At 46.0% G+C, this 239,767-nt stretch overlaps 1 protein-coding gene and 1 pseudogene across 7 annotated transcripts; one reads left to right on the top strand and one right to left on the bottom strand.

The window, feature by feature from the left end:
* The first annotated feature begins 49,179 nt into the window (after positions 1-49,179).
* On the top strand, positions 49,180-233,811 carry SPECC1 (sperm antigen with calponin homology and coiled-coil domains 1). Of its 7 annotated transcripts, XM_059668460.1 has the most exons (16): positions 49,180-49,349; positions 58,847-58,982; positions 127,158-128,737; positions 147,320-147,527; positions 156,380-156,453; positions 156,835-157,013; positions 172,646-172,788; positions 173,990-174,090; positions 181,715-181,796; positions 184,991-185,147; positions 191,176-191,278; positions 219,067-219,183; positions 223,556-223,615; positions 230,292-231,020; positions 231,087-231,217; positions 231,350-233,811. In XM_059668460.1, exons 1-14 carry the CDS (start codon positions 49,203-49,205, stop codon positions 230,379-230,381), a joined length of 3,177 nt encoding a protein of 1,058 aa, XP_059524443.1. In that variant the 5' UTR covers positions 49,180-49,202; the 3' UTR covers positions 230,382-231,020; positions 231,087-231,217; positions 231,350-233,811. The 7 variants fall into 7 exon arrangements, with proteins under 7 accessions (XP_059524443.1, XP_059524442.1, XP_059524445.1 ...); XM_059668459.1 differs by having other exon boundaries at positions 231,087-233,811; XM_059668461.1 differs by lacking the exons at positions 49,180-49,349; positions 58,847-58,982 and adding an exon at positions 84,574-84,778 and having other exon boundaries at positions 231,087-233,811.
* Positions 57,573-58,522, bottom strand: LOC132218465 (proteasome subunit alpha type-1-like; annotated as a pseudogene).
* Positions 233,812-239,767: the final 5,956 nt, after the last annotated feature.

Below are 239,767 nucleotides of genomic sequence, written 5' to 3' on the forward strand. Positions count from 1 at the left end.
CCAGTCCCAGCAGATCTGTTAGGGATCGGAGGTGGGGGTTTTCATTAGAGAGGAAGATCCAGCCGCCCTTCTGTGACTGGGGCAATTGACTCCCCAACGCCCCTCCAATTGGCAGTGCGGACATGGGCCGGGACGGGGCCTCGGGTTTGGGCAGTGTCTTGCCCAATGTCCATGTGCTTGCATTTGAAGCAGGCACCCGGTGGGGTTGATGTAGCCTTCCTTTCTGAGTTGGCTTGGAGCCTTGGGATGTGGAGCCCTTAGGGCCTTCGCCAGCATAAGGTAATTTTCCTGGTCTCTTTTTTTAATGTCCTCCTTTTCCTGTTCTTCTCTATTATGGAAGACCTTGAAGGCCCCGTTAAGGAGTTCCCTCTGGGGAGTCTCGGGCCTATCCTCAAGCTTCTTTAGTTTTTTTCTTATGTCTGGGGCTGACTGGGATATAAAATGTGAGTGCAGTAAAGCTGTCCCCGCCGGGGAGGTAGGAGCAATACGGGTACATTTTTGAAGCGCCTGTGAAAGACGTTCAAGGAATTCCCCAGGGTTTTCCTGTGGGCGCTGGGTAATCACCTTCATTCTATCATAATTTACCGCCTTATTAGCCAGCCCGTGAAGAGCCTGGGTAATATAGTCAAGCATATGGTTCCGTGCCTCTCTATTCTGATGCCCAGGTTGGTAGTTCCAGCCGGGATCTTCCCGGGGAACTGCAAGGGTGCCAATAGGATTGGAATTGTTACGAGTGTGGGCCTCATCTGCTATTTGCTGAGCTGTGTCCCAGATCAGTCTTTGTCTGATGGTGTTAGAGAGGAAGTGAGAATAATAAAAATGTCGTGCCAGGTGAGATCATAAGATTGAGTGATGTATTTGAATTCCTTGATGTAGTTATCTGGGTCAGAAGAGAAAGGGCCAAGGCGTTTTTCGATTTGAGAAAATCATGCATCTCTCCATCTTGCATTTTAGTCCTGGTCAAGAGTGACCTTTATGGCTGTGAGGAAGTATATTCATATTACCCTCAACCTGACTTTTATGCTTCGTTGAACCACTTTGCTATATCAATTCTGTGAACTGATATAATGTTAGAAAATAGAAAAAGATGAAAGCTATGAATTTTAATAAATATAAACACCAGTGCACAAATATTACAAAAATTATTGTGAAAATAGTGACAGACTAAGCAGACAAAGTGCATCCTTCTGACTGAAGGTTAGCTGCAGAGCAATGACCAGTGCAAGTATAAATTCCAAATTTAATGGTTATATTAAGAGTGTAACAGGATTTCAGTGAAAATAATTTTACGTTTCATATTTGTGAAATATATGTGAACAAAATTGTTTTGCTTGTTTATTTTGAATTTGGATTTCCAGAGTCCCTTTTGATATACTTTCGTGCCATTTTTCTTTCATTTATTCAACAAATGTTTACTAGGTGCTCTATGCTGGCGCCCTGCAAGGGGGAGAGGTATGCAGTGAGTAGCACAGGGTTTTGCTCTGAAGTAGCCAATGTTTTTACATGTGTGGTTTTCTTCTGGGTCATATCAGTTGGTACTTTACTGCTTGTTTGCCTAGTTCTCCTTTTTCTTACCTATCATGTTTCAGATCAGTAAACTATTTTAAGTCTATGTCATCATTTCAGATTACTTTGTTCTCCAATTTTAAGCATATAATAACAATTATGGTATTAGTCCTTGTTAATATGGACATACTGGTAGACATTCAATTTTTTAAATTTTAGGTACAATACAAAATCACATTCTTATAAAAATTCAAATATAGAGATTAAAATGTGAAAACTCCTGCTTTATAATCTCTACTCCACCTGCCTTTTAAGAGCCATAAACACAAGTTTATGAAAGTGCCTGTTTCCTATATTTTTTCTAGCAATAGTCCAGCCTGGCCGATGTGGCTCACTGGTTGAGAGTCAACCCATGAACCAAGAGGTCACAGTTCGATTCCTGGTCAAGGCACATGCCTGGGATGCAGGCTTGATCCCCAGTAGGGGGCCTGCAGGAGGCAGCCAATCGATGATTCTCTCTCATCATTGATGTTTCTCTCTCTCTCTCCCTCTCCCTTCCTCTCTCTGAAATCAATTAAAATGTATAAAAAAATATTAGTCCTTGTGATGGGTTTAGATTTCTATAAAATATTGCTTTAGTTCATGTTTGTTGGATATTAAGTAGAATAAGCATCTTTTCATATGCTTAGTAGTATTTTCCTTTTGTGAATTGCCTTTTCTTACCCTGTGCTTTTTTTCTGTGGACTGTTTGTTTCTTAAGTTAATTTTGGTAATCTATATTTTCCTAGAAAATTATCTGTTTTGCCTAGTTTACAAATCCACATATGTAATTACGTCCTCTTTTTTGTTCCTGGTTTGGTTACCTTCTTTTTTTTCTTCCTGATTAGGTTGGCCAGGGGTTCTATCTTTTTAGTCCTTTTAAAACACTGGCTTTTAGTTTTATTAATATTTAAGACCATTCTAAAAATATTTTACATTTCTTTAATTGCTGCTTTTATATTTATTTACTTCTTCCTTCTGCTTTCTGTGGATTGAGGAAAGTCCCTCCCTGCACACAGAGGAAGGTGGGAGCAGAGGTTCAAAAGGTGGTTGTTGGAGGTTGGGAAAATAATTTTTGACATCATTCTCTCCTCACCCACCAGCACAAATACAGACAGTTCATAACCAGTGAAGAAACAAGAGTTAGGAATCAGACATGGAAATTGGATATCAGCTTTGTTTTTTTAAAATATATTTTTATTGATTTCAGAGAGGAAGGGAGAGGTAGAAATATCAATGATAAGAGAGAATCATTGATTGGCTGCCTCCTGCACGCCCCCTACTGGGGATTGAGCCCACAACCTGGGCATGTGCTCTGACTGGGAATTGAACTATGACCTCCTCGTTCATAGGTCGATGCTTAACCACTGAGCCACGCTGTCTGGGCAATACCAGCTTTGTTAATAGTGAAAATGCTTGACCTGTGGTCACAGTCAGGTAAATGACTTCCCTTTCTGAGTTACATCTGACTGAGAAATTCTTAGAATAAGTGCTCTTTTGGGCGGAATCCAAGATGGTGGAGAAGTTGGTGGAAGTTACTCATCTCCTTCCAGAACAAAACTGGAATTACAACTAAATTATATATAGAATAATCAGCATGAATTACCATCTGAAGACTAGCTGAGCAGAAAGAAGTCTTATATCCAAGGATTCACAGAAGAAGCCACATCAAAGCTGGTAGAAAGGGCGGAGACACATAGAGAACTGGCCCTGCAGCCACCTGCCACGGCCAAGAACTGGGAGGGCTGTCTCAGCTGAGAGGTTCCCCGAGGAGCAAGATCTCAGCCTCGTATGGGCTCCCCAGCCCTGAGTACCAGCGATGGGAAGAGGAGGTTACGTAACATGTGGCTGTGAAAATCAGTGGGATTGTCACTCACCAGAGAGATTGGAGTCTCAGAGAAACCCAGGAGCCTCTTGAACCAACACGCAAAATCTTGTTTGTTGGCACTACACGGGGCTCCTGGGGAGGGACAGAGGCTCAGAGTGGACTGGAGTCATACAGGAAAATATTGGGTTGTGTGGTTTTGAGGAGAGAGCTGGAGGGACAACTGTCATTGTCTGTGTGCTGAGTCCCTCTCCCAACTGCCCACAGACACCATCTTTCCTGGTTTGAACACGTCACTCCATGTCAAGTCAGCCTAGAAGGATGCACCATCCCCACCCTCACAACTCCCTGTGCCCTGTCTGGCCAAGCTCACACCCTGCAGAGGTGTCTGCTAGCTGTGATCAGCCTAGGCCAGCTGTGCAAACTTTTTGGGGAGGGGCTTAAAAAGGTCCATTCTCCTCCCCTCACCCATATGCCCCACATGGTGGCACCATACCATCATTCCTTTGCAGAGCCATTCCTCCACACAACCAACTCATAATTTCTTTTAGCCTGATGAGCTCTACTGGCCTCACTCTAATGGACCCTGCTCTGCTTCAAAGGTTTGCAGGCCCCATGCGGGTGACGGCTGACCGGGTGTACCCTGAGACTTTGGCTGAGTGGCCTCAGACTCAGCACTGGCATCAAGTTTGAATCATTATCAACCTGGTGAACATGACTGGTTACCCATTTGGAATCTACCACACGCTACTCGCCTACCACCAGAGACTCATGGAGTAACTGAGTCTAACAGGCAGCCAGCAGACAGGTGGATCTTGGGGTATCTTGGGCTGTTTGCTGACCTGCCCCAGGCTTGGTATTGGTGGAAGCAGGACTTGGTAGCAGCTTGGCTCCTACCACATGTACCCAGGCCCATCACAGATAGCTCCTGACATTGACCTGCAACAGATCCCTCCCAAGAAACCCCAGAACCAATATACCAGGTGGCAAACCACATCAGAGCATAACCCAATTTGCTTCACAAGGAGCACATGCAAAGGGAGATCTTCAAATCTATGGGACTCAGCAAAAGCAGTCCTAAGAGGAAAATTAATAGCATTATAGCTCTAACTCAAGAAACAAGAAAAATCTCAACTAAGCAATCTAACCTAAAGGAACTAGAAAAAGAAAAACAAGCAAAGCCCAAATTGAGTAGAAGGAAGGAAATAATAAAGATCAGAGGAAATAAATGAAATAGAGTAAAAAAATTACAAAATACCAATGAATCCAAGAGCTGGTGTTTTAAAAAGATAAACAAGATTGATAACCAGACTCATCCAGAAAAAAGAGAGAAGATTCAAATAAATGAAATAAGAAAAAAAACCCTGACACCGCAGAAATATAAAGGATTATATGAAAATATTATGAACAACTACCTATATGCCAACAAATTAAATATTGTGGAATAAATGAATTCATAGAAATATATAATCTTTCAAGACTGAGTAAAAAAGCAACAAACTATGAACAGATTGATTACAACCAGTGAAATTGAATCAGTAATTAAAAAAAAACTCAAAAAACATATGTCCTGGACCAAGTGACTTCGCAGGTGATTTTACCAAACTTTCATAGAACTAACACCTATCCTCAAACTATTCCAAAAAATTGAAGAGGAGGGAAGACTTCCAAGCTCATTTTATGAGGTCAGCATTATTCTAATTCCAAAACCAGACAAAGCCACTACACAGAAAGAAAATTATAGGCCAACATCCCCATGAACACATGCAAAAATTCTCGACAAAATATTAGCGCACCATCACGAACCCGGCAATACATTAAAAAGATCATACACCATGATCAAGTGGGAATTATTTCTGGATTGCAAGGTCACAGCAATATATGCAAATCAATTAATATGATACACCACATGCACAGAATAAAGGATAAAAATGTTAGGATCCTACCAGTAGATGTAGAAAAAGCACCTGACGAAATCCAGCACCTATTGATGATAAAAACTCTCACCAAAGTGGGAATAGAGGAATCATACCTCAACATAATAAAGGCCATATGTAACAAACCCAGAGCTAACATCATATTCCAAAAGGAAAACCTGGAAAGGTTTCTCTTAAGAGAGGAATAAGATGGTATGTCCACTTTCACTACTTTTATTTAACACAGTATTGGAAGCCGTAGCCATAGCAATCAGACAACAAGAGGAATAAAAGACATCCAAATTGGAAAGGAAGAAGTAAAGCTGTCATTATTTACAGGTGACATGGTACTGTATATGGAGAACCCTAAAGATTCCACCAAAAAAACTATTAGAACTGATAAATTAATTCAAAATAGCAGGATACAAAGTTAATATTAAAAAATCAGTTGCATTTTTATACACCAATAATGAATTGTCAGAAAGAAGTTAAGAAAACAATTCCATGTACAATTGCATAAATAAAAAACACCTACAAATAAATTTAGCCAAGAAAGTAGAGGGCCTTTTTGTAATAGACCTGTACTTGGAAAATTATAAGACACCAAGAAAGAAACTAAAGAAGGTAGAAATAAATGGAAGCATATACTGTGCTTATAGATCAGAAGATTTTAAAGTTATTAAAATGTCCATACGCTCCAAAGCAACCTATAGATTCAATGCAATTCCTTCAAAATACCAATGGCATTTTTCACAGAACTAGTAAAAATAATCGAAAAATTTATATGGAACCACAAAAGATCCTGAATAGTAACAGCAATCTTGAGAAAGAACAAATTTGGTGGTTTAGTGCTACCTGATATCAAATTATACTACAAGTTTATAGTAATCAAAACAGCATGGTACTGGCAGAAAAACAGTCACACAGATCAGTGGAACGGAATAGAGAGCCCAGAAATAAACCCACAACTATATGGGCAGTTAATATATGACAGAGGAGGCAAACATACAGTGGGGTAAAGACAGTGTATCCAATAAATGGTGTTGGTAAGATTGGACAGGCACATAAAGAGATGAAACTAGACCACATTCTTATGCCATATACAATTATAAATAAAAATGGATTAAGGACTTAAATGGAAGGTCTGAAACCATAAAACTCCTAGGAGAAAACATAGACAGTAAAATCTTGGATATTTCTCTTTAGCCAGATTTTATATATAAACTAGAGGCCCAGTGCACAAAAATTTGTGCACTCGGGGGGTGGGGTCCCTCAGCCCGGCCTGTGCCCTCTCGTAGTCTGGGATCCCTCAGGGGATGACCACCTGCTGGGTTAGGCCTGCTCCCCGGGAGATTGGGCCTAAGCTGGCAATCAGACATCCCTCTGGCAGCCCAGCAGCCCTCGGGAGATGTCCACTTGCTAGCAGGGAGCAGACCTAAGCTGCAATCGGACATCCTTAGCGCTGCTGAAGAGGCAGAAAAGGCTCCCACCACCACTGCTGTACTGGCAGCCATCAGCCTGGCTTGTGGCTGAGCAGAGCTCCTCCATGTGGGAGCGCACTGACCACCAGAGGGCACCTCCTGCATTGAGCGTCTGCCCCCTGGTGGTCAGTGTGTGTCATAGTGACCAGTCATTCCCAGTCCTTCTGTTGTTACGGTCAGTTTGCATATTACCTTTTTACTATATAGGATAGAGGCCTGGTGCACGGGTGGGGGCCGGCTGGTTTGCCCTGAAGGGTGTCTCGGATCAGGATGCGGGTCCCGCTGGGGTGCCTGGCCAGCCTGGATGAGGGGCTGATGGCTGTTTTCAGGCTGGCCACACCCTCTTTAGGGTGGGGGTCCCCACTGGGGTGCCTGGCCAGTCTGGGTGAGGGACTGAGGGCCGTTTTCAGGCTGACCGGCGACTGAAGCTCCTAGCCCAGGGGTGGGCAAACTTTTTGACTCGAGGGCCACAATGGGTTCTTAAACTGGACCGGAGGGCCGGAACAAAAGCATGGATGGAGTGTTTGTGTGAACTAATATAAATTCAAAGTAAACATCATTGCATAAAAGGGTACGGTCTTTTTTTTTTTTAGTTTTATTCATTTTAAACGGGCCGGATCCAGCCCGCGGGCCGTAGTTTGCCCATGGCTGTCCTAGCCTCTCCTTTTTCTCTTTTTTTTATTCTGGGATTTATTTACCTTCTATAATTGAAACTGTTGCTGTCATTGGAGCTGAGAGCCGGGCTCCTGCTCGCTGCAGCTCTGAGGCCATGGCCTGCTGAAAGCAGGTATCTGGGGTTTGTTTAGCTTCTATAATTGAAACTTTGTTGCTTTCGGAGCTCAGAGCTGGGCCGCCGCAGGTGGGGAACCTTGGCTTCCTCCATCACTGGAGCAAGTAAGCCTCCTGCTTGCTTCAGCTGCGTGGCTGCCGGCCACCATCTTGGTTGGGTTAATTTGCATATCTTGCTGATTAGCCAATGGGAGGCATAGCAAAGGTACGGTCAATTACCATGTTTGTCTATTATTAGATAGTATTTCCTTGGGCAAGGGAAACAAAAGAAAAAATAAACAAATGGGTCTATATCAAAGTAAAAAGTTTTTGCACAAGAAAGCAAAACATCAACAATACAAAAAGACAACCCACTGAATGGGATAGCATATTTGCCAATGATGCATATGATAAGGGATTAATATCCCAAATTTATAAAAACTCATAGAACTCAACACCAAAGAAACCAACAGTCCAGTTAAAAATAGGCAGAGGACCTGAATTGATAGTTCTCCAAAGAGGACATACCGATGCACAATAGACATATGAAAGGATGCCCAGCTGGTGTGGCTTAGTGGTTGAGCATTGACCCATGAACCAAAGAGGTCACCAGTTCATATCCCGGTCAGAGCAGATGCCTGGTTGTAGGCTCCATCACAAGTCGGGGTGTGTAGGAGGCAGCCAATCAATGATGTTTCTCATCGATGTTTCTATCTCTCTATTCCTCTCCCTTCCTCTCTCTCTCTAAAAATCAATTAAAAAGAGAAAAGATGCTCAATGTAACTAATTATCAGAGAAATGCAAATTAAAACCACAGTGAGATATCACCTCAACTGTCAGAATGGCTGTCATCAATAAATCAGCAAATAACAGCTGTTCAAGAGGATGTGGAGAAAAGGGAATCCTTATGCACTGTTGGTAGGAATGCAGATTGGTGCAGCCACTATGGAAAATTTTATGGAGGTTCCTGAAAAAATTAAAAATGGAACTGCTTTCGCCAGCGCTTTCACTCTGGAAATATATCTGAAGAAACCCAAAGCACTCATTCAAAAGACTGCCTGCATCCCTGTGTTCATTTCAGTGTTGTTTACAATCGTCAAGATATGGAGGCAAACCAAGTGCCCATCAGTAGAAGACTGGTTAAGTAAGAATTTGTATGTATATACAATGGAATATGACTCAGCTATAAAAAGAATGAAATCCTACCATTTGCGACAGCATGGGTAGACCTAGAAGGCATTATGCTGTGAAATAAGTCAGTCACAAAAATACAAATACCATCAGATTTAATTTATTTGTGAAATCTAAAGAACAAAACAAAGGAACAAATAAAATTATAACAGTCCCAGAGATACAGAGAACAGACTGATGGTTGCCAGATGGGAGGGGGCTTGGGGACCTGGGTGAAAAAGGTGAAGGGATTAAGAAGTACAGATTGGTATTATTGCTGGTTTGGCTCAGTGGCTAGAGCCGTGATGGCGAACCTATGACACGTGTGTCAGAGGTGACACACAAACTCATTTTTTTTGTTGATTTTTCTTTGTTAAATTGCATTTAAATATATAAAATAAATATCAAAAATATAACTCTTTGTTTTACTATGGTTGCAAATATCAAAAAATATCTGTATGTGACATGGCACCAGAGTTAAGTTAGAGTTTTTCAAAATGCTGACACGCCGAGCTCAAAAGGTTCGCCATCACTGGGCTAGAGTGTCGGCCTGCGGACTGAAGGGTCCCAGGTTCGATTCCGGTCAAGGTCACATGCCTGGGTTGTGGGCTCAATCCCCAGTGGGGAACATGCAGGAGGCAGCTAATCAATGATTCTCTCTCATCATTGATATTTCTATCTCTCTCCCTCTCCCTTCCTCTCTGAAGTCAATGAAAATATATTAAAACAACAAAAACACAAATTGGTATTACAGAGTAGTCACAGGGATGTAAAAGTACAGCAAAAAGAATATAGGCAGAGGAGAACCAAGATGGCGGCATAGGTTAATGCCAGAGTTTGCTGCTTTGAACAACTACTTCAAAAGTGAAACCAAAAAACGGAAGGGACATCACCCAGAACCACAGGAATGCTGGCTGAGTGGAAGTCCTACAACTAGGAGGAAAGAGAAACGCACACGGACACTCAGAGGAGGCGCGGTGCTGAGGTCAAGTTCTGAGGTGCGGAGTGCGCGGAGCGGGCTGGCAGCGGAGGGCGCGGTTGTTGTTTTCAATCGGGAGTCGCAGACTCTGAGCTCCAGATCCGGGCGAGTCTTTCGGGACCCAGACTCAAACGGGAGAAGCGGGACTGTCTGGCTTTGGTCAGAGCGAGTGCAGCTTTCTCTCCCAGCTTTGCAGCGGGTGCTGGGACTCAGAGAGGCAGAGCCCCTGGGGACAGGACTGAGAGCCGCCATAACTGCTCTCTCCGGCCCACCCTGTTGATCCTGTGCGACCCGCCCCGCCCAAGCCCTCCACAGAGGCATTTGCCGGATAGCCTCAGGCAAAGGCTAGATTAGCACCTCCCTAGAGGACAGAAGTTCTCTCACTGCTGACACAGCTGATTCTCATAGCCACTTGGCCTGGAGGTCAAACCCTCCCTGGAATTAGCTACAACAATCAAGATTTAACTATAAGACTGCGAACAAAGACCACTAGGGGGTGCACCAAGAAAGCATAACAAAATGCGGAGACAAAGAAACAGGACAAAATTGTCAAAGGAAGATATAGAGTTCAGAACCACACTTTTAAGGTCTCTCAAGAACTGTTTAGAAGCTGCCAATAAACTTAATGAGATCTACACGAAAACTAATAAGACCCTCGATCTTATATTGGGGAACCAACTAGAAATTAAGCATACACGGACTGAAATAACGAATATTATACAGACGCCCGACAGCAGTCCAGAGGAGCGCAAGAATCAAGTCAATGATTTGAAATGCGAGGAAGCAAAAAACATCCAACCGGAAAAGCAAAATGAAAAAAGAATCCAAAAATGCGAGGATAGTGTAAGGAGCCTCTGGGACAGCTTCAAGCGTACCAACATCAGAATTATAGGGGTGCCAGAAGATGAGAGAGACCAAGATATTGAAAACCTATTTGAAGAAATAATGACAGAAAACTTCCCCCACCTGGTGAAAGAAATGGACTTACAGGTCCAAGAAGCGCGGAGAACCCCAAACAAAAGGAATCCAAAGAGGACCACACCAAGACACATCATCATTAAAATGCCAAGAGCAAAAGATAAAGAGAGAATCTTAAAAACAGCAAGAGAAAGAAACTCAGTTACCTACAAGGGAATACCCATACGACTGTCAGCTGATTTCTCAACAGAAACTTTGCAGGCCAGAAGGGAGTGGCAAGAAATATTCAAAGTGATGAATACCAAGAACCTACAACCAAGATTACTTTATCCAGCAAAGCTATCATTCAGAATTGAAGGTCAGATAAAGAGCTTCACAGATAAGGAAAAGCTAAAGGAGTTCATCACCACCAAACCAGGATTATATGAAATGCTGAAAGGTATCCTTTAAGAAGAGGAAGAGGAAGAAAAAGGTAAATATACAAATTATGAACAACAAATACGGATCTATCAACAAGTGAATCTAAGAATCAAGTGAATAAATAATCTGATGAACAGAATGAACTGTTGATTATAATAGAATCAGGGACATAGAAAGGGAATGGACTGACTATTCTTGGGGGGAAAGGGGTATGGGAGATGTGGGAAGAGACTGGACAAAAATCATGCACCTATGGATGAGGACAGTGGGTGGGGAGTGAGGGCGGAGGGTGGGGCGGGAACTGGGAGGAGGGGAGTTATGGGGGGGGGGAAAGAGGAACAAATGTAATAATCTGAACAATAAAGATTTAATTAAAATAAATAAATAAATAAAATAAAATACTTTAAAAAAAAAAAAAAGAATATAGGCAGCCGTAACCAGTTTGGCTCAGTGGATAGAGCATTGGCCTGCGGACTGAAAGGTCCCAGGTTCGATTCCGGTCAAGGGCATGTACCTGGGTTGCGGGCACACCCCCAGTGGGGGGGTGTGCAGGAGGCAGCTGATCGATGTTTCTATCTCATCTATGTTTCTAGCTCTCTATCCCTCTCCCTTCCTCTCTGTAAAAAATCAATAAAATATATTTAAAAAAAGAATATAGGCAATAATATTGTAATACTTATGTGTGGTGCAAGGTGGGTACTGAAATATCGGGGGACTCACTTTGTAAAATATGTGATTGTCTAACCATGATGTTGTAAACCTAAAACTAATACAAAATAATGTTGAATGTATACTATAATTTAAATTTTTCTAAATAATTTTAAAAAGAATATAAATGCTTTTTGGAGGGTTCAACAAGAAGCCAGTTAGAGTTGAGTAAGTCATTGGTCAAAGACCCTGAAGGCCACAAGGCCTCACCGGAGTGCAGTCTCTATAGTTCCATTTGGAGACCCAGGTCAGGAAGAAGGAACATGTGTGACTTGGCAGACCCTGGGGTGCGGCTGACTGAGCAAGGCCAGAGCACGTGTATTCAGGGGATGGGTGGGGCATAGGGGAAGGGGTAGTCTTGGGTTCAAAATGGGCAGGGAGGCCTGTGAGTGAAGCAGGGATGGGAAGGAACGGACTCTGGGGAGGAACCACGCTGGGAGGGAGCCTGGTGGCAGGACAGCTGGAGGAGGAGCAGTGAAGTCAGAGAGGGCCCTTTAGATGCAGAATCCTGGCAGCAGGACAGTTGAGTAGCTGGGCACACCCCAGATGTGATGGAACTTGTCGGGGACCGAGGCTGCCATTCTTCAGATTCTTTGGGTCTCTTGTTTTTCCCTAAAATTAGTTTTAACATCTGCTTTAATACCAATAGTCACGACTTTCTATTTATGGCTAATTAAACAAATTCAACCATATGCAGAGCCTCACTCAGTGTCCTCACACAGCCTGGGAAGGAGGTGCATTGTGGGTGGCAGGTGTGTGGCCCTAGAAGCAGAAGGTGGTCCGTGTTGGAGTGGGAGGACAGTGGGGAGGTTTGTCCCCAGAGCCAGGCTTGTCTCATGGCTACATGACCTCTTAAGATTCTTTTAGGCATATGAATTTATCTGGCACTACGGCAGTGCTTTTGTAAAAAAGATTTTTTAAAAATTTGATTTCAGAGAGAGAGGGAGAAAGAGAAACATTGATCAGTTGCCTCTTGTACACACCCCAACCAGGCATTAAACCTGAAACCTGGACGTGTGCCCTAACTGGGAATTGAACCCAGGACCCAACTACCACCCAGGGCTAAGATAGTGCTTTTTAAAAAGCAAATATATTACCACCAAACCAGCAATGCAAGAAATACTAAAGGGTCTGCTGTAAAAAGAAAAAATAGGAAACGAAGAAGGAACACAGGGGTAAAGAATAAAAATGGCAACAAACAAATACCTATCAATAATAACTTTAAATGTAAATGGATTAAATGCCCCAACCAAAAGACATAGGGTAGCTGAGTGGATAAGAAAACATGACCCATATATCTGCTGTCTACAGGAAACCCACCTCAGAAAAAAGGACTCACTCAAGACTGATGGTGAAGGGATGGAAAAAGGTTTTTCAGGCGAACGGAAATGAAAAAAAAGCTGGGGTAGCAATACTTATATCTGACAAATTAGATCTCAAAGTGAAGGACATTAAAAAAAAAAAAAGGATAAAATAAAAAAATAAAAAAAATAAAAAAAAAGGAAATATATCAGTGAATTGTAACTTGTAAGCTGACAGACTTCTTGTTTCTCGCCACATGTTTACAAAAGAGCCTTGCCTTTATGTTTTCCTAGGGAGGGTGCGCCCGACCGTGCCTCAGAACTCCTTCTGCACTAACCACAGCTTCCGGGGCAGTGGTCTCCGTCTGTAACTACTCCCTCTGGGTATGTCTTACAGGGAGAGTTTATGATTTAGAGCTAAACTGGAAAGTCGTCCAAAGAAATGGTTTGGTTAACACAGAACTCAAGTTCCTCTCAGTAAGAATGAGTGTGTATAGTTAGGCTTTATAGGCATTTACAAAGAGCAATAAATTTCTATACTAGATGCTTATGTCAAATTTAGTATTTTATTTAGTACTAGTGGCCCAGTGCACAGATTTGTGCACATTAAAAGGAAATTAATTAGAAGAAATATTTTAATATTGCTATTCGCCCTTTCTCTATAATAGAAGTGTCAACCAAATTCACAATTGACAATGACAGATGGAAACACACACGTGCGATTCGTGCCAGCAAGAGCTTTATATGTATCGTGCATGCACGAGTCAACTCAGCCTTTTATATATATAGCATAAACTTGCTTAATTAGACCTGCTTTCTGATATATCTAAACTTTTTCCAGCCCAGTGAAGCACCCCAACTTCTCTTTCAGGCAATTGTCAGCAACACAGCAGTAAATATCAACACAAAGCAGATTATTATTGTAGATCACACAGGGAGAACAAAGGGCAAAATATTTCAGTGTTTGACTATTCTGTGCAGTGAGAAAACCTGAAGTCATTTTCAAGGTCCACCATTTCTTTCTTCTCTTCAGTCGGGTCAAATTTCTAAGCTTTCTAAATCTCTGTTTTCTGGCTAATGAAAAGAAAATAGGATTCCACCAAACCTCCTATCTACCTACTCCAGGACTTCTGTGGGGATCAAATGAGATGAGGCACAAGAAAACACTTCACGGGCACTTGGTGAAAGTGTAAAATGTTTGCATGTGGCTATAAAGCAAGTTGTGTTCCTGGGCTGAAGAAACTGCAAGGAGGCTAGTCCCTAGGTAGAGGAAGCCGGGTGTTGCTATGTGACGTCATTACCTGGTGCCCACAGTGACTGTTTCTGGGCTGGGCTGGGCTGTGGGCTGCATTTTGCGCCATGGGGTCTCTGCAGCGTTGGCTGTGATTTGGTGAGCTATCACTCTGGGGTAGTGGCGGGGCCTGTGTCCCACGTGGGAGAAGCCAAGTGTTGCTTTGTAGGCGCCAGGTCTGCAGTGCCATTTCTTTGTAAATGGCCAGTGCGCGTCATGGCAGCTCCTGTGTTGAGTGTCTGCCCCCTGGTGGTCAGTGCTCATCATAGCGACTGGTCAGATGGACAGAGGGACACTTAGCATATTAGCTTTATATATATAGAGAGATATTAGCATATCCATTTTGACCTGCTAACTCCTCAGATAATTTCTATTTATACTCATTTTCTGGTAATAAATACAGGATCTGTGTCTGACTCTATGAAACTTAGCCACACAGGCAGTTTCCACCCTTTATTGACCCTGGGGGTGTGCCCTTTTACCCTGCCTCATAGCAGGCTCGCTTGGGCACCTCTCTGCTGTACTGTAGGGTCCTGAGGACTCTTACTCTGACAGGCTTTGCAAAAATTAGTCAAACATCTGTTTGAAACCCATTTAGAGTCATTTTCATCTTTTGGCTTTGTCCTAGTTATTTTTAGGTTTGATAAATTTATTTTCCAAGAGCAAAAGAGAACATACTTAGGCTTTGATGTTTGGCTAAGGTTTAGAAAATTCTGTTTTTTGAGAGCTGGCGGGTTCTCCCTGCGGCACTTGTGAGCTTAGGCTGCACAGAGGGTTCCTTCAGCGTTGGTCTGGACTCAGGACCCAGCTCCTGGAGTCAGACCCCCCTTACACTGCCCAGCCCCATGAAAATGAACACCTACACGGGCCCCTGTAGCCCATCACTGCGATCTGTTCTTAGAGAACCCACAAGTAGAGATTTCATAGTCTCTGCAAAGGAAGTCTCTTCCAGGGTCTAATTATTTCTGCAATTAAAAAAGGCTTTCTTGAGTTGAACTTACTTTCTGTAGTGTAAGCCAACAAGTCACAAAAAGAGTCTGATGATCTGAGGATACATAACTGTTATGTTTAAACAGTATATTTCAAATTAGAAAATGGTTTCATGTTCATTATAACTAATGTAAAAAATCTTAAAAGCATAAAGAAAATTAAATTTCCCATCATCCCACCACCCAGAGATAACTATTCTTTTATTTGATAATTTATATTTTATTTTTTGAAATTTTTATTTTATTGTAACAGGAGATATGTCCTCTTAATGCAGTGGTTCTCAACCTTCCTAATGCCGCGACCCTTTAATACAGTTCCTCATGTTGTGGTGACCCCCAACCATAAAATTATTTTCTTTGCTACTTCATAACTAATTTTGCTACTGTTATGAATTGTAATGTAAAAATCTGATATGCAGGATGTATTTTCATTGTTACAAATTGAACATAATTAAAGCATAGTGATTAATCACAAAAACAATATGTAATTATATATGTGTTTTCCGATGGTCTTAGGTGACCCCTGTGAAAGGGTCATTTGACCCCCAAAGGGGTCACGACCCACAGGTTGGCGACCCACAGGTTGAGAACCACTGTCTTAATGGGTGTTTAGTGTGCAGTACATTATTGTTGATGATAGCTACAGTATTGAACAGCAGATCTAGAGGTTAATCATCTCGCTGGACTGGAACTTGATGCCCATTGATTAGTAGCACTTCATTTCCCCTCCATCATTCCACTCTTTGAATCTATGAGTTTGACTATTTTAGATACCTCATAAGTGAAAACATGCAGTGTTTGTCTTTCTGTGACTGCCATCACTTAGCATCATGCTCTCAGGGTTTATCCATGTTGTCACATGTTGTCAAATTTCCTTCTTTTTATAAAGACTGAGTAGTAGTATGCAATTGTATGGATGTACACATTATCTTTATCTGTTTATCAGTTGATGGACATCTGTGGTGTGGGTTTCTCCCCCTCCCTCCCACTTTTTAGCTATTGTGAATAGTGCTGCAATAAACATAGCAGTGCTGATATCTCTTAGAGATCCTGATTTCAGTTCTTTTGGACAAATACCCATAAGTGGGATTGCTGGATCAGATAATAATTTTATTCTTAACTTTTTGAGGAACCTCTATACTGTTTTCCATACTGTACCATTTTTCATTCTCACCAATAATATGCAAGGGTTCCAATTTCTGCACATCCTCACCAACACTTGCCTTTTCTTTTTAATCCTTACCCAAGGATATTTTTTCCATTATTATTATTTTTTTTTTAGAGAGAGTAGGGGGAAGGAAGAATGGGAGAGGGGGAGGGAGAGAGAAAGAGACACACACACATCAATTGTTGCCTCCTGCACACTCCCTGACCAGGGCCAGGGATCGAGCCTGCAACTGAGGTACATGCCCTTGACCAAATCGAAACCACAACCCTTCAGTCATTGGGCTGACGCTCTAACCACCGAAATAAACTGGCTAGGGCACATAGTCTATCTTTTTTTTTCTAGGTACATGAAATCTTTTACTTTTAATTTTTTTAAAATTAATCTTTATTGTTGAGATTATTACAGATGTCCCTCTTTTTTCCTCCCATAGCTCCCCTCCACCTGGTTCCCACCCCACACCAGGCCCTCACCACCCTATTGTCTGTGTCCATAGGTAATGCATACATGCATATAAGATGTTTGTCTAATTTCTTCCCGCACTCCCCCGCCACACACACACTCCCTTCCCTCTGAGAATGATCAGTCTGTTCCATTTCCATGCCCCTGATTCTATTCCATTCACCAGTTTATTCTGTTCATCAGATTTTTTATTCATTTGATTTTTAGATTCACTTATTGATAGATATGCATTTGTTGTTACTTTGTTGTTCATATTTTTTATCTTTACCTTTTTCTTTTTCTTCCTCTTCTTAAAGAATACCTTTCAGCATTTCATATAATACTGGTTTGGTGGTGATGAACTCCTTTAGCTTTTTCTTATCTGTGAAGCTCTTTATCTGACCTTCAGTTCTGAATGATAGCTTGCTGGGTAGAATATTCTTGGTTGTAGGTTCTTGGTATTCATCACTTTGAATATTCCTTGCCACTCCCTTCTGGCCTGCATAGTTTCTGTTGAGAAATCAGCTGACAGTTGTATGGGAATTCCCTTATAGGTAACTAATTATTTTTCTCTTGCTGCTTTTAAGATTCTCTCTTTGTCTTTTGCCCTTGGCATTTTAATTATGATGTGTCTTGGTGTGGTCCTCTTTGGATTCCTCCTGTTCTCTATACTTCCTGGACTTGTAAGTCTATTTCTTTCAGCAGGTAGGGGAAGTTTTCTGTCATTATTTTCTTCAAATAGGTTTTTAGTATCTTGCTCTCTCTCTTCTTCTGGCACCCCCATAATTTGGATGTTGGTATGCTTGAAGTTGTCCCAGAGGCTCCTTACACTATATTCATATTTTTTCATTCTTTTTCTTTTTTGCTCTTCTGATTGGGTGTTTTTTGTTTCCTTGTATTTCATTGATTTGATTCTGGGGATCCTCTAATCTACTATTGAATCCCTGTATATTATTCTTTATTTCAGTCAGTGTATGCTTAATTTCTGACCGGTTCTTTTCCATTTTTTTGGCATTCTCACTAATATCCTTGAAAGTCTCACTAAGTTCCTTGGAGGTTTCCAGAAGATTCTTGAGTAACCTTATAACTGGTTTTGAACTCTATATTCAGTAGTTTGCTTTCTTCCATTTGTGACATGTTTCTTTGTCTCCACATTTTGGCTGTTTCCCTGTGTTAGTTTCTATGTTTTGGGTAGCTGCTAAGTCTCCTTGAGTTGATAGAGGTGTCCTATAGTGCTCAATGGCTCAGCCCCCCCAATCAACTGAGATGGATGCTTTTGGTACACCCCTTTGTGGGCAGTGTGCACAGTTTTGTTGTAGTTGAGCCTTGAATGCTTTTGGTGTCACTGGGAGGAATTGGCTGTGGGGACCAGCTGCAACTACAGTGGGAGAGCTGCTGTGCAGGAGACACCCTTATGGAGCAGGACTTGCTTCAGTGGGACTTCGGTGCTCACTGAGTCTGCCCCATGAGTGTGTCACTTATGCATGTGAAATGTTATAATCTGGTATGGTCTCACACTGACCACTGGTACACTGGCTCTTGGGTCTCCAGGGAGTTGCAAAGTCAGCCACTGCCTGGGGCCATCCAGCAGGAGCTACAGAGAGATCTGCAGATTCTTCCTCTTCATATCGGGTTTGGAAGTGCCCAGACAAGGCCCAGCTGTGAAGCAAGGCTGGTGCTGGTGCCAGTTTTTGGGCCTTTTATTGACAGATTTGGGGCTCCCTGACTCAGCTGCAGCTTCCTTAACAGAGTTTTAGCCTGAGAAAGGCCAGACCATTCACATGCAAAAGCCACTGCGCACAGCTTGGGTGGGGTTGTAAATTAGGTGGGGTGAGGTCTCAGGGAATCAGCAGGGCAGAGCAAACAGAAATGTCTGCCAGTCAGCCCTGCATCAGGGAGGTCCCAGCACGGGAAGAATGACCACTGTGAGCACCTCCATCTGGAAGAAAGCCACCCCTGCATTTCTGCCCCAATGCCAGACAGTCCAGTTTCTCCCCATATGTGTCTGGCTCCCCCACAGCCTTGCCCGGCACTGGAGGTTAGAGAAAGTGGGAGTTTGTAAATTCAATTCGTGGTGCCAGCCTTTTAAGAGGAGCAGCTGGGTCTCCAGCAGCCTGTGTGTCATTCAGCCCCAATCCGCACTTGTTTTTACAGTCCGTAGTTCTTACCGCCTGTAGGGACTTCTTTCCCCAGCTCTGGGACCCAGGTTGGGGGGTCTGGTGTGGGGCTGGGACTCCTTGCTCCTCTGGGCGGCCTCCGCAGAGGTGATCTCCGTCCTGATTAAAAAAGTGGCTCACCTGGGTGCCAGATCAACCCATTGTGCGCCTCCGCACCTCCTACCAGTCTCAGTGTGATTTCTTCTTTACCTTTCTAGTTGTAGGACTTCTACTCAGCCAGCTTTCCCGCAGTTCTGGATGATAGTTATTCTGTATTTTAGTTGTAATTTTGATGTGGTTGTGGGAGGCAGCAAATACAGCGTTTACCTATGCCACCATCTTGGTTCTCCATAGTCTATCTCAGTGATGGCGAACCTTTTGAGCTCGGCGTGTCAGCATTTTGAAAAACCCTAACTTAACTCTGGTGCCGTGTCACATATAGAAATTTTTTTATATTTGCAACCATAGTAAAACAAAGATTTATATTTTTGATATTTATTTTATATATTTAAATGCCATTTAACAAAGAAAAATCAACCCCCAAAATGAGTTCACGTGTCACTTCTGACACGCGTGTCATAGGTTCACCATCACTGGTCTATCTTTTAATCAGTTATTATTTTACTAATGAGTTATAGGAGTTCATCATATATTTTGGAGATTAACCCCTTTATCAGATAAATGGTTTACAAATATTTTCTCCCATTATGTGTGTTGCCTTTTCACTTTGTTGGTTTTTTGTGTGCAGAAACCTTTTTTAGTTTGATATACTCCTGCTTGTTTTTGTTTGTTAGCTGTGGTTTTGGTGTCATATCCCTGAAATCATTACCAAGACCAGTGTCATGATTTCTGCCTATGTTTTTGCTCTAGGAGTTTTACAATTTCAGGTCTTATGTTAAGACTTTAATCCATTTTGAGTTGATTTTGTGTATGGTATAAGATAAAGGTCTAATTTCATTCTTTGGCATGTGGATATCCAGTTTTCCCAATCCCATTAGTTGAAGAAACTATCCTTACCCCATTACAGATTCAATGCAAATCCTATCAAAATCCAAATGGCATGTTTTACAGAAGTAGAAAAAAATTCTAAAATTCATATGGTACCACAAAAAAATCACTCATAGCTAAATCAATCTTGAGAAAAAAAGAACAAAGCTAGAGGCACTGTACTTCTTGATTTAAGCATATGTTATAAAGCTACAGTAATTAAGATAGTATGGTACAGTCATACAATCAGATGTATAAACCAATAAAGACCCTAGAAATAAATCCACACATATAGTATAGCCAACTGATCTTCAACAAGGATGCCAAGAATAATCACTTTTAATATATTGATTTTCTCTAAGTCTTTTCTCTTTGCCTAAGGTAAATATAGCCTTCTACTGTATACACTATTTACAGTCTATTTTCTACTAAATATGTTGCCATCACTATTCCATATCATCAGATATTTTACAATATCACTTTGAAATTGATATGTAATTCACATATCATAAAATTCACATTTTTAAAGCATACAATTCAGTTGTTTTTCTTGTATATTCACAAAGTTGTTCCATAGTCACCACTGTCAAATTGCAGAACATTTTTGTCACCCTAAAAAGAAATCCTAAAGCTATTAGCAGCCACTTCCTATTGGTGTCCCTCCCTTTATCCCATGGAAACCACTAATCTACTTCTATATTTATGGATTTGCCTATTCTGGAAATTTAATATGAATGTAACCATACAATATGTGGCTTTTTATGTCTGGCTTCTTCACTCAATATGTTTTCAAGGTTCATCTATGTGGTAGCATGTGTCAGTAACTCTTTTTACTTCATTTCTTTTAGTGTTGAATACAATTCCATTGTATGGATATACACGTTATGTTTATCTGTTTATCAGTTGATGGACATTTGTTCTCCCTCCCCCCACCCCCCCGCCCCACACACACTTTTTGGCTATTGTGAATGGTGCTGCTATGAACATTCATGTGCAGGTTTTTGTTTGAACTCCCATTTTCAGTTCTTTGGGGTATATACCAAGAAGTGGAATTGCTGGTTCATAATAGTAACTCTGTGTTTAACTGTTTGAGCAATTGCCAAGCTGTTTTTCACAGTAGCCACACCACTTTACATTCTCATAATTTATGAGGGTTCCAGTTTCATCACATCCTTGTCAGCACTTGTTATCTTTGTCTTTTGTCTATAGCCACTCTTGTAGGTGTGAAGTGATATCTCCTTGTTGCTTTGATTTGCATATTCTCAATGTTTAATGATGTGTGTATTGGCCATTTATATATTTTATATTCTCTTTGAAGAAATGTCTCTTTGGATCCTTTGCCCATTTTTTTAGTTGGATTGTTAGTCCTTTTATTATCGAGTTTAAGAGTTCTTTACATATCTGGATAATAGATCCTTGTCAGAGATATGATTTACAAATATTTTCTTCCATTTTGTGGGCTATCTTTTTACTTTCTTGACAGCGTCCTTTGATGCACAAAAGTGTTTAATTTTTATAAAGTACAGTGGGGGGGGCAGTTGGGGGCAACCAGGCTGGCGGGGGCAGTTGGGTGTGACCAGGCCGGTAGGGGAGGGCAGTTAGGGGCAACCAGACCAGCAGGGGAGGGCAGTTGGGTGTGGCCAGGCCTGCAGGGGAGGGCAGTTAGGGGCGACCAGACCTACAGGGGAGGGCAGCTAGGGGCAACCAGGCCTGCAGGGGAGGGCAGTTGGGGGTGACCAGGCCGGCAGGGGAAGGTAGTTGGGGCGAGATCAGGATAGTAGGGGAGGGCAGTTGGGGATGATCAGGCTGTTAGGGGAGGACAGTTGGGGGCAATTGGGCCGCATGGGAGCAGTTAGGTGTCAATCAGGCCAGCAGGGGAGCAGTTAGGGGCAATCAGGCAGGCAGGTGAGCAGTTAGGAGCCAGCAGTCCCTGTGGGATCGGGCCTAAACCGGCAGTCAGACATCCCCCAAGGGGTCCCAGATTGGAGAGGGTGCAGGTTGGGCTGAGGGACACCCCACCCCTCCTCCCTCCTGCACGAATTTCATGCACCCGGCCTTTAATACATATATATATATATGGCTAATATGCAAAGTGTCCCCTCAGGAGTTTGACCACTTGCTATGATGTGCGCTGACCACCAGGGGGCAGCATGGAATGAATGAAGGCCCTGATCAGTCCTGATCACTGGCCAGGCCTAGGGACCCTACCATGCATGAACTTTGTGCACCGGGCCTCTAGTTTTTGTATATCCTTCTACTAATGAATTTACAGTGCAATTGTAGAAGATAAGATGATGTATATGGCTTAATAATCCAAGGTACTAGTGAGCGACTAGCATGTTACTTTTTTGTCTTGCATTTGTTTTGTTTTGTTTTTTTGCTTTTGAGAACTGCTCTCCTCATATCTAGCGGGGTGCCAATCACCCAGGTACCACTCTCTGGGCAGTAGGCTGGACAGTGCGTCACTTTGGGGTTGTTGTGGAGTGTCACCCTTCTTTCAAGACCTTCAGTCCTGAAGACCTCTAATCCTAGAATGCTCATAGGAAAGGCTTTTCCATCCCAAGAAAACCCATGCTTGAATGAAGCGAACTTAGGGAAGCAGAGCTGAGAGGTTATGAAAAAGACTCCCAGTGGTATTTGAACCTCTAGATCTAGCTGGCTTAAAGACAGCTTGAATTCACTCCTAGACATTCCAGTTAGGCCAATGAGTTTGCTCTTTTGCTTAAGCAAGGTTTGGGGAGCTCCGTCACCTGCAGAGCCCACCTTTACACCTCGTGTCCGTGCCATGGTGCCATTCCCTAGAGGAATAACCAAGTAAGTTAGGTCTCTGTGACCCCAACTCCCCAGAGGATGGGTGTTCCTCAGGGAGAGCAGGTCCCATGCATTATACCTCTTTCGTGCTTCAAGGCCATCAAAGAGGAGAGCCACCAAAGGCGGCAGCGTTTGCCGTGGGGCCTGGGGCCACTGTTGTGATAACACCCCTGGCAGGCGAAGGCCAGCACTCCGCGTGCCAGGACAGCTCCTGGCTGTGGCCTGTGACTAGAAAGGCAGGGTGCATGGGCTGCAGGTCACTGGGCTCCGCACACTCCTGTCTGCTGAGAGCTCTGCCATGAAGAGCTGCTTGGTTGCTTTTCACACTGTTATCCAGTAAGATTGCAACTTATGGCAGTGACCAGTGTAGCCGAGCCCGAGGTGAGTTTGGAGGTAGCACAGGTCGCGGTTTACCTGCACACAATTCCTTCCTTTTGTCCCTGCTGCAGCTCTCCTTGCCACTGGGCTTGTAGGACACCCCAGTGGCGTGGACCTGGACCCCAGGTTTTATAAGAGTGCTCATATAATTTTGGAGCTCTCTGAATTCAAAATTAGGTATAAAAATAATTACTTAGATCAAAAGGGAAATCGCAACAAATTACTGGAGCCGTGGAGACCAAGATGCCTGACCCTTGAGATCTCTTGAGCCAGCTTATCAGAACCATCTGCTTCGAAATGCTTCCTGATTGTTACCCAAGTTCCCCATGCCACCTAGAACATTGTACCACCCACAGCCACGGCAAGCGAGGGGCGCTCAGGCTCCAGGCCAGACTTGCCTCTGAAGTTCACACTGGCTTTTCCCCTTCTTTCTGTGTGATTCTCAGAGAGCTATCAGCAAGAAACTAACTCAGTGTGCAACTTAAATCCTTACGTTTTAGAGGGGTACACATTAGGCATTCAGGAATCATAGGCTAGAAATGATTTTGTGCTCTGTGTGTGTGTGGGTGTGGGTGTGTGTGTGGAGGGGTGGTGGGTGGTAGAGGGAGGAGGCCGTCAGCGGCCCTGGGGAGCAGAGCCCGCTGCTTCCTGAGGAAGCTTTGCTCAGATGCTGGCTGCCTGGGCCCCTCAGTGTGGTTTTCCTCCCGGCACCAAGCCCCAGAATAGTGTAGCGGACGCTGGCTGAGGTCAGCACTCCCGGGAGCACAGAAGCCAAAGGTTTTGCAGTAAGTACATGTTGGTTATTATTTAAGACGGGGATGGGAAATCTTAGAACAGCTCTGTCTGGGGAAAGACATTCTTCTGTTTTAGGTACAATGTTGAACGTACACAGTGAATCTTGATATGACTAAGGCATTATTAAGACATTTATTTGTGGTTTGCAGACCCGATAAGCTAATACTACATGCATACTTTTGGGGGCTAAACATGTATTGGAAACTCATCTTCTACATCTTGAAAAAGTCGTCTTGTCTCACTGCCTGTTTTGTTCATCTTGCAAAGAAAGCAAGGACAGTACCTGTCGGCCCCTGGTGAGATGCCCACGGCCCTTTGAGAGGCGTCCTCTGTGGCACTGAGCATGGGCGCGGGGGGTCTGTGCACAGCCAAGGCGATGGGCGGCCCCTGCGCATCCTCTCCATCACGCTGCAGCCTGAAGCCCTGCAGAGAGCTGCCTGCCTGGCTGGCTCTTAAGTCCCAGAGGTTCTGGAGCCTTCTCCCCTGAAGATTAGCACTTGGGAGTGTGCCCTGCCATCCTGCAGAGGGCTGATAGGGTCCCGTGCTCCATATCTGGGCCAGGCACCCTCTTATGAGGCGGAGCCGGCAGAATCTCAAGGATGTGGCTGAGATCCAGGCTTTTCTCGCAGCGACGGCGTCTTATATGGGCTCTGGGTGGCCCGTGCAGTATTTCATCCCACCCCCTCTCCCCAGCGAGGGGTTCAAACTGCTTTCCTTACAGTGTCTTCACCACTCTGTTTTCTAGAAATCAAGTTTTGGATTTTTATTTCCTTTTCACACTGAGCTAGTTTCTTGCTAGAATGAAATATTTAGCTCTGCCGTATAGGAAACTTCCTGAAGATCGTGGTTCCCCTCCTAGAACCAGAGGCGGAGGCGGGCGCTCTGCTAGAGCCTGTCTCTGCTGTGGCTCACAGTGCGCGTTCCGTGGCTCCTCGCGCAGTCCCGTTTCACTTCCCCCATCCCCGCCTTTGCCAAGCGAGCTTACGGGTAAGTGTGGTCTGTTCTCAGCAGGAAGAACCCACAGGAGTAGAGGAAGTCAAAAGTAACAATACTGAACTTGCAGTTGAAACAAAAACACTTCATGTGAAATATTTTTCCCTTATTTCAAAAACACCTTGGATTTTTTTAATGGAAAAGTCGCATTCTTGAGTGCTTACTGGGTGGTGGGACAGCATCTGATTCGCACAGTGGCCCCATGAGGTGGTTACAGTTTGGTCAGGTGAGCAGACTGCGGCCTGGGAGGTGGTATAACAGCCAAGGTCGCCTGATGGGTGGGGGAGTGGTGCAGCTGGGATTGGAACTTGGGTCTTTTAAAATCCAGAGTAAGTTTAGAAATGAGAAAAAACAGTGACTCAATCCCATGCCCTAAAACAGCTTAAAATTTCTATATTTCTTTCTACCTGACCAGCTAGATATTATAAGTTTTTCTGTGCTACTGGTTTCACAATTATTTTTAAGAGTGTGTAATGGTCTAGTAAGTGATTGTTCTGTAAGTTACTTAACTATTCCCTCTTCTTGAAAATTGGGTTGCTTTTCTTTTTTTGTTTGCTTGGTTTTGCTATTATGAATAATACTTTAGTAACTATCTTATTCATATAATTTTTTCATGTGTTTGGACTATATGTGTAGAATAGATTCTCAGATATGGGGTTATTGGGTACAGGGGGCATGAATATTTGAATGGTCCTTGGTATATGCTGCTAAATTGCCTTCTATCAACACTCTGTGTGAGAATACCAGCTTAATTTTACCCATTCCACCAATGACAGTATCATTAAAAAATAAATAAATAAAACAGGCAAAACAGAAGCCCTTTTTAAAATTTTGCATTTCTTTTAATATAGTTACACTGAACATTTTTTCACACATTTGTTTACAAGTTGTGCATTCTCCTTTGCTCATTTGTCTGTAAGGATCTTAACGCCTTTTTATTTCTTGCTAATTTATACTTTGTACACTCACAGGAGTGAGGTAGGCCCAGGCACATGGTAGCCAGGAGGCAGGGCCCCCCTGAGACAGCCCGGAGGCACCTGGGGCTGCAGTGATGGGCCTGAAGGAGGAGCCTAAGGAATGGCCCCTGGGAGGAGCAGAGGAGCTGGGGATGGACTGAGGCCGTAGATACAGGAGGTGAAGGATGAGATCTGGGCTGTGAATAGAAGTCTTTGCTGAGCCTGGGGTTTGAGAACCTCTCTGGCTCCCACTGTTTACCAGGACCTGACTGGTCTCATGGATGAGTCTGAGCATCAGAGAGGGAGGGCCTCCAGGGTCCTGGCGTCACCTGTGCTGCAGGCAGGGGCTCTAGCGCTGAGAAATGCTCCAGCAGTTTTTGTGAATGGGCATGAGCTCTGGCAATGTGGGCATCTCCTTGGCCATCACCAGGGAGGGCTGGGCCCACCTGACAGGCTCAGGGCAGGGAGGGTTGGTCTGCAAGGCCTTCCTTGGGCTCTGCCCGGCCTGGTGTCAGGAGGCGGCCGTGCCTCCATCCCTGCAGCCCCAGGGCCTTTGCATCCCTCACACCAGCTTTCCCGCCTCCTGCCACAGTACCTCTTCCCCTTGCCTTGCTGTTCTCTCCACTGGTCAGTGTTCTCTTCCTTTCCACCTGGCTGAGGCCTGCAATCCCGGGAACCGTCTCTTCTTCACGGAACCTGCTCAGGCTTTCCTCCATGACTTGATCACACTTCCCTTAGGGCAGCTCTAATGGCACCACGTGACCCTCCTCAGGCATTTTCCCCCTTGGAATCTCGTATTTTCAGGACTGTGTTCTGCATCAACCCCAGGCGAGCAGGGGTCTTGTTTACTCATCCCTGTATGAGAGAACATACACGGCAGGGGCTCCGCGGTGAACACACGCATGAAGTCTCCTCAGCCGTTTCCTTGTATGAACAGCGAATCCCTGCCATTCCTTTGGGCTGACTGTCCTATTCCCAGGGCAGCGAGGGGCAGGGAGTGAAGGGGCAGGAGAGGCTGGAGCTGTGGGACGTGCGAGCAGGTGTACATGTGAACCACGACAGGGGCCTGTATTGATTGGCTAGGGGGCCACTGGAAGATGTGAGCAGGAATGACAGGATCTGGGCTGTTTTGAAAGGAGCACTGTGCGTCGGGTGAGCCAGAGGTGGCAACAGATCCTGGTGGACGAGCAGTGTCACCTGGACATAGAGCCAAAGAAACGCGGCCCTTCTGGTGGCCAGGAACCCATTATCTGTTGCTCTGGTCAACGCTCTCACTTTTCACAGAAGAGCCACAGTGCATGGTGCTGAGTTCCTCACATTAAAGTACACACAGAACTTTAAAATGAACAAAGTCACGCTGCTCCGTGGCTGTGTGCACAGGGTAGCCGTGCTGTGCCCATGACCGCCAGCCCTTCCCCAGGGGACCTGCCCACGCCTGGTCCTGCAGCCTCTGCTTCCTCGGTCACAGAAAATACTGGGTTGCTACCAGTCACACGAGGATGAGGTACTTTGAGTAACTCCCACCTGGCTTTCGGGCCCACCGCCTGCTGCCAGCCCTTATTCCAGTGCTGCTTGTACTGCTTGCCTCGGCGCTCACCCACGCTGCCACACCAACCACTCCACGCAGCCCCTGTAGTCAACTGCCTCAGCCCACTGCCCTCTGGGATGCCCCTTCTGCCAGTGCCCACCTGTCACTCCTCCCTCCTTCTGAGCTGTATGGGTTTGCTGGGGCTGCCATAACAGAGAACCACAGACCAAGTGGCTTAGATGATGGAAACTTATTTTCTCAGTCTGGAGGCTGGAAGTCCAAGACCCCGGGGTCGGCGGGGCTGGTTCCTTCTGCGGCCCCTCTCCTTGGCGTGTCTTCTCCCTGTGTCCCCATGTGGTCTCTTTCTCTGTCTGTGTCTGTGACCCAGTCTCCTGTTCCCATGACAGCAGTCATTGGATTAGGTCCACACCGATGCCCTCATCTTATCTTCCCTTCTTAAGGGCCCTATCTTCAAATACAGCCACATTCTGAGGAGCTGGGGTTCGGGCTTCAACATATGGACTGGGAAGGCACAGTTCAGCCCCTAACGAGACGCCAGCTCCAATACCCCGTTATCCTCAACCATCGCCCGTTCACATGCAGCAGAGCCCTTCAGTGGACCAACTCTGTCCTTTGATATTTATCCTTTCATTTGTCTGAAATACCCAGAGACACTCACTGAGCACCTTCTGTGTGTCAGGAATCCACTCAATGCCCAACCTGCAGAGGCAAAAAATATGGTGCCCAACCCGGATGCTCAGGTGAGAGACAGACAGACCAGTTATAGCAACTGCAACACAGCATCACGGGCCAGCGCCCAGAGGAGGGCACCAATCCAGAACCGGATCGGAGTGAGCAGAAAGCTCCTGGGTCAGGATGGCGGCCAGCAGTCAGTGAGTCAGTGCCATGAGGGTGGGAAGACCAGGGCTGCCACAGGGGTGGCGTGTGGAGGCCTGGGGTGCAGGGGCCATGGTGCTGTTAGGGAGAGGTGTGGGGGCGGGGCTACCACAGGTGAGAGAGAATGGCAGGCGGGGCTGCTGGTGGGTGCGAGGCCATGAGGAGCCTGGCGCCTGGGGTTTGGTCTGCATTTGTGGAGCAGGGGCGGGCACGCGTGGGCATGCGTTGTAGAAAGCTCACGAGCAGGGTGGCGGCCGGCGGCTGTGGGCCTGACTAGGTAGGGAAGCCAGTGGCGATTCTGATCCCACTGTGATGCGAAGCCCTGGGAATACAGAGCAGAGGAAGGTGCGGGAGCGGTTTTGGAATCAGAGCGACAGGACTTGGTGACTGGCTAGACGCAGAGGGTGAGGGACAGGGCAGGCTCATCAGCTCCCCCGCGTCTGAGTCTCAGCGAATGCCCCATTTTGAATGTGTGATTCCGTGGCTTTTGCTAAATATATGCACCATGCAGCCACCACTACAGTCAAGGTGTTGAACATTTGCATCACCCCAAAGTTCCCTCTGTGCCCCTTTCCCATCCGCCACCACCCTGGCCCCTGGTCCCATGCAAGCACTGATCACCTTCTGTCACTCTGTTATTTTTGCCTCTCCTAGAATTTCATATCATATCAATGGAGCCATACACTATGTAGTAGTTTGCCAGGTGTGGAGATATTACAATTTGATGATCTATTTACACGTGTCTGTGTGTGTGTGTGCGTGAGCATGTACCGCCCACCCGCCTCTGATCATTTAGGAAAGTAAGTCCCAAGTTTGGCTGTTCAGAGCCACCCTGGGAGCTTATTAAAAATTTGGAAGCAGGACTCACCCTTCATGGACTGATCAGGCTTCTGGGGAGTGAGCCCAGGCTGTGTATTTTGAACCAGCCCTGCAGGTAATTTTGCTCAGCCGGCTTGGGGAACCACTTCTCAGTGACGACACAGAGCAGCAGCCGTTTGCTTGTCCTGTTTGCTTATCACTAGGAGACCATCTAGTCCAAACTCCTGGCTGATATGATTCTTTCTGAGGCTGACCACACACCTTTACCTGCCACCAACCACCCTGGCCACGTACTTCATTCCTTCACAAACAGACAATTCCCGAGCACTTGCCACATGCCGGGCACCGATGCAGAAATGCAGAGCGAGTCCGATGTGTTGCTTATAGTTAATTGGAGGGACATGATATGGACACACACAGTCATACAAGAAAAGGCAATAAGTGTCAGAGACACAGATAAGATGCTCGGAATTTAGAGACACACCAGTTGCCAGCTTTTGGTGGGAGGTAGTCGTCAGGGAAGGAGTAACATTTGATCTGGGACCGGAAGGGTGGGTGAGATCTGTGCACACGGGGAGTGAGTATGGGAAAGGCAGAGCAGGCAGCGGGGACCTGGGAAGGCAAGTGACAGGCAGGAGGGGGAAGTCCTTTTGCTGCGGGGGCCATGGATGCCCAGCTTGACCGGCGCACCGAGAGGACAAAGGGGAAGAGGAGACGGGGTGGAAAGGTGGGCTGAGGGGGGGAAACTGCAGCCGCCTCCACAGGCAGGGCTTACTGATAGTTCCAACCCTCTAGTCACCTGGTCTCTCCCGGACCCGGACCCGTCCCATCCAGAGGCTCTCTGGGGGCCCTACCCTAAGTCACCTCATTAGCATAAACTCAGGTGTGCTCCAGGGGCCTCCTCATGAACCACCAGAGACACTCCTGCCGCTCAGGCCATCCGAGGGTTTTGTGAGTTCCGCATAAATTCAGGAATCAGGTCCTCTCTCAGTCTTGTGTTTTGCAGCTGCTTCCCGTCTAGTCTGTGGCTTGTCTTTTCATTTTCTTGACAATGTCTTTTGAAAAGCAGTAGTTTTCAATTTTGATGAAGTCCAGTTTATCCGTTTTAAAAGTATATTGTGGACCGTGCTTTCGGTGTTGTAGCTAAGAAACTTAAGCTTGCAAAGTCCTGTCTTCTTTTAGCAGTTGCCCAGTTTTATTTAGATTCACGTTTCGGTTACGACCCATGTTTAAGTGACATTTGTTATGGACGGACACTGGGCCCAGCGTGGGGGGCCGCAGCGGTAGGAGACACGTGCTTTGCTCAGGCTCAGCTGGGCTGGGGAGCTGGGGTGGAGAAAAGTCAGGGGCATGTTCGGTGGGTGTGAGGGGCTGTGGAGACCTGTCACGTGGAGAAGCCGGACTGTTCCTGGACAAGGGGCCTGCAGCTGAGATTCACGGGAAAGTAGGAGTTAGGGCGAAAGTAAGAATCGAGTGGGAAGCCCTTTGTTCTGGGCGTGGAGTGGCCCTGGAGAGACCAGGAGACTAGAGGCAGAGCAGCTGCCAGGCGCTTGCTGAGCTGTGGGTTGGCGTGCAAGGTGCCGGCAGGAGCAGGCAAAGCCTGCGCTGCGCTTTACCCTGAGCCAGAGAAGGCGCGTGGCTCTGCGACGCGGCCATGCTGTTCTCTGAGGACGGGGCCTGCGCTGGAAGGCTGTCAGGCAGGTCTGCATGGGGGGGGGGGGGGGGGGCGGAGGCCATCCCAGGGCAGCCCCGGTGCTGTCCCTTCTGCTCTCCGCCCACCCCCGCCTCCCCGCCCCTCCCCGTGGAGGCAGGGCAGAGCTGGTGCTGTGCTGCTGGCCCTGTGGGTTTGCTCCAGGACCAGCAACCACGTGCAATGCCAAGGTCATCCCAGGAGCAGCCTGAGCATTATTCCCCAGATTGTGGCATGTGTGACACGCGGGCGCGCGCGCGGGCGTGCGTGCGTGTGTGTGTGTGTGTGTGTGTGTGTGTGTGGCCGTTGTACATATTTAAAGCACAGCACTAGAAGGGGTTATGCTGGGAAAGACAGCGCACATTCCAGGCACTGCATGAATTAGCCCTGCGAAGCGCAGCAGCTGCTTTCATTAGCTAGTTGGCAGTAGATAGCTAAAGCCTGTGGGTTAGAAAAGGACATTTCAGGAATGCAAAAATAAAGGAATCAGCTGTATTGAGCGATTTAACTTCATCCGGGTCAGTAAGGAAGCCCAGAGCACTGGCCGACTCTGACTGCCCACTGCACACGGGCGGGCCCTGCCCTAACTCAGGGCGCCTGCACCGCGGTCCTGGGGCACCGGGGGATGACACAGGCGTGAGTTTAGGTCTCTGAAGCCTCTGTGCCTGTAGAAGCTTCCGGAAAGTTCTGTCTTCCCTCACTTCTTTCTGTTGATCCCAGGAGCCAACACAGACTGCTAGCAGGCTCCACGCTATGTGACTCTGTCTGCTGCTCCCCCCACCCCCCAGGCACTTTCCAGGGTGGCTGTGCTCTGCACCCCAGCCCTCACCGCCCACACCTGCAGCGCCTCTGCACTGATCCGGGCGCAGAGGGAGCCTGGTCCCGCACACTGCTGCTTCCCCGCCGCCCTGGGCCCCGCCAGGGTCTCTGAGAGGGACAGGCCTGAGAGCCAGGTCCCCGACAGCCCCAAGGACACACCGGGTGCAGTGGGAGACTTAGAATTTCGTGAGGAAAGAACTCTTTCAGCTGCTTCCCTCGTCCCTGCAATGAGAGCTCTCCCAGGAGGCTTCACTTCCACAGACGGACAGACAGACAGACAGACTGCAGGGCCCTCCCAGCTGCTCCCAAGCGCCTGTGCCGCAGCCCTCGGTGTGCTGGGCTCCAGCTGAGGCCCTGCTGCTCCGAGCTGCGAGCTCACGTGACCAGCCGCCCTTTCAGATGACCTGGGTGCCCCGTGAGTCTGTCCGAAGCCGTGGCCTCAGAAGGTCGCCAGCTTTGGGCCAGAACAAGGAAAGAGCCGCAGCCCAGTCTTGATTTTCCCATAAAGAAGTTCTGTATTTCGTCAAGCTCGGCATTTACTCTAATTACTAAATGGGCTGTTCCCCGCGCCCCCTGCCACACCCCCCCCTGCCCCCCCCCCCCCCCCCCCGCCACACACACCCCGTCAGAAACCAGCCAGGCAGCCTGGGCATCATCAGGTGCCCCTCTCCCCCCTCACCCAGCACCCTGAGGGCCCTGTCTCTGACGTGAGATGCAGACGAGTGGTGAGAACGGGTAGGGTGGGCACATGGCTTCCAGGGGAGAGAGATGAAGCTCGTGATTACTTTACTGGAGGGGAACGAGACATCTGAGGAGGCCCCGTCCCATGGTCCACCCGTAGCAGGGGCTGGAGAGCTCGATGCTGGGGCTGGGGGGCTGTGCGGGGTGGAGAGTTCCCCCAGCGCTCTGGCCTCTGAACTGGAGTGGGGATGTGGGTGGGATTCTCCCCCCCAATTCGGGAGTTGCGAGGCCACTTGCTCCACCAGGGGCCTTGTGAGATGACCCCCCTGGCGGTATCGTGGCGCCGGCATCATAGCGCACGTATCAGTGCAGCTTGTGCTGCCTCTGTCCTGCTTATATTTCCTTCGGCCAGAAGCCACTGTGGCTGAAGTATTGGGGACGGTGGGTGGGGTAAGGGACCTGCACCCGCACCTGGGGACAGGAGCTCTTGTCACAGGCGTCCCTCTTTTGCACCCATGCTCAGCAGTGCCGGGGAGCCGTCTGTCCCCTCCCTCCTGGTTTCAGCAGTGCCAAGGCACGGAGGCCTTGGGCGGGCCTGGGGTTTGCTGGGCGGGTGGGGCGGCATGCCCTGACTTTCTTGCATTGTTCCTAAAGGAAATGGGTCAGAGTGAGTCAGAATGGCCGGCCGCCGAGCCACTGACACCACAGGGCTTTGCCCTGGTCCCACCGACGCAGGGCTCCAGGCGGGAACAAAGAAGCAGAAAAGGTTGGATGAAAGATGAGGTATTGAGATTAGGTATTTTAAGTTAGGGCCCTTAAACCTATGGTTACCATTGGCTACCACTTCTCAAAGCATCTAACATAAGTTTAATTATTAGTATGTTTCAATTCAGATGTCTGAAATCTTAAACTATAGAAATATAAAGTATTATTTACCACTTCTGTAAAGCTAGGATTTATATTAAATATTTTAAAAGCCATCCTTCAGGAATAAGTTCCAGAAACAGATGATTTTAGGTATTTGGTGTTGAAGAATTTTAGGAAATTCTCAAGCATTTTATAAGTAAATGAGATTAATTCTTTAATGCTGCTGTTCACATATCAACCTGCATATTGTCGAAGGTAATAATGCCGGAAGGCTCTGTACTACATCAGTGGGTTCTCCGCCCGAAGCAGTTGGGGGCTTTTTTGCAATGTTGAGTGACATTTGCAGCCTCACGGGAAGGGCTGTCGTTGCTTTATCGCGGCATCTGCACTCGCCCACGGCCCAGCACCTACTTAGGACCCATTTGCAGGGCCCATGCTGGGAGTGACACGATCTGATTTGTGTTTTAAAATAGTAGTAATTGTTAAAATTTTTAAAACTGTGGTAAAAAAATCCAACATGAAATTTACCGTATTCACCATTTTTATGGCTGTATTATGAAAAGATGCCCCTGGCTGCTGCGTGGGCGTTAACTTCAGTGAGCCAGGCAAGGGGGGGGGGGGCAGAGGCCGACTCAGGGTGAGCTGGGGCGGGGGGGGGGAGGGGGGGGCGAGTGGGGAGGGGAGGGAGGCTGGAGTGGCTCTGTCAGGAGCAGGCGGGATGTGGACATGTCACCAGAGAGCTACTGAATGTTCTGGAGGTTTAGAGGCGAGGGTATCAGAAAGCCCTGTGAGAAAGCCTTGACTGGCCTGAGCCTCAAAGGAGGGGACAGAACCCTACTGGGGAAGGCCCAGGACAGGGCTGGGGGCCCGATGAGGCCGAGTGAGCAGGGCAGGTGGTGGTGAGCGTGGCGTGGCCAGGCCGAGGTCCCCTGGGCAGTCCTGCCTCTGGGACAGGGAGGAGCGGTGGGCCCGGGCGAGGGTGCTGCCTGCAGCGGGCGGGTGATGCTGCTTCACCTTCGCGGGGCAGACTGGGACACAGAGAAAATCATGTCTGGAAACCGCTGAACGTCTTGCCTGGCCTGTAGCTTAAAATAAGTTAAAATGAGGGGTTTTGCGCAGGGAGTGACCAATCCCAGCTGAACTTGGACGTCTGTCAGGAACTGGGGAAGGCGTGAGCTCCAGGAGGCACTTCCCCAGGCGAAGGCCACAGAGCGCCCGGGTCTTTGCTGGAGAAGGCGGCTGGGCTCCCGCAGGACCCTGCTGAGTCTGGGCTCCCAGGCTGGCAGCACTGAGCTGAGAGGCAGGAGCCTCAGGGGTGGCCGGCGATGCTCTGAGGTCTGAGCTGGGAGAGCTGGGAGGCTGTGCTGAGAATGCAGTGGGAAGTCAGGGCGAAGGGGTCATTGAGGGTCTGTGCTGGGCACACGGCCAAATGCCCGGGGGCTGCCCTAGGAGGCTCACAGGCCAGCTTCCCAGTGGGCATGTCAGCAGACAAGTCTAGCGCCCTTCCCCTAGCCTGGGGGACGTTTCTAGATGGGGATACTCTTTTTTTTTTTTTTTTCATTTTGGCTCTTTATTTTTATTTGTATCCTTGTACTTTAGTGCTACTATTCTTTCTCTCTTTTTAAAAAATGGTATCTTTATTGTTGAGAGTAGTGCAGATGTCCCCTAACTCTTGCTCCCCTGGGAGGGGTGTGGAGGGTGAGCCAGGCCATTGGCAGGCAGGGCAGCTGCTAAGCTTCCTCGCTCCTCTTTCTCCGCGGTCCGCAGGGGCTGCCATGTGAGCGTCTCTCAACAGAAGCCACAGCTTCTCTCTGGGTCCTGCTGTCTCTGGTTTCACCTGCGTCCTCCCTGACAGCCTAGGGGTGAGAGTGGTGACAGCACCTTCCATAGCTGGTCCGCCCAGCCCTGCGCACACCCTTGTAAACGCTTCCTTTCCGAGCTGGCTCACGGCTGATGCCCCAGACAGAGGCCGGGCGTGCGCCGGGCCCAGAACCGGACGGAACATGTGGCTGGAGATGCCGCTGCCTAAATAGATAGAAAAGTCTCCAGTTTCCTCCTGCACTAAAGTGTTTGTTTTGTTTTTCTCATCACATTTTTTAAAATTATGGCAAAATGCACATAGTATAAATGTTGCCATCTTACGCATTTTAAGTGTACGCTTCAGTGTCATTAGGTTCCTTCACATTGTGCAGCTGTCACCACCATCCGTCTCCACAGGACTCTCTTCTTCTGACAGAACTGAAATTCCGTGCCCATGGACAGCGACTCCCAGGTGTCCTCCCGCAGCCCCTGGCCGCCAGCATCCTGTTTTCGGTCTCCGTGGCCTTGACCACGTTGGCACCTCACAGAAGTGGTCACACAGTTCTTGTCCTTCTGGGGCGGGGTCATCTTCACTCGGCCTGTGTTCTCGAGCCCAGCCATGCGGTGACGGGTCAGATGTCCCTCCTCTCTGGGCTGAGGAATATGCCGCGGACGACACAGCACGTTTGGTTTGTTCGTCACCCATCGACATGCCCTGGTGGCTTCCCCTCCGTGGCTGTCGTGAATGACGGGCCTGGGTGGGAGGTGCCTCTTCGAGACCTGCTTTCGATGACCTGGGAGTGCACCCAGCAGTGGGATTAATGCTGGGTGATATGGGAATGTGATTTTTGATATTTTAAAGGACTTTTTCATGCTGATGATTACATCCTTTGATGCACACAGCCTTTAATTTTGATGTGGTCCAGTTTATTTATTTTTTGTTGTTGCCGTGTTTTTGGCGTCATAGCTAAGAGTTTGTTGCCATAGCCAACGCCACGCAGCTTTCCCCTGTGTTTCCTTCTAAGCCTTACACAGCTTTAGCTCCTACACCTAGGTCTTCGGTCCATTTTGAGTTAATTTTTGTCTGTGGTGTAAGGTAAGGTCCAACTTTATTCTTTTGCATGTGAATATCCAGTTTGCTTAGCGCCATTTGTTGAAAAGACTGCGTGGTCTTGGCTCTCCACTAAAGCTTCATTCTTAGTTGCTCTTCCGTTGATCTTTTAAAACTGTTTCTGTGGAAAAGGTTCTTCAAGCGTGTTCTTTCCACCTTCTTTCCTGCCGCCTCGGCCCATTCACTGCCAGCCCTCTGCTGTGAAGCCACATGCAGGCGAGGCCTGAGTGCTGGGAGTGGCCGTCCCTCGGGAGGCCTGCGGGGAGGGGGGGGGGGGAGGCCCGCGGGGGGGGGGAGGCCCGCGGGGGGGGGGAGGCCCGAGGGGGGGGGGGGGAGGCCCGCGGGGTGGGGGGGGGGAAGGCCTGTTTGCACTGAGCTGTGGAGGCAGCATGGCCCGGGCAGTGCTTCTCAGCGTTTGGTCCCAGTACAGCCCCAGGTTAGCGCCCCTCCCCAGGGCCTGCACCTCATGCTGGGTGCCCGCCTCCCGTTTCCTGCTGCAGATGGCACCCGCGTTGTCATGGGTCTCTCTTTGTGCTGTGGCCTGGTTTCGGCAAGTTATTCCAGTTTTAAACTTTGCTTACGGGTTTGAGATGGTGTGGCGAGTGACGACAAATGTTCTTTTCCACTTAGGTTTTGTTTTATTACTTCTTGGTTCTTATTTTCTTTGAACGACTCCTGCTGAGGGATACATGAATCGGGGTTTGCCATTTTCCCTCTGCTGCTGTGTGGAAACCTGTCCTTGCCTACTTACCAAGGAGTGCAGGCTAATGGGATGACCTTCATCTCAAGACCACAGGAAATCATAGCTTTGGAATGTTTCCTGTGGCCCCAGCTGGAGGCTGGCTTCCCTGGGCTGCTGTCGCGCAGATTTTCACTGTGGGGTGGAAGGGACCAGACCAGTGCATCTACGAGCCAGGAGCCCAGGACTCCCACTGGGACCGAGCCCCTCCCCTCGGCTGCTGGCTTCTGGGCCGGTTGCTCCTTCCTGGCAGGCTGCCCTTTGGGTCGCAAGATATCTGGCAGCCCCTCTGGCTCCACCTGGAGTTGTGGCAACCAAGACACCTCCACACATCGCCAAACGCCCCGCCTCGGGCAGAATCACGCACCTTCCCACGAGGTTAGAACCACGCCTGCGGAGGCCCCAGCACACTGGCTAAAAGGCGCGGCTAGATGCTTTCCGCGCGCTGCTCCCTTCCCCTGCTTCCGGCCCGGTCCCCTGGGGTTGAGCTGTGTGAACATTCCTATGTTGTTCCTTCTCCTCCTTGAATGCTTTAGCTCTCCACTTCCTGGCGCTTATTGTATGCACAGTCCACAGTCAGACCTCAGGGCCTCCCCCACTCCCTGGGACGCATTATTCTGTGATGCTCCCCAGGGTTTCCCAATGGCCTTTCTGGTTTCTTGCCTTAAAATGGTAGTAAATCCGAGGCCCCCAAAGCAACCATCCAAACGGGTTCTGAAGGCAGCGGCAGGAGGCTCACCGGGCTCTGACCCTCCAGCGCCAGCACCTCCTGTATTGCAGGCTGATCCCTCCCCTCCGGCCCCCTCTCCTTCCTTTCCTGCTCTGTGCCATACGTTTAGGAGTTACAGTTTAAATGTAAGTCTTACACTCTGCTGGAGAGGAAAGAAAATATTTGAAAAATTGAAAGAAAACACCCACGGAAAGACCCCGTCCGTGCCCTGTGGGATGGTTTCCTAGATTTCATTCTAATTCCTTCATCGCAGTGACCTTTTCAGGTGGTTTAGGAGGATTTTCAGAAACCAGAGAATTAATCTTTGAAACCTTTTTTTTTTTTTTTATTGTCGTGGACTTGCTCAGAGCCCATCTACTTGCTTTCTGTTACTCATTCACACCCATTAGAACAGTACCGTTCACTGGCATCCCCACTGTGTGTATCTTCCAGCAGCTCTGATGTTCAGGCTGGGCCGACTCTAATGCCTGTGAGGCGTCTGTTCTCAGCGTTTATTGTCCTCTCTCACATTTCCCAGCGAAACCAGGCTGCTCTGTGTGCGAGAAGAATACTTTCCGTCAGCCTGGTGCATCTGTCTGGCTTCTGCCACTGACATGGATTTAATCGCTCCATCACCAGGTGGTGTTGCTTCATGGAGTGGAGCGCCCTCCGCCGGACATGGTGAGCGGTGTCTGTTGGGAGGCGGCTGCCGGCGGCCTCGGTCCCCTGTGCTCTTTCGCAGTTGTGCTGGGTGAGGAGGTTGAGACTACAGGCTGCAGACTGGCCCGAGGTCACACAGAGGCATGGAGCTGGATGTGGACCAGGAGCACTGGGTCCAGAGCCGTCGTGCTTTCCCACGGGAGCCGGCTATTCAGGGAGGCTGCATCCATCCCTGGGGTTTAAGGACAGTTGAAACTCGGTGTCAGCCTGGCTTTATCGGCAACGCTGTGCTTTGAGCTTAACCTCCCTGAGCCTAATGAAGTTTCCCCTTTCGGTAAGTTGGGGTGACAGTGACCTCACAGGATTCTCACAGGAGAGGGGGGCCTCCACTTTCGGAGAATACGAGGAGGGCGCTGGTCCGGCCTGGGGCGGGCGGTGATGTTTAGTTATGGCCTAAGACCCAGAGAGTAGGAGCAGGCGCAGAGCTAGCACTCAGCCTGCAGGAGGACTCTCAGTGCTCTCGCCCACTCTCGCCGGCCCTGGAGAGCTGCTTGATCCTGCTAATCCGCTCCCACGCCGCCTCCATCCAGCACTGTGCCTGCCTCTGGGGTTCTCTTCCTGGTTCAAGTGAGTGGGGAATCAGTTCTTTACTGTGGAGTTTGAATTCTGAAAGAAGGTGGAATGTGAAGGGAAGAATCTGGCTGGTGGATGGGTACAACACAGAAGGGTCAGTCTGGGGAAAATGATGGGAAAGAAGAGGGACAGGACTAAGAAAAGATAGCATGGTAAACAGGACGGGGTCCAGAGGGGAAAGTGCTCTGGGTACATTCATTTGGGAATAATTTGATTGGCTTTGAGAGGTTCTAGGAGAATAAAAAAAGTGTCATGATACCAATGAAGTACCCCTAGAATTTTGCTTCAGAGCACACATCTCATCAGTCTCTGAAAAATGGCTGAGTGCTTGGACAGTTCTCAGGAGCATGTCCAGGAGGCTGCCCGACTTGTTGCCAGAGTAAGAGAGGCGTTTAGGCGTGAACTGAGATGGCTTTCTTTTTTTTTTTTTAATCCTCACCCAAGGAGTGAGTTTTTTGTTTTTGTTTTTTTTTTTTAGAGAGAGTGAAACAGAGGGGGAGGGCGAGAGAGAGAAACATGGATGCAAGAGGACACATCGATTGGTTGCCTCCTGCGCGTGCGCCCCAACCGGGGGCAGGAATGAACCTGAGACCCTGGTACATGCCCTTGACCAGGAATTGGACCTGCGACCCTCGGGTGTACAGGCCAACACTCTAGCCCTCAAGCAGCACCAGCCAGTGGCTTTTCCTTTTGAACCAAGGTCTTAGAATCCTGGAAAATTGGGGCAAAGATGGCAAGAAAAGTTTCCATCCTCTCCTGCTGCTTTCCACCTTCATATTCTTTTTTTTTTTTTTAAATATATTTTATTGATTTTTTACAGAGAGGAAGGGAGAGAGATAGAGAGTTAGAAACATCGATGAGAGAGAAACATCGATCAGCTGCCTCCTGCACATCTCCTACTAGGGATGTGCCCGCAACCCAGGTACATGCCCTTGACCGGAATCGAACCTGGGACCTTTCAGTCCGCAGGCCGACGCTCTATCCACTGAGCCAAACCGGTTTCAACCCACCTTCATATTCTTATCTTTCTTTTGGGGAATAAGTGAGAGGCATTTCAGTTCCGGGGTAAGCTGGGCAGATTTTGGAAAATGTAGAGGCATTACAGACAGAATCACCTTATGCTTTCATAAAGTAAGCCCTGTCATACTTACTTCTATGTAGTTGTAATCTACATTAAAAGGGCACCTGATTAAACAGATATTTTATGAAGTCATCTCCTTGAATCAGACTGGCATGCCAATAGTTGGTTCTGTGGTAACTGGTAAGCTTCCTCAGTAATTCTCTTCAAGAATCACTCAGGATATGTTAGTTTATTTTATATTGGGAGTCCAAATAAACTTACTTAGCTTAGCACTTTTTTCACTGTTGCTGTGGAAAACAGCATTAAAAATTGTGGGTCAAGAACGCGAAAATACTCCTTACCCCAGGAAGGTGTGCGAGCACCAAGCGGTGGCAGGCAGACTAGGGGTACCCTGGGACATTTGCTGAGTGGCCCCGGGCCCAGCACTGGCACCGAGTTTGAACTGTGTCAGTGTGTGAAGCAGAAAAACAACTCAGTCACAGGCAACAATATGGTGATTATCAGAGGGAAATGGGGGTGGGGGAAGGTAAAAGAGAGTAAAGAGGGGATAAATGGCGATGGAAGGAGACTGGGGGTGGTGAACACACAATACAATATACAAATGGTGTATTACAGAATTGTACACCTGAGACCTACATAATTTTATCAACCAATGCCACCCCAATAAATCTAATTTTAAAAAGAATGCTGCTATTAAAAAATCGTGACTGCAGAATGAAAAGTAATAGAATTGAAGAATGGCAAGAGAGGTCGGAGAGACCACCCATGTTACTGGTCAAACCTTGTCCTTTTGGGGAGGGAGATAACGGAGTCTGACGCAGCTGTGATGTGCTCCCGGTGCTCATGGCGACATGCTGGTGGTCAGTGACAGCCGGAGAGAAACCAGATCGCCCAGCTGCTGGCCCAGGACTCACTTTGCTCTGTCTCGCTGGCCCATTCAGAGCTTGTTTATCTGTTCAGCTGGAGGCAGCAAGCGAAGCCCTATGAAACAGCTTGTGAATACTTAAAGGGGTTCGCCATCAAGTGTAAATGAGAACAGTACAGGGAAGACCTCGGAAGGAACTGTCAGAGAGGAAAATACTCATTGTGCTATTTGAGCCAAAATTTGAAGAATGAGAGGAGCGATGGTATCCCAAGTGTGTGGACCAGCAAAGGTACACACCCCTGTGGGAGAATGAGAACATTGTTGGAGAGCAGGAATGGGGTAAGGAAGCAGAGTCTACTGGGCTCAGGGAACGTGTGTGGAGGGTAACTCGACTGCTGCTTGGTGAGGAAGGAACTGGGAGATATGGAAAGAGCAGGAAAAGGGAAGGTTAGCAGAGTCTTATTAGACACTAGAGGCCCAGTGCATGACATTCGTGCCCTGGCGGGGGCACTGTTCTATGCCGGCAGAGGACATCCCCCAAGAGATCCTTAGCGCTGCCGTGGAGGCAGGAGAAGCTCCCGCCACCACCACTGTGCTTGCCAGCCGTGAGCCCATCTTCTGGCTGAGCAGTGCTCCCCCTGTGGGAGCACACTGACCACCAGGGGGCAGCTCCTGTGTTGAGTGTCTGACCCCTGGTGGTCAGTGCATGTCATAATGACTGGTTGTTTCGCCATTTGGTCAATTTGCATATTAGCCTTTTATTATATAGGACTAGAGGCCCAGTGCACAAAAATTTGTGCACTTGGGGGGAAAGGGGGGTCCCTCAGCCCGGCCTGTGCCCTCTCGCAGTCTGGGACCTCCTCGGGGGATGACCACCTGCTGGGTTAGGCTGCTCCCCGGGGGATTGGGCCTAAGCTGGCAATCAGACATCCCTCTGGCAGCCCGGCAGCCCTTGGGGGATGTCCACTTGCCAGCGGGGAGCAAACCTAAGCTGCAGTCAGACATCCTTAGCGCTGCTGAGGAGGCAGAAGAGGCTCCCACCACCACCACTGTACTGGCAGCCATCAGCCTGGCTTGTGGCTGAGCAGAGCTCCTCCATGTGGGAGCTCACTGACCACCAGAGGGCAGCTCCTGCATTGAGCATCTACCTCCTGGTGGTCAGTGTGTGTCATAGTGACCAGTCATTCCCAGTCTTTCTGCGGTTAGAGTCAGTTTGCATATTACCCTTTTACTATATAGGATAGAGGCCTGGTGCACGGGTGGGGGCCGGCTGGTTTGCCCTGAAGGGTGTCCTGCATCAGGGTGGGGGTCCCGCTTGGGTGCCTGGCCAGCCTGGGTGAGGGGCTGATGGCTGTTTGCAGCTGGTCACACCCCCTTCAGGGTGGGGGTCCCCACCAGGGTGCCTGGCCAGTCTGGATGAGGGGCTGAGGGCTGTTTTCAGGCTGGCCAAGCCGGTGACAGAAGCTCCCAGCCTCTCCTTTTTTTATTTTATTTTTTTATTCTGGGATTTATTTACCTTCTATAATTGCAACTTTGTTGCCACTCCAGCTCCGAGGCCAGGGCCTCTGAAAGCAGGTATCTGGGGTTTGTTTAGTTTCTATAATTTAAACTTTGTTGTTTTCAGAGCTTAGAGCAGGGCTGTGGCAGGCAGGGAACCTTGGCTTCCTCCATCACTGGAGCAAGCAAGCCTCCTGCTCGCTTCAGCTGCGTGGCTGCTGGCCGCCATCTTGGTTGGGTTAATTTGCATATCCTGCTGATTAGCCAATGGGAAGCGTAGCAGAGGTATGGTCAATTACCATGTTTTTCTATTATTAGATTAGATAGTTGATAGAAAATGAAGGGTCCACTGGATTCTAGTTAGTAAATATAAGCTTCATAAGAGCAAAGATTTTCTTTGTCTGTTGTACTCTCTATTGTATCCTCTCTGCATAGAACAGTGTAGGCATGAGGTAAACACTCAGTAAAATTTGTTGAATGAACAGACAAGTGAATGAACCACTAAAATATGGGTCCCAACAGGATTGGAGTTCTTGACTGAAGGGATAATGTAATAGAAACAGTGTCCAATGAAGAATATTTTTGTAGATGTGGAATGAATGGTCTCAATATGTAAAGGATCAGAGATAAACCCTCCAATATGGAATGACATGATGGAGACTCAAATAAGAATTGTAATCACAGGAAGAGAAAAGACAAGGGTAGAAGGAAAATAAATGGAGGGGAGAGAATATAATATGGACATAGATCTGGAAGCACAAAGATACCTTTTATTTTTTTTAATTATTATTATTTTTTAAATCTTTATTGTTCAGATTATTACAGTTGTTCCTCTTTTTTCCCCCCATAGCTCCCCTCCACCCGGTTCCCACCCCACCCTCTGCCCTTACCATCCCCCACTGTCCTCATACGTTGGTGTATGATTTTTGTCCAGTCTCTTCCCGCATCCCCCCCACACACCCTTTTCCCCCCGAGAATTGTCAGTCCACTCCCTTTTTATGCCCCTGATTCTATTATATTCACCAGTTTATTCTGTTCATCAGATTATTTATTCACTTGAATTTTAGATTCACTTGTTGATAGATATGTATTTGTTGTTCATAATTTGTATCTTTACCTTTTTCTTCTTCTTCCTCTTCTTAAAGGATACCTTTCAGCATTTCATATAATACTGGTTTGGTGGTGATGAACTCTTTTAGCTTTTTCTTATCTGTGAAGCTCTTTATCTGACCTTCAATTCTGAATGATAGCTTTGCTGGGTAAAGTAATCTTGGTTGTAGGTTCTTGACATTCATCACTTTGAATATTTATTGCCACTCCCTTCTGGCCTACATAGTTTCTGTTGAGAAATCAGCTGACAGTCATATGGGTACCCCCTTTTAGGTAATTGACTGTCTTTCTCTTGCTGCTTTTAAGATTCTCTCTTTGTCTTTTGCTCTTGGCATTTTAATGATGATGTGTCTTGGTGTGGTCCTCTTTGGATTCCTTTTGTTTGGGGTTCTCTGCGCTTCCTGGAGTTGTAAGTCTATTTCTTTCACCAGGTAGGGGAAGTTTTCTGTCATTATTTCTTCAAATAGGTTTTCAATATCTTGCTCTCTCTCTTCTTCTGGCACCCCTATAATTTGGATGTTGGTATGCTTGAAGCTGTCCCAGAGGCTCCTTACACTATCTTCATATTTTTGGACTCTTTTTTCATTTTGCTTTTCTGGTTGGATGTTTTTTGCTTCTTCGTATTTCAAATCTTTGACTTGATTCTTGTGATCCTCTAGTCTGCTGTTGGAACTCTGCATAATATCCTTTATTTCAGTCAGTGTATGCTTAATTTCTAGTTGGTCCTTTTTCATATCCTCGAGAGTCTCACTAGATTTACTGAGGGTCTCACTAAATTTATCGGCGGTTTCTAGAAAATTCTTGAGTAACCTTATAACCGTGGTTTTGAACTCTATATCCAGTAGTTTGCTTTCCTCCATTTCTGTCATTTGCGACCTGTTTCTTTGTCTCCACATTTTGGCTGCTTCCCTGTGTTGATAGAGTGGCTTTCTGTGCTAGGTGTCCTATAGGGCCCAGTGGCTCAGCCTCCCTAATTACCTGAGGTGGACATTCTTGGTGCACCCCTTTGTGGGCTGTGTGCACAGTCTTGTTGTAGTTAAGCCTTGATTGTAGTTGGTATCACTGGGAGGAATTGACCTCCATGCCAGTTGGCTGTGAGAATCAGCTGTGTCTACAGTGGGAGAACTTCTGTGCTGGAGATACCCTTATGGGGCAGACTTGCTTCAGTGGGGCTTTGGTGCTCACTGAGTATGCCCCCTGAGTGTGTCCCTTATGGATCTGAGGAGTTGTAATCTGGATGGTCCCACTCTGACCACTGGGTACACTGGCACTTGGATCTCTAAGGAGGTGCTAATTTAGCCTCTGCCTGAGGCTACCCAGCAGGAGCTACAGAGAGATCTACAGATTCCTGTGAAGCAGTGCAAGCTGCTGTGGGGCCTTGGGCCTTCTTTTGGATGTTCTGGGTCTCTCTGACCCAGCTGCAATTTGTTAGGTAATTTTAGATTGCAAAGGGCCAGGGCATTCATATGCAAAAGCCTCTGCACACAGCTTGGGTGGGTCAGAGTCTCAGGGAATCAACAGGGCGGAGCAAACAACTATGGCTGATTCTCAGTCCTGCCCTAAGAGGCCCCAGGTCTCAGTGTCCCGCAGTAATTGCTGCAAGCACCTCTGAGAGAAAGCCGCCCTCGAGTTCTGCCTGCTGCCAGACAGTCCAGTTTCTCCCTGTATGAGTCTGGGTCCCCAGAGACTCGCCCGTTGGGAGCTTGTGTCTCCCTCCCAATTTAAAAAGACACCCGCGTCCTCGGTTGCCAGCCCTTTCCGCGTGCGCCTCCATACCTCTGCACTTTACTTCCGCACCTCTTCTGAGTCTCAGTGTGCTTTTCTCTTTCCTTCTAGTTGTAGAATTTCCACTCAGCCAGCCTTCCTGTGGTTCTGGATGATGTCCGTTTTGTCTTTTAGTTGTATTTTTGAAGTGGTTGTGTGAGGCAGCAATTTCAGGTGTTTACCTATGCCACCATCTTGGTTTCCTCAATAAAGACTTTTTTAAAGTCAATTACTGTGTTTCCAGGAAGCCAGTGCTACTGCAAGATCAAAGATACCTTTTATGAGACAATGGAACTCAAAGAAAAACTTCAAAAGCATTTGGATTCAAACTCAGTTACTTTTTCATTAAAAAAAGAACTTATATATTTATATGCATAGCACATAGACATGAACAGTAGGGTGGTGAGAACCTAGGGGTGGTGGAAATGGGCTGGGTAGAGTGGGGTAAAGGGGGAAATGAGAGACATCTGTAATACTGTCAACAATAAAAGAAAAGAAAAATAATAATAAAAAGAAAAAAGACAAAAACATTGTCTAACATTATGCAACATATGCTTGTCTTATACTCTTTTCACTTCTATTTCAAAAATAGTTTCTAAAATTAGCAATATTTTAGTTTAAAATATGGACACCTGTGAAATCAAGCACTAATGTTTTTACATCTTGAAATATAAAACTAGCTCTAGAATCTACATATATAAAAGTCTAAGCAACCGAACGACTGGTCGACTGGTCGCTATGGCGTGCACTGACCACCAGGAGGCAGACACTCAATGCAGGAGCTGGCCCCTGGTGGTCAGTGCGCTCCCACAGCGGGAGCGCCGTTCAGTTGACCAATGTGTGCCAGACGCAGGGCTCATGGCTGGCGAGCACCACTGAGGTAGCGCGAGCCTCTCCCAATCAGGACTGACTGGGTGTGAGCCTGCAGCAGGTGCAGCGGGGCTGGGATGAGCAGGAGCGGCAGGCAGCATTTGACTGCCGGTTTCAGCCTGACATCCCCCGAGGGGTCCCGATTGCGAGAGGGCACAGGCCAGGCTGAGGGACCCCCAACCGGTGCATGAATCCATGCACCGGGCCTCTAGTGTCTTCTAAAACAACAAACCAACTGTAAATCTCTAGGGTACTATGTTACAGCTTGTTATAACTAGCCCAGGGAATCCTTGGGACTGTTATTTTTTGGAACTACTTTTTAATTGTGATGACTTTTTACTAGAAAATAATGCCAATGGAGAAGTTGGCTAGATTAGCAGTGCAAGCTTCTGAGTGTCATGAATGGTTCTGTATCTTACTCTTTTATCTGTTCTATTTCATAACCATCCCAAAGTACTACCTCTACTGTGCTCCTCTCAAATGAACCCTGCCGTTCTGTATGGATTGACTGACGCCCTTATTTCAACCAAGTGACAGGAAATATACTGAATTGCTTTGATGTGAAAACAAAACACAACCCTGGGTGGCCCTGGCTTAGAGACTCTGTCAGGGGAGACGGTCCCCGCTGGCCAGGATAAGTAGATAAGAGCAGGAGGAGGACATAGCCTGAGCCAGGCTGGGAGGCCATCTGCCGTTTTCCTCTTAGATGCTAACAGAGGGTCCTGGATGCGGTGATGGGGAAGAGGTCCGGGGCTGCTTAACTCCACCCACCATCCCTCAGGGGCAGTGACTTAGACCCCCCAGGTCCTGTGAGTGTGGCCCTGGAATTATCTGTCACCTATTGGTGCACTTTATGTTACTTTATTTTATTTTACTAGAGGCCTAGTGCATGGATTCGTGCACCAGTGGGGTCCCTCAGCCATTGATTTTTAGAGAGAGTGAAAGGGAGGGAGGGAGGGAAGGAGGGAGGGAGAGAGGGTGAGAGAGAAAGAAACATCAATGTGAGAGAGACACATAGATTGGTTGCCTCCCGAGGACATCCTGACCTGGGTTGGGATTGAACCTCCAACCCAGGTGCATGCCCTTGACCAGGAATTGAAACCCTGACCCTGTGGTGCACAGCTGACCCTCTAACCCCATGGTTGGCAAACTGTGGCTTGCGAACCACATGCGGCTCTTTGGCTCCTTGAGTGTGGCTCTTCCTAAGCCTTAGGAGTACTCTAATTAAGTTAATAACAATGTACCTACCTATATAGTTTAAGTTTAAAAACTTTGGCTCTCAAAAGAAATTTTAATTGTTGTACTGTTGATATTTGGCTCTGTTGACGAATGCGTTTACCGACCACTGCTCTAACCACTGAGAAACACCGGCCATGGCACCTATTGATGTATTTTTTAAAAATATATTTGTATTGATTTCAGAAAGGAAGGGAGAGGGAGAGAAACATCAATGATGAGAGAGAATCATTGATCATCTGCCTCCTGCACACGTAATTTTCAAATACCGTATTGGGGTTCGAGCCAGCAACCCGGGCATGTGCCCTGATCAGGAATCGAACCTTGACCTCCTGGTTCCTAGGTTGATGCTCAACCACTGAGCCACGCCGGCTGGGCTCTTGGTGTATTTTAAAATGCATTTTCAGTTTGTTTCTTTGAAAAGATGGCGCTTTATCTGATTTTGGTGTTTTGTCTCCCACTCCTGGTTGGGAGTCCGTGGGGACAGGCAGAGTTAGGGCCGGAGCTGGATGAGACCATTGGATTCCGTCTCATGTGCCCCTGGTGGAAGGAACAGGCTCAGGGAGGGTAAGAGGTGTGGCCACACCTCCCTCCGAATGACCACACACACTGCTTCCTTGTCTTTGTATGTGGGCTTTCCCCAGAGGTATAACTGCATGTTGCTACTTAGACCAATTTTGCTTTCATAAAATATTTTAGAGCAGTAACTCTGTCCTATAATGTCAGGTCTGACCAGTTAAAATATGCTCTATTAATTTTTAAATGATACCTATTTCTGTCCAAAAGAAGAAAAAAGCTGTGCTTCTGTGAAATCTAATTTTCAAATACCGTATTTTTCTGTGTATAAGACGCTACTTTTTTCTAAAATCATTAGACTGAAAATCGAGGGGTGTCTTGTACGCGGAAGTCAGCCGAAGAGGGAGCTGCGCAGGTGCGTAGCTGCCCGTGTTTTGTCAAACAGGCTGCCTCCAGTCGTGAGCCTTATTGTTACTGACATCAGCTGATGCCGTAATTGGAGGTGGAGGTGGAGAGTGTGCAGATGCAACAGGGACCGGAGCATTCTGAGCCCATAAAGATGTCAAAAAATAAAAAGATAAATACCTGTAAGCGATTGTCTTACTCTGCAAAATTCAAACTGAATGTCGTCAGCTATGCAAAAGAGCATGGAAATAGAGCTGCAGAGAGACAGTTTGGACCTCCTCCCACTGAGTGTGTGACCAGACAGTGGAGAAAACAGGAAGAACAACTCCTTAAGATGCCAACAAAGAAGACGGCCTTAAGAGGAAAACCAGCAAAATGTATAAAATATTGATTTCTTAATTTTGGGTAGGAAAAGTGGGGGGGCGTTTTATACACGGGAAAATACGGTAATTCATTTATTCCTATTTAAAAATGAGGTAGGTTGTACCATTGTCACCCCTAAAGCTTCAAGGCTTGTGGACACAGTGTGTCTTGACTCAAGCTGACCTGTTTTACATGGGAAAATGGATGCACATAGATAGTTTATGGGTATGTATAGGAATATTGTAGTAGGTGTCCCTGCCTGAGGAAAAGCCATCATATGCTGAGAAGTAATGTCAGAGCATCAATAACATTGGACATCTTTATAGTTTGGTAACAGCTGTTGTGAAGTTGCAAAAATTAGCCTAGTGCAAGGGCATCTTCTTAGGAGTAGAACTGTCTGCAGCCCGGTCATAGGCGCTGGCTCTCCATGATGACGGGGTGGGGGTGGTATAGGGGTAAAGCTCTGTGATGTCACTCAGCGGGTTCAAGTCATGGACACATGCTGTTCTCTTCTGCTCTTCTACAGAGAGACAGACCCACGCGACAAACATGAGGAGCGCAGCCAAGCCCTGGAGTCCAGTCACCAAAGTGGGGAGCCATGGGAGTGACCGCGCGCGGCCCCTTCCCACAGCCTCCTCTGGCATGAAGAGTTCTAAGTCTTCAACCTCGCTGGCGTGTGAGTCCCAGCTCAGCAAGGTATAGCCCGATACTCACAGGGTGAGGGCTGGGTGTCCAGTGTCTGCTTGGGGGATGGGAGGGGCAGGGAGAGGGGGTAAAGCTAGTGGCCTCCAGGGAGGGCCCGGGAGAACCTAGAGGAGCAGAGCAAAGGCTTTGTAGCAGGGGCACTTGGGATGGAGACGGAGATCTGCCAGATGTTTCCCTGGATTACCTGGACTGTCCAGGCAGAGCTCTGCCCCAGCACCCACCAGATGGGGTCAGGATCACTAATGATCTGGTAATCCAGTGGCCAGTCTCCACCCTTGTCTTACTTGACAATCAGCAGAGTCAACACTGTTGATTAGGCCCCGCGTCTGGGGATGTCTTCTTCTCTCAGTTGCCTCCTTCCTCGGGGGCAGGAGTCTCCCTGCCGACTCCCTCTGCCCTGGTTTCAAATACAGGGTGGGCCCAGGGCACAGTCCTTGGGCCTCAGCTCTCTTCTAGTTACTGTGTCACCCAACACCTCCTTTCTACCCTGCGATGAAGTCAGAGGTAGGATAACCTACCCACACACACATTTTTGAAAAATTAATGTAATATCCTAGCTGTAAGAGGAAGCTAGTTTATAATTAAATGACCCGTAGTGCCATCTGCATATGCCTCAGCTTGACTGTGCAGAAGGACCTGGGACGCTCCCTGGGCGCTGACATGCGATGCAGCCTGGGGCGGGCTGTGGTGTCTGCGTGTCCCCTGTGTTCTTGTGTCCATTTCTGTGTCTCCAACCAGGACCCCTCCAACTGCCTTTGTCACCTTGCCTGTTGGCTGCCTGAAAGGCACTCCGAATGTAACATGTCCCAAACCGAATCTTGATGCCTTCCCCTCCAGGTCCCAGGCCTCCCCTAGCCTGCTCCCGAACCTCCCCATTGGAGTAATAGCAACCCCGTCCTTTCGGCTGCCCAGGCCAGAGCCCAGGGCATCATTTTTGAACACTTCTCACGTCCCATAGTTCATCAGCAAAATGCCATCACTTCTACCTTAAAAATAGATGCCAACTCCATCCACTCCCATTACCTCCGCTGGGACCACCTGGTCATGCCGCTGCCTTCCCTGCACACTTCCCATTGTCCTCTCTGCTTCGTCTTTGCGCCCATCACTCATCCTCAACAGAAGCCAGTGGTCCTTTTAGCACGTGGATCACGCCACTTCTCTGCTTGGAACCCTCGAGGGCTCTCTCCATTCATTCAGAGTGGTCAGTACTGCCCTGGAGACCTGCCCCATTCCCGCTCGAAGCCATGGCCCTCCCCCTGCCCTGGCTCCCTGCTGTGGCCTCGGGCTCTCTGGGCTCAGTGGCGGTTCCTCTGATGAGCCGGGCTCACTCCTGCTGCAGTGGGTTTGCTGCTCTCTACCCATTTCCTCCCTCTGAGCATCCTCCCCATCTTCCTCCTTTAAGTCTGTGCTCAAAGGTCTCCCTATCAGACATCATCCCACCACACTGTACAGCGCCATCCTCACCACCGCAGCTCCTACTGCCTCACACCCCTGCTCCACGTGTCCCACACCCCTGCTCTGCATGGCCGTTTCCATGGCTGCATGTAGCTGTCCATCAGACCGCCGCCAGGCGTGGCAGGATGGGGGATGTCAGGCAGGAGGAGGGGCTCAGACCAGGCCAAGGGGTCCTGACTCTGCCCTTCTGTCTGTGAACCTCCAGGAGGCTGGGAGCGGTCCTGTGAGGGTTCCACACTAAAGTCCTTCATGACTGTGATCCTGGATTCAGCCATGATTTCCGTGACTTTGTCTTTATGATCTTTGACCTGTAGCATACTTGGGAGACATCTTTGATTTAAATTTCAAATAAAAGCATACACTTCACCAATGACAGACCAGTGGAGCTTCTGGAAGCTCAGGAGTGTTCCCTGAGGACAAAGAAATGTTGGCCACTTCTGCCGTCGATGGGTGAGCATTTGGAAACTTGTTCCACAGGGAAATGCCAGGGAAAAGCAGATCCTCCTGTTAGACACTTGCTGCTCCCATTTTGCGCCTCAGGGTCTGTGGAAGAGAGCGCCAGGGCCAGGGAGGGAGCAGCGGAAGGGGGCGCCTCCCCTGCCCATCGCCGGGAAAGAGGACATAGACAGAACAGCTCGGAGATTGGCCCCCGTGTTGACTATGAAGACCTGCACACATGCAGGGCGGCGGCGTGGTGCACCGAACACCTCATTCTAGCGGCTCCGTAGTGAGCAGGCACAAAAGGGTGGATAGATACGTCTTTGGTCAAAACCAGGAAAATGGAAACAAACCCACCAAAGTGGAATGAAACCTCCTACTTCAAATGCTGGCCCTCTGAAGGGCAGTGAGAGAAGCAGGGGCACAGCCCAGGGATGGGGGAGGCCTCGCCCGTGCTAGTCAAGCCCGGTGCCGGAGGGGAAGCGCCGGGGTGGCTGAGGCGAGCAGGCCACCTCAGTCTGGCCGCCTAGCTTTCTTGGCTGCAAATGACAGCACATTGACTTGATGAACAGACCCTAAGGCTCCCATGTCACTGTGGGCAGGACAGAGGGACAGACTGGACCTCAGAGAGGCTGGGATAGGGGACTGGAACACCCAAGACTCGCTGTTACTCCCTTCCATTTGCCTCTGCTTCTGTGTCATCTGCTGGTGTCTGGTCTTCAGAGCGTGGCGTGAGCAGGGATGCCACCATGCCCAAGCCTCTCACATTCCTTGGAAGGCCTGTCTGCTTATTTACTTACTTCTGATTTGCTTTAAAGAAAACTAAGCAAAAAAAAAAATAGGGAAAGTGCATGGGAGCATGTACTGAGCCTGCCCAGGCCCCTGTGGCCAGGGGTCAGGGCCCCCGTGCCCAGAGAGCAGAGTCGTATAGTTTAGGCATGCTCTTTACACGTCCCGGGCACCCGTCAGTCTTGTGCAGTCTTTCTTGGGGCGTGCTCTAACCCCGCACTGCCCAGGGCAGTACCCACAAGCCACAGGCTGCAGTTGAGCCCCTGGAACGTGGCTAGTCAAAACCCAGATGTGCTCCAAGTGCGGTCACACCAGATTTGGAAGAGTTAGTACGAAAACAAGTCAGATGCCTTACCAACATACTTTACATTGTTGATACTGTTTTGAATGTATTGGGTTAAGAAAATCTATTCTTTTTTTTTTTAATTAAATCTTTATTGTTCAGATTATTACATTTGTTCCTCTTTTTTCCCCCCCCATAACTCCCCTCCTCCCAGTTCCCTCCCCACCCACTGTCCTCATCCATAGGTGCACGATTTTTGTCCAGTCTCTTCCCGAATCTCCCACACCCCTTTCCCCCCAAGAATAGTCAGTCCATTCCCTTTCTATGTCCCTGATTCTATTATAATCACCAGTTCATTCTGTTCATCAGATTATTTATTCACTTGATTCTTAGATTCACTTGTTGATAGATGCGTATTTGTTGTTCATAATTTGTATCTTTACCTTTTTCTTCCTCTTCCTCTTCTTAAAGGATACCTTTCTGCATTTCATATAATACTGGTTTGGTGGTGATGAACTCCTTTAGCTTTTCCTTATCTGTGAAGCTCTTTATCTGACCTTCAGTTCTGAATGATAGCTTTGCTGGATAAAGTAATCTTGGTTGTAGGTTCTTGGTATTCATCACTTTGAATATTTCTTGCCATTCCCTTCTGGCCTGCAAAGTTTCTGTTGAGAAATCAGCTGACAGTCGTATGGGTATTCCCTTGTAGGTAACTGGGTTTCTTTCTCTTGCTGCTTTTAAGATTCTCTCTTTGTCTTTTGCCCTTGGCATTTTAATTATGATGTGTCTTGGTGTGGTCCTCTTTGGATTCCTTTTGTTTGGGGTTCTCCGCGCTTCTTGGACCTGTAAGTCCATTTCTTTCACCAGGTGGGGGAAGTTTTCTGTCATTATTTCTTCAAATAGGTTTTCAATATCTTGGTCTCTCTCATCTTCTGGCACCCCTATAATTCTGATGTTGGTACGCTTGAAGCTGTCCCAGAGGCTCCTTACACTATCCTCGCATTTTTGGATTCTTTTTTCATTTTGCTTTTCCCGTTGGGTGTTTTTTGCTTCCTTGCATTTCAAATCATTGACTTGATTCTTGCGCTCCTCTGGTCTGCTGTCGGGAGTCTGTATAATATTCGTTATTTCAGTCCGTGTATGCTTAATTTCTAGTTGGTTCCCCAATATAAGATCGAGGGTCTCATTAGTTTTCTTGTAGATCTCATTAAGTTTATCGGCGGCTTCTAAACAGTTCTTGAGAGACCTTAAAAGTGTGGTTCTGAACTCTATTTCTTCCATTGACAATTTTGTCCTGTTTCTTTGTCTCCGCATTTTGTTATGCTTCCTTGGTGCACCCCCTAGTGGTCTTTGTTCGCAGTCTTATAGTTAAGCCTTGATTGTTGTAGCTAATTCCAGGGAGGGTTTGACCTCCAGGCCAAGTGGCTATGAGAATCAGCTGTGTCAGCAGAGAGAAAACTTCTGTCCTCTAGGGAGGTGCTAATCTAGCCTTTGCCTGAGGGTATCCGGCAAATGCCTCTGTGCAGGGCTTGGGCGGGGCGGGTCACACAGGATCAACAGGGTGGGCCGGAGAGAGCAGTTATGGCGGCTCTCAGTCCTGTCCCCAGGGGCTCTGCTTCTCTGAGTCCCAGCACCCGCTGCAAAGCTTGGAGAGAAAGCTGCACTTGCTCTGACCGAAGCCAGACAGTCCCGCTTCTCCCGCTTGAGTCTGGGTCCCTAAAGACTCGCCTGTATCTGGAGCTCAGAGTCTGGGACTCCCTCCCGATTGAAAACAACAACCACGCCCTCCGCCGCCAGCCCGCTCCGCGCACTCCGCACCTCAGAATTTGACTTCAGCACTGTGCCTCCTCTGAGTGTCCGTATGCGTTTCTCTTTCCTCCTAGTTGTAGGACTTCCACTCAGCCAGCGTTCCTGTGGTTCTGGGTGATGTCCTTTCTGTCTTTTAGTTTCACTTTTGAAGTAGTTGTTCAAAGCAGCAAACTCCGGTGTTAACCTATGCCGCCATCTTGGTTCCTCAGAAAATCTATTCCTAACATTAATTTTGTCCAGCAGTCACAGTGCTTTTATAATGTGGCTTCCAGACTCTATAAAACTATGCCTGTGGCTCGTACTGTATTTCCGTTGACGCTGCTGCTCTAAACATTGGTTCTCAAAGTGCTTCCCAGACCGCAGCGTCGGCATCACCGGGAAAGGTAGAAATGCAAGTTCCCAGGCTCCGCCGAGGTCTAGGAGTCAGAAAGGAGGTGGTGGTGGCCGATTTGGGTCGGGTCCAGGCAGCAGTGTGCCTTCATGAGCCCCCCACATTCTGAGGCGTGCCCAGTCTGAGAAGTGCTTCAGCCATCACGCGGCATCTGCCTTTACAGACTGGACAGTCCTGTGTGACGATTTTAGAGTTCCGGTTTCCCCCACGACCTCTGTGGGATTGAGAAGAATTTGCAGTTCCTTTCATCTGTGAGCTGTTTGCATGTTTTTCCTTTTGTAAGCTCTCCTGGTGGTGCTTGGCAGCTTCACCATCAGCCAGTTGGTGAAAGTACTTACGAAACGTGCCAAAGCGCATCCCTGCCCGACCGGCTGTCACAAACCAGAAATCTCACGTGGCTGCTGTCAGGGACCAGGAAACAAAGCCAACAGTGCAGCCAGGAGCCGGGCAAGATCAAGAGTCAGTAGCTGAGACCAGTAGCTTCCCAGACTTGAGGCTGCGTCCAAGAGATAGTGCCAAAGGACACCATTTTGCTTGGGAGGATGTGGAGAATTGCTTTCGCCTTTATGTTCCGCTTCCTGGAAAAGCTTCTGAGCAACAGGGTGAGGAGAGCGCCGTGGCCAGCAGCCCGCCTGAGTTACCGTGGTCAGATGTGCTGACAGCACAGACTGGACCGCAGGTCCCGCTGCCTGGGCCCTGTCCTCCCGCCTCCTGCGGAGGAGGGAGAAGGGTGAGGCCACCTGCCCTCCCGCCCACGTGGGCGCGGGGCTGCAGGGTTTGCAGAGGCAGCTTCCCTCCTGGCCCCTCTGCCCTCTCGTTTGTTGGATTCGCAGACCGACCCTTGGCTCCCTGGGCCTTTTGCGAGGAGGAAAGATGATAAAAGTACGAATCTGATTCTTCCACTTCTCTGTGTGACGTTTACTGACCTTAGTGACGTCAGAGAATCAGGTAGAGGAAAGCAGAACCAAGTGCATAGCATTTGCCTTAAAATTCCCTTAACTACAATGGTTTCTCTTTTTTTGTTTGGTGTGTTGTCTGGGGAGTTTTCAAAGCCTAAATCAGAATAGAGTTTGCTTTGGGGACCTAGGGAGGTACCTGGGCATGCTTCTAGGCAGAGTGAGTAACAGCTGCTTTTTCTACTGAGAAGAAGTTGCTGACGTCATGCACTGTTGTCAGATAAGAATTACACTGGTGACCTGAGGGCTGCTTTGAGAGGCTGCAGAGCTTGGGTGCAGCAGCCCCGGTTGCTCTGAAATGGGAAACAGAAAAGCGATTCTGGGGTTCCTGGAAGGCCACCCAGCGGCTTCTGCGTCAACCCCAAGGCCATTTGGGGCCCATTGTTAAACTAGGGTCACAAAGTGGGCCAGAAAATGTGTTTATATTCACATCTAATAAACTGCGAACATAAACACAATTTTTTGCACAATTTTTTTAAATTGTGAAAATCTTTAAGTGCATGCAAACCATCCTTTCAGTGTTAGCGATTTGCTTTTTATATATTTATTTTAATATATTTTTATTGATTTCAGAGAGGAAGGGAGAGGGAGAGATAGAAACATCCATGATGAGAGAGAATCATTGATCAGCTGCCTCCTGCAGGACCCCTGGAGGTCAAGCCTATAACTCAGCATGTGCCCTGACCAGGAATCGAACGGTGACCTCCTGGTTCATAGGTCGATGCTCAACCCCTGAGCCACGCCGGCCGGGCTGAACATTCTTTTGATGAACCTGTGTACTCACTTCTCTTGGGCATAGACTGAAGAGCAGGATTGCTGCCTCCTAGGGTGCAAATACTCGGCGTTAGTAGACTTTGCCAGTTTTCCCAAATGGTTGTCAGCTTGTCCCGCCACCTCACTGACACCTGGTATTAGCATTTTTTCTCTTTTAAGCTACTCTGAGGGTGTGTAGCTCCCTGAAATGTAAACAATGCAAAGTGGAAAATGTTGTTGTTTTTTTAATCGTGAATATCTTTAAACCCTAATTCTCTGTAAATGACCCTGGAGCCAGTGGATGGAGCAGGGCCTTTCCACCAGTGCAGTGGGCAGGGCTACCCACTCTCCATCTCTCCACACTGCTTTCTCCAGATGTCAGATATATTCGTAATGGCTCTGGGCATCTTTCTGTCTCTGGGGTTTTAGAACAGCGATTTCCATCCTTTTCCATCTCCTGGCACATACACTAATTACTGAAATTCGGTGGCACACCAAAAAAGACATTTTTTTGCTGATCTGACAAAAAAACAGATATAATTTTGATTCATTCACACTGGACGGCTGTTGTTGTGCTGGCTGTTGTCACTTTTTTACTTGACGATGTAAGGGAAAAGAGGTCAGTGCCCATGACTAAATGGTCAGATAGTGCATGTTTTAAAAATTCTTGCTGCAAACGGGGTGAAAATCACTGTTCTAGAACGATCCCTCTTCAGTAATGTTCTTTAAAGACTTACAGTGGTTGGGAGAAGTCCTGTGGTCTTCCTAACTACCTTGGTGTCATTTCCTGGACCAGCAGTGATAGGTCATTTAAGGCTCCCCCTCTTTTTTTTCACCAGCAGATGAAACAATTTTATTTTATAGTTGTCTTTAAAACCACAAAATGTTTTGATATGTTCTTCATATAAAAGTATCAGTACAGCTAACTCTGCTTTCTAGAATATGACTATATAGAGCCTCTCCAAGAAAAACGCACCCCATTATATGGTTTCAGTGAAGTTGCTTGGAAAAAATTCACGTCTGGACTGATTCCTAAAACATACCATTCCACACTGCGTGTTTCGGTTCAAAGGACAGATTATTGTCACAGCGCTCGGTCCCGCGCTCTCGCCCGTGTGATGCTGCGCACACAGGTGGGGGTCTCAGCTGCTGCTCCGCTGGCGCATCCGCCTGTCTGCAGGTTCGTCAGCGGGTGGTGAGGCTGTGCCTCGCCCTGTGGCCTTCCTTCCAGGCCTCCGGGCGTGAAGCCACATCATCATCGTCATCAGTCAACTCCAGGTCTCCACAGCTGCAGGGGAAGCACTCAGTGTACTAGGCCCCGTCCTGCAGGAAGTGTCCCCTTAAAGCAGGCAGACCACGCTAACCAGTTCGCTCAGACTGCACTCCATACACTCAGACATGGTCTCTCCGAGGAAGTGCGAGCTGTTGGGAACGGCCCCAGTGGACGTAGCTCTGCAGTCAGAATAGTTAGCGGATGGACAGGTTTGGAACGCTGAGGGCCCATGTCATAACCAGCAGTAAGCAGCCCGACACCGTTTGGTCTTCAGCGACACCTGTGTGTTGGTGTCTGGTCTTGCTTCCCATTCTGTGGTTTCAGTGAAGTTGCTGATACAAGAGGAGACACAGGAAGACATCTGTCAAATACAAACCTGGGGTCCAAACCCCCCTGGCGCATGAAACCACACACCGTCTCCACCGGCCGTAGGTCCCGCAACTGAGATACAATATGGTTGTCGACATGGAGACTGACTCCTGATGGCCAGAGGCTCCCGCTGGGCTCTCCTCGGTGCAGCCCACACTGCCCGGGTTTTTAATTTCAGAGCAGCTGTGGCTGAACGTCGTCCGACAGCTTCCACTGCAGATTCAATGTGATGACTCCTACCCTGAGGACGCCAGTGACATCATTGTCACACGGGCTGCGAACGCTGGAGACAGGCCAAGCCAGAGGTGCTGCATGGGGCCCCCATTTAAACCAATTTCTTTCGACAAATGTTTGGTTTCCGTTTTCATGACCAGAAGAGAGCAGAAAAGGAGCGAGGGGTTCTGCTTTTCTTGCTGTCATTCAGGAGCTGTTCTTCTGGCCTCCAAAACGTCCTTTCTTCCCTTGGAACCTGTTGTCTGCGGGAGACCCTGGGCGGAGTTCTTGGTGTTGAGCACGGTCGATTCCAGGTCTTGTACATCTCTTCCCTCTGCTTCCTCCAGACATGTATTTTTAAGTTAATTTTGTCCTTGAATTATTTTGTGCATCGCCACGTCCTGACTTTTGTGCATCTCACGGTTCTTTTTTCATCAGCTCCCATTCTTTAAAAAATATTTTCCAGGACAACAGGGTATTTAGGAATTCACTATTTGAAGTATGACGCAATGGTATTACTCACCCCTAATCTTATAATATTCTGTGACACGGTAGGGAAGGTTATGCGCCAGCCTGTAAAAGACACACACAGGGGTGTCGAGCTTTGCATTTGCCCACTTTGCACTGCCGTGCTCCGCAAAGGGCCCTCACTGCGCCGTCACCTCTGGGCCGTGGGATTGCTCACAGGCTTCTTGGTGTGTAGCACTCCTTACTGAAAACGGGTCTTTGATCCTCTTTTCCCCTCTACCTCTCTCTTAGCTCAAGAGGGCCAGCAGCGAGGACATGCTCAACAAGCCGGGAAGTACCACCGCTTCCGCGGTAGTTCGACTGAAAAAGACTTCGACAGCCGGAACCATCTCCGAGCTCACTGAGAGCCGCCTGAGGAGCCACCCAGGTAGGAGGGACGCAGGTCAGGAACGCATGTCTGAGGGGCCCAGTCAGGTGGGACCCAGGTCAGAGGGACCCAGCAGGCCACTCATCCTGGCCCAGGACAGCACGTCAGTGACTGATGCATCCTCCCCGCATCAGATATGTGTGGAGCACTTACTCTGGGCCAGGAACTGCTTTCGGCAACAACATCCAGCCCATGGAGTTTACATCAGGGGGGGGACAGACAGGAACAGAAAGGTAATGGGGATGCCGTGGTTCCCGCTGGCCTTCCAGGTGTGCACCTGCCATCGTGCGTGTGAAGTCCAGGCAAGGTGGCATAGGTCCTGGTGTTGTCTTAGGGTGACGGGCATTGAGGAGTGAATGAACCAGCTCTGTAGGTCCCTCGCAGATGTGGTGTTCAACATCCCATGGAGAACGGGATGCTCTGCACTGAGTTGCTTAGAGGGCGGGGGCCATGGAAATGTGAACTTTCTCAGTATTACTGTCTTTTTAAGAAACAGAAAAGTATATATATATCAGACAGGAAGGGAAAGGGTTAGAGTAGTGGTTCTCAACCTGTGGGTCACGACCCCTTTGGCGGTCGAACGACCCTTTCACAGGGGTCACCTAAGACCATCCTGCATATGAGATATTTACATTACGATTCATAACAGTAGCAACATTACAGTTATGAAGTAGCAACGAAAATAATTTTATGGTTGGGTCACAACATGAGGAACTGTATTTAAAGGGTTGAGAACCACTGAGTTAGAGAGATAGACACATCATTGATGAGAGGGAATTATTGATTGGCTGCCTCCTGCACGTTCCAACCTGGGGACCGAGCCTGCAACCCAGGCATGTGCCCTGACCGGGAATCGAACTATGACCTTTTGATTCACAGGTCAACGCTCAACTACGGAGCCACGCCGGTCGGGCTAGAAAAGGTTTTTTAACCATTATATTTGAGTCCAGAACATGGGAAACTTAACACATGAAAGAATAGAGATGTGATATCAGAGGCAATGAGGAAGGTTACTCTGGTCTCTTACTCTGAAGTTACAAGTTGAACAGCTATCATTCAATAAAGGATTCCCTGCTCATACACAAAGACACCTGAGAGACCCTCACATTGAAACTCTGAAGGCAGGCGAGTCAGAGGGAGCCGGTGGGGTGGGAAAGGAGAAGAGCAGAAAAGGGTGCCACAGACGCAGCCCCTCGCTCCCCGCAGGTCTCGGGAGAGCGGAGGAATCAGGTTGCCTTCTGCAGTCAGGAGGACCAGAGAGATGCAGTGAGGTGAGCATGCCTAACGCAGTGGTTGGTATAGGCTGCACCTGAACCCAGTAACCTGGGCAGAGATGGTGTGGAGGTGCCGCCGTGGTTGTATGGTGTCTGCCACTGCAAGCAGAAAAACAAAGCCACGGAGCCAGGCTGGCGCCCCTCACCCTCCCAGACTAGCCGCAGGCCCCAGAAGGAGCTGTAGCCGCGAGTGTTGAGCTACAGAGCATGTTATCTGCCGCCCTGAGAACTGGAGAGACAGAAACAGTTCCCTCTGAGCAGCAGGTGTACTCTGCAACTAATCGCAATGACAGGGGCGAAGACACGAAGGTGAGGCAGCTGAGGTCTAGCAGTCACCATTACTGGGAGGAGAACAAATCTACAAACACACCAATAGGCCTCTCCAGCTCTCCCACCCCCACCCATCTCTGCAGAGAACAGGACTGGGATTTCACAGGCCTGGAACCTGATCCCGGACCACGTTGCCCCATGGGTGCGGAACCCTGAAACTAAGGTGACCGGGCCACAGAGGAGAAGCTCGCCTCCCCAGGGAACAGAAGACATTTCCCACCATCTAGCAGAGATCCGACAAACCAAAGCAACGCAAGAGAAATTTAAAAATTTGTGCTTCAGTGTCACCTACTGGAGAACAAAAGAAAGACTTCTTATCAAGTTACTAAATAGAGAAGCTACTTGTTAAAAAAAAAACCTCAAAAAACAAAAAAGCAGAAGTTCTGGTCAAGATGGTGGCGTAGGTAAATGTGGTACTTGAATCCTCTCACAACCACATCAAAATTACAACTACAGAACAACCATCATTCAGAACAGCCTGCATTTGGCTGAATGGACGTCCTACAACTAGGGATTTAGAGAAGAAGCTACATTGAGACTAGTAGGAGGGATGGAGATGCAGAACAGGCTGGTTCCACACCCACATGTGGTCTATAAAAATTGGGAAGGATATTTCAGCTGCAGAGGTTCCTCCTGAGGAACCAGGGGTCCTAGTCCCACAGCAGGCCAGGGTTCCAGTGCCAGGAAGAGAAGTCCCCATAACTTCTGGCTGTAAAAGCCTGCAGGGATTGTGGCTGAGGGAAACAGGGCTTCTGGAGTTCTAGGCAGTTCCTCTTACAGGACCTGCACACGGACTTACTTGGACTCACACTCTTTGAGCTCCAGTGCTGGGACAGCAGCTAGAAAGCTACCAGGGACGTACAGGGAGGAACTGAACTGTCTTACGTCAGGGCAAGAGCTCAGGCTGGCAGCTTTCTGTCAGACAAAAGTGCTGTCAGAGGCCATTGTTCCTTTTCAGAGACACTCCTCATCCTGGGATTCCATGAGACCCAACCCCACCTTGCTTCCAGGCCCATCCAAACTGTTTTGAGTGGCTTTTCCGTACAAATGGCCTGTCTTGGCTCATGCTTCAGACTTTTCTAAAATCAAACAAGCAGCAGCATCTGGCCTCAGTATCCCCTGTACTCTGGCTAAGTGGCCCCAGACCTGGTACTAGCAGCAGCCAGTGTTAGTTCACAACTTGGCCTCACCTGGGCACCTCCAAGCCCAACACAAGTAGTAGCCATCAGCAGATCACTTTGTAGCTCATGCGAGGTGGCCCTGAACAGAGCATAGGTGCAGCTGAACTTGGCCTATACCACTTGGGAGGCCCCAGAGCCAGCACACCTGGTGGATAGCTTCAGACCACCACCCAACCACATCCACAAGTGACGCACTCAAGGGACAGACTCAGTAGGCACCAGCACCCCGTTGAAGTAAGTCCTGCTCTGAGGGTAGTCCCCTGCACATTTAATCCTCCACAGTGGTCAGTGGTTACAGCCAGTCCTTGCAGCCAGTCGGACTGGGGGTAAATCCCTCCCATTGAAGGTCTAATAGCAACCAAGGCTCAACTATAATAGGAGGGAATACACAGCCCACACGGGGCGGGGCGGGGGGGGAGGGGTCGCATCCAGAGTACTCAGCTTAGGTGATTGGGAGAGCCTATGCCACTGGGCCCTACAGAGCACCTACTACATATGACCACTCTTCCAAGCTCAGGATACATAGCAGCTCTACCTAATACATAGAAACAAACACAGGTAGGCTGCCAAGTGAGGAGACAAAGAAACATATCCCAAATGAAAGAATAGGACCAAACTCTAGAAAAAGAACTAAGCATAATGGAGACAAGCAGTCTACTAGATACAGAGTTCAAAACACTGGTTTTAAGGATGCTCAGTGAACTTAGTGAGAACTTCAACAGCATTCAAAAGAACATGGAGACCATAAAAAAGAACCTGTCAGAAATGAAATATGCACTAACTAAAATGAAGAATAATTTACAGTGAATCAACAGTAGAATAGATGAAGCAGATAATCACATCAGTGATTTGGAATATAAGGAAGCAAAAAATACCCAATCAGAATGTGTGAACTCCCATAAGACTGTCAGCTGATTTCTCAACAGAAACATTTCAGGCCAGAAGGGATTGGCAAGAAATATTGAAAGTAATCAAAAGCAAAGAACAGAAGAAATCTCCAGAAAAAGATCTAAATGAAATGGAAGCAAGCAAACTACTAGATATGGAGTTCTAAACAGTGGTTATAAGGATGTTCAAGGTTCTTAATGAGAGCTTCAAGGGACTTGGTGAGAATTTCAAGGATCTTAGTGAGCATTTCAAGAACCTTAGTGACACATCAAAGACATGAAAAAGGACCAGTCAGAAATTAAGCATACACTAACTGAAAAAAGAATAATTTACAGGGATTCAACAGTAAAGAATTCTGAGAATCAATGATTTGGAATATGAGGAAGCAAAAAACACCCAAGCAGAAGAGAAAAAAAAGAATAAAAAAAAATATGAAGATAGTATAAGAAGCCTCTGGGACAACTTCAAGTGTACCAACATTCACATTATGGGGATGCCAGAAGAAGAATAGAGAGAGCAAGATATTGAAAACCTATTTGAAGAAACAATGACAGAAATTTTCCTCTACTGGTGAAAGATATAGACTTTTAAGTCCAGGAAGTAGAGAGTCCCAAACAAGAGGAATCCAAAGAGTCTCACACCAAGACACATCATAATTAAAATGGCAAAGGTTAAAGACAAAGAGAGAATCTTAAAGACAGCAAGAGAAAAGCAGTGAAGAAGAAGAAGAGGAAGAAGAAGAAGAAGAAGAAGAAACAACTATCTGAACAATAAAATGGCAATAAATACATATCTATCAACAACTGAATATAAAAATAAACAAGGAATCAATGAACAAAATAAACTGATGAATAAAATAGAATCAGAGGCATAGAAACATGAAACAGACTGATGAATCTCAAAAGGGAAGGGGTGCAGGAAGAGATTAATCAGAACTTACATGCATTACCTATGGACACAGACAATAGGGTGGTGAAGGCCTGGGTTGGGACAGGGACCGAGTGGAGGGGAGCAGTGGGGGAATAAAGGGGAACATCTGTAATATTCTCAACAATAAAGATTTTTTTAAAAATAAAAAATAGGCCTGAAACTAAAAAGCATTTAATTTAAAAAAATAATAAGAAATAAAAGAAAGTGATGAAAAGTAAGGGCCTACAACCAAGATTACTCTATCCAGAAAAGCTATCATTTAAAATTGAAGGTCAGATAAAGAGCTTCCCAGACAAGAAAAATCTAAAGAAGTTCATCACCACCAAACTAAACTAGTATTATATGAAATGTTAAAAGGTCTTCTTTAAGAGGAAAAAATACATATGAACAATAAAAACATATCTCAACAATTGAATCTAAAAAAATAAACAGACAAGCAGAACAGAAACAGACTCATGGATACAGAAAACATTTTTATGGTCTCCAGATGTGAGAGGTGTTGAGGATATGGATGAAAAAGGTGAAGGATTAACAAGTACAAATTGGTTGTTACAGAATAGTCATAAAGATGCCAAGTATAGCATAGGGAATATAGTCAATAATATTCTAAGAACTATGTATAGTGTCAGATGGGTGCGAGATTTATTGGAATGATCACTTAGTAAGTTATATAATGTCTGATCACTGTAGTGTACATCTGAAATGAATATAATAGTGTATGTCAACTGTAATTGAAAAAAAAGATTTAAATAATATATATATTTTAAAAATCAGGTTTTGTTCCCATAGATGCCTAGGCAGAAAAGGAATCCATCAAATACTGTGAGTAACCAAGATAATGAGGCAGCTCAGAAAGAAAATGCAAAATCTCCCAGGAAATAAACTTAAAGAAATGGAAATATGTTATATAAATGACAGAGAATTCAATATTGCGGTTCTGAAAAAAATCTACAAGATACAAAAAAATACAGGTAGACTGTTTAATGAAGTCAAATCAAATCAACAAACAAAAGGATCACTTTACACAAGAGAATGAAACTTTTAAAAAGAACCAAATGGAAATTCTATAGAAGAAGAGATAAAGAATGAACTAGCAAGCTTAGGAAATAGAGCTGACCAGATGGAGCAAAGTAGTGATATTGAAGATGGGAATATACAAATGACACGGGTAGAAGAGAGACTTTAGGGTAAAAGTAAAAAGAAAGAAAGAACTCAGTGAGAACTATCTGACTTCATCAGAAAGTGTAGTGTAAGAATAGTGGGTATACCAGAAGGCAGAGAGGAGAAGGTAACAGAGGGCTTAGTCAGATAGGTAGTTGATTGAGGGCATCCCAAACCTGTGGGCAGAGCTGGATCCTTGAGTCCAAGAAGCAAGCAGAACACCCAATTATCCAAAAAGGCCATCTCTAAGGCACATTATATGAAAACTGCCAAAAATTACTGGAGATGGAAGAAATCTCAAGGCAGCCAGGGAAAAGATGAAGAAAATTCCATTTAGAGTATCATCAGTTTTTTTCAGCTGAAACCTTACAAGCTAAGAATCAAATATTCAAACCATTGAAAGAGAGAAATTACCAACTAAAAATATCTAGCAAAGTTATCCTTTAAATCTGAAGGAGAGATAAAGACTTTTTCAGACATACAAAAGCTGAGGGAATTTACCACCACAATATCTCTGTTACAAGAAATACTGAAGGGAGTGTTATACCTGAAACAAAAGACAAAAAGATACAAAACTATAAGTAAGATGACTGACAGACAGAAGCTGGATATTGCAACCCTCATTCAGAATAGATTATGAAACACTAAAATATAACATAAAGAAGGTAAGTCATTTTTAAAAGAGAGGAAAATAGCTACTGAAATTTGGAAATGAACTCAGCATAAATAGGGATACTTTGTGACAACAAAAACATAAGAAAGAAGCAAAGATCTATATTTGTAAAGATAAGATGCATTCAGAAGAAAAAGGGCTACTGTATACATAAAACTTTCTTTTGCATAAACCTAATAGTAACCATACACACACACATACAAAAAACAGAACTGAGACACATACATTAAAAAAAGAGGAAACGGGAAAAATCATAAAATACCACCAAACCAAAACAACAGATAGAAACACAAGGGAAAAGAACAATGGAAAGCCAGAGCTATCAGAAAACAAAAGATAAAATGGCTATAGGAAATTTCATATATCAGTAGTCACTCTAAATGTAAATGGACTGAACTTAGCAATTAAAGGCACAGAGTAGCAGATTGGGTCACAAAACAAAACCCAACCATGTGGTGCCTTCAGGAGACACATCTCAGCTACAAGGACAAATAGGAACTCAAAGTGAAACGGTGGGAAATGGTTCTCTAAGCAAACGGCATCCAGAGAAGAGCAGGTGTAGCCATATATAAATATATGACAAAATAGATTTCAAGATTTTAAAAAAAGGTAACAAGAGACAAATATGGACAGTTTATGATGATAAAAGGGACAGTACATCAAAAAGATATAGCACGTCTCAATATATATGCACCCAATCAAGGAGCACCAAAATATATAAAGTAACTGCTACTAGAACTAAAGGGAAAAACTGACAAAAACACAATTATAGTTGGGGACCTAAATACCCCCATTGACAGCGATGGATTGAGCATCCAAACAGAAAATCAATAAGGAAATATCAGCCTTAAGTGACACATTAGACCAAATGGACATAACATTTACAGATCCTTTCACCCCGAGCACCAGGTTATACATTCTCCAGTGCAATGGGGCATTCTCAAGATAGACCATATGTTGGGACACAAAACTGGTTCCAGTAAATTTAAGAAGATTGAAATCATACCAAGCACATCCTCCAACCACTATGCTTTGAAATTGGAAAGCAACTGCAAAAACAAGGTGGGGGGGGGGGGGGAGCACAAATATGTGGAGATTAAACAACATGCTACTGGGTTAAAGAGGAAATAAAAGGAGAGGTCAGAAGATACATAGAGACAAACGAGAATGACAACACTACGTCTCAAAACTTTCATCATGCAGCAAAGTGGTAATAAGAGGGCAGTCCATATCATTACAGGCCTACCTCAAGAAGCAAGAAAAATCCCAAATAAACGACCTAACATTACACCTTAAAGAGCTCAAAGAACAAATGCAGCCCAAAGTCAGCAGAAGAAGGAAACAAAAATTATATCAGAATTAAGTGAAATAGAGATAAAAAGGACAGTATAAAAATTAATGCAACAAAGAGCTGGTTCTTTGAAAAGATTAATAAAATTGATAAATCTATGGGGAAAGGAGAAGCCTCAAACAAAATCAGAAACGAAAGATGAAAAGTTATAATAGACACCACAGAAATACAAAGGATCATACTAGAATACTATGAAAGACCATATTCCTTCAAATTCAATAACTGAGTAGAAGTGGACAAGTTCTTAGAAATATATAACCTTCCTAGACAAGATTCATGAAGAACTGGAAAATTTAAGTAGACTTATCAAAAGTGAGGAAATTGAAACAACTATCAAAAACCTCCCCAAAAGGAGAAGTCTAGGAGAAGATGACTTCTTTAGTGAATTCTACCAAACATTCAAAGATCTCAAACTCTTCAAAAAAATGAAGAAGAGGCAATACTTCCTAACACATTTTATGAGGCCAACATTACACGATACCAAAACCTGGCAAGGATAACACACAAAAAGAAAACAAAAGACTAATAGCTCTGATGAACACAGATGCAAACATCCTCAACAAAATACTAGCAATTCGAATACAACAGTACATTAAAAAAAACTACACCACAATCAAAGGGGGTTCATTCTAGGGGCACAAGGATGGTTCAACATTCACAAATCAATCAATGTGATTCACTGCATTAACCAAAGAAAAGATAAAACTTGTATGATCTTATCAATAGTTGCAGAAAAAGCATTTGACAAGATACAACATTCATTTGTGATTAAAACACTCTAAAATGGATATAGAAGGAAAGTACCAAAACATAAGAAAGGCCATCTATAACAGACCCTCTGCTAATAGCATACTCAATGGTGAAAAATAGAAGCTTTTCCTCTAAAATCAGGAACAAGACAAAGATGCCCACACTCACCACTGTTGTAACATACTACTAGCAGCCCTAGCCAGAGCAGTCAGACAAGAGAAAGAAATAAAAGGCATCCAAATTGGGAATAAAGAGGTAAAATTGTCACTTTTTGCAGATGACATGATTTTTATCTAGAAAACCCTAGAGCAGTGGTTCTCAACCTTCTGGCCCTTTAAATACAGTTCCTCGTGTTGTGACCCAACCATAAAATTATTTTCGTTGCTACTTCATAACTGTAATGTTGCTACTGTTATGAATCGTAATGTAAATATCTGATATGCAGGATGGTCTTAGGCGGCCCCTGTGAAAGGGTCGTTCGACTGCCAAAGGGGTCGTGACCCACAGGTTGAGAACCGCTGCCCTAGAGACTCCATAAAAAAACTATTAGAAACAATAAATACATTCAGTAAAGTTACAGAATACAAAATCAATGTACAAAGTCCATTTCCTTCCTATTTTAGTAAACACTGCCTTCAGAATTATTCATGTGTGTACAGACAGTCCTCGGGTTACGTCAGACTTGACGTATGTCATTTTGTGGTTACATCGCCATCTCCCATTTATTTATAAAAAAACAAAAGTTCCATCATTTCGACATATGTACATATGTGCTTTATGTTTTTTATTCTTTATTTACCACAAGTAAAATTGTTATCTTTCTTTTATTTATTTACTAGAGGCCTGGTGCACAAAAATTTGTGCACTTAGGGGGAAGGGGGGTCCCTCAGCCCGGCCTGTGCCCTCTTGCAGTCTGGGACCCCTCGGGAGATAATGACCTGCTGGCTTAGGCCTGCTCCTGGGTGGCAGAGGGCAGGCCCAATCCCTAGGTGCAGCCCCTGGTCGGGCTCAGAGCAGGGCCAATTGGGGAGTTGGGGCGCCGCCCCCTGTCATGCACAGAGCAGGGCGATCGGGAGGTTGTCATGCCACCCTCAGTCACACTCAGGGTAGGGCCGATTGGGGGGTTGGGGCACCGTCCCCTGTCACACTCAAGGCAGGGTCGATGGGGAGGTTGTGGCGCCACCCCCTGTCACGCACAGAGCAGGGCCAATCAGGGGGTTGGGGCACTGCCCCCTGTCACTCACAGAGCAGGACCCATCAGGGGGGTTGGGGCTCTGTACCCTGTCACGCACAGAGCAGGGCCAATCAGGAGGTTGGGGCGCCGCCACACTCACACTCAGGGCAGGGCCGATGGGGAGGTTATGGCTCTACCCCGTCACACACAGAGCAGGGCCGATCAGGGGGTTGGGACACCGCACCCTGTCACACACAGAGCCGCAGGGCGATCAGGGGGTTTGGGCGCTGCCACCTGTCATGCTGATCCCAGTGCCGGGAGGCCTCGTGGCTCCGCTGATCCTGGTGCTGGGAGGCATATTACTCTTTTACTATATAGGATAGAGGTCTGGTACACGGGTGGGTGCCGGCTGGTTTGCCCTGAAGGGTGTCCTGGATCAGGGTGGGGGTCCCCACTGGGGTGCCTGGCCAGCCTGTGTGAGGGGATGATGGCTGTTTGCAGCTGGTCACACATCCTTCAGGGTCGGGGTCCCCACTGGGGTGCCTGGCCAGTCTGGGTGAGGGGCTGAGGGCTATTTTCAGGCTGGGGGTGACTGAAGCTCCCAACCGCTCCTTTTTTTCTTTTTTCTTTTTTTATTCTGGGCCAGCTTTAGCTTTGAGTCTTGGCTCCAGCTCTTAGGCCTCTGCTGCTGAAAGTAGGTTTCTGGCCTTTGCTTACAATGTTGCGATCCTGCTGGCTGAAGCCCGGCGGACTAAAGCAGGTTTCTGGGGTTTTGTTTAGCTTCTATATTTGTTACATAGTTGCTTAGAGTTGCAGCTCAGAGGCCTGCAGCGGCAGGCGGGGAACGTTGGAGTCCTCCGTCACTGAAGCAAGCAAGCCTCATGTTAGTTTCAAGCTGCCTGGCTGCCAGCCGCCATCTTGGCTGGCAGTTAATTTGCATATCTCGCTGATTAGCCAATGGGAAGGGTAGCAGTCGTACGCCAATTACCATGTTTCTCTTTTATTAGATAGGATTTATTATTTATTTATTTATTTATTTAATTGATTTTTTTACAGAGAGGAAGGGAGAATGATAGTCAGAAACATTAATGAGAGAGAAACATCAATCAGCTGCCTCCTGCACCCCACCACTGGGGATGTGCCTGCAACCAAGGTACATGCCCTTGACCGGAATTGAACCTGGGACCCTTCAGTCTGCAGGTTGACGCTCTATCCACTGAGCCAAACCGGTTAGGGCTGTTATCTTTCTTTTAAATTTTTTTTACTGTTTCACTTCATTACTATGTGTATGTGCTCCATGTGAGTGACGTAGGTGCTTATGTAGGTGGGTTCCGACTTCTGGTGAAAATCGCATTACGTCGCGTCATAGGAATGGATCTCTGACATAACCCGAGGACCTTCTGTATATACATTTTTCGGACACCCTGTATATACAATGGCAGCGCCCATCAGCTTTCATTGCCCTGTAGCAGGTGCCACCTCTCCTGCGATTGTACAGCAGTGTTAGGGGGTCATTGGGTCACATTTTGTCTTTGTTTTACATGCACGAAAAGCAGAGAAATGAAGGAAATGTGTGTTAGAAAGGGCACCCCCTTTGCATGCTCACTGGACTTATATTCATTCTCTAGAGATTCAGCTGTAAAGGAAAATAACAAAAGAAACGAAAATGAGGAGAATGCTAGCAATATGTCATTCGTTTCCTGTTAAAAGGAAGATATAAATGATGTATAGACTCCTTGGGGACAGAATTTTCTTTATGGCTTAAGACTTTCCCTCAGTCGTATTGTTGAAGTTTTGACTTTGTGACAAGTTTTCTGTAATGGGTGTTATTATCTGTGCTTTCAACTGTATTAATTTTGAAAAGGATCTTGTCATGAAATTATAAAACAGTATTGTGATTTTTAACCTCACCATAGTTAAACCTACCATCAACTTGTATTGCACCCTTTCTTGGGAATTGATCTGTCCTTAGGGGGAACCATCAAACCTAGTACCAGAGGAATAATGGTAATGGACCTGGAGAGCAGTATACTAAGCGAAATAAGCCAGTCGGAGAAAGATAAATATCACAAGATCTCACTCACTTGTGGAATATAACGAACAACATATATTGATGAACAAAGTAGATCCAGAGACAGAGAAACACTGAACAGACCGTCAAACTTCAGAGGGAAGGTGGGGGTAGGGGTGGGGGTGGGGCGTGTTAGAGATCAACCAAACGACTTGTATGCATATTAGCATAACCAGGTGATGAGGGCTGAACACCAATCCCTTTTGGAGAAGCACTTGGCCAATAATTACCAGTCTTTTGGTAATAATTTTGTGGTTGCTCACACTTGCATATAGTGCGAATTCACCATCTAACCCAGGGATATGGGAACTGCTTGATCGAGGCTGCGTGAACTTTCTGGAAGCCTTTTCTAGCCTCTGTCTAGGTTCTGGTATCCAGCTTTGTGCTGTGCCCTGAGCTCTGCCAGTCGGCATCAGCCATGGGTCAGGGCTGCAGCCATGGGCTCCATGGGAGCAGCTGCTGCCCGTTTCCTGTCACCCCTCTGCTGGCCTGTTACCTCCCTGTATTCTGAAAGCAGCTTGAAGAGCATGGCATTTTAATCCGATCAGGAAACTTGGCTTCATAAAGCTCAAATGAGTTTGGCTTTCTGTCTCCCATGTCCACCCAATGTTTCGCCACTCCACATCCACTACTCTGATTTTTAAAAAATCAATATTATGAACAGATCTGCATTACAGCCCAGATATAATTCTTCCCTTTCTCTCCAGGGTATCCTTTGGGTAGATCTCATCTTACCCAATAGGCATGGGTTTTAGAGGACAGGGTGGTCGCTGTGCATAGGCCGCGGTCCTCCCTGCTACCTCATTAACTGCACATCTCAGGGCCACATGAAATGTTGAGCCCCCACAGAGCGATGGAGGAATTCAGCCACTAGATGGCAGCCTCCTCAAAGATAGTGCTGTGCTCTTCCGCTTTGAGTCCTGGTTCCGAAGAAAGGTTTCAGTACCAGACTAGAAACCATCCTCCATTTAGTCATTCGTTAATTCAACAAATATTCTTGAGTGGCTACTATGTGCCCAGCACTGTTCTAGGCAAGAGGGGGGCCCACCAGTGAACAGGACGGCGCTGTCTGTTTGTGGCGCTTCATGAGCACCACGTGAAGGGGTGAGGAAGTCAGCCAGGTAGACAATGAGGGTGACCCACGGGGAACAGGAGGAGGCCGGTGTGGCTGCAGCCAAGTGAATGCGGAGGAAGAGGACAGTGGAGAGGAGGCCAGAGAGGCTGGGTGGGAGTGGGGGGGGGGGGGGGGGGGGAGGAGAGAAGAGGACAGAGGAGTAGAGCGGCCTGACTGCGTTTGGAAAGGGGAGACCAGGTCAGAGGCTATGCTGGACACTAGGAAGGAGGCGTCTGGATGGGGTGCAGCTGGAGAGCTGGGGTCACTGGTCGGGTTCTGGGTTTATTTTGAGGTGTAGAGTCAACAGTACTAAACTCTCCTGATGGATTTATTTATGCATTTATTTACTTATTGTTAAAGTATTAAATATGTCTCCTTTTTCCCCCATCGACCCCTCCCTGGCCACTCCCACCCCCCCCAGGACAAGCCCCCACCGCCCCATGTCTGTGTCCATGGGTTATGCTAATATGCATGCATACAAGTCCTCTGGTTGATCTCTAACCCTCCCCCACCTCCCTTCCCTCTGAGGTTTGATGGTCTGGTTGGTGTTTCTCTGTCTCTGGATCTATTTTTGTTCATCAGTTTATGTTGTTCATTATATTCCACAAGTGAGTGAGATCATGTGATATTTATCTTTCTCCGACTGGCTTATTTCGCTTAGCATGAGGTCCATCCATGCTGTTGCAAATGGTAAAAGTTCTTTCTTTTTTATAACAGCATAGTATTCCATTGTGTAGATGTACCACAGTTTTCTAATCCACTCATCTGCTGTGGCACTTAGGCTGTTTCCAGATCTTAGCTATTGTAAATGGTGCTGCTATGAACATAGAAGAGCATATATCCTTTCTGATTGGTGTTTCTGGTTTCTTGGGATATATTCCTAGAAGTAGGATCACTGGGTCAAATGGGAGTTCCATTTTTAACTTTTTGAGGAAACTCCATACTGTTTTCCACAGTGGCTGCACCAGTCTGTGTTCCCACCAGCAGTGCGCGAGGGTTCCTTTCTCTCCACATCCTTGCCAGCCTGATGGATTTATTTTTTAATTGTGGTAAAATAACAGCCCGTAAAATGTATCATATTAAGCATTTCTAAGTGTGCAGCCCAGGGATATTAGCATGCTTACATTGTTGTGCAATCGTCATTAACATCCATCTCCAGAATCCTTTTCATCTGGCAAGACTGAAACTTTAATCATTAAACAGTAACTCTTCCTTCCTCCCTTCCTCGGCCCCTGCTAACCATCGTTTCACTTTCTGTCTCTATGAACTGACCTATTCTGGGTATTTCATATAATTGGAATTATGCAGTATTGTCCTTTAATGTCCGGCTTATTTCACTTAGTATAATGTATTCAAGGTTCATCCAGGTGTTAGAATTTCCTTCGTTTCAAAAGGCTGAGTAATATTCCATTGTATGGCTATACCACTTTTGTTTATCCATTTACCCATCAACGGACATTTGTATTGTCGACACCTCCTGGCTACCGTGCATAGCGCTGCTATCAGCATGGTGTGCAGATAGCTGTCTGAGTCCTTGCTCTCGGTCCTTTTGGTATATCCAGATCCTCATGGATGGGTTGCAGGTAGATGCAGGGTCCGCTTCCTGCTCTCACTGGCTGTGGGGTTTGGTGAGACGAGACCTGGTGAGTACCCAGGTGATGAGGGTTGAACACTAATCCCTTTTGGAGAAGTACTTGGCCAGAGGAGGTTCCTGTAGCCCCACAGGTGAAAACAAAAGTGCTCATGATTCAATATATAGTACATGTGGGACTTAAAAGAATGTCACTATTTTAAACTGATATCCCACTGTTTTCTAAAAGTTAAAAAAATAGAATGTTCTATGCCAATTTCACCTTGCCCAAGTCTGTGTTAATACTCCTTTAATTTTAAATGATAGCCTTGCTAGAGTAATGTTGGTCATAGGTCCTTGCTTTTTACCACTTTGAATATTTTGCGCCTACCTTTCTAGCCTGAAATGTTTCTGTTGAGGAATCAGCTGACAGTCTTAAGGGAGCTCCCTTGTGGGTAACTAACTGCTTTATTTTCTTGCTGTTTTGTTGTCTGCTTGTTTAGCTGTGCAGAGGCTTTTTAGTTTGAAATAGTCCCATTCATTTATTTTGCCTTTACTTCCCTTGCCTTGGGGATCCAGTTCATAAAATGTTCTCTACTACCAAGATCTATAAGTTTGGTTCCTATATTTTCTTCTATGTAACTTATTGTTTCAGGTCTTATATTTAGGTCTTTGATCAATTTTGAATTAATTGTTGTACATGGGGACAAACTGTAATACAATTTCATTCCTTTGCATGTGGATTTTCAGTTTTCCCAGCACCATTTATTGAAGAAACTATTTTTACTCCATTGTGTGTTTCTGGCTCCTTTGTTGAAAATTATCTGTCTATGTACATGTGGTTTTATAGCTGGGCTCTCTATTCTGTTCCATTATCTGTGTGTCTGTTTTTCTGCCAATACCATGCTATTTTGATTATCGTAGCTCTGTAATAATTTGAAGTCAGGTAGTGTGATACCTCCAGCTTGGTTCTTTTTTCTCAGGATTGCTTTGGCTATTTGGGGTCTTTTGTGGTTCCATACAAATCTGATGGTTTCTCATTCTATTTTTTTTTTTAAATGACATTGGGATTTTGCTGGGGGTTGCATAGAATCTGTATATTGCTTTGAGTAATATGGCCATTTTAACCACGTGATTCTTCCAATCTATGAGCATGGGATATTTTTCCATTTTGTTGTTTCTTTTCAATCTCTTTTAATAATGCTTTGTAATTTTTAGTGTATAGGTCTTTTACATTCTTTGTTAAGTTTATTCCTAGGTATTATATTCTTTGGGTAGCAATTGCAAAAGGGATTGTGGTTTTTTTTTTTTAATTTCATTTCTTTTTCTGAAGTTTTTTTGTTAGTATACAGGAAGGCAATGGATTTTTTGCACATTGATATTGATTTTGTATCCTGCAACTTGACTGTATTTATTGTTTCTAATAGTTTTTTTTGGTGGAGTCTGTAGTGTTTTCTATATATAGCATCATGTTGTCCACAAAAAGTGACAGTTTGACTTCTCCCTTCCCTATTTGGATGCCTTTTATTCCTTTCTCTTGCCTCATTGCTCTGCCTAGGACTTCCAGCACTTTGCTGAATGAGAGCGGTGAGAGTGGACATCCTTGTCTTGTTCCTGATCTTAGAGGAAAAGCTTTCAGGTTTTCACCATTGAGTATGATATTAGCTGAGGGTTTACCATAGATGGCCTTTATTATGTTGAGGTACTTTCCTTCTAGTCCCATTTTATTTAGTGTTTTAATCATAAATAGATGTTGTATCACATCAAATGCTTTTTATGCATCTATTGATAAGATCATATGATTTTTATCCATTCTTTGGTTAATGTGGTGTATTACATTGATTGATTTGCATATGTTGAACCATCCTTGTGCCCCTGGAATGAACCCCACTTGATCGTGATGTATGATGTACTGTTATATTAGATTTGCTAGTGTTTGGTTTAGGATTTTTGCATCTGTGTTCATCAGAGACATTGGTCTGTAGTTTTATTTTTTTATCATCTTTTCCAGGTTTTGGTATCAGTGTTATATTGGCCTCATAGAATGTATTAGGAAGTATTACCTCTTCTTCAATATTTTGGAAGAGTTTGAGGATATGTTTTAAACCTTCTTTGAACATTCGGTAAAATTCACTGGTGAAGCCATCTGGTCCTGGACTTTTACTTTTTGGGAGGTATTTAGAGTTTCCAATTCTTTTTTTTTTTTATAATATATTTTTATTGATTTCAGAGAGGAAGGGAGAGATAGAAACATCAATGATGAGAGAGAATCACTGATTGGCTGCCTCCTGCACACCCCCCACTGGGGACCGAGCCTGCAACCTGGGCATGTGCCCTTGACCAGAATCAAACCCAGGACCCTTCAGTCCACAGGCTGATGCTCTATCCACTGAGCCAAACCAGCTACAGCAATTTTCCAATTCTTCATGATTTAGTCTAGGAAAGTTATATATTTCCAGGAACTTATCCATTTCTTCTAGTTTATTGAATTTGGTGGCATATAGTCTTTCATAATATTCTAGTATGGTCCTTTGTGTATCTGTGAGGTCTGTGATGACCTCTCCTCTCTCACTTCTGATTTTGTTTATATGGGTCTTTTCCCTTTTTTTCCTTAATGAGTCTAGCCAGGGGGTTGTCAATTTTATTAATCTTTTCAAAGAACCAGCTCTTTCTTTTATTAATTTTTTGTATAATCTTTTTGTTTTCTATTTCATTCAATTCTGCTCTATTTTATTATTTTCTTTCTTTTGCTGACTTTGGGTTGCTTTTGTTCTTTTTCTAGTTCTTTAAGATGCGATGTTAGGTTGTTTACTTTGGATTTCTCTTGTTCTTGAGATAGGCCTGTAATGATATAAACTTTGTTTTTTTTTAAATATATTTTTTATTGATTTTTTTGCAGAGAGGAAGGGAGAGGGATAGAGAGCTAGAAACACAGATGAGAGAGAAACATCGATCAGCTACCTCCTGCACACCCCCACTGGGGATGTGCCCGCAACCAAGGTACATGCCCTTGACCGGAATCGAACCTGGGACCTTCAGTCCGCAGGCTAACGCTCTATCCACTGATTGGTTCCCATGTCAAAAATCATTTTAATACTGTGGAAATATTTTTCCTAAGCAAATTGCAGTACAGATGGTCAGAATAGAAGTGTGTACTGTTGATACCTCCCCTGCCCCCACCTGAACTTGCTCAGATTTTCTTAAGGCTGTTTGGATGAGATACTTATCTGATCAACCCAAAAGACAGCCCAGTTGTGGTGATTTTATGATGTGGGAATTAGTTTTGGAACATTAAATCAAGAAATTTGTAATAAATTAAATTAACATATAGTTGATAATCTATGTGCAGAGGAACTGTGTGTGGGGTTGATGCCAGAGAAATAAAAAACAAGGTTTGGACACAGTTAGTGGGGACAGCACGACTGTAGGAAAAGCTTCGCGGAAGCACAGACAGCGCTTTGTTCTGTCCTTCCTGCCCCATCCCAGCTCTGTGACCTGAGTCAGTCCCCGCCACCACCACTACTACCACTGCGAGTAGCCATGTCTACGGATTTTGAAATGAAAGCACGTGAAAGAGACCTAGAACAGTTTGGCTTGTCCTCAGTGATTTTTTCTTGGTGCTCCCAGTACTATCTCTGTCATTGTAGGCACTTAGAAACCATTCCTTTAAAATGTTGTTCTATCCAACGCCAGTCTTTGTCAGGCAAAACTTTCTTAAAAAATATTTTTTTGTTGATTTTAGAGAGAGAGGAAGGGAGAGGGAGAGAGAGATAGAAACATCTAACCGCTGCTGCCTCCTGCACGCCCCACTGGGGATTGAGCCTGCAACCTGGGATGTGCCCTGACTGGGAATCGAACTGGGACCTTCTGGTGCATAGACGACACTGAAACCACTGAGCCACACCATCCAGGGCTGTCAGGTAAAACATTTCAAACTTTCTTCATTTTTTGAATAGGTAATCAATCCACATGGTTCAAGGTGTAAAGGTACGGTGACAGGTTTTGCTCCTAACCGCTCATCACTGTCCGGCAGGAGCTGCCCAGTGTGGAGGGAGGCTCCCCTTTCCGCACCGACGGCATAAACGGACACGCGTTCCCCACACATGCTGGTTCCTCGAGCAGTGCGTTTTGGAGACCGACCCATAGCAACGAGCCTCTTTGTTCTGGGTGGCATCTCTGGCACTGCACCAGCGCGTCTCAGTGCTGACTGACAGCAGTTCATGGCCTTGTTCGCCGGGTACCCGGCGTAGTGGGTGTCATGTCCCTGGGCCAGGAACTTTAAGCTCATTAGGTGATTTTCTTGGATTTCAGTTTCCTCTTCCTACGGTTTGATCTACCCTTTCAGGGCATAGGCCGTCTGGGGGTAAATGGGTGAGAGAAGACAGAAACACGGGCGGAGCTGCAGGAACAGCCAGGCTGCTTTGTCCCTACTGTTTTCAACTCCTCAGCTCCTGTTCAGGATCAGCTTCCACACCATTTCCTGATAGGTCTCAGCGAACCTCATATTCATCCAAGTTAGTGTGTTGTTTTCAGGTTTTAAGTATATATATATTTTATTGGTTTCAGAGAGTCAGGGAGAGGGAGAGAGAGATAGAAACATCAATGATGAGACATAATCATTGATCGGCTGCCTCTTGCATGTCCCCCACTGGGATTGAGCCTGCAACCCGGGCATGTGCCCTTGACCGGAATCGAACCTGGGACCCTTCAGTCTGCAGGCCAACGCTCTATCCACTGAGCCAAACCAGCGAGGGCCATTTTTTTAGTTTTTAGACATGCCCTCCGTCTGCCTACGCACACCGAGGACACCTGTGCCGTCACACTGTGTCACCCTGCGGCTGCAGGAGCCCAGCCCCATCAGTGTCCACTGTTCATGGGGTCAGATCTCCACCTTGGAGAAGCAGCCTGTGTGACCGGCAAGCCCTGAGCCTCTCTGAGCGTGTTCTGTGTCTGTAAGACACTCCGCTCAGGAGTTGTAGGATGAAATGAAATGGCATATGTGAGCAACCAAGAGCAGAACCTGAAATGTAGATACTTTTATAAAATGTGGTTTTCATCTCAAACCATCTTCCTAAACAGAATCTCCTACTTAGGAATTACAGCAATTAAAACGGAAATCCACCCTGGCCAGTGTGGCTCAGCGGTGGCAGGGGAGAGCAATCGGTCAATGCTTCTAATATAGAGGTTTCTCTCTCTCTAAACATATTTAAGAAAATCTACCTGCTTTAGATGCTGGGGCATTTTATTCAGACTCCTTCAGCTTTGCTTTCCTAACATGACATGTTTTTTTCTTCCAAAGTTATCACTTTGTCAACCAATTCCTTTTCTGGTCAAAAGTAAACTTTTTCCTCCCTGGCCTGTTTGGTTCAGTGGATGGAGTGTCGGCCCGTGGACTGAAGGGTCCCATGTTTGATTCCAGTTAAGTGCACGTACCTCGGTCGCAGGCTCGATCCCCAGCCCTGGTCAGGGTGCGTGATGGAGGCAACCAATCAATGTGTCTCTGTCTCTCCCTTGCCCTCCTTCCTCTCTCTCTCTAAAAGTCAATGGAGCCGAAACCGGTTTGGCTCAGTGGATAGAGCGTCGGCCTGCAGACTGAAAGGTCTCAGGTTCAATTTTGGTCAAGGGCCTGTACCTGGGTTGCGGGCACATCCCCAGTAGGAGATGTGCAGGAGGCAGCAGATCGATGTTTCTCATCGATGTTTCTAACTCTCTATCTTTCTCCCTTCCTCTCTGTAAAAAATCAATAAAATATATTGAAAAAATAAAAATCAAAATGTTAAAAAAAAAAAGAATTTAAAAGTCAATGGAAAAATATTCTTGGGTGAGGATTAAAAAAAAATTAAACTTTTCCTTTTGGTTCCAAGTATTAACATTAGGGCCAGGCTTTGGCATAATATATGGAAGAATGTTCTAATAGCCACAGAAGTTCAGAGAGGTGTGTTGCTGTAGGAAAGAATTTCCCACTATTGCTAGGGAAATACCCATTCTAAGCTGAACAGAGGTAGGGTGATAGGATCAGAAGGTCTTCTTAAAGTCCTTTCCGACCCTGAAGGCATTGCTGTGAAGGTCAAAGACCTTTTCTATGACATCTTCTCTTGTCTCCTTCCATGTGGGAGCCGCTATTTCAGGCCGTAGGCTTACAGGGTAGACAAGGTTCCTGATTACTCTCAAACCCGCACCTCTGCCCCAACGTGCACCCTGCATTCTGGAAACACTCCAACTATTTGCTGGAAATGCCTGTGGATGTTCTGCATGTGCGTGCATCCACTCATTCCTTTCAAGAAGTTAGAGTGTCTGTCTTTTCCAAGCGTTTTCTAGGTGCTAGGGATGCAGCAGTTAACAAAACAATGGCAGCTGTAGCTTCTGCTCCTCCGGAGTTTACATTGCTCTCTCCTTGGATTTGTCTAAATGAAACTCACCACTCTCATTGCAGGGTTGCTCACCTGCTTCCTGTAGCATCTGGACTTAGAGCGTGACCGCAGCGCCACTTTTCGTCACCCAGAAAAATTCTCTTGCCATGTTGTCAGCTTCCCTTCCCTTCCTTTAATGTGTAATTGTCTTTTTCAGCCACATCTTTTCCACGCCTTTTCATCTCTTCTGTGTTCCCCTAGCCCACCAGCATCACATCCCTCGCCTACAGCCAGCGGCTTCCTGTTGGAGGGGCGCTGCTAGTACTGCTCACTCCACTCTCTTCTGTCCTGTGAGATTGGGGTCAATTTGCATCAATTAATGGGCAAAGTTAGTTAAATCAGGGAATCCTAAAAATGTAACATGTACTTTAAACACTTTATTTTCACCTAAAACATGCAAGTGTTCATGCACCCATCTTCACTTCTGGGGCCTCGGCATTTTCTTAAAGCAGACCTGTTGCTTGGGGTTCCCTAACGTCTTTCCACGCGTGTAATACCTCTGCCATGACTTTCAGTTTTAGTTTCTCTCAACAGGAGCAAGAACTTGTGTCCTTCAGAAGAAGACCGTGCAGAATCCTTTCCCATGTTTACAAATATTTCCCTAATCCTTACAGTTGCTTCTTGCCTCACACCTTTTTCAATGACTCGCCTTCACTGCGTCTTTTCAAAGTCTGCAGCGTGGCTTTTGAAGAAACTGTGTCTCTCTTTGTGCTCCTATTTCATTGGTTTACATAGTAATTAAGTGATGTAAATAAAATCATTAGTACGATTAGCATAACAGGCTTGGAACAAATACAGCTGACTCTTCTTGAGCAGACAACCCGAATGGTGGGAGCAGGCACACAGATGTCCCACCGGTAGGCTCCACTCAGCACATCTTATGGAAGTGGGTGTGTTGGTTAGTTTGGTTTTCTGTAAAATGTTAGGTAGAGGGTGTGGAAGAGCGCAGGGTTTGTATTACCAGAGTGATTTTTCTAAATCACAGTTTTCCTCAGGCCACTGCTCGGCTCACACCCCTCTGGGCCCCCCTCTCTGGGTGAGAAGCAAGAGCGAACCTCGGCCTTGCCCAGCGAGACCCCACTGCAACCCTCAGGCTCCTGCTCCTGCCTGGAGCTCCCGCCCTGGGCTCCGGCGGCTGGTTCTTTGAACACACTCCGGACTCTTCCACAATCAAGCCCTTGTTCACTCTGCTGAACAAAGACAGGGCCCTGCTGCTGGGGCCTGCGTGTCCAGGATGCGCATGTCCGTGCCTGGCACCGCCCGCCCTCCGCCCCGGCCCCTCTGCCACTTGGACACTGACAGAGGCTGTTCAGCATGAAAGGGCCAGCTGGGCAGCACCTCCCTGAGCAAGCCTGTCTGGACCTCACCACAGGACGTGCTCTGTCCTTTCGGAACATCCCTTAGCGCTGCCTTCGGATTTCTCTTCCGATGCTTCCCATGCCCCGCCTGCACTGGTTCTGTGTCCTGCCCTAGAAGTTTCTTGCTTCGGGCGGAACCCAGTTTGTTGGACCTGCTGGCAGCACATTCAAGAAGCCAGCACATCCTGAGCGTGGCTGATGTTTCTCTTTTTTCCTTAATCTCATCTTCAAAGCCCTTGTCTTTCTGGCCTGGATTCCTGGCAGTGAGCTCCCCCACCCCCCAGACTTCATTCGTACTAACTGATTTGGAGTGGGGATGGGGCTCCTTCTAGTTCAGAAATAATACATGATCTTGGAGTCTTATCCATATACAGTGGGGCCTTGACTTACGAGTTTAACTCATTCAGGGACTGAGCTCGTTAAGGAGCTCGTTAACTCGAATTACTTTATCAACTCAATGCAAATGATCGGCAGAGAGACAGCTGGTATCTCAAAAAACTCGTTAGTCGGGACACTCGTAAGTCAAGGCCCCACTGTATCTCTCTTGACTTAAGAAAAAAAACCACAGCTTTATTGAAGTATAACTTACCATAAAATTCACCCATTTAAAATGTGCTATCCAATACTTTTAGTAAATTTACTGAGTTATCACTATCCACAGCTAGGTTTCAGAACATTCCCATCACCCCATAAGGTGCCTCGGCCATTGACAGCCACTGCCTGTTTCGCCGCCAGCACCAGCACCATGAACCTGCTGCTGCGATCCTCCCTTGACTTCTCTGTCGCTTTTCCAGCATCGGAGTGTTTTAGCAATATACATGCTATCTGCCTGAAGAACGTTTCATGTGAGTAGTAAGGTGCTAAACTTTGTTACCCTTTCTTAGTCTTTCTTCCCACATTTAAGTTTCTTTTGTTTTTCTTTGTGTGAACTTAGTCTCTGTTTAGCAAGTTGGCCTTTGGCTATTAAGAAAATTAAGGGCCCTGGCAGGTTTGGCTCAGTGGATAGAGTACCGGCCTGTGGACTGAAGGGTCCTGGGTTTGATTCCAGTCAAGGGTAAATGCCCGGGTTGTGGGCTTGATCCCCAGTGGGGGGCATGCAGGAGGCAGCCGGTCAATGATTCTCTCTCATCATTGATGTTTCTATCTCTCTCCCTCTGCCTTCCTCTCTGAAATCCATAAAAAAATATTAAAAAAAAGAAAGTTGAGGTTTCCCCCCTCCTTTTGAGTAGTGTCATGTACAAAACAGATATTTAAGCCCCTCTAAGGCATGGAAAAGTACAAAGAAAGTTAAAGCATGATCCAGAACACCAACTCTCAGAAGCGACCAGTGTTAACTGATTGATGGTGATTATCTTTCCAACATCTCTCTCAGCAGTGATACAGCTATAAAGACACTTATTGATGCAGGTACCAAGCCGGAGGTGGCAGCTTTGGCTGCCATAGGAATCCAAGCCAGACATGGGCACCTTTGAGAGGAAGCCTGTAGTTCTCATGAAACTTGTACTCTAGAGGAGAGACAATAAACCAGTAAACAAGTAAATATGTAGTGTACTAAATGGTGATAAATGCCATGGAGCTCAACAAAGCAGAGAAATGTATGTATTAAGGGTCTGGTTTACTATTTAATGTGGTGCAACAAGAGAGGCCCCTCTTAATACAACGGCATTTGACCAGAGATCCCAGAAGTGAGAGAGCATGAACCCTACGGTCTATGAAATGTAGATTGAAACTGTGTGGGAAGAGCATTCTAGGCAGAAGGAACAGCGAGTGCCCAGGCCTTGAGGTGGGAGCATGCCTCATGTATTTGAGGAACAGCAAGAAGGCAACTTAGCAAAAGCAACGTGAGAGGGAGAAAGTGAGTCCACTGATGGGGGGTGAGGGCCCGTGGGGACAATTATTCAGGGCCTTGGAGGCCATTATAAGGGCTTTGGGTTTTCCTCCCAGTGAGGCAGAAAGCCATTAGAGCGTTTTAAGTGGAGGTGTGATATGACTTGACCAGGTTTTAGAAGCATCACTGTTATCTGAAGAACAGACTATAGAGAGGCAGGGGCAGAGGAAGGGAGGCTGGGTAGGAGGCAGTTGCAGAAATCCTGGTAGGTGATGACCATGGCTTGGACTAGGGCAGCGGTCGGCAAACTCATTACTCAGCAGAGCCAAATATCAACAGTACAACGATTTAAATTTCTTTTGAGAGCCAAAGTTTTTAAACTTAAACTATATAGGTAGGTACATTGTTATTAACTTAATTAGAGTACTCCTAAGGCTTAGGAAGAGCCACACTCAAGGGCCAAAGAGCCGCATGTGGCTCGCGAGCTGCAGTTTGCCGACCACGGGACTAGGTGGTAGCAGTGGAAGTGGCAAGAAGTGCTGAGATATGATGGCATTTACGATATATATTCCATTTATGGAGGTGGAGAAGACTATGTGAAACATCTGTGGGAGAAGAATCAAGAATTTGGTTTTGTTCCAGTTAAATTGGAGATGCCTATTAAGACATTTAAGTGGAGTGTCAAGAAAGTAGTTGGGTAAATGAATCTGGATTTCAGAAGAGAGGATTGAAGATACAAAGGTGGTGTTTAAAAGCTACAGGTCGGATGTGATGGCCAAGTTAGACAGAGAAGAGATGACCAAGTTGGGTAGAGATGACTGAGCATTAGGGCACTCCAGGGGAAGATGAGAACAGAGAATGGACCACAGTGTTCAAGTGATGCAGGAGATAGAACCAGCCATTCCACTCATGATTTTATTACATGTTTTTCACAGCAAGATTTAGTTAGTTGTGTTTTTACTGTGAAATTAACTATGAAAGCTGTTCAGGGTAATTTCCGTAAGTTAGTCATTGCTGATAGCAGCAAAACAGTTACCACTTAGGATTGGTATGCATTTTTATTAGCCGTAGTATTCATCTTGGATAATCAGCAAGTCTTTGTTAAAGCGTTTTCTTCATCTCCTCCTCCTCAAGAGTTGCTTGTACGTCCATTTACTCATTTACCCCCAAAACAGTTATGAAGCGCCTGTCCTGTGCCAACCCCAGGTTTTTTTGTTCGCGCAGGGTTTTGCCTTTCAGGTGTCACTTGGCGTCAGCCTCGCGCAGTGGGGTTTTTCCAGCCTCGTCCCTCCGCAGTTCTCAGCGCTGCCCCGAGGCGCGGAGTCGGTCAGCTGGGCGTCCCTCCCACGCCTGGAGGGGACCCCGGACTCGCCTGAGAGATATGCAGATGAGGCGGGCGGGCGGTATGCAGATGAGGCGGGCGGGCGGTATGCAGATGAGGCGGGCGGCGCGCGCCCGACGGGCGGCGTGGACCGAAGTGGGCGGGCGGTATGCAGATGAGGGGGCGGGGCTGTCCTGCGCGCCCGGAGCCGCCGGGCGAGCGGCCGCCGGGAACTGGAAGGCGCCCGGCCCTTTCTTTGACTGGAGCGGACCCGCCGGACGCGGCCGCCTGGTCCGCGGGAGCCGGCTTGAGCCGCCGCGCGGGGGACAGGGTCCGAGGCCGGCCAGCCGGCCGCCGCCGAGTCGGCTGAGCATGGGCAACCACCCGGGGCGGCCCGAGGACCCCGAGCCAGGTCAGTGCGGGCGGCGGGGGTCGCGCCGCGCCCCCTCCCCGGCGCGCCCTTCCCCCACCGCGCCCGGCGGCGCAGCCCCAGCCCGCGGCGCCGGTCGAGCGGAGCGATGAAGTTGCCGGGCCGGAGCCTGGCCTCGGAGCGCGCCGGTGGGCTTGGGACTTACCTGCGCTGCCCGCGACCAGGAAATGCCACTCCCGTAAACAGGACCTGGAGCCCGGTCCGGCCCGGGCGCGGCGGGAAGGAGCCTGGTTCGTGGCCGCGCCCGGGCCGGCCGGCCGGGCGGGCGGGGAGGGGGCGGGTGCCGGTGGCTCCGGTGGTGGACTCCGCCGGCCCCCTGCCTGCGCCAGGGCGAGGTCTCCCGTCCGCGTGTCGGCGGTTCCTGCAGACTTTCTAGTGTTTCCACGGAAAGTAGGGCTTGGAGGCGTCTCGGGCTCATTGTCCGTTTCGCAGCGCATCGTTCGCGTGCCGCCCGCTTTCTGGAGCCCGCGGGGGGTCTGGGGGGACCCGCCCGCAGCTGCTCCTCGGGGTCCGACCGGGGCTGACCGAGGCGGGTGTTTCCGCGGAGCCCGTGCTTATCGCGGCGCCTCACCTCCGCTTCCCCTCCCGCGGAAACGGAGCGAGCGCCTGGAGTCAGCTGGGCTCTAGTCTTCGTCCTGGCCGCCAGCACAGATTTAGATGCTGGAAACCACGGGGTTGCACTTAAAAACAAAGCGGAACATTTATGTGCGGTCACATGAGACAAACGGGCTTTAATTTAGCCTAAAAAACATGGCGTGGTGGCTGACTGGGGAGAGAGGGTCCACCGGGTGCTGGGTCCCGGTCCCGGGCTGGCCGGTGACAGGTACTGCTCCCTGTGACAGGGCCAGATTCGGGAACATTTTTCAAGGGGGCAACTTTTACATTTGAATTCGGACGAGGAAATGAGGTTCTGAGAGGTGGAGCAATTAGTCCAAGCGACGTATTCCTTGAGTTGGGAACAGTTTTGTGCTGACGACCTTGGGCCTGAGCTCAGCTGGCCCCGTCCTTGGGGCCGGGCTGGGCTGAGGTGGTGCATCCTGGCAGTTGGGGTACATTGGACTGTACAACACGGGGGTCAGAAACTTCGCCACATGGGAATACTGAGAAGAAAAGTTTTACAGATGGGGCCACGGGAGAGATTACATAGGGGTCACTCTCTAACATGCAGCATTTATCCAAACTGTGGGCAGAGTAACCAATATTTGCAAAATAATGTCTTTGTCATCACAGCCCAGTGATAAACTATTAGGTAAAGGATATGTAACATTTTATTTTATTTATTTATTTTTTAAAAATATATTTTATTGATTTTTTACAGAGAGGAAGGGAGAGGGATAGAAAGTTGGAAACATCGATCAGCTGCCTCCTGCACACCCCCCACTGGGGATGTGCCTGCAACCAAGGTACATGCCCTTGACCGGAATCGAACCTGGGACCCCTCAGTCCGCAGGCCGAGGCTCTATCCACTGAGCCAAACCGGTTAGGGCAGGATATGTAACATTTTAAAAACACCTCTCACTAGGACCCAGCTGCCCTGGTATTGTGAGAACCCTGGCGTGTTATTTCCTTTGTGTGGAACTTGTGAAGAGACGGTCCCCTGGCGAGGGCTTTTGAGAGTTCCTTGGGTGCTGTGTTCTGATTTCTAAGTGACTGTGCTTTTTAAAGCCCTCTGTGGGGAGGGACACGGGAAGGAGACTTCTATGCCAGTGACTTATTTCATTGCATCTTTCAAAGAGTGCATATCACTTCAGAATGGAAACTCCGGCTGATACGCTGCCAATAAGATTAGAAAATCCTAGGAAAGACTTTCTTTCTTTCTTTCTTTCTTTCTTTCTTTCTTTCTTTCTTTCTTTCTTTCTTTCTTTCTTTCTTTCTTTTCTTTCTTTCTTTCTTCCTTTCTTCCTTTCTTCCTTTCTTCCTTTCTTCCTTTCTTCCTTTCTTTCTTTTAATCCTCACCTGAGGATATTTTCCTATTGATTTTTAGAGAGAGTGGAAGAGAGAGGGATTGACAGAGAAACAACACATCGATTGGTTGCCTTCTACAGGAGCCCCGACAAGGGCCGGGCCAGGGAGAAGCCTGCAACTGAGGTGCATGCTCTTGACCACCCTTTGGTCCGCGGGCTGACCCTCTAGCCCAGGGTGGGCAAACTTTTTGACTCGAGGGCCACAATGGGTTCTTAAACTGGGCCGGAGGGCCGGAACAAAAGCATGGATGGAGTGTTTGTGTGAACTAATATAAATTCAAAGTAAACATCATGAGTGTTTGTGTGAACTAATATAAATTCAAAGTAAACATCATTACATTAAAGGGTACGGTCTTTTTTTTTTTTTTTTTAGTTTTATTCATTTCAAACGGGCCGGATCTGACCTGCGGGCCGTAGTTTGCCCACGGCTGCTCTAGCCACTGAGCCGATATGGCTAGGGCTAGGAAAGACTTTAAATGCTGGGCTATAGTTGGCTGAAAGTGTGACTATAATTTTAATTGGTCTCTCAATGCTGTGTGACGTGCTATAGGATACATCAATGAGATCCTAGAAATGAGTTTTGTTAAAGATTAACCTGTCTTCAGTCTGCTGTACTGTGGGGGCTGGAATGAGGCAGTTATGCTTTGGACTAGAATCAGAACAGGTGCTTCAATGGGTCATCAGAGCAAGGGACCCAAAGATTAGTGGTACAGGTAAAGGGTAAGTGGAGGGAGGCTGGATGAGGCAAGGACATCACCACGTTTTGATTTTTACACAGTTTCTGTATTGTGTCAGTTTTGTTCTTTGAGACACCCTTAAACAGAATTAGGAATGAATGAGGTTGATTAGAGAGTAATACCCGAGAAAGACAAAAGGGGTGGGAAGCAGAATTAGGCCAGGAAAGCTTTAGACCAGCGATCGCCAACCGGTGGTCCGTGAGATTGGCGACCGCTGCTTTAGACCATGATGCAGATCCAACACTTAAAGGAAAAGGGGGAGGCAGCAGGTTTGGGCTGGGAGATCCTCAGAGCAAACTGCCAGTGAGAGGAGTCCCAGGTCGGGCAGAAATGGTCACTCCTGTCCTCTTGCTGTGGTCAGTCACAGCTGGTGGCTGCCTGGAAAGAATGTGCCTTCAGCTCAAAGGCAGGTGGAGTCCTAGGATCCCGTGGCACTAACTGCAGTCCCTGCAGCTGAAGGCCACATTCTTCCATGAACAGAGATCCAAGTGGCTCGCCTCATGGCGGCATCCCCACGACCTCAGTTGCTTGGGCAGGGGTGGTGGTGGTCTATTTAAAGGGCAAATGAGGTAAAATCCTCATCTTCAGTCTCCCCCACCCTCTTTTTGCTTAAAAGAGTTGGAATTGCCCAATCTCTTCCCGGTGGGAGCGCCTCAGCCCTTCTGGCCGCACCTGAGGCAGCAGGCAAGTTCCCAGCCTCGATCTCTTTTCTAGCCCTGGTATTGGCTGTGGTAGCAGCAAGATTCCTCTTTGGTGGTGATGGCGATCCTCTGCGTTGGGTCATTGTGACTGGCTCTGTATTGTAGAATGGACAAGAGAAACGGATCAAGTGAAAGATACGAAAACTTGCATGAAAGAGGGACCGTGTGGATGGCACATCTTTTACTTAGAAGGTCCCAGTTAACAGTCCTTCAGCAGCCAACCAGGTTGTCAGTGTTTGCCTTGTCAGAGAGGCTGCTGGGTGCAGTTGTGCAGGTTGTGCACTGTTTAAAGGCATCTGGGAAAGGGATGAGTGGGCCCAGGTGAGGCTGTAGCAATCCAGAGGAAAGGGTGCCATTTTGCACATTTGCCTTTTTATATTCACACAGAGGTGGCCAGTATGCTATAGAGGCCTTAGCAGGTGAGCTTAGAAGATTGTCCCCACTATCACTGCTAGCTTCTTCTTTTATTTTTTCCCACAACCATTATTTGTTACGAAGGTGAACCCAGATAGGCTTATCTGTAGGATTTCTGGTAGTGAGCACAGCCACCAGGACCCCCCCCCCCCCCCCCCCCCCGCTCCTAGCTTTTTGCGTTCACAGTGACGGAGATCAGCTACCAGCAGGGTCTGGTCACACTGGATAAGGATGTCTTTGAGCTCCTTCTTGGGAGCCTCATCCACATATCTCTGGTAGTGAGCCCCCAGGGCTTCGGAGATGGACCGCCGGCACCTCCACGGGGACGGAGATGTCCACGCTGGTAAATTGCTCCTTCTCCAGAAGGAGCTTGTATTGCAGTGTGTGCACTGGGGCATCTCCAGGGGCTGCCCTTCACCTTGATGAGGCTGGGCCCGTGTGCATATGCCCGGCTGCGGCCGTCTTCTGCAGCAGCCGACCTGCAGGGACTGCAGAAGACCCTCGGGGGCCTGCAGAAGACCCAGGGCGAGCCTGCACAAGAGATCCTCCCCGTGCGGCCCTGACGCTGGAAAAGCTCACTACTAGCTTCTTAGGCTTTGCCTTAAATTTGTATGTGTGTGTTTAAGCAGTGAATTTTTTCATTTGGGGGATGTTTCTTTGTCTCCCCATTTTGGCTGCCTCCCTGTGTTTGTTTCTATGCATTAGGTAGAGCTGTTACATCTCCCTGTCTTGGGGGAGTGACCTTGTGCAGTAGGTGTCCTGTGGGCTCATGATCACCTGAGGTGGGTGCTCCAAGCGTGTCTGTTGAGTGGGCTGTGTGTGCCCTCCTGTTGTAGTTGAGACTCGATTGCTGTTCGGAGTGTGACTTAATATTTTTAAACTTTTAAACTTTCTAATTCAGAGGAGTGTTTTGGGAATGGAGGAGACTGGGATTTTTCCTGTTGAATGTGTGTTAGGTATGATATTTTAGGCTGTTGAATTCTTTTATAAAATACTTTAAAAAAAATATTTATATATGGCTCCTGTCAGATGAGACCAGCTCATATTGTAGAGCCATAGAAGGAGCAGAACACATTGAGAATTTTAGAGGTTTCAGTATATCCTTTTAAAGACTTTGCCATTCCATGACAAAGCACTTGGATGGAATAGTCCTGCAGCCAGACCCAAGCAGTTAGCCGTCTTCACCCTTGCCATGCTCTGCGCGTTTGTCTGCTACCTTCCCCCCGGCCATCACGCCCCCGGCACCCCCTTTGCTTGCACATTGAATAAGAGTTGGCTCTTCTCCAGCTGAGTAAGAACACTTGAGAATCTTTATTGGTCTTACTCATCTCCATGGCTCCTAACACTCTGCAGAGGCCCTAGCAGAAAGGAGGGTTTTAGTAAGCTGATGGTGTTCCTTGTATTTCCAGGAAATTTTTGAATTCTCAGCAGAAATTAGGTTTGACATTTTAAAATCAGTGTAGTTGGCCAAATATTTAAAATTTAAAATTTAAAAAAATCATTTGTTATGAACTTGGGAAAGGCTTCTTTCACCGAGTTTTTTGCATTCCATCTCACAACAAATCTAACCCAGATATCCTGGGCCAATGACTCCCCCTGGGTTGGCACAGGGAACTTGACCACTCACTGTCTCCTTTCAGCCCTTCGGGGACTGAACACAGCCCACCATCGCATGTCCCTCTGTCTCTCACAGCTCGTATCACCATCCCCTGCCTCTGCTTATTTTTTAACCCTTGCTCTGTTACTTCAGAAAAATTGGTATTTTCTTCTTCACTCTATTCTTCCCCTAATTTCCAGGCACGTGTTCCAAATTAAACCTAATTATGGATAAGGGTTAGATTAGGGATTATGATAGAACTTTCATAAAAAGTAGTCATAAGTTTTGACCTGAAACTATATCTAATAAAGCACTAGTGCCAACAACCCCCAAAGCCCTTGAAAATCCCCTTTGTTTGGTCTGCCAAAGAATTCATCTCCTTCCTCTAATTGCTCTTGCTTTTCTCTCTAGCACCAGTAGCCAAATTAAAAAAAAACACACCAAAAAACAAAAACCTTGGAAGGGTAAATTATCAGCAGTCTAACCTTCTGATTTATCAACAGATAAACAAAGAACCTATTCATAGTGGTCATAGAACTGTTACGAAAATAATGTGTAGTTTTATTTAGGTCTCTTCTGCTCTCCCTTCAATCTGAATACAGTACATTGTGCCAACGTTACATGGAATCATATGCTTGCAGATGGGACCAAAGATGTGTCAAAACTGTCTCTGCAGGTTAACGGGGGCCGGTCAGGGGAGGGGCTGCGTGTATGTGTTTTGTTTGCACGTGTGTTTGTATGAAGTCTTCCTGGCATCCTCACCTTTATGACATTCTGTTTTTGTGCATTATGCCTTGGTAGGGTTTTCAATCAGTAATTGTGATTAAGAAGGAAGAATAAAAATCAAGAAATAACAGTAATTGGATCAGTGATTGCATATTCATGTAAACTGTACATTTGACCTTTATAAAAAATTCTGGTATCCAGAGCCTTCTGCTAACCATTTCAGATACAAAAGAGTTCTTAAAGTATTACAAACATGGCCGTTTTATTTACTATTTTTTTCATTGCTCAAACCGTCACTATCACTGTCAGTTCTGTCACCAGCCTTGACTCTGGGGTGCCTGGGGTTTCTGATGGCTGTGGTCAGTCCACACTGGGGTCATATGCTTGTCAGATTCTGGGCTTCTTTCTCTGTCCCCTGCTGCCTCTAATCTGTTCCCCTGAGCCTAGAAAGCAGTAACTAAAGCTGCCAGAATTGAGTGTTAAGCCAGAAGTGCTTCTAATAATGAAAGGGTGTGAAGTTTTTAGCTTCTCTGGAGACCTCTTGTTCCTGTTAGTGACAGCATCTCAGGTAGCTGAGCGGCTGTACACTTGTGCCCTGACACGTGCTTCCTGCCTTAGCGCTCCCCTGAGATGCTCAGGTCTCTGTGTCTGTGGACCACACCATGCTCCTCCTCCTGGCCCTTTGCAGGGATGCTCCCGGCACAGAACCTGACAGCTGACTCCTCTATAGCTTGAACATAAAACCATTTTGTCCGGGGTGTCCCATCAATTGGGGTCAATTAACGCCCATTATTTTTACTCTTAAAAGTGCTGCCCTTGCCCCGCTGGCCTGGCTCAGTGGTTGGGTGTCGACCTATGAACCAGGAGGTCATGGTTCGATTCCCGGTGAGGGCACATGCCCGGTTTGCGGGCTCGATACCCAGTGTGGGGCACACAGGAGGCAGCCAGTCAATGATTCTCTCTCATCATTGATGTTTCTCTCTCTCTCCCTCTCCCTTCCTCTCTGAAATCAATAAAATTTTTTTTAAAAAAGTGCTGCCCTTTGAAAGATAAATTATACGTTCATCCCACTGATCCTTTCAGGCCTCCGCAGCTCAGATGTCACCTCCCCAGGTAGACCTTTTCCCCAGCGGTAGGCTCCCCCCCCCTCCCCCAGGGTAAGATCCTGTGTTTGCTGGGGCTGATGAATAACCCCCAGGGCTTGGTTGGGCAGAGCCTGAGTTGATGAGAATTAGAGAAATTCAGGTTGAGGGGGCCAGACAGGGATGTGTGAGGGGAAGGCGGGGTGGGCAGAGGAGAGAGGAAATGGGGGAAAGCCAGGTGGGCTGGGACTCATAGGCAGGCTTCCGAATGTTACTGTTACTGTCGCCCCTTGAGAAAGTTTAGTTTCTGCCCCCACAGGCTGTAAGTCAGATGTGAGTGTTTTAGAAATGAGAGTGTGTGTAATGAAGGGGACCAAATACATAGATTCTGGTGAGGCACAATTATAAGTAGAATAAATGAAACAAACACATTCTATTTTCCCTCGGTGACAGTTGGAATATTAGACAAAACTGGGTCCAGAGGCAGACATTCGAGGTTCATTTCTCCTTTTTTGACCTTGATGGGTCTTCATGATGGCAAAGGACTTGAGCTGCATCTCTGACATCCTGTCCACCTTTCAGAGAATAGGATTCTGTCGGATGCTCTGGAGGGGCTGGCCGAGAAAGCATTTGAGTTTGTGCAGAGGACGGTCTTTTCCCCCTTTGTAGGCCCGAAGAGAAAACTTCCAAATAAGGATGCAGGAGCTGCGCCGGGAAACAAAGGGAAACAATAACTAAAATGCAGGTCTCGCCTTTGCCCTGGCATGAGAAGAATGCAGACTGTGAGCTGACCTGGGGGTTTCTGTCTTACTTCACATTTAGGGGAAATGGTCAGCGACCATTATTTCCAAAGAAGTTTCTCTTCAGACTTCTGAGGTGTTTGTGTGACACTGAGGTGATATGATATCCTTGCGAGCGCAGACTGCCGCCCGGCTGTGCTTGTCGGGGCCCTGTCCCAGGATGAGCGGTTTGCTGCAGACGTGAATGAGCACAGCTAAGTGTAAAATTGTGTGCATACTGAGGAAATCTCTATGCAGTGAGCCCAGGGGACACAGATTGGTCCACTTCGTTTGCCTTCTGGTGTCTTGGTAAGCGTGTTTAGACAGGGCCTGAGCTCTCACGGCACATTTCCCACCAGTCCCTGTAGTTCTTTCCTTTCATGGACATTTACTTACCTGTCTGGCTCTATAGGCAGTTGATTGTGCCCTTTGATTTTAAAAAATAAGACTAATTAAAACGAAGTAAGACTAAATTACAAGAAGTATTATTTTAAGATTAGTGAAATAATTAAGTGAGCATGCTACACATACGTATTGAGGTTATAACAGTGTCCCGGTGGCGTCCAGGGAAATGGGCGCTGGTACCGAGCTTAGAGTGCACCAAGTTGAGGGGTGCCCTGAGAGCACCTCCGCGGGTGAAGGCGGCGGGAGGCCGGGAATGGATGCTGTCGCCCCGCAATGGTCCCGGGGGAGCTTGAGCTCGCTGGCCCTCCATCGTTTCCCCACATTGAGGCCCAGGGTCAGACCTGTGTACCTCCCGCTCTCCTCCCATCAGCCACCGGGAGGCTTCAGGGAGAATCTTTTTTCTTCCTTTTCCCAGCAGTCTTTCATTTCCTTTATGAATTTCACCCTGAAGAAGGCATTCTGATATCCTCAAAGCAAACAAACACTCACCCGGTATTTTCTTCCTTAACAAGTTCACTCTCAGGGAGTTGGCTCCAGGGCTGACCACAGGTCTGCCTGCACCCGACCAGCTGACTCAGGTCCGCACCAGGCCTGACTCACCCCCCTCCACGACTTGCCGCCACCCTCAGGGCCTGTTTGCCCAGGACCTCATGGCCTTTGTGCCCCTGGCTGGGTGGGAGGGGAGGCTAGGTCGCTGCTTGCCCTGCGGCGTGGAGGGTGAGCGTTAGAGGCCTTGCGATGATTTATGTGAAATATATATTTGGTCCCCAGTTCCTGGCACAGAGCTCCTAAAACCCTTGGCATTTGAGTGACAGGGGTAAGAGGAGTGTGTTTTGTTACTCACACTGAGCCTCTTTCAACCATACTTGAGTTTATGCTCTTGGAGAATGGGCGGCTGGTTGCCAGAGGAACCAACCAAGTGGTTAGAGAGTTGGAACCCTCCGCCCCATCCCTGGCCTCTGGTGGAAGGGGAGGGGGACTTGGATATTGAGTTTAACCATCTGTGGCCAGTGATTTGATCAAACATGCCTATGTGATGTCACTGTCATAAAAGTGATGAACAGTGGGATTTGGAGAGCTTTCAGGTTGCCCAGAGGCTGGGAGGGTGGCACACGCGGAGAGCATGGACGCGCCATGCTGTCCCCACACCTTGCCCTGTGCACCCTTTTCCATCTGGCTGTTCCTGAGTAGTTTCCGTAACCCGTAATCTAGTAAGCGAACTGTTTTCTGGGTTCTGTGAGCCGTTATAACAAATTATCAAACCTGAGGCAGAGGCTGTGCGACCCCCCCCCCCCCCCCCCCCGATTTATAGCTGGTTGGTCAGAAGTACAGATGACGGCCTGGCATTGGGACCAGCACCTGAGGTGGGGGAGTCTGTGGGACTGCCTCCTTCCCTTGCCATGACTCGGGCGGTCAGAATGGACTGGAGGACACCCAGTTGGTGTCCAGAGAGCTGGGAAAACCCACACACTTGGAGTCAGAAGTTGCTGTGAGTACAGTAGAGGAAGTTTCTTTTCTAGGCCTCTCGAAGGTCTTGGTCCTCCCTGCATTCTGCTCAGTGCTGGCGGGAGGCCCTGGCCGGCTGTCGGTGAGGTGCTCCTTCCAGCGTGAAGCGTCCGGTGGGACTTGTTCATGGGCAGCACCTCCGGTCTGGAGCCCGTGGAGAGGAGGGTTGAGCCCCAGGCCGGATGTAGGCATCCCTGGGCCTGCCTCTAAAACCGTCACCAGATTGTCAGGACCCCTCACCCTCGCCTCTGGTCGGAGAACATCTGCTCTAAGTCAGCCTGGTGCTTGGAATTCAGTCGGAGTGCGAATTCCTCTTCATTAGTTTTGCCTGGTAATTGGTGATGCCCTTTAAGTCTTTAAATCCATTGCTTTACCTCAGGTTAAGTTTCTCCCATTGCTTTCTTCTTACCGTCTGGCTTTCTATCAAACTTATATTGGATCCTTCCGTTCTTCCTCCATGTCTTTTAATTAAAACAACAGTAACATGGTATCATCACACTATTCTTTTTCTCAGAATTGAGTGAAAGTCCTTAGTTGGTCTTCTAATGCGCTAACTGGGTGTTGCCGGTCATCAGTGTTTTTGCAAGTGAAAGCCATCCCTGCTGATACCAAGTTTCCCCTCTTACTGTAGAAGTTTTTCTTTTCAATCTCGTTGAAAATATGGGTGGGGGACTTTCCATCTGTTTAACCCACTGCCTTGCCGAGGGATCTGGGAATCAGGACTGAAGTGCTCCCGGAGTTTAGTGCTGCTGCCAGCCTGTCACCCCCTCATCCTACCAGTGTTCCTGGCCAGAAGGAACCATGGTCTTTGGACAGGTGCCGGGCTTCTCTCCTCCTAGTGCAGGGGCCTCTCTGGGCCTCCACCGGATGGGGTGGGAGGTGTGCGGGATGCACAGGAAGGTAGCCTGCAGGGCAGCATTCCGCAGCCTTTAAACTCGCGTCTGCATCATGTCTGCATCATGCCGAGGGATTTGACTCCAGATGTGAATCAGGCTACGCAGAAAAACGGGATCCCACAGAGCATGGCACATGGAATACAGCATATTCCCTTAATAAAGCCAGCCTGACGTAAACACTGTTGAGTCTCCTGGGTTCATGTAAATGTCCAAATTTCTGCAAACTCCTCGGTGTATAAATTTTTTCTTCTTACATTTAACAGCAGGGCCCTGGAGCAGAATTCCTGCACTCAATTCCTGGCCCCTTGTTTACCAGCTGTTTCTTAATTTCTTGCTTTATTCCTCTCCTCTGTAAAGTGGGGATAATAACTTCCTTGAAGGAGTTCTCAGAACAATGCCCAGAAGGTAATAAGTGTAAAAAAAAGTTAGTAAATAAATTAACAACTGTTAACTCTGTTCCTTTCCTTGCTCTTCCTGCCTCTCATGTTCCTACTTCTTTTCAGTCATTTTCAATGAAGTAGTGACCACAACTCACCGCCCCTCTGCCCAGGTGCTCTTGGTATAGTCAGGGCGTGTATTGTTTTCCTATTATTGCTGTAACAAATCACCACCAACTCCCTGGCTGAAAACAATACACATTTATCACCTCACAGTTTCAAAGGTTAAAAGTCAAGGTGTTGGCAGGGCTGCGTTCCTTCTGGGGACTCAGGGTGAATGTTCCTTGCCTTTTCCAGTTCTCAAGGCCACCAGCATTTTCTCTCCCTCTGCCTTCAGGTGACTACGCAGCCGCTGGTTCTATCATCATCTCCTTTTTCTTTTCTTTCTTTTTTTTCAGGTTTCATATATTTCTTCAGAAGGTGACTCAACTATAGAATAAAGCATTTTTAGTATTATGAAATACAGTGTTTTGAAACCTTTTCCCCTACAGTTTTTATAATCCAAGGGATTCTCTTATCTGAAGGTTTTCAAGCACTCAGGTATTTTGGATGACGTCTGATGTGATCAGTAAAGAAGGTTGCAGTGACGCGGGAGCCGTGAGCATAACCCTCTTGTACACAGAACAACAGGGGCTTGCTTTTCTGTCCAGGCAGCTGTGCAGTCTCAGGTAGGAACTGTCCATCCGAAGGAAGCTGCTCATCTTTCCGTGATCAGTTTGTATGTGCACCTGGACCCTGGGCAGCCTTCACAGACGGGTGGCATCATAGCTTTCCATGGCCTCCCCTCCGTTCCCTGGTATCCACTGGAGGCCTTTTGCCCCGAGGACAGCACTGGGTCGCATCGGAGGGAATGCTGACACAGATTTGTGTTTTCTTGGGTTCTTCAAAGCACAGTCCGAGCTCCATGGCTTCCCACGGAGTGGCCAAAATAGACATCCTTTGGGGTCCACAGGAAAAGATCAGCATCTAGGAGCTGGGGAAGCTCCTCCATTACGTGAGTGCATTCTGTAGTTAGTTTTCCAAGGATCTGCAGTGGCATCACATAAAGCCACCACCTCTTTAATATCGCAGCCACCAGGCCGGTGTCTGGAGCAGTGACAACAAAGCCACGTTCTGAGGCAGCCCGATTGATGACCAGGTTTTTACATAAAATCCTGTTCAGTCACATTAAACCAGACAGCCGACACAGTGCAGGAGGGCGTGTTCCGGGTCCTGCCTTGGTGCAAGTGGACAGCAGATTTCATTGTGCAGTTCAGCCAGCACTGTCGTGTTCAAGACCTTTCTGCCGACCCCAGAGCACTTGATGTTGGAAAACTGTTCAGCTCCCTTCTTTCCTGTCCACGGCTGCTTGCTTTCTGTCTGCACCCAAGGGTCGATGGTCGCCAGTCGTGGTGGGGAGAGACAAGAGGCAGGCGGAACCAGAAGACAGGGCCTCAGCTTTCATGTCTCACTTTTCTGTCTTTGACCTTCCTGCCACCCTCTTAAAAGATCCTTAGATTCCTTGAGCTCACCAGATAATCCAAAAGGATCTCCTCAACTCAAGATCCTTGGCTTAATCACACCTGCCAAGTCCCTTTGCCGTGTAACATGTGCCCAGGCCCCAGGGTTTGGGATCTGGACATCTTCAGGGCCTCAGGGGCATTATTCAGGCTCCTACAGGGAGGAAGAGCCGAGATACACTTTATGGCAGCACACTCCCTCCCCAGGGCGGCCCCAAGCAAGAGGTGGGAACTCCGCCCAGGAGGCAGTATTTTTTCCTGTGGAATTGGGAAAGGTTACACGGAAGAGGGACATACAGCTGAGTTCTGAAGGCTGAAGGGCCTTTGCTGGGGTGGAAGGGTTTTAGGCAGAGGAAATAAGCACTTGCCAAGAAAAGGAGTTGTGAAAGAACCCTGTAGTTTTAGGGACTACTTAGGTCTTGGATGTTGCCAGAACGTTAAGGAGGGTGGTAGGCAGAGAAATGTGTAGTTTAAAGCAGTGTGCTGTGATGTTTTGGAATGTGTTCTGTGAAGAAAAGGGAACTAGTGGAGCTTTTTGGTGTTTTGTTTTAATATAAATGTTTTGTCTGATTATGTTAATAATACATGTCAGTTTTATAGAAAACTAGAGGCCCGGTGCACGAAATTCTTACATGACTGGGGTCCCTAGGCCTGGCCAGCGATCAGGGCTGATCAGGGCCTTCCAGCTGCTGCCCGGGGCCTGCCTTCCTGCAGGCTGCCGCCCAGGGCCTGCCTGACGGGGGAGAGGGACTGGGGAGGTTGGCCGGCCGTGGGAGGTTGGCTGTGGAAGCGCACTGACCACCAGGGGGCAGCTCCTGCGTTGACCGTCTGCCCCCTGATGGTCAGTGCGCACCATGGTGACTGGTCGTTCTGGCATTCTGGTCGCTTAGGCTTTTTTATATATAGAATAAGAAACGAAAGAAATGTATCTGGGAAGTAAAGATCACTCCAAAATAAAAACTCTTATTTCCATGTGGTGTGATTATTGAGTGCATGCACACACCTGTGTACTTCTTACACAGTTAAATTCTATGGTATATTCAGATTCTGATCTTGCCTTTTTTATTTGACAGTGTATCATAAGATTTCTTCATATTAATAAATATTCCCAAATATTCTTAACACGTTCACAATATTCTGTTGTACATATTACTGTAATTTATTTAATCCTTTTGTTGGATCCAATATTTTTCTCTATTTTAAATAATTCTAATAAATTTCTGACTATATCCTTAGGCTAAATTCTAAATAGATACTTACTTGGCTAAAATATAAGATTGTTTGTAAATCCCTTGAGGTGTATTTCTGTGCTCTTTCTGGAAGTGTTATAAAATACATGCAGCTGTGTAGGAGAGCTTGGTCTCACTGCAGCCTGCCACATTGTTATGTTCCTAAATAATTGTTCCTAATTGGATAGGCAAAAAGGTATTTCATTGTTTTAATTTGTATGTCTCCTGAACTGCATATATTTATTGGTCATTTTTCTTTGTGATTTGGCTTTTCTTAATGTCCATTGGAGTTTTAATGTTATTCTTGTTTATTTTTTGGTATAGTAATAGTACAAATTTCTTTCTGTTATATTGTTGCAGATAATTTCTGCAGGGTTTTTTTTTTTCTGGTAGTATAGGTTTTTATGTCTTTTTAAAATACGGAAGTCTGCCCTGACCGGTTTGGTTCAGTGGCTAGAGTGTCGGCCTGCGGACTGAAGGGTCCCAGATTCGATTCTGGTCAAAGGCATGTACCTTGGTTGTGGGCACATCCTTAGTGGGGAGTATGCAGGAGGCAACTAAATCGATGTTTCTCTCTCATCGATGTTTCTAACTCTCTATCCCTCTCTCTTCCTTTCTGTAAAAAAAACCAATAAAATATATCAAAAAATAAAAGTAACTTCCTTCTTAAAAAAAAAAAGAAAATATGGAAGTCTGAAGCTATTATATACAGATTTATTTTTTCCATTAGAAAGATTTTTCCCACCCAAAGGTCACATGTTTTGGGGTTTTATATTCCATTTTTTAATGTTTTTAATTTATTTGGAATGTACTTTGGTATATGATATAAAAATATGGATTTAAAACGTTTAGCAGTTATTCCAGCAGCATTTACTGAGCAAGATTTATTTCCTCACTGATTTTAATTTGCTTTTTTAAATTTTATTTTAGCTACTTACATATTCTTGGATATATTTGCTGTTTTCTATATTCTGCTTCATTGATTACATGATTTTAATTGTGGTAGCTATGTAATATTTTAGTATCTGATTAATCAAGTTTTCTTCAGTGTAATTTTTTTTTTTTACAATTATTTCTTATTTATTCTTTGAGCTACTTTATCTGGTTTCCAAAAACATTCAGTGTGAATTTTGGTGAAATTGCATTACTTTAGGGGAGAATCTGCACATTTCCCAGTATTGAGACTTCCTTTCTAGGAATATGATACATATTTTCATTCATTATCTTTTATATTCTCTAGTAATATTTTAAACTTTTTTTCTATGAAGGGAGAAATTGGATGATTGGGAAATGGTGTTAACACTGAGAAAGACAGGCCCCAGGAAAGTTAGGAGGAGCATTTGAGAGGCAATGTAAATAACTCATTTTTAGGAATTTTGAGTTTTAGCCCACGGACGTATCCGAGTAGTTCTTCATCTTCTGCTCAGGTCCGTGTGCAGGGGGCAGTGGTTGTTGGTCAGTGGAGATGTTCTGTATTTCTTCATCGGCTAAAGAGCCATCCTTGTGCCCCGCAGGATGGGTCTCTCCTAGAGAAGGGGTCCATCACAGGAATGTGTCAGTCACAGTCCTGCTCATCCCTGCTCTCTGGCACTGCCCTCCGGCTTCCTGGAGTCCTTTCTGAGTTTTATCCTCTTAAACCGATCTTTCTCAGGATGATACTTTTCAAGACCATAGGATGAGGTTTAGCAAAGCTGGTATCCTCTTTGTTGTTCTATTACATGTTTATCTTACTGGGTTTGGGGCTTCATCCGCCTGCCCCACTTCCTTTGTCTACGAGCCCATTAGCTCTGTCAGAATGACCTTCCTCCACACTTACTCGTCTGCCTTCAGGACCCAGCTTCGTGGTGAGCCTTTCTCCACCACCTTCTCTGACTCTCTGGGCTGGACCCGGTGCCCTTTGGTGCTCCCATGGCCCCACGTTCACTTGGTTCACTCGTTGATTGCACTGTATTGAAACCATCTCCTGTGCGTCTGCTGTGTACATCCCTGTTTCAGTATACCTGTACCACTGTGCCTGGGATGTGTAATTTAAACTTTTCTTAGGAAAAGTTTGTGAAATGCAAATAATCTGAACTACCTTCATGCCAGGGCATAGAGATGGAGAGGTTAAACGGGTGGTTGGAAATCTTACAGCTAGAGATTAATATTTGGGAAGCATTCATGTGGTGTGGCTATTTGAAGCTTTAGAAGTGGATGTGAGAAGGGGAGTTGAAAAAGAAGAGTAGTCAGTAACCCCCTCCCCTGCCCATCTCTGACATACCTTAGGTCGGGAGTCTGGGTGTGCAGATGGTGTAGCTCAGCCTCGGTCCTCCTGCTGGCCACAGCGAGGACAGAGCTGGTTTTCAGCACAGTAAAAGCCACAGTGTGGCTGGTCTGGCAGATCCTTTCCCTTCCTGCTGTCAGTCCTTGCAGGGGCCCGGTTCCCACAGATTCCTGGAGCCCCGCGTGGGGAGGAGCTGGCAGTTGGGAGGGAATGCTTCCCCTCTGCTTGTTCTCAAAGCCACGGAAGCAGACGGAAATGTCCCCCCTGGCTGGGTGGGAGAGGTCTCACTGCGCCAGTACGTCCCCTGCTGGGTATCAGAATGAAAACTTCCATGCCATCCTCTGTGTGATGATCTGCCAGTGCCCAGAAGTGTTGATATCTTTGGGTTCCATGGGCCAAACCCATATTTAGCAAAGAAAGAGTATGATCCACTGTAAGGGGGATTTCATAACTTGAGAGAGAGCGCTCAGACTGGGCATTCAGCGCAAGCACGACCAAATCAGAGAGACAGAAGAAAGCATTCGCCAGAAGAAATTGTTCTCACAGTTATTGTTCCTAATTTAAACTTTTCCTAGATTAAACACAAAGGACAACAGCCCCATTGAGAACAGAATTAGTTTTCTGGAAAGAGTATTTTGTAAAACACAAAGACATCAAAATGGTGTGGTGGGACACTAGCATTCCTAGGAGGGGAAAAGGAACAGATGGAGAAGACATAATAAAAGGAGGAAACTCCTAAGCTGAGGAACGTTTTAGGCCAGACAAAGGACTCATGGAATTCTGGAAAAAGACATAACTTAATTGCTAGACTGCAGCAATAAAGACAAAAATCTACCAACTTCTGGACAGGAAGATGGGTCAGTTTTGAGGATTGGGATGGCATTGGAGTGCTCATGCATAACAGCTAGTGGTGTCTGTAGGGACTACTGACTAAAGAGCAGTAAGTCTTCTGTACCAGCCACATCGGCCTGGCTTCTTACTTGCAGAACACAGGAACTGATTTTGGTTGAATTAGCAAGAAAAGTCCATTCTTACAGGATATTGAGTTGCTGCAGAACTGTCATAGGGCTGGAAAGTGAGGCTTGGAGACTGCGGCCAGAAACAGTGCCTGGAGTCGCACACAGAATTGGCTCAGACTGGGCCTGTTGCTCTGCATGAGCATGGACATTGCACTGGACACGCTGGCACAAGCCTACAGTGGGCACCTGGGTCATTGCCTGTCAGGATCTTGATCTTTCTACAACCACCATAGCTGCCAGTGCATATTTGCCATCATAGTTCTTGCTTTGCAGCATTAGTTCCTGAGTCAGAGTTTGGGGCAGGTGTAAATAATGGCAGGTTCAAGGGGCTGAGGGTGGAGGTGAGGAAGCCAACATCTGACATTTTCAGCTTATTTAATGGGAAGCGGATGCTGCCTTCAACCCAGACTAATAGAGTGGTGATGCCCACAAGCATAGGAAAGAAAGGTTTAAAAGCTAGGTAGTCAGAAAGAATGCCAGGTACAAATTCTCCTGCCAAGATATTATTCAATGAGTCATGGCAAAAGAAAGATCTTTTTAAACATGAAGGATTTATATACCCTATGAGCAAATATTCAAATGTGCAATTAGATATATTATTTGAGTCAGTAGAAGGATCAAGATAGAAGAGGAAGAACTTAAGAAAATGTTGAGAAGTGAATCTTGCAAATGAAACATTGTATTATCATATCGTAAATCAGCGAGATAGATACAAGACGCCTTAATGAGCCAATTAATTAGGAGTCGTTTATTGCGCGGCCCAGAGGGAGGTATTTCTTCCAAATCTCTGAGCGAAGACACAGAGGAAGTTTCCTGTATTTATACCTTTCGGGCTCTTTGTCTGCAGATTTTACAAAGAGCTCTGTGTGAGTTATTGTTACAGTTTGTAATCTTGGATACATAAAGAACAAACATTTGTCATAAGAATACGGGAATTATTATCAGTATTAGTCCATTATGTTAGATGGCTAGCTTGCAAGATCAGACAGTTAAGGTTTTATCTTTTTCTATTATTCAAACTAAAACAGTTATTCTACAGAATAAGAAACTGTCTAAAAATGACAGAGTTTACAGAATAGGGGACTATCTAACAATAGCAGAGAATTTCAAACAGCAGTTTTTATACAAGATGGTTACTATGCTTCAATATACATAAATGGAGGAAACTAATGCGGCTGAAATTGATAATGTATTCTTGAAAAGAAAGATCTCACATTCAGGGAAAATCTAGGGAAAATCTAGGAAATAGTGCAGAATTCAGAATTCTAGACTATCACAGCAAAACCCAGGATTGTGGGTGCGGGTCCAGCACTGAGAGGTGAAAGTACTCTACATTAATCTTGCTGTTTTGTGATGGAGGATGGGGGCATAGTTACTTGATTTTGATGAAGGTATAGTTAAGGCTGTTAGTAATGATTGGTAACCACAACAGGAAAGAAAAGCATAGTATTCCCAAAATAACAAATTGAGGATGATAATGAGGAGTAAGCAGGTAGAAAGGAATAAGGAGAAGCAATATCAAATCAGCAAAAGCGAGGAGGAAAAAAAGTTAAACAAGAGTTAATAAATAGTAAACAAAATGAAGCACAAAAACAAAGCCAAGTATCACCACAATAAATATTCTTTAGCTAAACTCATATTAAAAAACAAAGATCGGCAATATTAGTATTAGACAAAGCAGAATGCAAGAACAAAAGCATTAAAGAGGACAGCGAACGACATTATACACTGATATAAACTAAAAATATATAACTCCTTAAAGTTCAGCAAAAAAATACATAGAACAAAAACAATAAAAGAAGAATTTGATTTTTTTTTTTTTTTTTTAGACAGATGCTGTATGATTTTACTTATGTGGAATCTAAAGAACAAAATAAATGGACAAGCAGAACAAAAACATGCATAGATACAAAGAACATTTTGATAGTTGGAAGATGAGAAGGGGATTGAAGGAATAGGTAAAACAGGTTAAGGGATTAAGAAGTACAAATTGGCAGTTACAGAACAGTCATGGGAATGTAAAGTACAGCACAGGGAACATAGTCAATAATCCTATATGATAAAAGCCTAATATGCTAAGTGTCCAGTTGTCTGGTTGTCCAGTTGTGCCGGGGTCCAACCCCAGCAGGTCCAGGGGTCCCCAAAGGTGTGGACGGAGTCGGCGAAGAAGGAATGACACGGAGACAGCGTTCAGTTGATCAGCAGCCTAGCCAGGATCTCCAGCCAAGTTCTGGTCTCGATCTCCAGAGAGGTTCTGCTTCGGATCTCCAGCGAGGTTCTGTGGCCATGTTTCCTTGCTAGGTTCTCCAGCCAGGTTCTGTCTGAGATCTCCAGCCAGGTTCGGTCACCAGGTTCTAGTCAGGTTCTTTTGCCATATTTCTGTAGTCAGGTTCTCCAGTCAGGTTCAGTCACCAGGTTCTAGTCAGGCTCTCCTGCCTATCTCCGCAGTCAGGTTCAGTCCAGGATCCCCTGCCATGCTCTCTCGCCAGGCTCTGCCTCCAGGCTCTGAGGCCAGTCCCTGTCCAGGATCCTCCGGCATGCTCTCTCCAGTGAAGTTCTTCTGTCTCTAGAGAACGTTCTGTGTAGGTTCTGTGCCTAGGCTCTGTCTCTCTTGGTCCTGTCTTCCAAGCCCCTGTGTTCTAAGTTCTCTTGCTGTCTTGTTACTTCTGTATTTATACCAGTTGATTCAATCCTATCAATCTCTATTACAAAGGTTAGGGCGTTTCTTATCTCCATTCCAGGGAGTAAAGATTATGTAGCTTAAGCATGATTGTTTGTAGTGATTAACTACCCGCCTGGCACTTAGTTAAGGAGTTTCATCCCCTCCCTGACTTCAGGGAAAAATTCCTACCTGGGGAAACAACCTTTCTCGGAGAGGTGACCTTGGTTAAAACACAGCACCAAGAAGGTGAGCAAACGTATTAAGAACCATATGCCATATATGCCAGGTCCCTTGAAACAGCAAGGATGGACCGGCTCCCGGCAAATTCCCCCTTTTTTATTTTTTAAAAGCAGGCATTAAAAAGAAAAACCTCAAATGCTCTCTTATATCCATTTTAAGAGTAGGATTGGCAATTTCCGCTATTACCTGAGTCCTGATCTATCATCCCAGGGAGAGCTTGCCAATCCTGCACTTTCCCGGGGTGGAAAGGCTGCAGTGGGGTTAAGGATAAGGCTCCTTGGGCCTACCTCCTCCCATGCCATTACATTTACCTTTCCTTCCTCAGAAAAGCATGGACATATTTGTTGTATAAAACGTTCTGTCTGACTGGGAGTAACCTTAATTCCTCTGCTAGCAAGCATATGTGTTAAAAGATCAATACAGAGTCTTTTTTCTTTAGACTCAGTATGGCACATCTTCTTAATCTAAAGATCAATACAGAGTCTTCTTTCTTTGGACTCAGTATGGCACATCTTCTCAATCTAAGTTCTGTACTATCCACCTTCTTACCCTACTTATCCTCTATAGGGGGGTCTGCAGTACCCTGGTGGAGTCCTATCCGTCCCGAGTGTGGGGGTTCTCAATGTTGGGGGGCTTACCTAGGGGAATCCTGTTCCAGGGGTTCCCAAAGGTGTGGACGGAGTCGGCGAAGACTATCCACCCTCTTCCTATGGTGGAGTCCGATCCGTCCCGAGTGCAGGGCGCTTACCTAGGGGTCCCTGTTCGGGCGCCAGAGGCCGGGGTCCAACCCCAGCAGGTCCAGGGGTCCCAAAAAGGTGTGGACGGAGTCGGCGAAGAAGGAATGACACGGAGACAGCGTTCAGTTGATCAGCAGCCTAGCCAGGATCTCTATCCAGGATCTCCAGCCAAGTTCTGGTCTGGATCTCCAGCGAAGTTCTGGTTAGGATCTCCAGCCAGGTTCTGGGTCCATGTTCTCTTGCTAGGTTCTCCAGCCATGTTCAGTCCAGGTTCTCCAGCCAGGTTCAGTCACCAGGTTCTAGTCAGGTTCTCTTGGCAATTTTTGTAGTCAGGTTCAGTCCCGGATCCCCTGCCATGCTCTCTCGCCAGGCTCTGCCTCCAGGCTCCGAGGCCAGTCCCTGTCCAGGATCCTCCGGCATGCTCTCTCCAGTGAAGTTCTTCTGTCTCTAGAGAACGTTCTGTGTAGGTTCTGTGCCTAGGCTCTGTCTCTCTTGGTCCTGTCTTCCAAGCCCCTGTGTTCTAAGTTCTGTCAGAATTTGATTTTTTTTTAAACCATATTATACTCAGAGATGTAAATTGACAGGTCAAGGAACTTGATCGCCAACTTGGATGCCCACAGGGACTAGTTGGGCAACATGAATATGTGTTATTAGGAGTATGGCAGCGGAGATGATGGGAATTGCACAGTGAACTATAGAACGTATACCTTGCCTAAAGGCATTAAGATTCATATGTTTTAAAGCATTTAAAAAATAAATTTTTAAAGGATATTGAGTTGCTGCAGAATTACCAGCCAAACAGAACATATCTGTAACTTGCAGGCTGCCAGTTTTCAAACTCTGAAAAAAATAAAAAAAGCCAAAATATAGAGGGTTGTTTTTTTTTATTGTTGTAAATCCTCAGCTGAGGATACTTTTTCCATTGATTTTTAGAGAGAGTTGAAGGGCCGGAGGGAGGGGGGAGGGTGCGGGAGGGTAGAAGGGGAGGAAGAGAGAGAAAAACGAACAAACATCCCAGGATTGAACCTGCAACCCTTCAGTATGTGGACCAACACTAACCACTGGGCAATGCCGGCCAGGGCAAAAATATAGGGTTTTTAAATAACACATTTAACAAATTTATAGATGGGGCAATAGACATTCTTCCTAGATCTATGAATTGTTCACAGAACTTGATAACGTAACTTTGTCACAGAAAACAAAAAGTAAAATACAGCCCTGGCCATGGTTAGAGCATCTGCTGCTCACTGAAGTGTGGCAGGTTCAGTCCCCTGTTTGGGGAGGCAACCAATCATTGTTTCTCTCTCACATTGATGTTTGTCTCTCTCTCTCTCCTTTCTCCCTCTCCCCCTCCCACCCTCCTTCCCTCCCTCCCTCCCACTCTCTCTGAAAGTCAATGGAAAAAATATCCTCAGGTGAGGATTAACAACAACAAAAAAGTAAAAATATAAAAATTAAGATTTTATGTGCAATAATCTGTTATCTTAATCAATTAATGTTAAAAAAAGATGATTATTTTAAAAAACTACTTTGGAATTCAGAGACACGTTTTAAATAATTTCTGCACTAAAAGAAAGTTAAAACAACAATTATAAATCAGATAAATGGAGAAGGAGAGCTTTGTAGCAAAATGTGTGAAATAGAGTTAATGCTATTATCAGGAAAATGTATAATCATCAGTGCTTTTATTAATATAAGAAAGACTGAAAATATATGAGCAAAATACTCACCATATGAAACTAAGAAAGGAAACAAAATAAAGAAATAAATTAAGCCCAGCCGGCATGGCTTAGTGGTTGAACATCAACCTATGAGACAGGAGGTCACAGTTCGATTCCCGTTCAGGGCACATGCCTGGGTTGTGGGCTTGATCCCTGTGGAGGGCATGCAGGAGGCAACTGATCAGTGATTCTCTCTCAGCATTGATGTTTCTCTCTCTCTCTTCCTCTCTTTTCCTCTCTGAAATCAATTTTAAAAATTAAATAATTAAAAATAAAATAACTAAAAAATTTTTTAAAAAATAAATAATGATAAAATCTGAAATAAAATATAAAATGATAAAGAAGATAAAAGATAAAGTACCACTTCTTTGAAAAGACTTTGGAAACTTTCTGATTGAAGAAAAAAAGGAAAAAATGTTAAAAATGAATAAGGATCTATTATCTCATGTATGAAAGAAATTGAAAATACAGTCTATAGTAATAATTGGAAAAACTGGAGGAAATGGAAGTATTATTACTGTTACTTAACATTGTTTTGGTGTTTATGCAATATGTCAAAAACATCTTTCGGTTTAAATATTGAAAAGAAAGAAAACCAAATTAATCCCAAGAATAAGGGCATTTGTGATTGTATATAAAAAAAATATAAAAAGAACAATGGCTTTTTTTCTATACTAGCAATAGCTGGTTAGCACTGGAAATTGAAAAAATAGCCAATTCACAGGTGTCATAAAATATCTAGGAATAATTTTAACAGTATTATAGTGCATAAGGTGAAAAGTATTAAGTCTCGCCGAAGCCAGTTTGGCTCAGTGGATAGAGTGTCGGCCTGCGGACTGAAGGGTCCCAGGTTCGATTCCGGTCAAGGGCATGTACCTGGGTTGCGGGCATATCCCCAGTGGGAGATGTGCAGGAGGCAGCTGATCGATGTTTCTCTCTCATCGATGTTTCAGACTCTCTATCTCTCTCCCTTCCTCTCTGTAAAAAATCAATAAAATATATTTAAAAAAAAAAAGAAAAAAAAGAAAAGTATTAAGTCTCATTGTGGTTCATAAAACAAGACTCAAAATAATGGAGAAACTACACTGCATCCCGGGTGGGCTGATTTAATATTATACAATTATTAATCCTCAAATTAATATGCCTGGATATCACACACCTTTCCCCCCACATTATTTCTTAGGAAAAAGGAAGATCCTTACATTCAAGCCTTACAAAGTGACACTTTTACTGGGCATGTTCTTTTTTTTATGTTTTATTGATTTCAGAAAGGAAGGGACAGGGAAAGATAGAAACATCAATGCTGAGAATTATCAACCGCCTGCCTCCTGCACGCCCCCTGCTGGGGATCAATCCCCCAACCTGAGCATGTTCCATGACTGGGAATGGAACCATGACCTCTTGGAAGCAAAAATATAGAGGTTTTAAATAACACATTCACACAGAATTGGCTCAGGCTGGGCACTGCTGCCCAACCACTGAGCAGGTCATCTCTCAGTCACTGAGCCACACTTGTGGGGCTAACGGGGCATGTCCTTAATTTATTCTGCATAACAAAATAATATTCGGGGAAGATTGACTAAAATAACCTCATTTTGTTTTAATTTTAGAGTTTTGTAGAGGCCAACTGAGAGAATTGGTTTAGAAAAAGTGAGACAAATTTAAAACAAATTTAATATTTATTATGTGGGGTGTTACATGTTGAATTGAGGCGTTGAAAGATTATGATAGGACAGTAAGTGGGTAGGTTGCAGAGATAACAAATACTGGTATATACCCACAGCAGGAATTTTTTTAAGTTGACCCAATATCATGTGAATATGTATTTATGACTTGGTAAATTTTCAGTGACAGCGAGATATTGTCACTGGATTCAAAAACGCCAAATCTCAAAACAGCTTAGGTTGGTTTTGCAAATTCGAATAGATGGCTTAAAAGTAGCTCTAGTAATGATGAAGACAGTGATGTAGAACATGCAGGTGATGAATTTGGGTAAAAATTTTCTTGAATAGTGAGTGTGGGATTAATATTTATAAATGAATATATTTTATATGTGATTTAAAATACGTACATCTAAATATAAATTTATTGTATTATATATTATATAATGTAATAGGCATTATTATAATTATATATTAACATATAATATAATAAGTAAGAGGACATTTTCTGTGTTAAATAGGTAATACATATCACATATTAAATATATATATATATATATATATATAGTTGATCCTTGAACAACAAGGATTTGAACTGTGCGTGTCCACTTACACATCAGTTTTTTTCAATAAATATAGAGTTGGCTTTCTGTATTGGTGGATTTCGTATTCGCACATTCAACCACCCATAGGTACAAAAAGGTATTTTCAATCCACTACTGGGAATCCGCAGATGCAGAGGGCTGACTGTATGCATTATTCTATACCATCTATATATATTAAAGGCTAATATGCAAAGTGTCCCCTCGGGAGTTTGGGAGACCGGGAGTTCGGTCGCTTGCTATGATGTGCGCTGACCAACAGGGGGCGGCACGGAACAAAGGAAGGCCCCGACCGGCAGCCAGCAGCCTGGGAAGGAAGGCCCTGCCGGCAGGCCCCAGTCGGCAGCCAGAAGGCCCTGATCAGCCCTGATTGCCGGCCAGGCCTAGGGAGCCTACCCGTGCATGAATTTCATGCACTGGGTCTCTAGTTTTATATAAAGGACTTGGGCATTCTCGGATTTTGGTATCCATTCATGGTGGGGGCTAGAGGGGAATCAGTCCCTCACAGGTACTGAGGGGGACTCAGAAGAAGTTATTTGTGGATTTTTGACTGTATGGGTGGTGGCACCCCAACCCCTATGTTGTTCAAGGGTCAACTATATTTATATACTAGAGACCTGGTGCATGAATTTGTGCACCAGTGTGGTCCCTTGGCCTGGCCTGTGGGATTGGGCTGAAACCTGCTCTCCGACATCCCCCGAGGGGTCCTGGATTGCAGGAGGGTGCAGGCCAGGCCAAGGGACCCCACTGGTGCACAATCAAGGCCAGGGAGGGATGTGGGAGGTTGGCCAGCTGGGGAGGGACTGCAGGAGGGCTCCAGGGCATGTCTGGCCTGTCTCGCTCAGGTCACAACTGTGAACTGCCCTGTCGCTGCCTGTGCCTGGCGACTGAGTGCTGTTCGCAGCCAGGTGTCCACCGGGGTCCTCTGCGTCTCCAGGCTCCAGGGTTTCACGCTCAGGGTGCGCAGGGACTAGATGCTCTGGTGCCTCCAGGCTGCCCCGCACCACTGCTGCCGCCACCACTGCGGTAGTCCTGCGGTGGGGGTCGCAGAGCAGACAGCCCAGGCCCACTGGGATGTGGGTATCTGCCCTTTCCTCGTCCGTCCGGGAGCTCACCCCAGCTGCGGACCGAGACCCCGGGCTCCTCCACTTTACCAGGAAGACTTTGGGCATGGTGGGGCCCCCTCCGGGCCCCCTCCTCCCGGCTGCTCCCTGCTAGGGATGACAGCGATGGCTGGGTCCCCGTTCTGGCTGCCAGAGCCCACCTTCCCGCCTAGCCAGCCCTCTCCCTCCGCTCCCTGCACCTCTGCTGCAGCGCGCCCCGGCCTGTCCAGCGTGTGTTCTTTGGTTAGTTTCTTCCTGCTCCCCCAATGACTCTCCCTCTGCCATCTGTCAGTCTGTCCCATGTATCCATGCCTCTGGACCTTTTTTGTTCATCAGTTTATTTTGTTCATCAGATTCCACATATAAGTGAGATCATGTGATATTTTTCTTTCTCTGATTTATTTCCCTTTGCATAATGCTCTCCAGGTCCCTCCATGCTGTCTCAAAGGGTAAGAGATCCTTTTTTACTGCTGCATAGTATTCCATGGTATAAATGTACCACAGCTTTTTTATCCACTTCTCTACTGATGGGTACTAGGCTATTTCCAGATCTTAGCTATTATAAATACGAACATGGGGGGACTATGGGGGTGCATATATTGGTTCTGAATGGTGTTTTGGGATTCTTAGGATATATTCATAGAAGTGGAATCTCTGGGTCAAATGGCAGATCCATTTTTAATTTTATGAGGAAACTCCATACTGTTTTCCACAGTGGCTGCCCCAGCCTGCCTTCTCACCAGCAGCGTATTAGGGTTCCCTTTTCTCCACACCCTCGCCAGCACTTGTTTGTTGACTTATTGATAGTAGCCATTCTGGCTGCGAAGTGTGAAGTGATGCCTCATTATAGTTTTAATTTGCATCTCTCTAATGATTAGTGATGTTTAGCATTTTTTCATATGTCTCTTGGCCTTCTGTATGTCTTCTTTGGAGAAGTGTCTATTTAGGTTCATTGTCCATTTTTTAATTGTGTTGTCTTCCTGCTGTTGAGTTATATAAGTTCTTTATAAATTTTGGAGATTAACCCTTATCAGATGTATCATTGGTGAATATGTTCTCTCATACAGTGGGTTTCCTTTTCATTTTGTTGATGGTTTCTTTTGCTGTACAGAAGCTTTTTAGTTTGATGTAGTTCCATTTGTTTATTTTTTCCTTTGTTCGCCTTGCCTCAGGACAGTGGTCGGCAAACCGCGGCTCGCGAGCCACATGCGGCTCTTTGGCCCCTTGAGTGTGGCTCTTCCACAAAATACCACGTGCGGGCGCGCACGTATAGTGACAGTGCGATTGAAACTTCATGGCCCATGAGCAGAAGTCGGTTTTCGGCCTGGGCAAGTCTATTTTGAAGAAGTGGTGTTAGAAGAAGTGGGAGGTGTCGGTCGGGCAATGGGAGACGGGAGACGTGGGCCGCAGGGTATGCAGCGCCGGGAAGGCGCACAGTTCATGCATGAGTTGAGTGAGCCAGTGAGTCAGCAGTCTGATTGTGCAGTGGTTAGTGCTAGTCGCATCTGCAAATCGCGCTCAGGTGACAGAAGTATCGAAGCATAAAGTTACCTGTATTTTTCCAACCAGCTGCAAATCCTACAAGTATTTTTGTCATCAATTTAAGAATTGTAATTCTTTTCTGTTGGTGGCTTTATTATTATAAAATGAAACTTATCTGCTTAGAGGGGTTTAAATGCCTAACCTTGCTAAATAACTTTTCTCGCTTACTGTTTGTTTCCTTCCTTAGCACTCATGACAACTGCAATTATTTGATGTGACTATTTATTTATTTAAAGTTGGTCTTCCTCACTAGAATGTAAGTTCCAGAAGGATGTCATGTTATCTCCAGCCTTAGCCACATAATAGGCATTCCATAAATATATTAGTGTATTGAACTCATGTTGTTAATATTAAGTACTCAATCCAAAATTATTAATTAAGTTAATAGCAATGTACCTACCTATATAGTTTAAGTTTAAAAAATTTGGCTCTCAAAAGAAATTTCAATCATTGTACTGTTGATATTTAGCTCTGTTGACTAATGAGTTTGCCGACCACTGCCCTAGGAGATGTGGGGGCAAAAATACTGCTACGTGAGATGTCTGGGATTTTACTGCCTGCTTTCTTCTAGAATTCTTATGATTTCACGACTTACATTTAAATCTTTTATCCATTTTTAGCTTATTGTGGTGCATGGTATAAGTTGGTAGTCTAGTTTCACTTTTTTGCAAATAACCTATCCAATTTTTCCAACACCATTTATTGAAGAGACTGTCTTTACTGCATTGTCCGCTCTTGCCTCCTTTGTCAACTATTAATGGTGTGGGTTGATTTTGGAGGTCTCTGCTCTGAGACCATGTTGGAGACGCCACACCACAGTGTCCAACCAGCAGCCCAGCTGAGCTCCTATCTGACAGTGTCACCTATCAGACATGTGAGTGAGCCAGGTGGGCTGTCTGGCCCAGTCACGTCTTCAAGTGACTGCAGCGCCAGCCATTCTTCGACTCTAACCACGTGAGACCATCTAAGTGAGAACTGCCTGGCCAAGCCCTCCCCAGATTTATGATCTGCTAAGTAATAGGCAAAGTAAAATGGTTGTTTTAACCAATGAAGTTATGGGGAAGCTTATCCTGAAATAATGGCAACTGGAATGTGAGGATTTAGTAAGTAGCATCTTGACTGTGATGATGTTCATTCTCATGTTAGAAGAGCCTTTATAGAGCCGATCCCAACTGCTTATTGCACACAGACAAATGGTCTCATAAACAGCTGTTTGCCTCTTTACAATCACAGTAGTCTTAAAGTTCAGTTCCCATTTTTCAATCAAAATTATAATTTAAGTATATATTATGCATAAGTATAATGCATGCTAAGCAGTATATATAATTTTAATTTTTGATTGTTGGCTAATATCCTCTGCTGGGTCTGAAGCCCTTTTTGTTTGTTTTAAACTGGTGTATGAGACATATGTTGTCGTATTACTACTACACAATGTACTACTATATTGGGGAGCTCACTTCATCTTTGCTCAGATCACATGATGAACGCTCTGTGTTTGATGTTTGTGTCCAGCACCTACTTTCCTCTTCTTTCAGACATTCTCTTTGGATAATTCACTGTTTTCCTATTTTCGGTAGATCAGCATATCCCCTTGACCTCAATAAGTCAGGGATGGTACAGATGCAGTCAGAATGAAATGCAAGGAGACATTTGTTGGGGCTTCTGGGGGAGACTTGGTTCTCTCATTGGACTTGATGGTGAGGCCTAGAGCTGCCAGAGGCATCGTGCAGCCGGGAGTGCAGTTTACTGATGAAGGTGGCCTCTTGAGGAGGCTGAGCAAGAGGCGGAGAGAAACCACCCTACACACATATTGCTAGTGAGCTGGACCTGAAGTTGGACACGCTCCTAGACTTGCAGTTAGGCAAGCCAACAACTTCTTTTTATCGTTGCAAGCTTGAGTTGGGTTTTCTGTTGCAATGAAAAGATTCCTGATTCATAGTGACCACTTCTGCAGCATTTTTGAGATTCTGGGTAAATTTCAGAGGGACCTTGCTAAATCAGAGGATCTCCAGGCAATTCATCTGATGAATGACCCTGGGTCCTTTGAGGCCTAGTGGGACGGATTAGGAATGTTTTGCTTAAAGAATAGAAAACCAAGGGAAACAAAGCTGCCTTCAGTTACTCAGATGTCGTGTGGAAGAAGCAATGAACTTGTTCTTTTGGTTCCAGATTGTTTCAGAACTGGAACCACCTCGTACCATGTTAACGAAGGAAGAATCAGCCAGATAGAAAGAAGGACTGTCCAGCTCTGAGAGCTGCTCAGCAGCGGAAGGGGCTGTCTGATGTGGGACCTTCCACTGACACTACTCAGTGGCAGCTGGAAGAGGAGAGTTTAGTAAATAGCAACAGAAGCTGGATGCTATTGGTACCACTCTGTGTGCAACACTAGGCTACATGATTTCTCTGTTTCTTACAGTTTTGAAATAATAGAATTTTATGCTTCCTTAGGTATCAGAATGCATATTTATTATGTGACCCTTGGAAAAATTGTGAAGTCCCAGACTCTCAGTTTCCTTATCTGTAAAATGGAGATAGCACTTTTCAAACTGCTTTTTGTTAGCTTAGAATTAATGTGTACGAAAATGCTTTGAAAACAAAAGCACTACACAATGTAAGCTTCTGTTATCATTTCCTACATGTGAACTCTAGTTTAAAGAACGTGGACAGCTCCTTAAAGTTCTTTCGTGGGTGGTTTAAAAGAAAAAGTGATGTTAATCCAAATAGGATTTAGCATGCCCAGTCCACCTAATTTTCCAATCTCTTCCATTGTAAGTGCAGAGGAATTTAGTACCTTTTAATGTTAGAACTTGGAAGTTTCTTAGTGATCACTGTGAGACAGATCTATAACCGAGCCAAGCGTGTAATTTTAGGGAGTCAGAGCTAAATTGTGATCAATAGGTCATTCTAAGTTGCATCAAGCCTCACAAATCAGAAAGTCAGTCTTTTCCCATCTCTACTGAAAGGAAGGCTGCACATAGAGAGGCAAGTTTTTTAAGTCACTAAAGCTCCACCACCCTCAGCTCCTCCTCCTCCTCCTCCTTTATTTATTTATTTATTTTTTAAATAGCCACCCGAGGACATGTTTTTTATTGATTTGAGGGAGAGGGTGAGAGAGAAAGAAGCATTGATATGAGATGTGAGAGTGAAACATTGATCGTTGCCTTCCGTACCCACCCCAACTGGAAGGGGGGCGGTTAACCCACAACCTGGGGATGTGCCCTGACCAGGAATCAAACCAGTGACTTTTTGCTACACAGGACGACACTTCAACCAACTGAGCCACGCTGGCCAGGCCTCTTCCTCATTCTTTTTTAAAAAAATATATTGTTATTGATTTCAGAAGGAAGGGAGACGGAGAAAGAGAGAGAAACATCACTGATGAGAGAGAATCATTGATTGGCTGCTTCCTGCACACCCCTACTGGGGATTGAGCCTGCAACTCTGGCATGTGCCCTGACTGGAATCGAACTGTAACCTCCTGGTTTATAGGTCGATGCTCAACCACTGAGCCACACTGGCTGGATTCTGGCTGGGCTCCTCTTTATTCTTAATGTTTGCTGCCTAGAGACTGTGGGTGTGCTGGCAAATTCCTATGCAGAGGGGCCAAGCTCTTGAGTTAGGAAATGAGGGCTTCATTTGGCCCACATAGAGGGCGAAGATGCTCACCCAGGGTGCAGGGCGAATTCTGGCACCAAACTGTTCCTCTCTCCACTTGAGTTTCAATGGAAATTACACGTCTCTGCCTGCTTTGCACTTTTCACATGGCATGCAGGGAGCTGTCCTTCCCGAGCCGTTTGCATTTTGGCTTCTGAAGTTGACTCACTGCAGCCAGCTGTGTGGGCTGCCTCCGTGAAGCTGGTCAGACCATAGCAGTGTCTCTCCTTGTAACACTGCTGTTTTGTCTTCTGCCATATCTCATCTTCACTCCACACAGAACGGTCACTGTGTCCTCCTCAGGCCAGAGCCCTTCTGCGTGTTAGGGGTCTTTTGTTCAGAAGTCCCTCAACTCAGGAGCACTGTTCATACTGCCATGGAACAGTCTGAGCATTTGGGAAAGAGGAGGATGCAGACTTACAAGTGTTTTAAACTCAAACCCAAGTAGCTGAGCGAGTGGAGTGTGAGCAAAATCAATTTGGCATTCTGCAAAAAAAAGGTAAAATGAAAATGAGATAGAAAACAGTTATCCTGTTATGAAAACCATCTGTAAACATGGACCCTACTGTTTGCTTTTTAACATATTTTTAAAGATTTTTTTTTTCTTAATGATTTTTAGAGAGTGGGAAGGAGGGGAGGTGGGGAGAGAGAAAGAAACATCCATGTGAGAGCAAAACATTGATCAGCTGCCTCCTGTACCAGGGATTGAGCTTGTAACCAGGGCATGTGCCCTGACCGGGAGTCGAACCAGCAACCTTTTAGGTGCATGGGACAATGCCCAGTCAACTGAGTCACACCAGTAAGGGCTAGTGTTTGCTTTTAACAAAGGAAGCAAATGAATAAGCACTTTGGTTCATTTGTATATGTAAGATTCTTTTGTGTTTTTTCCTCTGCTTGATTTGCGAAGAGAGTTTCCAGGAACTTTAATGTGAGATATGTATGGATCTCTAGAAAACAAACCCCCAAGGACAGCCCGCTATGGGGAAAGTCACTTTATTCCACAGGCAAGGTGGGGCCCTGAGATTTGATAACAGACCTAGTTCCTTGTGGCACTGCTTCTGCTTGCTGTGTTGCCTCAAACTTTCCCTTCTTTATCTCATTTGTTCTAAGTCCAAAGGATCAGTGCTGCCTATAAAAGCAACAGATGGCCGATTACCTGCTTCCGCGCTACATCTGCAAGCATTCACATTTCTCAATTCCAATTATCCAAGTAGTATAGGCACAGGTTAAAAAATGAAATAGGACAAGGCCCTTGTGAAAGCCACTGCTGCTGCCTTCAACCTTGCTACTCCTAGTCCCGCTTCACAAAGGTCACCACTTCATTATGCTTATTTTTTAAATAGACTTTGAGAGCAGTTTTTGTACAGCAAAATCGAGCAGGAAGCACAGACTTCTCGTGTCCTCCCAGCTCTTCGCAGTCTCCCTCGCCATCAAAATTCCTCACCAGAGTGGTACATTTGTAGTTGATGAACCTGCGTTGACACATGATTACCCAGAGTCCACAGTTTACATCAGGGTTCACTCTTGGTGTTCTTGGGTTTGAACAAATATATAATGACATGTATCCATCTGTTCGGTATCATACAGAATAGTTGTAAGTACCCTAAAAATCTATGCCCTGCTTGTTCATTCCTCCCTCCCCTCAAAGCCCTGGCAACCACTGATCTTTTTACTGTCTCTATAGTTTTGCCTTTTCTCCAGTGTCATATAGTAGTTGGAATCATGTAGTATTTACCTTTTTGGACTGGCTTCTTTCACTTAGTAATAGGCATTTGAGTTTCTCTATGTTTTTTCTTGGCTTGATAGCTCCTTTTTTTTAGTGCCAAATAATATTCTGTTGTCTGGATGTATTCACTCGCCTACTGAAGGACAGAGCCCTTGGTTGCTTCCAACTTTTTATAGTTATGAATAAAGCTGCTATCAATATCCATGTGCAGGTTTTTGTCTGGATGTAAGTTTCAACTCCTTTGGCTAAATGCCAAGGAGTGCAATTGTTGGATTATGACAAGAGTGTGTTTATTTTGTAAGAAACTGCCAATCTGTCTTCCCAAGTGGTTGCACCATTAGGCATTCTGATCAGCAGAGTATGAGAGTTCCTGTTGCTTCACATCCTCGTTAGTATTTGGTGCTGTCAGTGTTTGGGGTTTTAGCTATTCTAGTGGGTGTGCAGTGGTATCTCAGCATCGTTGTAGTTTGCAAATCCCTAATGACATAGGATGTGGAGCACCTTTTTAAAAAAATAATATATTTTTATTGATTTCAGAGAGGAAGGAAGAGGGAGAGAGAGATAGAAACATCCATGATGAGAGAGAATCATGGATCGGCTGCCTCCTGCAAGTCCCCCACTAGGGATCGAGCCCACAACCCGGGCATGTGCCCTTGTCTGGAACCAACCCTGGGACCTTTCAGTCCGCAGGCCGATGCTCTATCCACTGAGCCAAACCGGTGAGGGCTGGAGCACCTTTTCAGAGGCTTATTTGCCATCTGTATGTCCTCTTTTTAAAAATAAAAATAAAAATATTTTATTGATTTTTTTTTACAGAGAGGAAGGGAGAGGGATAGAGAGTTAGAAACATCGATGAGAGAGAAATATCGATTCAACTGCCTCCTGCACACTCCCTACTGGGTATGTGCCCGCAACCAAGGCACATGCCCTTAACCGGAATCAAACCTGGGACCCTTGAGTCTGCAGGCTGACGCTCTATCCACTGAGCCAAACTGGTTAGGGCTGTATGTCCTCTTTGGTGAGGTGTCTGTTCAGCTGTTTTGCCCAGTTAAAAACTTTTTTACTTTTCAGTTACATTTGACACTAACTATTATATTAGTTTCAGATGTACAGCATAGTGGCTAGACATTTATATAACTTATAAAGTGATCCCCTCCATAAGTCTAGTACCCACCTGCATTTTGCCCACTTTTAATCAGGTGGTTCATTTTCTTATGGTTGAGTTATTTGCATATTTTAGATGATAGTCTTTTTTCATATACATCTTTTGCAAATGTTTTCTCCCAGTCTGTGACTTGTCTTCTCAGTCTCCTGACACTGCTCTTTTTTATTTTCAAATTTAGACATTTTGTTGACTCCTGCTATGATAGATGAGGATTTAACTCCACTTTTTACTTACACCCTCCCAATGTAATTTTATCACTGTTTTCGGTGCCTTCCTTGGCTACCTCTTTTATTCTAGTAATGTACTTTATCTTTATTTCTTGTTTTGTCAATTGTATGTAGTATCTTTGACTCTCCATTTGTAAGATGAAGATGGATATTATTGTTACTACCCTTTCTACCAGCTTTCTCCACCTTGTCTTCTACCTCCAGTTTCTTTCATCTGTACTTTAGCTTTTTTTGCTAGCAAGGATAATATCAAATATTCCATAAAATATCATGCATACTTTGTGTATAGGTCAATTTAAATAGTAGTAATGTTATTGTCACTACAGAGGTATCCTTCCCTGCAGAGTGAAGTCATGTGTCATGATTCTGATAACTTTCTTATGCAGCTTCTTGTTTTTATGAGGTTTCTGTTTTCCCCACTATTTTTATTTTATCTTCTTTTTTTTTTTCCATACTATTTATTCAAGGTGTTCTTCTGCCAAAGGAACTTCCCTATGAGGCACTTTGTCCGCTGACCAGCCTGGACTTGTGCTCCTCCTGACTTGCTCCCTGGGTATTATGATGAGACTTCCCCTGACTGCGTTCCTCTTAGAGAGTCACTGCTTCCAGGACCAGCCTCTTCCTCATGGTTTATTTTCTGGTTTTACAGGAGCATGTCCCCAAATAACTTCCTCAGAAAGGCTGTTGGCAGTTCAATGTTTTGCGCCGTTACGTGTTTTAAAATGTGTTTTCCACCTTGATGAGCGATTTATAGTTAAGTTGGGTTTAGAATTCTAGATTGAAAATCATTTTCCCTCAGAACTTTGAAGGCCTTTGCTTTATTGCCTTCTAGAGCTCAATATTGCTAATGAATGATGATGGTCAGTCTCATTATCAGTCCCCAAACCTTTATTCATTCTTGATGTTCTGAAACTTTATTAAAGATGTATCCATCTCCATGAGGGTCTTTTTCATTTGCTTGCTTAACATGAATTCTGAACTCATGGTCTTCAACTATGGGGAATTTTCTTATGTCAGTTCTTTGATAATTTCATTCATTCTGTTTCCATTGGTCTGTATTTCTGGAATTTCTGTTAAGTGATTGTTTGATCTGCTGGATTGAACCTTTGTGTTTATCTTTTCTATTTCCATCTTGTTTTCTTTTGTTCTACAAAAAGTTTGCATCCCATCCCTTCTGTTGAATCTTTTAATTTGACAGACTTATTTAAAATGTTTGAAAGCTTTCTCTTGTATTATCTTTATTCTTTTCCATAGGACCCTTACCTTGTTTTAATAGATGTATATCACCTTGAATCTCAATCAGTGAGACCTTCATTGAGCACCCCGTATAAATCAGCCTCCAACCCTTCGCTGCCAGGCTCTCTGTTCTCCAGGACCTTTGCACATTTTGTTTACTTTTTCTTAGCCTTCCATTTTCCCTTTTATTTAGTTTGAAGTCTTTGGGGGATAATTCATTTATGCTTATCAAGGACGTAGTTTGATATTCACATGTTGCTCAGAGAGGTCCACAGAAGAGTTAATTTGGGAGTCATCAGTATATAGGTGTTATTTAAGATTATTGAGTAGAATCACCAGGAAAATATTTGTAATAAGAGAAGAAAAATGCACAGGATGTAGACCTGAGGAATTCTAATATGTAGCGAGAGGAGGAGGAACAAGCAAAGGAGATGGACAGAGGGTAGCTGCTGGGTTAAGAGAAAAACCAAGACAATGTGACATCAGAGGCAGGTTTCCAAAAAGAAGAAATTGTTCTAACCGCTGAGAGTATGAACAGTATCCATTGTATTGGACCACATGGGGGTCATTGATGACCTCACCAGGCAGTGCAATGGGAGTGGGCAGGGGAGTGAGTGAGAGCGGAAGACATGAGGACAACCAGTGAACATAAGTCTTTGGAGGATTCTGCTATGAGGGGGAAGGGAGAAATCAGATATTAGGTAGAGGAAGATGTGGATTCTAGGGTGTGTGTGTGTGTGTGTGTGTGTGTGTGTGTGTGTGTGTGTGTGTGTGTTTAATTGGCAGGAATTAAGCTTGTTTAAGTGCCAGTCAGGCTGATACAGTGGAAAGGGAATGATATTTCAACAAGTCATTGAGGACACTGGCTAGAGATAAATGGGTGTACTAGAGAGTGAAAAAAACCCCAAAGTTGAAAAAGGTTGATTATGTTGATTAGAGATTATATATGACTTTGAAAGCCAAGGGAAGAAGTTTAACAGTGGTGCAGCTGATGAGAAGAAATGTGTACAGGTTCTTGAACAGAAAAATGAATGTGTTATGTAAGGGATTTGACCCAGAATATCTCAAAGGTGGGAGAGTGATTCAGAAATGTAGACGGAGGACCTGGACTAGATTTATCATGAAAGAAAAGGAAAAATATGGAATCATTTCCAAAAACAGTTCATAGGTTTTAGTAACGGACTGGTTAGTTGCAAAAAGGAAGGGGAAAGGAAGGTTTAAATATGTTTTTAGGGTTCCTTGAATAGGGGAACCTAAAAAATGATTAGTGCCACTGTCAGACATGAATAAAAAGAATGAAGGGAAGAAGGAATGGATACGTAAAGTTAGCTGCCACTGAAAAGTTGAGAAGGCTGATGATTAAGAGGGGAAATTAGGTTTGACCATACAAAAATTATTGGAACTTTTTGAGAAAAAAATTTATGCAGAGTGATAATGAAGAAATATCCTAATAGTTTAGACTCAGAATGAGCAAGTTCTCTTGTGTCTAGGAGACAAGGCAGCAATTGTGTGGTATGTGAAGATGGTGAACTTCATTTATATCTCCCACCGAGAAGTACTCTGTGAATTCTTGTTGAATAAATGAAGGATTGATAATTAGTTCAGAAAGTCACCCTTCATCAGTGTACTTTAGACAGAAGACCTACCAAAGAAAAACCTCAGTAGCTTATTCTTTGAGTAAGATGAGGACATTAAAAAGGGCCTGAAAATATTTTATTTCAATTCATAAAAATCACTATTTAAAAGTGTCACCTGTTTTATGGTTTAAACTAGAGGCCCGGTGCACTAAATTCATGCATGGTCTGGGTCCCTAGGCCTCGCTGGCGATCAGGGCTGATCAGGGCTGATCGGGGCCTTCTGGCTGCCAGCTGGGGCCTTCCTTTCCTGGCTGCCAGCTGCTGGCCGGGGCCTTCTTTCATTCCATGCTTCCCCCTGGTGGTCAGCGCACATCATAGTGAGCAATCGGACTCCTGGTCTTCCAGTTGAACTCCCGTGGGGACAAGTTGCATATTAGCCATATATATATGATCATGCTATTGTTATTTTCGAATGTGCTTTATGTTCTCTGAAAAGATTTCTTTTTACCATACCTTTATCTCTCTGTATATTGTTATGGTAGGATTTTTCACTCCTGTTTTTTTAAAATTCATTGTATAAATGTAACTGTAAAATAAAGAAGCAGGAAAATTACTCAAAGTCCAACCTATTTAACATTCACCTGTTCTCAATATTATATGTTTCTTCCTAGGGTGTGTCTCTATGACTACACAGTTTGGTGCATCTGTGATTAACTGCCCTATAATATAAATTTTTATTTGGCCTTTAAAAATGTAACGTATCAAACAATTTTTTAACATAAATTATCATGTTGGGTGGAGCTTGCTTTTATTTTCACATCTTGCACCAGACAGCCAGCCTTGGTAGGAATAAGTGCTGATCTGATATGAGGATGGGAAGGAGACAGAAGTCCTGTTCCTTCGGCCCTGGGCTTCCCACCACTCTGCTGTCACTCTGCCATGGGGTATTGTGTTAGTAGCGTGCCCAGTTTCAGGGCTCCGGATGTGTTCAGCAGTGAGGCTGCTGAACCCACAGTGCTTGAAAGAGACTGAGGGTAGAGCCCTGCTGATGGATTACATCATGAGCTGTAGCACTGCCACCGCTTTACTCTTACCCACCAGTGCCCATGACGAGGTGTGTCTGGGGGCAGAATGAGGCCCCAAATGGGGCAGTGAGCAGCCGAGTACCAACCTTAGTTTGGTCTGATGATGAATTTTAACAACTCTCTAAACTTTACGTTTGCTAATTGCAGTTTCTGAAATTATGTGTACAGAGATGGGAAAATTCTTTTAGAAAATCTAAAACAATTATACTGAGGATTTTCTTTAAGTGATGAGAGAGAAAAAAGAACACATGTAGTAAAAAAATTCAACTAGATTATGTGTTTTTAATCCACAACTGGATATGTTTCATAAATGTACTTTGGTTTGTTGTAAAAAAAAAAATTATTCCTAGTAATTTAAATAAAGTTAACTAACACCTAAGTGGAGACCAAACTAATATTTGGCAGCTAAAGGAAGGAGTTAAACTGTCGCTGGAAATGATGACAGAGTTCATCTCTCTTATTTTAGTTCTTCCTATCGTCAAAATCAGTAATTGAAAAGGAACCTTAATTTTCATAGCATTATTAGGCATGGCAAATACCTCTGTGATCATCAGTCCTGTACTCTCAGTTTTGCCTGGTCTGATTATAGTTGTGGTCAAACTTTAATTATCTTTCTGTTTTCATTATGGTCCTGGCCAAGATTACTTCACCTTAGGGGACTGTTGTTACTAAAACGTTTTATTGCTTAGTGATTTTAGTCTTTCTGTAACAAGAACAGTTAGCCCTGGCTGGGTGGCTCGGTTGGTTGGAACATCATTTCATACATCAAAAGGTTGTGGGTTCTATCCCTGGTCAGCACCCATACTGGAGGCAGCCGATCCATTGTTTCTCTCTCACATCACACTCTCTGCCTGTCTGTCTTTCTCTCTCCGTACCTCCCTTCCTCCCTCCCTCAAATTAATAAATGTATCCTCAGGTGAGGGTTAAAAAAGAATAATTAAATCTTTTTTTGTTGCATATCGGGTAGGTTGCAAGTGAGGCATCTGGACACCTGAAGCATTAGATGTGTATTGTAGTAATCTTAGCTTTTGAGTAACTTAATTTGAAAAGTTACTATAAAAACCATAGTTTTCCTGTATATTATTATGGCAGCTTAGCCATTATTATGTCAAAGTTTTAAAAGCACTCAAATGTCAGAGTTAGCAACAATGCTGTCATCACCGCAGATTTCAAGGCACTTCGATATGCGGTAGCTCATGCCTGAGTAAGTGTAGGTGGTGGGTTTAGAGCCACTGTGCCGTGTTGGGTTCTGCTTCTGCCTTAGCAGCCCGGAGCTGCCGCCAGTCTGAGGCTGCATCCCCTGCCCCAGCCTTTCCTACACTGGAGAGGCCGAGAGACTGGTGGCCTCCAGCCCAAGGAATGTGCTTGCGTAAGTCACAGCCAGCAGCCTTAACATCCAGTGGCCTTGGAGTTTGTAAAACAGGTTCATTTACATTTAACCTCTAAGGTGGGTTTCATTTCTAGATCATACGAGAGTGATGTCTGGGGTTTCACCCCTACAATTTTTTTCAACATTGTCTTTAATAATAGTATAAATGAAAGCCTAAATATAGGATGGATGAACAATTTTTTTTTAAATATATTTTATTGATTTTTTTACAGAGAGGAAGGGAGAGAGATAGAGAGTTAGAAACATCGATGAGAGAGAAACATCGATCAGCTGCCTCCTGCACATCTCCCACTGGGGATGTGCCCGCAACCCAGGTACATGCCCTTGACCGGAATCGAACCTGGGACCTTTCATTCCGCAAACCGACGCTCTATCCACTGAGCCAAACCGGTTTTGGCGAAAATTTTAAAATGATTATAGTGTCGAAGTCTAGATGAAAATAAAAGATAATTCCTTACATTTCCCATTATAAGTTCTAAATTCCATCCTATCTAATAAAAGAGAAAGATGGTAATTGGCGTATGACCGCTACCCTTCCCATTGGCTAATCAGGGAGATATGCAAATTAACTGCCAGCCAAGATGGCGGCCAGCAGCCAGGCAACTGATGGGAACAGGGAGGCTTGCTTGCTTGCTTCAGTGACGGAGGACTCCAACGTTCCCCGCCTGACTTGCCGGCCTCTCAGCTGCAACTCTAAGCAACTATGTTGCAAATATAGAAGCTAAAAAACCCCCAGAAACCTGCTTTACTCAGCCGGGCTTCAGCCAGCCGGACTGCAACATTGTATCAAATACAGTAGGTAAACAAAGGCCAGAAACCTGTTTTCAGCAGCCGAGGCCTCAGAGCTAAAGCTGGCCCAGAATAAAAAAGAAAAAAAGGAGCGGTTGGGAGCTTCAGTCACCTGTCAGCCTGAAAACGGCCCTCAGCCCCTCAGCCAGACTGGCCAGGCACCCCAGTGGGGACTCCCACCCTGATCCAGCACACCCTTCAGGGCAAACCAGCCAGCCCCCACCCGTGCACCAGGCCTCTATTCCATATAGTAAAAGGGTAATATGCCTCCCGGCACCGGGATCAGCTTGACAGGGGGCAGCGCCCAAACCCCCTGATCGCCCTGCGGCTCTGTGTGTGACAGGATGCAGTGCCCTAACCCTCTGATCGGCCCTGCTCTGTATGTGACAGGGTGCAGCGCCCCAACCCCCTGATCGGCCCTGCTCTGTGGGTGATAGAAGTAGAAGGCGGTGCCCCAACCCCCCCCCCCCCCATGGGCCCTGCTCTGTGTGTGACGGGGCAGAGCCATAACCTCCCCATCGGCCCTGCCCTGAGTGTGACAGTGGCAGCGCCCCAACCCCCCTGATGGGCCCTGCTCTTTGAGTGACAGTGGGGAGCTCCTCAACTCCTTGATCAGCCCTGCTCTGTGCATGACAGGGGGCAACGCCCCAACCCCCTGATCCGCCCTTCTCTGTGTGTGACAGAGGGCGCTGCCCCAACTCCCCTATTGGCCCTACTCTGTGTGTGACAGGGGGGAGTTCCTCAACCCCCTGATCGGCCCTGCTCTGTGCGTGACGGGGACCTCCCCAACCCCCTGATCAACCCTGCTCTGTGTGTGACATGGTACGGAGCCCCAACCCCCCTGATGGGCCCTGCCCTGTGCATGACAGGGGGCAACACCCCAACCCCCCAATCGGCCCTACCCTGAGCGTGACAGGGGGTGGCATCGCAACCTCCCGATCTGCCCTGTTCTGTGCATGACAGGGGGCGGCGCCCCAACTCCCCAATCGGCCCTGCTCTGAGCCAAACCAGGGGCTGCACCTAGGGATTGGGCCTGCCCTCTGCCACCCGGGAGCAGGCCTAAGCCAGCAGGTCGTTATCTCCCAAGGAGTCCCAGACTGCGAGAGGGCACAGGCCGGGCTGAGGGACCCCCCTCCCCCCCCCCCCCCCCGAGTGCACAAATATTTGTGCACCGGGCCTCTAGTATTATATAAATTCCTTTAGCATTTAAAGCTGTACCTTAGAGATAGATAATATGCCCCTATCCCATGTGTTCTTGTTTATGGATACAGACGAGCACACCATTTCCACTTACGTTAAAAGCAATTGGATCAGATCAGTCTTTCATTGGATTATTTATGTCTTTTGATTTCTTAATTAGTTTGTGCTCAGTCTAAATATATTAATGATTAATTTTTAAGTATTTATTGAAAAATTCATATGAAAGTTTATTTTGTTGAAAGACTGTTGTTCATTTGTCAAGGTTATCAATTCAGATAGGTTATCAAGGTTGCAACTTAGAGAAAACCCAATGCAAGGTGACTTCTATGAAGGGCATTTGTTGGGGTGTGTAATTGGAAGGCCAGCCATGGGCCACGCATGAGGGTTGATTGAGTTAGCAAACCCACGGTGCTGCCAGGGTTTAGGCTGTCTTCTTTCTACCCTGCTTCTCACCTTCCTCTCCTGACAACAGGATGGCTGCCAGCCAGTCCCAGACTTAACTGATTTCTCACTCATGGCCAGCAGTCTTTCAGAAGCTCACCCAGAAAACCTTTCCTTAGTTGAGGGGTGTGCCCATGCCTTGAACCACCAACTATGGCTGGGATGGGATTGTTTTGAGTCACTTCCCCTCAAGTAGGGGGCTGTGGGAGGAGGTACAGAAACCCCAGTCAGAACTGGGTGGTTATCTAGAGGAGGAGGAAGTGGATGGAGCGCGCCATGCAGGTTGAAGTGGCTTGGACTTAGTTTATAAAGTGCGCTTTGTTTCATTGATTTTTACTTTTGTCTCTAGGGTCTGCGACAACAACCAAACGGACAGGCATTCCAGCTCCTCGAGAACTTTCGGCAACTATCTCAAGAGAGAGAACTGTGCCACGTGGTCCCATCAACCCAAAGAAATCGGTGTCTAGTCCAACTTCTTCCAGCACACCCACCCCTACCAAGCACCAGAGGACCACTTCCACAAGACCCAGGCCAGAGAATGAAGGGGGAGAAAAGGCTGTGCTCGAGTCCCAAGTTCGGGAGCTTTTGGCAGAGGCCAAAGCAAAAGATAGTGAAATTAACAGGCTTCGAAGTGAACTAAAGAAATGCAGAGAGAAAAGGACTCTGAACACTGCAGGAACCGACACTTTGGACCCAAAGATGGATGGAACATCAGTCTCAGCAGGTGACTCTGAACCGTTGATACAAGCTCTTGAGGAGAAGAACAAGAATTTCCAGAAAGAGCTTGCTGATCTAGAGGAAGAAAACCGGGCCTTGAAAGAGAAACTGCGTTATTTTGAGCATTCACCAAATTCAGAAGCGGGGTCCAGTCACACTGCTGATAGCAGCTGTCCCACATCGCTCACCCAAGAGTCAAGCTTCGGAAGCCCGACTGGGAATCAGGTGTCAGGTGAAGTAGATGAATATAAAAAACACGCCCCCCAAAACGTATTACGGACGTCGGGCTCTTCAAGCAGCGATGTTACCAAAGCTTCTTTGTCACCGGATGCCTCCGATTTTGAGCACATCACAGCAGACACCCCCTCTCGGCCCCTGTCTTCCACGAGCAACCCCTTTAAGAGTTCGAAGTGTTCTACCACTGGGAGTTCCCCTAACAACGCGAGTGAACTGTCCCTGGCTTCCCTTACGGAGAAGATACAAAAGATGGAAGAAAACCATCATAGCACAGCAGAAGAACTGCAGGCTACTTTACAGGAATTATCAGACCAGCAACAAATGGTGCAGGAATTAACAGCTGAAAATGAGAAGCTGGTGGATGAGAAGACGATTTTGGAAACTTCCTTTCATCAGCATCGGGAGAGGGCAGAGCAGCTCAGTCATGAGAATGAGAAGCTGATAAATCTCCTACAAGAGCGAGTGAAGAAGGAGGAGCCCGGCACGCAAGAAGGAAAGGTCCTGGAGCTGGAGCAGAAGTGCACGGAAATCCTGGAGCAGGGCCGCTGCGAACGGGAGAAACTGCTCAGCATTCAGCAGCAGCTGACCTGCAGCCTGCGGAAGGCCGAGGAGGAAAATCAAGGGGCTGTAGAGATGATCCAACACCTGAAGGAAGAGAAGGAAAAACTGAATGGGCTTCTAGAACTGGAACGGCAGAACAGTAGTGTGATGGCCCAAACTCTGGAAGAGTGTACAGTTACCTTGGAAGGGCTGAAGATTGAAAATGGGTCTTTGAAGGCTTATTTGGAGAATGAGAAGCAAAAAGCTATAGAGACCAGTTCTATGGGGCAGACGGCAGAGGGCTGTGAAATTCAAGAAATGTTGAAAGTAGCTCGAGCTGAGAAAGACCAGCTGGAACTGTCTTGCACTGAGCTCAAACAAGAATTACTAAAGGCACATGGTGAAATTAAACATGTTTCAAGTCTACTAGCCAAGGTAAGGCGATACCTCTTTATCAGTGTTTGCTCATCCTTATTAACATTTCCCTCCTTGATCTTTAAGTTCAAAGAGCACAGAGAATCTTTTGCTTAGTCATGTTCATTCTGTTAGATTCCAGACAGGTTGGAAATACAAAAATGAAACACCCCCAGTTTCTGACTATAGGCAGTTCCATGTGGTGGGGATGTAGTGAATCAAATCCATCAGTGTGGTGCAGGGATAAAGGACAGCCCAGAGTCGTGTGCCAAGGAGGAACACCTAGGATATGTGGGGTAAAGGAGGGTAGTGCAGGAGGACTTTTTGAAAGAAGTGACAGTAAGCTGAGTCTTGAAGAATGAGTGAGAGTGTCTGGCCAGTGTGGCTCAGTGGTTGAGCATCGACCCATGAACCAAGAGGTCACTGGTTCAGTTTTCGGTCAGGGCACATGCCTGCATTGTGTTGCAGGCAAAATCCCCAGTAAGGGGTGTGCAGGAGGCAGCTGATCAATGATTCTCCTCATCGATGTTTCCATGTCTCTATCCCATGCCTTTTCTCTCTCTCTAAAAATCAATAAAAACAAAAACAACAAAGAAGAATGAGTGAGAGTTATCCAGGTCTGTCAGCATGCCTGGGATGCTTGCAACAGAAAATTAAAGTCACCCCAAATTTCCCCACCAAGTAATAATATAACCAGTATTTTGGTATTTTCTTGATATATGTTATGTGTTTTTCCCATAAGTTAAAATTTTTTTTGAAGAATCACCTTGTACACATTGTTAACTTTTAAAAATTTAACATTTTCTGAGCATATTGTCATTATCATTCTTTGATACATTATTTTAAAGACCAGATAGTATTCTATGCTGTAAATATTTTGTATGTGCTTTACTAGTGGCCTGTTGTTGAATGTTTGTGTTCTTTTCCAGTCTTTTGACACTGTAAATACATATTTTATATCTCTCATTATTTCCTTAGGAAAAATTCCTGGACAGTGACTTCCTGTTTCCGAGTATGACCCTTTTAAAACCTTTCAATACATTTAGCCAGATCGCCCTGCAGACACATGACCCAGCCTGTCCCCCCTGCAGATCAGGAGAGTGCTTGTTCCCCGCACCTTGCCAACAGTTGACATCAAGTTGGTGTCACATAGAGTTTCTTTTATGTGTATCAAGACCCCCAGGTGTGTGCCTTTGTGCTGTCCTGTGTGTACAGGGACACTATCTGTAGTTGCAGTGAAGCTGTAACTGGTACTAGTCCTTCCGCCCTTTTCTGTTACCGTCGGAAAGTAAAACCCAGTCCTCCTAGGCACATTGACAGCTTATTTAATCCACCAGCAGCCACAGATTCTAATGATGAGGCAGAAGGGACTAGGGACACTTGTGGCACAAAACTGTAATGAAGGATAGAAAGTGCTGACGGGGAGGAGGAAAGCCTGTGTCCTCGCGACTTGGCTAACGGTTAATTTTGTGGCCTGGGCAGGCCCCTTTCCATTATACAGTGTTGATGGGAAGGGTGATAGTGGAAGGATTCTGGCCTTGTTCCTTATTTAAAGGGAGTGCTTTCAACATTTTGTCATTAAGGATGTCTGTTGGGGCATTTGCTGTATACCTTTTATTGAGTTATGCAAGTGTTTGACTAAGAAAGTTTTGTGTTTTTTTTTTAAAAGGATGGATATTGAATTTTTCTACATCTACTGTAGATCTTATGCATTTGTAAGATCTCTGCTGTAGATCTTGGACATCTGCTATGATCTTATAGTTTTTCTGTAATCAAAATGTTTTTTCTTTAATTTGTTAAGGAGGTGTGAATAATAATAACAGATTTTCTTTTTTTTTTTTTAATCCTCACCTGAGGATATGTTTTCAAATTGATTTTTAGAGCGAGAGAAAGGGAAAGAAGAGAGAAAAAGAGAGAGAGAGAGGTGAGAGAGAAACATCAATCAGTTGCCTCCCATTCGTGCCCCAAACGGGGATTGAACCCACAACGTAGGTATTCGCCCTGAGCAGGAATTGAACCTTCCACCTTTTGGTGTAGAGTATGATGCTCCAACCAACTGACCCACACGGCCAGGACTAGAATAACAGATTTTCTAATGTAGTCTAGTGTTAAATCATCTTTGCACAGCTGGGTTCAATTCTGATTCTTCAGTTCTCAATGGCTCCACTTGATTTTTTACATAGAACTTTCAGCTATAACTCCAGGTGACTGTCCTATTAGTCACCATTAGACTGTTTGGTGATGAGCAGCTTTTACCCTGGAGCGCTGTGTTTATCCACTGCAATTCTCAAGAAGGTGAATACTCTGAGAAAGGAGCAAATTAAACCTATTTACAAAGAGGAAGAAAGACAATGCCAAGCCGTCCCATAATCTAATAGACTTAGTAAATCTGTATATATTTCCAGTTTAGTGACTCAGCTATTGTTCGGAGAGCCTCTGAAAAGCCTTAAAACGTACTTTTTGCCTCCCAGTACGGTTGGGTCTGAAATTTGTATGAATCCTCATACAAAATTCATAAAATATTTAAAATAATTGTGTGAATGTTTTGTAGGCTTTCTCTTGCTCTCATTGCTAATATTGCCATTCTTTTCAGTTTTCCTGATACCCACATGTACAACATGCCTTTGTACACCTTTGAGGAGGGGCCAATTCCACAGAATCCTGAGGTCTGAACCTCCCAGCCAGCCAGCAGCATGTAGTGGCCTGGGATTATTGTTTCTCCAGACTCTAATGCAATTAGGGTTACATTTTTTAGCTTTCAAGTTTTCAGTCCTTTATGGTCTTGATTTCAAGTTAGAGAATTTTTACAAGACTTGAAACCTAGAAGTTTTAAAAGAAAATACTGATTTTTCACCCCTCTGCCCTGAGATTGAAAGCTTATCGGTGGTATAGCCTTAGAAATTTAGTTCTTTCTACAGAAACTCAGTGTCTCTTCCAGAGGAGTAAGGAGATTACACACTTGCTGTGGGCGGTCAGGGAAAACTAGAGGTGAAGTGATCATTACCTAATTGTAAGAACTACTAGATCCGTACTATAAGTTATAACAGTTTAGGTTTACTACATGCATCCTTTATTGAGTCTGAATCTCAGCATAAAATGCTTAAAGAACTATGAAGATTTCCCAGTTAGGTAGTTGCTTCGTGAAAGAAATAGTTTTTCCTTATACTTAGGGATGTGGTTTAATGGTAATTTTACAGATGAAAAGATGGTAAGAATTTGGAAAAGGAAGTCATTAGGTGAATGAATGGATATCCTGTATAATAAAAGGTTAATATGCAAATTGTCCCCTCAACCAGGAGTTCGACTAGGAGTTAGACCAGGGGGCAGGGCCGGCCAGCCAACCCCTTATGGCTCCTTCCCCCTGGCTGGCCCCACCCATGATTGGCCCTTTGCTTCCCTGACCCCTTCCCCATTCTTCACTTGCCTGGTCCTATCTTAAGCTTTAGGTCTCAACTATAGTGTCACTGCTTTAGAGAGGTCTTCAACTCTGTGGGTCATTGTCTCATGGTCTGAACAGCCAACATGTCTGCGTCAGCTCGGATCACTTGTGTGAAGCCCCTTACCCATCCCCATCCCCCCAGAGGAGTCCAGAGTGTTGATGAATCTCTTTGGTAGGGTTGAGGGGAACTTAGGGATCACTTTCCTATGAATCATGGACTGGATACTATTGGAAAAGTTGGTTAAGATTGAGTTGTTTAAGCTGAAAACCTGAACATTTCAGTTATCTTCAGTTGAGACACTTCCCCCCATTCTCTCCAGTCCATTTGGCTGACAATCATATGTCAGCTCCTGGTGAAACAGCCTATGACTTCATGCTGGGAAGAAAGCATGTAAGAAACGTGTAAATAGAGCCTGTTTTCCTGCTCTCCCACGCAAGTCAAGAGAAGGCACGTTGAGGCAGCTTAGGGAAGGCCTGCAGGCTCCTCTCCTGGAAGCCTTCGAGGTGGGCAGTTGCCCCAGGAAATGTCCCAGGCCTCAGCCTGAAGTCTGCTGTGCAGCAGGAGCTAAAGCTTAAGAAGAATCAACTCTACAACCAGAACGCCCGTTCCTCCTTTATTAGGTCAGCTGTGCCATCACGTGGCCCAGAATACATGGCAGTCACGTGTTGGCACGACTGTTGGATCGCCCCTCTGGTAGGGCTCTACTCTTGAACCCAGGTGAAGAGGGACGGGAGCTCAACCTGAGGGTTCGACAGTGAGAGATCGATGTTTGAGTAAGGGTGGGCTTGCTAGTAGGACCAGAATCACAGAACCTGTGCTCCAATTCCCTGGACTTCCATGTAGCTCATAAGGCAGGGAGGGGCCTGCTTCCCCACATGGACCCAATGTCACCTCTCCCCTTCTGGGTTTCCATGGCTGACCCCCTTTCCTTCTGAGGGCCCTAGTTTTCTTTTTACAAATATTAATACCTTCCGTGAAGTCAGACCTGAATACCATTCTCTTTCTTTAACGTGTGGGACTTGTCTCTGAAGCCTGGTGTCAGCCTAGCATTTATCCCTCCTGGGTGAGCACTGAGGGTCTCCTAGAGAATTCCCAAAGTATGATATAGATTTTTGCCCTCTTGGAGATGTCCATAGCCATTTTTCTTTTTCCGTAACAAAAGTGTATACTAAACTAGCAGATCCTCCTCGCCCTGGCATAGCAGCATTACAAAACAAATAGTTCAAGTTTAGGCCAGAATGAAACAGGGCTCTCCATCAGCAGTATCTCTTCAGAACAGTGCCAGGAATTAAGCAGGAGTTTTGGAGTAGCCAAGTTAGATGTAAAACAAACACGAGAAAAATAACACACATTCTTACTCACAGTAAAGTTACTCAGGCAATCATTCCAAGATTATTTACTTTCATATTATATATAATTTTAACATCGTGACTTCTTCCATATATAAGGTATTTAATAAATACTTGTAGAATGAATAAATGAATGAATGTCAGAAACTTGCAACAGAATTAGGAGAGAGGCTGCTTTAATTATATCCATATGTTAAAAAAAATGATATTTATCATCATCCTATATAATAAAAGGCTAATATGCAAATCGAACGAATTGCAGAATGATCAGTCACTATGACGCACACTGACCACCAAGGGGCAGATGCTCAATGAGGAGCTGCCCCCTGGTGGTCAATGTGCTCTAACAGGGGAGTGCCATGCAGCCAGAATCCCTGAGCCAGGCTCATAGCTGGTGAGTGCAGCAGTGGTGGCGGGAGCCTCACCCGCCTCCGTGGCAGTGCTAAGGATGTCTGACTGCCAGCTTCCTTAGGGGGAGCGGGCTTAAACCATCATTCAAACATCCCCCCGAGGGCTCCCGAACTGCCAGAGGGCACAGGCTGGGCTGAGGGACCCCCCCCAAGTGCACGAATTTCATGCACCGGGCCACTAGTATTTTAATAATAACAGCTAATATTTTAGTGCTCTATATGTGCTAAGCACTCTTAGAGCCTTTGGATCATTTAATTTTATAATTTCATGATATAGATACTGTCATTATCTTAATTTTTTTCAGTTCAGAAAACTGAGGCTGAGAATAAGTTATTAGGCTAATTAACTGACAAAGCCTAGAATTCAAGTTAGGTCTGACCCCAAACTCTTGCTTTTTTTTTTTTTTTTTACTACAGTTTACATTCATTATTATTCTATATTAGTTTCAGGTGTACAGCATACTGATTCAACAATCATGTACTTTACAGAGTGGTCCCCCAGTATTTCAAGTACCCACCTGGTCCCATGCACAGTTAGTACAATATTATTATTATTTTTAATGTAAGCCCAATAAAAATATTTTTTATTTTTTATTAAATCTTTATTGTTGAAATTATTACATATGTCCTCTTTTTTCCCCCCATAGACCCTTTCTAATCCACCTCCATCCCCCACCCCAGGCCTTCACCACCCTATTGCTGTGCCCATGGATTATGCATATATGCATACAAGGTGTTTGGTTGACCTCTTCCCACCCACCCACCTCTGCCATCGCTCCTAGATTCCATAGTCTATTCTATGCTTCTATGTCTGTGGATCTATTTTTTTCATCAGTTTATTTTGTTACTTAGATTCCACATATAAGTGAGATCATGTGATACTTGTCTTTCTCTGACTGACTTAATTTTACTTAGCATGATACCCTCCAGGTCCCGCCATGTTGTCTCAAAGGGTAGGAGATGCTTCTTTTTTTACAGCTGCATAGTATTCCATGGTGTAAATGTACCACAGCCTTTTTATTCACTCATCTAATGATGAGTACATGGGCTGTTTCCAGGTCTTAGCTATTGTAAATTGTGCTGCTATGAACACAGGGGTGCATACATTCTTTCTGATTGGTGTTTCGGGTCTCTTAGGATATATTCCTAGAAGTGGGATCACTGGGCCAAATGGCAGTTCCATATTTAATTTTTTGGGAAAACTCCATACTGTTTTCCATAAGGGCTGCACCAGCCTGCATTCCCACCAGCAATGTACTAGGGTTCCCTTTTCTCCACATCCTTGCCATCTCTTGTTATTTATTGATTTGCTGATGGTAGCCATTCTGACAGGTGTGAAGTGACACCTCATTGTCGTTTTAATTTGCATCTCGCTGATGATCAGTGACTTTTAGCATTTTTTCATGTTTCTTGGCCATCTCTTTGGAGAAGTGTCTATTTAGGTCCTTTGTGCATTTTTAAATTGGATTGTTTGTCTTCCTTTTGTTAAGTTGTTTGAGTTCCTTATATATTTTGGATATTAACACTTTATTAGATGTATCATTGCCAAATATATTCTCCCACGCAGTGGGCTCCCTTTTCGTTTTGTTGATGGTTTCTTTTGCTGTGCAGAAGCTTTTCATTTTGATGTAATCTCATTTATTTATTTTCTCCTCAGTTTCCTTTGTCCTAGGAGATGTATCTGTAAACATATTGCTATGAGAGATCTAAGATTTTGCTGCCTATAGTTTCTTCTAGGATTTTTATGGTTTCATGACTTATATTTACATCTTTTATCCATTTTGAGTTTATTCTTGTGTATGGTGTAAGTTGGTGGTCTAGTTAAAATTTTTTCCACGTATCTGTCCAATTTTCCCAACACCATTTACTGAAGAGACTGTCTTGACTCCACTTCTTGCCTCCTTTATCAAATATTAATTGAGCGTAATGTCTTGGGTTGATTTCTGGGGTCTCTATTATGTTCCATTGATCTATATGCCTGTTCTTGTGCCAGTACCAGGCTGTTTTGATTACAGTGGATTTGTAGTATAACTTGATATCTGGTATTGTGATTCCTCCAACCTTGTTCTTTCTCAAGATTGCTGCGGCTATTTGGGGTCTTTTATGGTTTCATATAAGTTTTTGGAGTATTTGTTCTAGCACGTACAAATATACCAAATATGCAGTTGGCATCTTAATAGGGATTGCATTGAATCTGTAGATTGCCTTGGTAGTATGGACATTTTAAGGATGTTAGTTCTACCAATCCATGAACACGGTTTATTCTTCCATTTGTTTATATCTTCTTCTATCTCTTTTTCTCAATGTCCTGTAGTTTTCTGAGTACAAGTCACTTACCTCCTTAGTTAAGTTTATTCCTAAGTATCTTAATTTTTTTTTTTTTTTTTGCAATGGTAAATGGGATTGTTTGTTTAGTTTTTCTTTTTGAGAATTCATTATTGGTGCATAAAAATGCCATCAAGTCTTTCTTTGACTGGCTTATTTCACTTAGCATAATGCTTTCCAGGTCCATCCATGCAGTTCTAAATGGTAAGGTTTCATTCTTTTTATGGCTGAGTAATATTCAGTTGCATAAATGCACCAAGTTTTTTTTGTCCACTAATCTACTGATGGGCACTTGGGGTGCTTCCAAATCTTGGCTATTGTAAATAACACTGCAATGAACATAGGGATGCATATATTCTTCGAATTAGAGTTTTGGGTTTCTTTGGATATGTTCCCAGAAATTAATTGATGGGTCATTAGGCAGTTCCATTTTTGAATTTTTTTTGGAACATCCATACTGTTTTCCACAGTGGCTGCTCCAATCCATATTCTCACCAACATTGCACGAGGGTTCCCTTTTCTTCACACCCTTGCTAACACTTGTTGTTTGTTGATTTATTGATGATCACCATTCTGACAGGTGTGAGGTGATATCTCATTGTGGTTTTAATTTGCATCTCTCTGACAATTAGTGACGTTGAATATCTTTTCATATGTCTGTTGGCCATCTGTATGTCCTCTTTGGAGAAGTGTTTATTCAGGTTGTCTTCCCATTTCTTAATTGGATTGTTGTTGTTGTTTTTGGTGTAGAGTTGTATTAGGTCCTTATAAATTTTGGATACTCATATGACTTTTTCATAAACTTTATGTATTAACCTCTTATTAGATGCCAATGAGTCAAGTAGATTGTCCTTTCGCTTTGATGATGGTTGCTTTGTTGTGCAAAACTCTTTTAAATTTGATGTAGTTTCATTTGTTTATTCCTTCTTTTATTTCTCTTGCTGGAGGAGATATATCAGAAAAAATATTGCTGCAAGAAATGTTGGAGATTTTTCTGCCTATGTTTTCTTCCAGGATTTTTATGGTTTCAGGTCTTACATTAAAGTCTTAAATCCTTTGAGTTCATTCTTGTATATGGTGTAAGAAGCTGGTCTAGTTTCATTTTATTTTATGTATCTGTCCAATTTTCCCAACACCACTTATTGAATAGGTTGTCTTTGTATCTTCGTGCCTCCTTTCTCATATATTAATTGTCCATATAGTTGTGGATTTATTTCTGGGCTCTCTGTTATGTTCTGTTGATCTGTATGTCTGTTTTTATTCCAGTACCATGTTGTTTTGATTATTATGGCCTTATAGTATACTAGAGGCCCGGTGCATGAAATTCGTGCAGGGGGGGGGGGCTGTCCCTCAGCCCGGCCTGCAACCTCTCCAATCCTGGACACCCTCAGGAGATGTCAGACTCGCAATCCGGGACCGCTGACTCCTAACTGCTCACCAGCCTGCCTGCCTGCCTGATTGCCCCTAACCATTCTGCCTGCTTGCCTGATTTCCTCTAACTGCTCTCCCCTGCTGGCCTGATCACCCCTAATTGCTCCCCTGCTGGCCTGATCACCACTAACTGTCTCTGCCTCGGCCCCCACCACCGTGGCTTTGTCCAGAAGGACAACCGGAAGATGTCTGGTCGACCCGATCTAATTAGCATATTACCCTTTTATTAGTATAGATTAGTCAGCTCAGCCAGCTATAACAAAATATCATAAATTTCTGTGGCTTAAACAACAGAAATATATTTTCCTCACAGTTCTGGAGCCTGGAATTTGGGGACAGGGTACCAGCACAGCATCGTCCCATACACCAAAAAGTGGTGGATTGATTGCTAGTCAGGGCACATGCCCAGGTTGCAGATTTAATACCCAGTCCAGTGAGTGCAGGAAACAGCAGAACAATGTTTCTCTCTCTCTATCTTCTTCTCTCTGAGATCAATTAAAATCAATGGTAAATAATGTTCTCTAAGTATGGTTTTAACAGGAAAGACATTAGTGATCTATGAAGTGAAAAACTCATTATAACACATATATGCAGCATAACCCCATTTAAAAAACATATTTATTGATTTCAGAGGAAGGGAGAAGGAGAGATAGATAGAAACATCAATGATGAGGATCATTGATCAGCTGCCTCCTGCACACCCCTACTGAGGATCAAGCCCAAAATTTGACCAGGAATCATATCGTGACCTCCTGGTTCATAGATTGATGCTCAACCACTGAGCCCCACCAGCCGGGCCCCATTTTTATCAATACCAGGCACATGAGGTACATTGGCAAGATCTCACTCCTAGACAAAAGTCTGAAATTGCCCAAACTCCTTTGCAGCTAGGTTTCTGGATGTGAATTCGTTTCTGCCGATTGGATGTGCTTGCACAATATTTTGAAGGCAGAAGTGGGGCAGAGGCATCTTCCCACAGTTTGGGCTGTTTGCTGCTGGTGATCATGTTTGCAGAGATGTGGAGGTTTTCTGCAGTAGAATCCAGGCTGTGCGCAGGCAGTTGTGGCAGAGGCAGTGCCCAGTGACACTTGCAGTTTCCTGATTCCCGGGTCACAGCTGTGCAGAGTGTCCTAGAATTCAGTTGTGGCTGAAGGGGCAGCTCCTCCTGCTGGGCAGGGAGTCTTTCCTGGGGGCCCAGCCTAGTACCCACTCCTCCAGCTTTCCAACGATTTCCCAAGCACCAGTTCCCTGTGCCAAATTCTTTCCTGCCTAAAATAGCTAAGATCTAAAACATTTTGGATCCTCTATTTTCAACGAAAACAATGCTGCATAGGGCCAGGTCTGAGAAGTGGGTGAGGTGTTGCAAAAGGCTCCCTTCTTTGAGTCTCAGCTTCCTCTTCTGTAGAATCCAGACCAAAGATTATCTGTGGCAGCTGTGTTTCCCAAAGATGGCCACAACATTTCCTATGCCTCCTGTGGCCTTGCCACTTCCTCTCTCTTGAAGTGGGGCTGACCTCTGAATTCCAAGGCCAAGGCCGAAAAGGCGTGGGACTGCAGCCCTGCCCACTCCACCAGGGTTTCCAGCTCCGGCCCTGCCCAAGCTACTTGGGGCTCTGTCTGGAGCAGGGCCTTGCTATCCTGGCTCACTTCCCCTCCGTCTGCAACCCAGCACCTCGCTGCACATCATGGCCCACCTGCTAGTGCTGCTGGGCCCAGTGGGTGGGGTAAGAGCCCACGTCGGGCCTTGCACCTCCTGGCTCCTGTGTGCTGCTGCCCCCTGCCCCCCGCCCCCCGCGGGCCCCTATTCCTGCCGCTGTTCCGACCAGGGCCAGACGCCCAGGTGCTGTGCGCAGCCCGCGGGGACTGCTGGGGCCACCAGGAAAGCCTCCCCACTCCATCCCTGACTCCAGCGCCCTGATCCTGGGTCCACTTGTGCAAAAGGAGAGCTTTGCCCACGCAGCTGCCCGAGACTGAGACGGAGCAACTCCAGGGTCCCCGGACCCCAGATTCCTGCCGCCAAGTTGGTCGGCCAGCTGGCCCCATCCTGATTGGGGTGTTGGGGGCGATTGGCCCGGATCAGGCTGGTTCTCTGGCCACAGTGGGTGTCATAGCGACTGGTTGTTAGATCGTTATGGTCATGATGGCGTTGGTCACTGGCTTTTTATATATATAGATAATTGTTCTGTTCAGATTTTTTGTTTCTTCTTGATTCAGTTTTGAAAGTTTGTATGTTTCTAGGAATTTATTCATTTCTTCCAGATTGTCCTAATTAGTTCGCATATAATTGTCCATAGTAATTTCTTATAATTCATTGTATTTCTAAAGTGTCAGTTGTCTTCCTTTTTTTTTTTTTTTAATCCTCATCCGATGATATTTTTTCATTGATTTTTTTTAGAGAGAGTAGAAGAGAGAGGGAAAGACAGAGAGAAACACCAATGTGAGAGAAACACATCGATTGGTTGCCTCCTGCATATGCCCCGACCAGGACCCAGGCCAGGGAGGAGCCTACAGCCAAGGTGTGTGCCCTTGACCGGAATTGAACCCAGGACCCTGTGTTTCACAGGCCAGTGCTCTATCTACTGAGCCAAATTGGCTAGGGCATCTGTTTCATTTTTGATTTTATTTATTTGGGTCCTCTTTTTTTCTTGATGAGTCTGGTTAAAGGTTTATGAATTTTATTTCTTTTCACAGAACCAGCTCATGATATCACTGATCTTTTGACTTGTGTGTCAGACTCCATTTTGTTTACTTTCTCTCTGATATATATTATTTCCTTCATTCTATTCACTTTGGGCTTTGTTGTTTTTTTTCTAGTTCCCTTTGGTATAAGGGTAGATTATTTATTTGAGATTGTTTTTGTTTCTTGAAGTTGGCCTGTATTGCTATGAATTTTTCTCTTAGGACTGCGTTCACTGTGTCCCATAGATTTTGTGTTGTTATGTTTTCTTTTTCATTTGTCTCAAGGTATCTTTTGTTTATTTTTCCCTTTATCTCCTTGTTTACCCTTTTATTGTTTAGTAACATGTTATTTAGCCTCCATGTGTTTGTGGGTTTTTTGTTTTGTTTTGTTTTGGTTTTTTGGTATAGTAAAACCTTGATAAAAAGGCTAATTCTAGCGAGGAGGTGTCTGTTAAAACCAAAAGATATACTAAAGTTAGTTTTCCAAATGTGTATGTTAAAAATTGGCAAATTAGTTTATTTACTTGTTTTTACTTATGTAAACACATTTGTGTAATTAAAATCAAATATGTATTTAATTTCACAGAAAAGTTTCCTATATTACTGTAATTTTAAATTTATACTGAATAGGTCTAGTAAATGTGTGCATTCATCAGTCACTGCAAGTAAACAAATGCCCACAGCTGGGGTGTGGCTTAGCACACATCAGAACATGGCCAGCACATGTTAAAACTGCTGCAGAAAATAATGCCACGTGACAACAGAGCCAATTTTCGTAGTGCATGATGCGGTATGTTCACATGTTAATCGTTCACCAAACATTGTTTACAAGTGGTAACTCTTGGATTTAAATATGTAGACTGTAGTTGTAGATTATGTAATATTTATTTATGTCAGTGAAATACTAGTTTTTTCCAACATATGGCCTATTCGCTAAAACATATGAAAAATAACAGTGAATTAATAACAAAAAATAACCTGTTAATTTGATTGTAAGCAAATCGTGGTTTAAAACCATTTTAAAATGAATATAGAGTTAATTTTCACATATGACATATGGACTGGAAATTTTGTCTGCTAAATCCAAAGTCCGTTAAATTGAGGTCCACAGAATCGAGGGTTTACTGTAATTGATTTCTAATTTCATACCACTGTGGTTGGAGAAGATGCTCGGTATGATTTCATTCTTCTTAAATTTATTGAGACTTGTTTTGTGGCCTAATACATGGTCTCTCCTGGAAAATATTCCACGTGCACTTGAAAAGAATGTGTATGTACTGCTGCTTTGGGGTGAAACGCTCTGAAAATATCATCTGGTCTAGTGTTTTGTGTAAGGCAGCTATTTCCTGGTTTATTTTTTTCGTGTGACATCAATCTATCCATTAATGTCAGTAGGTTATTAAAATCCCCTACTATGATATTACTGCCACTCTCTCCCTTTATGTTCATTAAGATTTATTTTATCTATTTAGATGCTTGTATGTTGGGTGTATAAATGTTTACAAAGGTTATATCCTGTTGTTGGATTGATCCCTTTGTCATTATGTAATGTCCTTTGTTTCTTATTACAGCCTTTGTTTTAAAGTCTATTTTGTCTGATGTTATTGCTACCACAGGATTTTTTTTTTTCATTTCCATTTGCATCAAATATCTTTTCCCATCTCTTTACTTTCAATCTGTGTTAATCTTTTTTGGGGGGTGAGTCTCTTATAGATAGCATATACACTGAGTGGCCAGATTATTATGACCACCTGATGTTTGTAGGCAAATTAGCTATAATTTCCTGCTGAAGTTGCTAGAGGGCCAGACCATTATAAATAGGGAAGCAGGTTGATTACCACGACAGAATTGATTTTTTTCAGAAAATATGGGTAAACAAGGTGATTTAACAGCCTTTGAACGTGGGATGCATACACACACACACACACACACACACACACACATATACACACGCACACACTGGGTCGCCAGATTATTATGACCAACCCATCAGTACTTCGTTGGGCCACCTTTTACCTTCAGTACTGCAGTGATTCTTCTTGGCATTGACTCCACGAGATGTTGAAAGGTGATGCGAGGAATCTGACACCATGCCTGATGAATAGCACTGTCCAGTTCTGTGAGATTTGATGGTTGTGGAACCAGCTGCCTGATGGCTCTTTTAACTTCGTCCCACAAATGCTCAACTGGATTGAGATCTGGTGATTGTGGGGGCCACCTAAGCAAGGTAAAGTCTCCCTCATGTTCTTGAAACCTCTCCTGCATAATACGAGCACCGTAGCATGGCGCATTGTCTTGTTGGAAGAAGCCATCTCCATTGGGATACACCATCAACATGATAGGATGAACCTGATCAGCAACGATACTTAGGTATGTTGTGCTATTCAGACATTGTTCCACACGAATTAAAGGGCCCAAATCATGCCAGGAAAACATGCCCCAAACCATAACACTGCCCCCACCAGCTTGAAGGGTTGTACTCATGCATGTGGGGTGCATGCTTTCATGCTGTTTCCGCCAAAGTTTCACTCTGCCATCTGCATGATGCAACTGGAAACTTTTTCCAATGCTCGACTGTCCAATCCTTGTATTCCTGCGCGAATTGAAGATGTTTTATCTTGGTAACTGCAGACAGCAAAGGTGTTCGAACAGGCCTTCGACTTCCATATCCCATACGATGCAGTGTACAGCTAATTTGCCTACAAATGTCAGGTGGTCATAATAATCTGGCCACTCAGTATATATATATATATATTAACATTCAAAGGCTGTTAAATCATGTTGTTTACTCATATCTTCAGAAAAAAACCACTTCTTCTGTTGTGGTAAACAACCACCTTTCCCTATTTATAATGGTCTGGCCCTCTAGCAACTTCAGCGCGAAATTATAGCTAATTTGCCTACAAACAGCAGGTGGTCATAATAATTTGGCTACTCAGTGTATATTGGTCTGTTTTGTTATCCAGTCAGCTACCCTGGATTTGATTGGAGCATTTAATCCATTTATATTTAAAGCAATTAGTATTAGGTTCATATTTATTGCTGTTTTATTCTTTATAACTATGTTTCTCTTTTTTTTCTTCTTTCTTGTTCTTAAAGAAGACCCTTTAATATCCATATAATACTGGTTTGGTGGTGATGAACTCCTTAAGCTTTTTCTTGTCTAGGAAGCTCTTTATCTGTCCTTTGATTCTAAATGATAGCTGTGCTGGGTAGAGTAATCTTAGTTGTAGGTCCTTGCTTTTCATCACTTTGAATATTTCTTGCCACATCCTTATGATCTGAAGAGTTTCTGTTAAAAAATCTGCTCATAGTCATATGGGAGCTCCCTTGTAGGTAATTAACTAACTACCTTTCTGTTGCTGCTTTTAGGATTCTCTCTTTTGCCATTGTAATTATGATGTTTCTTGGTGTGGGCCTTTTGGGATTTATCTTGTTTTGGACTCTGTGCGTCCTGAACTTGTGTGTCTTTTTCCTTTTCCAGGTTAGGGCAATTTTTAGCCATTATTTCTTCAAATAGGTTTTCAATCCCTGGCTCTCTTCTTCTTGTGTTGGTACCTATGATGTGGATGTTGTTACCCTTCATGTTGTCCCAGAAGTCTCTTAAACTAGCCTTATTAAAATTTTGTTTTTCTTTTTATTGTTTTGATTGGGTGTTTTTTGCTACCTTGTCTTACAAATTGCTGATTCAATATTCTGCTTCATCTAATCTGCTGTTGATTCCTTCTGTTATATTCTTCATTTCTGCCAGGTTCTTTTTTATGGTTTCTATGTCTTTTTTTTTATGTTTACTATCATTTTATGTTCTTACTTAGCTCATCCATTCTTCCTCTAAGTTCCTTGAGCATCCTTATAGCCATTGATTTAAGTCTATATCTGGTAGATTGCTTATCTCCATTTCATTTAGTTATTTTTCTAGGGACTTATCCTGTGTGTTTTTTTCATTTGGGGCATGTTTCTTTGTCTTCCCATTTTGGCTGCCTTTCTGTAATTGTTTCTGTGTATTAGGTAGATCTGCTATGCCTCTCAGTCTTGGGTTGGGGCCTTAGGTAATAGGTGTCCGTGGGACTCTGCCGCAGTCTCTCTCATCACCTAAGCTGGGTGCTCCAGGAATATTTCTTTTGTGGGATACGTGAACCCTCCTTTTGTAGTTGAGTCTTGATTGCTGTTGGCCCATCCGTGGGTGGTGTTGATTTTAGGCTGGCTAACTATTAGGATTGTCACAGACTACAGTGTACAAGCTGCTGTGCGGGGACTGACCTGGTGATATAGAATTTGCCCCATCAGAGTCTGGTACGTGCTGAGATCCTTTTTTGGACGTGCTGTTTATGCAGCTAATTGCATTGTGTTCTGATGTTGTCTGAATCCCAACACTGGGTATATTGGTTCTGGGGCCTCTTAGGAGGGACTCCAATGAAGGTCAATGTCAGGTGCTGCCTGTGACTAGCCCCGAGTGCTTGTTTTGCGCTACAGAGCAATCCAGTTTGTGGCTGCCTCTGCTGGGCCTGGTTGTACATGGGAGGGGCAATTACACACCAAGGCGGCTTCCACCAGTGGCGAGCCTGGGGACAGGTCAACAAAAAGGTCCAAGGCACCCTGAGATCTGCCTTCCTTTGCCGGCTGCCTGTTAGGCTCAAGCTCAGTCACTAAAAGAGCTTCTGGTGGTACATGAGTTACATGAGGTATGTTCTTGGTGAGTCACTAGGTAGGGGCGAATGGTGTTCATCGATTGAAATAGATTTGAACTTAGTACCAGTGCTGGGACTGAGGCAACTCAGCAAAAGTCTCTGGGTTATACCATACCAGCCTCCACCCACCAGATGCCTGCCAACCTTTGTGGTGGGACAGGCCTCAGGGAGTCCTCAGGGTGGGGCCATCAGAGTTCATCAGGCCCAAAGAGACCAAGATTTGGCCGCATGGAGAGAGGGCTGTGCACAGGAATGGTGGTGCTGGGAGGGCTGCGAGGGAAGGTGTATTCTCCCTGGGGCCACACAGCTCAGTCTCTCCCTCTTTGAGGGCCTTCAAGATAGTCTACTTCGAGGGCCCAAGCTGGCCACAGCAAGCTGACTCCCTGCATGGCACGCTTGGCAGTGGGGGGCCACTGGTGGTCATGAGGATGGGGCTAGTAGGTCTCCTGTGAGCGGGCAGCAGCTGTCCAGCATGGGGGGGGGGCTCACCCCAGAGACACACAACTCAGTCTCTGATACCCCTGAGCTTGTCCTCAGGAGGCCTCCCAGAAAGTCTACACCATGGGTTCAGGCGGCTCACTCTTCAAGAGGGTGTGAGCTTGTCAGGGTGGGAGGACAGAGAGTCTGGAGCGGGGGCGGGGGGGGGGGATAGTGCATTCCCCGTATGGAGGGGAGTGTTCCACCAGGAAAGATGGTGTCTGTGAGCCGTGTGGGAGAGGGACTCAGCAGGGGACCCTGGTGGCTGTCCCTTCAGCTCTCTCAGGTAGTATTGCAGTTTAAACTCGGGCAGTCTGGCTCCAGGTCCCCACCCTTAGTCATTTTCATGAACTACAGTAGCTTTCAAACTTATGACAGCAACCTACAATGACATGTATTGTGACACAGAACCACACCTTATAATTGAAACAAGTTTCACAGAAAATACTCACCCTTAACGTAGGCAATGTCCTCTGGTTCTTTCCCATGTTGCACTCTCTTATTCTCTCTCTCCTTCCCTTTCTTTTTTATTCTTCCCACAACCTCCCAATTGAAAAACAGTGCAATACTTCCTTTCACTGTTTGTTCATTTGTCAGATAATTCATTAGGGCTGTCCATGGGGATAGAAAGGTGAAGAAAGCATACAGGGCCCTGTCTCCATAGAGTGTATAGCCAGAAGGTTTGCAGATGAAATACAATTGGAAAAAACATATTGTATATGGAAACCCCTCCAGATGTAGGAAAAAATCTGTTAGGTATCAATCAGGCTTACGATACCTGGTAAATATACAACTATTTAGTAATAGAAATTGAAAGACTATAGAAGAGGGACAGTTCATAATAATAAAATAATTAGTATATTCAGACAGTGGAATGCTGTGCAGCATTTGCAGTAGTGACCTAGAGCAATGTATATCAGTATGAATATATCTCAAAAACAAGTTATAAAAGCATAATAAACATAGTATAATACAGGGCAAAAACACATTACCATATAATATAATGCAGCATAATACAACACACTGTAAAAGTATAGTATACTGTAACATCATCTGTGTAAAAATTTTATGTATAAAAACCACGGAAGGAATGACCACACACCAATTTTAGAATAATGCATATTGCTCTCTAGGGTGGGAGAAAGTTGAGGTCTTAACAAATCTTATTAAAGTAAAAAGATTTAATAAATGTTGGCAGAATTTCACCATTGTTAAGTCTGTATGGTTATCTCATCACTTTTGGTGCTTTTCTGCACATTTTAAATGTTTAATGATTAAAAATTGAAAAGGTAAAATGAGTTTCTGTGCTGTGCCACTTTTCTTTGTCTGGTGCCTGCACATTTCTATGTTCTGTGCCTTCAACTGGTGTTCTCTGTGACATTAATGTTATATAACTCTAAGAGAAACCACTGTAGCCACAAGTATTTGATGGTGAAAGAGATTTGGGGATGTCAGGATTTAGGGTGCCGTTCCCGGCTTCCCAGCAGGTGGCGCTGCTCCACAGCAGATGTGAGGTAAGGCAGCCGCCCCAGCCTCCCAGTGTGAAGCGCTGCTTTGCCCAGATGCCTGAAAGGAGGATATCTAAGTATGCGCAGCTTTCTTTATGAAAGGGGTACAGAATCCGCCCATTTGTCCTTGTGTAGGTATCACATTTCTCTGCGTATTTATAGCCTTGGCCGTGTCTGTGCTGCCAGGTGTGGCATGTTCCAAGCGCTTTCTCTGCTGTTGTGTTGAGGAGCCTGCTGCTAATGTGTGGAGAACTTTGTCCTGTTACATTGACCAGGGAACTTTCCTTTTATTTTAGGTGGAGAAGGATTATTCTTACTTGAAGGAGATATGTGATCATCAAGCAGAACAGCTGAGCAGAACCAGCCTAAAACTACAAGAGAAAGCGTCAGAGAGTGATGCAGAGATTAAAGACATGAAGGAAACCATATTTGAATTGGAAGATCAGGTGGAACAGCATCGAGCTGTCAAGTTACATAATAATCAGCTCATCAGTGAGCTAGAAAGTAAGTGAAATCAAGCCCTGATGAAATGTCAATCAGGAGTGGATAGGATATAACAGAAACCAGCAGCAGTGGGTAACTGGGAGGTGGTATGTAGGAATGTATATGAAAAGCCTTTCTTTTGAATGTTCTATAATCTCCTAAGAAGAATGGCAATTAAAAAGACAGAATAATTAATCTCTTAAACTAAGTTGAAAACTGGGTGATGTAGAAGAAAAGATTGTTGTACGTGAGTCAACAGTGTGGGGTGTTAGGTATACTGTGCGTGAGCCACACGGCTGGATACACTCGTCAGGCATAACAATGTGTCCTCTTTCAGGATTGATGGCTAAAAAGATGGGTGCCAGATGGTTAGAGTATCTGAACAGTGTGTGCTCTTGGTGTCGGAAAACCATTTCAGCATGTGTCCTATTGATGGTAGGATATCAAATAACGGAAAAGATGGCCATTTTGTCACTGAAGAGGCACTAGTATATGGCTTATTTACAAAGTCATTGTCTGCTTTGAATAGGAAGACATGTTTAAAAGTGATCAGTCAAATATTGCCTGCTTTGTCCAGATTGTCTTATCAAGTGATCTCATTTAATGTGTTTTGCTTTTGTAACAAAAGAGTTAATGCATAGATCTTTTAGTGACACTAACCATTGCTAAAAATAGCATAGGTCAAACTGATCATTCATAAAATCCATATTTGTGAGTTCACCCACTTGCCAAAGTTATTTATAACTTCAAAATCAGAGTTCGCGACACCTCCACGGTCATTTGCAGACGTGCGCAGGGCAGTGGAAAATTTGAGTCTCCCAAAGTGCACCCCAACTCAGGTTGAACTTGGTGACAGCTTCTCACTTCACCTCTCCCACTGTAAACAAGTCTTTTTCATGGTTTACTTAGTGCCATGATTTTTGCATTTTTGTGCTTTTTGTTAGTGATTTCACTGTTTGAAATGAACCCCACGTGTAGTCCCCAAATGCTGTGTAGTGTCCCAAGGTGCAGAAAAGCTGTGATGCATCTTGTGGAGAAAACAGGTGTGTTAGGCCCTCTTTGTTGAAACCCGATTCTAGTGCTCTTGGGTGTGAATTCAATCGTAGCAAATCAGCAGTGTTCATTGAGTCATTCAATGTTAACCAAAACTTAGAGGAAGTTCACCAATCTGCACAGGAGATTGCTCCAGAAGGTGCTAAAAGTAAAGTCTGTGGTGTTTGATGAAGCTGTGGAAAAACGCCAAATTTGTAGCTTCATGCGGTAACAGCCAATTAAAAACCACACACAAAAAACATAGTGGACAGCATTACTGTAAAGCAAAAAGCAGACAAATTTGTAATCACATTTTCCAGGATCAGGAAAGGGCTACTCTTCTCAGTGGGTGCTGGCAGGCTTGCATGGCTCAAGGGCAACACAGTGAGTGAGAAAAGTTAAAAACTTGCAGGTGAGGCAGGTTCTGCAGATCAGGAGGCTATGGGAAATTTTTAAAAATACCTCTTATGCAGGAAAAGGGTTATGTGGGCAAGCAGGTGTCCAGCATTGATGGGAGGGGCTTTTTTTAAACAAAGACACTGGCAAACAAAGTTATTGTATAAAACATAAATAGCTCCCTTCTGGGCCTAGGGCTAGCAAAAGCAGACCTTGGTGCACATCTTGGTCTTTTCCAAAGGCACCCAGTCCCAGCAGAGGATGCCACAAGCTATGGATTGCTAATAGCTACAAACAGGGTACTCAGGGTCAATCACAAACAGAGTCTGACATTGTCCTGTACTAGAGATTAGAAGCCATAGTAGATCTACTTAATACACAGACACAAACGCAAGCAGGCCGCCAAAAAAAGAACCCTGAAATGAAAGAACAAGAGAATTCTCCAGAAGAAGAGCTAAATGAAATGGAGATAAGAAATTTATCAGACATACAGTTTAGAATAATGATGACAAAGAGGCTCAACAGCATGAGAAAAAATATAGTAACTATGAAGACTGACATAGCACCAATAAGGAACACAGTGGAAGGAATATACAGTAGATTAGGAGAAGCCGAGAATTGGATCAGTGAATTAGAAGACGGGGTAGAAAAAAACCACTCAGAGACCCAGAAAGGAAAATCAATTAAAAAACAGTTGGACAGCTTAAGGGAGCAGTGGGGCAGTATCAAACATAACAATATTCACATAATAAGTGTACCAGGAAGAAAACGAACAAGGGATAGAGAACATGTTTGAAGAAATAATGGCAGACAGTTTCCCTAACCTGGTGAAGGAAAAAGTCACACAAGTTCAGGAGGCACAGCAAGTCCCAAGCAAGAAGAACCTGAACAGGCCCACGCCAAGACACATCATAATTAAAATGTCAAAAATTAAAGACAGTGCCAAAACCGGTTTGGCTCAGTGGATAGAGCGTTGGCCTGTGGACTGAAAGGTCCCAGGTTCGATTCCGGTCAAGGGCATGTACCTGGGTTGCAGGCACATTCCCAGTAGGAGATGTGCAGGAGGCAGCTGATCGATGTTTCTCTCTCATCGATGTTTCTAACTCTCTATCTCTCTCCCTTCCTCTCTGTAAAAAATCAATAAAGTATATTTTTAAAAAAATTAAAGACAGAGAATTTTAAAGGCAGCAAGAGAAAAGCAATTCTACAAAGGAGCTTCCCATAAGGCTGTCAGCTGATTTCTCATCACAAACTCTACAGGCCAGAAGGGAATGGCATCAAGTACTCAAGGTAATGGAAAGCAAGGATCTGAAACCAAGATTACTATATCGAGTAAGGCTATCATTCAAAATAGTCAGTCAAAGAGCTTTCCAGACAAAAAAAGGCTAAAGGAGTATATCACCTCCAAGCCAAAGGGACTGCTCTAATGAGAAGGAGAAACAGAGAAACCTAGGCATATAGTGTTAAAATAACAATAAATAAGTACCTATCAATAATAACCCTGAATGTAAATGGATTAAATGCTTCAATCAAAAGGCATATGGTAGCTGAATGGATAAAAAAACATGACTCAACTGTATGCTATCTACAAGAGACCCACCTCAGAACAAAAGACACACAAAGGATGAGAGTGAAGGGATGGGAAAAAATTTCCATGCAAATAGAAGAAAAAAAGTTGGAATAACAATACTCATATTCGACAAAATAGACTTTAAAATGAAGGTCATCACAACAGACAACAAAGGTCACTACATAATACTAAAGGGATCTATCCAACAAGAGGATATAACCCTGGTAAATATATATGCACCCAATAGAGGAGCACCTAATTATATTTAAAAAATCTTCTAGAGGACTTTAATGGAGAGATGGGCAACAGTACAGTCAGAGTAGGTGACTTTAACACCCCTCTGACTTCACTGGATAGATCTTCCAGACAAAAACTTAACAAGGACACACTTAACCAGATGGATTCAATTGAACATTTATAGAACATTTCACCCCAAAGCAGCAGAATATACATTCTTCTCAAGTGCACATGGATCATTCACAAAGACAGTCCACATGTTAGGACACAAAACAAGTCTCAGAATTGAAATCATATCAGGCATCTTCTTGGATCACAGTGGAATGAAATTAGAAATCAACTACAGTAAAAACACTGAAAAACATTCAAATACATGGAGGCTAAATAGCATGTTATTAAACAAAGACTGGGTTACCAATGAGATCAAGAAAGAAGTAAAAAAATTTCTGGGAAACAAATGAAAATGAGCACACAACAACCCCAAATCCCCAGGAATACAGCACAAGCAGTCCTAAGAGGGAAGTTCATAGCACTACAGGCCTACCTCAAAAAACAAGAAAAATTAGCAATAAAATATTTAGCCATACAACTTAAAGAATTAGAAAAAGAACAATAAGAAAAGCCCAGATTAAGTAGAAGGAATGAAATAATAAAGATTAGAGCAGAAATAAATAACACAGAGACTAAAAAATATATAAAAAATCAGTGAAACCAAGAGCTGGTTTTTTGAAAGGATAAACAAAATTGATAAGCCATTAGTCAGACTCATCAGGAAACAAAGAGTGCCCAAATAAATAAAATCAGAAATGAAAGTGGAGAAGTAACCACTGACACCACAGAAATATAAAGGATTGTAAGAAAATAGTATGAACAACTATATACCAACAAGCTGGACAATATGGATGAAATGGACAAATTCGTAGAAAAATACGGTCTCCCAAAACTGAATCAGTAGGAATCAGAAAACCTGAATAGGGCAATAACAACTGATGAAATAGAAGTGGTAATAAAAATAAAACTACCAGCAAACAAAAGCCCAGGTCTGGATGGCTTCACAGGGGAATTTCACCAAACAGTAAAAAAAGAACACTTATACTCCTCAAACTATTTCAGAAAATCCAAGAGGAAGGAACACTTCCAAACTCTTTTTATGAGGCCAGCATTATCCTAATTCCAAAACCAGATAAAGACACTACAAAGAAAGACTTTATATCCCTGATGAACATGGATGCTAAAATCCTCAACAAAATTTTAGCAAATCACATCCAGCAATATATTAAAAAGATCATACACCATGACCAAGTGGGATTTATTCCAGGGATGCAAGGCTGGTACAGTATTTGAAAATCAATAAACGTGATAAATCACATAAACAAATTGAAAGACAAAAATCACATGATCATATCAATAGATGCAGAAAAAGCATTTGAAAAAATCCAACACCTATTTTTGATAAAAACTCGCAGCAAAGTAGGAGTAGGGGAGCATATCTCAACATGATAAAGGCCATATATGACAAACCTACACCCAACATCATATTCAGTGGGCAAAAACTAAAACTATTTCCCCTAAGAACAAGACAGGGATGTCTGCTTTCACCACTTTTATTCAACATAGTACTGGAAGTCCTAGCCACAGTGATCAGACAAGAAGAAGAAATAAAAGGCATCCAAATTGGAAAAAAGGAAGTAAAACTCTCATTATTCGCAGATAACATGATATTGTACATAGAAAAACCTAAAAACTCAACAACAACAAAACTAGATTGAATAAATGAATTTGGCAATGTAGCAGGATACAAAATCAACACTCAAAAATCGATAGCCTTTTTTATATACCAATAATGAATTCTCAGAGAAATTAAACAACCCCATTTACCATTGCAACAAAAAAATTAAGATACTTAGGAATAAACTTAACCAAGGAGGTAAAAGACCAGTACTCAGAAAACTAGAGGACATTGAAAATAGACATAGAGGAAGACATAAACAAGTGGAAGAATATTCCATGTTCATGGATTGGCAGACTCAACATCATTAAAATGTCCATACTACCCAAGGCAATCTACAGATTCAATGCAATCCCTATTAAAATACCAATGGCATATTTCACAGTGCTAGAACAAATACTCTAAAAACTTATATGGAACCAAAAAAAGACCCCGAATAGCTGCAGCAATTTTGAGAAAGAAAAACAAAGATGGAGGAATCACATTGCCAGATTTCAAATTATACTACAAAGCTACTGTACTCAAAACAGCCTATAACTGGCATAAGAATAGGCATATAGAGCAATGGAACAGAAAAGAGAACCCAGAAATTGACCCAAGCAAATTATTATGCTCAATTATTTGACAAAGGAGGCAAGAGACTATGGGAGTCAAGAGAGTCTCTTCAATAAATGGTGTTGGGAAAATTGGACAGATAGATGGAAAAAATTTTAACTAGACCACCAACTTACACCATACACAAGAGTAAAGTCAAAATGGATATAAAACTGAAATGTAAGTCATGAAACCATAAAAATCCCAGAAGAAACCATAGGCAGCAAAATCTCAGACACCTCTCATAGCAATATGTTTATAGATACATCTCCTAGGGCAAAGGAAACTAAGAAGAAAATAAATGGGACTGCATCAAAATAAAAAGTTTCTGCACAGCAAAAAACAAAACAAAAACAAAACAAAGCCCATCAACAAAATAAAAAGAAACCACCGTATGGGAGAACATATCTGGCAATGAATGATACATCTGATAAACAGTTAATATCCAAAATATATAAGGAAGTCATACAACTTAACAAAAGGAAGACAATCTAATTGAAAAATGGGCAAAGGACCTAAATAGACATGTCTCCAAAGAGGACATACAGATGGCCAAGAGACATATGAAAAAAAAATGCTCAAAGTCACTAATTATCCGAGAGATGCAAATTAAAACGACTATGCGGTACCATCTCAGACCTGTCAGAATGGCTACCATCAGCAAATCAACAAATGACAAGTGCTGGTGAGAATGTGGAGAAAAGGGAACCCAGGTACACTGCTCGTGGGAATGCAGACTATTGCAGCCATTATGGAAAACAGTATGGAGTTTCCTCAAAAAATTAAATATGAAACTGCCATTTGACCCAGTGATCCCACTTCTAGGAATATCCTAAGAAACCCAAAACACCAATCAAAAAGAATGTATGCACCCCTGTGTTCATAGCAGCACAATTTACAATAGCTAAGGTCTGGAAACAGCCCAAGTGCCCATCAGCAGATGAGTGGATAAAAAAGCTGTGGGACATTTACTCCATAGAATAGTATGCAGAAGTAAAAAAAGAAGAGTCTCTTACCCTTTGAGACAGCATAGAGGGACTTGGAGAGTATCATGCTAAGTCAGATAAGTCAGTTAGGGAAAGACAAGTATCACATGATCTCACTCATATGTAGAATCTAATGAACAAAATAAATGGATGAACAAAATAGATCCAGAGCCATGGAAACATGGCACAGACTGTGGAATGTGAGAGGGAAGGCAGGGGAGGGTGGGTGGGTGGGGAGAGATCAACCAAAGATCTTGTATGCATATATGCATAACCCACGGGACACAAACAATAGGGTGGTGAAGGCCTGGGGTGGGGGATGGAGGTGTGCTATAAGGGTTCATTGGGGAAAAGGGGGGTCATATGTAATACTTTCAACAATACAGATATAAATAAGTAAGTAAATAAAACACAAATAGCATTTCATTTTATGAAAATGTGACCAGAGGCTCACAGGACCTTAACCCTGTATTTCCTGTTGAAGCAATCCTATATAATAATAGGCTAATATGCAAATTGACCAAACAGCAGAACCACCGGTCACTATGATGAGCAGACCACCAGGGGGCAGACATTCAACACAGGAGGTGCCCCCTGTGGTGGTCAGTGCACTCCCACAGGGGGAATGCCGCTGAGCCAGAAGCTGGGTTCATGGCTGGCGAGCGCAGCAGTGGTGGTGGGAGCTTCTCCTGCTTCTGCAGCAGTGTTAAGGATGTCCGACTGATGGCTGCTCCTAAGCCATCAGTCGGACATCCCCCAAGGGCTCCTGGATTGCAAGAGGGCGCAGGTTGGGCTGAGGAACCCCCCTGAGTGCACGGATTTCGTGCATTGGGCCTCTAGTAGTTTAATATTTCCTCATTGGGTTTGCATGGCACCTCTGTGTAACTAACAGATGATGAGAATTGACTGTATATAGTTCTGCTTGATTAAGGGGAGTGTCGAGTCCAGTGTTCATTAGAACTGACACGTGGTAGAACTCTAGAGCATGGCCATCTGGGGTCAGTGCCTTCAGGCTGTCCTCAGTAGTCATGCTTGAGAATGCAGCAGAAGGCCCAGCACCCTGGTCAGTGGTCAGTGTGTATTTCAAACAGCATCATACTTGGGAAGTAGAAAGTCAAAGAGCAGTCCGGTTTGGTTTGGTTTTGCACTGCTGGTGTTTCGTGATACACTGCTGTTGAGAATTCGGTTGTGTTGTCCCAAATCCTTCGAAGTCAGCACAGGCACACCAAGCAAGAAGCATGTAATTAATGTCCAGAACACATGTCAGGCAGACTCCCTGCACCTGTATCATCACAGATGCAAGCAGGCAGTAACACAGACCATGCATCTTTAAGAAACTTTTTAGCTTCTATCAGGGATATTAAGGTATTTCTAAGATGTCTTTTCACTAGGAGGCCCAGGGACACACAAACCCAGCCAAGGATAGTCACTCCTCCTCCTAAGATCCTTGAAAGAAATGGACAGAAAAGTGAACTAAAACATTAAGGAGCATTTTCTCGTTCTGCAGCACTGACCCAAACACAAATTCTTGGGCCTCACATGCTGAATTAGAATTTCTGGGGGAGGACCTGAACCTGTGGGACTTTTTAAGCTTCTCTGGTAATTCTGATTCATATTCTTAATAGACAACTGCTGCTCTTCAGTGGATCCTGAGGAAGCATTGAAGGATTGTGACTAGGTAGAGGACATGATCAGATCCAAAGTGAAAAGACTCTGACAGTAACGTGAGAGAACTGGAGACCGAGTAGGGAGCTAAAGATGTTCTGAGTGAGGGAGAGGTAGTCACGTCACTGAAAGCTCTGAAAATACACACACCCACATTCCTCTGCCCTGGGGATTCCAACTCCATGGTCAGAGTCTGCGGCTTGAACGTCTGTGCTTTTGAAAAGCTTCCCAAGTGACTCTGAGGTTTCACTGTGATTAAGAACTGCAGCTCTAGAAATGGGCCTGAAAGGCACCACGGTACTAACTAGTCGTCTCCTCTGTCTGTTACCAGAAGCCTCACAGCGTGAGGACATTCAGGATGATGTGTACAGAACTCAGGGAGGCCACGGTGAGGGTAACAAGTGTGAGGAGCTGTAGGTCTTCCCACAGCGCCTGTCACCTGGGTGTAACCTAACCAAAACCCACGTGTTTTTCAGTTCATCCCGTGCTCTCTTTTAGAAGAACCTCCTGCTTCTGGCTCCCAGTGTTCAGGTGCTGAGGGTGGGATTCACAGTAGAGTGGGTGGATTTTAGCGCCTGTTGCAAATCCGGAGCTGCTCCTTTGCTTACCTTTTCCCAAGAGTCTCACAACTCTGCCAACCGCGCTCTGACTTCTTTGCTCCTAGGCAGTGTGATGAAGCTGGAGGAACAGAAAGCAGACCTGGAGAGGCAGCTAAAGGCTCTGACTAAGCAGATAAAGGTGAGATGTGGTTACAGCAGGGATGGGGGCCTTCTCCACCACTTTACCGGAATCCCCTTTAGGTTTGGAAACCTTTGAAAAATACCCTGATTACTCTCGCTAGCCTAGCCTGTTTTTTCATAGTGCATTTCCATGGCATGGGCCCAGGTTAGTGTTGGCAGGAAGTAAAACTAAAGTGACCATTCAGTTTCAGGATGGAGAACTCTGATAGCACGAAGGCCCAACTCCCACCTGTGCCTTTTCCCTGTAGTGAGATGCCAGCGCCTCACTAAGACTGCTGAGCTGGTCTTTCTCAGTGTTGGGCACGGGGGATCCGGAGCCCCCGCCAGGGTGCCATCCCTGGTGGGCGTCTGATGTGCGTGGGGGCTCTGGCATTCTCAGGAGGAAACCGAGGAGTGGAGGCGCTTCCAGGCGGACCTGCAGACGGCGGTGGTGGTGGCCAATGACATCAAGTGTGAGGCCCAGCAGGAGCTGCGCGCTGTGAAGAGGAGGCTGCTGGAGGAAGAGGAGAAGAACGCGAGGCTGCAGAAGGAGCTGGGGGACATGCAGGGCCACGGCAGGTCGGTCATGAGTGGGGGCACCCGAGTCTGAGGGCTCCCGGACAGTGCTTGGCTTCTCACTAACCACCTTGCACGGCCCTCCGTGACGCTTTATGTCTCTGTGCTGAAGTTGTTTCCTTGTCTACCTCTACTGCCATGCACACCCGGGAACATTCCTTCCTGTACTGGTCTCTGCCGTTCTCTGGCTTAAGGTGTTGAGAAAGCTCTTCACTTACACGTGTACAGAAGCTCTAGCCCAGTATCTCCTGGGCTAAAAGGTTAAAAGTCACGCCCAGGATGCTCCTGAGGTCTAGTGCCTGTTAGTGCTGGGACGCGCACACCTCAGCAGCTGCGGCAGCACCTGCCTGGCTCACTCGGTGCGGTGGGAAGTGTCGCCAGATGCAGGGCTCGCTCTTCCTGGCCCAGGGCAGCATCAGCATCTGCAGGCTGCCTCAGAAAGCCTTTGAAACAAGCCACTTCGTTAAAAAGAATGAGCGTGGAAAACACATCTGGCTGATATATGACTCTCGCTTCTGTTCTTGAGGGAGGGAAATCACACAGTGTATGGTTCCAGAAAGCTTTAACAACAGAATGTCAGAGGGAGGCATTCCTAACATTAATTATGGTTAAAATTTAAATGGTTTACAAACAAGATTATAAGTAATATTTTGGGCTTTAACTAATGCAGTGTTATATTTCCCCAATCAGGAATAAATGTCCTTGACTTTGAAATTATTGAATATTAAGAAAAGATTTTGAATTTTCAGATGTCTCCCAAATGTAGTATTTTTTAAAATATATTTTTATTGATTTCAGAAAGGGAGAGGGGGAGAGAGATAGAAACATCAATGATGAGAGAGAATCATTGATCAGCTGCCTCCTGCACTCCCTCTAATGGGGATCAAGCCCACAACCAAGGCATGTGCCCTGAACAGGAATCGAACCATGACCTCCTGGTTCATAGGTTGATGTTCAACCACTAAGCCATGCTGGCTGGGCTCAAGTGTATTTTAAACTGAAAGTTAGTAGGTATGAATGCTGATTGTACGGTTTGCCCTTTTCCTATGTTTTCAGGATCAGGAGGTTGTTCATTGGCTAGATTTTGAGTCTGATATGTTACGAATTTTATGACATTGTAAAGAATAGATTTTCTCAGAATTCCATTTTGATTCTCTTACCAAACTTGCTTCAATCCCTCATTCTTTTGTTTATGACTTTTCTATGAAATAGCCTCTAAGAGAAGGATTAATATGTGTAGCTGATTTCACAGTTCACTTTTGAAAATCAAGATCATTTTATAGTCACGCCTATACTCTCTGGCCACCATAGCGTGTGAATTTTAAGTTGAGGGAGAAGAATAGGAAAACTAGATTTCATCGAGTTCCCTATTGAAACATTTTGAGGTCATTCTAGTTTTCTTTTGTGTTTCCTTTATTTGTCCATTTGTTTTGGTTTATATTGTGTGTTTTTGGAAGAGGGGCAAAATTGTAACTTGCATCACTTCATTTGTACATCACTTTAAAGATAAATGGTAAAAGACAAGTCTTGAGTTGGTGTTATCGTATGAGATGCCACATTTCTTTTCTTTTTTTAAACAAGCAGCCAGGTATTTAATAAGAGATATGCTTATGGAAACAGAAGAATAAAAACAAAGGTTAATGGTCAGAACAAATTATAAACTAGTTTCTGAGTTTGTAAGATTTTCAGTCAAGAAAATTTTTTTATGTAAGACAAAGTTTCTTTTGTTGGAATGAAAGCAAGCAGTGAAATCTGATAGATCCTCTTTATCTGCAGTTTAACTATCTCTGGTGATGTCATCAGGTGCTCAGGTAAATTATAGGTGATCTGAGTTATGGCACTGTATGGTACCTGTGGTCTTGATGCCAAAATGGCACCAGTTGTTACTGATGAAGTTGAAGGTGAAGGAGGTGGTAGGAGTGAGCCAGCTGGGCTGCATAGGCTCCAGAAACAAGGTCCATCTGGGTCATCAGAAAATGTTACCAAGCAAGGACCTGACCTCGGGCCGGCCTGGAGTGTGTGAGTTCTTGACTTTGTGCAGGAAAGATTTCACTACATGCGTTCAGGTGATTTTGAGAGGACGTTATTAAGCTGGGGAACAAGGAAGGGCCTAGGGTAGAGAAAACAAGAGAAAAGAGACGAGGCAGGGCTGCTCTGGCTTTCCAGAAACATTGCAGGAAAAAGTGAGCCAAGGCAGGGCTGTGTCAGCCACTGGAGAGTAAGAGAAAGCTTCAGGAGTGAGCTGCCACTGCCCATTGCTGCCCTGGTTACAAGTCTCATGGAGTCCCTTAGAGCAGTGGTTGCCAACCGGTGGTCCACGGACCACTGATGGTCCTTGAGGTCCGAAAGGTTGGCGGCTGCTGCCTTATAGTTTAGGAGATGCATGCCCGTGGGGAAGGAAGAGGGGAGGGAAAGGAGCAGGCATGCTCCTGAGAGGGAGATCGTGCTGAGATGCTGCGTTTCTAACATAGACTCTAAGTTGCAGCCCCAGTTATTCAACTTGAACCCTGATATCACAGGACATGTTGGCATGCATCTTGACAATTTAGTGTTCCATATGCTGTATCCGACATCTTCAAACTTAGGGTCACTTTTTTTTTTTTAACACAATATGTTTCTCTTTTGATTTTCCAGTGATTTGCAAACCTACCTCCAAAGTCCAGCAGTTTAATGCCTTATTGCAAAACATTTCACACGTTAGAATCACACCAATCCAGACATGGCATATTACTGAAACCCTGTAGGCTTCAGTGTGTGCTTGCCGATCACTGCATTGGGCAGCACTTCAGACAACTGCCAGGGCTGGTCTCTTGTCTGATTCTGCGCCTCTCTTGCAAGCTGCCCCTTCTAAAGAGTTGACTGTTTGATTTGAAAGTTACTACTCGCTGATGGCTCAGCCACTTCCTAAACCTACCACTTGATCAAGACTTGAAACCAACTCATACCCTCAAAGGTCCTGAAGTGACATAGTGTTCCCTTCTTGACTGATGGTTCTTGACTGAAAGGCAATTTGACTTTGACAGTCATCTAATGAGAACTCAAAAGTCATTCTTGGTTCAGGCACAGCCAAAGAATTGCAGAAAACTCTCTGACGAGGTCTCCCAAGTGCGACCAAGAGAAGGTAAGAGCATCTGAAAGCACCTTGATCATAACACAGAACTCACTGATTTACATCCTCATTTGCATATACAGGCATTTGAGGGAAGATTGTTAGGCTAGTGGGAGGGCAAATGAAGTTCGTATTTATTACCAAGAATTCAATAACTAGACAAAGTGGACTATTAAGTAGTTTTGCATTTTAGATAGTTTGAAAACTTAGCTCATTAGTGATCATCATCAGTCCTATTGGGTTTTCAAAGGTATTTTTTGGAGTCAGAATAACTGATGCTAAGGTATACGGGAAAATGAGGTTCAAGCCTCCTCTTTGCCACCAACTGGCAAGGTTTCCTTCCCAGACCCAGCTCCTTCCTCTCTTAAGCGAGGAGATAACAGCAGGTTGTTTTTAAGGCCCCGTAGGCTCTGCTGTTCCTGAGAGTATCGGTCAGCTGAGAGTCAGGTGCCCGCAGCACTTCCTTCCCGCGCAGTCCTTTGGACCCCCCTTGCCACGGTGGCATTTCCATAGCCCAGCTGGGCTGTGGACCTCGTCTTTCTCTTCCAGAAATTGGAAAAGCCAGGATAGTTTTCATGGATCTGCAAGTGATGTGTTTTGTTGGACATGTACAAATTAATGGAGGAAAGATAATAAATAACTTTTCAACTCTGGCTTCTTTCCATTTTGAACCATTAAGAGAAAGACACTGAAGTGAAAACTTTCCTTGAAATTAAAACATCGAACCTTTTCCCTGAAACGTTGAGTCCTGGGGCCTGGCAGACAGAGAACATGCATGCAGCGCGACTTAAGGACTTGATGGGCCACACGCAGTGTTTCTACAGAAAGTCATTGTCGATGGCAGCACGTGACACGGCCCTCAACAGCAGCGGGGGAAGGCCCAGGGGGTCCCTCAGCAAAGACCATTGGTCTTAGGGTGACTTCCTCGGTTTTCACTGTGTATCATAAGACACCAATAAGCACCCATGGCAGACGTCTCAAAAAGGTCATGGAAAACACTGTACATCTGTGCCTAATTAACTGTGTCCGTTTCTAAAACAGCCTGTCTGCGATTCAAAATGTGTGTGCACCACTTAGCTTGTACACTTGTTCTCGTGTTGTCACCTCTCCGCGAGCAGCATGGCTGCATATCACCGCCAGACTCTCTGGGATTGGCTTTTAACTCTGCGTGTGCGCACGTGTTCTGCCCTGATGTCAGCCGTGTGCCTGTGCCGCCCTTTGTGTTGTTGTTACAGCTGCAATGCGTCAGCTGCTCGCCCAGGACTCCGTGGTTGTCTCTGAAAGGGAGCTGTAGAGTCTTGTCACTTAGTTATCTTTCCAGCTCTCTTGCTGCAGATGCTTCGATGCAGCATGCCTGGCTCTGGGGGCCGGGGGCCAGTTCCCAGGGAGATTCCTGAGCAGTTTCTGAGGCCTCACATTAGTACTTTTGATTGCCAGGAGCCTCCGGCATTTTATTCGGCCAGTGCAGAAACTGGTCCTCTGGTGCCCCGGCAAGCTGAATTCTTTCCCTCTTGGACTACTTATTTTTTCATAGCTTAAATTTACGTTTATGGCATTAGATGCACAGCCAGGAATTCTAAACAGCTGTCTGCTTCCCTGCTCCCCAACCTCCATCTTTACAGATTTGCTTTGGAATGTGTGGACAGGAGCTTCCCCAAGGCCTTTAGGGTTTTTATGCTGTAATAATAAAATAAACCTTTTTCTCTTTTTCTTCTTCGGCCGTGACTAGCGGACAGTAGAGGGAAGCAGAGTCACTGTGACTTTCAGAGAGCCTGACTTTGATTTCCTGGGCGCCTCCGCCTCCCCAGCACAGCTGTCTGTGGGTGAAGAGCTAGCGGAGGAGCCTCATGTGGCATTGTGAAGTCTTTAGCATTTTCCCTGTCTGAAGCCTCCTGACTTCCAAGAGTATTGGAACCAGGAACTCAAGCAGGTCAGTCCTGCTCTGGGTGTTAGCTCTCCTGGGGAACAGCGTCAGCTGTGGTACTTACATTTGTAGACTGAGGTCATGTGGCATTAAACAGCTCCTTTACCAGCCTTTCCCCTCCCATTTCTATTTCCACAGCGCCATGGTCTCTGTCAGCTAGCAGAGCATTGACGGAAGAAAGACCCAGCCCCTGCCATGATGGGAACCTACAGCCAGTGCTCTTTGAAAGGGGGAGTCATGTAGAGGAGAAATTACCTCTTTATAGAGCCACGCTGTCTCCTCGTAGCACCCACTGTTTCTCACACACAATCATTGCAGTCAAGTCTCTTAACCTTTTTTTCTACTTTTTTGGAGTCAACTCATTACACAAAGATGATTCTTCCCTCTTTTTTTCTCTTTTTCTCAGAAGATTCAGCAGGCTTTTACTTGGAGCATAAAATGAAATTCTGAAAACACACACACAAAGACCAAAGTACGAGTCTGTTGTGAAAAGCATTTCGATGCACAGCTAGTGTTTAGGGAGCAGTGGCCTAGCCGGTGCAGGGCACCGGTGAATGCGAGGAACCAGGCGTGTGCGCCCCGTGGAGTTTATCTCTATGCTTCCTTTTGAATATGGCCTGATAATCTTGGGATTAACACTCTTTAAGGCAAGAGGAAGCCATCTATGTGACATCTCACTCTGAAGTTAGTCCTTTCCTCATAGCAAGGCTTGCCGAGCCGGCACAGGCACAGGCCGGGTCTGACTTCGTTGCTGCATCTGAAACAAGCCACCCACAAGTTCCGGTTTGATTTCCAATATTCCCTGCTGGGCTCAACAGTAGTAGGTGTTTGGTTGATAATAAACAGCGTAGTTAAGCCAGTAGCTTATTTCGGTGACAATGCTTATTGGAATCTAATTGGAAACAACTACAACCAAGGCCTCATGAATAAAACTTACTCTGGAAACTTAAAGACTTTTAAAATCCAGAAGCATAGAGTTCAAAGTGTGATTTTAAACTTTTGGAAGTACATACGTTTGTGAAGATCTGTACCAGTTCAGCAAATCCTACCCGCAGTTCTCATGTGAGGAACTCGTGTGCAGTCCAGATGCGTTGGGTCGTTAGCAGCTACCTTATCCACAGAAGACAGGAGTTTCATCTGATCCAAGGAAAACCAGGAACAGGATACTCTAACTCAGGAGGATGTTGTGGGTGTCACACTGGAGACCTACTGGATAGAAATGTATCTATTGGGAGCTTTACCTCAGATTGAGGATTCTTAGAATGAGATAAAATCCATTTGCCGAGTGTTTTCACATTGAACAGTAAGACAAGTTCAACCTCAACTTCAAGTGCCCAGCTGTGTTTGCACCCCATGTCTTGCTCTGTCTACTCCTGGGTCTGCTGGATATTTTTATATGTAAGCGTTTATGAAATGCTAAATAAATGACTATTTAGAAGAGTCTGTTGCCTGATTTTTTAAAAAATCACTGGCCACATTTCTACAGGACCTGTAAAGTCATTTGTTCTCACTTTTCTAGTGCACATAGTTTCAGAACTTTAAAGCCACGTCAGATAGCTAGAATTTGAGGCAGCAAGCTGGACTTCCAATACAAATTATAGTCAGGAGGCTCATTTTAAATATGAATGTCATTATTACATGATTTTATTATTAAAACAGAGCAAGGAGCAAAATACTGATTTTACATAAATTATTTTTAAAGCAAAACTATTGGAAAATATATCACATAAAATTTGAAGTCTAGATTTGTTTTATTTTTGTTGAAATTTAAAAACATCTTTTGGTGCTTTATTGGATTTCTTCTTACTTATGAAGTAATATTTAGGTATGCTGGTAACAAAATGGAGATGTATAAAGAAAAATGTTAATCTTTCTTGCCCTCTAGTACCACCCTCTAAGGTAATCAGTGTTCACAGTACATATTTTTCTTTACTTCCCACTTTACTCACGTGAATATACATACACATACACACACATATTGTTAATTGATGTATTTTTTACAAAAATGGGATTGTATCTACATTACTCTGGACGTTCACGTTTCACTTAGCACATGTATTGTGGGCATCCTTTCAGGTTGGCATAACTGCATGGAATCCCAGGCGTTGGATGTGCCCTAGAATATTCAAATACTGTCATACTGATGAACATCAGGGTTATATTTTCAGGTTTTTTTCTTTCCAAATAATACTGTAACCATCCTTATTCACGTAGCCTTCTAGACTTGGGTTTTATTGTGAGAGGATGGGTTCCTGAAAGTGTGACTGCTGCCTTAGAGAATGCGCACACCTTCCATTTTAATAGACGGCGCCAGATAGCTTACCTGAGACTGGGGACACGTTACTCCTGATGCCAGTGCCTGTTTACACACAGCCCCAGCGGCAAGTAGTTCTCATCTTGATTCTTGCCAATAGGGTGCGCAAAGAGCGCTCTCTCTCTAGCACTTCAGTTCACCTTTCTCTGAGCATGTGTTCATATGGCAGCCATTTGTATTTCTCTTTTGAGAATTGCTAGTTTAACACTTACGCTGATTGTTTTATAGGTGGGGGTGGGGAGGGAGGTGTTTATCCCCTTGCAGTTTGGGTATTTTGGCTTTATCTTTTTCATGGAAAATTTTATATTGTTATGTAATAGTTTGTCGGTATTTTCCATTACTGCTTTTCTTTACTGGACTTTGTTTCTGTGTAAGATTTCCCCCACCCTAACCATGTACAGATAGACTATTACCTTTTCCTCTCCTATTTTCTACACACACACATTTTATCTTTCTTTGCTTGCTGAGTGGTGCGAGGTGGAGGTCTTTTCCTTGCACATGACAGCCAGGCGTGCAGTAGTTGTCCTTTGCCCACTGACTGAAATGCCACCTCACATTGTTCATGTCATATATATTCAGAGAGATTTTTCCAATATGTCCTCATTTCTTTTTCTCTTGAGTTGGTTCTACTTTAAAATATTATAATGCAATTATTAAATTGCTGATATCGTTTTTAAATTCTTTCCTTTCAGTTTATTATTTCCTGGAATTTCATTGTGTTCTTGAGGCAGGTGCTATCAAGTGTCTAATTCTGTTTCCTGTCGTAAATGTATGAATATCTCTTCGGTTCAGTTATTCTCTTCATTTATTTTTGCCTGTGCATTGTGCCTGACTCCTTTAAAGGAGCTTCTTCTGCCTTCAACTGGGTAAGTTTGTGTTACATGTCAGAGACCCAGGAGCTTAGACAAGCACAGAGGAACAGGTGCGCACGGGTGGACATTCGCTCATGTCCAGTATCTTCTGTTTGGTGACAAAAGAAGGTGGGAGCCAACTTTCTCAGTCTCGTCTTACTTGGCCTGCTGTTGTTTTAGGACATGTGCTGTGGCTTTCCTCCCCATCTGCCCTTCCTGCTTTGCCCTTTGTGCCTGGAATCAACCAGCCCTGGTCTCCGAGGACAGTCATATCTGAACGTCACTGATCCTTTGCAGGAAGAATGCTCTGCATGCTGTCTGGGCATCCATGCTGCGCCCAGCCCTGGCCCCTGGTATAGGGGACATGCGCAGGGTTTACCCATATCTTTATTTTCTTTGAAAGGGAATTGGAGATACTAGTAAACCCTTAGTATTTTCTTTCCAGATTTTCCACCTTATTCTCTACGTAGCAGAAATTCTTCAAAGCCTAGGGGGAGTAGATATTTTTCCGTAGTATCCAATACTGATGAAGGATTTTTATGATATATTTCTTGGGTTCTTATTGTTGGGGTTGGAGATTAAGATGCATGTGTTTACTAGTAGATTATCATCTTACCCTGTTTGTTTTTATTGTCATATGTATACTTATATTGAAATTCAAAAGTGAAAATCAAGACATTGTTTGACACCTGAGAGACTGAATACTTACTAATTTGTTTTCACTCTGGAGCTACAAACATCTTTTAGATTTGTTTAGTGCATAACAATAAGAAACATTTTGAGAAAATTGCACTTCGGGCACAGGCACAGAGTGAGCAAAGGCACGAAGGCAGGACATAGAAGGAGCAGAACATCAGGTGGCGAAGCGTCTAGTTGGAAGCTGAGAGGGATGTCAGTCCGTAGCCCCGGAAAGGCCCGCACTGCGGGAAAGACCTGTGTGGACATGTGATTGACATGACTGGTCTCTATAGGCATTCACTCCAGTTGTGAAGGTAGCAGTGGGGCAATGTGACATTTCCCAAACATAATTAACCTTTGAATACTTTAAAAGTAATTACTTATAAGAGCTCATGTGTTCTTAGATCAAAATAGATAACACAAAGTGGTGTCCTTTATGAGGAAGAAGTGCTGTAGTAAACCAACATTTATAGACTGTTCTATAACCAAACAAGGAGAGCAATGAATTAGAGATTAGGTAACATTTTAAAAAATGAAAGATACAGACATAATTGCATATATATACACACACACACACACACACACACACATATATATATATACACATATATGTATATATGTATATATTTAAATTATAATGGAAGATATATAAGGTAGACCAGCAGTCAGTGAGATGACATGGTGCATGGGGAATACATCTCCTGCCCTGTGTTCCTGCATAAGTGACCTTGCCTACAGCTGTCTGTCATTCTCAGGTATGGATTGCCACTTCCTAAGAGCATATTACTGCATAAAAATAAGAGCAACAAAATAAATATTGGTAGTATTTTTCTTAACTATATGTTAAATAAATTCATGTTTTTTAAGTGAGGAAGGTACACCCTCTTTATTTTTAATTTTTATTTATTGCTTGATTTCAGTGAGACAGAGGAAGGGAGAGAGAGAGAGAAACATCAATTTGTTGTTCCACTTATTGATGCATTCATTTGGCTCTTGTGCCCTGACCAGGGATCAAACCCACAACCTTGGCATATCTGGACGACGCTTTAATCAACTGAGCTGCCTGGCCAGGGCTATGTTAAATAAATTTAAACAAGAAATACCATCAAAATTCTTTTTAGAAACCTTGTATGCCTCTCAGGACTTCCATGCATTATCAAAAATTTGAGGAAGACATGGCCACACAGCCGGATTTGCATTCCAGTTTCACCATTCAGAAGCCGCTTTATCCTTGTCAAATTTTTCTTCTAAAATATCGGAGTTTTGCCTGGTTGGTGTGAGTCAGTGGTTGAGCATCAACCTATGAACCAGGAGGTCACTGTTCGATTCCCAGTGAGGGCACATGCCCGGGTTGCCAGCTCAATCCCCAGTGGGGGGCATGCAGAAGGCAGCCGATGAATGATTCTCTCTCATCATTGATGTTTCTATCTCTCTCTCCCTCTCCCTTCCTCTCTGAACTCAATAAAAATATAAAAAAAAATTGGAGTTTTGTGGGAAATTCAATTAGATAATGTTTTTAAGACATGATACTTTGGAGTTATGTCGTACATGTATTTTCTTGTAGAAATTATTCGTTATTGTCATAGTTCACCTGCTGGTGGTGGATGGAAACCCACCTCCTCATTGTTGTTTTAAACATAGCCCCTAAGCAAGGGTAGCCATTTCAACTGAGATGCACCTGAAGAAAGAAGCTAACTGCTGTGAAAAACGAATGCATTAGGCTAATTGAAAGATGGTATATTTGTATTCAGCTGTATTTACAAAACATCTAAGCTGTATTTGGTGTTTTGGGTTGACCTTAGAACCTAACATCTGTCTTAGGAGTCATCAGCTAGCCTTGAACAAATGTTTACTCAAATAGCGGTACCTTGCAACTTCTCATTTAATGTATTTGCTGTAATACACCCACCTGTTTCTATGTTTAAATGCTTCTTAATATCTTTTATCCAATATAGAGTTCTCATTTTTCCTTCGAACAGAGGAAATGTAATACAGTTAACCCTTGAACAACACTGGTATTAGGGCAGAGTTGAGAATCTGCAAATTTTGACTCCCTTAAAACTTAACTACACAGTAGTTAAGTAGGCTATTGACTGGAAGCCTTACCAATAACATGAACAGTTGAGTAACACATCTTTTGTATGTATAGGTATTATATACTGTATTCTAACAATAAAGTAAAGCTAGAGAAAAAATTAAAATCATAAGGAGAAAATATATTTTTCTCTATACATACTTTTCTCTATTTATTGAAAACAAGAGGCCTGGTGCACAAAAATTTGTGCACTTGGGGGGGGTCCTTCAGCCCGGCCTGTGCCCTCTCACAGTTGGGGACCCCTCAGGGGATGTCCACCTGCTGCTGGTTTAAGACATCTAAGCTGGCAGTCAGACATCCCTATGGCAGCCCGGGAGCCCTCAGGGGATGTCCACTTGGAGCAGGGAGCAGGCCTAAGCTGCAGTCGGACATCCTTAGCACTGCTGAGGAGGCAGGAGAGGCTCCCGCCACCACCACTGTGCTGGCAGCTGTCAGCCTGGCTTGTAGTTGAGCAGAGCTCCCCCTGTTGGAGCGCACTGACCACCAGGGGGCAGCTCCTGCATTGAGCGTCTGCCCCCGGTGGTCAGTGTGTGTCATAGTGACCACTCATTCCCAGTCGTTCTGCTGTTAGGGTCAATTGGCATATTACCCTTTTATTATATAGGATAGAGGCCTGGTACACGGATGGGGGCCAGCTGGCCATGCCCTGAAGGGTGTCCTGGATCAGGGTGGGGGTCCCTCTGGGGTGCCTGGCCAGCCTGGGTGAGGGGCTGAGGGCCGTTTTCAGGCTGGCCACACCTCCTTCAGGGTGGGGGTCCCCACTGGAGTGCCTGGCCAGCCTGTGTGAAGAGCTGATGGCTGTTTGAAGGCTGGCCAAACCCCCCAGCGGGGTCCCTCACCCCATGGGGGTGTGGCCAGCCTGGGTAAGGGACTGAGGGCCATTTTCAGGCTGGCCATGCCCCCTGGCAACCGAAGCTCCCAGCCTCTCCTTTTTTTCTTCTTTTTTTTTTTCCAGCGCCAGCTTGAGCAGAGGCCAGTGGGCTGGAAGCAGGTATCTGAGATTTATTTATCTTCTATAATTGAAACTTTGTAGCCTTGAGCAGAGCCCAGGGCTGGCCAGGGCAGGCAGGAAGCTTGGCTTCCTCCATTGCCGGGGGCAACCCAAGCCTCCTGCTCGCTCCAGCTCCGTGGCCACTGCCATCTTAGTTGGGTTAATTTGCGTACTTGCTCCTGATTGGCTGGTGGGTGTAGCGGAGTGATTGAGTGATGGTTAATTTGCATCTTTCTCTTTTATTAGTGTAGACAATCCATGTCTAACTGGACCTGTGCAATTCAAACCCATGATCAGGGGTCAAATCTACTTCATCTATTAATGGTGGTGTTACTGGTTGATCCCAAATAATTCTAAGGCAGTCTGTTGTAATGAATTTCAAGCCTGTTTATGATTAAAATACTAATAACTATTCTTCAATTCAGGCTTTGTAAGTCTGCGCTCGCGTGCGCGTGCACACACACACACACACACACACACACATCACTGTTATGTAACACGGTTAGTATTTAGACCAGTAGCTTCTCTAATCCACTTAACCTGCAGAGTTTTCTCATACTGATACTTATTGTTCTAGCCTAGCCTGTGGACTGATTGGGTCGTTGGCTATCTGAAGGCACAGGGACTGGGAACTGTTCTTGAAGCCTTGCACTTTTCTAATAGAGTTTGAACGAGTTTTCTGACTTATCATTTGATGTTTTGAATCGCAGAGAAACTTGGATAATTGAAGGGACTACTTCAGTAGATATAGGGTTTTTATTTTGTCCTTATTATCAAGGAATGAAATGAAAATGAATTTTTTAAATGATCTTCCTTTTAGGAAGAGTGCCCTAAGTTTCTACAAGGCCTTTTGGTAATAAGTATTTTTAATTTAAAAAATTTTTTCAATTGCAGTTTACATTCAATTTTATTTTGTATTAGTTTCAGGTGTACAGTACAGTGGTTAGACAATCATATACTTTATAAAATGGTCCCCTGATATTTCCAGTACCCAATTGGCACCATACATAATTATTACAATATTGTTGACTATATTTCCTATGCTGTAATTTACAACCCCATATTTTATACCCACTAATCTGTACTTCTCAATCCCTTCACCTTGTTAACCCAGTCCCCCAACCCTCCTCCCCTCTGGCAACCGTTAGTCTGTTTTCTGTATCTATTTATGTTTGTTTCTGTATTGTTTCTGGTTTTTTTGTTTCTTTATTTTGTTCATTAGATTCCACATATAAGTGAAGTTATATGGTATTTGTCTTTCTCTGACTGGCTTTTTTCACTTAGCTTAATACCCTGTAGGCCCATCCATGCTGTCACAACTGGTAAGATTTCATTCTTTTTTATGCCGAGTAATATTCTTTGGTAAATATGTACCACAGCTCATGTATTGATGGGCACTTGAGTTGCCTCCATAGCTTGGCTATTGTAAATAATGCTGCAGCCCTAACTGGTTTGGCTCAGTGGATAGAGCGTTGGCCTTAAGACTGAAGGGACCCAGGTTCAAATCCAGTCAAGGGCACATGCCCAGGCTGCAGGCTCCATCCCCAGTAGGGGGCGTGCAGAAGGCAGCTAGTCAATGATTCTCTCTCATCATTGATGTTTCTATCCTTCTCCCTTCCTCTCTGAAATCAATAAAAACATATTTTAAAAAAATAATGCTGCAGTGAACATAGGGGTCATATTCTTTTGATTTGTTTTTTATTTTCTTCAGATATTTACCCAGAAGTGGAATTGCTATGTCATAAGACAGTTCCATTTTAACTTTTTTAGGAAACTCCATACAGTTTTCCATAGTGGATGCACCAAACTGCATTCCCACCAGCAGTGCATGAGGGTTCCCTTTTCTCCACATCCTTGTCAGCACTTGTTTGTTGATTCTGACAGGTGTGAGGTGATATCATTTAAAAATGGGCAAAGGACCTAAATAGACACTTCTCCAAAGAGGACATACTGATGGCCAAGAGACATGAAAAGACTCTCAATGTCACTAATCATCAGAGAGATGCAAATTAAAACCATGATGAGTTGGCAGGTTATTTAAATGGATGGGTAAGAGGGTGGCCCGCTTTGTTTCTCACCTGCCTGAGAATGCCTGGGTCAGAGATAAGAGATATTTTTTCTGATAATAACTATTCTGATGTTACTCTCTTTCTGCACATACACCACCTAATTTTATACTGTGTAACACAACGGGGAAAATAAGAAACCAAGCCCATTCCATAAAAAAAATAATTAAACCCAACCCTCTACCAGTTTCTGAAATGCCTACTCTTTTCTTCCAAAGATGTCATAAGTTTACTGATTTTTTTTTCCACCCAAAAGAAGGGGCCATGGAGAGGAAAGTGTAGGGCAGTGTGATGTAAGTGTTTTAAGTTCTGTTTCACTTAAATTCATTCTGTTCACATTGATTGCAGATCTGCAGGGGAAAGCTTTGAGAATTAAGGACAAGTAAATTCAATTGCAGAAGCTTATGAGTAGCTAGATTCATTTAAAAAAAATATCAGCAAGTAGATATTTTAAACTTCCACTGACCTTATTAAAATATACTCCCTAGACATAGTCTTTTTGAGCCATTCTCATAAATTAGCCATCATCTTGCAAACAATTTGATATAATAAAAAGAGCAGTGGTTTAGGAAGTAGGAGATTGGGAGGTCATTCCCAGGGAGATTAAATGACATGCTAACATCCGCTGGGCGAGGAAGCCGTGCGCTGGGTGAGGAAGCCGTGCGTGAGAGGGTTGAATCCGATGAGCTATCTCTAAGACTTCGATGAGTCTGTGCTTGAATTCAGAAACCACATTCAAAACTTGCCAGGAAAGCTTGGATGGGAATAGAAGCTTCGCCTTGTGCAGAATCGCAGTGTTACTTGTTCTAGAATACCATTCCCGTCTGGCTCCTGGAGGGCAAATGGTGTAGGAGTCAGGATTCTGCTGTAATAGGTCATTGTCTGGCTGGTCAAGCAGGAAGGTATTAAATGGCTGCAGGATCGTTGGGAGGCTGAAGACAGATTCTAGCGGAGCTTCCAGGGACAACTCCCCAAAGTCACAGCGCAGGACGGAGCGATCAGGGCTCTGCTACCTCACTGTGAAGGGGAGCCCTGAGCGTGGGGAGCCTGCCTGGCAGGCGGCTCACCTCTGCTGCAGCCTGCCTTAGCCCCAGAACCCCGTCCCTCTTCCCCAGCGCCATCCACTCCAGGCCAGGCCACATCTTGCCGACTAGTGGACCCTAAATCACATCTGAAATCCTAGTTGCAGGGAGTCCTGAGGTGTCACCCTACCAACCTTTGTGGTCCAGGTGGGATCTGGGACACACGGACAAGCCAATTTACTGTCGTCACCATGGACAGTAAACTAAGTATTTATGATGAATAATATTTGTGGTTTTTTTTTTACAGTTTACAGAATAGACTCACTTTTTTTTTCTTTTTTCACATTTTTTTTATTTCTACATCTTAAAATACTATTTCTGGCCATTCCCAAGAAAACATCGCTGATAAAAATTGAGAGCAGCACCTACCTTATTTCCAAAGACACAAATGGTGCAGAACAAGATTTCAAATGTGGGCTCTCCTTCTAGATCCGTGTATCTCCTCCACATCCGTTCTGTTCCCTTCCGCGTCTTTCCCCACGCACACCCTCCACCTTTGCGACTGACTTGCTCTTTGCCGTGCAGACCTGTGCGTGCGGAGTCGGAGCCCGAGGCTGATGCCCCCGGCCGCTGGCCCGGCATCTTTGCCAGCAGAGCCTCCGCAGCGTCTTTGGAGCCCACGACCACCGTGAAGTCCCTTATCAAGTCCTTTGACTTGGGACACCCAGGTATTTAATCGTTTAGTTTTATAAGCAAAACTCAATTCAGACCAAGGCCCCAAATACCAAGCCTGTCTCTACTCCGCACTGACCCCAAATTGGCACAACCACAAGGGTTCTAGATCAGCGGTTCTCAACCCTTGGGCGGTCGAACGACCCTTTCACAGGGGTCGCCTAAGACCATCCTGCAGATCAGATATTTACATTACGATTCATAACAGTAGCAACATTACAGTTATGAAGTAGCAACGAAAATATTTTTATGGTTGGGTCACAACATGAGGAACTGTATTTAAAGGGCCAGAAAGTTGAGAACCACTGTTCTAGATCGTTCCACCGGAAGCCTCTGTACAGGAAAGACATGCTGCAGCTGCAGTGAGCTGGCCATGGGCAGTCTCCCTCCCCACCTCCTTGCCTGCTCCTGCCTCCTCACCTTCCTTTTCCGCTCTGTCCATAAAAACCAGGTCACTGCTGTTTTATTTGCCTTCTGTGGTCTGCGGTCAGCCAGAGCCTTCACCTCCTAAGTGAGGCATTGCCTCCTGGGGGTCGGCGCGCTGGTTGGTGCCCTGGCCCGCCTCATCCTGCAACACGCATTTGGACTTTTCTGCACCTGGTCTTGTCTTACGTGCGACCCCCATGCGATCTGTCATTCCTGATTTTGTACAGCCCACCTCTTTCTGGAAATGTCACCTTTATCCACTATTATCCACATATAAGAAAAAATGTATATCTATACTCTATACACATAAATATAAAAATAACAATGTATTCCTTCACTTGACTCAAGAAATATGCTTATGATATTGGGAGACTGGAGTAATAGCTGATCTTAGGATGTTCCTAGTTATTTCTGTTAAAATAGTTTGCAGCCAAGTTAGGTTAAGATTAGACTACAGATGTTGAAAGATAGGAAATCCCAGTGACTCAGTCTATGAAGATGGGAAATGAATTAAAGGTGGTTTATGCAAGAATTTTCCTGTTCCTTATTGCATTGGGTCCTCATGTGTCCTAGACCAACACCACTTAGTTCATTGCTCCCCTCTCACTCTCCAATTCAACACTCGTCCACGGGAAAAAGGAGAAAAGAGTAGCCATAATACTCTATAAACAGCATGGCATACATGTTTAATTGCCAAAAAAGTAACAAATCAGGAACTATTATTTTTGATTTTTGAACTCACCGACATATAAATGTTCCCATCTCTTGCAGGTGGAGCTGGACAGAATGTTTCTGTCCATAAGCCCCCCAGAAGCCCCTTGAGCGGAATACCAGTGAGGACGGCCCCAGCGGCCGCTGTTTCTCCAATGCAGGTATAGAAGAGGATTGCGTGTAGGTGGTGGTCTGTGTCAGCCAACAAAAGGGAGTAAAAACCAATTGGTTTATTTTTTGAGGCAGGTTAAACATTTTTAATAAACCTAAAGTAGTAATAGTTTAGCTTTCTTTTTTTTAATATGTTTTTTTTGGATTTCAGAGAGGAAGAAAGAGAGAGAGAGAGAGAGAGAGAATCATTTATCGGCTGCCTCCTGCACACCCACACTGGGAATCAAGCCCGCAACCTGGGCATGTGCCCAACCCAGAATCAAACCATGATCTTCTGGTTCATAGGTTGATGCTCAACCACTAGTATGCCAGCCGGGCAATACTAGTTTAATTTTAATTAAAATTTACACTTTTAATGCCTAATAAAGGTCCAAGAGAGATACTATAAACTTCATACAATTTTGGTAACTTTTTTTCCCCTGTAAGATGACACTTGAAGTTTTCAATTAAATGAAGATTGTAATTTTTACTAGAAATGAACATTGAACTAGATGTTTTTCTCAAAGAATTGTTTTTTCTAAAATACCCTCAGAAGGAATGTTTACAATTTATAAATTCGTAGGAGCTCACTAGATGCAACCTGCCATCTGTGCTGTTTTCTGATGGATTCAGACCAAAGCTTCTTGGCATTTTCTAAGACCAGGGTTTTTCTTTTATATGTGTTTATTTATTTATTATTTATTATTTATTTATTTATTTATTTATAAAAACACTTTTTAAAAAATAATTATTGTTGAAAGTATTACATATGTCCCCCATTTCCCCCCATTGACCCCTGACCCCCTCTGGCCCACCCTACTCCCTGCCCCAGGCCTTCAGCACCCTATTGTCTGTGTCCATGGGCCATGCATATGTGCATACAAGGTCTTTAGTTGATTACCTCCCACCATCCACCCTCCCACCGCCTTCCCTCTGAGATTCCACACTCTGTTCCATGTTTCTCTGTCTCTGGATCCACTCCGTTCATCAGTTTATTTTGTTACTTAGATTCCACATATGAATGAGATCATGTGATACTTGTCTTTCCCTGACTGACTTATTTCACTTAGCATGATACTCTCCAGGTCCCTCCATGCTGTCTCAAAGGGTAAGAGATTCTTCTTTTTTATAGCTGCATAGTATTCCATGGTGTAAATGTACCCCAGCTTTTATCCACTCATCTACTGATGGGCACTTGGGCAGTTTCCAGATCTTAGCTATTGTAAATTGTGCTGCTATGAACATAGGGTTGCATACATTCTTTCTGATTGGTTTTTCGGGTTTCTTAGGATATAGTCACAGAAGTGGGATCACTGGGTCAAATGGCAGTTCCATATTTAATTTTTTGAGGAAACTCCATACTGTTTTCCGCAGTGGCTGCACCAGTCTGCATTCCCACCAGCAGTGCACTAGGGTTCCCTTTTCTCCACATCCTCACCAGCACTTGTCATTTGTTGATTTGTTGATGGTAGCCATTCTGACAGGCGTGAGGTGATACCTCCTTGTTATTTTAGTTTGCATCTCGCTGATGATCAGTGACTTTTAGCATTTTTTCATGTCTCTTGGCCATCTGTATGTCCTCTTTGGAGAAGTGTCTATTTAGGTCCTTTGCCCATTTTTCAATTGGATTGTTTGTTATTCCTTTTGTTAAGTTGTTTGAGTTCCCTATATATTTTGGATATTAACCCTTTATCAGATGTATCATTGCCAAATATTTCCTCCCATTTGGTGGGCTCCCTTTTCATTTTTTTTTTTTTTTTTTTTTACAGAGAGGAAGGAAGAGGGATAGAGAGTTAGGAACATCGATGAGAGAGAAACATCGATCAGCTGCCTCCTGCACACCCCCCACCGGGGATGTGCCCGCAACCAAGGTACATGCCCTTGACCAGAATTGAACCTGGGACCCTTCAGTCCTCAGGCCGATGCCAAACCGGTTAGGGCTCTTTTCATTTTGATGGTTTCTTTTGCTGTGCAGAAGCTTCTTATTTTGATGTAGTCCCATTTGTTTGTTTATCCCTAGTTTCCTTTGCCCTAGGAGATGTATCTGTAAACATATTGCTATGAGAGATGTCTGAGATTTTGTTGCCTATTGTTTCTTCTGGGATTTTTATGGTTCCCTAATTTACATTCAAGTCTTTTATCCATTTTGAGTTTATTCTTGTGTGTGTTGCTGCTCTATTTTCTTTCTTTTTTTTTTTTTTGCCTTGTATCTGTCCAATTTTCTCAAAACCATTTACTGAAGAGACTGTATTGACTCCGCTGTATGCTCTTGCCTCCTTTGTCAAATATTAATTGGGGTCGCTGTTCTCTTCCATTCATCTATATGCCTATTCTTGTGCCAGTACCAGCCTGTTTTGAGTACATTGGCTTTGTAGTATAATTTGAAATCTGGCATTGTGATTCCTTCATCTTTGTTTTTCTTCTTCTTCAAAATTGCTGCAGCTATTCGGGGTCTTTTTTTGATTCCATATAAGTTTTTGGAGTATTTGTTCTAGCACTGTGAAATATGCTGTTGGTATTTTAATAGGGATTGTATTGAATCTGTAGATTGCCTTGGGTATTATGGACATTTTAATGATGTTAATTATACCAGTCCATGAACATGGAATACTCTTCCACTTGTTTATATCTTCTTCTATCTCTATTTTCAACGTCCTGTAGTTTTCCAACTACAAGTCTTTTACCTCCTTGGTTAAGTTTATTTCTAAGTATCTTACATTTTTTGTGGCATGGTAAATGGGATTTTATTTTTTTTAAGTTTCTCTTTCTGAGAATTCATTATCGCTGTATAAAAAAGACACCTGTTTGTGGATGTTGATTTTATATTCTGCTTCATTGCTGAATTCCTTTATTAACTCTAGTAGTTTTTGGTAGAGTCTTTAGGATTTTTTATATAAATATCATGTCATCTGCGAATAATGAGAGTTTTACTTCCTCCTTTCCAATTTGGATGCCTTTTATTTCTTCTTCTTGCCTGATTGCTGTGGATAGGACTCCCAGTACTATGTTGAATAAGAGTGGTGGAAGCAGACATCCCTGTCTTGTTCCTGTTCTTAGGAGAAATAGTTTTAGTTTTTGCCCACTGAGTATGATATTGGCTGTAGGTTTGTCATATAGGCCTTTATCATGTTGAGATATGCTCCCTCTATTCCCATTTTGCTGAGAGTTTTTATCAAAAATGGGTGTTGGATTTTGTTTTCTGCATCTGCTTGTTATGATCATGTGATTTTTGACTTTCAATTTGTTTATGTGATGTATCGCATTTGTTGATTTGCATTGTTTATTGAATATTGTACCAGCCTTGTATCCCTGGAATAAATCCCAGTTGGTCAAGGTGTATGATCTTTTCAATATATTGCTGGATCTGATTTGCTAATATTTTGTTGAGGATTTTAGCATCTGTGTTCATCAGGGATATTGGCCTGTAATTCTTTCTTTGTAGTGTCTTTATCTGGTTTTGGAATGAGGATAATGCTGGCCTCATTAAAGAAGCTTGGAAGTGTTCCTTCCTCTTTAAGACCAGGGCTTGTGATGTGATAAATAACCTGCAGCACTCTGCTTTTCCTGTACTAAGATCGATGCTGTCATTAACAGGTACCCTTTCCTGGTGTCCTTGGTAGCTATGCATATTGTTTGGGATCTTTTAAGGTGTTTTTTTGTTTTGTTTTTTACTTTTTGCCCTTTAAGGTATATTCCACCACCTTATATATAAAACTAATAAAACAATTATTTATATTTTGATAATCATCAAATCTATTGAATCGTTGATCAGCTGCCTCCTGCATGTCCCCTACCGGGGATTAAGCCCACAGCCCAGGCATGTGCCCTGATTGGGAATGAAACCGTGACATAGGTCAACACTCAAACACTGAGCCATGCCAGCCAGGCTGCAATGGCCAGTTTGGTTCCATGGTTAGAGCCTTGAGCTGTAGTCCGAAGGGTCACTGGTTTGATTCCTGTTCAAGGGCATGTACCTCAGTTGCGGTGCATTCAGGAAGAAACCAATCGATGTGTCTCTCAGGTTGATGTTTCATTTTTTAAAAATATATTTTTATTGATTTCATAGAGGAAAGGAAAGAGAGAGATAGAAACATCAATGATGAGAGAGAATCATTGATCGGCTGCCTCCTGCACACCTCCTACTAGGGATCGAGCCTGCAACCCAGGCATGTGCACTTGAGTGGAATCTAACCCAGGACCCTTCAGTCCGAAGGCCGATGCTCTATCCACTGAGCCAAACCAGCCAGCATCGAGATTTCTTTCTCTCTCTGTTTCTCCTCCCTCCCTTCCATTCTCTAAAAAAAAAAAAAAAAAAAAAAAAATTGATGAAAAAAATCTTCTGGTGAGGATTAAAATAGTAGTAGTAGTAGTAGTAGTAGTAGTAGTAGTAGTAGTAGTAGTAAAGGGAAAAGTAAAATATCTCCCTTTACCTTAGACCAGCCCTGGGCAAACTACGGCCCACGGGCCGGATCCGGCCCATTTGAAATGAATAAAACTAAAAAAAAAAAAAGACCGTACCCTTTTATGTAATGATGTTTACTTTTGAATTTATATTAGTTCACACAAACACTCCATCCATGCTTTTGTTCCCGCCCTCCGGTCCAGTTTAAGAACCCATTGTGGCCCTCGAGTCAAAAAGTTTGCCCACCCCTGCCTTAGACCCAGAAATAACCACCATTTATGGCTTATTATATACCCTTCTAGATGTTTTTTTAGCATAAAAGTGTGTGTGTGTAGAGAAAATTTTGTAAATTGGAATACACTACACATTATTCAGATACTGGCTCATTTCACTTTGTCATTGGAATATAATCCTTAAGGGCAGAGATTTTTTATCTAGTTGGCTTGCTAGTATATCTCTCATCTAGAACACTGGCTAGCACATAGTTATATAGAAGAAGCTCAATAAATATTTGTTTAATGAATGAAGGACTCTATCAAAGACATCTTTAAGTTTCAGTATTTGGGAAAGTAATTCATTTTTTTTAACATTTTTAAAAAATATATTTTATTGATTTTTTACAAAGAGAAAGGGAGAGGGATAGAGAGTTAGAAACATCCATGAGAGAGAAACATCGATCAGCTGCCTCCTGCACACTCCCTACTGGGTATGTGCCCGCAACCACGGTACATGCCCTTGACTGGAATTGAACCTGTGATCCTTGAGTCCGCAGGCCAACGCTCTATCCACTGAGCCAAACCGGTTAGGGCAAAATAATTCATTTTTAAGGCTACATTATATACAACTATTTATTTAAACACACCTCTATTGATGGGCATTTAGCTTAATTTGTATTAAACTTATTAAAAAACAATACAGTGAAATTCTTTTACAAATTTTTGCCCACTTAGGCAGGGGTCCTCAAACTTTTTAAACAGGGGGCCAGTTCACTGTCCCTCAGACCATTGGAGGGCCGGACTATAGTTTAAAAAAAAACTATGAACAAATTCCTATGCACACTGCACATATCTTATTTTGAAGTAAAAAAACAAAACGGGAACAAATACAATATTTATATTTGCATGTGGCCCGCGGGCTGTAGTTTGAGGACCCCTGCACTTAGGCTTTTTCTGTATAAAGAGTGTATCTCGGTTAATTGTCCAATATCAGGAATCACTCTAGCTAGTGAGGCAGAAAGGAATTTCCGGGAGGGCGGGAGGAGAAGGCCCTAGTCTGCACTGAGCTTCCGGGAAGGGTTCCCAGGCTGCCTCTTTTCCTGAGTGCTTGCCTAGGACTGTCGTTTCTGTCAAGATCTAGGGTCAGCGTTAGGGCCACACCAGCACCGCTGCATCCCTGCCCGCATAGCAGGTACTGTTCGCAGCTTCCTTCACGGTGTACCAGGGGCAGGATTTCCTGCTTTAAGACTGAAAATATTTCATGGTATGTAGATACCACATTTTCTTCCCCCCACCGTACTTTTATTGGAAACAAAAGCGAAAAGGTGAGTGGCAGATTGTCAGAAAACTTGGCTGAGCTAGTGGTTGCTCCTGTGCCGTGGAGGCTGTCTCCTCCCCTTGAATTTAGTCTAGCTCTTTGACTTGCTTTGGTCGGCAGAATGGAGCAGAGTGATTTTGTATAACTTATGGACAGAAGCCTCAGAAAGCTTTGCAGTACCCACTTTTACCCTCTTGGAAAGCAAAGAAGTCAAATGTACCCAAGAGAGTAGCCTCGTGCGTAGAGAGAGGCCGTGGAGGAAGAGATCACAGAGAAAAAGAGGGATGCCCGGCGCCACGCCCTTCCAGCCACTGCCTGGTGGGATCCTGGGGGTCAAGTCCTTGCTGAACTGCCCTTGTCAGAAGTACACGTAGCCAAGAAGAGCTGTTCCTGCCACCCCTGCTCAAATTGCAGAATTATGAGCAAATCGTGGTTTTTAACAATTATGTTATGGTAATTGAAATAGTTTGTTTTAAATTGAAACAGTCAATTCATATAGTACCTCCTTAATGAAACTGGGTAAACGCCACATTTTTAATCCATTCATCTGTTGGTGGACATTCAGGTTGTTTTCACCTCTTGGCTAGTGTGAATAATGCTGCCAGGAACCTGGCCGTGCAGGTGTCTCTTCAAGATCCTATTTTCAGTAATTTTGGATATATATGCAGAAGTGAGATTGCTGGGTCATATGGCAGTTCTGTTCTTTTTAAATCCTCACCCAAGGATATGTTTATTGATTTTTTTCTAGAGAGGAAGAGAAAGAGAGAGAGAAACATTGATGTGAGAGGGAAACATCAATTGGCAATCGAACCTGCAACCTAGGTAGTGTCCTGACCAGGAATTGCCCCTGCAATCTTTTTGGTGTACAGGACAATGCGCCAACCAACTGAACACCCCACGGGGCTGGTAGTTCTGTTTTTAATGATTTTAGGAACTTCCCTATTCTTTTCCATTGTGGCTGCACCATTTTACTTACCCACCTACAGTGCACGAGGGTTATAGTTTTTCCACATTTTGCCAACACTCGTTATTTTTTGTTCTTTTGTTATTGTTTTATAATGACCATGCTAACAGGTGGGAGATGATATCTCATTATAGTTTTGATTTGTATTTCCCTGATAATTAGTGATGTTGAGCATCTTTTCATGTATCTGTTGGCCATTAAGAAACAGTGTTTTTACACATATCCTTGAATATGCATAGAATATTCCAGGAAGATATTCACAAAGCTGATTAATAATGATTACACCTGCCTAGTCAGTGTGGCTCAGTGTTTGAATCAAGAAGTCACAGTTGGATTCCCGGTTAGGGCACGTGCCCAGGTTGCAGGCTCGATCCCTAGTGTGGGGTGTACAGGAGGCAGCCAATCAGTGATTCTCATCATTGATATTTCTCTCACTCCATCTCCTTTCCTCTCTCTAAAATCAATAAAAACTTCTTTAAAAAATAAAATAATGATTACCCCCAGGGAGAGGAACAGGGAAGGCAGACTTCCTTTTAGCTATGTCTTCTCTGGACCTTTTGAGGATCATGCCAAGTGTGTTTATTATCTTTTCACACTAATACGTTGTTGTAAAAGCTCCACCTGGTGATTCGGATGAGCTTGAGAACCCGTGTACATACATGTGTGCACACACCTGGCCTGAGCTGGTCCTGATGTCACAAGTTCACCTGTGCTGCTGTGTCCTTTGGTTTTGTAGAGGCACTCAACCTACAGCGGCGTTCGCCCAGCCAGCAAAGGAGTGGCCCAGCGCTTGGACCTTCCCGACCTGCCCCTCTCAGGTAAATTGTCTTCAACATGATCACTTACTTTTTTGTGGGGTTCACTTTTCTTAGCACGAACCGAGCTTAGAAAAATAGTCCATGGCGTTTATTCCAGACGATTTCAAGCTCTCAGGGTGTGTGATGAGGGGTGAGAGCCTGCTTCCTGCGCGGTGCCCTTCTCCGTCAGGGCTCCGGGGCAGCGTCAGGCTGGGGGAGCTGGGTGTGTGTGTGTGTGTGTGTGTGTGTGTGTGTGTGTGTGTGTGTGTTTTATACTGAATTTCAGGAAAACAAAAAAAAGTATTTTAAGAAAAAACTTAGATCTGATTCTGACAGTCTATTGCTTCCATAATTTCTAAAATATGACTTTTGAGATATTTTTGTCTTTGAGAATAATCCTCATCCACGTATTGTTGAAAGTCACATCTTGACAAGGAAGTGCTGGTTGTAGCTGTAGTCCTCAGTGTCACATGTTCACTCCTGCTATGCCTCCCCCGCTGAAAGCCACGCAGAGTTACGGGGCACACGGTTACAGGGCACTCAGTTACGGAGCACTCGGTTATGGGGCACTTGGTTACGGGGCACGGTTATGGGGCACTCGGTTACGGGGCACTCGGTTACTGGGCACACGGTTACGGGGCACTCGGTTACTGGGCACATGGTTACGGGGCACTCGGTTACGGGGCACACGGTTACGGGGCACTCAGTTACGGGGCACTCGGTTACTGGGCACATGGTTACGGGGCACTCGGTTACGGGGCACACGTTTACGGGGCACTCGGTTACGGGGCACACGGTTATGGGGCACTCGGTTATGGGGCACAGTTATGGGGCACGGTTACAGGGCACACGTTTATGGGGCACTCAGGTACAGGGGACCCAGGAGTGGGGCTGCTGGGTTTGAGCCCGGCACTTCCACCTGCAGCCTGGCTGTGGCCATGTTATGCCACCTCTTTGCGGTGCTCCCTCCTCTCCAAAGTGCAGAGAAGGCTGTCTGCCCAGTAGACGGCTGCAAGGGGTGAGTGGACTTGGCCCCGGGGCCTAGTGCTGCAGCACGGTCGCTCTTGTCACCGGGCCCGCTGTCTCTGCACATCGGCTCACCTGCAGGACAGAGACCTTAGCAGCATGTGAAGGTTGTCCGGACTACACACCTGAGCCAATTATCTCTGTGTCTGCGTGGCCACTGTTGTGAGGAAGCAAAAATGACAAGAACACTAACTGGCTATTTACTAGTGCCTATCGGAAGCAGAGAAAGCCAGATATCGGTCACATAGGTAGAAGTCCTTTGCTCTTAAGATAGAACTTCTGTAACATGGTGTGAATAAAAGTACATTCCTACTGCACTTCTTTTGGATCATGGTCACACGTGGACAGATTTAATTCTGAAAATAGTTGTTTTTATGAGATAAGTTTCACTCTTTGTAAATTCTTTTACCTTACTGCCTTATTTTTTCCCTTCTGAGTTCTGTTTTCTTGTTTATGGAATTAAGGATTTTAGACTGAGATAAATACTGACATCGAGAATTTCAGGTTACCTGGGCATGTGCACTGCACTGACATGTGAGAGACGCAGCCCTATGGAGACAGGGCCACACTGATTTTAAATGGCTCCAGGACCAGGATGCGAGTTTTCCTCATTTTCTCCCCCAGTGTGGCCTTTCGGTCATGAGGCTGGTGATTGCTCTGATTCACAGCTTCATAAATAAATGATAAAGGTTTACAAAGGATTTCGCTTCATAGTAATGATGCCAGGAAGAAGGGAATGGTGACCAAGGACCAGTGGGTAGTCCAAGGTTGGCAAAGTGAGAAAAACAGAGAAGAGGTGAGTGAGGCCCAGAGCAGGTTGCTATTCCTGTGCCAACCGAGTGACCCTCTGAGGAATGGAGGGAGGTCAGAGCAGAGCACTGGGCGCCTGCCGGCTTGCCTTCTGCACGCGCTGAGCGGTGTGACGGGAGCAGCTTGCCTGCAGGCACAGTGCTGGGCGTCATAGGCACGTGTGGCTTTAACTGTGGTAAATACCTATGACATAGCATTTATTATCTTAACCATTTCAAGTGTAGTAGGTGAGCTTTTGGTCACAATATTTGTGTCTTTTCCGTTCTTCCAGCCTTAAAATTCCCATTTGTGTAGAGAAAGCCTTCTAATTGACCAGGTAAATGCTGACGCTGAGACCACAGCAGCCATTGCCTCCGAGTGACTAGTTCGTTGGCAACGCCCCGCTCCCCACCTGGCACTGTCTGCCCCACCTGGCACTGTCTGCCGGGTGCTTCTGTTTACTATCCAAGAAGGATTACATGTGAAAATTGCTTGCTTTTAGGCTGGACAACACTGAGTCATCAGAAACTGTAGAAATGGGATTAATGTGTGTTTTTGTTGTTTTCTTTAGTGGTGTAAACACTGTTTTTCCCTGCTCTTCCAGCTCCCCATAATTGGTGGCTGTTAGGTATACAAATAGTATTTTCTTCCACAACTATTTAAGGTGCCCAAGGAGGTGACTGAGGGTTCGCCTGTGGCACTGAGCAGGTTGCTTCATTCTCTGAGCTCCCCTTTCCTTTGTAAATACAAACTAGACAGCCCAGAATGTTCTCCCGCCGGATGCCTTGGGGCCCATTAAGAAATGCCAGCTGGAATCAGCCTGTTTTGTTACCTGTTTTGACTCAGACGAATGTGACACCAGAGAGGAGCCTGAAAAGACTTCCTTTTGCTTCTTTTTAGAAAGTCAGGCTTTTTCACCTGTGAAATAATTGTCGTTCTTGGTTCCCAGCTCTGCCTGCTGCCACCTGTGACCTGATGGTCCCTTAGGCACCTTCCCACCAGCCCCCTCTCAGATGCCCATCAGTGAAAACCGAGTACCGGCCTCAAGGACAGAGCTGGCTTTGTGGGCATTGACCTGTGCAGTGGCACAGGCTCTTGATAAGGGCGCAGGCCCAGCGCTCTGGTGCGTCTTGAAATTCTGAATGATTTCTAAAAGGGGATAATTTGGCATTAGTCCCTTTGAATTATATAGTCATCCCTGCCTGAGCAATCCTTTCCAGAAAAGATCACTTCCCTATTTGCATTTTTATTGCTTATCCAGAAACTATATCTGTTATCTATTCGTATTGGGAATAAAAGGAGAATTGTACTGTACAAACTCAGGTACCACGTTTTAAAAAGTGCGATGACCAGTCAGACCCTGTCCTTCGGGAGTAGTGATCGTGTTGTTGTGCACACAGGTCTTCTAAAGGGAAGAGCTGACGACCTGAAGCCAGACCCTTACCTCCGCAAGAGCCCCTCCCTGGAGTCGCTGAGCAGGCCCCCGGCCCTGGGCTTCGGAAGCACGAGGCTGCTGAGCACGTCCACCGGGGGCTTGAGGCCACACAGCAAACTCAGGTACCACGTTATAAACAGTGAGAAATCGGATAGACAGTGGGCCGATGCCCTTGGGTCTTCCTTCGTTTATGCCTTTTGTTACAGAATTTACCAGGCAACCAAAAAATACACAGGAGTACCCGGAGATACAGGAAAACCCATTTATATCCAGATGTACTAGTACCGTGACTCAGGGGAGCCTGTTTCCAAATTCTGAGAAAACCAATATGGAAGAAGTTTTCTTTTTATACCCTTTGGCTTCTTTGTCCTCCAAATAAGGATCAGACTTCCGGACCTTTCGCGGGCTTTGCAAAAAGCCCCATGTGTTGGGATGGCGCCAGCACTGATAACCCCCTCTGGGGGTTGTGTATGGTTCATGGTTTATGGCCTCTGTAAAATCTAAGTATTTAGGTAAATAGGTCTTGCAAGACCAAGTAATTAGGGAAGGGGCAGTGACTAGATTATAGGCTAACAGGAATGTGCATTAAGGATATTGATTAGCTAGGTACAGAGTCAGGCTGCTAGCTCCCTCCCCCCCAAAAAATGTCTTATTTTCCTCATCATTCCCTGCCCCCCCTTGATCCTCAAGCTGATTTTCAGCCTTGGGGATTCAATAGAAGACTCAAAGCTAGGGAGTATGGTGTTCAGCAACTTGAGTTTTTTTCATTTTTATTGCCCAAGGGATTGTGCTGGCAGTCCAGAGATCTGGTCTGGAGTAACATCTGAGGCTTCAGGGCTTATTGACTCTCTCTATTATTTGTTCTAAAACCTGTTGGCTTTCTTAGAGGAAGGGAGAGGGAGTCTATACAGGTTTCTTCATTTTCGGCTTCAGAGCAGTTGGAGTGGTGAGAAGCACGTCATTCCTCATCACTTAATGGTCACTGTACTTCTACACATATTTCCTGGATGAAAACAGTTAAGACCCAGTGCCTGCCTTCAGCAAGGGAGAGGCTCTGCACAATAGGTGCAGAGTGACGTGAGGGCTGTGGGACAAGGAGCTAGCTGGTGCTCGGTGCTGCTGTTGGACCAGGAAATCGGGGAGAGGAAGCAGCAGTTCTGCCGGCGCCTGCAGGGGTCCGCGCTCTGGCACGAGCCGGGACGTGGTGTTAGTCAGTGAGACTGGACCGCCGGCTGCAGTGGTTGGGGAGTCGGGCGCATGTGTGGTAGGCTTTCCGCCAGTATGGGCTGGGAGGTGGGTCCTTAGGACGTCACACCAGGAAAGGCTGATGGGAGCCACAGTGCAAAGCCCAGCATCAGATGCTGGCACTCGTTTTGGTAAAGCAGTGGGAGCCACCAAGTGTGTGGAGGTCTGGTTTGGATGTGTGTAGTGGTAGTGGGGCAGTAAACAGTGGCTGCAAGAAATGGGAGGGGTATTGCTAAGGCTGTTTAGCGGGTGCTTCAGCGGGAGCTGAGGGCTGGAGTGGGCGATGGAGTGGGCAGAGACCGCCGGGTGGGCACGAAAGGCTGTCTTTGCTATCACAAATCTGCCACCGCCTCCCCTCCGTCATGTCCTGCTTCTCCGCGTGGAGTCAGCCTCTGGAACACTGAGTGCTTCCTGTGCAGCCGTGTCAGACACCTCCGCGTGGGTCCACATTCCACCCGTCTCCGGTTCTCCTCAAGCTAGGCCCCCGCCCCGCCCCCCCATGTGCAGAATGTCCCTGCCCCTCAGTCAGCAAAGCCTGTTCTTCCTCTGCCTTTGCAGCTTGATGCAGGCGCTTCTGATGCCGCCAAGGTTCCAGCCGCAGGGTGTGCCTTGCGGCCTTGAACTCCTGAGCACCTCTCCTTCCAGGGCAAACTGTGCATAAGGTTTCACTAACACCTGGGGGCATCAGCACCCCCTTTCTTCGCCTGAGGCATCTCCCACTCATTTGGGTGTTTAATTCACTGTGCATAGCAGCATGCCTTCGCCCTTATTAAGACTGTAATTTAGTGGATCTTAAATTTTTTGTGTTACATTTTTATGTCATTCTCAACTTCTTGTGTTGTGGTACACCCATTGCATTTCCCTCAGTAAATAGGTAGATGTTAAAAATAAGCCGAAACCGGTTTGGCTCAGTGGATAGAGCGTCGGCCTGCGGACTGAAAGGTCCCAGGTTTGATTCCGGTCAAGGGCATGTACCTGGGTTGCGGCCACATCCCCAGTAGGAGATGTGCAGGAGGCAGCTAATCGATGTTTCTCTCTCATCGATGTTTCTGACTCTCTCTCTCTCTCTCTCTCTCTCTCTCTCTCTCTCCCTTCCTCTCTGTAAAAAATCAATAAAATATATTACAAAAAATAGGTAGATAGCTCGACTGGTATGGATCAATGGTTGAGAGTCGACCTATGAACCAGGAGGTCACAATTCAATTCCTGGTCAGGGCACATGCCCAGGTTTTGGGCTCGATCCCCAGTAGGGGACATGCAGGAGGCAGCCAATCAATGATTCTCTCTCATCATTGATGTTTCTATTTCTCTCACCCTCTCCCTTCCTCTCTGAAATCAATAATAAAAAAAATTATAAAAAACAAACAAACAAAAGAACAGGTAGGAAAATGAGTATACAGAATTGGCTATCTTAGGAGTAATGGCTTTTTAACAGACATTGCAACTACCATTATTAATATTATAAAAGGATTTTTTGAAAGTCTGAGTAAGTTCAGCTCTTGCCATATCTTTGGGTGTAGTCATAATTTGGGCCAAATAAATGAAGGCATATCATTCAGAGGTTTAATTTAAAGCTCCAGGTATTAAATATCAGTCTTGTTTATGTGCAAGAGATTGAAATAATCAAAACAGGTTTTAAGGACCAAAATTAGTGCTATTCTGAAATGGGTCTTTTATACTTTATTTTATTTTTTCCAGTTGCTCTTTTCTTTGTGCCAGAACTGCATACAAAAAGGCTATTTGTGTATTAATATGCTATTTTTACTATACCCTTAATCGTGAAAGCTTAAATTAGTGAAATTAATTAGTTACTTATTTTTATATTCATGTCACTGAGACAAACCAATGGCAGGATACAAATTACCTTGGAAGTTCTCATCCTATTATTAATTTTTTTGCAATCTTATCTAGGTAGCTCTGTTTTTAAAAGAAAACTGTTTGGTAAATGTTTAGTCATCCATTTATACAGAAACTCTTTCCCAAATACTCATTCCAGTCTTCCCTCGTTTGTCAGGCCTAGACATTCATCTCTAGGAAATGGAGTAAGCCCAGGCCAGGCACAGCAAACACAGGCAGCATCACCAGAACTTCATAGCTAACAGAAACTTGTGGGTTTGAGTTTACAGATGTGTCAAATAGAAGGAAAGGCAGGCATCACATTATACAAGAAAACTTTAACTCAAGTATAAAGTTTTCCTTAAAACCTCCCTACCTTGATGCAGATTGTCACAGTCTAGATCTAGAACAGCCGTGGGCAAACTACGGCCCACGGGCCGGATCCGGCCCATTTGAAATGAATAAAACGAAAAAAAAAAAAGACCGTACCCTTTTATGTAATGATGTTTACTTTGAATTTATATTAGTTCACACAAACACCCCATCCATGCTTTTGTTCCGGCCCTCCGGTCCAGTTTAAGAACCCATTGTGGCCCTCAAGTCAAAAAGTTTGCCCACCCCTGATCTAGAATCATCCCATTACTCCTTTTAAATCATGTATAATATCTTTATTAAATATTGGATGGATACAAAATAATAAAATATGTGTAAGGTATAAGGAATATCAACCCGATGGAGAGCAACCTGGACACCACCTTCCAGGCTCAGGAAAAGGAAATTAACACTTTTGAACTTCCCATCAGCCCCTGCCATTTGCAGCACCTCCTGTCCCTTCCTCGCCCTCCTCCAAGGTCACCACCATTCTGAACTTTGTGTGTTTTTCTTTACAGTTTCTCCATGTATTTTGTGTACCCAGACAATACAAATAGTATATCAGTTAAATTGCATATTTAAAATTTATTTATTTAATCCTCACCTGAGGATATTTATATTATTGATTTTTAGAAAAAGAGGACGAGAGAGAGAGAGAGAGAGAGAGAGAGAGAGAGAGAGAGAGACCAATGTTGAGAGAAACCAACGTGAGAGAGTTTTGCCTCCCATACTAGCCCCAAGCGGGCATCAAATCCAAAATCTAGATATGTACCCTGACCAGGAATCAAACCCATACTCTTTTGGTGTCTGGGATGATGTTCCAACCAACTGAGCCACCTGGCCAGGGCATATTTGCAACTTTGGAAACATAAAAACATTGTTGGAGTTTCTTAATTCAAAATGTTCTTGCTATTCATTCAAGTTATTACATACATCTGTAATTCATTGGGTTTTTATTGCTATATAGTATTCTATTCTGTAAATATCCCCAGTTTATCCATTTTCCTGATGATGTACATTGGTTGTTTCCAGTGTTTGCTATTATAAGAAGTGCTGCTGTTGTTACCAGAGATTGGACTTCGGTTCAGGAACCTCGGTACTTGAGTTCTGGCTAAGAAAGAATTCAGAGCCAAGACTCAAACTGTAAGAGGAAGTTTATTTAGACAATCACAGAGGCAGAATAAGTGAGCTGTAGAAGGGGCAGGAAACAAGTTACAGAGGCAGACGAAGGGCCCTTGGAGCTCAAGGAGGAGAGAGGCAAGGAAACCAGTGGGGAAACCAGTGCTCCCTAGAGAGGGCCTTGCTGGTCCTCCATCCTAAGGGCTTTCAGGGGAAGTCCCAGGGGAGGAGCTCAATAAATATTTGTCACCTTTCCAGGTGTGCCCTTTCAGGGTCATGGTCTCCACTGATGGGTTGGCACCAGGGCAAGGGGTCATTTGTCATTGTAGCTGGTCCTAAGGTCAGTCACTTGTCTGGTTTTGCTGCTTTTCTGGGCCTGGAGCAGAAACACAACTGATGTTATCCCTAGGGGTTAACGCTAAGGGATTGGTCATGCAAGGGCCCACACGGAGTTGCATGAAGCCACTTTTTGGCCTCTTGTTCCTCCTCCAAGGGGGTCTACGCATGATTAGTGACATGCCACGGGAGGAAAGGTCAGGGGAGGGTCCGAGCGGCATGACCAGGGATATGCTGGGGAGGAAAGTCACTTGGGGGTGAGGTCCTTGTTTTCCCAGTTTGCCTTTGCTAGGCACCGGGGCCTTTCTGCCCTGGAGACCTTCTGTACCGGGCCCATTGTCCTTGCTCTCCTCGTGCCTGTCTGACTGCCCACCACACTGCTGTGAACATCTTGTGCCGTGGTGATGCACACGCCGAGGAGTAAATCCTGCTGCTCTCACGTTGTCGCTGCGACAGTTGACACTCCAGAGAGGCCCTGCCCTATCCCTGCTCTCCTGCACGCGGTGCCGGGAAATCGCGGGCTGTTCCAGTGGGATGGGAATATAATCCCCCTTCCCTGGCTGCCTCATGGAAGAAACCGTGTGACCTTAAGTCCCTTTCAGTATTTGGGAATTTTAGGCAGCATAACATTGCCGTAGACGTTTATAGGAAAATCGAGGACGGGCGCTTGAGCCCTTGCTCCTGGAAGATCACTTCCTGTGGTAAATGGGGCTCAGAGTTGAGTGACTGCACCAAGAACGGAGGAGCAGGCGAGTCTCCTGTGGAGTTTGAAAGCCCCCTTTTGAGTAATGGTTACAGACTTGCCTTTCACCTCCATTCCCAGCATCTCCCCACGCAGCCAGTCCAGTGTTTTAAATGCCCTTCTCACCTTCCTGTTAGGTGACACGCAGACGTAAGTGGGGCCCTGCCACGCGGGTTTTTCTGTAGGTATCTTTCATTAAAATGATACCGTACTTAAGTAAATAAGTAAAAGGCTAGATGGCAAGAGCAGCAGGTGGACATAAACATTTTTAAAAACCTATTTATAGACTTCTAATAGTCAAGAAAGACAATCTTATTTTTCTTTCATACCCTGAGACATAAAAATGTATTGCTAACGTGACTGATTTGGTTGTTTTTCTTTGGAGCTTACTGAAATGACCTAGACTCCTGCCTTTCTAATATGATTACTTATTTCTTACCTAGTTGAGGGCTCTAAACATTAGCACCCTCTCTTTACTGTGCGCTCCTCTCTCTAACCAGTGTGGAAAGGAGAGACCCTCTGGCTGCGCTGGCCCGGGAGTACGGCGGCTCGAAGCGCAATGCTCTGCTGAAATGGTGCCAGAAGAAGACAGAAGGCTACGCGGTAAGGGGTGTGCACCTGCTTCCCAGCAGCTCTGCCACTAGCCGTCCAAGCCCGTGTGTGTTCTGTGTATTCCTGTGCTCGTCTAGGCCAGTGTGCGTGGCGTTGCCATCCGTCAGGGCTGCCAGGGTTGCTGTTGTGCGCGCCCAGAGGTTTCCAGACGGAGGCCGGTGGGGTGGGAGCCAGTCTGCACTCCAGCGACCTCGCCGCATCCTGAAGTGCAGAACTGCGTGTCCTGTGGAAGGGCTCCTCCTCTTTGCTCAGAGGAGAGGTACCCTCCCCAGCAGCACCCAGCAGGCCGCTCCGACCTAAGGCACAGCTTTCACGGAATCCTCTTCCCAAAAGGGACCCTTTTCCTAATTCCCATCGAGGTCCTGCCTCGCTGAGCCCTCAGCATTTCTCTGCTAAGAGTTGTTTGCATTTAGTTTAGGAATTTCCGTTTACCAGGACAGTGTTTTCTGTGAAAGTTAGACAAGAAAGTAATATCTGATGTAATGTAAGCTTTTTTATCAGGAGCCGTCATACACAAAGATAAAGTGCATCAGCACAGTTTCGTGAACAGCCTCACTCACATGCGGAAATCCAGCACCGCCCGTCCCCAGCCCCTCCCAACGCCGGACACAGCTGTCCCCCGGTTGTCTCCCTCGGAGCTTTCTACAAAAGCACGCACCCCTACGTGCTAATTTAGTTTTGCCTGCATTTGAACTTTATAAAGTGAAATTTTAAACTGTAATATTGCACCTGCCATTTTGGGAGGATTTTGTATTTTAATGATCAGATGATCAAAATGAGATTTCTGCTCCACCATTGGTGGGGGTGTGCATGAATGCCGCCTCTGGGGAGGGAAGTATGTGTCAGGAATCTCAAAAATGAGTATGCCCTTTAGCTCAGGAATCGTGTTTCAAGAAAGTAACTGTGAATGCCTATGAAGATAGAATTTTGAACAAGTTGATTATAGTTTTATTTATTTAAAGTTATTTTTTAAAGAACTGGAAATAATACAGATTTCTAACTATAGGGGAATCAAGCTTAAAAATCTTGCTTTGTGCAAATACATTTAAAGGAACGAGAAAAAGTGTGCCCATTATATTAAGTCAACAGATTCTAAAGCAGTATATTATGCTTCCAATTCTGTAAAAGTAATTTATCTAAATGTTATACTAACATGAACAGCGGTTATCACTGGATGAGTACTTAAATTTTATTCATGCTTTCCTGTGAATTTTTCATTATCTGCAATGAACATGTAAGTTTTTAACAGAAAGAAATATTTTAATTGCAACTTTTTAAAGGAAAAAAGCCAGACCCAAAAGGTTACATACCATATGGTTTCCTTTATATGAAATGTCCAGTGTGGGCAAAGTAAATTAGAGGCTGAGGGAGGGAGGCCAGGAAGTGACTGGGCACAGGGTTTCTTTAGGGGTGATATAAATGTTCTGGAATTAGTGATGTTGGTTGTATGACCTGTGACTGTACTAAACACTACTGAATTGTACATTTTAAAAGGGTAAACTCACCTGGCTGGCATGGCTATGAACCAGGAGGTCACGGTTTGATTCCCGGTCATGACACATGCCCGGGTTGTGCACCGGGCCTCTAGTACAGGATAATTAAACCAGATCTTTCTGAGGAAACTTTGAAACTGGAAGAACAAGGCACCTTAAGGCATCACAGTGTGCAGAACGGGCTTGGGGGCCTGCAGGGTAGGCCCGTCCACCTCTCTGCTGGCCACTTCATAGCCATGTGGCAAGTCAATTTTTATAACAGCATCTTTTTAATTAAACTATAAACATAAATGACTGATAAAACTTTTTCAGAAAAAGTGACACTTTCCCTAATAATGTCCTTACCCTGATTTGCACATACTATAACTCAGAATCTTTTCACTTTGGCCTGGCCCATCTTTTTAAAGACTGTAAAAATGAATGTTTTATATCATCAGAGCTCTGCCACTTGAGGTAATGAAATAGAGGAATGTCTGGTACACTGGATTTAAGTCCTGCAACCACACGTTTCATAAATGAGCTTGATTGGAGCACAGCCACCTGGTCGCTCACTCATTGCCTGTAGCTGCTTTTATACTGCAACTGTACGGGAGTGTAAAACTATAACCTTTAAAGCCAAAACTCTCCTCTACCTGGGCCTGTAGGGAAGTTGACTGGCCCCTCCCTTAGATAAATATGTGCACAGTATCTCCTGTTGTTCACATCACATTTGGTTCTTGCATCTCTGATTGTAAGAAGCAAATGTTCAGATAGCAAGAGACTTAAAAATTTATCTGAATTCGTTTGGTTTCTGTTGCAAGAAATGGTCTAGGAGGGGCTAGCGCTCACAAAGGCATAAGTAAGTTATCTTGGAACCTGCTTTTAGCCAATTAGCTAGGAGCTACATATTCTTCCCTGTTAGAGAAAAAAGCAGCCTTTGTATTCTTCAAAGCAAATCTTATTTTGCATCTGGAAAGAGCACCCATGTAGCTGGCCAAGTTCTGTTTTTCTGTCTCCGCGTTCCCACAGGCGAGCACTCGCACATGCGCGTCCAAGGGCAAGCGGCCTGCGCGGTGCAGGCCATTTGGGGCTCTAGTTGTTTTCTTTCTGGAGACAGGCCCCTTGAGAACTACATGCACAATTCAAAGAATGTAAAATGCTTTGTTTTCTTTATTGTCATGAAAGTGGTTCTCTTCTGACCTCATCATAAAGATAGATTCTCAGTAAACGTGAATGTCCTTACTGGCCTCTACTCTGCTGAGGCCCCTTTTCACCCACCGTCTCAGCTTCTGCAGCTGCTTATGACACACAGTGATTTAAGCAGACATTTTATTTATGTAGACACTTTATTTATTTTTTGTATTTTTATTGAGTTCAGAGAGGAAGGGAGCGGGAGAGAGAGATAGAAACATCAGTGTTGAGAGAGAATCATTGATTGGCTTCCTCCTGCATGCCCCACACAGGGGATCCAGCCCACAACCCGGACATGTGCCCTGACCAGGAATCAAACTGTGACCTCCTGGTTCATAAGTCAACGCTCAACCACTGAGCCACGCCAGCCGGGCTGTGTAGACATTTTATTTATTTATTTTTTTAAATATATTTTACTGATTTTTTACAGAGAGGAAGGGAGAGGGATAGAGAGCTAGAAACATCGATGAGAGAGAAACATCGATCAGCTGCCTCCCGCACACTCCCCACTGGGTATGTGCCCGCAACCAAGGTACATGCCCTTGACCGGAATCGAACCTGGGACCCTTGAGTCCGCAGGCCGACGCTCTATCCATTGAGCCAAACTAGTCAGGGCTGTGTAGACATTTTAAATGGCACGAGTTATTGTCGTATATGCTAAGGCAAGTAGAGTTTATTTGGAAAGTAAAGATGAAAGGCTTTATTTCGCAAGCTGTGGTGGACGTACCATCAGCTCTTGGCAATCCATAAATCCACTCAGCTGTATCTCCTGAGCCCCATGCTTATGAACCCCTTTCCCATTCTCCGTTGTATGTGCACGTATGAAGCTGTGAGGAATACTAAAGGGTGTGGAAATACCAGTGAAGTTGTTACACAGCGGACGGGGGAGATCCTCCCACCTTCCTCTGTGGCACAGGCCAGAGGAGCAGCCCTCACGGGCGTGCACAGCTTGAGCTGACCAGTCCGCCTCTTCCCAAGAGTTTGGAAGGAGAACTGGGAGCATGTGAAACTCAAAGGCTAACACAGGCCAAATAAACAAGGTTTAAGTGTATGTGGGCCGCAAAAAACCAAAAGCTTCAATTTTCATAGAAATGTAGGTTTATTTCAATAGAAACCTGCTGAATACAAAGGGCTGAAATAAATGAGTCATCATTAACATAAAATAATAGAACATTTTAATAAAAATTAATATTTTTTTGAACATTAACTTACCAGACACCGAATAACTGCACAAATTAATAAGTGTAACGCAAATAAACCTATTTTTCTTGTTCTCCGAAAATGAAATATTTCCTGTTGCGCACACCAAACAAGTCAGTCCAAGACTAATGACGTGGCCATCGGCTGCTAAAATATTTGCTGCTAGTATTAGTGGAGAGAAATGGTGCACCTGCACATAAGGTGTGTAAGGGGAATGAATGCAACACGATTATAGTAATCAGTCATTAGCGAACGTTGTAGTTTGTATTTTAATAACTAGAGGCCTGGTGCACGAAATTTGTGCATGGGTAGGGTCCCTGGGACTGGCCGGCGATCAGGGCGATCAGGGCCGATCAGGGCCTTCCAGCTGCTGGCCAGGGCCTTCCTTCATTCCGCACTGCCCCCTGGTGGTCAGCACACGTCATAGCGAGTGATCGAACTCCTGGTCAAACTCCTGGTCAAACTCCCAAGGTGACAATTTGCATATTAGGCTTTTTAATATATAGATGATGTATAACTGGATATTGTAAAAATTAAGTTATGAAATTTTTATTAAGATGTTTCTTACATACCATTATGTTGGCCATGGGCCATGAGTTTGACATGCTTGGTCTAGAACAGGGGTGGGCAAACTTTTTGACTCGAGGGCCACAATGGGTTCTTAAACTGGACCGGAGGGCCGGAACAAAAGCATGGATGGAGTGTTTGTGTGAACTAATATAAATTCAAAAGTAAACATCATTACATAAAAGGGTACGGTCTTTTTTTTTTTTAGTTTTATTCATTTCAAACGGGCCCGATCCGACCCGCGGGCCGTAGTTTGCCCACGGCTGCTCTAGAACATAGGACTCAGAGGCTGTTGGCAGCTTATTTCTCTACAGGAGAGTGAGTGACAGGCCTGAGATGGCTGTCCTCACAGAGGCTGTTTTCAGCGTCGGCCTTGATTGGCATCTGCTAACTTGGGTTTTAGGAGGGTGTCCACCACTCCCAACACGATGAGAGCGGCACACTGGGCCTGACTGGGTGGCACAGGGCGTGGTTTACGCAGAGCACCAGTCTCACCGGGAGGCAGTCTCTCCAGCTCGGCTGCCCTTGGGCGGGTGCTCGGCTGGTGCTGGGATGTCCCTTTATGCCTCTGTCTCTCGCTGTCTTTGATCCTGTGTCCATGTCCTATTCTTTCCTTTCTTGTTTTGGTTCCTCCAGTATCTTCCTGAGAAAGGACTCATGGAAGATAAAAGTTTATGACTTTGCATCTTTATTTATCCTGACACTTGATGGACTCATTGGATAAAATGTTTTAGGCCATAAAGTATTTTCCTTTATAATTTTGTAGGCGTTGCCCCATTGCCTTTTAGTTTCCAGTGTGGCAGCAACAACAGAATCATCCCAGTCCTTTGTGTGTAATGTGGTGTCTCCAGGGCTTGCAGGCGACCCTGGCTGGTCCACATTCTAAAACTCCAGGGCGATGGGCCTCGTCCGCCAGGCCCTCGCTGCACCTCCTCAATAAGATAACTCATGACTTAGTTTTCTTAAATGATTTTGTTGGTGATTTCTACTGTTTTCTTTCCGGAACTCCTCCTAGCCTGGTCCTCTAATTATATCTCTTTTCAACTTTTTTCCGTTTCTTTGTTTTGCAGTTTTGTTTGAGACACTTCCTTAACTTCATCTTTCCAAATCTATTAAATGTTTTATTTCTGCCATCATGTTCTTGTATCATTTTAATTTTTAAATCTTTAATTGTGGTAAAATAAACATAACAAAATTTACCATCTTAACCATTTTTAAGTGTACAATGCACTAGTTCTAAGGATACTCACATTGTTTTGCAACAATCTCTAGAACTTTCTCCTCTTGCAAAACTGAAACTCTGTACCCATTAAGCAACAACTCCCCGTTCCCTTGACAACCACCATTCTACTTTCTCTTTCTATGAAGTTGACTACTTTAGGCACCTCATATATATGGAATCATACAGTATTTGTCCTTTTGTGACTTGCTTATTTCACTGAACATAATGCCCTCAGGGTTCATCCATGTCATAGCACATGTCAAAATCTTTTTTTAATCCTCACTGAGGATATGGTTTTGATTTTTAGAGAGAAAGAAGAAGAAGGAGAGAGAGAGAGAGAGAGAGAGAGAGAGAGAGAGAGAGAGAGAGGTTAGAGAGATACATCGATTGGTTGCCTTCTGTGTGCACTCCAGCAGTATCGAACCCACAGCCTAGCTTTAGCCCTGACCAGGAATCAAGCTTTTGGTGTACAGGATAACACTCCAACCAACTGAGCCAATCTGCCAACTTTACCTGGAAGTCTCAGAATTTGTTAGACCTTAAACGTATTAACTCTCAGCCCTGACTGGGTGGAGTGTCATCCCACACACCAAAAGGTAGCAGGTTCAATTCCCAGTCAGGGCACATACCATTTCAGGTTTGATCCCAAGTTGGGGTGCATATGGGAAGCAACCAATCAATGTTTCTCTCTCTCTCTCTCTCTCTCTCTCTCTCTCTCTCTCTCTCTCTCTTTCTCTCTCTCTCTTCCTTTCTTTCTAAAAAAGAAAACAACAACAAAAAAACAAAAAAAAATACCAATAAGAAACATAGCCTTGCCCTAGCCAGTTTGGCTCAGTGGATACAGCATCGTTCTGTAGACTGAAGGGTCCCAGGTTTGACTCCGGTCAAGGGCACATGCCTGGGTTCGATCCCCAGTGTGGGACTTGCAGAAAGCAGCCAATCAATGATTCTGTCTCATTATGGATGTTTCTATCTCTCCCTTTCTCTTCCTCCCTGAAATCAATAAAAAAATATATTTAAAAAAAACACATATCCTTGAGTGAGGATTTAAATATATATGTACAAATACATACATATACATATACATATACATATACATATACATATACATATACATTAGGGGCCCATTGCACAAATTTGTGCACCTTGAAACGAACTGTGGGCCGCGAGGCTGGGGTGAGCATAGGGGCGGGGCTTGGCCCATCCTCCATGCCCCCACCCTGCCCCTCCCACCATGGCCCCTGGTCCCCTGTCTGCCAGCAGCTCTGCTCCCACTGCCGCCACTCCCACGTGCTGATGGTGCCGGCCCCACTCGCACCCACTGACGGTGTGGAGCGATTGGGGCCGGTGCCAGCAGCGGGTGCGAGTGAGGCCTGGGGCTGTCAGTGGGTGCGAATGGCAGCGGCTGCCCCGATCACTCCTCAGGAGCAGGGGGAGGCGGAGAAGCCCTCAGGGGCGATTGGGGCTGGCAGCTGTGGCTCACACCCATTGACAGCTCTGAGCGATCAGGACCAGCTCCAGCGCCGGCTCTGGGTGCGAGCGCCGGGCAGGACCATGGCGCACAGGAGCAAAGAATTTTCAGTAACCACCAGATGCTCTCCCCGATGACAGCCACCAGCCTTGATCTGGCGCCCCATTCACCTGCTCCACTATCCTGCCCCTGCCAACACCCGCCATGTTCCGCGCACGCCCCCTGGTGGTCAGCACACGTCATAGTGACTGGTGGTTCAGTTGTTCCACCGTTCGGTCTATTTGTATATTAGCCTTTTTAAAAATATATAAATATTCCCCAACTTCTCCCGAATATTCTGAATCTTTATTGATTCAGAGAGGAAGGGAGAGGGAGAGAAATACAGAAATATCAATGATGAGAGAGAATCATTGATCAGCTGTTGCCTGCATGTCTCCCACTGGGGATTGAGCCCACAACCCAGGCATGTGCCCCTGACTGGAATCGAACCCAGGACCCTTCAGTGCTCAGGCCAACACTCTATCCACTGAGCCAGACCAGCTAGGGCATATTAGCCTTTTATTATATAGAATATATAGATATACATATATTTTTTAATCCAGAAATAGGACAGTCGTATCAGATTACTTTTGGCATTTGTTGAGCAATCCATAAGGTGTTTTCTCTTTTAACCCATTTATGAACTATGTATGTATTACATTATATGTTAATTTCCTCGTTGAGGAACCATTCTTAGATTCCTGGGGGCAGAATTCCAACTTAGTCATTGTACGTGCTATCTAGTATGGCATATTGTTCCTGGGGGAATCTCTGCTAGTAATAAAGGGACTTGCTTTTGCTTGGTTTAGGTGTGAATGAAGTTTTGTGTTAATAAGACCTGATTTTTTTGGTTATAATGTTAGCAAGCAAAAAAAACCAACCAAACAAACCCTATCACGTGGACATAGCAAAAAAAGTTCAGTCGTGTTTGCCTCCTTCTCCAGCACGCCTGGGGGATCGGCTCTCTGCCAGGAGGTACCTGTCACACTCTGGGGCACAAGACTCTGACGCTGCCTCTGAGAAATGGCAGCCTGGACTTTCCTGAAATTTTGCCTGGGAGAAGTTGGGGAACCTCTCATTTAGAAGTTTCTATTTTGCCTGGCCAGTGTGGCTCAATGGTTGAGCATCAACCCATGAACCAGGAGGCCACAGTTCGATTCCCAGTCAGGGCACATGCCCAGGTTGCAGGCTTGATCCCCAGTAGGGGGCATTCAGGAGGCAGCCGATCAATGATTCTCTCTCATCATTGATGTTTCTCTCTCTCCCTTTCTCTTCCTGTCTGAAATCAACAAAAACATATTTTTAAAAAATGGAAGTTTCCTGTTACCGAGAAGTGACGGCTTACATTTTCCTTGAACCGCATGCCCTTTGTATGAATAAGCCTTTGCAAGGACCGCCTAGTTACACGGAGGGAACGCGGGTCCCACGTGGTGTCCCGGGACCCAGCACGCATGACCCAGACGGCCGGCGCTGTTGGTGAGGCCCGCTGGGCCCGAGGGGGGCGTCAGTGTGTGGCCAGCTGATCCATTGACATCCGAGTGAGGTGCGTTGAAGTCTCTTCCTTTGATTGTGTTTTTTGTCAAAACATTTCATTTCTAAGAGTTTTTGCTCTAGATATTTTGAAACCAGACTTAAGGGTTTGTGGCTCTTACATTTTCTTGGTAGGTTTTACCTTTTATATCGGTTAAACCATTTGACTAAAAGTGTACATGTTTATACTGATATCACTGTCCCATTTCTGTCCGGCTTTTATCGCGTGATGCATCATTATACTTTATTCAGTCTTTCCTGCGTTGCTTGCTGTAGGTGTGCTTCTTATAGTTTAGCTTTATGTGTAACCTGAAAATTCCTCTAACAGGATTTAGCCATTCACATTTCTTGTAGCTTATTAGTGTATATTTTGTCTTATTTCAGCTACCTTATTTTATTTTTTAGTATACTTTTTTTTAAACATATTTTTAAATATATTTTATTGATTTTTTACAGAGAGGAAGGGAGAGGATAGAGAGTTAGAAGCATCGATGAGAGAGAAACATCGATCGGCTGCCTGGCTGCCTCCTGCACACTCCCCACTGGGGATGTGCCCGCAACTGAGGTACATGCCCTTGACCCGAATTGAACCCAGGACCATTCCATCCGCAGGCTGACGCTCTATCCACTGAGCCAAACCGGTTAGGGCAATTTTTTAGTATACTTTTATAACTGGTTTTCTTTTTCCTGAGTTTCTCACCTACCTGGTGAGGCATGTGGTTGAAGGTGGGGAAGCTCAGACATCCTTGCCTAAGAATCTGAGTGGCAGATGGGTGATCATGTGAAGTTTAAAGCTACAGTCAGTTCTTATCAAATTGGAGTATTCATTTTCCATCAAAATCAAAGTTTTAACATGTAGAGCTAAAGAAGCCGGTGGAATTAATGTCAGTGGCATTAGTATCTTCACCTCCCTCCGTCTCCAGAACCTTTCCATCTCCTCTGGCTGAAATTCTGTCCCCATTCAGCATACCACCGCCGCCCCCTGCCCCCAGCCCAGGCACCTTCCCTTCTGCTTCACTTCTGTGAATGTACTGATTCCAGGGACCTCATCTGAGTGGAGTCACACAGCATCTGGCCTCCTGTGTCCAGCCTATTTCACTTAGCACCGCGTCCTTGCGGTCCATCTGCACTGTAGTCCCTCAGCCATTCAGCACCCTTGTGGGTCCTCCTGGGTGAACTTACAGCAGGGCCGCCCCAGTCTCCCAGAAGCACAGCTCTGCAGACCACTCACCACCGTGGCTTTGAAACGTCGCACGGCCCTGCAGACTGAACTAGACCCATGTTTGCAGTCTGTGGGAGGGTCTCCTTTCTCACATGGGAAGGTAGCTGCTCTGTTTTTCCTCTCTGTCTCAGTGGTACAGAAGGCAGTCCCCTCCACTCCACCCCAAGCACCACTACGGGAAGGCCTGGGAGAGCAAACCCTCCATGGCCTGAAGGAAAGGGAGAGTGTTTGCTCACCCAGGACGGGGCTCCAGAGTTCTTTAAATCATAAAGTAGGCGCTGAAGGACCGGAGGTAAGAGGGGAGCAGGCAGGAAGCAGGTTGGAATGGAGGCTGGGCCTAGGCTGAGCAGGACAGCAGGGACCCCACCCCTCGCCCTGAAGGAGTGGCTGTTGGTCAGAGGCCCAGCGCCGGGCACATCTGGGAAGACCAGAATCCCGCAGGAGGGCTCAGCCCAGCCACCCTGGAGGCAGAGGGAGTCACTGACTGCTGAATTCTAAGGAAACGCTGGGGAACTGAGGGCGGGACCTGGCCAGCTTTAGAGAGAGCAGACTCCACTTACAGGTCTTGACACGAGTTAGCAGAGTCTTCTGCCTTGAGATGACTATTTAAAGGAAAAATCGGCATCCCGATGTGGCCAGGGCACACACTTTTCATGTGTGTAGAGCAGGGGTGGGCAAACTTTTTGACTCGAGGGCCACAATGGGTTCTTAAACTGGACTGGAGGGCCGGAACAAAAGCATGGATGGAGTGTTTGTGTGAACTAATATAAATTCAAAGTAAACATCATTATATAAAAGGGTACGGTCTTTTTTTTTTTTTTTTTTAGTTTTATTCATTTCCAATGGGCCGGATCCGGCCCGCGGGTCGTAGTTCGCCCACGGCTGGTGTAGAGTGTTAGGTGTCCTGCCAGCTTCAGGAAGTAAAAGCAGGTTTCCACATGGAGCCGGGTGAGAGTGTTTCTCCTGAGGCTGATTTCAGAGCTTTGTCTTCTCCCCACTCCCAACCCCCTCCCTCCCCTCTCCGGGCCATTGGCCAGCGAGGCCAGCAGCGGGCTGCAGTGTGGCGCCTCCGCCGCCAAGCCCCTCTCCGGTCCTCTGGGGCGATGGGCCCAGAGTTCGCTCAGTGCTCTCAGTCCCCCAGGACAGCATGAGGGCTATGTAAGCAGTCACAGCCTGGGAGCATCTGCAGGGTGTTTGTGCTGTTCTCTTATTCATGAAATGTTCATCTGGGAAAAGACGTTATCTAGCCACAGACGTATGACTTCAGAGACTGAATCCCGTCTTTCTGGGAAGTGGGAGGTGAAGATTGTCCAGCATAAATTAAACTTGGTCTTGGAACTACATTCTGTAGAACAAATTATTTAGTTTTCATGTGTTGTAACTGGACAGACAATGGGTCCATACTGCCTGTGACTACTCGAGCCAATTAAGCAGAGACAGGGTTGAATCATATATGAGCATTTATTCCAATATTGCCGGCAGTATGGGAGAGGAGCAGGTTAGCCACAGAAATCTGCTCTGCAGCCCTCGGTTAGCCAGCTGCTTATATGGCAAAGGGCGTGTACAGATATGAAAAGGACTAGGGGCCTTCACAGGGCTTGGTGATGTGCAAGGGCTGGGGTTACAGGGGAAACAGTTAAAGGGAGTGCCAGGTGGGCAGTGAACAGGTAAGCAGGCTGGAGGTCTGCAAAGGCCTGCGGGTGTGCAAAACGGACTGGGGAACTTCAAATGGCTGGCGACTGTGGCTTCTGCAGCTCAGTTGTTCATCTTTCCATGATGACAGGCAGCTCCAAATGGGGGGAAGGCTGCACCTCCAGGGCAGCTGCAGCCAGGGTAGAACGTGCCCTTTTTAATCAGAATAAACCAATCCTGCTAACAGAGCATGGCGCATATTTCTTACAGTTCTAGCTGGTTCCCCAGCGTTCTGTTTCTGGCCCCTTGCAGTATTATTTTCGTAGTAAGCACATCCAAAAATATGGAAGCGCTGTTTCCCTTAAAACAGATTCTCCCTTACTAAAAATATTCCAGTTGGAATGCTGGAGCATCAGAGCGTGGACAAGAACCACGCAGTTCTCTGACCTCTGTGGATCCTCCTAGGAACGTGTAGGGAGTGAGCAGCCATCATGTTGTGGGGTGGGGTGTCTAACGTACAGGTGGGGGACTCTTCGAGGCCAGTTTGGTAGAAGCCGGCGTAATTCATCCCACGTGTGTGCAGAGTCGTTACAGACGACTGGAAACAGCGTAGGCAGCCCGTCGTATCCATTCTGCGATGATCTTTACGTGACCATTAGAAGGGAGCGAAGTAGCTGATGGTGAAAAATGAGCTAGTATTTCTTGACTATTCACCATATGACAGGTGCTGCTCCAGATGCTTCCCATGTGACTTGTGCATGTAATGTGCACTGCAGTCCTGGGAGGGGCCTGCTCCATGCCCACTGTACCGGCGAGGAAACCATGGCATGAAGAGGGTATGTCAACGATCACACAGGTACAACTAGGAAGTGATCGCCAAGGTCTGTCTGGTTTCATAATCCATCTCTTAGTCTCTGAGCTTCACTCGTTCTGTGTGTTGTGAAGGCCCTATCATTAGATCTCCTAAGTGGAGGCAGAAAGCAGGATGCGTGCTACCGTTTGCATAAAAAGAGGAAGGAAGTGTGTGTGTGTGTGTTCGCGCAGAGGGGTGCTGTCCCATGTGGTAGCCCCTAGCCACATGTGGCTCCTAAGCCCGTATAAGGTGGCTTACTGAAGTTTAAATTTTACTTAATTTAAGCTAATTTTAATATTAAAATTAAATATTGGCTAGTGGCTATTGTATCAGACGATGCAGGGTAAGGCTTATATGGAAGAGTGCAAAAAATCATTGTATCTTGTGGTTCTCAAACTCTAGCAAAAGCTCTGCAGATACTGTGGTTGGAAGACAGGTTCCACGCTGCTCATTTCAAAACCACTCCTACTCGCAGCTGCTTCATTAGATGAGGAGACTGAAAGCCAGAGAGTGGGCCCTGCCTGAAGGCGCAGTCACAGCTGCTGCAGGGGCAGGCGAGGGCCTGGGAGGGGGCGAGGGCCTGGGAGGGGGCGCTAGGCAACTCCATCTCTTCCTCCCCAGAGGGATTTGCCTCTCAGCTGCCAAGGCTGTATTCAATCAGATGATCAGCTCAAAGGAAACAAAAAACAGACTTTGCAGTGTTTTCAGGCCTCCACGTTCCAGACTCAGGCTTGTCTTGCCCCGCCTGCTCCACTGTGTGGTGAGCCTGCGCCAGGGACCAGGCTGCGTGACCGTGTCTGCCCCTGGGCACCGCGCAAAGGCCAGAGGAAGCTGGTGGCTGTGGTTGCCCACTAAGCCACGATTGGCTCCACCTTCCGCCTGGAGAGCTGACCTGGGAGTTTCCTTCCTGTTTCCTTGGGTGACTGGTGAGAGATAGAGCATCTCAGCTAGGAGAAGGTGGGTTTAGGGTGCTCACGGATTACTGGGCCTAGAAAGTGGGTGATGGGATCATTCTAGGATGAGTGGAACCAGCATATCTTCATGACCTTTTTTAGAAAAAGTCAGGCAAGATGAGAGTCATGGGACCATGACCTTTTTTAGAAAAAGTAAGGCAAGATGACAAGTGAAAATAGTGAAAATGAGGTCATCAACTCAACAGAAAGGCTGTGGAGGAAAGCAGGCGGAGACAATTGCAGAAGAGTGTTTTTCCAGAATCTGGGGCGCGGCCTGGGTCTGACCTGGGGCCTGGCCGTGGCAGAGAGTCTTGGGAGCCAGGCCGAGGGGCGCAGAGGCTGCTCGGGCAGCTGTGGAGGACCCGCGTCCCCAGGCTGAGCACTCATCTGTGGGCGGCGCGAGGGCGCTGGCGTGTGTGTGGGCCTAACTGGACGGTTTAGAAGGCGTCGGACGCGGGGCAGTTGCAGCGAAACCAGACCAGGGAGGAAACGGGGGACCCCAGTGTTTGTGAGGAGAAGAAGAAGGAAGCGGGAAAGATACAGCTGCAGCCACTCTTCTGATGGCAACGCCCTGTGGGTTCTGCCTCCAGGGAGGGGTTGTGCGGCGTCCGCCTGCAGGTCCTGAGACGAGCAGCCATTGTCGTTAAAGAGCTCCATCCACAGACTGTTCTGTCCTTCCCTCGGACTCACTCCTGGTCCTCACCACGGGTGTAAGTGGGGCTGGGCCCACTCTTTTTCAGGCCTCAACCCTTAATTCCTTCAACGGGGATCAAACGAGGAAGAATCATTTTTTTAAAGTAAATTATTCCGCCGAAACTGGTTTGGCTCAGTGGATAGAGCGTCGGCCTGCGGACTGAAAGGACCCAGGTTCGATTCCGGTCAAGGGCATGTACCTGGGTTGCGGGCACATCCCCAGTAGGAGATGTGCAGGAGGCAGCTGATCGATGTTTCTCTCTCATTGATGTTTCTAACTCTCTATCTCTCTCCCTTCCTCTCTGTAAAAATCAATAAAATATATATAAAAAATAAAAAAGAAATAAATTATTCTAAATTAATCTCTAAATTTAATGCAATTCCAGTGAAAACCCCAACAAGATGTCTTTATTCTTGAACTTAAAACAAGTGAAAATTCACCTGGAAAGACAAACCAGTAAGCACAGCCAAGGTCGTTCTGAGAAAGAGTAACAGTGAAGGTGGGTGCCCTCGGGCGGCCGCGGAGCTGCAGTGGAAAGGCCGCCCCCTCCTGCCCGCTCTCCCACTTTCCGTTCCAGGATGGAGAGCACAAGTCGTGCCTTAGGCCTGAGCGGGGCCTGTAGCTCGTGTGTAAGAGGAGAAGTTATTTCATTAATTACATTGAGTAGGGCCACATTTTAAAAATTCTTAATAAATAAGCAGAAGTTTCTAGACTTGATGAAATAACTGATTAAAGCGATAATATGAGTAGGGTCAGAAGAGGAAAGGAATTTCAAAGCAATTAATTCCAAAGTAATTTGCTTGAGGCACAAAAGGTTTCCGTTCTCCCTTTGCAGCCAATGAACAAGTTAAGGGAAGTGCAAGGAAAGTAACCTCAACTCAGAAGTTAACTGTAGCTGATTGAGAAACTACCCCACAATGCAGTGGTGTGGAGAGACCGCGGCGCCTCTTTCGCTCACAAATCCGCAGCTGAGGCCTGACTCCCCTCTGCCCGGCCCTTGCCCTGCCTGGGGCCGCTCACGGCTCGAAGCTGGACAGTGGGGGCTGACCAGGCTCTTTTCAGCAAGCCCTGCCCTTGGCGGGCGGACATCCACATACGAAGCCCAGGCTCCCCAAGAGGGGGTTCAGGAGTGTGGTCATTCCTATTACCTCACCCTGGGAGTCCCCAACTTCTCTGCCTTCAAGTGATCGCTGGGCCAGCTTGGGTCCCAGAGGAGCTGGGAGATTTCAGAGAACCCAGCACCTCTGACCTATCAGAGGGGAATGTGAAGGTCGCGGCCTGCCTTTCCAGCACATTCTTAATTGCAGCTTCCTTCCCTCATCTATTGTCAAGTCTTTACTTTTCTTCCTCAGACCTATTTTTGGGAAAAAGAAAACCAAGAGGGCACTACCCCAGGGTCTGTTCCAACATTGAAACATACAATTATTAAGATTCTTATTAATTACAGGACAATAAATGACATTAATATTTTAATAAGTATTACTTTTCCTAATTAAAAGTAATACATGGTCATTGTAGAACAATTGGAAAATATACACAAAAAGAAGATGAAGAAATAAGCTTAAATGTCATCTCATTTGCATAGGTTCCTGATTCTGGCGGAGGCTGTTTCCACCCAGTGTTGGTGTTTCCAGGCAACAAAGGCAAATCAGATGAGCCTTGTAGCAGCAGATGCTGTGGGCGGTGGGGTTTGCTTTGCTTCTGTCCAGGGCGCTAGCTAAGTGGGCTGCCTCTGCACTCACCCTCCGGGGCTCTGTCCCAGTCTCAGCCTTCCTAAGGGAAGGTTCTTGGGTGGTCAGGGTCATGGTCGGCTTCCCAGCGCCCTTCAGCTGGCCTCGGCTCAGGGAGGGCCGTGTTCTGTCTCACACGGTTCCTCCTAAGCACTCTGAGAGACGGAGCCTGTTGGGAGATGCTTGGAATGGTACCTTTTTTTTACATACGAGACTTCCTTTCCCCAGAACTTGCTCTCACTCAGAAATATCTCGGAAGTATTTATATCCTAAGAAAGTTAAAGATAATTTTCAGTGAGTAACTACCATCTCCTTTGGGAAAAGAATCAGCAAGTTTCTTTTTCTCCTCCCTGTGCTTTTTCCTCCCAGTGACCCTTAGAGCACACAGTCCCATAGCAGTAGCGTTCTTTGTAACAGCCCGTTCAGTCCCTACGATGACCAGGGTCTGCCTGTTTTTCTTTTCTGCTTCCCTCCTCCCTTCTTTCCTCTCTTTCCCCCTCTTTTTTCTTCCCTTTCTTTTTTCCTTCCTTTCTCCTCTCTCTCCCCCCTCCCTCCCCCTTCCCTGGTTGAGGGGTGACAGCAGTGTGCTGCTCAGTGGGTTTTCAGGAGGTGAGTGTGCCCGCATCGCTAGCGTCAGGGTTAGAGACAGGACTCTCCCTACCCAGCACCCTCATCAAGGAGGACAGCGATCAGTCGGTTTTATTCAGGAAGCTAATTGAAGACACATCCTTGTCGAATGCTTTGTTGACTGTTGTCCATTTCCTCTGTTATTCTTTTGATGAACCCTGCGATTCAGCTGCGTGGGAACTGGGAAAAGGAGGGGATCCTATGAAGCCCTCGGGTGTTCATGTTCTTCTCCTTCCTTCTGTCCTGAGTCAGGCTGCATCGTGAGCGTTGAGGACCGTTGCCCAAAGCTCAGCAAGACTCACAGCCGCTCTCCACGTGTGCATTCCTTCCTGCCGGGGTTTCCTTCGCCTCCCTGGTCCATACTGGATCTCAGCCCCCTTCTCTGGGCCGCACCCCCCTGGATGGGTTCAGTGCAGGGAGACTAGTCGCCCAGAGCTGGTGGGCTGCTCTGGCTGCCGCACGTCCCTGGACTGTCCGCATGGCCCGTCCACAGGGCCCCTGGGAAACGCCAGCCCAGGACGCCAGCGCCCTTGGTCCTTGCTGCCCCTTCTCCTTGCTCAGTGCGGCTCTCCCTGCACCCCTGGGTGTGCGGATGAGAGTCCAGAATACCGCTCAGGTCATGGCAAGACAGGTCCACAGTGACCAGTAGTTCAGATGATGTGCAGGGAGAGAAAGATCTGGTAAAGCATGAATCATCTCCTCTCTTCCCTGAGCCTTACAGAACTGTGCTGCCGCGCCCGCTCGCTGCTCATTCACCACAGCGAGCCTTGGCGCTCCCCAGCGTGCCCTCCACGAGCGCCGAACAGTGCGGTGCCCTGCAGGCTGGCCTTCACCACCCACCGCGTTTGAGGCGCCGCAGGCGCACACACATTTGCATTGTCCAGGCAGCTGTGTTGACTTGGGGATTATTGAACGCTTGTGTCCAGCTAGAATTTTAGAGATTTTCAAATCTCTCTGCTTCAGGAAACTCGCGATGGGGTTGCTGCGCTCAGAAGTGAGAGGGAGAGGTGGTGGGTTGGTTGGCATGTTGGTGTCATTGTTGGTGGTATTGCAGGTATCTCCCGTTGCCCCCAGAAGTAGGAGGGGAGAGTCCCCATTCAATGGTATAACGTTCCTGGAATGAATGGAGTATCACAGTCATGGCTGCCCTCCCTCTGCCAGCGTGGGAGCAGTCCGCAGGCCTCCCGTGGCGAATGTAGGAGGGGCCTTTCCTGGCCGGGGCTGGCTCACGACCTGAGTGCGTCTGGTGTTCCTTTCTTGGAGGAACAGGCCCGGTCTCTCCCGTGGGCGGCTCTGCCGGCCTTGCTGCGGGCCGTGGGGCTGGGCACGGTGCGCCGTGTCCCCGCAGGAGCGGGGCTGTGGGCTCCTGAGGCTGGAAGTCATTTTGGTTGATTTTCAACCCTGGCTTTGATCTCACCCAATTTTATATCCTAGTGAATAATTTCAAACTATTATACTTATAGGACAAAAGCTGTTCTTAAATGGCAGTTAACTAAAATACTGGGTACTCCTCGGGTCCATTTGGCCTCTCAGAATGCTTCTGAAAATTGTGCAGATAAAGAAAAATGAGGGGGTGGGGTCATCTGTGATAATGTCAACAATAAAAAAAAAAAAGAGTTCTAACCGGTTTGGCTCAGTGGATAGAGTGTCTGCCTGCGGACTCAAAGGTCCCAGGTTCGATTCCAGTCAAGGGCATGTACCTTGGTTGTGGGCACATACTCAGTAGGGAGTGTGCAGGAGGCAGCTGATAGATGTTTCTCTCTCATCGATGTTTCTAACTCTCTATCCCTCTCCCTTCCTCTCTGTAAAAAATCAATAAAATATGTTTTTTTTTAAAAAAGAAAAAGAAAAATGGTGTTTCGTAGCATGCATGGTACAGGAGGTGTGTATGTAAAGTGTTTCCATGTTTATCAGGCATTAGAAGCTTCTAGTATAAATTGTGAAGGAATGAAGACAAGGGGGAGGCAGAGAGAGAGAAGAAAAAGGCACAGCAAACAGGACATGTGCTTTGCAGTTTGACAGGACTGGGTTCCATCCCGACTCACACCAGCCATAGAGCTTCAGCTTCCTCATCCACAGGCAGGCACGGCCCACAGAGAGTGGGGTCCTGAGGTTGGAGGTTGGAGGAGGGGCAGGGACAGGCAGGGCCCACTGTGAGTGGTGGCCCTAAGGTTGGAGGAGGGGCAGGGACAGGCAGGGCCCACAGTGAGTGGGGTCCTGAGGTTGGAGATTGGAGGAGGGGCAGGGACAGGCAGGGCCCACTGTGAGTGGTGGGCCTAAGGTTGGAGGAGAGGCAGGGACAGGCAGGGCCCACAGTGAGTGGTGGGCCTAAAGTTGCAGGAGGGGCAGGACAGGCACGTCACGGACGCTCAGCCATGTCTCTGCTTTCACCAGCACCGTTGAAGGGACTTCATCTTGACCATGGAGCATTTGGCTTTCTGTTTAAAATGGGGCCTTTCCACCTGGCTGGCATTGCCCAGTGGTTGAGTGTCGACCTATGAACCAGGAGGTCATGGTTCGATTACCGGTCAGGGCACATGCCTGGTTGCGGGCTTGATGCCCAGTATGGGGTGTGCAGGAAGCAGCCGATCAATATTCTCTCTCATCATTGATGTTTCTATCTCTCCTCTCCCTTCCTCTCTGAAATCAATAAAAATACGTATTTTTTAAAGTAAATAGAAATGGAGTGGGGCTTCTGTTGGAAACAGCAGCACCGTGCCCACACTTCTCAGGGGCTGCTGTCGGTGTTATGCAGGTGCCTCGGCCTCTGCCATGAGCAATAGCCACAAACAGGTGTCACCAGGAATAACGCCTGGCTTGCCTCCCCCGGCCACAGCACCGTAGGCTGGACGGGTGTGGGAACGGGTCTCAGAGCATCTCTGTGGGGAAAGAAAGGAAGGAAGGGGTTCGGCCTTGGAGAGCTGTGACGCTGACTTCCTGCAGCCGCCTGGCCCTGCTCCTCGCACCCCCGGGCCTGATGCCCACACACCTGTTTCAATGCTGGACTCTGAGGGGAGGGGTAGGTTGTAGCCCCCACCTGTTCCTCTGCTTTTTGTAACAGACAAAACTCTTTGGAAACTTAAATCCAAGTGTTTCCTGCTTTTAAAGCAGCATCCAGGCCTCAGGGAGCTGTTGGACCCAGGAAGACTTTTGAAGCCCCCAACTCCAGTGACCAGCTTACCAGGGTCCAGCCATGCCATTCACTCTGAACAGGGAGCCGGCCCCCCAGGCACTCAGACTCCACGGAGCACAGAGCTCAGCACCTCTCACCGCTCGAGCGCCAGCGCTGTGGTGTGCGGCGCTTCTGCTGGAGCCTCCCGGCTGAGTGCAGCTGAGCGCAGCCGGAGGCAGGCATGTTTCTGAAAATGCGGCTCTGGGCGTCCGGGCGCGGCCCTCCTGGTTCCAGCTGGAAGCAGGGAGGTTTGGTGGAGGAGACCGCGTGGAGAGCCATGTGCACTGGGCAGCCACCTCCTCTGGCCACAACTTCTTTCCTGTGAAATGAGGCCTTGGACTTGCCTCGCCATTCAGGGCCAGGAAGCTTAAGCTGACATGGGAAATTCCAGATGAAAAGCTCAAACAAGACTATAGGCCAGCCGTAACCGGTTTGGCTCAGTGGATGGAGCGTCGGCCTGCAGACTGAAGGGTCCCAGGTTCGATTCCGGTCAAGGGCATGTACCTTGGTTGCGGGCACATCTCTAGTGGGAGGTGTGCAGGAGGCAGCTGATCGATGTTTCTCTCTCATCGATGTTTCTAGCTCTCTATCTCTCTCCCTTCCTCTCTGTAAAAAATCAATAAAATATATATTAAAAAAATTTAAAAAAAAAAAAAAAAAAAAAAAAAAAAAAGACTATAGGCCATTTGCTTCCAAAACCCTCAGGAAACCTGAGAAGAAACATATTAAACCATATGTTTATTACACATTTCCATCATATATATATATATATATATATATATATATATATATATACACACACACACACACACACACACACACACACACACACACACACACACACTCTAGAGGCCCGGTGCACAAAATTTGTGCACTGGGAGGTCCCTCAGCCCGGCAAGCGCCCTCTCGCAGTCTGGGAGCCCTCGCTCCTTACCGCCTGTCTGCTCCTTACTGCTCAGCTTGCTGCTCCTTACCACTCAGCTCACTGATCCTTAGCGAAGGCGGGAGAGGCTCCTGCCACCGTAGCTGCGCTCGTCAGCCTTGAGCCTGGCTTCTAGCTGAGTGACGCTCCCCCTATGGGAGTCCATTGACCACCAAGGGCAGCTCTGCATTGAGCATCTGCCCCCTGGTGGTCAGTGCTCATCATAGTAACCGGTCATTCTGGTTGTTCCACTATAATGGTCACTTAGGCTTTTATTATGTACACTAGAGGCCCAGTGCATGGATTTGTGCACCGGTGGGATCCCTCGGTTTGGCCTGCGCCCTCTTGCAATCCGGGACCCCTTGGGGGATATCGGACTGCTGGTTTCGGCCCAGTCCCCGCAATCCGTGCACCGGGCCCCTAGTATGCATATAAGATCTTTGGTTAATTTCTTCCCACCCTCCCCCATTCCCCCCTTCTCTCTGAGATTTATCAGTCTGTTCCATGTTTCCATGCCTGTGTGTTGAGCGTCTGCCCCCTGGTGGTCAGTGTGTGTCATAGCTACCAAACGGTCACTTAGGCTTTTATAATATATACTAGAGGCCCGGTGCACAAAAATTTGTGCACTCGGGTGAAGGGGGAGTCCCTCAGACCGGCCTGTGCCCTCTTGCAGTCTGGGACCTCTCGGGAGATAACGACCTGCTGGCTTATGCCTGCTCCCGGGTGGCAGAGGGCAGGCCCAATCCCTAGGTGCAGCCCCTGGTCGGGCTCAGAGCAGGGCCGATTGGGGAGTTGGGGCGCCTTCCCCTGTCATGCACAGAGCAGGGCAGATTGGGAGGTTGCGCCGCCCCCTGTCACACACAGAGATGCAGGGCGATCAGGGGGTTTGGGCGCTGCCCCCTGTCACGCTGATCCCGGTGCCGGGAGGCCTCTCAGCTCCGCTGATCCCAGTGCTGGGAGGCATATTACCCTTTTACTATATAGAATAGAGGCCTGGTGCATGGGTGGGGCTGGCTGGTTTGCCCTGAAGGGTGTCCTGGATCAGCGTGGGGGTCCCCACTGGGGTGCCTGGCCAGTCTGGCTGAGGGGCTTAGGGCTGTTTTCAGGCTGGCGGGTGACTGAAGCTCCCAACCGCTCCTTTTTTTCTTTTCTTTTTTTATTCTGGGCCAGCTTTAGCTCTGAGGCCTCAGCTGCTGAAAACAGGTTTCTGGCCTTTGTTTACCGTATGTTTTTGATACAATGTTGCGGTCCGGCTGGCTGAAGCTCCGCTGAGTAAAGCAGGTTTCTGGGGTTTCTTTAGCTTCTTTATTCACAACATAGTTGCTTAGAGTTGCAGCTGAGAGGCCAGCAAGTCAGGTGGGGAACTTGGAGTTCTCCATCACTGAAGCAAGCAAGCCTCCCTGTTCGCATCAGCTGCCTGGCTGCCAGCCGCCATCTTGGCTGCCAGTTAATTTGCATATCTCGGCCCTACTCTGTGAGTGACAGGGGGATTAGCCAATGGGAAGGGTAGCGGAGTGACACTAATTACCATGTTTCTCTTTTATTAATGTAGATACTAGAGGCCCGGTGCACAAAAATTTGTGCACTTGGGGGGGAGAGGAGTCCCTCAGCCCGGCCTGTGCCCTCTCGCAGTCTGGGACCCCTCAGGAGATAACGACCTGCTGGCATAGGCCTGCTCCCGGGTGGCAGAGGGCGGGCCCAATCCCTAGGTGCAGCCCCTGGTCGGGCTCAGAGCAGGGCCGATTGGGGAGTTGGGGCACCGCCCCCGTCATGCACAGAGCTGGGTGGATCAGGAGGTTGCGATGCCACCCTCAGTCTCGCTCAGGGTAGGGCCGATTGAGGGGTTGGGGCACCTCCCCCTGTCACACTCAAGGCAGGGTCGATAGGGAGGTTGCAGTGCCACCCCTTGTCACACACAGAGCAGGGCCGATCAGGGGTTTGGGGTGCTCCCCCCTGTCACGCACAGAACAGGGCCCATCAGGGGGTTGGGGAGCTCCTCCCTGTCACGCACAGAGCGGGGCCGACCAGGGGGTTGGGGCACCGCCCTCTATCACCCACAGAGCAGGGCCGATCAGGGGATTGGGGCGCTGCCACTCTCACACTCAGGGCAGGGCCGATGGGGAGGTTATGGCTCTACCCTGTCACACACAGAGCCGCAGGGCGGTCAGGGGGTTTGGTCGCTGCCCCCTGTCATGCTGATCCTGATGCCGGGAGGCCTCGCTAATCCACTGATCCCAGTGCTGGGAGGCATATTACCCTTTTACTATATAGGATAGAGGCCTGGTGCACGGGTGGGGGCCAGCTGGTTTGCCCTGAAGGGTGTCCTGGATCAGGGTGGGGGTCCCCACTGGGATTCCTGGCCAGCCTGGATGAGAGGATGATGGCTGTTTGCAGCTGATCATACCCCCTTCAGGGTGGGGGTCCCCACTGGGGTGCCTGGCCAGCCTGGATGAGGGGATCATGGCTGTTTGCAGCTGGTCACACCCCTTCAGGGTGGGGGTCCCCACCTGGGTGCCTGGCCAGTCTGGGTGAGGGCTGAGGGCCGTTTTCAGGCTGGCGGGTGACTGAAGCTCCCAACCTGTCCTTTTTTTCTTTTTTCTTTTTTATTCTGGGCCAGCTTTAGCTCTGAGGCTCAGCTCCAGCTCTGAGGCTACGGCTGCTAGCAGGTATCTAGTTTGTTTGGGTTCTATAAGTGTAACAGTGTTGTGGTCCTGCTCACTCCAGCTCTGAGATCCCGGCTGGCTGAAAGCAGGGATCTGCATTTGTTCTATAATTGAAACAATGTTGCGGTCCTGCTGGCTTAAGCCCGGCTCGCTGAAAACAGGTTTCTGGGGTTTTGTTTAGCTTTTATATTTGTAACAATGTTTCTTAAACTCCAAGCTCAGAGGCCGGCAGCGGCAGGCGGGGAACGTTGGTTTCCTCTGTCACTGAAGCAAGCAAGCCTCCTGTTCGCTTCAAGCTGCCTGGCTGCCAGCCGCCATCTTGGTTGGCAGTTAATTTGCATATCACCCTGATTAGCCAATGGGAAGGGTAGTGGAGGTATGGCTAATTACCATGTTTCTCTATTATTAGAGAGGATTAGTAGCCTGGTGTACATTAAAGGGGAATTAATTAGCAGAAATGTTTTAATATTGCTCTTTGCCCTTTCTGTATAATAGAAGTGTGAGAGATGAAAGGAAATTAGTAAAATGTATATGAAAATAATATATAAATTTATTAATAAATAAACTAACAAAAGGATATAACAGCAACAGAGGCATTATATAAAAATGACAAAACATGATATGAAAACAACAAAAACATGATATAAAAACAACAAAAATATGATATAAAAACAACAGTGATGCAAACAATGACTGATAAAGTGATTCAATTTAATCTAATATCTCCCTGTACACCACATTAAGAGTGAAAACACTTTCAGAGTACTTGACTAATTTCCCTTGTGATGAAGTATTTAGAACTTTAACTGTAACGTCACATGCTCTTCAAACTCAAGAGAAAGCAACATATAACTGACCATGTGCGAAAACGGGTTCAGGTAGGAATATTCCTACTCTGTCTAGAGTTTGTCCTTGTGATTTATGAATAGTCATTGCAAATGCTGGCATCACAGGAAACTGTCATCGAATTAATTTAAATGGGAGGCCAGTGTCAGATGGGGATGAATCAATTCTTGGAATCAAAACAACTTCTCCCTCTGCAGATCCTGTTAATACTTCAGCTTTGATAATGTTAGGTTGTAATCTTTTGATAATAAATCTGGTACCATTACAAAGACCCCATTTACTATTAAGATTTCTCAATAGCATGATGATTGCACCACTTTCAATTTTAATTTATGACACAGCATTCCCAAAGAAGTAATACTATTAAGAAATTCAATGGCAAAATTTTTCTTTTCAGCATCATCTGTTGAATCAATGGAATCATCACTCAAATATGTGTGAAAATCTCCATCGAGTATAACCAAAATGTCTTAATTTAATTTTTGAACATGCTCATTTTTTTGGACAAAGAATTGCATGTTTAGATATATTTTTAGTATTATCTATAGATATACTATTTCCAAAGGTGGCTTCAATAATAGATCCATTATAAATCATTTCACAGGGGATTTCAATAATATCCATTCCTAAATGAAAACTGCTATCAAGTTTACTATCTCCAAGTTTTATTAACCATCCACTATAAGCAGAATCCTCTGATCTCATATTTGTTTTAAGAGACAACTTTCTGAAACATCCCCATACATTACAGTACTTTAAACTCGTTTGTACTATGGCCGATCGCATAGCATGCGGTACAATACTGAGACATTGTCGAAAACCCCCTCTAAGAAGGAGAACTTTCCCACCAAATACAACATTCAGATTCATAATTTATCTTAGTAATCTGTCTATGGCGTTTATAGCATGACTGGATGCCATGATGCATTCATCAATAATGAGAAGTTGGGCCTTTTTAGTAGTTTTAGCAATTCACTGTTTATATCGAGTCTAGAAATTGAACTTTCATTTAATGGAATTGGTCATTTATATTAGGAATGAAAGGTTCTTCCACCAAGAAGTAAATTGCAGCAATTCCTGTTGACGCTGTGGGTAAAACAGTACCACCACAACCTCTAATATAATGTATTAAAACTTTATTGTGGAGCGCCGCTACAATGTTTTGGACAGCTTCAAGCCTTGGACTGATGAGAGGGCACAGTTCTCTCATTGCCACGGGCAAGTCCCAGCTTGGAGAGCAGGGCCCTCCCAGCACAATTATAGCCAACAGCTATAGTTGTAAGCTTGAACCTATGGTCCAAACACATGGCCCCACGTGCCTGAGTAATGTAGGCTTGATAGAGTTCAGGTGCATGTAGTTGAGTAGGATCGAAACCCAGGAGAATGTTGTAAACATCTTGGTCACTTCCTTACTTTGCCTAGTGGCATCTGCTATAAAATAAAGACACGGCTGTAGGCGTGGTCACTGTCTCTCAGAGAAGCAGCGTCCCACTGAGACCCAGCTTTCATTCCCTTGTCTGTCTTTTCTAAGCCTTTCAGCCGCCCCCACTCAGGTTCACCCTTGGCTGTGCTGGCACAGCACACTTTATAAAGATATGCCTCCATGCTCCGAGGGCAGGTTCCTGCCTCAAACCTCGCCCTTACCGGAAACAGCTCCAAGAAACAGCTTGGGGGAGGGTGCAGCCGTTTCCAAGATAACCCCTGCAGGACTGACTTCCTTCCTGTTGGTCGCGCCTCAGGTCGTGATGTTACACCCAGGGTTTTTATATAAGTAAATAGATATACTAGAGGCTCGGTGCACAAAATTCATGCACAGGTAGGTTCCCTAGGCCTGGCCAGCGATCAGGGCCGATCAAATTACCCTGCCTCCCCGCCTCCTCCTTCCCTTGCTCCTTCAGTGCCCCACTGCCACCACTGGTCACCCACCATGTCCCACGCTACCCCCTGTTGGTCAGTGCATGTCATAGTGAGCTATTGAACTTCCTGTCTCCTGGTCAAACTCCCGAAGGAACACTTTGCATATTAACCTTTTAGATATATATATATATATACACATATAGAGAGAGAGATACACAGACAGTCCTCAGGAATGCGTTGGACTTGAGATATGTCGTTTCGTGGTTACGTCGCTATCTCCCATTTATTTATTAAAAAAAAGTTTGTCATTTGACATATGTACATATGTGCTTTATGTTATTATTTATTTACCACAAGTAAAGGTCAGGAATTGTTATCTTTCTTTTAAATTTTTTTTACTGTTTTTTTACTGTTTCATTTCATTACTGCTGTGTATGTGCTCCATGTGAGTGATGTAGGTGCTTATGTAGGTGGCTTCTGACCTACGGTGAAAATGACGTTATGTCATGCCGTAGGAACAGATCTCCGACAAAACCCGAGGACCTACTGTGTGTGTGTGTGTGTGTGTGTGTGTATTTTAGAGAGAGGAAGGGAGAGGGAGAGAGAGATAGAAACATCAGTGATGAGAGAGAATCAGTGATTGGCGGCCTCCTGCACTGCCCCACACTGGGGATTGAGCCTGCAACCGACCATGTGCCCTGACCCGGAATCGAACCGTGACCTCCTGATTCGTAGGTCAATGCTCAGCCTCTGGGCCACTGGGCCACGTTTCCGTCCTTACACACACTGAGAATTCCGTACGTCTCCCATGAGATTGGCCTCCTGGCCTGCTCCCCTCACACCTGCCCCTCTAGTGCCACTGCCTCTGCAGACCACGGGCAGTGCGGACTGGGGGCGGGAAGCTTGCATTGGGCTCGAGCTGGGGGGAGAAGTAGCCAGGGTCCACTCCAGAAAACTGGTTGTCACCGCCTCCCCTCTCGGTGGCTGGTGTGGCTGCCTACCTCCCCGCAGTTCTGAGGAGGCAGAGCCCGCTGCCTCCCCAGCGGCTGCGGGGAGAGGGCAGGAAGGAGCCCCCAGTCCCCGAGTCCTGTGGTCGGAGCAGAAGTGCTTGGAGCAGCGGGACGGGGCGCCCCTCCCCGGCCCTGGCGCAGGCTGCATCCTGCATTTACGCAGCCAGACACCTCAGCCTGCGCGGGAAAGAGGTCGTGGGCCTGGGAACCTGACGTTCCGTTTGGGACGAGCTTTGTGAGCCGGGAAGAGATGCTGTTAGGATCAGCAGAGTCGGGAGAAAGCAGCAGTGGTGACCGGGGTGAGGATTTAGAGGTGGAGGCGCACCCGGCTCCCAGAACGCCGGGGGACCATGGGACCCGTCACCCCCGAGGACTGCCGTATGGAGCTGGCCTTGGGTTTGTCATTATTCCCGGGGCTCCTGCCTGTCCTGCAGGGAGCTCCTTGCCCCATGAGCCCCAGGGTCCCGTGCGTGGTGTGCTAGCGGGGGAGGCCGAGCACTGGCGTGTGTCCTGCTGGAAGCCGCCCGCTGCAGGAGAGAGTGTGGTGGAGGAGCGGCCAGGCCGGCCCTGAGGGGCTGGTCCTGGTCCAGCCATTGATAATGGGGCTGCCTGTCCCTGGCAACGTCCCTGGCAACGCTGGGACATGCAGCTAGGCAGGTGGTCGGCCTCCGTCCGCCAGGGCAGACAGAAGTCCCGAGTGTGTGAGCTCACAGCCTTTCCTCCTGCTGTCCTGTGAGCAGATTTGGGCCGCAGCGTGCTGTTCTGGTACCAAAGTTAAAGGCACTCCCGGCAGATTTGCGTCGTGTCTTGTCTTGCCCACAGCAAGCCCAGCGACAGCTGCCGCCCTGGCCCGGTCGCGTTCAGGTTCTGTGGTGCACTTAGACAGTAACGCTGCTTTCCCCACAGCACATCGACATCACCAACTTCAGCAGCAGCTGGAGCGACGGCCTGGCCTTCTGCGCGCTCCTCCACACCTACCTGCCTGCCCACATCCCGTACCAGGAGCTGAGCAGTCAGGAGAAGGTAAGCCCATCGCCCGTGTGTCTCTGGAACACGCTGGGGTGGAGTGGAAACCAGGATTGCGATACCGGCCGTGGGCGCGTGGGACCCCTCCGCGCGTGCTCTCAGACCCTTCCGCCTTCCTCGCTCTGAAGCCGTGGAACCGAGACGAAACACACACGATAACATGCTCTAGGCACCCCTATGGCTCCAATATAAGAGGTCACAAGGGCTTAGGGGCTGTGGACGAGGACCAGGTAACATTTCTGATTCTAAAGCCCAGCGTCTGTCAGTAGCAGGAGGGCAGATCAGGAGCCTGCAGGGTAGGAGGGGTGAGCAAGGGCGTCTGCAGGGCTCAGGGAGGGGACCACGAGGCAGGGCGGTCGCAGCCCTCACAGCGAAGCCCCGTCCAACAGCGACCTTGGCGCCATCCCCCTCCTGCCCCTCATTTTTCAGGCTCTGCCTTTGCCGTGTGACATCACAAAGATAACTGAGTAAACAATGGGCGTAACACACCCCAAAGTGATCGGGAGACCTCGCTAAGAGGGTGTGAGTGTGGGCCTAGGCACTTACCCACACTGTACCCACCGGCGCCTTCCTGAGGGTGGGTGCTCGTCCCAGGCAGGCCGCACCCCCAGGCTCTTTGCCCCCAGTCGGTGAGGACTGTGGGGAAATGAGGAGCCTGAGTGTGTGCTACAGGTGGTGCTGGCGCTGGGTTGTGTGGTCTCCCCAGCGCCCTGCGGGTCGGGTGGGGTGGGGCTCGGCTGCAGGGTCCCGGCACAGCCTCCTCTCCCGGAGTCCGCGCTGCTGTCCGGTGTGCGGAGGTGGAGGCGTCGCTCCAGGCAGCTGGAGCCCTTGTGGGGCCTGTGGCTCCCAGCCTCCTGTCAGAGCAGCATTCGCCTCCCAGGCCTCAGCTGTTCCCTGGTGACCCCCCACTCCCAGAGGAAGGCAGCTTCCTGCCTCCTGCCTGCCCCGCGCAGCTGCACTCCGGTGGGGTCACTTGCCCACTGCCTGCTGCGGTGAGCATGCTTGAGGACTGCTTACGGCCAGCTTGCCGTAAACGTATTAAAGTTACTCATAAATGTTTTCAAAACGATGTGTAAACACAAGCAAATCCAGCCCACAGTGTGCCCTGAGTCTGGTGAGCCTCTTGGATCCGGCTGGGGGGAAGGGCGGCCAGGGACGCTTTTCCTAAAGGAGGCAGATTTGAAGCTGGGTTTCCAAGGGAGCAAGGTAATTTGAATGAAATGAACCCCTCTGACATTTTAAAAATATATTTGTATTGATTTCAGAGAGGAAGGGAGAGGAAGGGAGGGAGGGAGGGAGGGAGAGGGAGAGAGAGAGAGAGAGAGAGAGAGAGAGAGAGAGAGAGAGAAACATCAATGATGAGAGAGAATCATTGATGGGCTGCCTCCTGCCACCACCCCACTAGGGATTGAGCCCACAACCCGGGCATGTGCCCTGACCGGGAATCTAACTGTGACGTCCTGGTTCATAGGTTGCTGCTCATCCAATGCACTATGCCAGCTGAGCCTCCTGCGGCATTCAGATGAGTGAAGTGTAGCTGCCTAGATGGGGGTTGGCGTAGCAACATGTCAGAAAGGGCATCAAGAGAGGCCTGTGCTGTAAAGCCCGACCAAAGGCAAACCTAGGAATTGTGTGGTGCAGCCATTGATAGCCCGGAAAGTCAGAACGCGAGCTGGTCCTCCCCGACGGACAGTCAAGCCAGACGATGTGCATGAGAAGGAATTTCTCATAAAACTAGGGAGGGCCTCTTCCACACACTGAAGAGGTCCACAGTCACAGGGTGAGAGCTGTAGGCCGTGGAAGGTGTGGCCTTTTTCAATCAAACGCATATTGTCGGTCAGCAGACGAAACCCCCACTTACGTTGAACACTCAGGTGATAGAATGAAGTGTGTTTATGTCTGAGATGAAATAGTAAGGAGAGGAGAAATTCTGGACGTGGGACTCTTTCTCCCATCATTTCAGGTGAGTGCACTATCCTAGAACAGGAAGGTTCCAGGCCTGCTCTTGTCCCCCGGATAGGACTGATGAAGCGGCGCTTTCTTCTCGCCCTGCACTGGCCTCTGTGGGCTCAGGCTCAGTGCTCCCTGCGCTGCCTCCATGGGCGCAGGCCCAGTGCTCCCTGCACTGCCTTTGTGGGCACCACTTCTGCCTGGGCATACTCTGTGCCCCCAGCAGTGGTCTCTCCTGAGGGCCTCCCGCAGTGCCCGGGGCAGTGCTCTGATGGAGAGAATTAGGGTGACATGTGGTCACCCCTCTCCCTAATGCTCCGTGCCACACTGCACAGTTCCTGGTGTTCTGAGACGGCGCTTCCCATTAACCACTTCTTCCTCATTGCTCTCTGCTCAGAAAACACCAGCAGGTCCATCAGAACCCAGCGGAGGGGCCTTGGGAGACCCCGTATAAAACCTCAGGCTTAGAAACACCTGTTCCTTAGACTTATTAGTGATTGAAGAATGCAAGTTAAAACAATGAAATATTCTTTTTAGCCTGTCACAGTGGCAGGGACTTTTGAAAATCATAATGTTCTGTACAGGTGAGGGTGTGGGGAAGTGGGCACATACATTTTTGCTGAAATTGGAAGTTGCTGTAACATTTTAGAAAGCAGTTTGCATTAGTGGTAGCCTAAATTTGGCTTACAAAACCTCTCCTCCCCAAAACTAACCAAAAGGAATTTAGAAGTAAGGACCAAGGCCTCGTTAGCGCCCGAACAGGAGAACGCAGCCGCAGTCCGGGCGGAGTTAGAGCGAGCCAAGAGCCCACTGGCCGCTCCTCTCTCCACAGCTCGGAGTGTGTGCGGAAATGTGGCAGGCGCCCAGTTCATGCCCATTCACTGCCCTTCGTTTGGAGGAAGAGCGCTGGCGCTTGGGCCTGCTGACCGCAGATGACCAGCTTGGCAAACCCCCGGCCGCGGGGGAGGAACGGGCTCCCTGGGCCTCGCACCCAGCGCTGGAGCCTCACTCTCCAGGCACCAGATGTGCGGGCAGGGCAGCGGGTGCAGGCCGTGGGCACGGAACATGTACAAAGTCTAAATGGGTAGAATTGCAAAGTCTACTGGAACATAAAGCATGAATATGTACAGAAACACTTGCCTCCCAATTACACTTACTTTACTAAGGTCATTAAATGTAATCCTAATGACTTTCAGATAAATTATGGAGGGGAGGACGCATGACCCAGTGATTCTTAAATGCGTCCAGATGAAGAAGCATCAAGAACAACCAGAAAGAATCTCACAAAGAAGCAACAAATTAGGGGAAAATTATTATGGAGCAGGACCTTTAAAATTCCAGGAAAATTATTTTCACCCTCGTTATTGACCAAGTGTGAGGGTACAGAGGGAACTGTTCCTACGTGAATGTTTCCAGAAAAGGTGCCTGTCCCACCCCCTTCTTCAGAAGGAAGCCAGAGTACGCCCTGCCAGGGATTGTGCGGAAATGGCATGGGGTTCTGAACGACTCCAGCCTGAAGATTCGCGGGATGGTGACGGGCTGGGTCACAGGAGAATCCTTTGTGGGAAATGCGTTAGTGACACGGCATCATGACGAACTGTCGAGAAGGAAGTGCAGTTGGGGTGCACTACTTTGTCAGTGCTGTTTGTTTCTGGTTTTCAGAATTATCCTATTAAGAGAGGAGAGAAGACTTAAATGTGGTTATAAAAAAGGAACTGAGTGTTACCAGTTTCAATAATTTAAAAAGTAAAACCTGACAAGATGAAGGAACTTCCTCATTGTATACAGTGGAGTGCGGAAGTGCTGTCCATAATTGATGGAATAAGAAATGGAGATATAAGAGTATAATTTAAAGTCACAAACATAACTCATAAAAGAATGAAAAGTAGCCATGTGGCTATAAGGAAGAAAAGGGAGAGGTGCATGACACCTGAGTCCTCACTTATTCCGGGAGGAGGTGTTATTTTAGAAATCAAGGAACAGTGTGTGAGGGTGTCTCCGAAGAACCAGGGACCGGCATCAGAAAGGCTCTCCCCAGGACCCAGGACGGGGGAAGAGCAGCTTTCCCACTTGGTTATATGTAACTGTGTGGACACATGACTTTGATAGTTTAATATAGCACCATGATTCAGCAAATAGCTGTTGACACACAGCAGAAGTATAAGCCCTGTATCTAGACAAAGTAAAAAATAACAGAATTAATAAAAATGTATCTGATAGTCAGGAGTCAGTAATGTCATTTTTAGTGACATTTGTAACCTGACAATTTTTTTCCTTATACTGAGACCATTGTTTGTATATTTGGCTTAAATTTTTAAGTGACTTAATAGGTTTCTTATATGGGAATGTCAGTGGTGGTCTTAGCAAAAGCTGTATGTTTTTAGTTGATAATTCCAGTCTCTCTGTCTTTTCACCTTAGAAAAGGAATCTCTTGTTGGCATTTGAAGCAGCTGAAAGTGTAGGCATTAAGCCCAGCCTGGTAAGTATCCTATTTTGTATCCTTGTTATATTTCAGGCTAATTATGTGAGGAAGAACTTTGTCGTCACTAACAGTTTCTTACAGAACATAGAAATACATTTGTTGAAGATTGGAAATTGATCTCTCATGATCTCAAATACAAAATTATCCAGTTTGTCAGACCACGTATGATTTAGAGAGGCTTTTTTAAGTCCTTTTGTAAATATGTTTGTATTGGTTTTTTAGAGAAAGAGGAAGAGAGCGAGAAAGAGAAACATCAATTGGTTGCCTCCCGTACGTGCGTGCCTGACTGGGGACTGAACCGGCAACCCAGGCATGTGCCCTGACTGGGAATTGAACCAGCGACCTTTCAATGCATGAGCTGTAGTAAAAATCAAAGCCATGAGGCACGGCTGACACTGACAGCCCCAGGGCTGGGGCTAGGGTAGTGGTAGAGGGCCTGGAGCAGTGAGTGCCTATGGGTATTATTTCACACCCACACAGGGACAGGTGAGGCTCTGAGCTCCCATGAGCAGAGCTGACGCACCGAGCCCTGCACAGAACCAAGGCTCACAGAGTGCTGCGCTTCTTAGTGAGAGCGGGTGGAAAACTCCACCTGCCCACCAGGGAGGTGCGATAAGGAAGTTTGTTCTTCCCATCAGATTTTTTGTGGCCAAAAAAACGGGGGGGAAACCTCCTGTATGAAAAGGAAACAGCCAGATGAGGTTTAGAATACAAAATGGTAATTCCTGTGTGCAAGAAGCCGCTAGTTTACACTATCTCTAGTTCAGGAAGCTCCTTGGCTAGTAGTACAATGGTTGCTGGAAATATGCTAGCAAGACAAACTTTAAAAACACTCAAAAAATTGATCTATTTGAGCTTGTCAGCAGACACAAGAAACAAGAGGTTCGTCTACTAGAACCTAAGGTAATAAAACAGAAAGAGGCTACAGAAGACTATGTTTAAACATGTTAAAGAGATCAAAGGAATACAAATCATAAGGAAGGAGCATGTTATTATTTTTTTAAAAGATTTGGGGAGCCAAAGCCGGTTTGGCTCAGTGGATAGAGCGTCGGCTTGCGGACTGAAGGGTCCCAGGTTCGATTCCGGTCAAGGGCATGTACCTGGGTTGCGGGCACATCCCCAGTAGGAGATGTGCAGGAGGCAGCTGATCGATGTTTCTCTCTCATCGATGTTTCTAACTCTCTATCTCTCTCCCTTCCTCTCTGTAAAAAATCAATAAAATATATTTAAAAAAAAAAAAAGATTTGGGGAAATAATCAAATAAAACTTCTAGAAATGAAAATTTGGAATTAGCAATACCAGTTGGCTTGAAAAACTAATTGATTAGCTATGGAAGAAGAGAGAACTACTGAACTAGAAAATAGATGTAAAGAAATTACCCAGAACATAAAACAGAAACTTTGAAAAAATGGAAAATAGTCCTGGCCAGTTTGGCTCAGTGGTTGGAGCATTGGTCTGTGCACTGAAGAGTCACAGCTTTGATTCCCGGTCAAGGGCACATACCTTTGTTGCAGGCTCAATCCCTGACCCCAGTTGGGGTGCATGGGGAAGACAACCAACAGATGTGTCTCTCTCACATCGATGTTTCTCTCCCCCCCTTCTAAAAAAATTAATGGGAAAAATATCCTTGGGTGAGGATATAAAAAATGAAAAATAGCCCTGGCTGGGCGGCTCAGTTGTGGTGGGTTTGTTTCCCAGTCAGGGCACATACCTAGGTTGCAGGTTTGATCCCTGTTTGGGGCAGGTGTGGGAGACAACTGATCCATGATTCTCACATACCTCTCTCTCTCTGTCTCTCTCTCTCTGTCTCTCTCTCTCTCTCTCTCTCTCTCTCAATATCAATTTTTTAAATGGAAAATATTATAAAGGGGTTATATGAGTTAGTATGTATTCAACTTCAAGAAGTGGAAAACCCACCTTGGCCAGTTTTTCTCAGTGGTTCAAGAGTTGGCCTGTAGACCAAAGGGTCCGAGGTCAATTCCGGGTCAAGGACATGTACTTGGGTTGCAGGCCCGATCCTGGCCCGAGTTGGGGTGTGTGAAGGAGACAATCGATCTATGTTTCTCTCTTTGTCTCTCTCTCCCTCCCTTCCTTCCACTCTCTAAAAATCAATGGAAAATAAAATATCCTCAGGTGAGGATTAACAGAAAAACAAACAAAAAAAGAAATGGAAAACCCATCTAGCAGTTGCAAATACCATGAAGATGTTTTGTTTTAAAGTAAGAAACCCAGTAGTGTCAGGCACCGCTCAGTGTTGAAATCAAGGGCCCGAGTGCTGCTTCTCTCTCTTCTCCACCTCTCATGTTGGCTTTTCCTCCCCGACTTGCTACTGGCTGTGTGGTTGAATGTGGATGCCAGGCTCCAGACATCACTCCCATCTGCGGGCAGGAAGGAGGGACGGGTAGAGCAAAGCCTCGCACATTCCCCTCTGACCAGGAAATCCGAGTCCCTCCAGCTCATTGGCATTCCTCTCTCACATCGTCACTCCAGCCACCAGGGAATTGACAACGTGAGCAGATAATATTTTCTTTAGTGGGAAGCCTGCAAGGGCAAAAGAGGATGGGAATCACCTAAGAGCTAAGAGACATGGGAGGTAAAGTCGGACAGTGACTTCGTCCCAAGTCAGGTAGGGACTCCAGAAGAAGAGAAGTGGTGCCTGAAATTTTCCCAGAATGATGGAGACTACAGATTCTTAATGAATCTCAACAGGATAAATAAAAAAAATATTCATTCAGGCGAATAATAACTAAACTGCAGAAACAGCATAGTAAAGGGAGGTAATCTACAAATGATTTCTACTAACCAATAATTTAAAAAACAATCTAGTACCTTTAGCCGGTTTGGCTCAGTGGATAGAGCGTCAGCCTACGGACGGAAGGGCTCTGGGTTCGATTCTGGTCAAGGGCACGTACCTCAGTTGCAGGATCCTCCCTGGCCCGGGCCCTGGTCAGGGTGCTTGCAGGAGGCAACCAATCAATGTGTTTCTCTCACATCGACGTTTCTCTCTGTTTTCCCCTCTCTGTTCTACCTTCTTTAAGAAATCAATGTGGGGGGGGAGGGGGGGCGGGGAAAGAAATCAATGGGAAAACATCCTTAGGTGAGGATTTAGAAAAACAAAAATAAAAAATCTAGTAGAAAATTGTCAAAGGCTAGAATAGCCAACTCACAAACGGCCAGTGACCATTTTAGACGATGTCCAGTCTCATTGGGACCAGGAAAATATAAGCTGAAATACAGTGAGGCCGCGCGCAGCCCTCGGGCGGGGAACCTGAGCCAGGGGAACGGGAAAGGACAGCTGCCGGAGAACCCTGAGTCCCATGAATGCTGTTTGCCAACATGTCTGAAACAGAATGGACAGTTTTCTGAAGAAATGGAAATATGTTTCAAATATTAAATGTAAATCTTTCTCCAAAACTTAGAAGTAAGTAGAATTTGGACCACTAAAAACGTTGAATTCATTGTTTAAAATATCGTCATACACACATACCCCAAACCAAAGCCCACATTCTACTAACCCGTTAAGAAACAGAATCCCTAGTGTGTGCATCCAAGTGCAGAGAACTGAAAGTGAGGAGGAAGCTCCTCCTTCCCCACTCCCCTCCCCCGGCCCCGGAGCCTGATTTCTCTTCCCTCTGAAGCACTAACAAGTAACAGTAACTTACATCAGGAGTCAAAAATGCAATGAGAACTTGTTAGAAGTTATATTATGTACAAGAATACATCTTTGTTGTATTACAGTTAATAGTTGCTTCTTTTTACTTTAGCATTTTTTCCTAATTTTCATCTAATGTACATCAGACGTTGGTGAGAGCTGGGCAGCGAAGGAGACCTTGCGTTGGCCTAATTGTCAGAATCAGAAATTCCATTTTCCAAGGCCTGTGGGGAGCTGCTGACAGCATGATTAATCTCAGAAGCATTTAGGGATGTTTGTGAGCAATTTCACCAGTTCCTGTCATCAACAGAATAGAAACTTCCTATGTTATTAATTTTTTATTCACTATTTTGATGTGGATTGGAAAATAATATAATTACTCCTGACACTTTTAAAATGCATCCCATCAGAATGGACAGCAATACCCATCCCAAGCTTTTGATCAAGTTCTGCTGTTAAATTAGGCAGAAAAGTACTCACTTATATGTGTACATTCAGCTAAATTCAGGTTTCTGGGTGTAGCGTATGAGTAAGGATGAGATTTTTTAAAAGTGAAAGCACCACTCTGTTCCCCAAAAGTTAGCAAGCATTCCCCTTCGGCCGGTGTAACACGGAGGAGTTTCAGCCCATCGCGTGACACGGGTGAGGCAGGGTCTGCGGCATCGCTGCTGGGGCTGCGAAGGGCCGAGCGCGTGCCCACCGGGGCCGGGCTGCCCATGGACAGTCATGCGTCAGCAAGTGAAGGCATTCGGTTCTTCCTTGCCAGCCTGTGTGCCTTCAGGGTCTCTCCGGCCGCGTGGCACCGGCAGGAACGGTCAACACAGGGTCGAGTAGGAGAGGGAGAGGACCGCCTGCCTGTCCCTTCTCCTGACCTTAGAGGAAAGCTTTCCGTTCCTCTCCACTAAGTATGACGTCCACTTGTGGCTTTTGGTGTCTGTTCTGTATCATGTAAAGTAAATTCCCTTCTATTTCTAGAGATTTTAGAGCTTTTTCATTAATGGTTATTAAAGTCTGTGTAATGCTTTTCCGCATCTATTGATAGGAGCATGTGCTTTCCTTATTTAGCCTGTTGATATGAATCATGCTAATTGACTCCTGGATGCTGAACCAGCCTCGACTGACCATGATTCAATCTGCTCATATTTCTTTTATTGAGGATTTTTGTGTCTGCATTAATGTGGGAAGTTGATCTGTAGTTTTGTGGTAAAGTCTTTGTCTGGTTTTGGTACTAGGGTAATGCTGGCTTCGCAGAATGCATTAGGGAGTGTTCCGTCCTCTTCTGTTTCCGGAAGAGATTGTGTAGAATTGGTTTTATTTCTTCCTTAAGTAGTTTAGGCAGGAGACTTTTTGTCCTTATATTCTGTGAAAACTTTCTCTTTCAATTTTTCTAGGTGTATGTGTGTAGAATCTTCCACTTACTCCTTCTCCACCCCTTTCACGACCAGTGATATGCTGATCATTTCTTAGTGTCATCAGGGAGCAGAATCAATGAACTGTATTTAGATGTTGAGCCAGGAATGCTGGGCTCCAGGCCGTGCAGAACCCAGCCTTACGCTCTGCTGGGCTTGTTTCTGCCTTTACTTCGGGCCCTTACCCCATTTTCCTGTGGCCACGAGAGAATCCAAGTTTAGCCCCAAGTGAATTGTCAAGCACAGTGAATGGCACGGATTTCAGGCAACTTCCAGCCCTGTTGCCTGGCACTTTCTGGCCTCTGGTCTCCACCTGCTTGTTGCTGACTAAGTTGGGGCAGAGGGGTAACCAAAAAGCATTGCATGGTAACAGGATTCTGGTAAAACAAATGCTTGCATTTTAAATTGGTTGGAAGATTTAGAGGCAATCCCATTCTTGGAATGCATCCTAAGGCACTAATTCAACAGAAGGAAACAAAACCACCCAAAGATGCTTATTGCAGAGTGTGTGATGTGACGTGAACACAGCTGCCCCTCGAGTACTGGGAGGTGGCTGGGCGCTGGAAGGTAGCCGGGCGCTGGGAGATAGCTGGGCTCTAGGAGATGGCCGGGTCCTGGGAGGCGGCCAGGCGCTGGGAGGTGGCCGGGTCCTGGGAGGTGGCCGGGTCCTGGTAGGTGGCCGGGCGCTGGGAGGTGGCCGGGTCCTGGGAGGTGGCCGGGCACTGGGAGGTGGCCTGGTCCTGGGAGGCGGCCGGGCGCTGGGAGGTGGCCGGGTCCTGGGAGGTGGCCGGGCACTGGGAGGTGGCCTGGTCCTGGGAGGCGGCCGGGTCCTGGGAGGTGGCCGGGTCCTGGGAGGCGGCCGGGCACTGGGAGGCGGCCTGACGCTGGGAGGTGGCCGGGTCCTGGGAGGTGGCCGGGCGCTGGGAGGTGGCCGGGTCCTGGTAGGTGGCCGGGCGCTGGGAGGCGGCCGGGTGCTGGGAGGCGGCCGGGTCCTGGGAGGTGGCCGGGCACTGGGAGGTGGCCGGGTCCTGGGAGGTGGCCTGGTCCTGGGAGGTGGCCGGGCGCTGGGAGGTGGCCTGGTCCTGGGAGGCGGCCGGGCACTGGGAGGCGGCCTGGCGCTGGGAGGTGGCCGGGTCCTGGGAGGCGGCCGGGCGCTGGGAGGCGGCCGGGTGCTGGGAGGTGGCCTGGTCCTGGGAGGCGGCCGGGCACTGGGAGGCGGCCGGGCGCTGGGAAGTGGTCAGCAGTTCCCTCGGCAGTGGCAGTGGCAGTGTGGGAGGTCAGTGTGGGAAGCAGGTGTGGCATCACAGGGAACCCAGAGAAGGGGAGACCCTTAGGATAACGGAATCAGGGTGACTTCCTCTTTTCACACTTTTTTTAAAGCTGCCATGTTGTTAACAGGTGAGCAGGGTGGAGGTCATGTCCCATGTTTTTAAAAGGGAAGGAGTAAGAAGAAAAAGCTTTTCTTTTCCCGATCACGTTTCCCACTGCCTTGGTGCTGCCTGCTCCTGCGCCTCCCCGCGTGGGGGGTTCTCACAGCGCAGCCCTGGCCTGGGTCCGAGCTGCTTTGTGGGGAGGGTGCGTGGCGTCCGTGACCTCTCCCTTCCTCCCGCAGGAGCTCAGCGAGATGCTGCACACAGACCGGCCGGACTGGCAGAGCGTCATGCAGTACGTCGCCCAGATCTACAAGTACTTCGAGACCTAAGCCTGCGGGGCCCGCCAGCCGCCACCTGCCATCGTCCTGGAAGCCCCGGTCACTCCACAGGCCCTGCTCTCACGGCCACGGCCTGGCCGCTGGGTTTCAAAGGAAGGTTCCATCCAGGGGCCCAGCTGACAAATGAGACAGAGCTGGCTCCACCGCGCACCCACCTTGAACTGAGATGCATTGGGGTGTGAGTTGGGGAAGCTTTGCTCTCCCAGGGCCTCCCTCCTTCCAGACCCAGGAGACCCCAGGGTGGCATGTGCAGCTGTGTGGCCTCCCCTGGAGCCGCCCTGAGATTGACAGGGACAACCGGCACTTCCTGCCAGTCCCCTCGTTACCAGCGTCTCGGCTTTGGCCTTTAAAAAACCTTGCCCTTCTACCCACCCACTCCCTCCAAAAACAGCCAACAAAAGATAAGCATTTGCAGCCTGGAACACGTGAACCCTGCCGTCTGGGGTACGCTATGGTCTAGGTATCAGCGGCACAGCTAGGCCTTGGTCACAGTTTGAGACCACTGTCCTGCACATGCTGTGTGGATGGAAGACGGGCATGGGAGAATGAGAAGGAGCCCCTGGGTAGTTCGCTTCACTGTCCCTGTGGGGGCCTCCAGGTGGGCTCTGGCTCTCCCGGGCGGCGGTGCAGGTGGGAGCCTGGCTCTCCCGGGCGGCTGTGCAGGTGGGAGCCTGGCTCTCCCAGGCGGCTGTGCAGGTGGGAGCCTGGCTCTCCCGGGCGGCGGTGCAGGTGGGAGCCTGGCTCTCCCGGGCGGCGGTGCAGGTGGGAGCCTGGCTCTCCCGGGCGGCGGTGCAGGTGGGAGCCTGGCTCTCCGGGCGGCGGTGCAGGTGGGAGCCTGGCTCTCCCGGGCGGCGGTGCAGGTGGGAGCCTGGCTCTCCCGGGCGGCTGTGCAGGTGGGAGCCTGGCTCTCCCGGGCGGCGGTGCAGGTGGGAGCCTGGCTCTCCCGGGCGGCGGTGCAGGTGGGAGCCTGGCTCTCTGGGCGGCGGTGCTGGGACTGGGTCACTCGCAGCTGCCTGTGCTCATACCGAAGGGAAGCTGCAGTGACTTCACCTCCTCCATCTGTCCTCCCATTTGCTCCACTCCCATTCTCGCCCACACATGCTTGTCCCATGTGCAGAATTGACCGACAGGAAGCCACCCGTGTGAAATCCCTGTGTCTGCTGGGGTTGGGGGTATTTGTGCACTGAAACAGCCTACGGGTGTATTTCTTGGGATACTGGGCAGACAGCAAATTTAAACATTTCAACTTTAGGCTTGTTTAGCATTTAGTACTTCGGCTGGGCTTCGTGTTCGCCTGGCAGCAAGGGTGGGCAGAGGCGGAAACGCAGTTTCTCTGCTCTTCTGGGCTCACTCCACGTGACAGCAGAGCCCCCTCGAGCGGCCCCATTCGCCTGGGAGTTACGCTGAGCAGGTAGCCACCGGTGGTTCTTCGGTGTTCCTGGCGGCAAATAAAGGCACATTGCATGGCAAGTGGGGTGCGGTGCACATAAGTAAATCGGGGTGAATTCATCAGTGCCCTTCACTTGCTAATGAAGGTGCCCATAGCTGTGTTAGTGCCCCCAGACAAGGGTCATTGTCACAGGTCACTGGGTGTTACAGCAGCGCTCTCCCTGCTTACGTCAATCTCATGGTGGGCGCTGTCCCAGCCAGGCCGGAGGCTCCAGGCCCAGCTCTGTCCTGGGAGAGGCGAGTTCGCCCTCCCTCCAGGCCACCCGGCAGGCCCGCCCGCCCTCCGCGCTGTGGAGGTTCCGGGGCGCTGGGGAGCGCCTGGCCTGCCCATCAAGTGTGGGGCCAGCATGTTGTCTGAATCCCTGAGCCAGAGAGAGCGGCTTCGTGGCCACATGGGGCCTGGCAGGTGCTGCTGCTGCTTTCACATCTGGCCCTTGCTGTCCAGTGGAGGCGGAGGTGCCGTCCGAATAAGTCCCCTCCTCCTTGAATGAGCAAGTGAAAGCGGGACACTTGCCTCTCCCACTGCTTCTGCCTGCTCACCACCGCTGTGGGGGCGGAGCCCGGGCGGGTGAGCTGCTGCTGGCTCATCACCTCGAGGCTTAGTGCAGGAGAGACCCTGAGGCCTTGGGATGGGAGGGGGGTCAGCACCGTCAGCGCCTGGTGCAGTGACTTCCGTGGTGATTCAGCACAGGCTCTGGGCAGAGTGGGGGGGGGGGTGCCCTTTCCCCTCCTTCCATGCCGGTCCCGCTCCCTGCAGGTTAGAAAGAGGGGGAATGTCATACAGAAGGAAGACCATGTGCCAACTTATTTTTATAATTCAAGGAAGTTCCTTTACCACCATTTTGTTGCTGGTGGGCACGCGTGGAGGGGCGCGTGTGTCCTGTCGGACAGCACAGTGGCTGAGCAGGTCTGGCGCTGGGGGCCAGGCTGGCCGCACTGCAGGGTCTGGGGAGAAGCTGTCCCAGCCGGGGCTGAGCCACAGAACAGGGTTTTTAAGTGTGTTTTTAGTTGGAGAGCTCAGAGCACAAGGGGAATGTGGGAAATAGATAAATAGAAAGCGAGGCGGCATCAGCGAGTTGTGTCATTTCGTTTCCTGTCCTGAGGTTTTCAGAGGCTACAACAGCCATGTTTCTCCCATCTTCCTTCAGCCACTGCTCAGTCGTTTAAAAGTACTTGGTGGTTCTGCAGACCCTATTTTTAAGTATTATTTTTATATAAAAAGCACGTGCGATATGCAAGACCCATAAGAGCAGGCGGGGTTTTTAAAAGACATAGAAGTCTGGTCTCTGCACCAGGGTGGTGTCGTGCCTTGAACTGTGGTTGGTCTCCGGCACTGCCGAGCCTTGCCGCCCGGGGTAGCGTCCTGGGGAACCGCACACGCACACTCCCCCACCCGGGCCCCCCTCACTGTAGAAAGGGGCGCAGCCTCGGCATTCCTTCTCCATCTGTTGTTGTTCACAGCTTTTGTTGGTGCGCAGGTGTTACACAAAGTGCACTTCCCACGGCGCTTAGCCGCCTGGCGTCGCAAGGGTTCTCAGCCGGCCTCTTCCCCGCTGAGGGGGGTGCGGCGATGGAGGGTTCGGGCCTGTGAAAACCCCTCTGCCAAATGCAGCCCCAGTTCTTCCCCTCCCAGAGCGGAGCCATTTGAGACGACTGCCAGGACATGCAGTAGAAGTGTGACCTGGCTGCCTTTTCACTAGTGAGTGTGTTTTTAATATCCCAGAAGCCCGAGTTCGCTGGAGGTCGCCTCCCTGACCCGGTTAGAGTTGCTGAGGCCCTGAGTGCTCACTGAGTTAACGACGGGAGTTGGATGCAGCGGACACACCTGTGGCTTTGTTGCTGCACAAGCTCACCAGGTGGTCCGAGCGTCCTCAGGGCAGGCCAGGCCAGCAGAGCTGGGTGCACGATTAACTGAAAGTGTATGATATATGACTAATATTTCTAATAAATATATTTTGTTTCTGTCTGATTATGAATTTTTCCCAGTGACATTGGCTAATATTTTCTCCAGCTACCAAGTGCACATTCAGACTGTTTTCAAACGAGCATCTCCGTGTCCTTAGGCCAGTGATGGCGAACCTTTTGAGCTCGGCGTGTCAGCATTTTGAAAAACCCTAACTTAACTCTGGTGCCGTGTCCCATATAGAAATTTTTGATATTTGCAACCATAGTAAAACAAAGACTTATATTTTTGATATTTATTTTATATATTTAAATGCCATTTAACAAAGAAAAATCAACCAAAAAAATGAGTTCGCGTGTCACCTCTGACACGCGTGTCAGGTTCGCCATCACTGCCTTAGTCCTTGTTGGGCGGTGATTCCCCACGCAGCTGCCCTGAGCTGGCGTCACTAGACATTACCAGAAAGGACTGGGGCCCCCCGGCTCCAGCCTCCTCCCCCTCACAGCCCTCTCCCAGGGAAGAGCATCCTCCGGCCGAGGTGTGCAGATGGGTGGAGAGCAGCCCCCAATGCCCCACTCACAGAGGTCCTGGGGGAGCACACACGGGAGGGGAGTATCCGAGACACAGAGGCAGTGCTCAGAGGATGGTTGTGGGGGGGGGGGGAAGGTTGGCACCAGTCAGTTGTGCGTGCTCATTGGCCAGGTATATGTGCTGTTCAGGTGTCACTCGGAGGCTGTGCCACAGCAGAGGAGAAAGGAAGCTGCCCCTTCTAGAATCCACTCCCCTGCTTCCCTGGAAGCCCCGCTGTCAGGGGCCTTTCCTGGGGAGCCCTGCATCCGCTCTGTGGGGCCTCTGAGGAGAGCTTCCCGCGCCCCCGGGCTCCGGACGCACCAGGACGGCACAGGTTTTGTTGGTTCAACATCTGATTACCTGCAACCATGTCCTGCTGCGCACACGCACACGCACACAGGCGTTTGCTGATGGCCAGTGTCTGCACCTGAAAAGTGACCCCTCAGTAGTTCCCCACTGTTTGGGGCGCATCAGGGAGGCCCGGACCCCCTGAACAAAGCACGTCCCGGATTCGTGTCGGATGCATTGTCTGGCTCATGCTGAACCGGGCATCCGGCAAGAAATTCCCAGCAGTGCCGATGCAGGTGGCATCCTCTGTGGATGGGGGCTCTATGTGCCCGGAGGCCTAGCGGTCCCAGGCCAGGGCCCCGGCGCCCCCCTTAGTGTGTGGCGGCCTCAGTGGTTCTGGGCTCACTGCACTGGCCCCCTGCAGGCAGGCCGCGTTTTGCTTGCTGATGATGCCTCGGCCTCCTGTATAATCATTGCTGGGTGCATCATTTTGCTTAATCCAGCTACGATGAACTCTCGCCCCGGCTTGGAATTCCCACGGAGCTCTGGGAGCAGCTGGCTCAGCGTCAGCCAGCCCAACAGCCCAGGCTCAGGGCGGCCTACACCGGCCTTCCCAGCATGGGCCAGTGTGATGGCGAACATCCTGGAACTGCGGATGTGAGACCCTTGGGGAGAAACTTGAAACCGGATCGCCTGAAGATCTTCGTCATTTGTCCTTTTTGTTTTAAATATTTTTATTGAATTTATTGGAGTGACATTGGTTAATAAAGTTATATAGGTTTCAGATGTGCAGTTCTGTGATATAGTATCTGTATTTGTATTGTGTATTCACCCGAAGTCGAGCCTCCTGTCACCATGTCATCCCTTTACCCTCTCTTCCTCCCCTACCCCCTTTCCCTCTTTTAATCACCATACGGTTGTGTGTGTCTATGAGATTGTGGGGGGCTGTTTCTCTCTTTTCCATGTCCCGCATGGAAAAGGAAACAGTCCATTTGCTGAGTGGAGGAGCTGGGGATTAAGAAATTAAAGAAAGACCAAGACGCAGAAATAGATTTTAAGCTGGGGCCAGGTGGGCGCCATCCTCTCTGATGGAGAGGCGGCAAAAGGCGGCCTGAGCCACACCGCAGGTTTATTTTAAAGGCCTAGATTTACATATCTAGTTCCGCCCCTGCCTGATTAACATGTCCAGCCTTATTGGGGAAGCATGCTCCAGGGCGTGGCTCTGCCTGTGCTCTGAGTTCAGCTGACAGTAATTATAAGGAAATGCCTAGGTGCCTCCCAGGCGGCCCTCTACATGAGGTGTTGGAGGTTTTTCTTAATCTACACATTTTCACTCCGCCCCAAACCCCTCTCTTCTGACAACTGTCAGTCCGTTTCTGTTTTGTTTATTTTGTTCATTAGAGTCTACATATGAGTAAAATCACACACAGTGCTTGTCTTTCTCTGACTGGCTTATGTCACTTAGCATAATATCTCCAGGTCCATCCAAAAAGGTAAGATTTTCTTCTTTTTATGGCCGAGTAGTGTTCCATTGTGTAAATGTACCACAGCTTTTTTGTCTACTCAGCTACCGACGGACATTTAGGCAGCCTCCAAACCTTGACTGTTGTAAATAACACTGCAATGGACTCACGGGTGCGTATTTACTTTTAAATCAGTGTTTCAGGATTCTTCGCATAAATTCCCAGTAGTGGGATTGCTGGGTCATAAGGCAGTTCCATTTTTAATTTTTTGAGGTAACTTCATACTGCTTTCCACAGTGGCTGCACCAGTCTGCATTCCCACCAACAGTGCACGGGGGTTCCCTTTTCTCCACAACCTCGCCTACACTTTTGTTGATTTATTGGAGAAAGCCATTCTGACAAATGGGAAGTGATACCTCATTGTGGTTTTAATTTGTATCTCTCTGATGATTAGTGATGATGAGCATCTTTTCATATGTCTATTGGCCATCTGTATGTCCTCTTTGGAGAAGTGCCTATTCAGATCTTTTACCCATTTTTTAATTGGATTGATTTTTTTTTTTTTTTTTTTTTTTTTTTTTTTGCTGTTGAGCTATATAAGTTCTTTATAAATTTTGGATATTAGCCCCTTATCAGATGTATCATTGGCAAATATGTTCTTCCATTCAATAGGTTATCTTTTCATTTTGTTGATGGTTTCCTTTGCTATGCCAAAACGTTTTAATTTGATGTAGTCCCATTTGTTTATTTTCTCTTTTATTGCCCTTGCCTGAGAAGATATGTCAGAAAAAATATTCTTTCAAGAAATGTTCAAAGTAGAAACCAAGATGGCGGCATAGGTTAACGCCAGAGATTGCTGCCTCGAACAACCACTTCAGAGATACAACTAAAGGACAGAACAGACATCATCCAGAACCACAGGAAGGCTGGCTGAGTGGAAATTCTACAACTAGGAGGAAAGAGAATATCATACCCAGACTCAGAGGAGGCGCAGTGCTGAAGTGAAATACTCAGGTGCGGAGTACACGCGCGGAGCGGGCTGGCGGCGGAGGGCGCGGTTGTTGTTTTCAATCGGGAGGGAGTTTCAGACTCTGAGCTCCAGATCCGGGCAAGTCTCTGGGGACCCAGACTCAAACGGGAGAAGCGGGACTGTCTGGCTTCGGTCGGAACTCGAAGGCAGCTTTCTCTCTGAGGTTTGCAGCAGTTGCTGGGACTCTGAGAGGCAGAGCCCCTAGGGACGGAACTGAGAGCAGCCATAACTGCTCGCTCAGCCCGCCCTGTAGATCCCCAGGGACCCGCCCCGCCCAAGCCCTGTGCAGAGCCATTTGCCGGATAGCCTCAGGCAAAGGCTAGATTAGCACCGCCCTAGAGATCCAGCACAGAAGCTCTCCCACTGCAGTCACAGCTGACTCTCATAGCCAGTTAGCCTGGAGGTCAAACCCTCCCTGGTATTAGCTACAACAATCAAGGCTTAACTACAAGACTGCGCACAAAGACCACTAGGGGGTGCACCAAGAAAAGATAAAAAAATGCGGAGACAAAGAAACAGGACGCAAATGTCAGAAATGGAAGATATAGAGCTCAAAACCACACTTTTAAGGTCTCTCAAGAACTGCCTAGAAGCTGCCGATAAACTTAGTAAGGCCCTCGAAAAGACTGGTGAGACCGCCGATAAATGTAGTGAGATCCTCAAGAAATCTAATGAGACCCTCGATGTTGTGATAAAGAACCAACTAGAAATTAAGCATACACTGACTGAAATAAAGAATATTATACAGACACCCAACAGCAGACCAGAGGAACGCAAGAATCAAGTCAACGATTCAAAACGCGAAGAAGCAAAAACACCCAACCAGAAAAGCAAAATGAAAAAAGAATCCGAAAATACGAAGATAGCGTAAGGAGCCTCTGGGACAGCTTCAAGCGCACCAACATCAGAATTATAGGGGTGCCAGAAGATGAGAGAGACCAAGATATTGAAAACCTATTTGAAGAAATAATGACAGAAAACTTCCCCCACCTGGAGAAAGAAATAGACTTACAGGTCCAGGAAGTGCAGAGAACCCCAAACAAAAGGAATCCAAAGAGGACCACACCAAGACACATCATAATTAAAATGCCAAGAGCAAAAGACAAAGAGAGAATCTTAAAAGCAGCAAGAGAAAGAAACTCAGTTACCTACAAGGGAATACCCATACGACTGTCAGCTGATTTCTCAACAGAAACTTTGCAGGCCAGAAGGGAGTGGCAAGAAATATTCAAAGTGATGAATACCAAGAACCTACAACCAAGATTACTTTATCCAGCAAAGCTATCATTCAGAACTGAAGGTCAGATAAAGAGCTTCACAGATAAGGAAAAGCTAAAGGAGTTCATCACCACCAAACCAGTATTATATGAAATGCTGAAAGGTATCCTTTAAGAAGAGGAAGAGGAAGAAAAAGGTAAAGATACAAATTATGAACAACAAATATGCATCTATCAACAAGTGAATCTAAGAATCAAGTGAATAAATAATCTGGTGATCATAATAGAATCAGGGACATAGAAAGGGAATGGACTGACTATTCTTGGGGGGGAAAGGGGTGTGGGAGATGTGGGAAGAGACTGGACAAAAATCGTGCACCTATGGATGAGGACAGTGGGTGGGGAGTGAGGGCGGAGGGTGGGGCGGGAACTGGGAGGAGGGGAGTTATGGGGGGAAAAAAGAGGAACAAATGTAATAATCTGAACAATAAAGATTTAATTTAAAAAAATGTTCAAGATTTTACTGCCTATTCTGGATTTTTAAAAATTACTTTTTAAAATTGATTTTAGAGAGGAAGGGAGAGGGAGAGAAACAGCAATGATGAGAAAGAATCATTGATCGGCTGCCTCCTGCCCGCCGCACACTGAGGATCAAACCCACAACCCGAGCATGTGCCCTGACCGGGAATTGAACTATGACCTCCTGGTTCATAGGTCAACACTCAACCACTGAGCCATGCCGGCAGGACATCTTCTAGGATGTTTATCGCTTTAAGTCTAAGATTTAAATCTTCAATCCATTTTAAGTTTATACGGGCTGAAAAGAGGGTCCTAGTTTCATTTTTTTGCATATATTTGTCCAGTTTTCTCAGTAACATTTTGTCTTTACCCCATTGTATGTTCTTGCCTCCTGTGTCAAATGTTAACTGACCATAAGGCTGTAGGTTTATTTACAGGCTCTATTCTGTCCATCGGTCTACATGTCTGTTTTTATGTCAGTGCCATGCTGCTGTGATTACTGAAGCCTGTAGTATAGTTTGCTATTAGGTGGCATGATACCTGCAACTTTGTTCTTTCTCAAGATTACTGAAGCTCTTCAGGGTCTTCTGTGGTTCCATATAGAGTTTTGAAATAGTTCTAGTTCTGTGAAATATGCCATTGGAATTGCATTGAACTGCATTGAATCTATAGATTGCTTTATGTAGTATGAACATTTGTATGGTGTTAATTCTTCCTATCCATGAGCATGGTATGTGCTTCCACTGATTTGTATCTTCCTCAGCTTCTTTCTTTAGTGTCTTATAACTTTCTGAGTACAGGTCTTTACCTCCTTGGTTAAACTCATTCCTAGGTACCTTTTTTTGTTGTTGTTGCAGTTTTAAATGGGATTGTTTTCTTAGTTTCTCTTTCTGATAGTTTATAATTGGTGTATAAAAACGTCACCGATTTCTGAATAT

This window comes from Myotis daubentonii, chromosome 16 (genome assembly GCF_963259705.1).
Source record: "Myotis daubentonii chromosome 16, mMyoDau2.1, whole genome shotgun sequence".
Classification (NCBI taxonomy): domain Eukaryota; kingdom Metazoa; phylum Chordata; class Mammalia; order Chiroptera; family Vespertilionidae; genus Myotis; species Myotis daubentonii.

Bases quoted from the DNA above. Each gene is read 5' to 3' on its own strand.
- SPECC1 (XM_059668459.1), top strand. From the start codon at position 49,203: ATGAGGAGCGCAGCCAAGCCCTGGAGTCCAGTCACCAAAGTGGGGAGC. The intron at 157,014-172,645 runs GTCGGTCATGAG...TTTGCCGTGCAG, and splicing joins GACATGCAGGGCCACGGCAG to ACCTGTGCGTGCGGAGTCGG. The intron at 185,148-191,175 runs GTACCACGTTAT...CTCTCTAACCAG, and splicing joins AGGCCACACAGCAAACTCAG to TGTGGAAAGGAGAGACCCTC.